This window comes from Eschrichtius robustus, chromosome 3 (assembly GCF_028021215.1).
Source record: "Eschrichtius robustus isolate mEscRob2 chromosome 3, mEscRob2.pri, whole genome shotgun sequence".
In the NCBI taxonomy this organism is placed as follows: domain Eukaryota; kingdom Metazoa; phylum Chordata; class Mammalia; order Artiodactyla; family Eschrichtiidae; genus Eschrichtius; species Eschrichtius robustus.
In genome coordinates, this window is record NC_090826.1 from 113833730 (window position 1) to 114113685 (window position 279956).

At 49.9% G+C, this 279956-nt stretch overlaps 11 protein-coding genes, 1 long non-coding RNA gene and 1 pseudogene across 24 annotated transcripts in view; 8 read left to right on the forward strand and 5 right to left on the reverse strand.

Annotated features, from left to right (window-relative positions):
* The window catches only part of SEMA4A (semaphorin 4A), a 17347-nt gene extending 5981 nt beyond the window's left edge, over nt 1-11366 (forward strand). The window contains exons 8-14 of the mRNA XM_068538248.1: nt 1-59; nt 1116-1266; nt 6589-6769; nt 8960-9078; nt 9186-9343; nt 9609-9709; nt 10102-11366. The exon at nt 1-59 is cut by the window's left edge and continues 114 nt beyond it. Of these exons, the coding sequence (XP_068394349.1) occupies nt 1-59; nt 1116-1266; nt 6589-6769; nt 8960-9078; nt 9186-9343; nt 9609-9709; nt 10102-10694 (1362 nt within the window). The 3' untranslated portion in view covers nt 10695-11366. The remainder of the gene's footprint in view (nt 60-1115; nt 1267-6588; nt 6770-8959; nt 9079-9185; nt 9344-9608; nt 9710-10101) is intronic.
* A 2248-nt stretch (nt 11367-13614) lies between these two features.
* LOC137761338 (large ribosomal subunit protein uL23 pseudogene) lies at nt 13615-14118 on the forward strand (annotated as a pseudogene).
* Nucleotides 14119-20503: 6385 nt separating this feature from the next.
* LOC137762727 (solute carrier family 25 member 44) lies at nt 20504-65229 on the forward strand. 8 transcript variants are annotated; one of them, XM_068541012.1, is made up of 9 exons: nt 20504-20637; nt 22067-22253; nt 26011-26648; nt 34075-34202; nt 37646-37833; nt 60732-60837; nt 61564-61664; nt 63001-63196; nt 64709-65229. In XM_068541012.1, exons 3-9 carry the CDS (start codon nt 26024-26026, stop codon nt 64760-64762), a joined length of 1398 nt encoding a protein of 465 aa, XP_068397113.1. In that variant the 5' UTR covers nt 20504-20637; nt 22067-22253; nt 26011-26023; the 3' UTR covers nt 64763-65229. The 8 variants fall into 8 exon arrangements, 7 of the variants coding, with proteins under 7 accessions (XP_068397113.1, XP_068397112.1, XP_068397114.1 ...); XM_068541011.1 differs by lacking the exon at nt 22067-22253; XM_068541013.1 differs by lacking the exons at nt 22067-22253; nt 37646-37833 and adding an exon at nt 57360-57451.
* Nucleotides 65230-65737: 508 nt separating this feature from the next.
* On the forward strand, nt 65738-67993 carry BGLAP (bone gamma-carboxyglutamate protein). Its single transcript, XM_068541018.1, has 4 exons — nt 65738-66985; nt 67244-67282; nt 67487-67556; nt 67710-67993. Exons 1-4 carry the CDS (start codon nt 66922-66924, stop codon nt 67837-67839), a joined length of 303 nt encoding a protein of 100 aa, XP_068397119.1. The 5' UTR covers nt 65738-66921; the 3' UTR covers nt 67840-67993.
* Nucleotides 67994-68652: 659 nt separating this feature from the next.
* PAQR6 (progestin and adipoQ receptor family member 6) lies at nt 68653-73031 on the reverse strand. Of its 3 annotated transcripts, none has more exons than XM_068538249.1 (8): nt 72955-73031; nt 71446-71521; nt 70873-71000; nt 70535-70740; nt 70286-70412; nt 69792-69888; nt 69435-69585; nt 68653-69097 (listed from the first exon to the last, which is right to left on the reverse strand). In XM_068538249.1, the coding sequence occupies exons 2-8, from the start codon at nt 71494-71496 to the stop codon at nt 68823-68825; spliced, it is 1035 nt and encodes a 344-aa protein (XP_068394350.1). In that variant the 5' UTR covers nt 71497-71521; nt 72955-73031; the 3' UTR covers nt 68653-68822. The 3 variants fall into 3 exon arrangements, with proteins under 3 accessions (XP_068394350.1, XP_068394352.1, XP_068394351.1); XM_068538251.1 differs by lacking the exon at nt 72955-73031 and adding an exon at nt 72153-72241; XM_068538250.1 differs by lacking the exons at nt 70286-70412; nt 70535-70740.
* A 1452-nt stretch (nt 73032-74483) lies between these two features.
* SMG5 (SMG5 nonsense mediated mRNA decay factor) lies at nt 74484-102542 on the reverse strand. The gene is made up of 22 exons (XM_068541019.1): nt 102320-102542; nt 97907-98005; nt 97259-97382; nt 96736-96892; nt 94715-94804; nt 93669-93758; nt 92880-92958; nt 89445-89570; nt 89271-89339; nt 88600-88808; nt 87759-87896; nt 86995-87594; nt 85141-85316; nt 83890-83965; nt 83007-83182; nt 81833-81991; nt 78666-78725; nt 78104-78263; nt 77593-77683; nt 76687-76761; nt 76115-76253; nt 74484-75933 (listed from the first exon to the last, which is right to left on the reverse strand). Exons 1-22 carry the CDS (start codon nt 102391-102393, stop codon nt 75850-75852), a joined length of 3051 nt encoding a protein of 1016 aa, XP_068397120.1. The 5' UTR covers nt 102394-102542; the 3' UTR covers nt 74484-75849.
* Nucleotides 102543-105214: 2672 nt separating this feature from the next.
* On the forward strand, nt 105215-109130 carry TMEM79 (transmembrane protein 79). Its single transcript, XM_068541022.1, has 3 exons — nt 105215-105974; nt 106255-106468; nt 108917-109130. The coding sequence occupies exons 1-3, from the start codon at nt 105215-105217 to the stop codon at nt 109128-109130; spliced, it is 1188 nt and encodes a 395-aa protein (XP_068397123.1).
* Nucleotides 109131-110222: 1092 nt separating this feature from the next.
* On the reverse strand, nt 110223-113200 carry GLMP (glycosylated lysosomal membrane protein). 2 transcript variants are annotated; one of them, XM_068541020.1, is made up of 6 exons: nt 113086-113200; nt 112317-112574; nt 111910-112110; nt 111567-111785; nt 110838-111094; nt 110223-110723 (listed from the first exon to the last, which is right to left on the reverse strand). In XM_068541020.1, exons 1-6 carry the CDS (start codon nt 113161-113163, stop codon nt 110558-110560), a joined length of 1179 nt encoding a protein of 392 aa, XP_068397121.1. In that variant the 5' UTR covers nt 113164-113200; the 3' UTR covers nt 110223-110557. The 2 variants fall into 2 exon arrangements, with proteins under 2 accessions (XP_068397121.1, XP_068397122.1); XM_068541021.1 differs by lacking the exon at nt 110838-111094.
* A 6965-nt stretch (nt 113201-120165) lies between these two features.
* CCT3 (chaperonin containing TCP1 subunit 3) lies at nt 120166-135404 on the reverse strand. 2 transcript variants are annotated; one of them, XM_068541024.1, is made up of 14 exons: nt 135247-135404; nt 133268-133329; nt 132507-132557; nt 132354-132416; nt 131560-131656; nt 129167-129284; nt 126667-126844; nt 125585-125734; nt 124683-124815; nt 124420-124501; nt 122966-123146; nt 121647-121892; nt 121240-121371; nt 120166-120497 (listed from the first exon to the last, which is right to left on the reverse strand). In XM_068541024.1, the coding sequence occupies exons 1-14, from the start codon at nt 135275-135277 to the stop codon at nt 120393-120395; spliced, it is 1629 nt and encodes a 542-aa protein (XP_068397125.1). In that variant the 5' UTR covers nt 135278-135404; the 3' UTR covers nt 120166-120392. The 2 variants fall into 2 exon arrangements, with proteins under 2 accessions (XP_068397125.1, XP_068397124.1); XM_068541023.1 differs by having other exon boundaries at nt 126658-126844.
* A 1131-nt stretch (nt 135405-136535) lies between these two features.
* TSACC (TSSK6 activating cochaperone) lies at nt 136536-141211 on the forward strand. Its single transcript, XM_068541028.1, is given in 3 exon segments — nt 136536-136572; nt 139922-140044; nt 140994-141211. Coding segments are annotated over 3 exon segments (378 nt in total).
* Nucleotides 141212-163009: 21798 nt separating this feature from the next.
* RHBG (Rh family B glycoprotein) lies at nt 163010-174172 on the forward strand. 2 transcript variants are annotated; one of them, XM_068541026.1, is made up of 11 exons: nt 163010-163196; nt 165048-165137; nt 168215-168401; nt 168901-169051; nt 169174-169321; nt 170998-171164; nt 171467-171604; nt 171688-171821; nt 172382-172503; nt 173503-173576; nt 173775-174172. In XM_068541026.1, exons 1-11 carry the CDS (start codon nt 163010-163012, stop codon nt 173841-173843), a joined length of 1467 nt encoding a protein of 488 aa, XP_068397127.1. In that variant the 3' UTR covers nt 173844-174172. The 2 variants fall into 2 exon arrangements, with proteins under 2 accessions (XP_068397127.1, XP_068397128.1); XM_068541027.1 differs by lacking the exon at nt 165048-165137.
* Nucleotides 174173-239068: 64896 nt separating this feature from the next.
* Nucleotides 239069-244561, forward strand: LOC137762737 (uncharacterized). Its single transcript, XR_011073614.1, has 4 exons — nt 239069-239176; nt 239376-239505; nt 242530-243727; nt 244269-244561. It is a non-coding gene; the product is annotated as an uncharacterized lncRNA (long non-coding RNA).
* On the reverse strand, nt 244514-278454 carry MEF2D (myocyte enhancer factor 2D). The gene is made up of 11 exons (XM_068541029.1): nt 278104-278454; nt 261442-261633; nt 260623-260826; nt 258965-259102; nt 257704-257914; nt 257429-257485; nt 255595-255785; nt 253675-253804; nt 249545-249758; nt 248763-249069; nt 244514-248428 (listed from the first exon to the last, which is right to left on the reverse strand). Exons 2-11 carry the CDS (start codon nt 261493-261495, stop codon nt 248417-248419), a joined length of 1518 nt encoding a protein of 505 aa, XP_068397130.1. The 5' UTR covers nt 261496-261633; nt 278104-278454; the 3' UTR covers nt 244514-248416.
* Nucleotides 278455-279956: the final 1502 nt, after the last annotated feature.

Here is a 279956-nt window from a genome sequence, read left to right on the forward strand (position 1 = left end):
CTGCTGGCAGACAATTCCTCCACCGATCCCTATGTCTACGCTGTCTTTACCTCTCAGTGGTGAGCAGCCAGGCGGGAACGTGGCGGCTGGAAGCGGGATTACGGGTCAGCACCCCTGTTGCCCTGGCCCGCCAGGGAGGGTAGGAACTGATGTGAGCCGAGCACATACTCCACACTTCACATACGAAGGCATTTGATCGTCACCATCTCCCAGGAATTTGACTCATGCCCTTAATGTAGATGGGAAAAATAAAGCTCAGAAAGGTTCTTATTAGTTTATATCCTGCCTGATTCCAAAAAGGATAGGAGGTAGCTTACAAAAGGCAAACATTAAAATAAAATAAAATCCATGAGGAAATGGAAATAAAAGGAGAAAAAGGGAACCCAGGGATCCGGTCAGCACATGACACATGTGCTTTACAAATGTGCATTACAAATGTGCAGTCCTGGGATGTCGGCACAAATTTAGCTCTGAGCTTCCTAATGGTTAGAGCAAAGCGTGAAACACCACCAGCGACATAAGATAAAAATACAGTCATTGCTTAGAGGCTGAGAAAGTTTAACTTACTTGCTGTGGTTTGGTATCTGCTGACAATATGTCAGGTATCAAAGACATCTGTTGTAAGCAGGGTCTGGTATCTATGGCATCCAGAACTGAGAATATGGTGTATGTCACAGGTTAAAGAGAACAAGAGAGACCTTTTGTCTCCACAAACCAAGGCTGAAGGAATAAAAATCGTTGTAGTCAGGCTCTGGTTGGTAATCTGAGGACCAGAAATACATGGGATCCCCAAGGAGGAATACTTCACCTGGAGCCTGTTGGGGAGCTGGTTATACTGCCCCTCCCATAGGGGCCCAGTCTGGGCAGGCCAGGCAGGAGACACCCCAGGGCATGAGCCCCATTTAATTCTCATTAAAGATAATCACACCTCAGATCCTAAGATGGGCTAGAGTCTGGGGCTCTCCTAGCCCTTATCACCACAGCTGGGGCCTGACCCAGTCCTTCATCCTCCTGCCCTTCTGGGGTTTCTCACCAAGGGTGGGCCAGGGCTGGAAGGGGAGTTTCCTGGTATAGCAGAAGAGGTTACAGACAATGTCCCCTTTGGCTTTCTCCAGGCAGGTTGGTGGGACCAGGAGCTCTGCTGTCTGTGCTTTCTCACTCAAGGACATCAAGCATGTCTTTGAGGGGAAGTATAAGGAATTGAACAAAGAGACTTCACGCTGGACCACTTACGGGTTCCCTGATATCAGTCCTCGGCCAGGCAGCGTGAGTACTACCCACCCCACTGAGCAAACTCTGCCTCCCCAGACACATAATATGCATGTCAAAGTACCTATCACGGCATAATAAATGCCCAATAAATGCTAGTGTTCCCCGCACCCCCAGGTCCTGTCTGCTCAGATATTCACCCATTCTGGCTGCCCACATTCCACATGTGTCCAACCCCATCCTAAACACAGAGCAGCACCCCTTCACCCCAGCTGAGTGCACCCCAAATGCCTGGGTATATCACTAAGGAAACAAGGGAGCACGGGCTGTGCCAAGGACTGTCTTGGGCATCTTCACCTGCATTTCTTATTTAACTTTTGTTTTTTGATCAGAGTGTATATGTACAGCATTTAAACAATCATATAGATTTACATGGTTGGTTACAAAAAACAGCCCTGTTTCCTATCCTCAGCACGTTTTCCTCTCTAGAGACAACCACCTTCAACTCTTTTAGCGGATTCTTTTGATATTTATCTCTAAATCTTGAAATACTTTTCTTGCTACTTCTTGATGTTTCAGTGTCAGGCAGTGTCTATTGAATTCCCATTCTGGATGGTGAGGATTTAACTATGTCCCCCACCCGCACTCAGCGATGTGCTGGAACTGGCTTGCAGCAACTAGCAAGAACCCTTTGTGCATCTCTTTACAAATCCGAGTTCAGTGACAATACATTAATAGCTTGAAATCAGCCATGGTGGGAATAATACATCATGGAAATCAGCAAACACTTCAAATCAGAGGTCCCCCAGCTCATCGTTCCCCAGAGCTGCCTTATCAACACACCACTGCACCCACCCCTCATCTCCCAACATTGTTTTATAGTAATTTTGGTTAGATCAATATTTATATTATGATTCATTATACACAACTGAGCCAGGTAGTAAGCCATGATTATTTTTCCTTTTTGCATAATTTAAAATTTTTCCCTGGGGTTAGTAATTATCTTGATTATTATTATTATTATTTTTGCTTTGTTTTCTAAGCTCTTATCTTTAATTCAACCCCAAACTCTTCCTCAGTTATCTGAATCTCTTTTAAAAACAGATCCATTAGGTATTCTAAGAGTTTCGTCTTCCCGGAGATCCTTCCTATCTGCTGCAGTCTGTACTACATCTACATCTTAACTACATCCGGGACACAACCGCCATCCTGGAATCTCCCTTCCTCATCATTCTGGGCATTCCCTTTGCCACTTTCTTGTGACAATCTGGTGGTTCTTGCATCCCACAACTTCCTCTCTTTTCTTTTTTTTCACTATCTTATTTTAGTGGAGATTCCCAGAAAGGGGTACATGGCAGGTAAATTTTTTTGAGATCGTGAATGTCTGAATATGTCTTTATTCTACATTCACATTTGATAGTTTGCCTAGGTGTATCTAATTCGAGACTAGAAATAATTTTCCTTCCAAACTTTGAAGGCTTCCTCTATTATCTTCTAGCTTTCAGTGCTGCTGTTGAGAAGTCTAAAGCTATTCTGATCCCCAACTCTTTGAATGTCACCTGGTTTTTTTTTTCTCACTGGAATCTTGTGGTACCTTTTTTGTGTCGCTGGTTGTTTTGAAATTTCATGGTATTGTGCCTTGATGATACCTGTTCGTTCATTGTCTGGGCATTCAATTTGCCCCTTAAGCCTGGAATTTTAGTTCTTTCAGTTCTAAGAAGTTTTCTTGAACTATTTCCTCCTGTTCCCTTTTCATTCAACAAATATTTTTTGAGGCCACCTGTCACTGTTGTAGGCACTGGGGATATAGCAGTGAACAAAACAGATAAAAGTCTCTTTCCTCATGGAGCTGACATTCTAATGTCAGAATGTTTTTCCACTTCTTTCTGGACCTCCTGGACTAGTCCTCTACCTTTTAAAATCCTTTAAAAGATTTTTTCCATGTCTTTGGTTTTTTTCTACTTTCTGAGAGAGTATCTCAATTTTATCTTCTGATCCTTCTATCAGATTTTTAATTTCTGCTATCAGATATTTAATTTACTAGATTTTTTGAGCTTTGAATATGTCTTTTATAAACATGTTCCATTACAGAGAATTTTAAATATATAAAAAGTGGACAGAATAGTGTAATGGACCTCCGTACACCCATCAGCCAGCTTCAACTCATAGCCAATCAAACTGTTTCATCTATACCCCACCCACTTCTCCTCTTATTATTTTGAAGCAAATTCTGGTCATTGTATCATTTCATCTGTATTAGTTTCCTATGGCTGCCAAAACAAATTACCACAAATGTGGTGGTGTGAAACAACAGAAATTTATTCTTTCACAGTTCTGGAGGCCAGGTGTTTGAAATCAAAGTGTCAGAAGGGTTGGTTCCTTCTAGAGGCTCTGAGGGAGAATCTATTCTATGCCTCGCTCTGAGCTTCTGGTTGGCTGCTGGAAACCCTTGGTGTTCCTTGGCTTGTAGGCACATCACTCCAATCTCTGCCTCTGTCATCACTTTGCCTTATCTCTGTATGTCTCCTCCACTTCTCTTATACAGACACTTGTCATTGGATTTAGAGCCCATTGTAATCCAGAATGAGTCATCTTTTTTAAAAAAATAATTTATTTATTTATTTATTTGGCTGCGTTGGGTCTTAGTTGCGGCATGCGGGATCTTTCATCGCGTTGTGCAGGCTTCTCTCTAGTTGTGGTGTGTGGGTTTTCTCTTCTCTAGTTGTGGCGCACAGGCCCCAGGGCGTGTGGGCCCTGTAGTTGTGGCGCGCGGGCTTAGCTGCCCCGCGGCATGTGGGAACCTAGTTCCCAGACCAGGGATCAAACCCACGTCCCTTGCATTAGAAGGCGGATTCTTTACCACTGGACCACTAGGAAAGTCCCCAGAATGAGTCATCTTGAGATTTTTAATTATGTATACAAAGACCCTTTCTGCAAATAAAGTCACATTCACAGGTTTTAGATGGACATGTCTTTTGGGGGACTACCATTCATCCCATTACCTCATCCATAAATATTTTAGTATGTATCTCCAAAGGATAAGGGCTTTGAAAACAACAACAACATAGCCATAGTACCATTATCACACCAAAAAATTAATAATAGTTCCTTAATCTAATATGCATTTAGTGTTCAAATTTCTAATAGTCTCACAGATATCATAAGGGTTTTTAAAAAATATTGTTTGTTTATTGGAGTCAAAATCCAAATAAAATCTGTAAATTTGGATTGGTTGTTCTTTTCAGTCTCTTTTAGTCTGTATGTTCCCTTTCCAACTTCTTTTTTTCTCTTGCAATTTATTTGTTATGTAGAATTTTCCACAGTCTGGATCTTGATTTTACATCTCTGTGATGGAGTTTAAGTATTTTCTGTAAATTGGTTGGTGTTTGGATCTAGAGACGTAATCAGATTAAAGTTTGATTTTCGGGAGCAAAACTACCTCATAGTGGTAGTGTGGTCTTCTTTCAGGAAGTATGTAAATCTCTGGCCACACTCTGAAATAAGAACTCCTCTTTTGTAGCATTATGTTCTTGTTTCATGGGTATACTATCTTCATAATTATCTCTCTTAAGATAATAATGATACTTTGCTGTGGTTTTCTTTTCTCTGAATCATTTCTGTTTCCTCTTAGGTTTTTGTTTATTCATTTTTTCCATTTCCTTGTTTTGATCTCTTTCATGTTCATGGTTTCACTCACATATCTGGTAATCCTTGGTTATCTACTCACATTTAAGAGGGAGGGGACCATGAAGCTGTTTGGAAACTCTGCACCCTGGGCATGACTTGGCAACTTGAGCTCCGTGATAGCTCCACTGAGGATGGTCTGTCTGGACTGCTTTGTTGGGGACCTTCAATGTCAATATCTTTAAGTCTTTCCTCTTGGACCTCTAGTCAGTTTTCCTGGAGTAGATTCTTCCAGTCTTCTGCCTGGAGGGAGATGGTCTGGCTCCTGGTGTCTGGGAGCCATGGGGAAAGAGGGCTGGGTGTGGGGGAAGAGTCTCAGCAGGTACTGTGTCTACTTGGATTTAATCCCCTGCTTTCATGGTGGTGTCACCCATCTCTGCTGTACTCCATTCAGAGTCCCTCTGTCTTACCCTCTCCAGAGAATAAACCTCCAGTTTGGGGCTAGGGTATGGAAGGGACAGTCACTCAGTGGCATGGAGCTGGGGGGAAATCTGCCTGCTTCTTAAAGAGACTTTCAAATAATCTTCTTTATTCAGCCCCTCCTTTACCCCATTTCCAGAGGTGACTGGGGCCACTAATCCATGAACTTCAGGAATTCTGCCTTATAAATCAGATAGTTTGGGGTTATCCCTGGGCTGGCTTAAGAAGATTCTTTTATCCTGCTAAGTCTTTTCCTATTTGTTCATTTGCTTTCCAGCTTCCAAAATGTGGCTGCTTTTGCCTCCTCTCCTGTTCTCCCCATCCCTGTAGGTTTGTGTCTTTAAAAAAAAAAAAAAATCCCTTTGGGGGGAAGTGAGAGTAAGTGCATATGCTCATTCTGGCATCAAAATGAAATACAGATGTTATTACATCACTTTACAGATGAGGAAGTTGGAACTCATAGAGGTGGGGTAACTTGTCTGAGGACGTATCTTGTAGGTGACAGAGCTGGGGCTGGTGTTAAGACAGTGCTCTTGGAAACGGAGGACAAGAATCGTGACCAAAGATCAGGACACAGGTGTCCCAAAGCCACAGTATGCTGGTGTTGGCAAGTCCTTTCGAGAACAGCCGGTCCAACCCCCTCATTTTATGAGTAAGAAAAAGAAGGCCCAGAATGGAGAAGGGACTCTCCCAGAGTCACGCATCAAATTCATGCCACACCATGATGAGAAACACTCCCTGTTCACCACCCCTTTCTGTGACATCATTCATTCAATTACTGACTCAGCGAACATTTATTGGGCACCAACTGTGTGCCAGGTCCTGTGTTAAGCCTGGGCTTACAGACATGAGTTCAAGGTGGTCCTTGTCTGCAAGGGACCCTCACTCTACTTCCTGCTGGTGGCCAGGCATCCTTGGTGAAGGTGATGATGGAGGAAAATAATGACAGCTAATGTTTATGAAATACTTACTTTATGCCAAGCACTGTTCTAATTACTTTTCATGTATTGGTGCATTGCATCCTCACAGCAAGCCTGTGATGTATTGGTAATAGGCCCATTACCCTATTAAGGAACCTCAGGCATGCTGAATTCAGAGGCTGGAATTCAAAGCCAGGCAGTTCCCGAGTCCAGCTTTAATCCCCATCCTGAAATGAGGACTGCCAAGAGGAAAGGAGGCAAAGGATATTAGCCAAGGGGGAGGGAGGGAGGGAAGATGCAATGGGTGAGTTGAAGGAAGGAGAAAGCTGACCTGATCTGCTTCCTCCCCCTGCAGTGCTCGGAGAGCCCCTCCTCTGATAAAGCCTTGACCTTCATGAAGGACCATTTCCTGATGGATGAGCCGGTGGTGGGGACACCCCTGCTGGTGAAGTCTGGTGTGGAGTACACACGGCTTGCGGTGGAGACAGCCCAGGGCATTGACGGGAATAGCCATCTGGTCATGTACCTGGGCACCAGTGAGTAAAGGGCTGAAGGCCACCCCTCAGGGGACCAAAGCAGGGACTGCAACTTGGGTTGAGGAGGGAAACCTTTGAGTTCATTCACTCAGGCATTCATTCAACACATGTTTTCTGAGCACCTACTTTGTGCCTGGCACCCTGCTAGGCTCTGAAAACACAGTGGGAGAACAGAACAGCCCTGTCCCTACCTTCTCTGAGCTTTCAGTCTGGTGGGGGAGAGAAACATGCACGGCTTTGGTGACCTTAGCAAGAACTGTTTGTCTTATGGGGAAGACATGCTAGAGAGGTGAAGAGTGAGGGAGGATAGAGGGGGAGCTGGAAACAGCAAGAGTAGAGATCACAGATCACGCTTCAGGAAGCTTGGCTGTGAAGGGGAAGAGGGGAAGGGGAGGTAACTGGAGGAGGGCGTGGGATCCAGCCAGCAATCTTTTTGAAGATGGGAAAGATCGTCAGGATCCAGTAGAGAGGGAGATGGCGAAGAGATGGGCAGGCGAGGGGCTAAATGGCAGGTGAAGTTGCAGAGGCAGCAGGAAGCCTGGTTCTAGAACCAGGTGGAGGGACTGGTCGTGAGTGGGGGAGGTACAGACCTCTGCTGGGATGGGAGTGAAGGAGTAGAAGGGGGGATAAGACTGGACGGGAGAATGTATAGACTTGTGGGGGAAATGGGCAAGAAGTAGAGGGAGCTCTTTTGTGAAGGCTTTTGTGTTTTCTACGAAGTAGGAGGACACAAGGTCATGAGCGGGGTTGGGGGGGGCGGAGATTGAGAGGTAGAAAAGGTGGGAGGTTTGAGGAGAGAGGAATAGATTGAAATATTCATTGTAGAGAGAAGGAGAGGGACTTCCCTAGTGACGCAGGGGTTAACAAATCCGCCTGCCAATGCAGGGGACATGGGTTCGATCCCTGGTCTGGGAAGATCCCACGTGCCGCAGAGCAACTAAGCCCGTGCACCACAGCTACTGAGCCTGCGCTGTAGAGCCCGCGAGCCACAACTACTGAGCCCGTGCTCTGCAACAAGAGAAGCCACCACAATGAGAAGCCCGCGCACCACAATGAAGAGTAGCCCCCGCTCGCTGCAACTAGAGAAAGCCTGCGCGCAGCAACGAAGACCCAATGCAGCCAAAAATAAATAAATTTATTAAAAAAAAAAAAAAAGAAAGAAGGAGAGACAGTCTGCGGGGGAGATGGGGAAGATTGCCAAGCATATATTATATTGAGGGCCTGGCTGAGGTGGATGCCCTTGAGCTTTAGTGGAAGAAACCCATCAGGTTCATTCATTCTTTTAGGACATCAGCTGTGCATATATTGGGTATACAATAGAGAACAAAACAGACAAAAATCTAGCTCCTTTTTGGAGTGCATGGGAACAGACAATAAACACACTGAAGAGTCAATTACTTGGTACATTATGAGATTAGAAAATAAATAGAGCAGTGTGTGGTCAGGAATGCCAGTTGGGGTGGTAGTAATTTTTAAAAGGGTGGTCAAGGGGCTTCCCTGGTGGCGCAGTGGTTAAGAATCCACCTGTCAATGCAAGGGACACGGGTTTGAGCCCTGGCCGGGGAAGATCCCACATGCTGCAGAGCAACTAAGCCTGTGTGCCACAACTACTGAGCCTGAGCTCTAGAGCCCGCGAGCCACAACTACTGAGCCCGTATGCCACAGCTACTGAAGCCTGCGTGCCTAGAGTCCGTGCTCCGCAACAAGAGAAGCCACCGCAATGAGAAGCCCGCACACAGCAACGAAGACCCAACACAGCCAAAAATAAATAAATAAATTAATTAATTAATTTAAAAAAAAAAAGAGTGGTCAGGGTAGAACTCACTGAAGTGCCTTTGAGTAGAGACACTTGATGGAGGTGAGGGAGGCTGGTGATGTGATTTTCTACAGAAGTGCTCAGCAGTCCACTGCCCCATGTCCATGGAGAAAGGGAACGGTTGGGTTCCTCCAGGCATGGAGTTTTATCAGGCAGTTGCAAAGGAAGGGCTGAGAGGCAAGGGATTTCCAGCCATTTACAAGCAAGCTCCATCTCCAAGGCATAGAGGGAAACGGTCTGACAGATCTGTGTCCAGTGCACACTTCAGAAGGAACTTTCTGACAGCTGCAGAAGCCATCTGGAGTCAGAGAGGGAGCATGAGAGGGGTGTGTAGATGGGGTCAGACAATTTCAGCTCTCTCTGTCTCTTCACAGGCACAGGGTCCCTCCACAAGGCTGTGGTGAGTGGGGACAAGAACGCTTATCTGGTGGAGGAGATCCAGCTGTTCCCTGACCCTGAGCCTGTTCGCAACCTGCAGCTGGCCCCCACCCAGGTGGGAAGGGGCCTGACCCTCAGATGGCCTTCTAGTGGGGCAGGCCTTGGGTGCTGGGTCCTTCCTAGGTGTGGCGAGGACGCCCTGACACTCCATCTCTCTTCCAGGGCGCAGTGTTTGCAGGCTTCTCAGGAGGCATCTGGAGGGTTCCCCGAGCCAACTGTAGTGTCTACGAGAGCTGTGTGGACTGTGTCCTTGCCCGGGACCCTCACTGTGCCTGGGACCCGGAGTCCCAAATCTGCCGCCTCCTGCCCACCACCATCCCGTGAGTGCCACTTACCCAGCTTATGGTCTTCCTCTTTCCAGGTGCTACTAACACATTCCCTGCAAGATTCCCCCGGCCTGTGGGGGGCTCCTCCAGGGATGGAGTTGCACCAGGCAGCTTTGAGCTGCTCCAGCCCACCCTCTCTAGGTAGAAACCTAGTCTCCCAGACCCACTTTCTTCCCCTCTGCACTTCGCTCTCTTGCTCCCTCCTCCTCCCACTCTTGTCTGTTTCAAGGGATAATTTTTGCTTTCCCTGCCTTCTCAGGAAGTCCTGGAAGCAGGACATGGAGCGTGGGAACCCAGAGTGGGCATGTGCCAATGGCCCCGTGGGCAGGAGTGGAAGGCCTCGGAGCCGCCCCCAAATCAGTGAGTGTGGGACCAGGGCAGGCACAAAGGCTCGGGAGGACTTCTGGGAGGGCGTGGGCATTTCTGCCTCCGTTTCTCCCCCAGCACCTGCCTGGCTTGAGACCTGAATACCCAGAGTTGGAATGGATTGGGATGTAGGCTGTAGGGAGGAGGGATAGGAATTCTAAGCTGGGATTCAGGATTGGGGTTGAAGTTGCTTCTGGTGTCAGAATTGGAGTCAGATGGACTGGAGAGGTTAGTATGGGGCCCAGACTGGAGATAGGAAAGGGGTCAGAGTTGAGTTTAGGAGTTGAAATAGAAGTTGAAGGTGGGAGTTGGGGCCCACATGTCGGGTAGAGACTCCCTCCTGCCTGCTGTCTCCTTAACCTTTGGCCCCTTTCCCTTACCTACAGTTAAAGAAGTCCTGGCTGTCCCCAACTCCATCCTGGAGCTCCCCTGCCCCCATCTCTCAGCTCTGGCCTCTTACCACTGGAGTCACGGCACAGCAGCGATCCCGGACGTCTCTTCCACAGTCTACCGTGGCTCCCTCTTGCTGCTACTGCGAGATGGGGTGGGGGGTCTCTATCAGTGCTGGGCCACTGAGAATGACTTCTCATACCCTGTGGTCTCCTACTGGGTGGACAGTCAGGACCAACCCCTGGCCCTGGATCCTGAACTGGCGGGCATTCCCCGGGAACGCATGGAGGCCCCGCTGACCACAGTCGGTGGTGGGGCTGCCCTGGCTGCCCCGCGGTCCTACTGGCCCCACTTCCTCACCGTCACTGTACTCCTTGCCTTAGTGCTTTCAGGAGCCCTCATCCTCCTCCTCGCCTCCCCTTTGGGGGCACTCCGAGCCCGGGGCAAGGTCCAAGGCTGTGGGACCCTGCCCCTCGGGGAGAAGGCCCCATTGAGCAGGGAGCAGTGCCTCCAACCCCACAAGGAATGCAGGACCTCTGCCAGTGATGTGGACGCCGACAACAACCTCCAGGGCACTGAGGTGGCTTAAACTCTGGGTACAAGCTGGAGCTGTCGGGTAGGGCAGGGCGCCTGGCCATGCTGGCTGGGGGGACCGGGAGCAGTGCAGCCCTGACTAGGGTGGGAGTAGCACAAAAGACCACCTTCCTCCCACAAGAGGACCTTCTCCGCCACTCTGTGCCACCGATAGCACTCAGTGGGGCTGGGCACAGCAGCCTGACTCCCCTATGGGACTCCCTTCTACCAAGCACGTGGCCTCTCTAATGGGGGCTGCCCCAGACCTGGACCTAGGCTATGATAGGAGGACCTAGAGAGGATCCTTCAGTTCTGGCCATTCCGGGACCTTCCAGAAACATACTGCTACAGGAGACCCTAGAACACCAAACACCTAAGCAACTGTAAGATAGCACACCACACCTGGAGACTCCACTCTAAAAGCAGCTGCCACCTTGGACACCAACACTCCCCTCTCCCAAGGCTCTCCAGGACTCTGCAGGGAGCTGCTCCCTTTCTGCTCCCCTTATCAACTCAACACGGGAGGTCTTTCCTAAAGTCTCACCTCCTTCCATCTTGCTTCAGTTGGGGCAGATTTAACCCCTTCTGGCCTGGCTAGAACACAGAGGTAATCTGAGCCTTGTTCACTCCTTTTCCCTGGCTGACCCCTGGACCCCTTTCCTCTCCCCTCTCCTTTGTTTTGGGATTCAAAAACCACTTGTCACAGACAGTTTATTTTTTATTAAAAAGACAAAGCTTATGACTGGTGCTGTTTTTGTCGGGGCAGAGTGCTCCAGCAGAGGACCGCGGGAGGTAAGGGGAGCAGGCAGTCCGAGGACATTAGTAGGTTTGTGGGGTGATTGTTCTCTCCAACTCCAAACCACCTCCTTTGCCCTGCCAGCTCCCTCCCAGCCCCCAGCCAGCCCCACAGCCCTTTCTTCCACTCCAGGCACTGCTAGAGAGTGCCTGCAACTCTGCCTTTGGGGCCAACACACGTCTGTGTGTCTGCCGGCCAGGCAGCACCTCATCCATCACGGACTCCGTGCCGCAGCCCCACAGTTGCTGTCCCCAGCTGTCCCACACTTCTCTTGGCTCTTCCTCAGCCCCCCTTTCCCACTGCAAGCTGTTGGTTTCAACTCTTGGTGGATTGAATTTATAGCAAGACTGTGCAGTCACCCCCATCCTGGCCACATCCTTCCCAATATCTGACAAACACTCTGTCCACGCCCCCTTATCACCTTCTCCCTCTCCCTTCTGTCACGAAGGCACATGTCCCTCCTCCAACCAAGGCTAACAGGTGCATTTGCCCCTTCCGCTGTGCCAAGACCCCCTGCGCCGCCCTCCCCACTTTATTACTCCCTCATCGTTAATCTCCCTTCTTCCACCCACAAGTGTGCTAGGTGCTCTCTGTACCGAAAAAGAAAACAAAGCAATAATCCTTCCCACAGCTCTGCCCTTTCAGTCTACCCCCTCCACCCTCACTAACTCTTTCTTTCCTGTTACCACCAAACGCCAGGCAGGGTCCGTTCTTGCTTTCCCCCACCCCACCCCCAGTGTCGCCCTCACCCTCTTTAATGCCCTGTGGTCTGTCTGGCTTTTCCCCCACCTCTCTGCTCAGATGACTCGCCACGATTTCCCAGAAGCCCCCCACTGGCCTTGACCTCTGTGCAGTCTTTACATCTTGGCCATACTATTCTTCTTACAACTCTCTTCTACTATGGCTTTTTCTTCAAAAAAAAAATTTTTTTTTTTTAAATTTTCAATTGTGGTAAAAAGCACATGGTGATATAAAATTTTTCTCCTTAACTGTACAGTTTAAGCATACAGTTCAGTATGTTAACTATATTCACATCGTTGTATAACAGATCTCTAGAACTTTTTCATCTTGTGAACCTGAAAGTTGATGTCCATCAAACACCATTCCTCCTCCTCCCAACCCCTGGCAACTTTCTGTCTATTAGTCTGACTACTTTAGGTGCCTCATATAATCATATAGTATTTGGCCTTTTGTGACTGGTTTATTTCACTCACCATACTGTCCTCAAGGTTCATCCATGTTGCTGTATATGACAGGGTTTTCTTCCTTTTTTGAGGCTGATTAATATTCCATTGTATCTATAGACTACAATTTCTTTATCCATTTGTCTGCTGATGGACATTTGGGTGGTTTTCACTTCTTCACCATTGTGAATAATGCTGCAATAAACATGGGTGTGCAAATATCTCAAGATCCTGTCTGCTAGGGCTCCTTTATTGGCGTTATTTGGCTTCTCTTGGTATTTCTCCCCTTCTGGTTCCTTTTCTTCCTCCCATTACCCAATGCACTTTTACCCTGAGGCCTGGCTTTCACTGTTCCAAGCACCCTTTCCAGACCTTCTCTCTTGTGGCTCCCCATGACTTCTAGGCCAACGGCTGTGGGGTAGTGGAAAAGGAATGAGGCCAGGGTTGAGCTCCTGGGGCCTTCGTCTGCTGTTTATAGACTTGGACAGCTCTTCCTGTCTGCACCTCAATTTCTTCACCTCTCAGAGGGAAAGGATGCACAGGAAACTTCCTGCTTTAAGCATTATGGATCCCTAACTGTCAAATACATAGCTCCAGAGCTGAGCTTTCTCCTGTGCTCCAACCAGTGCAAGGACAAGCCTGCTGGACGTCTATATCCAGGTGACCCAAAGGCTCCCAGAACACCTATTCTCTGTTTCCCTTCTCAGCCTCCCACCAACATTACTCTGGAATGTACTCTTTCCTCAGCCTCCCACCAACATCACTCTGGAATGTACTCTTTCCTCATCTCCCTCTAAGGTATAATTTAGAGGCTATCTCCTCCGTGCCATCTTCCCAGCCTGCCCCAGTCCTGGCTGATTAGTCTTCTCTAAGATTTCCCCAGCACTCACTGTCTGCATCACTCATGAGGTACTTAGACCCAACCATAAGAATGTAAAACACAGCTTTTCAGGAAGATGGCGCTGAAGGTGAAGAAGGAAGCCCCTGCCCCTCCCAAAGCCGAAGCCAAAGCAAAGTCTTTAAAGGCCAAGAAAGCAGTGTTGAAAGGCATCCACAGCCACAAAAAAAGAATGTCTGACGTAATCTACCTTCCAACGGCCCAAAACACTGTGGCTCAGGAGGCATCCCAAATATCCTCGGAAGAGTGTCTTTCAGAGGAACAAGCTTGACCATTATGCCATCATCAAGCACCTAGTCAGCCATGAAGAAGATTGAAGACAACAACACATTGGTGTTCAATGTGGATGTCAAGGCCAACAAGTACCAGATTAAACAGGCTGTGAAGAAGCTCTAGGACATTGATGTGGCCAAGGTCAACACCCTGATCAGGCCTGATGGAGAGAAAAATGCATATGTTCGACTGGCTCGTGACTGATGCTTTGGATGTTGCCAACAAAATTGGGATCATCTAAACTGAGTGCAGCTGGCTAATTCTAAATATAAAAGTTTTCAGTATATAAAAAAAAGAATGTAAAACACAGAAAGGGATGGTACATGCAGTTTCCCCTGCTGGACTCTCAACACCCTGGGGGCAGGAGGTATCTCAACCCCATCTCCACAGCCTAAAGCGTGAGGCACTATGCTCTAGTGAGAGGAGGCACCTGGGAAATGCTTACTGTTTATGAGAGCAAAACCTTGGTCAGTCTCATCCTACCTGGCTTCTCTGCAGCCTTTGACGCTGGTGACAATTCCTTCTTGTAACACTTATGCTTTGGTCTCTGGCTGCAGTGCTCTTGCTTACCTTCCTAGCTCTCGGGCCACTGCTCCTCAGGTCTTTTAAGCACTTCTCTTTTCTTATTTCCCTTGAAAATTCCCCTTGGACAATATCTTCCATGCCTATTGCTTCCACTCTCACCTCTCAACCAAGGATGCCCATTTATTCATTCAGCAAACATGCACAAAGTACTTGCTATGGTTCAGAATCTGGCCTAGGGACTTCCCTGGCGGTCCAGTGGTTGGGACTCTGTGCTTCCACTGCACGGGGCTCAGGTTTGATCCCTGGTCAGGGAACTAAGATCCTGCATGCCAGCGCAGCATGCCCACCCCCGCCCCAACCAAAAATAAAAAAGAATCTGGCCTAGACAGCTGGGGAGAAACCTGAATCAGACCTGCTTCCTACCCTCACAATCTGGCAGTAGGGACGGACTAGCAACAGTCAGAGCCCAGGGTGGGGTGGGGAAGAGGTATCGTGGGGGACAGAGTATTGCAAGCTCAGGCTTCCTGTCTCCCCCTCTAGCTACTGGTTACAGCCACCTGGATACACCACAAACATCTCTAATGCAACGTGTCCCCAGCTGAATTTATCAACCCTTTCAAACCTGCTTGCCCTCCCTTGTTCCCCATGCTAGTTAACCACACTGCGATGGAGAAGCTTGGGACCTCTTCTCTCTCACCCCCTCCACATTTAGTGGGCCACCAGTCTCATCTCCTCTTCCTCCTCCCTCTCCCTGGAATTCCTCAGCACCTCTCCATTCCCACAGGCCCAGATCACTGACCATGACGGCCAGAGCTGACCCCTGACCAGTCTCTGCCACCTTCTCCTGCTCCCATCCTGCATTCCACTCTTCGATAAAGGGTAGTTTACTTAAAACAAAACAAAACAAACAAACAAAAAACCTGCCTAAAACTCCAAATGGCTTTTCATTAAATCCAGAATTAAAAAAATGAAAACCCCTTGGTATGGCATGGCTTGCCTCCAGCTCCTCCATCCACATCTAGGCACTACTTGTAAATCCTGAGCCCCTCTGTACAGCTTTCTAGAAAGCTTTATTGAGTGCCTAGCACTATTCCAGGTCTTGTGACACAGAGATGAATAGTCAATCTGCGTAGAGGAAGCAACAGTGAGGTTCTTTGGGCATGCTGTGTCTCCCATCTAGAACAGCATCTTCTCTGTGGGTTCTTCTCTATCCTCCCATGCAGAATTAGTGACCTATGCACACTTCATTATAACCTTTTTCATACAGTGCTGCTTTTTCATTGTGTTTCTGTGAGCCTGGCGTATGGTAAGTGCTCTCTCAATGCTGAAATCCATTCATTTATTCAACAAATATTTACTGAACACCTACTATGTGACAGACACTGTTGGGTGCTGAGGGCAGATCAGTGAACAAAACAGACACTATTCTTGCCATCACAGAGCCTACATTCTAGTGTAGGAGAGAGATAAATAAGTAAAATAAATAGGGTACTTTATAAACAACTTTTTTTTTTTTTTGGGCTGTGTGGCTTGCAGGATCTTCCCCAACTGGGCCACAGCTGTGAAAGCCCAGAATCCTAACCACTAGGCCACCAGGGAACTTTATTTTAGGTACTTATGATAGGGTACTTTATTTTATTTTTTTAAAAATATTTATTTATTTGGCTGCATCGGGTCTTAGTTGCAGCATGTGGGATCTTTGTGGTGGCATGTGGGCTCTTCATTGCGGCACACAGGCTCTCTAGTTGTGGCACGCTGGCTCAGTAGTTGCAGCACGTGGGCTTAGTTGCCCCACGGCATGTGGGATCTTAGTTCCCCGACCAGGGATCGAACCCACGTCCCCTGCATTGGAAGGTGGATTCTTAACCATCGGACCACCAGGGAAGTCCCCCGATAGAGTACTTTAAATAGAGATGTGCTATGGAGAAAAAAAATTTGAGTTGGAGAAAGAAGGTTGAGAGTGGAAGGAGTGTCTACAAGCTTAAACAGGGGATTCAGAGTAGGTCTCATTGATAAGATGATGTTTGAACAATGAAACAATGCAGTAAGTGAAAGTAGGAGCTATGTGGATGCCTGCAGAAAGAGCTTCTAGGCAGAAGCAACAGCCAATGCAAAGGCCTTGAGGCAGGAATGAGAATAGTAGACGAAATGAGAAAGATGCTGTGTGTGCATGGGGGAAGATTGTAGGACCCTGTAGGCCACTGTATAGACTTTGGCCTTTACTGTGAATAAATGGGGGAGCCATTGGAGGATTTTGAACAGAGGAGGGACATGATCTGGCTTAAAGTTTAAAAGTATCACTCTGGCTGCTTTATTGTGATTGGTACATAGCAGAAGCAAGGGTGGAAGCAAAGAAACCAGTGAGGAAGCTACTGGAATAATCCAGGTGATAGATGATGGTGGCTCAGATTAGGGTGTTAGTATGTTGGTGATGGGAAGTGGTCAAGCTCTGAACATTTAAAAAAATTTTTTTAATTGAAGTATAGTTGATTTACAATGTTGTGTTAATTTCTACTGTACAGCAAAGTGATTCAGTTATACATATACATACATTTTTTTCATATTCTTTTCCATTATGGTTTATCACAAGATGTTGAATATAGTTCCCTGTGCTGTACAGTAGGACCTTGTTGTTTATCCATTCTATATACAATAGTTTGCATCTACTAATCTCAAACTCCCACTCCATCCTCTCCCCAGCCCCCCAGCAACCACAAGTCTGTTCTCTACGTCTGTGAGTCTGTTTCTTTTTTGTAGATACATTCATTTGTGACATATTTTAGATTCCACATATAAGTGATATCATGTGGTATTTGTCTTTCTCTGTCTGCCTTACTTCACTTAGTATGATAATCTCTAGTTGCATCCATGTTGCTGCAAATGGCATTATTTCGTTCCTTTTTATGGCTGAGTAATAGTCCATTGTATATATGTACTGCATCTTCTTTATCCATTCATCTGTCTATGGACATTTAGGTTGGCTAATTATAAATAGTGCAATGAACACTGGGGTGAATGTATCTTTTCGAATTATAGTTTCCTCCAGATATATGCCCAGAAATAGGATTACAGGATCATATGGCAACTTTATTTTTAGTTTTTTGAGGAACGTCCATACTGTTTCCCATAGTGGATGCGCCAATTTACATTCCCACCAGCAGTGTAGCAGGGCTCCCTTTTCTCCACACCCTCTCCAGCATTTGTTATTTGTGGACTTTTTAATGATAGCCATTCTGAGTGGTGTGAGGTGGTACCTCACTGTAGTTTTGATTTGCATTTCTCTAGTAATTAGCGGTGTTGAGCATCTTTTCATATGCCTATTGGCCATCTGTATGTCTTCTTTGTAGAAATGTCTATTTAGGTCTTCTGTCCATTTTTTGACTGGATTTTTTAAAAAATTATTTATTTATTTATTTATTTATTTATTTTTGGCTGCGTTGGGTCTTCGTTGCTGCACGTAGGCTTCCTCTAGTTGTGGCGAGCGGGGGCTACTCTTCGTTGCAGTGCGCGGGCTTCTCATTGCCGTGGCTTCTCTCGTTGTGGAGCACAGGCTCTAGGCGCGCGGGCTTCAGTAGTTGTACCGCGTGGGCTCAGTAGTTGTGGCTCGCGGGCTCTAGGCGCAGACTCAGTAGTTGTGGCGCACGGGCTTTGTTGCTCCGCGGCATGTGGGATCTTCCCAGACCAGGGCTCGAACCCGTGTCCCCTGCATTGGCAGGCGGATTCTTAACCACTGTGCCACCAGGGAAGCCCTATTTATTATTTTTTACCATTTAAAAATTGAAGTATAGTTAATTTACAATGTTGTGTTAGTTTCAGGCGTACAGCAAAGTGATTCATATATATATATATATATATATTCTTTTTCAGATTCTTTTCCATTGTAGGTTATTATAAGATACTGAATATAGTTCCCTGTGCTATTCAGTAGGTCCTTCTTGTTTATCTATTTTATACATAGCAGTGTTAATCCCAAACTCCTAATTTATCTCTCCCCCCACCCCGGCCATGCTGAAGTCTTTTTTTTTTTTAATTAATTAATTTATTTATTTATTGGCTGTGTTGGGTCTTCGTTGCTGTAAGCAGGCTTTCTCTAGTTGTGGTGAGCGGGGGCTACTCTTCGTTGCGGTGCGCAGGCTTCTCATTGTCGTGGCTTCTCTTGTTGCGGAGCACGGGCTCTAGGCACACAGGCTTCAGTAGTTGTGGCATGTGGGCTCAGTAGTTGTGGCTTGTGGCCTCTAGAGCGCAGGCTCAGCAGTTGTGGCGCATGGGCTTAGTTGCTCTGCAGCATGTGGGATGTTCCCAGACCAGGGCTCGAACACGTGTCTCCTGCATTGGCAGGTGGATTCTTAACCACTGCGCCACCAGGGAAGCCCCATGCTGAAGTCTTGATGCAGAATTTCTCCCCAGAGAAACCTTAGTGTTGCTCCAAAGGCCTTTCAACTAACTGGATGAGGCCCACTCACATTATCAAGGTAGTCTTTACTTAAAGTCAGCTGATTGTGGATGTTAACCACACCTACAAAATACCTTCACAGCAACACCTATTAGTGAATAACTAGTTACTATAGCCCTAGCCAGGTTGACATAAAACTAACTTTCACGCTAAGTTTGAAATGTCCATTAGATATTTTGAGGCCATTGTCAGTACAAATCTGTTGTTCAGGAGGGATGTTTCCTAGAGGTATCAAATTCTTTAATTGTAGTAAAATACACATAACATAAAATTTACTATTAGTGATATTTAGCCATTCACAGTGCTGTACAATCATCACCACTATCTAGGTCCAGAACACTTTCATCACTCCAAACGGACACTCTGTACTAATTAAGCAGTCACTCCCCACTCTTCCTCCCCCCAGTCCTTGGCAACCACTAATCCACTTACCTGCTTTTTGTCTGTATAGATTTGTCTGTTCTTCATATTTCATCTAAATGGAATTACACAATATGTGACTGTTGTGTTTGGCTTATTTCATTTAGCATAATGGTTTCAAAATTTATCCACATCATAGTATGTATCCATATTTCATTCCTTTTTTTGTTTGTTTTTTTATTCACTGTGTAATATCCCGTTGTATGGGTATACCACTGTTTGTTTCTACTTTTTGGCTATAGTGAAGAAGAGTGCTGCTGTGAACATTTGTGTACAAGTTTTTGTTTGAACACCTGTTTTCAACTCTTTTGGGTATATATTCAGAGCTAAATTGCTTGGTCATATAGTAATTTTGCTTAACATATTGAGGAACAACCAAACTGTTCCCACAGCAGCTGCACCATTGTACATTCCCACCAGCAATGTCTGAGGGTTCCAATTTTTCCACATCCTTGCTAACACTTGTTACTTTCTAGGTTCTTGTTTGCTTGCTTGCTTGCTTTAATTTTAGCCATCCTCGTGGGTGTGAAGTGGGATCTCATGGTTTTGATTTGTTTTTCCCTAATGATATTGAACATCTTTTCATGTGCTTTTTGGTCACCTTTTTTGAAGAAACATCTATTCAAGTCCTTTGCCCATTTAAAAAAATTGGGTTGTTTGTCTTTTTGTTTGTTGAGTTGTAGAAATATCTATTTTGAAATGAATCTCCACCCCCAGCCTCCCAGTCCCTTATTTAAAAGGCTCTGCCTCTTCTTTTAAATCCATGTATAAGCAGATAGTTTTAGAGCTGGAAGAGACCACTCCACCTCCAGGATGTTCCCTATTCCTGCAGTTTTTTGAGTTCTCAAACCTTAAAATTGGTTGTCTAAACTTAGTCCTTCCTGCTGCACACTGGCCTCTGTTTTGGCTCTGCAGATGAGAAAAATTACACAAAAATTTACAGATTAGATTTGAATTTAAGGATTCCAATAAATCCGAAACACAAGGTGACCCATTTAGAACAAGATCTTCAAGAAGCGCCGGGTGACTTTTAATTTCCAAGAATTAGAAAGAAAACGCATGCGCTGTAGAGCTAAGGGCATGTCGAAGCCAATGAAGGCGTGGCCTCTGCCCGAATCCAAGATGGTTCCCAGGACCTTCCACCCTTGCTGCGGGGGCGGGGCGAGAGGCTAAAGGCTCAGAACGCCATTGGTGGAGTTGCACATCGTTCATCCCCGCCCCCCGCAGGGGGCGGGAGTGACAAAGTCCCAATTTCCGGTTCCGTCAGTACTGGGAGCCCGGTCGAGATGGAGGAAGATGCGACCGGAGGCCATCAGTCGCCAGAAACAGAGGATAGAGTGGGAGCTGCGGTCTAGAGGTCCGCGCTTGGAGTTCACCTCAGACGGGGTGGAACCGCCCTGATCTGAGAAGGTAAGAAACCACCGGCTTGGGGTGCCTGAGGACTAAGGTCTCCGAGGACCTGGACCTGTCAGGGAGGCAGCGGGTGTCTGCAGTGCCCGGCTGCAATTCAGTGGGAGCCCACCACGCAGTTTGGGGTATGAGGGGCGACTCCAACGAGTCATCTCTTCTTGTCGGAGGAGCATGAGTTTCGCTGACAGCGAAAGAAGCATGGCGAGAGGCATGGCGAGGCGGCATCTCGGGGGCCAGGACAGAAGCAGCTTAAAGGGGGTGTCATGTGAAGTAGGTGAAGAGGATTGTCATGTGGTGTCTGTCATGAGGGATCACGTGGGCACCTATGGAAGACTGAAGGAAGGCTGGGTGGAAATCGCTTCATGCCCCAGAGGGGAGGTTGTCTCGAAGGGAGAGGTTGGAGGCATGCCCGGGAACTTCCCTAAGGAAATGCATATCCATTAGGACAGGTGGGCAAGCATGTAAATATATTCACATTCACGTGGTAGATAGCTCCCAGGATGCAAAGCCTTGATGCAGTTGCAGTAAGAAGTACAGAGGAACAGAAGGAGGAAGCAAAGATGTTGTTTCCAGCACAGAAGTGGGGACCAAACCCCACAGATGTCTTGTCAGGAGTTGTAGGTGGCTATTTGATTTGGGGGGGGGGGTTGTTGACTGAAAAGATTTGAATGAGTCTAGAAGTCATCACTGAGCCCAGTCCTGGTGACAAGTCAGGATGGAGTCAGAGGGCTACTAACCTAGTCATAATGGTCCTGGACTCCTAGAGTAGTTGTTATCGTTGTTATAATACTGACAATTCTTAATATTTAAGGCAATACTTTCCAAACTCTGATATATGTATTAACCACCCAGAGAGCTTATGAACATGTTGGTTCTTATTCAGCAGGTCTATGGAGCATCCTGAAATTCTGTATTTCTAACAAGCTCCCAGATTATGCCCATGCTGCTGGTCTGTGCACCACTCTGAGTAGCAAAGATTTAGAGCAGCACTGTGCAAGTAGAGCTTTCTGCAGTGATAGAAGTGCTTTGCTGTTAACAAAGTGCTTTCACACATTAGCTCACGTGAGTTGCACCACAGTGACATAGCTATGGCAGGCTTTATTAGCCCCATTTCACAGATGAGGAAACTGAATTTCAAAGAAGTGACTTGGTTCCAGTCCTACTAGTAGGTAATGGAAGTGGAATTCAGACTTGGATCTCCTGACTGCTAGTGTTCTTTTCATCGAATGACCTTACATTCCAGGTGACATTGCCTTGTCCTGAACCAGAATCTTATCTCAGAACCTAGTGAACAGTCTGGTGTGGTTTTTCTGGTACAGGGAGAGGGGAAGTGGAGAGGAAGTATACCTACTTGGGCCAGTTTGTCCCTTTCCTCTGATGGGCTCAGCAGTGGGGGTTCTGCCTCTGACATCTCATTTGATGATTTCAGGACATCCTGGGTCATCTGTTGGGTCTCCGTATGAAGCACTTTAACCTTTGTGTCTAAGCTGTGTTAAAAGATGGGGGAAAATTCAGAATTGGAGCCATGCACACAAATAAGGATCTGGGAAGGAGCCATAAAGAAGCTGGGCTGATTGAATTGGAAGAAAGGAAGGCTGAAGGAAGTGAGCATACAGGTATCTGCATGGAGGATTTTCCAGAGGGTGAAACACAAGGAACTGGTTTTGATATTTTAGCGGGAAGTTTGGAGGTTAAATAACAAGGAGCAGGTTGAGATCCCAACTTTTAGGAGCAACCCACCTTTCAAAGGGATAGAGGGGTTGGGTTCAGTGCCTCCCCTTCAACTGTAGAGGCTCAGCCCTCTGTGGCATGACCCTTAGTGGCTTCTTCTGTCACCATGGCAATGGTAGAAATTACCTGCTTTGGCCGTGGAGAGTCCTCCCTTCTTTCTGGGAATTTAAAATAGACTGGCACATGTGAGAGATGGAGGAAAGTGGGGAAATGGGGTGCTGGGTGCTGCTGTAGGATTTCTCATCAGGAGTTGTTGGCACTCTGTCATTCAGTTTGATAAGTTGAGACGGTGCCCACAAAACCAGGTCCTAGAACAGAGTCCTTCGTGGCTCTGGCTCTCTGCCCTGCTCAGCACACAGTATCCATGAGCTGAGCAGGAGGCCTTGCTTGAGCCCTGCCGTATTTGTCCTATGATGACAACAGGCCTGCCCAGCCACTCAGCTCAGTCACTCCACAAGCACGCTGGGAAAGCAGAGGCAGCTCTTGGTTTCAATGGAACAAAGCCGAGAGAAATCCCTGGGCATCTGCTGCCAGGAGCTTATGCTTAACCCTTGGGTGACTGGCAGTCATGAGGGCATTAATTCTACCTCCCAAGGGTGGGAATGACCTGGCTTTATACTGAACAGAGTGATTTGTGCTGGAACTCCTCAACTCCCATGGAGTAGAGGGCATGATGGAGTAGAGGAGCAAACTTGGCTCATATCCTGCCTCCGCTAACCAGCTGTGTGACCTTGGGCCTGCTCCTTTTAACCTATTTGTTGTACCTCAATTTCCTCATTTAGCAGAAGTGTCTTAACTGTGTAGAGGTTAAGTTGTAAGGATTACTTGAGGTAATAGGTGTTCAGTAAATCCTAGTCTCTCTCTCTCTCTTCTCCTCCTCTCTCAGTGGAAATGGACTCATAACTTTGGGACCCTGGATGCCAAACACCCTGTTTGTCAGTGATACAGTGACCCCCTTCTCTTGAAGGGCCTTAAAGGAGAAGATTGCCGCACTGGACTTGATGGGTGTCCTGGGCTGAGGCTGGAGGAAGGGCCACTTTTGCCCACAGCAAGTGGCACATCAGTGTTCCAGGGGTTCTCCTCCTAGAACCCCATCTCTAGCTCATTTCCCATGGCCTAGATTCTCTGTTCTGGTCAACCCAGTTGTTTCAAGCCATTGTTTCCTCCCTTTCACTGTCCACATGTATTCCTCCATTCAAGCTGCTTTGTCCTCCTCCAGGAAGCCTGTCTTGGTTACATGTGCCTCACCCATGCCTCACCTTGAAGCTGAGGTTTTCCCTCAGCTCACATGTACTCAGTTTGCACTGCACGTATCTTATACTTTAATGAAAGTGATGCAGTCCAGCTCAGGAAATTCCAAAAAGCTAACCTTGCTTCCCCACTGACGTATATGGTAAACCAAGAGCTACTTAGGCTGGTTGGGACCTTTGGTTGGGGAAGGTGGTTGAGGATGAACTCTGGTTATACACTTGACATGAGATTTGTCAAGGCATTGGTGCTGGGACTGCCTGTGTAGAACATTTCACCTCTCTAGAGTTGTCCTTTTGATGTGGCCACCTCCTTTCCCATCCCTTAAGGATTTCTCTCAGAGCTTAGGGAGCCCCTGATTTCCTGCTTCCTGGACTTTAACTTCCCACTTTCCCCTTCTGGCTGAAAATGTCCAGTATCCTACACAGGAGCACATTACATTGTCACTATGTGTATGTCCAATATATGATGTCCTCTCATTTGACATTTCTTTTTTTTTTAATTATTTATTCATTTATTTAATTTTTGGCTGCATTGGGTCTTCACTGCTGCACGCCGGTTTTCTTTAGTTGCTGAGAGCGGGGGCTACTCTTTGTTGCGGTGCACGGGCTTCTCATTGTGGTGGCTTCTCTTGTTGCAGAGCACGGGCTCTAGGCACATGGGCTTCAGTAGTTGTGGCACACGGACTTCAGTAGTTGTGGCTCGAGGGCTCTAGAGCACAGGCTCAGTAGTTGTGGCGCACGGGCTTAGTTGCTCTGCGGCATGTGGGATCTTCCCAGACCAGGGCTCGAACCCATGTCCCCTGCATTGGCAGGCGGATTCTTTCTTTCTTTCTTTTTTTTTTTTTAAATTAATTTATTTTATTTTATTTATTTTTGGCTATGTTGGGTCTTCGTTGCTGCATGTGGGCTTTCTCTAGTTGCGGCGAGCGGGGGCTACACTTCATTGTGGTGCGCGGGCTTCTCACTGTGGTGGCTTCTCTTGTTGTGGAGCACGGGCTCTAGGCGCGCGGGCTTCAGTAGTTGTGGCATGTGGGCTCAGTAGTTGTGGTGCACAGGCTCAGTAGTTGTGGCACACAGGCTTAGCTGCTCTGTGGCATGTGGGATCTTCCTGGACCAGGGCTCGAACCAGTGTCCCCTGCATTGGCAGGCGGGTTCTTAACCACTGCGACACCAGGGAAGCCCCTCATTTGACATTTCTTAAGTTGAAAGCTCCTGATTTTATACAGTTATTACAGTTGTAAGCTTATTAGTTTTGTTTGAAACTTTAGTCAGTGGATACACTTAACATGAGGGCCACATGTACATTAATTTGCCCTGGTTTCTTTATCTCTGTGCCTTACATCCATTCCCCAGAGGGATACTGTGTCCCGTTGAAGAGACTGAGTTTCTCAAAGGCAGAGTCTCTATATCTTTTCTGTCACTTGAATCTCCCTTCATTACCTAGGGGCTGAGGTTATTATTTATATGCTTGGGGATGGAAGAGGCCAAGCATGTTCTCTACCCTGTAGTTAAGACTCTTCAGGGAAACTGCTTAGCTCTCAGGTGGTTCTCTTCTTTCTCTAGAGTGAGTTATCTAATAACCAAAGAGGACTCTGACCTTTGGCTTGTTCCTAAATTTCTAACTCCTGTCATTAGAAGGAAGGGAGGTGGGGGGGGTGCCTGTGGAGTGAAAGCCCCACTTGCCTTCTTCCTCACACTTTCTTCTAATGCAGACTGGAGAAAGTGTAAGTGTAGTGAGTGTGGGTCAGGAGGAGCTCAGAGGGGCCAGCACGGGAAACCAGAAATAAAGTAAGGTGAGTCAGCTGGTAAATGGTGGTAAAAGAGGCACCCTGCTGAGGCTCAAAGGCCCAAGGCCGAAGGCCATGCCTCCTCAGTAGGCCCAGGAGCGTCAGAAATGGAGCACTTCCCTTTAGCCTTTAGGAACCTCCAGAATGTCACTTAGTGACATCCCATTAGCCCACTTAAAGGCCAGGTGGTTGGTTTGCCCACAGCATCCTGAGCTGTCTGGGTGAGCTAGAGAAGGAAAAGGAGAATGGGCCATGACACCAGGGCCTGGGCAGAGGCAGAGAGACCAGAATAGATGATCTGATAAGCTGGGGGTAGGGAGCTGAGGTGGGAGTGGGCCCACGGGAGTGAGGTGAGAAACAATTTTCAGAAGAGGGGTCCTGGATTGGGACAGACCGGTAAAGGAGAGAGAAGAGGGCACTGTCCCGATCCATGAAGGAAGAATCAGGCAGGGGTTGGCAGAGCCAGACTGGGTGAAGTCTAAACTTTGGAGAAGTGAGTACCCCAGGAGCTGAAGCCTGAGAATGGGGTTTCAGAGCCCATCCAGGAGGGGAAAGTGCAAATTCTGATCTCCTTCACATTCCCTCCACCCTGCTCAAATCCCCAGGTCTCCAGGCACAATGGAGGACAAACGTAACATCCAGATCATCGAGTGGGAACACCTGGACAAGAAGAAGTTCTACGTGTTTGGGGTGGCGATGACAATGATGATCCGTGTCAGCGTCTACCCGTTCACCCTCATCCGCACTCGCTTGCAGGTTCAGAAAGGCAAGAGCCTCTACCATGGGACCTTTGATGCCTTCATCAAGATCCTACGGGCAGATGGTGTGACTGGCCTCTACCGGGGGTTCCTGGTCAACACCTTCACCCTCATATCTGGCCAGTGCTATGTTACCACTTATGAGCTCACCCGGAAGTTTGTAGCTGACTACAGCCAGAGCAACACAGTCAAATCACTGGTGGCCGGTGGCTCGGCCTCTCTCGTGGCTCAGAGCATCACGGTGCCCATTGATGTGGTCTCCCAGCACCTGATGATGCAGCGCAAGGGTGAGAAAACGGGCCGCTTCCAAGTGCGAGGGAATCCAGAGGGACAAGGGGTAGTTGCCTTTGGCCAAACCAAGGACATCATCAGGCAGATCCTGCGGGCTGATGGACTTCGTGGCTTCTACCGGGGCTACGTGGCTTCGCTGCTTACTTATATCCCGAACAGTGCTGTCTGGTGGCCCTTCTACCACTTCTATGCAGGTAAGCAGGGACCAGGAGGGTGGGGGTGGAGGATGGTTACTAATGGACAGAGATGCTGTTGCTCTGTGCATGTTGGAGCGAGTGATTTAATGGGAGACTGGGCCATTCATACAGCAAACATTTGAATCCAGGAGGATTCAGAGATGAGTAAGACATGGTTCTTCCCTTCAAGGAGCTAATATTATAGTGGAGGGAATCAGACAAGTAAAGTATATGACTGTAGGCCATAGAGTGGGTTCTCGATGCATCAGGATCAACTAAGGTTAGTGGAATATTGGCAGAGAATCATAAGGTGGGGAGGGACAAAATCCATAGGATTTAAAGATGAAAGCAATGGGTAATAGCTTTTGAGTTGGATGCCTTTCCTTTCTATTTTTTTTTTTTACATTTTTTTCTTTTTTTTTTTTAAATTTATTTATTTTATTTATTTATTTTTGGCTGCGTTGGGTCTTCGTTGCTGCGCATGGGCCTTCTCTAGTTGCGGCGAGTGGGGGCTACTCTTCACTGCGGTGCGCGGGCTTTTCATTGTGGTGGCTTCTCTTGTTGCAGAGCACAGGCTCTAGGCGTGCGGGCTTCAGTAGTTGTGGTGCACAGGCTTAGTTGCTCCGCGGCATGGGGGATCTTCCCGGACCAGGGCTCGAACCCATGTCCCCTGCATTGGCAGGCGGATTCTTAACCACTGCGCCACCAGGGAAGCCCCTACTTACTATTTTTAAATTAAGTTCAAGGGACTTCTCTGGTGGTCCAGTGGGTAAGACTCTGCACTCCCAATGCTAGAGGGCCTGGATTCAATCCCTGGTTGGGGAACTAGATCCCGCATGCGTGCCGCAACTAAGAGTCCGCATGCCACAACTAAAGATCCTGCACACCGCAACAAAGATCCCTCATGCCGCAACTAAGACCGGTGCAGCCAAAATAAATAAATAAATATTTAAATTAAGTTCAAGGTGTGATACAATCTTGACCCTCTCTACTCCTGTAATGTATTTTTGTTCACAAGGCATTACTTGTTAAGTATTTCCCAGAAATGGGATTTCTGGGTCAAAAGATAACATTTTTGAGGGCCTCAATAAACATACTGCCAGATTTCCTTCTGAAAGGGCAAAGCACATTGTCAAGAGCAGGACCTGTGTGTGCCTGCTACCCTGCGATATCCGTAGCTTTGGGTAACTACCAAACGCCAGTTAGGGCAGCCTGTGCTTGCAGCGTCCCAAATCCCTGCTGCTGGCTCCTAAGCCTTGGCAGTAGGCATTCTGTCCCATCCCACCTGGAACTTTTCTGACCAAATTTTGTAATGACTTCCTAACCTATAATCACTTTGTTTCTATGGCACTGTACTTTTCTGGGTCTTTTCTTTTTCTTTTCTTTTTTTTAAAGATTTATTTATTATTTATTTATTTTATTTATCATTTTTGGCTGCGTTGGGTCTTAGTTGCGGCACGCGGGATCTTCGTTGCAGCACGTGGGATCTTTTCCTTGTGGCACGTGGGCTCTTCATCGTGGCACGCAGGCTTCTCTAGGTGTGGCATGCGGGTTTTCTCTTCTCTAGCTGTGGTGTGCAGGCTCCAGGGCGCATGGGCTCTGTAGTTTGTAGCACACGGGCTCTAGTTGAGGCACGCGAGCTCAGTAGTTGTGACGTGGGCTTAGTTGCCCCGTGGCATGTGGGATCTTAGTTCCCTGACCAGGGATCGAACCTGTGTCCCCTGCATTGTAAGGTGGATTCTTTACCACTGGACCACCAGGGAAGTCCCTCTTCTATTTTTCTAATTGTACTTTTTTTTTTTTTGGTAGCTCTGTCTCTTCTTCTGTTTAACACAGTCTTTCATCTGGAGTATTTGGTAAAATTCAGATACCTGGACTCCAACTCCACCCTTTGTATCAGATTCTTTGGGAATGGATGCTGGCAATCTTAATGTTAGAGAAACTTCCTAGGAAACGTGAGCATTTTCTCTGGAGTCTGTCCTCACCCCTCTCTCCTCATTTGATTTCATTTACAGTTAGAGTTGTCCTTTTCTAATATGTCCAAAATTTCTATTTCTGTTCCCAGACTTACCTGTCCAGAGCTCTGGACAGACATCCTGACTGTTGGACCTTTTGACCTGGAGGCATGCACTTACATCTGAAATTTTTTTCAATTAACTATTTTTCTTTGTTTTTTTTAGAAATCTCCATTTTAATTTTAATTAATTAATTAATTTATTTATGGCTGTGTTGGGTCTTCGTTTCTGTGTGAGGGCTTTCTCTAGTTGCGGCAAGTGGGGGCCACTCTTCATCGCGGTGTGCAGGCCTCTCACTATCGCGGCCTCTCTTGTTGCGGAGCACAGGCTCCAGATGCGCAGGCTCAGTAGTTGTGGCTTACGGTCCCAGCCGCTCCGCGGCACGTGGGATCTTCCCAGACCAGGGCTCGAACCCGTGTCCCCTGCATTGGCAGGCGGATTCTCAACCACTGCGCCACCAGGGAAGCCCCAATTAACTATTTTTCATCCCAAGCTGGCTTTCTCTTCTGACTTACTTTCATGTGTCAGTGGCCATGTTATTCTCCAAATCACTGAGACTGAGGCCTTGGGCATAGTGCTTGGCCCCTTTTCCTTGTCCCCACATCTAGTCCTGGTGACCCTGGAATGTCTTGTCCAACTTTCTCTCCATTCCCACTGCCTTTCCTGGAAACCATGCTCTGTTCCTACCCTCTTGGACTGTTGCATCAGCCTTGTAGCTGTTCCAAGTCTCTTCCTTCCTATCTACACACAAGTCCCTAATAGATTAACTTTATTTATTTATTTTTAAAGATTTATTTACTTATTTACTTTTGGCTGCTTTGGGTCTTTGTTGCTCCGCGTGGGCTTTCTCTTGTTGTGGTGAGCAGGGGCTACTCTTCATTGCGGTGTGCGGGCTTCTCATTGCGGTGGCTTGTCTTGTTGCAGGGCACGGGCTCTAGGCGCGAGGGCTTCAGTAGTTGTGGCTCGCGGGCTCTAGAACACAGGCTCAGTAGTGTGGCGCACGGGCTTAAGTTGCTCCACGGCATGTGGGATCTTACCGGACCAGGGCTCGAACCCGTGTGCCCTGCATTGGCAGGTGTATTCTTAACCACTGTGCCACCAGGGAAGTCCCCCTAATGGATTAACTTTAAACTCTGGTTGTGATGTTCAGTGGCTCCCACTGCTTACTCAGTAAAATCCAAACTCTTCAGCCTGGCTTCACCTTCCCTTTTCGGTGAAACATCCTGCTGTTTCCCTATGTATAGTCTATGCTGCAGCCAGGCCAGTTCACATACCATTCCTCCACCGTGCATCATCTCTCCCACCTCTGCTGTGTTCACGTCCCTCTGCTAGATGCCTTCCAGGTCCACTTACCCTGGTGAAATCATGACTCATTGCCTCCTCTCCCATCCTCTCCATGTAGCTCTCAAGTCAGAAATGATCTTTCCCTCCTTTCAACCCCCATGACATTGCTTCAGTCTTTCTTAAGGCAGTTAGAACATTTGCCTTGATGTTATTTGTATGTGCCTATCTCTTCTATTATTTGCACAGGTTCTTCTTTTTTCTTAATGCTTTTTTTTCCCCAGCTTTATTTTGATATAATTGACTGCAGAGTTTCTTGGAAGCGGGTGGAAGCTAACATTTACTGAATACCCACTGTGTGCCACACTCTGTGACACTGTGTGTCTCAGGGTCTGGTGAATTGTAAGTGCTCAGTAAATATTTGTTGAGAGAGTAGACTGGTTTTTGTCACTCCATTTTGCTTAAAACCTACCAATGCTGCCTTATGGGTATTTACAATAAAATCTAATGCTTCTCACGGTCAATACAGGTCTATGTGATCTGGTCCCTGTCTGCTTCTCCAGCCCCATCTTGTGCTCCTCTCCCCTTACTCACTCTGGTCCATTCTCACTGCCCTTCTCTCAGTTCCTGAGACATACCAAGCTCTGTTCTCACCTCAAGGCCTTTGCAGATACTGTTCTTTCTGCCTGGAATACCCTTTCCCCTGTTGTTTGTGTGTCTGGGTCCTTCTCATGCTTCAAGCCTCAGCGTACATGCCATCTTTGCAAAGAAGACTTCTTTTTTTTTAAATTAATTAATTAATTAATTTGTAAATTTTTGGCTGCGTTGGGTCTTTGTTGCTGCGCGCGGGCTTTCTCTAGTTGCGGTGAGCGGGGGCTACTCTTCGTTGCGGTGTGCGGGCTTCTCATTGCGGTGGCTTATCATGTTGTGGAGCACAGGCTCTAGGTGCGTGGGCTTCAGTAGCTGTGGCACGTGGGCTCAGTAGTTGTGGCTCATGGGCTCTAGAGCACAGGCTCAGTAGTAGTGGCGCATGGGCTTAGTTGCTCCGCGGCATGTGGGATCTTGCCAGACCAGGGCTTGAACCTGTGTCCCCTGCACTGGCAGGTGGATTCTTAACCCCTGCGCCACCAGGGAAGCCCTGTTTTCTTTTGTAGCACCTTATTTTCCTTAATAGCACTCGTCATAATTTGCAATTATTTTATCCCCAATTTCCACCCAGCTCCTTAATTAGACTGTAAGTTCCATGAAGGCATTTTCCTGTTCATTTCTCTGTTTTATGTTTAGTGCTTTCACGGTGCCTGGCATATAGTAAGCATTAAATAAATACTTATATTACTTGTCCAAAGTCATTTAGCCAGGAAGGACTTTAACCAAGTCAACCTGGGTTTATCTTCTGCCTTGCAGATAATAGATGCCCAATAAATGCTTGTTGAATGAATAATGGAGAAGGAAAGCCACGGGGCTCTTTCCTTCACCCTCTTGCCTTTGTTTTTTCATCCTCTTCCTAAACCCCAGAAAAATGGCATGTGTGCATGATTAGAATTGGAATCTGAATCCCACTGCAGCTTGCAGGCCTGGACACCAGTGCAGACAGATCCAAGGAGGCTGGCAGTGCCAGTCCAGATGCTGCCTTCCAGTGGCTGTAAAATGTTTTCTTCTCAGGAGCAACAAGACACCCTTGAGGTGGAGCCACCAGTTCACTTTGTTTCTTTCTGTATGCTGACCCTGGGGAAGAAAGTGATTAGAAATCCAGGGGAGAGGTGGTTCTGGTAGGGCTTAAGGAATTCTGTCATGCCTTCGGACTTGGAAGCCCTCTCTTCTGTCCTGCCAACCTCCACCCTCCTACTTGTTTCCTAATCTTTAGTTGCCTGGCCGTAAATTACCAAAACTAGGAGCATGGGGAAAAAAAAATTATTATTTTTTTAAATCGAAGTATAGTTGATGTATAATAGTTTATAAATTACAGGTGTACAATATAGTGATTCACAATTTTTAAACGTTATACTCCATTTATAGTTATTACAAAATATTTGCTATATTCCCTGTGTTGTATAATATATCCTTGTAGCTTGTTTGTACCTCTTAATCCCCTACCCCTATATTGCTCCTCCCCCCAAGAAAAAATTCGTAAAGGTATTATGGTGACTGAATTGTACAGAGAAAACTGAGAGGGAATCTTGGAGATGATAAATCTATTTTATATCCAGTCGCACTCAGAGTAAAAGCCAAAGTCCACGCAATGGCTTCAGGGCCCTACCTCTTAGACCTCATCTACTGTTCTTTCCCTCATTCATTTGGCTGCAGGCATACTGGCCTTGCTGCCAAAGACCTCAGGCCTGCTCATGCCTCAGGGCCTTTGCATAGGATGTTACCTCTGCTTGGAAAGTTCTCCCCACAGATCGATAAGGCTTATACTATCCTTTAGGGCTTTGCTTAAACTTCACCTTCTACCCTTTCTGCCCTTGGCATTCCTTATCTCCCTTTCCTGCTTTATTTTTTTCTATAATTAGCACACATCATGTCTGACATAGCTGTATATTTTGCTTTTGATTTATTTATTGTCTGTTTTCCCCTACTAGAATGTAAGTTTCATAAGGGCAGGGATTTGAGGCTCTTTTATTCACTGTTGTATCTTTAGAACCCAAGGTGACTGGCTCATGGTAATCACTCAATAAATCTTTGTTGAATAAATGAACGAACTCTTGTCTCTTACCTCCAGAGAGGGAAAAGCAAAATAATTCAATTGCAGGTGAACTTCCTAGTGACACTGGGATTGGGTGAATCTGGGTATTATTCCATCTTCTTCATCAGCATTTTGAAAAATGAATTTTCCTTTCTTTTTTCTTTTTTTTTTTAATTAATTAATTTATTTATTTTTGGCTGTGTTGGGTCTTTGTTGCTGTGCGCGGGCTTTCTCTAGTTGCGGCGAGTGGGGGCTACTCTTCCTTGTGGTGCGCCGGCTTCTCATTGCGGTGGCTTCCCTTGTTGCGGAGCACGGGCTCTAGGCACGTGGGCTTCAGCAGTTGTGGCGCGCGGGCTCAGTAGTTGTCGTTTGTGGACTCTAGAGCTCAGGCTCAGTAGTTGTGGCGCACGGGCTTATTTGCTCCACCGCATGTGGGATCTTCCCGGTCCAGGGCTCGAACCCGTGTCCCTTGTATTGGCAGGCAGATTCTTAACCACTGCGCCACCAGGGAAGTCTAATTTTCCTTTCTTGATATAGGCTGAAGAAAAGTTTTCACTGTAGGATATGATTTTCTCTTTTAATTGTAATTGTTTTTATTTTTTAAAACATTCACATGGTTCAAAATTCAAAAGGTAGGAAAGGGTATGCAGTGAAAACACTCCTCACCTACCAGTCACCCAGCTTCCTTCCTTAAAAACAATCAGTGTTACCGATTTTTAATGTATCTTACCAGTTATCCAGCGCACGTATAAGAAAATATGTGGTGTGTGCTTTTCTAGCCAGTGAGTTGTGAAAAGTAGAGCATAAACATAAGAGTTTTACATCAGGAGTGATTTCTGAAAGGAGTCAGCAAGCAAAGAGGTTTTGAAATCCCCTTCTCCAGAGGAATTTTGTCATGTGCAAAATGACTTCTGGAAGGGGCCTGAGATTTAAAAATTTTTGTTGGTTCAGGGCTTCCCTGGTGGCGCAGTGGTTAAGAATCCGCCTGCCAACGCAGGGGACACCGGTTCGAGCCCTGGTCCAGGAAGATCCCACATGCCAGGGAGCAACTAAGCCTGTGCGCCACAACTACTGAGCCTGTGCTCTAGAGCCTGCGAGCCACAACTACTGAGCCCGCGTGCCACAATTACTGAAGCCTGCATGCCTAGAGCCCGTGCTCCGCAACGAGAAGCCACCGCAACGAGAAGCCCGTGCACTGCAACGAAGAGTAGCCCCCACTCGCCACAACTAGAGAAAGCCCGCGTGCAGCAACGAAGACCCAATGCAGACAAAAATAAATAAATAAATTTATTAAAAAAATTTTTTTGTTGTTGTTGGTTTAGATGGAAGCAAAGATGGGAGTTATAGGGTCTAAGGTGGCTAAGGATGGAGGGTTTGTCATCGTTGGGCCAACTTGTAGAAAAGGTTTGGGGGCGCATGGGGTGGAACCTCATGTCTTGAGGCATTATCTTTCCCTTGATTCCAGAGCAGCTCTCGTCCCTCTGCCCTAAGGAGTGCCCTCACATCATCTTTCAAGCCATCTCTGGGCCCCTGGCTGCAGCCACTGCTTCCATCCTCACCAATCCCATGGATGTCATCCGAACCCGAGTACAGGTAAGACCAGTCTTCTCCCCTACCCTCCTCCCAGACAAACCATTAGAAGTGTGATCTTCAGGCCCTCCAGTATTTCGTGACCTCTTTGTGTCATGGCCCTCTAGTCTAGCCAGCCTTCTCCTGGTCATCCAAGCCTCTTCCTTGTGGTTATGCTTACCATCTACAGAAACCAGCTGAGCACTTTGAATCACCTAGAATGTTTCTGTCATCCTGTCTGCTACCTTGCATGCCTCTGCTCCTTTCCTTGTCCATGCCTCTAGGAATTCTTACTGCTTTCTTCTAGGCTTTCATCATAATAGCGTAGCCTATCAACCACCTTTTCCTTACCTTGTAGCTTTGTGGTTATTAGAAATATGATTTTAGTTAATTTCATAAGTCTATCTGGCTTCTCCACTTGGCTATGTGCTCTCTACAGTGAAAATGACTGTCCTTGAACAGGTTTCACAGATTGTTCTGTGTGGACTCAGCACAAACACAGACAAAGCCCTGGGTGGTGGTGTCCAGAAATTATAGTCCCTGTCTTTAGTCAGCTTAATGACAATTTCACAGCCCCGAGTCCAAGGAAATAGAATCTGAATGATGATGTATAATATACACATGGTAGGTTTTGCTGTATAAAGCTTTAGGTGGAGGGACTTCCCTGGTGGTCCAGTGGGTAAGACTCCGCGTTTCCAATGCAAGGGGCCTGGGTTCGATCCTTGGTTGGGGAATTAGATCCCGCATGCATGCTGCAACTAAGAAGCCCGCATGCCACAACTAAGAAGCCCGCATGCCGCAGCTAAGACCCAGTGCAGCCAAAATAAAAAAATAAATAGTAATAAAATTTAAAAATAAATAATAATAAAAGAAAATAAATACTCATAAAATAAATAAATAAATATTTTTTAAAAAGCTTTAGGTGGAGAGAATGGGGGAATTTTAATATCTGATTTGGGTAACTTAAGAGGACAGCTGTCCAGGAGAGTGGGGTCATTGAGTTACAGTGAGAAGGAGAGGGAAGGAAAATAACCTTAGCAGACGGAGGTGAAGTCAGCTTCCCTGATGCCAGGATGTTGGGATGGAGGTGGCTGGTAAATCTAGGTACAGTTGACTCTTGAACAATATGGAGTTTAGGAGCACTGACACTCCGCACAGTTGAAAATTCAAGGATAACTTGGCCCTCTGAATCTGTGGTTCGCCATCCACAGATCGCATAGTACTGTAGTGTTGTTTTTTTTTTTTTTAGTATAAATAAAAATGAATTTTTACTTAAATCATTTTGGTATAGATTATAGTCAAATATATGTAAACACACTGTGGGTAATATAAGCAGGCAGTTCAATTTTAAATTCAATTTTTAATGTAGTAACTCTGCTACCTATGTACAATTTTGATTTATTTCCAGAGAAGTAAAATAATCTCTTTAAATTTAATGCTAGCATAAGCATGGAATTCTTAAATTAACCAAGTGTGTACTTTAGAGAAACAGGAATATATCTTGACATGTTTAGAGAGATATGCAATCCATAAAGGTTAAATAGCAATGGTAAAGTCTCCCCGGTTATTATATTTATTTAATTTATTTATTTTTAAAATTTTTATTGGGTACTGTAGTGTTACTTGTTACTACTGAAAAAAAAAAAAAGACTGCATATCTGTGGACCCATGCAGCTCAAACCCGTGTTGTTCGAGGGTCAGCTGTGTATTGGTCCCTAGGAAAGCATGCGCCCCGTCCACGACCCACACGTTTGAAAATGAGTGGCATCTGATTGGTTTGCAAATAATAAAGTGTATAGGTTCCATCCTTATTCTCTCCTGAGCCTTGTTCTGGGTGTTCCATGAGGAGATTCAAGGGAAAGGACAGGTCCTTACTTTGAGGAGTTCCCAGCCTGGAAGAGACAGCACATACGAGGACCAGGGCCATAGCTAAAAAAGCCCTTGACGTGGCTGTGGGTAAGTGGAGGATTAGGGGAGCACAGGTGGTCAGAGGAAGAAGGGAAAGACGGAATGTGAAGGAGGGCGCTAAAGGAGGCAGAGAGGAATGGGGAGACATTCTTAGTCAGAGATGGGACCACCTTGTGAATAGAGGGAAGTATAATAAGGAGTGTGTCTGTCCTGCATTGGCTGAAGGTATGAAGGGGGTAATCTCTAAAAGTGTAATTTGGTGGCAGGTATGGGGGTGGGGGGGGAAGAAGAGGGCAAGACTATTAAGAAAAAAGAGAGAAAAGATTCCAGTATGATAGGGAAGACAGGTCACAGGGTGTGTGGGAGATGACAGGGTTGGAGGGGGAGGACTCTAGCCATGGGGCTTCAGAGGGATTGAGATGATCAGAATCAAAATCACTGGTAGAGAGAGCTGAGACAGGCTGGGACCTGGGCCCCTTTGCTGCAGTGCTGCAGCGCTTGCACCTGGACACACCTCTCCTCGAGCAACAGAATACAAAGAAACTATATGGGACTAAAAACAACTGTGTGCATGCCCAGTTGGGGCAAATTCTGGACCCAAAAGTTACAAAGAAACCAAAAAACCCAACTGCCACTTCTGAAGTGCGGGGAGCAAAAGCAGGGTACTGTGCATGCTCCCTGCACACAACACCACCTAAGGGGCGGCAAGATACCTAAGCCACCCCTCTGGCCGGCCACCCCTCTGGCCCGACTCCTGGACACACCCCTACCCTCACCCCATATAAGACCTAAGCCACCCCTCTGGCCCGACTCCTGGACACACCCCTACCCTCACCCCATATAAGACCTAAGCCACCCCTCTGGCCCGACTCCTGGACACACCCCTACCCTCACCCCATATAAGAAACAAGCTTACCCCCACTTTGGGGAGTGAGCCAGCAAAGGAAGCTGTTGTTTGTTCTTGCTCCCCTCTCGTGCAGCAGGGGCCCCAATAAAGCCTTGTCTGAATTTCTTGTCTGGCCTCTAGTCAATTTCTGTTGCTTCCGGAAGGCCAAGAACCCTGGTCCGTAACAGAGCTGCAGAGGCCCTTAGAGGTGATTTAATCCAGCCTCCCTGAGACCAGAGAGAAGCACCTGGTCCAAAGACTCATCACTATGTAGTTTATCTAATGATATTAATTATAACTAACATTATTGAATACTTAACTGTCTGCCAGGCACTGTTCTCAGCATTCACAAGTATTCTTTTGTTTACTTCGTAGAACAACCACACAGGGTAGGTATTATCATTACTATTTTATATTTGAGGAAACTGGGGTACAAAGTGTTAAGTAAAGTACCTGAGATTATGCTGTTAGTAAATTGCGGAGCAGAATTCATACCAGGCAGTCTGGTACCAGAGCCCATACTCAGTCACTGTGCTGAACTGTCCCTCAGAAGCAGAGTCCAGCCCTCTGACTCCCAAGTCTAATTCTTTCCACTTTAGCCTAAGGCAGAGGGAGATTGGGTAGAGGGGCTTTGACTGCAGACCGTCGTCCTCCAATGCATTGACTTTTCCAGGTTGAGGGCAAGAACTCCATCATCCTGACCTTCCGACAGCTGATGGCAGAAGAGGGGCCTTGGGGCCTCATGAAAGGCCTCTCCGCCAGAATCATCTCAGCCACGCCCTCAACCATTGTCATTGTGGTGGGCTACGAGAGCCTCAAGAAACTCAGCCTCCGACCTGAGCTGGTGGACTCAAGACACTGGTAACCAGTGATGGGGAGAGAAGCCTGCTGTTTCCCACACTACTCTGGGTCGGGGGCAGAGAGGAGAGGGTAGCACCCTCTTCAGGTGCCCCACCACATACCGAGTCCGGCCCTGGGTCAGGGACAGAGACTTTGAACTGCTCTTGCTGAAGAGGCTCCACGCCTGGATCCCCTGCTCTCATTATTTTTTAATTTTCTTGCCAAACTGGGCTCACTCATTCAGTACAGGTACCGTCCTGCCCTAAGGAAATCCACTCTCCCTGCCAATCCCACTCCATCCATCCCCTGCCAATCCATCTCTGCCTTCCCCCTCCATCTGTGTCCCTGAGATCCTGAGAAGAGCTGCACATAGAACTTGCTTACTACCACTGGTTCTTCCTCTTGGGCTTTCAGCCCAGATTCCAAGCAGTTGCCATCAGCCCTTTCCTGCTTCATCTCTTAGGCTTGCTTATTTTTATTTTGGGACTGAGCTGCCCACCAGACTACTCTGCTTTTCCCTGCCACTGGGGGCAAGGTGCCAGGCACTTTTGCACAGGGAGTGGGAGCAGCAAAAACCTCTGGTTCTCCAGAGCACTCATCCTCTCTTTGGAGAGTTATTAGGTTGGGGAGAAATGTTGATACTTTATTTTGTGTGTGTATTTTTCTGTGAACCGGGCTACTGTCTTAGTCCTGCTAAAGCACCAATCCTGCAGGCAGAGCCCACCCCTTCCTCAGACAGGTGGAAAAATATCATGTAGCTTTTCCCTCAATCCCAGTTATCTATCCCTCCCAGTCCCTTCAGTCCCAGCAGCCCCAGGATATATAAGCTGTTTTTTTCTCCTGGCCCAGATGACTACAATGGTGGGCACAGCTCTAAATAGATCAGACTGTCTGGGACACACTGGACTTGGAACATTACCCTGAAAAGTCTGGTTGAGAGAGTAGTTGGTTTGGAAAGTGACAGGAGGATATGTGTGCCCTAGCGCATCTCCCTCGACCAGCTGAGCCAAACCTAGGAGAGGGCACTGGAGGTTCTCAGCCCCAGGCAGTCATGACACACATATATACCCCAATCACTTGGACTCACAGAAACAGATGTTGTCTCACAATGGGAATCCCTGAGATGTGGAACTGTTTGTGCTTTTCTTCTCTCCGATTTGAGGAGTCATCCCGGTCATGGTACCTTCTGGAGGGATGCTTGGAGGCGGGTAAAGGGCGGGTCAGGAACTCACCCAATACCAGGACCACTGCATTTACCAGCCTGATACTGCTGAGATGATCTGTTGAAGCTCTCAGGAGCTAGATGATGAGTGCTCCTTCCCTGCCTCATCCTTCCCCCACAACACACACCTCCTCTACCAAGCTTGTGTTGCAGGTGAGGAGAGGTGCAGTAAATGGAATGAGAAGAAGGCATATCAAACCCTGCACTTTTACTTGAGACATCTGGCTTGGATGACCCTTCAAACTTTCTTATTGGTCCCACCCCCTGGGAGAGGCCATGGTGCCAATTTGAAAGGTGCTAGCTACCTGAAGCCTTGATATTTCTTATGGCTGCCCCACATTCTATCCCCCAGGCAAGATCAGAATCTGAATTCTCTACCTTCACCACCACCACTGCCCATCTTGGGCTCTATCTTTGAGGGTTATTTTCTCTTTTTCACTTATTTTTATTTTTGTCTGTCCCTTCTTGCACTTTGTCAAGAGTCCTCCAATTTCTATTCACAAATGGTCATCCAAAGGGTTGGGCCCACAGATCATTCTGAATCTTCCTGCCTCTCAGTCACTCCTTTACCCTAAGAACCACCAACATAAAAGAAGCCAGGGATCCCTCCTTTCTCTTTAAACTCATCCTAGTGAGACCTATGGAGGTTAGTTTTCTCAGCTCCACACCTTCCCGTCCCTAGAGTCTTGTCTTCAGTCCTTCCCCACCATTGCAAAGTGGGTAAAGTATCATGGACAGGAGGTAGTCTCCTGCTTCTCATGTCTTACGTTGTTTCCATCCCAGACTCCTCCAGACTCTTTCTTCTGTTTTATTTTCTTGTACAGTATTTCAGTCTTTCACCTGTTTCCTCTCTCTCTCTCTCTCTCTCTCTCTCTCTGTCACACACACAGTTTTAAAGGATGATGGGCATTTACTAAAAGGGTCCCCTGGCCCCTACTTTCCCATCTAATATTTTAGGGACTGGGATTCGGTTTGGTTAAAATGTCTTGGTGGGGGTGGGAGAGTGGGCTTCCATTTTCCCAGGACCATGGATCTGGACCAGTTGGAATTTTTGGTGTATTGGTCTGTAGCCAAAATTGGAAGAAACTTTCGGGAGACTGGGCAAGACGGGAAACCTGATGGGAGTATTTAAGGACAGGGGAATAAAGTGCAGATGCAGTTAACATTTGATAAAGTGGACTCGTGAATATTAACAGCGAACATTGACTGTTGCACTGTATGAAGTCTCCGAAGTGTAATTAAACGTTTTTATTGAGTCCTTGAGCTTTGCGCTTATTTTGCACGCTTGCCGAGAAAGTATGATACGTAAGTGTATCGTTCTTGTATTAATGTGTGTGTAATCCTCCGCCTCCGACAGTTTCCCCTCCCCGCAGCTCGGTGATAGACATTCGCTGTTTCCAATCGGAGGCGCGCAATGCCGGGAGCGGCCAATCGGGGGCTTCGGTGGGCGGAGCGGCCGGGCCAGTTAGCTTTGGCGGTTCTATTTCAACATGGCCGAAGCGAGCGGCGTCAACGTAGGCAGCGGCTGTGAGGAAAAAGGGCCTGAGGAATTGTCTCAGGAATCTGCGCGCCCCGGCACTACCATCTCGAGGGTGAAGCTTTTTGACACCATGGTGGACACTTTCCTCCAGAAGTTGGTCGCTGCTGGGAGGTAAGGTGGAGGAAGTGAGGCTGAGTGCCAATCTCGCAGTAGGTTGAGGTGGGCGAGAGGCAAAAAGAGGGTTTGTCCCGCCAGAGTCTAAACCCCGCGAGACCAGGACGGCCCCAGGGCAACCAGCCCAGTCGCGTGGGTCTGGGGTTCTGGGTTATTGATTGGCAGTCTTATTCTACCCTCAATTCCTAAGCCTCCGGAAGTCACGTGATGTTTACTAATACAGATAATGTGGAGCACATTTAGGACAAGTAGCTACTCCTTCGAGTAAGCCTAGTTTTTTTTTTTAAAATAATGGATGCACTTATAAATTTATTTATTTTATTTATTTTTGGCTGTGTTGGGTCTTAGTTGCTGCCTGCGGGCTTTCTCTAGTTGCCACGAGTCCCGGCTGCTCTTCATTGTGGTGCGCAGGCTTCTCATTGTGCTGACTTCTCATGTTGTGGAGCAGGGGCTCTAGGCGCACGGGCTTCAGTAGTTGCAGCATGTAGGCTCAGTAGTTGTGGCTCGCGGGCTCTAGAGCGCAGGCTCAGTAGTAGTGGCGCAGGGGCTTAGTTGCTCCGTGGCATGTGGGATCTTCCCGGACCAGGGCTTGAACCGGTGTCCCCTGCATTGGCAGGCAGATTCTTAACCACTGCACCATCAGTGAAGTCCCCAGTAAGCCTAGTTTTGATTATAGGTGGTTGAGAGGAAAGACACAGGCTTTGGAGTTAGATTTAGGGTTCAAGTCATGGCCCAACTTAAAGTGAGCGAGACTTAACTGCTCTGTGCCTCTGTTACTCATAAATAAAATGGGAACAATAGTACTTTTCTCATAGGGTCGGTCTTTCTGAAGTTTAAATGAGTAAATACTCGAAAGGCTCTTAGAACAGTGCCGGCTACGTAGAAAGCATTAGACTTCTAGCTGTTATTAGGGAAATAGTAATAACCTTCTTCACTGGGTGGTTGTGAGGACTAAATGTATTACCATAGAAAGAAACACTTCCTCTCTTGATTTCTACTTTATATGAACAGTATTCTAACAATGCTGTTGACCTGAATTGTTGGACACTTTAATCAATAGAAATTGATAAGAGGCCAGAGGAGAAATTCAGGCAAGGCTTTACTGAGACTCATGCTGCTGCATGAGGGAGTGAAAACAAGTTACAAGTGTCCTTGCTCATTTTTCTGAGGGGGAGTGAGCTGGTCCCTTAAATGGAGTGAGGGTAGGGGTGGATCCATTGGTCCGCTGGAGAGGTGGCTTAGGTGGTCTGCCCACCCCTTCAGTGATGCTGTGTGCAGGGATCGTGGGCAGTACCCTGCTTTTTCTCCTGACACCTCGAAAGTGACACTTGGCTTTTTGGTCTTTTTGTATCTTGATCAGAATTTGCACCAACTGTGCATGTATGTAGTTATTTTTAGTCCCTTATAGTTACTTTGTATTCTGTTGTTTGAGGAGACATTTGCCTAGGTGCAAGCACTGCAGCAAAGCATCCCAGGTCCCAGCCTGTCACAACAGTATTGGACACTTTAAAGGAAGAGTTTTGTCCATGGTCCCATACCCCAGAACATTAATGCTGAAACACTGTTATCAGAACTTTAAGGGGTTTGACCACAGCCTGTTTTCCATCCACCCTCTATGTCCCCACTACCCCTGTTCTTTGACATCATCAAGACTCTCATCTGCTCCCTATTTCCTTCCCTCCTGGCTTTAGGACTTTACCTTTCCTACAAAAACCTTATGATACATCTCTTCACTCACTGATTCACTCAGCAAATATTTGAATGACTATTCTGTTCCAGGCACTGTGTCAGGTGCTGGGGATATGATAAAGCAGACAAGGCCCTTGTCTTACATTCCGTGGGTAGAGACATGAAGTAAACAAAATAATCACAGAGTTTGGTAAGGTAATGAACGAGCAACTTGAGGGAAAGGAAAACACTAGATAGGATAGTTAGGTGATTCCACTCTGAGGAAGTGACATTGATATGAAACAAAGAATAAGAGGGAACCAGCTTTTCAAAGAACTAGAGAAAAAGCTTATAGGAAGGAAGGACAGCTTGTGCAAAGGTCCTGAAATGGTCAGGGCGTTCTAGGAACTGGCAGAGTGAGAGTAAAATCAGAGGAGGCCGCACAGGCAGGTGACAGCCTTATCAAGCAGTGCCTAGTTTCCATAGTAATAAATTTGATAAAATAATTCGTAATCATTTTTATGGACCATTCATGACACACCATCATTTTATGTCCAGGCAAGATCTCTCCATTGATTGATTGATTGGCTTTCCCTTACTCATTCTTACCCTCCTCTCTCCTCCCCACAGGCCCTGCTTTCTGTTGGCTGTATGTCATCCATTTATTCATGTATTCGTGTACAAATGTTTTTTGGACATCTCCAGTGTCTCAGGCTCTGTTTTAGGAGCTGGAGATACAGCAGTGATCAAGATAGGAAGGTCCCTGCTCTCGTGGAATAGACTTTCTTGTGCCATAAAGAAAAATAAATCAGCGTGAAGGAACAGAGAGCAATGGGGAAGGGGTCTGGGTTAGTGTGAGTGCACGGAGGTGACATTTGAATAAGTTTGCATCCTTGTAAAGTGTGTTGTTTTGTCTGTGTATTTTTTTTTAATTAATTTATTTATTTTTGGCTGCGTTGGGTCTTCGTTGCTGCGTGAGGGCTTTCTGTAGTTGAGGTGAGCGGGGGGCTACTCTTCCTTGTGGTGCGTGGGCTTCTCATTGTTGCGGAGCACAGGCTCTAGGTGCACGGGCTTCAGTAGTTGTGGCCCATGGGCTCTAGAGTGCAGGCTCAGTAGTTCTGGCGCATGGGCTTAGTTGCTCTGCAGCATGTGGGATCTTCCCGGACCAGGGCTCCAACCCATGTCCCCTGCATTGGCAGGCAGATTCTTAACCACTGCGCCACCAGGGAAGTACCCTATCAGTGTATGTTTTAAATTTATATGAATGACAGTTGTGCTGTATATGTCTTTTTTCACTTAATAGATTTTATTTTTAAAGATCTAACGATATACTATAAATGCATATGGTTCAGAGCTCTCAGTGCTGCTTGTCATTTCATGATATGCATCCAGCACTTACCCATTCCCTATCATGGCACCTGGTTGCTTCCAGCTCCCTCCTCCACAAATTATGCCAGGGTACATCCCCTCACAGACTAGTGCTAGAATTTCTCTGAGGTATATAATGGATTGGAATCACGGGATCCAAGGGTTTATATCTACCTATGTTTTGTCAGATTGCTTTCCAGAAAAGCTGTTCCTTTCTCCTGTGTCCTCACCATCACTGGGTATCTACCATTCTAATATTTGCTATTCTGAAGGTGTGAAAGGGGTATTTCATTATTATTTTAATTTGCACATTTCTAATTCCTCATAGGTGTGGGCAATTCCTTATATACCTCATTAGTCATTTGGCTTCCTTTTCTGTGAACTGCCTACTTATTTTCTGTAGTTTTTTTTTTTTTTGGACCTATTTTTTTTTTAATTGGGTTTTTTATCTTGATGATTTGCTGGAGTTCCCGGTATAGTCTAGATATCAATCCTTTGTCTGTTTCAGACTGAAGAGGAAATAGCTATCTCTATTAGATGTTAACTTTGTCTATGATGTCCTTTGAGTAACAGAAATCCTTAATTAAATAAAAAATTACACAGATTTTAGTTGCTTACACTTTATCCCAGGAAGATGAAGCAGAAAAAGAAATGTAGTCATCCCAGGGGACCTTCTCCCAAGCAGTGTGGATACTCATGACTCTTCTCAAACTTTGCACTAACTCCGCATCCTTCAAACAATCATAATAAATTGCTAAGTATTGCCTAGTCAATTTGTATTTTAAAACCCTTAATTTTCATGTAATTCATGTTTTTCATTTTATGGCTTGTGCTTTTGAGGTCTTGTTTACAGAGGCTATACCAACGCCCAGGTCACAAAGATAATCTCCAGTGTTTTCTCCTATTGACTATTTTATTGTTTTACTCTCTACTCTAAATCTGTGATCTGTCTGGATTCAGGTGTAAAGTGGTAGTCTCAGTCAGTCTTATTTTTTTTGTTTTCCCAGTCATTGTCAACTAAACAGTTCGTTCATCCCCATTGCTTTAGGGAGCCCCTTTTATCGTATGGCAGGTCCCTCCGCCTATTGTGTCCCTGGGTCTCTCTTCTGCCCCAGATCCATTCACCTGTCTTTGTGCCAGTGCATATGGGTTCTTAATACCAAACCTTTGTAGGAAACCTTAAGTCTGGTACAGCAAGTCCCTTTTCTCTCTTCGCTTTAAAATTGACCCAGCTATTTGAGAACCTTGATTTTTTCCTTGTAAACTTTAGAATGAATTTTTCTGGATCCTCAAAACATTCAGCTGCAATTTTTGGTATGTACTTTTGGCAAATTAAGGAAGTCCCTGTCTCATTCTAGTTTTCTGAGAATTATTAAAAAGATCATGATTCGGTGTTGAACTTATCAAATGTTTTCTTCCCCGGTTAAGAAGATCGTATAATTTTTCTTTAGTTCATTAACGTTGATGATCTACATTGGTAGATTTTATGGAAGTTAAACTATCTTTGCATTCTTGGAATAAATCTACTTAATTATGATGCATTTAAAAAATACAGTTGGATTTAGTTAGATCAGTGTTTGTGTGCTATAAGTGAAATGGGCCTATAGTTTCTTTTTCTTTCACTGTCCTTATCAGCTTATAGAACCAAAGATATATTAGCCACATAGATCCCTCTTCAGGAACGAATTATATAAAATCAGGATTATCTAGTCCTCAAAAGTTTGGAAGAACTCATTTACACCTACAACTTTCTGGGGTTGTCGAGGACTGCCAGTATTATGTTAAAGAGCAATGACGCAGTAGGCACCTTTGTTTTGTCCTCAAAGTGTCCCCATAGTGTTTGTTGCAGATTTTTGGTGTTTCTGTTTCTTTAATGGCTACAATTCTGTTTAGTTGTTATTTCTTCTTGTGACAGATTTGCCATTTTACAGGTTCCCCCCCAGAAATTTGTCTCTTTCACCTGTTATATTTTACTAACTTGTAACTGTTTGAACTGTTTTAAATTATTAATTTAATTTTCATTATTTCCCTTTTTTCCATTATATGCTGTTTATTTTGGACTTTATGTAGCTAGAGTTCTATCTTATTAATCTTTTTAAAGAATCAGCCTTTTTTTAATTTCTGTGTTTTGAGGTTACTGTTGGTCTCTTTGTCTTTGTATCTATCCTTATTTTTTACAATTTATTTAGATTTATTTTATTAGTCTCTTCACAAATTCTTTCTTTCTTTCTTTCTTTCTTCTTTTTTTTTTTCTTGGCGGTGCCATGCAGGTTGCAGGATCTCAGTTCTCAGACCAGGGATTGAACCCAGGCCACGGCAGTGAAAGCCTGGAATCCTAACCACTAGGACACCAGGGAACAGCTCCAAAATTCTTGAGTTGAACATTTAACTCTTCTTTTTCAGTCGTTTTTGTTTTCTGAAAAATGTGTTTAAAACCATAAATTTTCATATAATTACTGCTTTTGCTGGTTTCTACAAATTCTTATATCTAATATTTTCATAGTCATTTATGTTTTTAAATTGAGATTTAATTCATATACCATAAAATTCACCTTTTAATGAGTGAAATTAGTATATTCAAAAAGTTGTGGAACCATCACCATTATCTAATTCCAGAATATTCTTTTCACTCCAGAAACATTGTACAGTATTCATTAGCAGTCACTTCCCATTTCTCATCCCAATCTCACAGCTCCTGGTAACCATTATCTACTTTCTGTCTGTATGGATTTGCTTTTTCTGGGCATTTTATATAAATGGAACCATATAACATGTGGTCTTATGTGTCTGGCTTCTTACACTTAGCTTAATGATTTCAGGGTTCATCCGTGTTATAGTATATATGAGTACTTCACTCCTTTTTATGACTGAGTAATAATTCCATTGTATGGATATACCATATTTCATTTATCCATTCATCAGTTGATAGACATTTGGAGTTGTTTTTACTTTTTATTGTCTGTTATGAGTAATGCTGTTATGAACATCCGTGAACAGGTGTTTTCAGTTCTCTTGGGGATATACATAGAAGTGAAAATGCTGGAGTGTATAGTAATTCTACGTTTAACTTTTTCAGGAATTGCCAAACTATTGTCCAAAGCAAGTGCCAATTTACATTTACACCGGCAGTTCATGAGGGTTCTGATTTCTCCACATTCTCACCAATACTTGTTAGGTCTGTCTTTTTAATTACGGCCAATAGTCATCCTAGTGGGTGTAAATTGGTATCTCATAGCATCTTGGATTTGCCTTTTCCTAATGATTAGTGATGCTGAGCATATTTCATGTGCTTATTGACCATTTGTATATCGTCTTTGGAGAAATGTCTATTCAAATTCATTGCTCATTTAAAAAAATATATATATTTATTTATTTTTATTTATTTGTGCCAGCTCTTGCAGCAGGTGGGCTCCTTAGTTGTGACTCGAGGGCTCCTTAGTTGTGGCTCACTGGCTTCTTAGTTGTGGCACGTGGGCTGCTTAGTTGTGGCAGGCAGGCTCCTTAGTTGCAGCTTGCCAGCTCCTTGGTTGCGACAGACGGGCTCCTTAGTTGTGGCATGCGAACTCTTAGTTGCGGCGTGCATGTGGGATCTAGTTCCCCGACCAGGGATCGAACCCAGGCCCCCTGCATTGGGAGTGTGGAGTCTTAACCACTGCGCCACCAGGAAAGTCCCTCATTGCTCATTTTCTAATTGGGTTATTTGTCGTTTTATTGTTAACTTGTAAGAATTCTAATTTTGAGAAGTCCAATTTAGATTACTTATTTATTAATTTTATTTATTTAGGTTAAAATTTGAGAAGAGTTTTTTCTTTGGTTGCTTGGGCTTTTAGTGTCATATTTAAGAAAACATTGTGTAATGCGAGGTCACGAAGATTTACACCTATATTTTCTATATAGTTTTTTGTTTTTTTTTTTTTTTTTTTGGTTTTAAATGAGTAGGTTGTTCAGCCCCAGAACTCCTAGAATTCATGATCAGTTTTTCTGGGTTTTTTTGTCTGACTTTTTATGGAGAGAGTTCTTTTTTTTTTTTTTTTTTTATAATGAAACTCTCTAGGAGTTAAGCCAGCATTTTATTTATTTATTTATTTTTGGCTGTGTTGGGTCTTCGTTTCTGTGCGAGGGCTTTCTCCAGTTGCGGCAAGCGGGGCCACTCTTCATAGCGGTGCGGGGACCCCTCACCGTCGCGGCCCCTCTTGTTGCGGGGCACAGGCTCCAGACGCGCAGGCTCAGCAGTTGTGACTCACGGGCCCAGCTGCTCCGCGGCATATGGGATCCTCCCAGACCAGGGCGCGAACCCGCGTCCCCTGCATTGGCAGGCAGACTCTCAACCACTGCGCCACCAGGGAAGCCCCTTCTATATAGTTTTAGCTCTTACATTTAGGTCTTTGATCCATTTTGAGTTAGTTTTTGTATGATATGAGAAAGAGGTCCAATTTCACTTTTTTACATATGGGCATCGTCATTTAATTTTATGTACTTTGTAATTTTCCTTACCATTTCCTCTTTAACCCAATGATTATTTAGTAGTATGTCATTAGGTTTCCAGACATGTAATTTTTAAAAAGTTTTCCTTTTGTTGCAATTTCTAATTTTATAGCATTATGGTGAAATAACACAGTTTGTGTGATGCTTATTGTTTGGGAATTTTTGACACTGGCTCTATATGGCTAAGTCTATGGGCAGTTTTTGTCAGTGTTCCACGTACGCTTGAAAAGAGTGCAGTTTCTGTTTCTTGGGTGTAGAATTCTATACTTATTTATTAGTTTGAGCTTTTAAATTTTATTATTAAAATATTTTAGGAATTCCCTGGCAGTCCAGTGGTTAGGACTCCATGCTTCCACTGCAGGGGGCACGGGTTTGATCCCTGGTCCGGGAACTAAGATCCCGCATGCCACGAGGCGTGGCCAAAATATATATATATATATATATTTTTTTATATGCTCATTTAAAAAATCTTCTTGATTGAGCCATTCATTTTTTAAAAATCTCCCATCACAATTGTTTATATCTATTTTTCCCCATAGTCTATCTTTGTTGCATTATATAGAGAGGTTATTATTTTTACTAGACGCAAGGGAGTTTATTATTCTAAGAGAAATGGAAAGCCATTGATGTTTTTTAAGTCGTGACTGATCTTTTTTTTTTTTTTTTGCGTGTGTGGGAGATGGCTCTCCACTGGCTTAAAAATCTGTTTATTTGAAATGCTCTGAATACAGTGACTGATCTTTAAAAGGTACTCTGACTGCTGTGCAGATGATCGATTGTTGGTAGGATTCTTTTAAGGTCTTTCTAGGCTTCTAGACTCTGATTTTTTTGAGACCCCAGCCCACATCATGACAAATTTATTTATTTATTTAAATTTATTTATTTACTTATTTATTTTTGGCTGTGTTGGGTCTTCGTTGCTGCGTGCGGGCTTTCTCTAATTGTGGCGAGCAGGGGCTACTCTTCGTTGTGGTGCACGGGCTTCTCATTGGGGTGGCTTCTCGTTGCGGAGCACAGGCTCTAGGGCACGCGGGCTTCAGTAGTTGTGGCATGCAGGCTCTAGAGCAGAGGCTCAGTAGTTGTGCATGGGCCTAGTTGCTCCACAGCGTGTGGGATCTTCCTGGACCAGGGATCAAACCTGTGCCCCCCGCACTGGCAGGCGGATTCTTAACCACTGGACCACCAGGGAAGTCCGACAAATATATTTAAAAAGCATCTAGTATCTTGACTGAGGTGGTGGTTACACATGTGATAAAGATACACAGGGGCTTCCCTGGTGGCGCAGTGGATAAGAATCCACCTGCCAATGCAGGGGACACAGGTTTGGTCCCTGGTCCGGGAAGATCCCACATGCCACAGAGCAACTAAGCCCATGCACCACAACTACTGAGCCTGCGCTCTAGAGCCCGCGATCCACAACTACTGAAGTCCGTGTGCCTAGAGCCTGTGCTCCGCAACAAGAGAAGCCACCACAATGAGAAGCCCACGCACCGCAACGAAGAGTAGCCCCTGCTCGCTACAACTAGAGAAAGCCTGGGCGCAGCAACGAAGACCCAACGCAGCCAAAAATAAATTTAAAAAAAAAAGAAAAGAAAAGAAGATGAACACACACAAACAAATGTATGTGTAACTGTTGAAATCTGAATGAGTTCTGTGGATTGTACCAATGTCAGCTTCTTGGGTTTTGTTTTTTTTTTTTTAGCTTCTTGGTTTTGATATTGTTCTGTAGTTGTGTAAGATGTTAATAACATCGGGGAGGATACATTTCTTTGCAGCTTCGTACAAATCTATAATTATTTCAAAAAAGTTCAAAAAAGTTTACATACAAAAAATATTCATCATAGCTCCATGTTCAGTGGAAAATAGTTGAAAACCACCAAAAATGTCCAATATTTGAAGAATGTGGTTACGTAAATATAATAACTATCTAATAAAATACTACGGGGACTTCCCTGGTGGCGCACTGGTTAAGAATCCGCCTGCCAGTGGAGGGGACATGGGTTCAAGCCCTGGTCTGGCACGATCCCACATGCCGCGGAGCAACTAAGCCTGTGTGCCACAGCTGCTGAGCCTGTGCTCTAGAGACCACGAGCCACAACTACTGAGCCCACGCGCCCTGGAGCCCATGCTCCGCAACAAGAGAAGCCACCGCAATGAGAAGCCTGCGCACCGCAAGGAAAAGTAGCCCCCACTCGCCACAACTAAAGAAAGCCCATGCGCAACGAAGACCCAACACAGCCAAAAATAAATATAAATAAATACATTTTTTTAAAAAAGGTTAAAAAAAAAAAAAGAATGGATTGGAGGGGAAGATGAGGAAAAGGGGAACTCCAAGAGGATGCTGACTCTTCACGATGGTGGTTTAGTGGAGGGTTTTACCATCTACTGAGATGGGGAAGAAACACTCCCCGCTGAGAGCTGGGGGAGAGAAATGGGTCTGGGGTTGGAAATCAAGACGTCTGTTTGGATAGGTTCAGTTGGAGATGCAAGGCAGCCACACTTCTGTTTCACAGCTCTTTTGCTCCCTCATCCTTCCAGCCCACCGACTGTCAAACCGAACTTCAGTATCCTGTCTGCACTCCTCTGCCCCTACACTCAGCCTCCGAGCAGCACTGTAGAGTCTCACCCGTGGTGGAAAATGGTGCCTCCACAAAGTCATGTTCTTGGGATTCATGTGGGCCCTCAGTGAGCCCATGATCCTCATGTCTCCAGCCAGTTCTCTTGCCCTTCTCCACAGTAGCTATTTAAAATCTTCATCATGTCCCTCAGGCCCTTCCCCTGCTCTGCTCCCTGTACCCTCTCAGTGAAAATGACCCCAACACCTGCTTCATAGAGAGAATTGAGACCACCAGACAGGAGTTTATACATTTACAAATTTGGCTGAGAGATGCCCAATCTTGCATCCTCCTAGCGACCTCCCCATCAATTTCCTTCCCTTTACATCCCAGGTTGTGGCTTTGGGTCTCTGCATTCCCAGGTTCTAGTTCTCCATCTCCAGTTTTTTCCTCAGCTTAGGGCAATTTGCCACCATTCCCCTAAAACCTTCCTTTCAAGGTCACTAATAACTCTGTTGCTAAATATTTTGGATATTTTTTCATCTTTAACCTACTTGCTTTCCTTGCAGCATTTGACTGTTAACCACTTCTCTCTCCTTGATATTTCTCTCTTGGCTTGCAACACCATTCTCTGTCCCTTTACCTCACTAGTTGCTCCTTCTTGGGCTCTACTTTCTCCACTTGTCCCTTAAATGTGTGAATATTGCCCTTTCCTTACTTCACCTACACATGTTCATGATCACATAGCATTTGATATCTTGCAGCTGCTGAAAGTCCTTTGTGACTGTTCATTGCTCCTTACCATGGCTTCCAAGGCCCCACATGTTCTAGCCCCTGCCTACTTCTTGTTCCCCTCTCTAACTATACTTGGTCATACTAACCTCCTCATTTCCTAGAATGTCAAGAGCTTTCCCACCTCAGGGCATTTGCACTTGTTGTTTGCTCTGCCAGAAATGGTTTTCCTCCATCTCTTCCCTGACCTTCTCTAAAGCCACCTTTCTCCCCTGGTTATTCTTTATCATGGCACCATATTTTATTCCTTCATAGCACTTACCACAGTATATAGTTCTACTGTCTGCCTGTTTGTTTGTGGTCGATCTTCCCCACATAAAATGTAAGGTCCTTGAGGACAGGATCTTATCTGTCTTGTTCACCACTCTCTACTCATTGCTTATTATGGTGCCTGGCACATCGTAGACATTCAATAAATAGCTTTGGAATAAATGAGGGTTCCCAAGCCACATCTTCCTCCTGAGCATCAGACCTCTATCTCTAACAGTCTACTGCTAGAAATCTCCACTTGGTGTCCCTCAGAACCATTAAGTTCAGCAAAACAGGATTTCTCCTCCCTCTGTGGTCCCAAACTTGGTTGAAGATACCACCATCTACTCATTCTCTAGGCCAGAGATTTGGGAGTCCTCATTGACCCCTTACTTCCAGTCAGCCACCAAGCCCTGTTGGTTCCAGCCTGTCTCCTCAGTGTCCTCTTCATCCTTGTGCAAATGCTTTAGTTCAGACCCTCACTATCTCTCATAGGATTGTTGCACCAGCTTCCAAAATGGCCCTCCAGCTTCAGTCCTGCCCCCTCCAGTCTACAGCTCAGATTTGAGCATGTCTTTCTCCTGCTTAATTGGCTCAGGGTTGCTTCCAGAATCAAATGTCAGCTCCTTAGCTTAGTGTAAAAGGCCATAAACTCCTTGGCCCCTCCTGTCTCTCTAGCCATGGTCAGGGCCGTGGGTATGCAGCATATGCACACTTGTGTGCAGGCGCAAACACACACGCACATAAGCTCTTCTGCATTGAGTGCTGCACTGTCCCCCCACCCTTACCACCTGCTCTTTCCACTTACTGCTTCTCCTCGCTAGAACGGCCTTCCCCTCGTTTGGTTAGGTAGGAACTTATGGCTGGTTTCCACATAGAAAGGGCTCAGTAAAATGTCATGTATGAATACAGACTTTTAAAATGTATCCAAATACTTGACCCTCTCCCAAGTCATTAGAAGTCCTCAATCCCAAAGACCAAGTATTTATACCGAGGACAGGAATCTTTACATAGTAAAAGCTAGTTTATTCACATGTCATTTATCCAAACGGATATTTTAAACTGCAGGTTGGTTTTCCCTACAACTCAGCATATTTTTCACATTCATGTTAGCTTAACGAGGGGGGCAAATTATATGATGCACTCCAGAGTGACTGGAAGATTATTGGCCTCGCTGGGCTATCAGATCTCACAGACCCACAACCCTGTCTTCAGTTAGGGTGTCTTCCTTTCATTGGATCGGCTGACGCAAAGACGCCTGAATCTGTCCTTTCTCAGGCTTCAGAACATAGAAACGTGGCCATGTTGGAACTTACCACTTGTGACCTCTCCCTTGTCCTCTGAAAATGAAGGATTCTTTTCTGTGCTTACAGCCTCCTGGACCTTCTGAGAAACAGCTCTTCTCTTAAAGCAAGCAGATGAGGCTTTCTATGTTTTGTTATAAATCAGGACCTGCCAAGAGAGGCAGTTGGGTAGAGTTGGTGTTGGTGGGGTCCCGGTTGAAGTTAGCACTGTTTGGGGTACCCATGGCACCTGGCAGCTGTGCCACATGTGTTGTCAGTGCCGGGAGGGCTGAAGGGAGTGAGAGGTGATTGACAGTTCCTAAGTTCTTAGATGCCAGACTGGTCCAGTGCCTGTCCTGGTCCAGTCTTACAGCCTGAGATGTGCTGCAGAGTGTGATTTGTGTAACTGACTTAAAGCCTATGTCTGACAATGACCAAGGAAGGAGAGCTGATTGCATTTGTACATGAACTGGTAGAGTTTTAAACTAGTGGCAGAGACTGTTGGTGTTCATAGGAAACAGTTTTTCACAGGAAAAAGAGTGGTTTGATATATAAAATGTTCCGATTAAATAAGTGTTTCAGAAATATCTCACCCTCTTTGAATGTGCAGATGATGCGTGCTACTGGCAGTGATTAGTTTCTGAAGTGTTGGTATGACTCACCAGACTGTGGTGTGCGGCTTCAGCCCCATCATGCTGATCCTCTCTTCTTTGTGTGTTTCCAGACCATCTACCTCGCTCTATCCCCACTGCGTCTGCCTTGCTCAAGTTGGCAGTTACCTCAGCTGTGCCTCCTGAGTCTACCCTCACACAGCAGCCGGAGGGAGCTTCTAACATACAGATATGATCTTGTCCCACCCCTGCTTAAAACCCTTTTCTAGCTCTTCCCATCATGATACGGTCTAGACTCTATGTGTCTGGCCTACCAGCCTGCAGACTGTGTGTCTTGGAGGCCAAGGCACCTGATCCAGAGCAGACGGTTCCACCATGTCCCAACTCTGTGACCTTGGACAAGCTTCCCTCTGCCTCAGCATTCGCATCTGAAAAATGGGCATGGTGATAATAGACCCTACTTCATAGAGTTATCGTGAGGACTAAGTGAGTTACTCCACGTAGAGTGCTTAGAACAGTGCCTGGTTCTAGTCAGTGCTCAGTACACATTTCCTGTTATTACATCTTCATACACAGGCATGCCTGTGCACTCTTCAGCTGCGCTGCCAGGGCCTTCTGTCCTCTGACCAACTCCTGCTGCTCTCATAGGTCTCAGACGTTGCTTCCTCCAGGGAGCCTTTGTTGGTTGCATCACTTGCAAATATTTTCTCCCAGTTCGTAGGTTGTCTTTTCATTTGGTTTATGGTTTCCTTTGCTGTGCAAAAGCTTGTAAGTTTGATTAGGTCCCATTTGTTTATTTTTGCTTTGATTTTTATTGCCTTGGGAGGCTGGCCTAAGAAAACATTGGTACAATTTACGTCAGAGAATGTTTTGTCTATGTTTTCTTCTAGGAGTTTTACGGTGTCAGGTCTTATATTTTAAGTCTTTAAGCCATTTTGAGTTTATTTTTGTGTATGGTGTGAGGGAATGTTCTAACTTAATTGATTTACATGTGGCTGACTGACCTCTTATTTTCATCAAGGAACACTTTTTTTTTTTTTTAATTTTATTTATTTATTTATTTATTTATTTATTTATTATTTATTGGCTGTGTTGGGTCTTCGTTTCTGTGCGAGGGCTTTCTTTAGTCGCGGCAAGTGGGGGCCACTCTTCATCGCGGTGCGCGGGCCTCTCACTATCACGGCCTCTCTTGTTGCGGAGCACAGGCTCCAGATGCGCAGGCTCAGTAGTTGTGGCTCATGGGCCTAGTTGCTCCGCGGCATGTGGGATCCCCCCAGACCAGGGCTCGAACCCGTGTCCCCTGCGTTAGCAGGCAGATTCTCAACCACCGCGCCACCAGGGAAGCCAAGGAACACTTCTGTTTTCTTTTCCCCCTCTTGCTTTCTCAGTCCTGGGGCCGAGAAAGGGGGAAGGGGGAAAGACCAAACAGAGAAACCCCTCCCCTCCCCTCCCCTCCCCTCCCCTCCCTTCCCTTCCCTTTTCTCTGCTTTCTTTTTTTTAAATAAATTTATTTATTTATTTATTTACTTTTGGCTGTGTTAGGTCTTTGTTGCTGTGCATGGGCTCTCTCTAGTTGCAGCGAGCGAGGGCTACTCTTCCTTGCGGTGCGTGGGCTTCTCATTGCAGTGGCTTCTCTTGTTGCAGAGCACAAACTCTAGGGTGTGCGGGCTTCAGTAGTTGTGGCTCGCAGGCTCTAGAGCGCAGGCTCAGTAGTTGTGGCGCACAGGCTTAGTTGCTCCGCAGCATATGGGATCTTCCCCGACCAGGGCTCGAACCCGTGTCCCCTGCATTGGCAGGAGGATTCTTAACCCCTGCTCCACCAGGGAAGTCCGAGAAACATTTCTTAATGAAACAGGGCAGCTGTACAGGTGGTGGTTGGAGGGTGGAGAGCATGAATATCTGTCACTGCGCTCCCCAGCTTCTATCCCCAGCTTCTATCCGTCTTGGTCTGTCTTTGGCCTCCACTCCTTTACTGGTCGGAAATGCCAGTTCTCACCCGCCCTCTGGCGGACAGTCTGTGGAACAGGCGTTCAGTCAGGCAGCAAGCCGATTACCATGGAGAAGGAAGGCAAGCCAGGGCTTCCTTAGCACTCTGTCTTTCCATTCCTACACAATTTATCTGCGTATATAAACTGACAGATTGACTAGCCACCAGAGTTTGATTCTGGCCTTAAGTACTTTAAGTTAAACTTGTGTGATAACTCAGTTTACAATGAGTTTTTCGTGCAGTAAAAGACATGCTTTATCAGTGAGTTCAGAAACAGTGATGGTATCTCAGATATTGCACAAGAAGTATTTAAGAGAAAAAAATAGGTTAAAATCAGTTAATGTAGTCATCTCTGTTTTGAAACAGTAAATGCAGCTTTTAAAAGTTACTTTCATTGATGACAAATGTGGCCCTTTTTGTGGGACCAGTGTAGCCTTTTCTTTGTAGTGGGGGCCAATGGGTTCTTCCTGCACATGCAGTTGCAACCAAGATGCATTTACTAAGCCCCTGCCTTCTGCAGACTTCTCAACCCTGGGAAGCCAAGTTACTGACTGTGTTCTACACTTCTCAGGGGGTGGTGAGGACCGTTCCTTTGAGAATGGTAATAATAATTGTAGCTAACATGGAGCATTTCCAGGTGTGCTCTGCACTGTACTAAGTATTTATATACGTAACCTCATTTAATCCTCACAGTAATTTTGTGACTTATGGATAGTTATTATCTCCATTTGACAAAGGAGGAAACTGATGCTTATAAAGGTAAAGAAGTTGTCCAGGATCACTCAGCTGATGAGGGGTAGAGGTAGGATTTGAACCTAGGCAAAAGGACAGGCAGTCTTTAGAGCCGTACACTTACCCAGCACAAAGCTGGATGGCCCCTTGTGTACCCTTGGAAGGCCGAGGCCAAGAGACCGTTCCAGCAGAGGGCAAAGGGGGGCTTGGCAGAGAGGCCATTGGGGATGCTCTGTGAAGAGGACTGCTCTGTCCAGGTAGCCCAGGCCCTGGTACCCTGGGGTCCAGGGTAGGGGAGGTGGCTGGGAATGGACCAAGCCTGAGGCCACGCAGCCCAGGTCTCAGCTCAGCCCCAGTCGCCTGGTCTACAGCATGTCTTGAGTGTGCTATGTATCTAATACTGTTCTGGGTACCCTGGAAATCCCAGCGCCATTGCAGATGGCATCTCTATCCGCAAAGATAATATAGTTTACATGAGAAGATAAAAGTTGACATTTGGATGGGGTGGCAATGAATGTTTTCTAAAATGCATCACTTTTCCTGTTTCTCTGTGAATGTATGTTTTCGGGAAATTCACAAGGGCATTCACAGCATTCCCAAGTCTGCATTGTCTCTCAAGAAAGGAATCCCTGGGGGCTGGGGAGAGAGGGAATTGCATGAAGGTGATCAAAAGATACAAACTTCCAGTTATAAGATAAATAAGTACTAGGGATGTAACGTACAACTTGATGACTACAGTTAACACTGCTGTATGGTATATGTGAAAGCTGTTCAGAAAGCAGATCCTACGAATTCTCATAACAAGGAAAATCCTTTTTTTTTCTTTTCTTTCTTTTTTTTTGTTTCTATTTAAGATGATGGATATTAACTAAACTTATTGTGGTAATCATTTAACAATATATGTAAGTCAAATCATTATGCTGTATACCTTAAACTTACAGGGTGCTGTATGTCAATTATGTCTCAATGAAACTAGAAGAAAAGAAAAGAAACCTAAATGTCCATCGATAGATGAATGGATAAAGAAGATATGGTAAATATATACAGTGGAATATTACTCAGCCGTAAAAAGAAATGAAATTGGGTCATTTGTAGAGATGTGGATGGACGTAGAGTCTGTCATATAGAGTGAAGTAAGTCAGAAAGAGAAAAACTAATATCGTATATTAATGCATATATGTGGAATCTAGAAAAATGGTACAGGTGAATATATTTGCAGGGCAGGAATAGAAACGCAGACGTACAGAACGGACGTGTGGACACAGTGGGGGAAGGGGAGGGTAGGATGAATTGGGAGATTAGGTTTGACATAAATACACTACCATGTGTAAAATAGACAGCTAGTGGGAACCCGCTGTATAGCACAGGGAGCTCAACTCAGTGCTCTGTGATGACCTAGATGGGTGGGATGGGGGCGAGGGAGGTCCAAGAGGGAGAGGATAAATGTATACATATAGCTGATTCACTTCACTGTACAGCAGAAACTAACACAACATTGTAAAGCAATTATACTCCAATAAAAAAAGAAAAGAAATCACTTTCCTCCTGGCCTCCAACCTGGCTGTTCTCCCTCCATGTCCTTGGAGCATATGTTTCCCATCTTGTGTGTTTGTAACAGTGTGCATGTTTCTGGGTCCTTCACTTTCACTGAAGTCTCAGACCCCAAAGGGGACACCAGAAGGGTTGACAGGCAGCACCAGTGGGCAGAATTATCCTCACCCCTGCCCTGGGCCCTGTCTGCTGCCAGCTGCCTGAACTGGGTGGAGATGCACCCAGCTCAGATGCGCCTGGCGAGTGGGCTGGGAGGAGGAACAGGATCTCCCGTGTTTGAGCCAAACCCATTTCAAGCCACAATTACCCGGTTTCAATTGCAGCTGTGCTTTGTCAGGCGTCATGTATCCCTCCACATCCTCCATGCAGCCACAGACTGCGTGGCTCGTGGGGCCAGCGGCAAAACAAGATGTCTGGGGCTCTGCTGCGGGTTGAAATGATGCCTGTCATCTTTGTATTGTCCTTTTGGTACCTAGGTTTAGCCTCCAAGGGGTACTGATATCGAATGTGTACCCTCAGAAGGATGGGAGACTGTCACCCTTACCCAGAGGTGTGCTGGTAGGTGCGTACAGCCAGCTCTCCTGAAATAAAGCTCTGGCTTGCAGTGTTTGCCAGTTTCTGAGGTGTAAATACTCCTAAGCTTACCAGCGTAGCATCACTACACACAGTAGAGAAGAGATGGGCGGCAGCACACCTGTTTCCACAGATCGAGACCATAGGTGGAAACAGCTTCCAGAGCAGAGTAAAATGTGTAGAATGATTAGGAAGTCATATGTTTTGAGCAGTTATTATCTTTTTTTTAAAAATAAATTTATTTATTTTATTTATTTATTTTTGGCTGCATTGGGTCTTCGTTGCTGCGTGCGGGCTTTCTCTAGTTGCGGCGAGCGGGGGCTACTCTTTGTTGCAGTGCGTGGGCTTCTCATTGCGGTGGCTTCTCTTGTTGCGGAGCACAGGCTCTAGGTGCGCGGGCTTCAGTAGCTGTGGCACGTGGGCTCAGTAGTTGTGGCTCGCAGGCTCTAGAGCGCAGGCTCAGTAGTTGTGGCGCATGGGCTTAGTTGCTCCGCGGCATGTGGGATCTTCCCGGACCAGGGCTCGAACCCATGTCCCCTGCATTGGCAGGCGGATTCTTAACCACTGCCCCACCAGGGAAGTCCTGGTACCTTTGTTTTTAATATAATTTATTGTAACTTTGTATAATTTAATTTTCAGTAATGGCTGTGTTTAACAACTGGCTCACAGATTTCCTGGAAATTTAACAGTTATCTCTTGCAAGCCACTGTGAGCTGGCCTCAGCACACCACTGCTCTCACACTGCACCTGTTTCAGAAGACATTGTTTTTGTTTTGGGGGTAGGAATTGGGCCAGGAGGCCCAAAGAGCCATGAGAGAGGGAGGACCCAGTAGTGACTCCCTGGGTGTGGTGGGGGCTATGCATGGAGTTCCAGGTGCCTAACCCCCTGTTTGTCCAGAGCCCAGCAGCCTGGCCCACATGGCTGAGGGGTATCTGGGCCCATAGCGAAGCATCAGGGTGGGTTTTTTGTGTTCCAGGACTCCTTCTCAGACACTTTTTGCAGGTCCCTTGAACGTTGCTTCATCAGAGAGGGCTTCACCGACCACCTCCACACTTAGAGGTGATCCCCATGGTACACCCTCTCAGCCCCATGACCCCGGTCCTTTTCCTTCCAGGCACTCTCCACAAGTAATCTTCTCCACATTCACATGTGAGTTTCTGTGTTTGCTGCCATCTCTTCCTCTACTGGAAGCTCTAGGAGGGCTGTGCCAGTCTCACTGACCCGGAGCACCCAGCACATAGCAGGTGCTCAGTGAACACTTGTGGAGGGGAAGGGCCTGAGAGAGCAGGCTGAGAGACACGCACAAAAACGAGGAGGGAGAGGAGACAGCCATTTACCTTATTTGAGTTTCTTTTTCCAAGAAGAACAAGCTGTTGGGAGTGTACTGGGTACCCTTTGACCTTTCCAGCTACAAGGGGTGTATCTGCTGCCAAGTGACAGAGACCTGATTTTAAATGGCGTGAACAATAAGAGAAATCCATTAGCTCACTAACAAGAAGCCCCAAGGTAGGGTTGCTCCAGGTGGGCGTTTTCAGCAGCTTGACGATGTTCTCAGAGACCCGAGTTCTTTCCCTCTTTCTGCTCTGCCTCCTTAGGGTAGAAACTCTGCTCTCAGACCAGGCCCTCCATGGTTGCCGGGAGCTAGAGGCATCACCTGGATACAGTCATTCCCTACAGACATCAGTTCCTTCCTGTGTGGCTCTTTTTAGGAGTAGGGAAACCTCTCCCAGAGACCACATGTCCTGTCCTAACGCAGCCCTGCAAGGGGACTAGAATGACCAGAGATTCTCAAAGTGGAGTGCCCAGACCAGCAGCACCAGCATCACCTTGGAGCTTGTTCAAAACTGAGGGGGTGGGGCCCAGCGATCTGAGTTTTAACAAGCTCTCCTGGTGATTTGGTGCTTGGTAAGGTCAAGTTTAAGAACCATGGCTGGCCTAATTGTGACCCACCCTTCAGAGGGAGACACCTGAACTCAACTGGGGCTCTGCTGAGAGGAAGTGGGGAGACTGGTGGGGCTGAGCCATCCTCAGAGACTGGAGCTGCAGATGAGACACTTTGCATCCACTGCCTTTAACCAGCGCCATGAAGAAGACAAGGCTCAGAGTCCTGTGATGAGGGGCAGGGCTGCCCAGGCAAGAGCCAATGACTCTGAACCCCCCAACCTTTGCCTTCTCTCCTTCCCCCCAGCTACCAGAGATTCACTGACTGTTACAAGTGCTTCTACCAGTTGCAGCCTGAGATGACACAGCGCATCTATGGCAAGTTTGTAACTCAGTTGCAGACATCTATCCAGGTGAGTGGCAAGAAGCCCAGCAGGTACTGTTGGCGCGGGTCCTGCCTCCAGATCGTCAGCCCCCTGAAGGCAGGGACCCTGCCCTCAGCCCCTCTCTACCCTCAGTCCCCAAAACTGTCCTCTGTTCCCTCCAAATGACAGGGGTGTCTTGAATGCCCCTTCTCTCTTTGCCCTGTGTTGTAATGGAGTTTATAGTTGTTGTCCCACCTGACCTTGTGAGCTCAGCGAGGGCACGCCTGGGTCTACTCCTCTGTGTTCCTCCAGCACCTGGTGCAAAGCCTGGCACAGAGGAGGCACTTAGCAAATTGTTGAATTCATTGGAACTGCATACCGGAGGGGATACAGAAAAGGACAGGATTCCATTCCTGTCTTTAAGTAACTGTGATCCCTCTCGGGAGTTTAACTTCCATGCTGTCACACTCCAGGATGGGCTTCGTTAAGCATCTGAATGTGTGTACTGTCCGCAAAGGGTGCTCAGCTGTGGGGACAGCCACAGGGATGCAGCCTTCAGAGATGATGTGCAGGAGGAGAGGCTTGCTGCAGGCTCTTTTTAAATGTATTCTATTTTTACTTTATTTTCTTAATTATAAAAGTCACATGTAGAAAAGTTGGAATGTTTGTATAAAGACAGAACTTAAATTAGCTAAAATTTTACTAAGTGCCATTAGTAGTTCAGCATATGGAATTGTCTGGTATTACTATAGCTCTTTCCTCTTTTCTCTTCAGGAGGAAATCTCTGAAATCAAAGCGGAGGGAAACCTGGAAGCTGTCCTGAATGCGCTGGATGCGATTGTGGAAGAAAGCAAGGACTGCAAGGAGCCGGCTTGGTGAGAAGGGTGATGCCTGCTCCCCCGGCCACTGGAGGGCTCGCGGGGAAAGAGGCAGCATTTCAGCATCTTGAAGGAGCTTTTCTGATGGACCCATATGCATGAGACTCTGGGCTCTCAGCCCCTGAGAGGACCTTGTGACAGGGACAGGTGGAGAGGACTAACACCAAACAGTGACCCAGAACAGAGAGACAAATGCATAGCCCCTCTGGGGGAGGAGAGCTGGGGGCAAGCGCATGTTGTCCGGGGGGTTGAGGTGACTGGGATGAGAGAAATCTTCCCGGGGAGCTCATTTCAGGACCCATCTGGCCTGCAAGAGAGAGGGTAGAGGGAGTGGGATGAGGCATAATAGCGAGGTTTGGAGTCTTAGGTCGATTAGTCTGTCCCAGGCATCTGGTTTTTATTCATTTGTTCATTCAGCAAATACTTAGAAGCACTTACTATACGCCTAATACTGTTCTAGATGCCAGAGATTCAGCAGTGACTAAGACACGAAAGACCTTCTCTCCCGGAGCTGTCATTCCAGTGGGCAGCCCTGCTGCCAGGTTGTTCTGGGCAGGGTGGAGAAGGAGGCCCTGGGGACAGGAGTGGAGAGTTGAGGCCACCAAGATGGCGAGTGGCCTGAGCTCCTGCCTCTTGCCTCCATTCCCTGCCTGAGTAGAATCCTAGGTCAGGAGGAGTAAAAACCGTTTTTGTGCTTTTCAGTTTGCTAATGCTTTGTGACATTCATAACTTAAGAGAATTAACTTTTATAACTGAGAAAGAATTTTTAAAGAACCCACAGTGGCTTCTACCCCACTGCCCATCAGAACTGACCTATCTCCTCACTCTGGGCACTCAGAACCCCCTAAACTCTTGCCTCCTCAGACCTATCTTTCCTTTATCTTCTCACATTAGCCAGCCAGGGCCTCTTGGGGTCTGGGCCTGCTCTCAGGCCACCACCTTCCCCCCATCTCTCCAGCTCACAGTCCCATGGTGTGGATGCACCAGCAAGGCACATGGTCACAAGGACCGAGGAAAGTCATCTCTAGCCCTGGAGGTTTACAGCTGGAGGGAGTGTCTGTGGATGAGGAGGAGGGCTAAGGTGCGGGTTGGTGAGAAGAGGAGAGATGGGTTCCTGGGAGCTGAAGCTAAGGGACAAGGGGTTAGCGTTCCCCTCAGGAGCAGGAGCCATGCGGTTGGGTCTTGGGAGTGAGAGGGACCACAGGAGAGGCCTCGAAAGCCAGCCCAGCTTGAGGCTGAAGGTGGGAATGCCACTGACTGGGTTTGGAAGGAGAAGCCTTACCCCACACGACGACTCCCTGTCCCAACCCCTGTGCCCCCTGCGGCCCTGCAGGCGCCCTAGTGGGATCCCAGAGAAAGACCTGCGCAGCGCTGTGGTGCCCTACTTTCTGCAGCAGCGGGACGCCCTGCAGCGCCGTGTGCAGAAACAGGAGGCCGAGAACAGGCAGCTGGCAGATGCCGTCCTGGCCGGGCGCAGGCAGGTGGAGGAGCTGCAGCTGCAGGGCCAGGCCCGGCAGCAGGCCTGGCAGGTGAGTGTCCCGGCCCTGCCCTCAGGCACGTGCTCCCCTGCTGCAGCCAAGGAGAAAACGGGCCCAGAGAGGGCAAGTGGCTTGCCCAGGGATGGCTCCTCCATGTCAGGGTCAGGGTTAATCCTCTGTAGCCATGGTGGTTCTACTCCACGTGACCACTGCCCAGTACCTTTAAAATGTGTACATTAGAATGACTTCGAGAGCCGTCAACATACCTAAAACATCCTCCATGCAACAAATATGTGTCCTTTGAGGGTGAACTTAATTTCTGAAAGTGGCCCACAGTCACTTGGGGCCAAGTTGGTGAATAAGGGAGAAGAGAGTAATCAGGCTGGGTGATGCAGATAGCACATGTGGCTACAGAGTGATGAGATGGATTTTCTCGCCGGCTCAAAATGTAGTTCCAAAAGAGGGTTTCTAGTGGGGCTTGAACGGTGGCCCATTATTGGGTTCTCTTCATCATTTAGATGTCCAACTTATGTTTACCTGTGGCCACTCGGCAGCTCCCTTCCTGGAGCAGACCCTCCTATTCCCGAGGGGAATAAGTCCCCAGATCCATGGCTCTCAGGTCCCCTGGTCTCCTTCCCAAGACCAGTCAGGGGCAATCTGAAGGCCCTGCCCCAGCCTCAGCAAGGCCCCAAGCCTCAGGGAGGCGGCAGCAGGAGGAAGGCTGGTGCCTTGCGCTGCTTCCTCTTATCTTCACCCCCTCAGCCTCCTCCTGTAACACACTGGCCCTGGGGGTGTGTAGTCTAGTGTAGTGTAGTGCAGTGGCCCAGGCTCTACACAGCAGACACCCAGGTGGTATAAGCGAGGCCTCAGCCTAGCGCCGTCTCCTGGGACAGGTTGCACAGTTGAGAGTTGTGTCTCGGGTACTCTCGGGGCTGCCTTGCTGAGTCCTCCGGCTGCTCTGCCATTGGCGCTTCATCACCATGAGGCCAAGGGTCACTCCCCTGTCTAGGCTTTGGCTTCCAAATTGGCCAAATAGTGATCCCCAGCGCCCTGCCAGCTCTGACATTCAGTGCTTCTATTTTAAGAGGAAGAAGGAAGCCCCCTGCTCTTATAGCCCCACCTCTCCCATTACAGCTACAGATGCTAACCATTGTTTGAAGTGGGTCAGCTGGATTGAGTGTTCAGTGCTGAGCCCTGTGTGGGCTCAAAGAGCCCTTTTTCACTACAATTCCCATGTCTGTAGCCCAGCTGAAAGTCCACTTAAGAAAGTTTCTCTGCTAGAAATCTCCGGTGAGGTCAGAGGATTGGGGGACACTTAAGGGGCCCTTTTTGAAAATCGGCTCTGCTCTGGGGGGCCCAGCCTAGGTGGCCATGGCACCCAGCCTGCCATAAACAACTGCTGAGTGGGGCGGATTTCCTAATATGCCCTGCTGGGCCTGTGATACGAGTTACAGACCCCTTATCATCCTGGGGGAAACCCAGGCCTGGAGTCAAGGACAGTGGAGGGAAAGGGTTTGGATTTTCTCATCTCCCAGCCTGTCTGTTCTCTCTTATTGATGTCAGGCTCTACACAGAGAACAGAAGGAGCTGGTGGCCGTGCTGAGGGAGCCTGAGTGAGGAGGAGAGGGCCCGGCCCAGGAGCAGAGGGCAGTCAAGGTCAAGGGCCTGTGGTCCAGGATGCTGGGCCTGAGTGAGCTGCCTCCGAGAACAGTCCCTAACTAAGCAGTGATGGAATTTGCCGGAGAAGGAGGCCTCAGCTGTCTCCACTGCCGTTGTGCCTCTGGGGCTCCCTTGGGGTCAAAAACACACACTACCTTCAGATTCCTCCCTGTTTTCTTCTAACTTTAGGATTCTTGGCCAGCTCCTGCCCTGGGAATTAGGCACCATGCTTCCTCTCCTTTAGGTTCAGGCCAACCCCCCACCCTACCCCCATCACACGTATCGCCTATTCCTGAGCCCTCCCTAGGACCTGGCTTGGGGAATCGGTATTCAGTTTCCACTGATTGCCCCCTCGCTGGCCAGCCCAAGGGCCCTTGCCATGTTCTCCCCACATCCGCAAATAAACTTCCTCCGCTACACTGTAATCTGTGAGGATGCTCCCTCTCCCAGGACTCTCCTGGGCCAAGATCCCACCCTGGACTCCGGAGTCCTGGCTCCAATCGAGGCCCCAGTTGCAGGGCTCCGAGAGCCTCCAGGCTGGGGTGGGTTGGTGGGCGGTGTATCTGACCATCATGTGTGGAAGGGCAGTGAAGCCCCTTGTCACAGAAACCAGGAGCCTTGGGTTCCCTGAGGCCAGGACAAGCTGCTGGGGGGGTGTCACTCTGTCCAGCTGCGCCTGCCCTTCTCTTTGCCTTGGGTTGATTCTGAGAGGCTCTATGGTGGGCCTCCCTAGGTGTTTGTTTGTGCCTGGTGAGTGCTCGAGCATGGAGCAAGTGGGCCCTCCAAAGGCTGGGACTTTGTCCTCTGGCTTCTCACAACCCCCTCTTCCCCAGCCAGGGCCACAGGGCATCAGGAGTGACTTAGCCAAAGGCAGGGTGGGTGTTTCCTCCAGACTGGAGGGTGAAGGGGGTGGGTATGGGTGGGGGCAGAGCTTTCTTCCCTGGCGAGGGCTTCACCCTAACTCTGTAGAGAGAGGCCTGGTTGGGTCTGTCTAGGAGCAGCGGGGACACTCGGGAAGATGGCAGGGTGGTCCCTGATCATCAACCCCACCCCCCCAAATTGAGCCTAGTGGCTCCTCTCTCCTCCTGGACACACCCAAACATCCAGCCACCGGCTGTGGGGTGGAGGCAGCAGCGCTTCGTCTGGCAGGTCTCCAGCTGGTGAGTGGGTGGTGGGTGAGGACACCCTCCCTCTTCTCCAGGCTGAGCTGAGGCAGAAGTGGCTTTCAGGTGTGGGGTGGGGCTTCTCAGGCTGAATGTTCTGCCCCTCGGAGGACAGGTCCCCAAGGTTGTTGGCAATGGGGAGGCTGTGAGGGCAGGAAAGGGATCGGGGTGGGGGCGGTCAGGAGCTCAGAGGTGCAAGGGGCATGGGGAAGGGGGTTCCCACCTCATTGCCCACCTGGCCAGTAGCAGACAGAAGGGCTGTCCTTACCTCACGCCTGGCCACACCTGTGTTGGCTTTTGGCTCTTGGCCCTATGCTGCCCCAACCCCTTCCCCCGTCCCGAGGCTCAGGGCCTGAGCAGAGTCCAGCCGCCCCCATGCCAGGCCTGCTGTTGAGGTCTCTCTGGGGCAGGAGCCCTCGGGGTGAATGAGGGCATTGGCCCTCCCTCCCTGAGTTTGGCTCCTGCCCACAGGGCTGATGGTGGAAATCAGCCTGTGAGAGGCTGTAGCCCAGCTCTGTGCAAATCTATTTTGGACCTCTGGGCCCCCCTTCCTCTCTAGGCTCCCCCTCCTACCCATCCCGGTCTGCCCCGCTGGTGCTCAAACTGAGGCTGGGGCTCCGAGGGAGAGTGAGTAGGGGCTGGGGGACCTGGGGCGACCCCCTTGAGGAGGGGCTGGGGACCTTGTCTGGAGGCTGGCAGTCTTGGACTGAGGCCCACCTTCCTCCATCACTCCCAGGGGCCTGCCCAGGCAGCCGCAGCTCCAACCACAACATCCTTTGGGGTTTGGCCTAGGCGGATGACCCCCAAATAGCCCTGGTAGATTCCCCCAAGACCCGCCCGCACCCTTGCCTCTGGGGCACAGCCCAGAGAGTATAAAACAGCGCTGGAAGCTGGGAGGGGCAGACCAGTTGAGTCCTGAGCAGCAGCCCTAGCGCAGCCGCTGACAGACACACCATGAGACCCCTCATGTTCCTCGCCCTACTGGCCCTGGCCACACTCTGCCTCGCTGGCCGGGCAGGTGAGTGCCCCTACCCCTGCCCCAGCCCGCGGGAGCTGCGAGGGGAAAGCACCATGGCCTCACCTCTCCTCACCCCTTCCACTGGCAGTCCCTATTGGCAGTCTAACCACGTTTCTGTGGGCTCAGTCCATTTGCCCCCACTGCTGTCCTTGTGGAGGGAGAGGAGGGAAGAGCAAGCTGCCAGAGAGGAGGGGAGAGGTGAGGAGAGGGAGAGCCCTAGGGATGAGCAGGGGTGAACTGGGCTCCTTTTTTTTGCAGATGCAAAGCCCAGAGATGAGGAGACTGGCAAAGGTGCAGGTATGAGGCAGGGCCTGATGGGAAGCTGTGCCCTGTATCACTCAGTGGTGCTGCCCACTCCCAGCACCCCTGTCTCACCCTGGTCCCCTCAGTCCCATTCTCCCCTCCTGCCCCCTCCCATCTGGCTCTCAGGAAGGCCAGCCTACTCCCCACCTTGTCCACCCAAACTCGGAGTCACCTGACCCCTGGCCCTCTGCTCCACAGCCTTTGTGTCCAAGCAGGAGGGCAGCGAGGTGGTGAAGAGACTCAGGCGCTACCTGGATCATGGGCTGGGGTGAGAGAAAAGGAGGTGCTGGGCCAGGGCCCTGCATCTCCAGGATGGGCTGGGAGGAGCGACCGCTGTGGGAGGACTCTGGAGCCCCAAGTGCAGTGGGAGGAGGGGCGGGCATTTTGCATGGAGGCTGATGCCAGTGTGTTGGGCTCTCAGGGCCCCAGCCCCCTACCCAGATCCGCTGGAGCCCAGGAGGGAGGTGTGTGAGCTCAACCCCGCCTGTGACGAGCTGGCTGACCACATTGGCTTCCAGGAGGCCTATCGGCGCTTCTACGGCACAGCCTAGAGCTCTCAGCCCTGCCGGCCTGGCTGGCAGCCCCCAGCTCTGGCTCCTCTCCAGGACCCCTCCCCCTCCCCTCGCCCTGACCTCCCTACCCGGCACGTGTGAGATCCCAGCAGCTGGGAGCGTCATCCCAGCTGCTCCAGAATAAACTCCAGAAGAGGAACTGGTGGGGCTGTGATTCTTTGTCCATCTATGGAGTGTGAGGAGGAGGTATTGGGAGGATGGGGAGTGGAGAGGAGGTTTTACCTTTTTCAGTCCCAGAAAGTGCTTCCCAAAATCTGTTGTTGAGTTATTTATTTATCCCTGCCTCAGTCCAGAAGCATTGAAGGTGGCTTCCTGAAGTCTAAATAGGGTTCTCCTCTCTAGCCCAGCACCTTCCCCCACCTCAACCCACTGCCCCATCCGTGACACACCCAAATAGACCAGATCCCAAAGGCCTGAACGCCTGGAGTACACGGCTGTGACCAGGACAGACAGCCTCGTCACCGTAGGCAAAGAGCTTCCGGTAGACGGTACTGCCTGGTTTGGGGGTGGGGGCAGTAGCGGGCCTCCCGGCCTGGTTAATAAGCATTCAGGATGGGCCTGGGTTAGTCATGTTAGTTCTTGCCTGGGCTGAGCAGAAACTCCAGGAGCACCAGAGATGGGACCAGATGAAAGGGCCCAACACCTCCCCATCCCAGCCTTCGATGGCGGGTGGGGCAGCTCCAGCCTGGACACACGCACCTCCCCTCTCAGACCCTCAGCACTTCCCCCAGCCCCATCAAGAGCACCCTCCCTGACCCTCCTGCTCTCTACCAGCCCCCCAGCCCCTCTCCGCTCCTCTGCCTTCTGATCTCCGCACTCTCTCCTCAGCCACTCCTCTTGGTTCCAGGCTCAGAAGTGCCCCCATCTGATCAGGCCTGGGTCTGGGCTCCTCCCCAGTACGGGGCGGGGGGTGGGGGGGCCTGGGCTCTGCTTCCCTCCAAGGCAGGCTCAGAGCTGGGGCCTCACTGTAGTTTGGCCTTTGCATTCCCCTCCAGCGGGCCACCCTGCAGCAGGGGGTACGCGCTGGGAGCCCGAAATAGGGAAGCTGTGAAAGCAGCGATGATGAGCAGGTTCCCGGCCACCGCCAAGCCCAGTGTGGCCACTGTGCCCGCCAGGCCCAGCGGCGGTTCCTGCATGGCCAGCCAGGCTCGGCGAGATCCCATATCAGCCAGCACCGCCTCCAGCTGGAAGTGCGTGCCCATCACTGCACAGATGTGGAACAGCTGGTGGCTGTGGCCTGTGGGGAGGATGGGCGGTTGAGGGCACATACCCCATCCCCAGGGCTGCTCCAACTCATCCTGTGACCCATGGTGAGCACCACATCCTCTGGGCCTGCTACCCCCCTAAAACTGGGAATAAGAAACCCAATTCCCAGAGTTATTGGCAAGAGTGAGTGAGCTGCTGTGCACAGAGCCCCTGGCCTACAGGCTGCTGGTTTTGTTGTTATCTGAGGACTGGGGCTGGGCCTGGACCCTGAGGGCCCTGCCAGCAATACTCTCCTTTACTCAGTTCACTCTGTGCTCTGGGGAGCCGTCTCCCCATCCCGTCCTGGGCCAGGCCAGGTCTGCTCTCACCGATGTAATCAAAGCGTCCTGGTGCCAGCCGCTCAGGCAGGTGGGAGGCAAAGAGGAAGCCAGTGAGCAACGCGCAGAAGAGGTGGTAGCCGTGGCTGGTGCTCAGTGCCTCCTGCCCACAGCTGTGGCCCCTGCCCCAGCACAGTCCGAGCTGGCAAAGGAAAAGCAGGGTTGACGGGGAGGGGCTTTGGGGGTGGACATCATGTGTCTGGGATCTGGTGAGGATAAGGAGGGGGAGGGCACAGCTGGACTGGGTGCTGGGCTAGGAGGGTGGGCGGCAGGGCTGAGTCAGGGATCGAGGGGGCAGGGCTGGGAGTGGGCACTGTGAGGGTCAGGACAGGAAAGCAGGAGCCTTACCCGATAGAAGAGCGGGAGGTTGTCGAACAGAAAGGGATAAGTGAAGGCGGCCGTGCGGAGGATCTTACTGAGTGCAGGGCTTTCTAGCTCGGGGAACCTGGGAGGCGGGAGTGAAAGGCTGGTCACCATCCTTACGCTGGGGTGGGGGTCAGAGGAGGGCAGGGGACCTTTGGCCAAGATGGAATGTCAGTGTAGCTTAGTGGCTGTGAAAGCCCTTAGGCCACATGACTCCTCTGTAAGTGACAACAGCTGTTAGACGGGGATGGATAGACACCTGCCTCTTACGTGGCTGTGAGAGTTAGAGACAGCGCAGGGATGGTGCTGGTGCACAGGGTCTGGGCACAGTCAGTCCTCAATAAACGGTCCCATTGTTACCAATGTTGTTCAAGAGCAGTGAAATGCAGGCACAACCCAGCGGTCCTGGGTGTCCAAGTGTTTGTGGGTGCCCTGTCCTGTCCCTCCGCCTTCCCCTTCACCACTGGCCGAGAACCCACCGGGAGTAGCAGGAGAGGCCGGTGCACAGGAAAGAATTGAGTGCGGCGGCGGGCACAAATAGCTGGTGCAGGCGGCTGTGCAGCCAGGAGGCCGGCATGGAGTAGGCGGCATAGGGGAAGGCGCAGCCTGGCGGGGGGCGGGGCGGGAGCTGAGGCCCCGCCCCAGAGACCCCGCGCCACACCCCCGCCCCGCCCCGGAACGCCCCCGCCCCCCCTGCCCACCGCTCCGGCCTCCGCTGCGGGGCTCACCCAGGCTGTAGAGGCTGAGCGCGCCGTAGTCCAGGAAGTAGCAGATGTGACGCGCGCGGGGTGACATGGAGCTGAAGGTGTGCGCGCAGCACGACGCAAACGGGTAGAGGCAGGCGGGCAGCAGGAAGACGAGCAGCGGCCAGTGGTAGGGCTCCGACCGGAAGCCCTGGCCTCCCGCCAGCGCCAGGAGGCGCCACAGGAAGTACCTGCGGCGGGCACGTGCTCAGGCCGCCGGACCCCCAGCGACTACCAGTGCAGCCCGCGGGCCCGGACGGTCCCGGTCCGCCTGAGTACCCCCTTGAGCTCGAGGCCCAAACGTGGGACAGAGCCTCCCTCACCAGGTGGGCAGGAAGTGAGTCCAGATGTTGACGGTCTCGTTGGTCATCTGGAAGGAGCTGAGGACACAGTCCAAGGCCGAGCTGGTGGGGCGGCGGTAGCCAGACATGATACCATCTTCCCAGAACACCTGGGGTTGTGGGGGGCAGGGAGAGGAGAGGAGTCACTGTGTCCCACCCTTTCTCTCCAAGGGACTCCACTGTATCCCACCCTTTCTCTGGAAGCAGGGTTGAAGGGAATGGGCTGGAGATCACAAAGGCCCCAAAGTCAAACTAAATCCAACCCCATCTCACCACAGGTTCCAGTACCCAGAGAGCAGGTGAGAAACAGAAGAGGCAGAGTAAGGGGACAAGATGGGATGGACACAGGGTGCTCTGAGGAAGGCGACTCTGGATAAAGGCGTGTTCTGGGCTCTAGGGAGCCGGTCACAAGCCTGTTCCTTAGAGAACAGAAGAGTCCCACACTGAAATGGCAGGGATAAGAGTTAGCCTAGAGCAGGGACTTCTGCACTTGCAAAAAGAGAAGAAACTGCCCCAGCCAGTCCCCTGAGAAGTAGGAGTTGGTGAATCCCTCACCCTGGGGACCTGGTGGACGCGAAGGAGTTGGGGCAGCTTGAGACTGAGCATGGTGGCCCGGCACCTCCACGTTGACCTAGAGACAAAGGGCAGGGGGAATTAGGTATCTGCCCCCATCCACAGGTCCCTTTTCGCCCAGGTCCAGGCTGGACCTGGTCACTGAGTCCCAGGGTAGGCTGTGTACACGGGCATGCATGCGGGTGGCAGCTGGCCACCAAGCTGCTTCCTTCAGGCCAGGGGAGGCTGGCCCAGCTTCCCCAGTGGTCATAACCCCAACCCCTCCCCAGCCTAGCCTGGGGGCTATTTAGTTCCCCCACTGAGAGGGGCTGGTCAGCCTCAACTCAGCAAGGAGTGGAGGGTCCTCCTCAGCCAGAAGGCTGCCTCAGTAACCGTGGACCCTGGAGCCAGGTCCCCAACCCCCAATTTTTGTCTCAGAAGAACCCTGACTTACGGAGGACAGCACAGAGAGAGCCTAAGCACACACCACCACCGCCATTGCCAGCACCAGAAAGCCCCTTGGCTCACAGTGCCTGGGCTGAGCACAGAAAACTTAGGGTGCTCAGGGAGAATTCTTGGAGAGGCCAGATGCCTACCGGTGGGACAAGGAATTAGGGGGATGCCTGGCTCTTCTCTGAAGACTACACTTGTGCCCCGGGGGGCATTTGGGGTCCCTGCCCCTCCTGAGCCCCGGCCCCTCAGCCTCAGACCTGTGCGCTGCTTCCGGGTGGCCGCAGCTTTGCTGCCCCTCCCGCCTCTCAGGCCGCCTCTCCCAGGCACATTCCTTGGCACAAGTGGATGGCCTGGGCCACCGGGGCGGGTGGAACTGCCCCGGGAGGAGGGAGAACAGGACACTCCTCCCACCTCTCCAGGCCAAAACTTTCCAGCCCCGCCCCACGCCTCTTCCTGTCATCGCTTTGCCTACTCTCTGTGTGCATGTTTGCTCCGCACACACTCTGGGCCCTCACACCGCCAGCCCGAACCCAAAGCCTCTGTTCCTGTCTTTCAACATTTGGGGGGCCCTCTGCCCTTGAGCTGGGGGCTGGGGACCCCGCTGGGCACAAGGCCGACCTGGTCCCTAGTCCCTGCACCCTGGCTGAGATTTGATAGATGACCCCGGGAATTCCCTGGCGGTCCAGTGGTTAGGACTCTGTGCTTTCACTGCCGAGGGCCTGGGTTTGATCCCGGGTCAGGGAGCTAAGATCCCACTACCACAAGCCTTGGGGCGCAGCCAAAAAAAAAAAAGAAACTAAGATAGATGACCCCTCCCGGAAGTGGGATGGGGGTATTCTAAACTATCCCGAGTGCGGCCCAGCTGCCTGGGGGAGGGGTGGACCAGGACGATGCTGGCGTCTAGCTCCCCTCAGGGTCCCTTCCCTCAGCACTGGGGTTCAGAGGTCTCTGAAGTAGTTTGTGCTGTAGCCATGGAAAAGGGGGAGGGGCCGGCCGGAGCAGGCAAGTGGCCTCTAGTTCCCCAGAATGGGCGTCTTGGCCCCAGGTGAGCTTCCTTACCCAGAGTTTGATGGGCGCTCCTAAGCTGGTGGGTCGGCAGGCCCCGGGCTCCACGGGTGGAGTCCCTGCCTCTTGCCAGCCGGGCCAATGGGAGGGAGAAGAGAGTGGCGGGCAGGCGGGCCAGGCCTGGGCGGGGAGTGGGAGACAAAAGGGAGCCAGAGAACAATCCCAGCCTTGTCCAGCCTCCAGGGAGCAGTGCGGGGTGGCCCAGCCCCATTAGCAGGCAGCTCACTCGGGCTCCAGCACACAGCCAGCCCCTCCAGCTTGACCCCACCCCACTGAGAGCAGACTGGCCGGAAGAGGCCAGGGCCCTAGCCAGGATGCAGCCAGGGTGGTGCAGAGCGCCCCCCTCAGACCAGGCTGCCCCACAGCTCCAGGGTTCCAGACTCTCCCAGGGGCTGAGGGTGGCTCTGCCTTAAGCTGGGCAGAGGAATCCAAACCCTGAATTTGAATTCTCCAAAACCTCTTCTCACTGTGCTTCGCTGCCTCTCAGTGCCTGGTGCTGGGCAGAATCCAGAGCAAATGCATTTGGTAAATGTTGGTTCAACCACAAGGGGTTCACCAAGCTTCTCCACTCCCCAGACACTCTTGAGGTGTCAGCCCTTGCGGAGGGATGGGGTCGAAGACTCAGAGGCTGGTTTCAAGGTTCACCCTCAGCTCTCCTTTGAGGAAGTTTCTCCCTGATTCAGAGGACCCAGCCGAAAACTGCAAACCACCCCCAGGGAGCACTGTAGCCTTCAAAATAGTTGACCCTTGAACATAGGTTTGAACTGCATTTATATGCAGATTTCTTTCACTAAATATGTACTCAGTACTACATGGTCCCCAGTTCACTGAATCGTGGATGCGGAACTGCAGATACAGACGGCGGACTGTAAAATCAAGTGCAGATTTTTTCTTGCGTAGGGGTCAACGCCCTAAAACCACATATTGTTCAGGATCATCTGTATATTGTTTTCACCTATCACCCTTGTGAAGGCAGCAGCTCAGTTCAATGAACTTCACATCTACCAAAACCATCTCTGGAGTTTGTGCTCCAACTGCTGGTTTCTTGCTTCAACTGGGCCACCTCAAAGAAACCTTTGCAAACTGCCATTTCAGCATGTAATCTCCAATGTCCCAATAAAATTGTACAGAAAGGCACCAGGGACTTCCCTGGTGGCACAGTGGTTAAGAATCTGCCTGCCAATGCAGGGGACACGGGTTCGAGCCCTGGTCCGGGAAGATCCCACATGCCGCGGAGCAACTAAGCCCGTGTGCCACAACTACTGAGCCTGCGCTCTAGAGCCCGTGAGCCACAACTACTGAGCCCACGTGCCACAACTACTGAAGCCCACGTGCCTAGAGCCCGTGCTCCACAACAAGAGAAGCCACCGCAATGAGAAGCCCGCGCACTGCAAGGAAGAGTAGCCCCCGCTCGCAGCAACTAGAGAAAGCCCACGCGCAGCAACAAAGACACAACGCAGCCAAAAATAAATAAATAAATAAAATTAAAAAAAAAAAAAAGAAAGGCACCAGGAGACAGGGAGTGGGCTTCTGGGGGTCTTTATTAAGTGATGCTTTAGTCTCAGTCTCTGCCAGGGACTGGAAGTGGGGGTGATCCCACTCCCCCCAGGTTGTCCCAGACTTGCTGTCTTAGAGGAAGAAGGCAGGAAGCCTGTTCTCCTCCGAGAACAGTCTGGGAAGCTAGGCTAGCGCTGGGGTGGGGAACAGCAGAGCTGAGATCCCCGACCCTCAACCCCCAGCCCGAGCTGTATGTGCAGCCCGAGAGGGAGGGGCCGAGGCAATCCTGGCCAAAGCCTCCCACACTCAGCCCCACTCTTGCTGCTCCACTCACTGCCCTGAGCTATTCATGATCTCTGCTCTCACATTCACCTCAACACTCCAGAAGCTAGCCCCATGCTCAGCTCCTCCAGGCCTTTAGTCCCGGGGAAGGACAGAAGTAGGGAAGCCCATCAGGGCAGAGGGTCCCTGGCCGGGCAGCTTCAAGGGGCCTCTCCTTTCTGCTGTCCATCCAAACACAGGCCCCTCCCTAGACAGTAAGGGGGGTTGTGGCCTCAAACTTCACCCCCCTCTCCTCTTACTGGCATCCCACTCTGTCCCAGCACAGCAGCCCAGAGCACAAAGCGCAGTGACCATGGGGCTGGTGGGCACAGAAGCCCTCACTGGCGTATAGGCCAGACTGCCAGCAGCCGTCGTGGGCCTGCTCCCTGCCCTGGAAGCTAGACGAAGGGAGACAGAAAACAGAAGTGGGGCAATGGGTGTGCAGCCCCTGCAGCAGGAGGAGGGGATCTAAGCCCTGCCCTGCTATTGGTGCAGGCAGCTCCAGGCCCCTCTTCCTTAAGAGTCCCCAAGGCTCCAGAGCTGCCCAGCCCCTGCAAAGGGAGATGAGAGGGGGATGGGTGGTCCTCGAGGAGAGGAAGGGTCTGCAGAGAACCACCCAGACACCTGGTGTTACCCAACTCTACCCCCAGGCCCAGAGGGCCCAAACTCCTGGCACCAACCACCCTGCGTCTGTGAGGAAGAAGGGCCCCTTCTGCTGTCCCTTCCCCTCAGAGGTCCAGGAACCACTCCAACGAAACGCAGGCACCCGTGCCTGCCACCTGCCCCTGGGGAAAGCAGGGGGGCTGAGGCAGGAAGGCTGGCTAGGGGCCCACAGGCCTCTCCTGCTCCAAGCACTTTCCTTGCTTTCCTGACGTCGTCTTGGCAACAGGGGGACCCCACCCTCCCAGCTGGCTCCTGGGCCCTCCCTGCGGCCTGTGTGCAGCTGGGCTTCCTTCCTGTGTGCGTGCGTGAGTCTGCGTGTGGTGGGGTGACTACAGGTGGTGGTCCTGGCTGCCAGGGAGGGCAGGAGAGATCTGGAGTCAGCCCCGCTGCAGGGCCTGGGGGTCGGTCTCAACCAATCTCCTTCCACTGCTTGTAGAAGTCCAGAACATTCTTGATGTCCACACTGGCATGTGCAGCGGCCTGCAAGGCTGCCTGTAGAATTGGGGGGAGGACAAATGGAGGAGGGCCTGACCTCCCAAACTCTGGGACAAGTCGTTGAGGGGCTGGGGAAGGGGTGATGGAAGAGGAAAAGGGCAGCTGTCTGGTCTGAGGGAGTCGACTCTGGTACCTCTTCCCCGTTCCACACTCTGCCAAACATCACCCCGTGACCCACCTGCATAGGGCCTGAAAGCGTGCTGGGGTTGTCCAGTGGAAGGCCTGTGATGATGGTCACCATGCCACTCGGGTCCTCCTCACCTGCCCCCTGGGCCAGAGTCAGCTGTTTGCAGCTGTCCAGGATCTTATGGAGCGTCCTGGTGGGAGCAGGGGGAAGGCGGGCCAAGCCCCAGCATTAGCACAGCCTGAACACCAGATCTCCAGGGCACAGGGGGAGCTGGGGGTGAGGAGGGCACCAGGAGAGAGCGAGGGAAGCCAGGCAGCCCAGAGCAGTGGGTCCTGGAAGCTGGCCCTGGAGGACATGTTACAGGGACTGGGCAAAGGTTCAATGAGTGAGGAAGCTGAGCCCAAGGATCTCAGGGCCACAGGGGCTCAGATGCTGGAGCAACGTCTCACTCCATCTAAGGTGAGACCTGCAGGAGGCCTCTGGCAGAACGAGCCTGGCCCCGCGCTGGTCCTGCTGCCTGTTACAGAATTCTCCGGCCCCGTCCCTCTGTCCTGGGGAGAGCCCACAGAGGAGCAGGGTAGGCAGCCTATCTGAGGTTCTAGGGGTGGCGGCTGAAATTTTACCAGGCATCTGCGTCCTGCCTCTTCAGCTTATGCCGCTCAAAGCTCTTCCCCACCTCTTTCTGGCAGCGAATGTACCTGCAAAGGAGACGAGAGAGTGAAGGTTGGGGGCAGGGGACAAAGCGGGCCATTGTGGCGCAGGGGACCCAGTTTTATGGGGGGGGGGGGCACGTCTCCCACATCACAGGTCTGTTTGGAGTCATTTTGAAGTGGCTTCCTAGCTGCTGAGCCCAGCTTGCTTTTCCTCCTGATAACATCAATTCTTTGGTTCCTCCCTGGAGAGGAGCTGGGAGGGGAGAAGCAGCAGATGCTTTTCAAGTCAGTGCTTCTGGAGACAAGGTCCAAACAAGCAGGCTTTGTGCAGCTTTCTGACCAGGCAAGGGCAGATCCAGAGGAGGGGTAGACCAGCCAGCAGAGAGCGGGGAGCTTTCTCCCTCTTCCCTACACCCAGTGTCTAGTCCTTTTCTGGCCCCAAAGGCCAGAAGGAAGGGCCTGTGCTGGGCTGAGCACCTATACACTGCCATCTGTCCCCCCAGCCCCATGGGAAGCCCCTGGGCAGCACCGATGAAGGCACTCCCACCCTGGTCAACCTGATCACCTAAAGCAGGAGAACCTCCTGCAAAGGAGTCCACAGCTTGGAGGTGGGGTGCTTGTTCCCCTCTCCCCGGTCACAGTGATCTCATGTTTGCCGCAGAGGTAGATGGACAGCAGGTCACTGTTCCCCAACAGGGCTCCTGGCTCCTCCAATCGCTGTCTATTTCAGCACCTAAGACCCTGACTTCTAATTATGTCTTCGGCCTCCCTCACCAGGCAGTGAGCCAACTGTGAGCAGGGACCACGTGTCTTACACGAGGAACACACTCATTTGTTGTCTGGGCTCAGCACAGGTCCAGCCAGGCCTGCACTCACCTGTTCCCTTTTTTAAACTCTGCCTCCAGGTATCGGATCCCATCCCGGGCCCCGGGGTGTTCCTTCTTCAGCAAATCCAGGCCATCGATCACTGGTGGGCAAGATGCGGGTGGGGGAATGACAAAACAGATGAGCTCAGGCTGTCGTGACATGGGGCTCTGCAGAAGCATCTGCACTCACTCCAGGACACACTGCAGGAAAAGGGACCGTAGCTCCTACAGGAATCCTGAAGTTCTTTCAAAGACTGACCTTCTGCCAACAACGTATTTGGCAACTTACCAACTGCTTTCACTTAGATTTTCTCATCTGTTTCTCCCAACCATCTTGCGAGTCAGGGTTTAACAGGGATTGTCATGCCCACTTCGCAGATGAAATGACTGAAGTTCAGAGAGGTGGCAGGACTTGACCAAGGCCACTGTGTGTAAACTGGGCCCCAAGTAAGGGTCTCTCAATCCCAAGCCAGATTCTCTTTTAGCCACACTCTCTGCCTCCACCTCTCCAATATACTTACCTGTCCTTGGGATGATGACAATGAAGCGGCCACTGGTGGCCAGCTGGCGGATGACAGGGAGGTGGTGGCAAAGGGCTTGGGTGTCGGGGACGAGGTAGGGAGACATTGCTGACTGGGCCTTGGGCTGCTGCAGGCTCCCTTCCAGCTGAGAGACCTCGAGCTGTTGAGAGAAGGCAGAGTGGGTGGAGCTGCGTGCAGCCTGGGCAGGGGAAGAATGGTACCCAAGGTGGCTCTTATGGGGCTCCTCCTGCTGCCAGTGGGAACAAGGGACCCCTTCGACGAATGGCCTCATAGGAACAGTAGACAGAAACAAGGGTTAAAGGAAAGAGGAAGAGAAAGAGAAGGAAAAGAGACAGAAGTGAAGGCAGAAGGGAGCACGAAAGCTCAGTGACAAGTCAGCAGTTGGAAGGCAGTCTAGGAGGCTGCGAGGGTAGCCAGCGCAAGGTGGAGAGCCACAGCGGGCAGAACAAGGGCTGAAGCTGGAGGGCTGAGGATGTGCCAGGGGGGCTTCAGGCAATAACCAGATCAAGAGCAGAAGGAGCGCGGGGCCCCAACTTCTTACCTGAAGTCGTAGCTGGGCCATGTCTCTCATTAGCCTGTTCCGCCGAGCTTCCTCCTGTGCCTACAAGGGGAGAATACCAGGTGCTAAGCTTGGGACAAGAAGCTGGGGGAATATTCCTTTCTCCAGTGATCAAGAAGACCAAAAGGGATTCCTGGGGTCTGAAATAGGTATGGTCTCATATAAAGTCAGCTCTCTATCACTCCTGCTAAGTGAGGGGAAGGGAGGCGTGGGAGAAAAAATATCCCTCCTGTGTCATCTGAACACGTTCCATCAGCAGCCCACAGAAGCTCACGCCTCCCGGGGAAAGAGGGAGGGGATGGCACCTGTCTGTGTCTCAGGGTTCCGCCTCTGCTCCTCTCAATCTGTCCTCCCTCCCAGGGGATACCATCCATGCGCCCCTTCGCTTTCTATCATCACCCACTTGCCAACTTCTTCCAAAATCTGCAGCTTCAGCCCAGACCTGACCACTCCTGAGTTCCAGACGTACATACCCAAATGCCTACTTGACAGCCCAACCTGCTTCTCAGAACCTGCTTCTCATCCTCTAGTGTTCCCCAGCTTGCTAAGTAAACCACCATCTGCCAAGTCAGAAAGCTAGCTGGCTTTGACTTTTCCCTCTCTTTCCGCCCCAGAAGTTATCAGCCTCCCAGTCCTGTCAACTGTACCTCCTAAAAAATCATTCACATCCCTCTGCATCCCTCCATCTTCAACGTGCAACCCTGGTCTAAGCCAGTACCTCCCACCTTGACTATTATAACCACCTTCTTTTTGGTCTCTGCCTCCAGCCCAATTCATTTTCTCTGCCTACAACCAAGGCAATCTTTCAAAAACCATCTGCTGTCCACCATGGCCCTGACTAAAAGTCCTGTGATGGTTTTTCTTTGTCTTCTAGATCAAGTCCAAATTCCTTAGTATGGTCTAAAGATGGAGACTTATTCTAAAAGACATGGGGAGCCACTGAAGGCTCTTTGACGAGCAAACTGGCATCATCAGAGTGATGCTTTAAAATATTAATCTGGAATGTATAATCTCATCCTTATCATAAGACACCAGACAAAGCCAAGTGAGGAACATTCTACAAAACAACTGAACAATACTCCTTAGAACTGGCAAGATTATAAAAGACAAGGAAAGGGACTTCCCTGGTGACGCGGTGGTTAAGACTCTGGGCTCCCAATGCAGGGGGCCTGGGTTCGATCCCTGGTTAGGGAACTAGATCCCACACACATGCCACAACTAAGGAGCTCGCCTGACTCAACTAAGACCCGGCGCAACCAAATAAATAAATAAATATTAAAAAAAAAAAAAAAAAGACATGGAAAGACTGAGGAGACATTAAAACAATCAAATGTAACGTGGGATTCTGAAAAAGAAAATAGACATTTACAGGAAAACTAGTGAAATCTGAATAAAGTCTATAGTTAACACGATTGTACCAATCCTAACTTCTTAGTTTTGATTATACTATGGTTATGAAGTGTCCACCTCTTACCCGCCTGCGGAGTGTCCCCTTCGAGAAACTCTGGTAGAGAAAGCAAAGAAGGGAGGCAGAAGACCAGACCCATTGGGAAAGAGGGGTCCCTAAACCAGGCAGACACTAGAGCCCAGAGAGTAGGAGCAGCGCCCCGCCTGGCTTGCAGAGAAGCTAAGCTCCCACAGCAGCTTAGAACAAGGACAAGAGCCTGGTCTTTCCAATTCCAGAGCCCTGGCTCTGCCACCGATACCTCTTCCTTTGTCATTCTGTGCTTCCTCGTCTATAAAATGAGGCTGCAAGCACCCACCTCACAGGGCTGTTACAGGGTTAAATGAGATGTCACATGCAAAGCAGCTTTGCACATGGAAAACTCTCGATAAATGATGGGAGACAGCAATATGACAAGGACCACGCTGCTGCCGCCAGGGGATAAACCCCTTGGGGTGGAAACGTGACTCAGGCAGAGCAGGAGGCAGTCCCAGCAGGCAGTGTGGCCTGGGTCCACTGTGGCCTGTGGTGTCTAGCACCACACCAGAGGGGCTTTCAAGTATTCCGTGCCCCCAGGAGGAGTCTTTGGGAGCTTTAGGCCAGAGGAAATGCCTGCAAACACTCTAACATTTTTTGAAGCTGTGTGACTTTCCCATAATTATTTTTGTAACCCCCTGTGTTTTCCCCTACGCAACAGCAATGAAAGTCTTAACACAAAAGGTTAGTTTTTAACAAAACGTGCTTGCTTTTAAGGCAGCAAGGAGGGGGGTTTCTGGGGAGACTGTGCCCCTTCCCATCCACAGGAAGGGGGTGCTCAGAGGTCGGGGAGCCTGGGGCTGGGGAAAGGAAGAACATGGGGGAGGAGACTGGCTTGAGATGAAGAAGAACCCCTGGGCTTGCCAAGACACGTGGGCCGTGCTTCCCGCGCCAGACACCACCCCCCCACATGTACTGGTGCCACTTAGCTTGGGGAGGACAACACGCCCAGGGTTGTGCAGGCCCCACTAAAGAACCCACAGTGTTGCTCACAAAGTATTAGCCTCACAAGAGAAAGGCCTGTCTTGTTTGCTGCTGTAACCCTCATGCCTAGGATACTGACGGGTCTGGCACAAAGCAGATTCTCATTAAATATCTGTGGAGTGAATGACTGACTGGAGAAGAGGTAACACAGGCCACCTCCTACTCTTTGGGGCTTCTGTGGGATGGGAGGGTTCCTGCATGGTGTCTGATGCCAGGATCCCTCCATTCCTCAGTCTTCATCCCTCGAAAAGGGAAGGGAAAGGAGCATTTTGCTGAGCGCACATACTCCACAGCACACACTCCATAACGCAAAGTGCAAAGTGCCTGCCATTCACTATCATCCCACAGTCACAGCAACCCCATAAAGCTGATTCAACTATTCCTGTGTAACCGATGAGGAAACAGAATTAGCAAGGTTAAGTGACTTACTCAATTCAGACTAGGAGGTGACAGAGATGGCCCTATATCCCCAGTCAGTCTACATACAGGCCCGGTGCCAGGCTGCCCCTGCTCAAGGCAACTCTCACTCCCTATCAGCCCTCAGTTCCCTCCCCAGGCTCAGTCTCCCCGGCCCCAATGCCCAGGTTCTTCAGTCGAGGGCCACCAGTGTGTCTGAGCCTCTGACCCTGGGTTTCTCGGTGAGCCCATGGGAGCGGAGCAGACAGGGAGGGGAGGCCTGACTCACCATGCGGAACTGGGCCTGGGCCTGCTGCAGTAGGCTCTCCTGCTCAGACTGGGTGATGCTGACGAAGATGCCAACCTCTGGGTTGAACTGCAGGATGCTGCCTTGCAGGCGGGCAACGAAGTGGCCAAAGCTGCGGATGCAGCAGATGCGCACGACCGTCTGTGAGGAGACATGGGAGGCGGCCCGGCTGAGCAGGGCCCTCCAGGCCCGCTGGCCCCCGGCTCCTCCCCTCCGCCGTCCCTGCCAGCCCAGCCAACTCAGCAACATGGGCTCCCTCGTAAGGCCTGTGGTCTGTGGGGTGGAAAAGAGGAGTGCCGAGGCCCAGGGCCTCTAGTAGGAGTGAGCAAGTAGGAAAAGGAGTGAGCAGGTAGGGCGAGGAAACTCCCAGAAGGACAAGAGAAGCAGGACTCAGGGCTGAGAAGAAAGAGACAAGGACACGGGCTGGGAGTGACAAGACCTGGGTTCTTATGCCATCTTTCTCTGGGTCTCAGATCCTAACGTGTAAAATGAAAGGACAAACTAGATCACCATTTCCAACTTATGTTTTTGGTCAGCAAAACCCTTCTTTCCCCATCAAACAAAAATCTTATCTAGAATGCTAAAATATAAAACAGACTATCAAGCCAAGGTGGAGAAGGAGGAACCAACGCGGGGGTGGGGGTGGGGGTGTGTGTGTTTGTGTTGGGGACGGGGGCTGGGACGCCTGTCCTCTTGGCTTCCCTTTGCTGCCCCCAAGACGGCCCATGTGGTGACACAGATTCAAGGGTGAAAGTCACTGGTGAAAGCACATTCCCTTCCAGCTCCAACTTTCTGACTGTTTGCTGGTCAGCTTAGAGGAGGCTGGGCTCAGAAGAGAAAAGAGACCAATAGAGATTTCAAAGCCCTAATAATTTACTTGTTTTGTCCTCTCCAAAAGGGGGAGAAAGGGGAAGGAGGCTTGTTCTACAAAGGGAGACACTACCAACAGCAGACCTGTGGAAGGACATCCTGCCAAGAAGGAAAGGAAGTCCAAATGGTTCACCGAGTGAAAAAGGACTCACAGCTGCAGCCCCAGGGACATGCTCCCTGTCCGGATGGAAGGGGTGCCTGCCCGCCCCCTCCAGCCCTGAGCCCCTGCTTTGCTACTGAGTCTGATGAACAACAGAGCTTGTGGCGTGAGAAATGATATCCTCACCTCTTCTGAGGTGCTGAGCAAGAGCCGATCCGTTTCAAAGTTAAAGCGTCTGTGGGCAGCCCGGAGGGGAGGCAGGTTGCGAAGTGCCATGTCCTCTGGGAGCAGCAAGCTAGACGGGAGGTCAGGCAGTTCACAACCTTCAAGAAGATCCTGGACCTCAGGACACAGGACCAGGCCTGGGGAGAAAGAGGACACATGAGACCACCCGCCCTGTGGGAGCCCCCAGTCAGAGGGACACAGTCCTTCCTCAGAGGCTGGGAGGCAGGACATACTCCTCGGACACAAGGTGGGGAGCGGTGGGGGGAGGAAAGGGGAGATGGGTGCACAGGGCCGTCAGGCAGAGCTTTAGGAGACCAGAGCTGGGAGGGTTAGAGGACCGCTCAGACTGGGACGGCCCCCTGACAGAGGCACAATCACACTAGGATGGATGTGAGAGGAGGAGCTCTGGAAGAAGGAACGGATTGCCCTTGGGTGAGTCCAGAGGTAGGAGAAGGTGGTTTCCAGCTGGAAGGTGGCAGGAGGGGATGAACCAGGCAGATGGGCTCTGAAGGTCAAGGTCAATTCTCAATGAGGAAGGCATCGGTGCCACACCAGTGACTGGGGCTGGCTCACAGGCTCCCCTCACTCTGCTCTTGCCACTCCACTGCCTTCCCCAGGGAGCACCCTCCCTGGTGGACCAGGCCACCTGCCCACAGTGGGGCAGTGTTGGGGCAGGAAACCAGAGAGGCCCAGACCACAATGACTGCTGTGTGTTAGGGAGGCTAGGCAGTGAATCCCATTAACCTCCTTACCCTAAGGGCCAGGTTACCAGGAAGGGGGAGGCGGGCTTTGTGGGGCCAGTGAGGGAGAGAGAGAGGGAGGACAGTGCCAGGGACTCACTCACCAGACTCTTGGAGTTCGCCAGCAGCTGGCAACAGATTAAGCAACACAGACAGGCGGTTCCACAGACTTTGAGAGCTCTTGAGGGAGAGAGAGAAGAGGAAGGCTTCAGCTGGGGCAGTGCTGGAGGCTGGCAGTGAACAAGAAAAGCACTATATCTGGGGGGTCTGGGGCTATGGTCACAGGCCTAGAAGCGTTTGGGAGAAAAATTAACAAAAGAGGCCAAGGGGGGGCTCACGGAGGACTTGGAAAACAGGCAGGAATGAAGAAGGGGACCATGAAGCCTCACTGAACTTCATCAACCGCTGAAGGCTTCATGAAAAGGGAAGGCGTGAAACCACAGGAGAAACCCTCTGGATCTTGGTAGTGGAAAAAGCTAGAGCGTTGGAGGAAGCTTCTCCCTGTCTAGCACGAACTTTTCCTTTCAGCCCTCCACGTGCCCACACTGGGCCGCCTCTCTGGGGATGTGACCTGCACCCCCATCTTCACCACACCGCCCTCGATGACTAACAATGACTAACTAGCTGTCATCAGGCACAAGCACATGCCCAAGGTTGTGCCTGGCCCTGACCTAAACTCCCTCATCTCGGGAAGAGGGCGACCTGCAGGGAAAAGGGTCTTCCACAGCAGGCAGGTGTGCTACTGGAATAAAGCAACACTGAAGAAAAGCCTCAGGGCACCGGAGGCTCAAGATTAAGACTCTGAACCTGAGAAAGGAAGGAAAAGGTCACAATCACAGCAACCAGTCTCCATGGCAGCCCGCCTCTGACACCACTCGCTCCAGCTACAGGACTCTCTTTAAGCCGTTTCCCTGCTCACAACACCTGCACCTTGTCTGAACATCCTGTCACTTCCCAGTCTCATCTCTCTTGTCACTACTCAGTGCTCTCTCCTTTCCCTGGACTCCGGTGTTCACCTATCCAGGTTAGCCCTTGAACACACACTGTCATAGACATTACTCATAATGGCAGGCATTATGCCTGGCGCTGGGGACACAAAGCAGAATAAGCAGTGCTCTCATTTTCCCAGTCCACAAAATTTGTATCCCAGCCCAGGCCACAGGCTCTGTGAGGGCAAAGGTCATGCCTAATCCTTGGCCCGTAAAAAGCATACGGAGCCAGCACAGAGCAGGTGCCTGACAATAACTTTTGTCTTGACCAGCCCACCTGAGGGGATTCCCACACCCCATCCTGGCTGGCGCCCTCCCCTAACACCTTGGGACCTGACTGAGAGCAGTGGGAGTGGAGTGACACACCTGCGCACACACAATGATGAGGTCAGGGTTAGTCCGTAGCCAGTCCAGGAAGACTTTCACAGCAGGAAGCAGGCCTTCGGCCATCAGGACTTGCAGCTTCTCCTGGATGCTGCGCTCATTCCGACAGGAGCGCCCACTAGACTCACTTCCCTCCGACTCAGAGCCCTCTTCAGAGGCTGGGGGTGGGTGACAGAGAACCAGGATGAGCGACTAGTAGGCACATGGCAACAGGCTTCGGCTCCGTGGGGGGAGCATGCCCCGACCTGCTTGGACTCTTCTGAAGAATTCTGATGTGAGAAGAGAGGAATCAGGCCCCTGCCTAACTTTTCTAGGCCCACTAACTGGTTGCTTTTAAGCCAAGAACCTGGTGCCTTTTAAAATACGAGCTAAGGGGCTTCCCTGGTGGCGCAGTGGTTAAGAATCCGCCTGCCAATGCAGGGGACACGGATTCGAGCCCTGGTCCGGGAAGATCCCACATGCCGCGGAGCAACTAAGCCCGTGCGCCACAACTACTGAGCCTGCACTCTAGAGCCCACGTGCCCCAACTACTGAAGCCCGCGTGCCCCAGAGCCCGTGCTCTGCAGCAAGAGAAGCCACCGCAATGAGAAGCCCATGCACTACAACGAAAGAGTAGCCCCTGCTCACCGCAACTAGAGAAAGCCCGTGCACAGCAACGAAGACCCAACGCAGCCAAAAATAAATAAATAAAATAAATAAATTAAAAACAAAACAAACGAGCTAATTTGTGAGGTCTACAGCTACTCACTCAACTGATATTTATGATGTGCCTATACTGTGCAAAAGGCAGGGCAGACAGAAGTGAGCTACAGGTGGGGAGAAAAGGGGTACAGAATTAAAAGAACTACTTCCAACTCCTAGCTCTTCAAGTCTGCAGGTTAGAACACTTAAGTAGTTCACACTCCAACTCTGAGCAACAGCTTCCTCATTTCTTTTGTTCATTCTAAGTCCCAACCATGTGCCAAGCACTGTGTTAGGTAATGAAGATACAGCGACAGACAAAACATGGACTGCCCTGCCCTCAAGAGGCTCGTGGTATTGCAGGGGACGGACAGCCAAGTCAACGGACAATGTCACTTGAGTGGGAAAAGGCTGGAAGTTGCCGAGGTGCAGAGTCTACAGGAGCTCACGAGAAGCCTACCCTTGGAGGAATCCCAGACCAAGTGACTTTTAAGCTAAAATCTAGAGTGAGAATTAGCCAAGCAATAGGCTCGGGGCAAGGGAGGAAAAGTACGTTCCAGACCAAAGGAGCACTGTGCACAGAAGCTTGGAGGTAAAGAAGAGAATGTAGAATACGGATGATAACTCTTCCACCACAAGGCTGCTGTGAAAATTAGATAAGACCCCCCAGAAAATCCAACTTAGTGCTTGGCATAGAGTAGATGCCGCGAATGTTCACTGCTGCTGCTGACCAGGTGCGCCCTTTGCACCTCAGGGGAAGACCCTCAGGAGAAAAGTCTCATTCTAATCCACCTGCCCTGGTGGGTGCTGGTTTTTCTAGCTTCCAGGAGCCCTGGTAGGACCTGGGATGGCACGGGAGGGAGTTACAGCTGCAGTGCTGTGTGGGGAGAAAAGCCCCAAACCCACGGAGCAAGGTGGGAGTGGGAGGAGAATAAGACCACGAAATCAGCTGGGAGCTGAGAATAAGGAAGTGAGCAGCAGAGGGGATCCCCAGGGAAAAAACTCCAGGCCACACTACAGGCAGAAGCCAAAAGCAAGGCAGTGAGGGTGGGGACGTGAGGTACTCAAACAGAGAAAAAAGTGGCCCCTCTCAGATGAATGCCGATGGTATGGAGGTGAGGGCCAGAGCAAGATGATGAAGAGAGGCCCAAGTACCTGGCTCTGAGGGCTTGTCCACATCCCCGTTGACACAGGGCCTGCGGCTGGCCAAGGTGGGAGCCTCGGTGGTGGGCTGGAGGAGCAGGTTGCTGAAGGTGGGGGCCAGTCGGAAGCAGCGTTTAGTCTGGAACATCTGGGTGGACATGGCTTGTAGATTGCTGGCAATGCTGGCCTCACTGGTGCCCAGTGGGCCGTTGAGGGATTCAGGAGCCTCTGACCTGGCCCGAGGTGGCTCCAGGGCTGGGGACCGTGTCCCTTCCTCGTCCTCCATATCTTCCAGGTCTGATCGGGACTCTTGGCTGTTCATTTCTGAATCTGTCTCGGCATCAAAGGCCGTTCCCCCACCTTCAAGGCTCTTGTCGGAGCCACTGTCTGAGCCCTCACTGGCCCGGGCTGAGTCATGGCTCGAGTCTGAGTCAAAGCCTTCACTCAGGTCACTGTCATCACCAGCTTTGGGTGGGTGGCGCCGGCGGCGGAGGCAGGAGAGGCGGGAGAACTTCCGGCTCTTTCTGACCTCGCCATCTTGAGATGCTGCAGGAGGAGGCTCAGGACCCGGCTCCTCCTCCTTCTCCAAGGGTTCCTTGGACTCTGGTTCATCTGTGGAAAGAGGATGGTCAGGTGGGGCCTAGGGACAAACCGGAACGAGGACACTGGCAGGTGCTCTTTGACAGCACCTCCCCTGCCACACCTGTGTTCCCCTCCCACGATCCCCACGCCCCATGCTAACCTTTCCACAGTCACAACCTCCCCCGTGCCTGCACCTGTGCCATCACTCTGGAATGCCGGGACAGGATTCTCGCCCTCTTCCAGCTCAGCTTGCAGCCGTATGTTGACATGATTGACAAGGTGGGAGAAGAGGGCCAGGGTGAAGGCAATGGCTGCACTGTACTGCTTGGATCCTAAAACCAGGAAAGCCAGCATTAGGGGCCCAGGGCCCTGAAGAGGAGTAGGCTCCATTAATTCCAACCTCATCTCACCTGTTCTCAACCCTTCCAAGGATCCAACTACCTCTGAAAACTTCCTCTAAGGTAAAAAAAGACTTCTCAGGTCTCTTCACTCTCATCCTGTAATGTGGAATGTGCCAGCTCATCCTGCTTCCTCATGTAAGCTCATGGATGCTCTTGTCCCATCTCATCCTCCCTGGCTTTGATGCCTTCACGCAAGCGTCTCCCCATATGCCCCGAGCATCTTCGCACCCAGCCCTGCCTCTCCCTCCCTTCCATCCAACTTTGCTCTACACACACCTCCGGCAGAAAGGTTTCCAGAACTGCCTAACTGCCCCCACCCCCAGCAAGTCTGAATTCCATCTGGATCATCAGCTAAGCATCTCAACCACTGTGTCTGCCTGGGTCCTGGCCAAGGGTACGTGTGTTTGTGGGTGCAGGAGGGCGGAGGGGGTGGGAATACGCTGTTGCCTTTGTTCATTCACTAGGAGCTTCTTTAGGGCAGGGTTCCTTGCCCCTCTCTCCCACAGCCAGGCAGCGACACAGGTAGTGAAGCGACTGCTTGTGGAAGCAAGTTTATGGATAAGGAGCTGCAGAAAAGGGTAGTGAGGATCCCAGAAGCCAGTCGGGGAGAAATGAGGGACAGAGGGAGAGTTACCTGCTCTCTTCAAGCTGTGCACACCCATAAGGCAGATGATGACCATCTGAAAGATGAGAAGGTCCGGGAGGAAAGCATATCCACTCTCATACTCCTCCTCATCCTCACTGGCCAGGCTGAGGTTGGGTGAGGAGGGCAGGTAGAAGAGACAGAGGTTGAAGTCCTCCAGGACTGACTGGCAAAGTGATGTCAGCTCTGAGTCCACAGAGCTATGGAAGGGCAGGATAACAGGGGAGGTCAGTGATGGGGGCTGGGGCAGGCAAAAAGAGTTGGGAATACAGGATTCAGAGAAAAGACCACAGGATCCTTAGGGGAGACTTCAGAAAGAGGAGCAGGGGGAATCAGCGCTGGCTGGTCTCCAAAGCAAACAGAATAACACGGGAAGGGCAGACACGCAGTGGAAGGGATGTGGGCAGGCTTCCCATTCGGCCATTCCTTCAACATCTAGTAAGCACCCACTGTGCCAGCGGGTAAGCCACCCAGAGAATGGGCACAGAACCTAGGGTGAGACAGTGAGGGATGCCAAGAAAGGACTAACCAGCTAAAGAATTTCCAATCAAAAGGCAGAATTCACCAGCCCACTCCCTCCTCTTCAAGTCCCCTGCCATAAAGAAGCCATCGTGGATGGGGCTCACAGGACACAGTTCTTGCTCACACTCTCTTCCACTCACCTGCTTTTGGGCTGCAGGAGGCTTTGCAGATACATAAAGTTCACCAGCAACCTCTTAATGTCTTTACATCTGAAATGAGAGGAGCCCAAGGTAAATGGTGAACAGCTCCAGAGTCCCTACGGTCCTACTGCACCAACTGCAGAAAGACCCCCTCTTCCCACAGGCCCCACTCACCGCTTCTTGCTGGGAGAGAGCTTCCGAGTCTCGCACTTCTTCAGCTGGTGGTACATTTTGGCTGCCTTGTCATACAGCCGCTTGAGGTTCCCATAGGCCCCCTCAAAGGAGACTTCTGACTGGATGCTGAAGGAGACAGAGGTGAGCTACTGAGTCTTGGCAGAGGCAGAGGTGGAGAGGGGAAATGTCAGTCTTCCAGGGATTTAGGGAGCACTGTTTCTAGTCAATACAGGCTGCCCCCAGCCTCCCCTTCCATGTATGTACTCAGGGTGAAAGCTATCTTTCCTAATAAAATACACACACACAACTTCCAGATTAATCAGAGTAATGATGACGTCTGCATCTCCTCTGTATCTAGAAATGGGACAATTAATCCCACTCAATGTTACAAACTTAACTTAGTTACCATCCCTGAAATACACTATCCTTCATCTTTCTTAAAGCACACAGCACTTAATAGGTAGCATTTAACAAGCATTTACTATGTGCAAGGATATTTACATACACTACTTCAGTTAATCCTCACGACATTCATTCAAACGCACATATGTACTGAGCACCCCACTCTGTGTCAGGCACTGTACCCTACTATTGTGCACATTTACAGATGAGGAAATAAAGTCTGAGAGATCAAGTATAATGCAAAGGTCACATAGCGGACTTCCCTGGTGGCGCAGTGGTTAAGAATCCGCCTGCCAATGCAGGGTACATGGGTTCGAGCCCTGGTCTGGGAAGATCCCACATGCCGCGGAGCAACTAAGCCCGTGCGCTACAACTACTGAGTCTGCGCTCTAGAGCCCACAAGCCACAACTACTGAGCCCGTGTGCCACAACTACTGAAGCCCGGGTGCCTAGAGCCCGTGCTCCCCAACAAGAGAAGCCACCGCAATGAGAAGCCCGTGCACTGCAACAAAGAGTAGCCCCCGCTCACCGCAACTAGAGAAAAGCCCACACGAGGCAACGAAGACCCAACGCGGCAATCGATCAATCAATAAAACAATGGTCACATAGCTAAAACATAGTAGAGCTGAGTCTCCAACCCAAGTCTGTCTTACCACAAAGCCTATGAACTTAACAGCATGCTATACTTTTTAAAAAATGTCTTGTTTTTTGAAACGTCTTTTAATTACAAAAAGCAGTGATAGAAGAAATACACGTCAGTGGTGAATACAGCTACAAATTCTTTGATACTCCTTCCACTGAGAAGTGGGTTCTGTGTCACCTCCCCTGAAATCTTGGCAGGGGGTGAGGGTGGGAGACAACGACTATGCAACTGCTTTGACCAAGAGAATGCTGTAGGAGTGACTCCACCAGTTGCCAGGCCCAGGCCTTAAGAGACTGGCAGACCCTACTTCCAAGTTTCTTGGGTCATCATTTGCTGTTGGAGCCCTGAGCCACTATGTAAGAAGTCCATCTACCCTGAGGAAGATACCACATGGAGAGGCCCTGAGACTATATGGAGAGGGAGAAGGGTCCAGATGAACCAACCCTCCAGACATATCAGACCCCCAAATCAGCCGAATACCACTGACTGACCCTAGACAACGCCACCAGGAGGAGAACTGCCAAACTGAGCCCTAGCCAAATGCCTAACCCACAAACCATGAAATATACTTGTTTACGCATAGTAGAGGAGGACCTTATTTGGCACCTCCCAAACCTGGATGTGCTTGGCTCTCTTTGAAAGTGATTCACCCTAAATCATGATTATGAATGTGATGAGGGATCCAGGACAAGTAAGGGAGGCATTCCCTGGAAGGCACACAAGGAATGGGAAAGATGCAATGGGAGGTTATAAACCTGGTAATCATATTCAAGAATGAATACACAAATAACAAAGGGTGGACAGGGTGTGGAGAAAAGGGAACCCTCCTACACTATTGGTGGGAATGTAAATTGGTGCAGCCGCTATGGAAAACAGTATGGAGGTTCCTCAAAAAACTAAAAATAGAGTTGCCATATGATCCAGCAATCCCACTCCTAGGCATATATCCAGACAAAACTATAATTCAAAAAGATACATGCACCCCTATGTTCATAGCAGCACTATTTTTAATAGCTAAGACATGGAAACAACCTAAATGTCCATTTACAGATGAATGGATAAAGATGTGATACATATATATACACAATGGAATATTACTCAGCCATAAAAAAGAATGAAATAGTGTCGTCTGCAGCAACATGGATGGAACTAGAGATTATCATACTAAGTGAAGTAAGTCAGAGAAAGACAAATACCATATGACATCACCTATATGTGGAATCCAAAATATGACACAAATGAGCTTATCTACGAAACAGGAACAGTCTCACAGACATAGAAAACAGACTTGTGGTTGCCAAGGGGGAAGTGGGGGTGGAGGAGGGATGGAGTGGGAGTTTGGGGTTAGCAGATGCAACCTATTATATACATATAGAATGGATAAACAACAAGGTCCTACTGTATAGCACAGGGAACTATATTCAGTATCCTGTGATAAACCATAATGGAAAAGAATATAAAGGAGAATGTATATATACGTATAACTGAATCACTTGGCTGCACAGCAGAAATTAACACAACATTGTAAATCAACTATATTTCAATTAAAAAAAAAATGAATACAGGTGATGGGAGGCCAGTCTGTAGTGATCTACTAAAGGAACAGGGCAAATATTTGTTGATACAGGAAACAGGTTTCCTCGACCAGGAAGGCAGAATTAGGTTATTTTACTTTACACCTTAGTAGCTGACCATTTAAGCTATGAAGACCACCCTTATTCCCTTTAGGCTTTGAAGCCCAATTCACTATGTAACTTCTTCTGAGACAGATTTGGCTTCTCAAGTAGACTTTGGCCCTGATTAGGTGGCAACAGTGAGTTTCCTGGCAGTTTATGTCTCACTAAAACTTAACCAATGGCATTCTCATTTACCTATCAGTCTCATGTGCGTTTGGTTATGGTGACTTAGTAACCTAAGCCTAATCAACCTTGGGTGCCCTGAAAAAATTGTTTTTTCACTCTAAGAGCTAAGTGTGAGATCCAGGGAAGCAGTGATACACCCTGTTAAACTTGTCCCCCCCATGCTGTCATCTCTGTCACCTCAAGACACTGAAGCCCTACAGTTCTGAAGTTCTTGTCAGAGGCTACTTTGGTACCATTTTATCAACTATACCAAATTTATTTCCTTCTTCAGAAAGGCAGCAATCCTGTTATTTTTCATGATAGCAGACAGCTACTTCAGCTGCCCAAGTATCTACAAGTCCAGGTGGCTGTGTGAAAAGCACCACGGCTGCGTCAGGATGCCCCTGAGAGAAGGGACCCCCTCAATCTTAGCATTCTCCTATCTATCTCACCCAGGAGCTAGAAAAGGGAGAAAGGGAAGAGAGAAAACAAGGCAGGAATTGTGCAGACATGAAAGTAGGGCTGGGGAAAGAGCTGGCAAATACTCACCAGCGCAGGTAGCAATACATGGCTTCCACATTATAGTACTTGCTGCCGGCAAGGGTGCCCAGCTGGTTGAAGGGCATTCCTGGAGAGAAAGAGAAGTCACACAGTCTGTAGCCATAATACTCACCGAAAGCTGCAAGGCCCAACCCACGTTAAGCATCAGAGAACTCATGGGGAGAACAGTGGGTCCGCAGGCGACACTGGCGTCCCAGGTGATCAGCAGCTTAATCTTGCTCCTCCAGGGCGTTATCTATTCTAGACTCACTTCCTATCAGTCTAAGCCCACCTGGACCGCCAGCGGTTTCAGCACTGATGGGTGCCATTCCTTCAGCAGCAGCTGTGCCTCTTCCAATGCTGACTGAACTCCATGGAGCCCTCTCCTCTATCCCAGCTCAGTCTCTCACCTCTGAGTTCTCCTTCCTACACGCTAACCCCCATCTTTCCCTGTAATGGAACCTTATCCCTTCCCTCACTGTGCCTCCGTGGGGGCAGCTGAAGTACGGTCTCCTCTTTCTACAGAAACCTCAGGGCCAGGGAAGCCTTCTTCTCTCTCCCTCTTCTTCTGCCTCCTTCCTTCTTAGTTCAAGACTTTCCCATTTCTCTTCTCCTTCCACCATCTTCTGAGTGTGTTACAAGGCGCAGGATGCAGAACCAAGGTGAAGTATGAAAGAATTGAGAGTGGGTGGGAAGGACCTAGGGGGAAGTGAGTATGGCCTGCCTGCCATCTCAACATTGTCTTCCTCTTGGAAAATGCTGCTGGGTTGGGAGGCCCCAGTGGGGGGGTCCACTTACCAATCTGGGGAGCCACTGACAGGGCTTGGTAGTAAAATCTCTCAGCTAGCAGCTCAGTGTCTACGCCAGCTAATTCATTCTGATATCGTGCTGCAGGAGGGAGAGGAGGAAAAGAAATACAATGATTCCGTGTTTCAGAAAAACCTCCCCTCATCTGGGAGTCTACTCTGGAGAACTGTAGTAAGAGCCCGGGAGGAAGATACCTGAGCTAGAAGGCAGGCTGCTTGGGTCTCTGGCACAGTCTTAAGTCTGCATGACTATGGGCAAATTGTTCAACTCTCTCTTCCTTGCTGGTAGGTCCAAAATGTAAAGAATATTTAGTGTTTGTAAAGTAAAGAGGCTCTTCTTGATTATCTCTTCCCAATGAAGGGGCTGCAGCATATATAAATGCTTGAAAAGACTTCTGATATTTGGTTCTGGAATTCAACTGCTCAGTTCTAGAGAGAAGACACTACTAATGACACTTGGTCAATCTACTGTGAAACAGCTGATTCTCTCTGTGCCCCCTGCCTATAAAGGGTCCAGGAGTGGGATGGAGGCAGGGAGACTAGCCTCCGATCAATAAAGGATAATGCATCTGACAGCCACACACCAGCAGCCTAATGACAGAACCTTTGTCTATCAGGAATAGAGACCCAGGGGCCATAAAGCGAGAGAGTACTTTTCCATTCTGAGAAACATATTTCAGGCAGGTAAGTCCTCCCTGAGGTCTAACTGCAATTCCTCTAGGAATCCATGAAGAGAAAACCCCAAAGGAGAAAGACATCAAATTAAAATCCTCCTAACCCACCAATGAAACCAGGTTATCACCCTGACTTTGTTAAAGTGCAATGACATTTTCCTTCTTCGTGTATTCACCATCCTTTTTGACTCATGCACGAACAGTGAAAAGAAGGAAACGCTGTAAACAGACTGGAGGGGAAAAGTCATCAGAGGCCAAACTGCTCCTCCTGCTCTCCAATCACGTAAAGGGTGGTACCAACAAGAGCAGTTGGAGCCTGTCCTGTAGCCCAAAACAGAGAAAAATGAAAGGTTCGGATTCTTACACAAATCCCCCAGGTACACTAGACATCGGTGGCATGCCATCTGTGCCCAATCCATCTCCTTCCCTGAGGCAGACACTGGCTTCTTGCATCCTGAGAAAGAGAAAGAGAGAGAGAGAGAGAGAGAGAGAGAGAGAGATGTTTATAAGCCCATTCCTCTGTCCTTATCTATGGGGAAACACCTTTCCTAGGTGGAGAAAGCAGATAAAGAATCCAGGGCTAGTTTTAGAACACGGCCTTATGGGGCAGAGAAGACACCCATCCAGGACACAGATAGAGACACAGGCTCACAGGTAGACAGAGGCAGGGGCACAGAAACTCATAGGCAGGAGTCATTCACAAGACAGAAAGGAACTAGAACAGATGGGCTATGGTCCTCAACCTAGGACAGCTCCCTGGGGGAAGGTCATGTGAAAGGTCATCATAGGAAGGCTTTTAGAAAGAAGAGGTGAGGCTCAAGTGTCAGTACAGTTGTGGGTGCCTTGGGTAGCAGCTCCCCACCTAAAGGTAAAAGGTTTGGGTAAAGATGGGAAACTTGCCCAGGAAGAATGGCATTTGAATGAGGCCAAGGTAAATGCGCCTGGCTTCTGCCTGGTGGGAGGTCCACAGAGAAGGCAGCCTATGGAGAGTCTATCCATGAGGGAAATGAGGTTATCTTGCCTGACCTGAGGACTGGTGGTGGCCAGAGCCAAATATGCATGGGCTCTCTCCTCTCCCTTCACCCAGGCAGCCTTGTAACTTCAGAGAGCTTCAGCTACTTGGCAGGCAGTTTTCCCATGTGCCAGGTACTGTTCTAAGTGTATTAAGATATCAACTTAAGTAATCCTCAAAGCAACCGCATGAGGTAGTTACTCTTGTTACTTCCATTTTACAGTTAAAGAAATCAAAGTTGCACAGCAGGTAAGTGACAGAGCCAGGATTCAACTGGCAGCCTGGCTACAGAGACCATCCTCCTATCCATTCCACTTTGCAGCCACTCTCCTGGGTGTGTAGCTCCCATTCTGAGCAGCCCTTCCTAATATTTTTTATAGAGACATCGCTGAGTTGGCTGAATAAGAAATATCAATAAGGAGAAAAACTAAAATGGTTTGGGGAACTGACCCTTTGAAATAAGGGTTCTTAATCTTTGTTTAAGCTATGGACCCCTCTGGCAATCTGGTATAACACCTATAAATGTTGCCTTGGATTAATGTTATTTTGTTTTGTTTTGTTTTTGGCTGCGCCGCGCATCTTGCAGGATTTTAGTTCCCCAAACAGGGACTGAACCCGGGGTCCCAGCAGTGAGAGTGCCAAGTCCTAACCACTGGACCGCCAGGGAATTCTCCATTGTTTTGTTCTTGAATGTTTTTAAATGTACAAAATACAGTGCTCTGCTTCTGACCAGAGAATGCTGCCACATAGGGGTGCAGACACAACCTCCATCTCTGACCCAGAATGTCTTTGTCCTGGTGAGGGAAGAGGCATGGGGCTGGGGGAGGGTAGGGGGTATAGAGAGCAAGGGGAGTTGGAGGAAGAGGGAAGGAGCTCTAAAGGACAGCTGAACTGAAGAGAAAACCACCATAGCTGCCAATACCTCAGAAGGCCAAAAAGAGATTTGCACTATCTTGAAAGAATGTCCATGATTTCCCCAACGTTTCTAAAAACTTTAATACTTTCATCAAATACTAGGAAACAATCTCTAAAGTTAAAAGGAATGCCAGCCAAATTCAACTGGAAGAAAAAAAATGCTATTAATAACATCTTCCAGTGCCAGACCTACTCTAGATCATTCCATTCCCTCCCCGACTCCCCATCGGTCTACAATCCCAGACTGAAGAGGTCTCTCCCTCTCTCTTTCCTTAAGCTCTTTACCCCAAGTCATACGCTTGTTTGGATAAATCCAAATTTCATGAAGCATTTGTAGGTCTTCTAGAATCCTCTCTGCCTGGCTGGGTCACAAGGTACATGGATCCTGAGGGATAAGAAGGCCAGAAGTAGAAGCATATGAACTTGCTCCTTGAGCCCACCTTTCAGGTTTCACTGACCTATGAGGGGGTCGGTGACATGGGTCCAGTCGATGCAGCACTGCAGTTCTAGCTGGTAGTGGGACTGGATATAAAGAAGGAGATGCTGGTAGAAGCCAATACCAGCGACCAGGTGTGTCCTGTAGGCACATTCCAAGGTGCTCCGGCTGTGGATATGCTGGAGATTGGGAAAGGGAAGGGGCTAGCTAAGCAACAAGATCAGAGTTCTGCTCCCCCATCCCTAATCATATTCATCTCCCCGAAGAAATAAACTTATCTTCTTGGCTCTGGAACATTATCCACATCTCCTCTCACTCACAAGTTACCCCTATACCCTTAGATCTACTTCTCTGGTCTCCCCATCTGGGATCAGGCTCCCCTCCTTCCCTGATCCTAATTCCATATGACTCCCTCCCTTTCTGCTATCTCTTCCTTGGTTTCCCTATCTACAACCATACTCTGGCCCACTTGCCTAGCTGTCCTTTTCTTCCTTAGCTTCCCCTCTTTAGACAAACGTCTTGCCAAGATCTTGACCTCCCCTTACCTTTTTGTTAGTCTTGATAAGCTGGATAACTTCGTAGTACACCTTTCTCCACAGCAGCTCCTCAGCCTTCCTCCCATAGTCCACCGGGTGCAGGAACATAAGCTTTACGCAGAGCTCACGCAGCCTGGGAGGGTGTAGAGGAGCGCATGAGAGGGACTGCCCATCCCTTGGTGAGGGACACAAGAACTGAGGACAAGAAGGCATTTGCCAACACCCTGACTGACAAATCTCTGTGCCTCCCAATAGACATCCAGGGTCAGTCAGTAGGACCCAAGACAACAGCAGTCCTGGAAGGCAGTGGCAGCCCCAAAAGACAGAGGCAGAAGCAATAAGAATTTTAATAATCTTCATTTCTTTCCCTGCACCTTTCTCTCCTTTTTACTCTGCCTCTGTATCTCCTCTTTCTTTCCTTCATTATGCAGTATGGCCAACTCCTCCAACTCAAACACCATTCTAATGGTGTTAGATGTAGAAGCTGCAGAGAGTGAGGGAGCCCCTCTCCCTCTTAGGAAGGCCAGAGACGTCATACCCCATTATTGTACCATGAGGTCAGGAGATAAAAGAGAACACGTGTCTATATGTGACAGGGTTTCAGGTGGAAAGGAATAAAGAAACTGTAAGAATGTGTGGTTTAGAGTCTCAGCTTACTTGTTCCTCAGGCTAATGTTCTCTGGTTTGAACACTTCTTGATAAGCGGTTTTGTTGCAAAGGATGAGGTCAAGTCGATGCACAGCCTCCACCACGGCCCTGCAGGGAAACATAGGCAAAGAGCCCCTGAGCCATGTGTATGGTCCACCTATGATGCTGGAACACTGATCACAGAGGAAAAGCTAAAGAATTTGGGGTGGAGAAACCAAATGGCTGCAGACTGAGCTCCGTACAAAACAAGATGAACACAGTCTCCATCCTGATACAGCAGTTCCCTCAGGAGACATCTGGCAATGCTGAAGACATTTTTGATTGTCACTACCTGGGGGAGGGGAAGAAGAGGCACTGCTATTGGCACTTACTGTGTGCTGCTAGACACCCCACAATACATGGGACAGTCTACCACCATAACTACCCTGGCCCCAACTGTCAACAGTGTCAAGGTAGAGAAACTCTGTGATATGGGAAGGTAGACTCTCTCAATGGAAAGAGCATAGGCTGTGATGCCAGGCAAAACATCTAGGGTTTGAACCTGGCTGTGTCTTACTAACTCTATAACTTTGGGCAAAATTACCTACCTCGGGCTTCCCTGGTGGCGCAGTGGTTAAGAATCTGCCTGCCAATGCAGTGAACACGGGTTCGAGCCCTGGTCCGGGAAGATCCCATATGCCATGGAGCAACTAAGCCCGTGCACCACAACTACTGAGCCTGCCCTCTAGATCCCGCGAGCCACAACTACTGAAGCCCGCGCGCCCAGAGCCCGTGCTCCACAACAAGAGAAGCCACCACAATGAGAAGCCCACGCACCGCAATGAAGAGCAGCCCCCACTCGCTGCAACCAGAGAAAGCCCACGCGCAGCAACGAAGACCCAACACAGCCATAAATAAATAAATAAATAAATACATTTATTTAAAAAAAAAAAAAATTACCTACCTCTTTAAGCCTTAGTTACCACATCCATAAAAATGGAAATAATAGCAGTTACCTCAAAGGGCTGTTGTGAGGATTAAATGAAATAATAAATAATTTATATACAGCACTGGTATACAGTAGGCATTCAATAAATATTGGTGGAATGAATAAATTATTATTATGCAAAGGCTTATTATCTCTGACATAAAGGAAAGGCATTCCTAATATAAAATTCTGCTTTGGAATAATGGGGTAAGAGAAAGGGGGAGGGTGTCCCTAAACTGCTTAGTTATAAGGTCTCCTGGATCCTGCTGAAGGAACTGTTTCTTTAATATAAAGTGTAGGCTCTGGAACCAGACAGCCTGGGTTCAAATCCTAGCTCTACTTCTTACCAGCTATGTGGTCCTGGGTAAAAAAATCTAACTTCCGGAACTTCCCTGGTGGTCCAGTGGTAAAGAATCTGCCTTCCAATGCAGGGGACGTGGGTTCGATCCCTGGTCGGGGAACTAAGATCCCACATGCCGCGGGGCAACTAAGCCTGCGTGCCTCAACTAGAGAGCCCGCGTGCTGCAAACTACAGAGCCCACGTGCCCTGGAGCTCGTGCACCACAACTAGAGAGAAAAAATCCACACGCCACAACTAGAGAGAAGCCCGCATGCCACAATGAAAGATCCCGCATGCCTCAACGAAGATCCCGCATGCCGCAGCTAAGACCCAATGCAGCCAAAAAAAAAAAACCTTAAAAAAAACCTAACTTCCTTATGTGTCAGTTCTCTCATCTATAAAATGGGGTTAATATCATCATCTACTTTGTGAGGGTTAAATTAGCTAATATATAAAGCACTTGTAACAGGGCCTTGTACACAGTAAGTACCAAAAAATATTAGTCTTCATCCTGAGGAAGATATTCCAGACCCTAAGAGAAAAGTTCAAGGAAACTCTACAATGGATGGCCAAGAGGTACCTAGGTAAGTATCATCTCTGGAAGGGTAAAACCCAGAGGACAGACAGCAGCTGTGAGAACAGGTGAATCAGGCACAGCTCTGGACACAAAACAACCAACAAACAGGGAGTGATGATTCCTAAAACAGTCCAAAATTGTTTCAGAATACTGAAACATGCTCCTGGGCCAGGGAAAGTGGGCCACAGGAGGCTAGCATCTTGTGGTGGCTCAGGTGGTACACCACTAAAAGCTGTCCTGTACAGGGTGAAGTGACCGCCAACACCCAGCTGAGTGGGTGGGATGGTAATCAAGGCCTTCTCACAAGCAATCTTAAGAGCCCAGCATTTCTCCAAACACCTCCTGGGCTGCCTAGAGATGGAAGCCAAGCCCTTTCAGCCATCCTGGCCCTCAATGCCAAGGGCAGCACCAGGCAGCCATCAGTGATATGCCAGCTTAGTCCCCAGGAAAGGGCTTTTAACTTCAGTGCCATGCACAGATGTAAGGAGGCTGTGTGTGTATTTTTATGGACAGGCCCCAGAGCTTTCCTTAGATTCTCAATTCAAAAAGGTTAGTAACCACTACTCAAGGAAGTTCTAATTGCAAACTCTTAAACCTGAGAGGTCTCTGCACTTTCTTCTACATTTCCCATCAGACCCTAAGCTCCTCCACTAAATTGTAATCTCCTTTAGAACAAAAACTACAAAAACCAGTCTTGTGTCTCATTCACTATTGTAATCCTAGGCCTAGAACAGTGTTAAAAAAGAAAAATATGTTTCAAAAAAACAGTTAAAATTGGCCTCATTAACTGGTGCTTGTGTCCCTTCCAGCATCTCTTTTCCAGCTGCCTTTTCTGAGGGGCTTAAAACATTTCAGAATTTCTTTTCTGTAAACAGACTGTGGGAATTTCCCAAATTTACTGAAGGTCGGATGACAGTTACATAGTCTAACAACATATTTACCTTGGGCCGAGAAATCAGACCTTCCTCCCCCAGTTCTTCCCACCAATCAACACTGCTATAATACATAATAAAAAGAGATCTGCTGCCTCAAATTTCCATCCTGCCCAAAGCCAACAACACACAATTACCAGCAGAGATACCCATGTGCACACATGTAAGCCACACATGCAAACATATTAGCTTAAGTCAGTCAGTTCTGTGAGGGCAGTGGCTTGAGAAAAAAACAAGATTTGTGAATGATCAGAAGGATGACCAGAGCCATTTCCAAAAGCTGGAGACAAGTAAGGAATCTTGCCAGCACTGCCCACGCTCTGTCTGACAGGCAGCACTGACACTCGTCAGTATGACAAGGCACACGTGCCATCCCAGCCAACTGCTCACCCACCTGGAGACTGCTTGGGGCAGCCCACAGTGAGCGCCCAGGGGCTGACAGATTGGATCACTTTTCTATTTTTGGATCAGCCTATACTCCCCTCTGCCTTCTGGCTTAGGAAGCCAGAGCAGGCAGGATGCCTACTCAAGGGTGGAAAAGACAACATGTTCTTGACTCTTTCACTGTCAAGATGAGGCCCGTGGCTCTGAAGCTGGTCTTCTCATGCAAACACCTCTGGTTCTATAGAGCCTGAGCCGAATGAAAACCCCAAACCCTACTCCCTATTAGAAAGCAGAAAACTCAAGTTGGTCTCTATGCTTCAACCTATTTTGATCCAGTTCAAGAGCCCATGTTTCAGTTGCCCCACACAAAAAATCCTCGACTCGGGGCAGGAGGAGCTCACTCAGGATGGGAAGAGCTCATACTGGCCTGTTCCCAACAGAGGGCTGAAAGGTTGAAGATGTTGAGGAGTGTGAGTGGCACTGTGGAAATCAGAAACCAGGAATGGAAGTTGCCTGGCAAGAGACTGTAGTCATGAGGCTGGAAGGAAGGCAGAACTCAGGCGTCCCCAGGTGCCCTGAAATGGGCTCCTATGACCTAAGAACATTCTGGACTCAAAGTCCTTCACCGCCCTTCCAGTGCAACACAAATAGTCTTCCAGCCTCTTTCTTTTCATTCCGATTCCCAAAACTTAGAGCCATAAGGGACCTCAAAGCCTATCAAATCCAAATCTCTCCTTTTAAGAATGAGAAAACTGAGGCCCAAGGTTAAACTGTGAGAGAATGGCAAAGCAAGGAGCTGAACCTGGCTCTCTTGATTTCAGTCCAGCGCTCTTCCCTGTAAGTCCTTACAGGGTTCTAAGCACCATTCCCTTCCGGGTTTTTCTCCCATATGTGACCCCACCCTCACCTTCCCAACCCCTGCAGTCCCCAATTCCCACCTTCTTACCCCAAATCCGCAAAGCTCGGTGCCCGCCCCAAGCTCACTGCGGAAGGTATCCCTCCACGTGCTTCCCTCCCAACCTCCCACCCACCCAATTCCTTCTTCTTTCAGCTCAATCCCGGGTTACGGGGCCCCGCCCCCTCTGCGCCCTCCAAAATTGCACCCCCCCCTCCCTCGCCCGCACCCCAGCCCGGCACCAGAGCCCGCCCGCCCGGGAGGCCCCGCCCCTCGCGGTCCCCCCACTTCCCTTGGCGACTGCACTCACGCCCCGGCCCCTCTCACCGGTAAAGCCGCTTAGTGTGGAGGACCTTTGCTTCGGGCTCGCTGCTCTCCCCTGTGGGGGGGCCTTGGCTCATGGTGCTCGGGACAGGGGGCGGCTCCCGGTCACAGATCCCCGCCACCTACCGCTACCGCCACCACTGCCGACTCCGGCCGTAGCCGCAGCCGCCACCGCCGCCGGCCCTCCTCGGCCGCCATAGCTGCGAGACGGCTGCCCGCGACAGCTCCTCCTCCGCCTGCCAAATCTCGCGATACCAGCTGGAAGTTGCGGGCCAGTGGCCTGCCGCTACCAAATCTCGCGAAACTCGTTTTCCCTCCCGGGAAGTTGCCAGAACTAACTCTGGGCAGCATGGCCTCTTCCTGGCTTCTGCAAGCCCTTGCGAAAAACTTTATTGACAAAGCTGCCAGAGAACGGGGGAGCCGAGGCTAAGATGGATCAGGGCAGATGGACTCACAGCTAGGAGCTTGACTTTGCTTTGTCTGACGGTGGTCATTTGGTCCATCCTTCTGCCCGCACCCCCCACCCCCGCCCCATTTGAACCGAGCCTCTTTCAGATTACTAGTTAGGGTGATTCCAATTCTCCCTTTTCCCCTATTATTTAAACAAACAAAAAACGTGTATGTGAAAATTTTCTTGGAAAGAGTCAAGCATAGCATAAGAGCAAGGCCCTCCAATACAGGACTCTTGTACAGGCACCTCGGCCCTTCAGCTCCCGCACTCCAACCCAAAGATTTCCACTTGCATGTTCATCTCTCACCAGTCCAGCAAACGTTTATTGAACACCTGCTGTCTTCCAGTCACAATGCTGGGTTCTGGAGACACAGAGGTGAGCAATCCAGACACTGTCCCTGCCCTCACAAAGCTCAAATAACTTCAGGGGAAAAGATCCACAGGACTGAGAAGGTACACCCTTAAGCGGTTCTGCCCCCGGAAAGATCACCTTGGATTCCAATTGCTTTCTTAAACCTTAAACCTAACCTAAAAGGCAAGGTGTTCAGGGGACCTGTGTACCGCTGTAATGGGAACATAAATTCCTTTTCCAGCCACCGACCTTCTTTCTGTACCTGAAACAACCTGTCTTTCCCACTTGCTGGCCTTTCACTTGCTGTTTCTCTGCCTGGAACACTCGTTCTCCTGATTTCCCATCAGGTCTCAGCTCAAATATCATTTTGGCAAAGAGGTTTGCCCTACTGAAATTGTCATATTGGTTTAGTTGCTAGGCTTCTTTATTATCTGTTATCCCAAAAGAACAAGCGCTTTAAGCGCAGAGATTTTTTTTTTTTTTTTTTTTTTTTTTTTGGCCGCGTTGGGTCTTTGTTGCTGCACGTGGGCTTTCTGGCTTTATCTAGTTGCGGCGAGCGGGGCCACTCTTCCAGGGGCTACTCTTCGTTGTGGTGCGCGGGCTTCTTATTGCGGTGGCTTCTCTTGTTGCGGAGCACAGGCTCTAGGCGCGCAGGCTCTAGAGCACAGGCTCAGTAGTTGTGGCGCTCAGGCTTAGTCGCTCCATAGCATCTGGACTCTTCCCCGACCAGAGATAGAACCCGTGCACGCTGCATTGGCAGGCGGACTCTTAACCACTGCGCCACCAGGGAAGTCCCAAGCACAGACACTATGCCTGTCATCTTGTTCTTTCCTGTGTCTGTGCCTAGCTAATAATAGGTGCTCAATAAATATTGAATGAATAAGTGTAGAAATTCAACCTCTTTTGGGTATCCCAATCTACTCCAAGCACCCTCTGATGCCCAAACCCACTTCTTCCTCCTTTGCTTTCCTGTGCTGGGGGTTCCTATGCATCCCATGTTGCTAGGACACACACTTACCCCTATGATCAGCTGCACCCCCACTTTCAGAAAGGATGAAAGTCCTCCTTTAATGCTTTTTCTGTCGGCAGATTCAGCAGGGCGGGGCCTGCCCCTTTAAACTGGGCCCCACCTGCTCTGGTCAGACTGGTTTGGAGACACAGGTAAAGGGAGGGAGACTGAGAGGAATACTCGCAGAGCCAGCAGGGAGCTGGGCAGCTCCTTCCCGGACGCTGGGGACCCTCCACCTCTCTCCAGATGGAAAGTAAGTGGGTGTCATGGGTCCAAACACTAAGGGTTAGGAGATCCTTGAGGAGGTGGAGAGAGGGGAATCAGCCCCAACCAGAAGCAGTGAGATGGAGGGCAGCAGGGAGGGAAGAAAGACCAGAGAGGAGGCATGGGAAACAGCCTTGATTAGACTTAGAGGTCAGAATGAACAGACCCAGGCCCTCCAGAGACGTTGTGGGTGGGTTACTGAGAAGTTTGGAAACTGACCAGGTATCCAGATTGGAGACCAAAGAACAGGATGCACTGCTATTGCCAGCTCCTTGGGACAGATCTCTTGGCAAATCATTGGTATCAGTTGCCAGGAGAGTTCCAGTTGGGGATCTGCAGGGGAATAGGAGGTGTGGAAGTGAAGGGGCAGCTTCTCTGTCCACAGAAGATCCTTAGCGGGAATAAAATCCTTGGCAAAATTCTAGACCTCTCCTTTTCCTCCCATTCCTGCATTAGGGTGGCCGTGACCCCAAGGGTTTTGGTGGAGGGGGTAGAAGGTGTGGGTGGCGGCTGGCTGAGGCCACAGCTGCCAGCGCCTGTGCCCCCTGACTCACCCTCTCCTGCTGATTAGCATTTGATGTCCAAAGGGTGCCTCCATTTCGGCTCTCACTTCCCTCCTGCCTCCCTCTGTTTCAACACCTTCCTCCGGACCATGTTCTCCCTAAGGTCCCAGAAAGGACTAAAGCCCACGAGGCCAGCTGCCCTGGAGACTTCCAGTTCTGTCAACCCCTCCTGAGGGCCAGAGGACGGCAGCTTCTGACAGAACTTTACTCCCTCCAGGGTGACATGACCTGCGGTAGACCCCAGAAGTGAAGCCCCAGGATGACAGAACCCGAGACCCTGGCCCTGCTGGAAGTGAAGGGGCCCGAGGCCCTGGAGAAGAGCCCACCCCAGGCTTTGGTCCCCAATGGCCGGAAGCTGGAAGGGGAAGATGGGGTTGAGTCCCCTGGAGCTGAGTCCTCCAGAGCGGGATCTTCAGCTGGGTCTCCCACAGCCGGAGAGGGGACGGAGGATGGTCTAGACAGCACAGTAAGTGAGGCTGCCACCTTGCCCTGGGGGACTGGCCCCCAGCCCAGTGCCCCGTTCTCAGATCCCCCTGGCTGGAGGAACATTGAGCCTGAGCCCCTTGAGTCAGAGCCACCCACCAAGCTAGAGGAGTTGCCCGAAGATGACGCCAGCCTGCTGCCCGAGAAGGTGGCCCGGGCCTTCGTGCCCATCGACCTACAGTGCATTGAGCGGCGGCCCCAGGAAGACCTCATTGTGTGCTGTGAGGCCAGTGAGGGTGAGCACCGCCAGACACTCCTGCCCACCCGGGCCACCCACCCTGAGCCCCCGGAGCGCAAGTGGGCCGAGGCAGTGGTGAGGCCACCTGGGTACTCCTGTGGGTGCTGCAGGGGATGTGGAGGCCATGAGGGGCTGTGGGCCATGGCCTCGGTGGGAGCCGCCCTCATCCTCTTCCCCTGCCTGCTCTATGGGGCATATGCCTTCCTGCCCTTCGATGCCCCGCGCCTGCCGACCATGAGTTCCCGCCTCATCTACACGCTGCGCTGCGGGGTCTTTGCCACCTTCCCCATTGTACTGGGTGAGCCTGGGCCCTGCAAGAAGGGAGGGGGCATGTGGGAGCTGGGCTGGAGGGCAGGGCCTCCCTGGCTTGGGGAGCAGGAGAGTTTCCCTTCACTAGACCTGGACCCTCAGGGCCTCCCACACCCTGTCACCCCTGTGTGCCCACCTCCTCCCAGGACCACCTCAGCCCCACCCACGGTGCAGAGCCCATGCCCATGAGCTCTCTGCTACGAACCCTGCCCCCAGCTTCCTGCCTGCCGCTCCTCTCCTGACCCTATGTGTCCTCCAACCCCACCCAGGGATCCTGGTGTACGGGCTGAGCCTGTTGTGCTTTTCCGCCCTGCGACCCTTTGGGGAGCCACGGCGGGAGGTGGAGATCCACCGGCGATATGTGGCCCAGTCGGTCCAGCTCTTCATCCTCTACTTCTTCAACCTGGCCGTGCTTTCCACCTACCTGCCCCAAGATACCCTCAAACTGCTGCCTCTGCTCACTGGTCTCTTTGCCATCTCCCGGTGAGTTGGGGCCGGGGGTGGGGCATAGGGAGGTGCTGGTGCTCAAGAGACCCAGGCATCTGAATGTCTGGAGAGCCAGGGAGCTTTCTGGACTCTGCATCAGCCCAAATGTGCACCCCAGAAAGTTGAGTCACTTTCTTGCTTGCACTTTACCTCACCTGGTAGCAGGTGATCAGCTCATATGTCTTTCATAAGATACATGTATCAGCCTAGAACTGGAAGGGCTTTCAGGTGTCACCTAGACCAGCCTCCCACCCATTGCAGCCACTCCTCTGTGGCACTCTGGTCAGGTGGCCATTGGCTGAACATTGGTTGAACAGCCCCTGTGACCAAGTGCTTGGTTCTTTATAAGGCAGTCTTGTTTCATTTTTCAAAAGTCCTAATTATTAGAAAGTCCTTTTTTATATTGTGCTAAAAACTGCTGCCCTGACTCTGACCTCTGTAGTTGCCTAGACAAATTCAGATCTTTGACAACAGCTCTCAATTCCCCCACTCCAACACTCTGCTTCCCCAGTGTTTACTTTGCTAAATGGCCCTGGTCCCTTCACTATCCTGTGTCCTTCCCTCGAGGCAGGAAATTCTCCTGCTTGTCAAATGGGAGGGATGGGGGCTGGTCAAGGGTATTGTCCTGTTCATACAAGCCAAGGCCACATAGGTCTCATGGCAGCCTCATTACTCTGCTTTCATTTAGAATTTGTAGGCACCTGAAATCCTTAGGGGTGTTTTCATGTGAACTACTGTTAACCCAGAAGGCACCTTTGAATTTCTGAAGCCAAATGCCGGCCTTTCCATTTTTTCCCCTAATACATTTCCTTTTGTTATTTTCCATATAGCATTCCAGGTAGCTTTAACTGCTAAAGCATTCTTCTTATTTAGCTTAAATCTGTCTTCCTGTCACTTCTGACTGTAGTCTAGTGGTCATTTGTCCCACCAGCCTCCTGACCATCATGCAGCCCTGCAAGTTCTCCCAGTAGATGTTTCCCAAGATAAATATGTTCCTGCTCATGTAACTCAACCTCCCATCTCCCTCTCGGGGAATGCTGGTCTCAGACAGAAGTTGGTTTAAGCACCAAGAATCATCAGGGAGCTAAAGGACCAGCAATTGTCTGGTCCATCTTACCCATTTTACAGAGAGAAAGTGACTACAGATTGGGGGAGAAGAGTCGCATAGGTCAGTCAGCAGCAGAGGCACGACTAGAACCCAGGTCCCTTCCTTCTCTCTTCCAGGGTCCTTCTTCTCTACCATGGGCAAGTTACTTAGGTATTTTGTGCCTCAGTTTCATCATCTGTAAAATGGAGTTATTGTGAAGATTAAGTTAGTTAATTCATGTAGAGTGCTTGCAACAGTCTAGTACTTGGTAAGTGTTCACTAAATGTGAACTTTTATATTATTATTAAGCTATGCTGCCTCCTGGTGCAGTAGAGAATCAGCAGTTACTCTTTCCTCCATTTCCCAGGTAAAAAAATAGAGACATCACAATTTTGTAATAAGTGATCCTTCATATATTAAGGGGAAGCTGCTGCCCTCCCGCCACTGAGGAGTGTGTATTTTGAATGGATCTTCCAAGAGGGGAAATTTGGTTGTGCCTAGTCCATCCCTCTGGGCCTCAAGCTCTCTTGAAGCTGGTTTCCTTACTCTCTTCTTTCCCTCAGCCCCTCTAAAATGGCAGGAGACGGGGTGATGAACAGGCATGGGTTCAAACCATGGTTTTACTATTTCCCCAACGGGTGACTTTGGACCAGTCTTACTTAACCCTTTTGGAATCTTAGTTTCTTCATCTGCAAAAGGGGAAGTAAATACAATGGAATGTACTGCAGCTGTGAAATAATGAAGCTGTTTATATACTAATATAACACAATCTCCAAGATACATTAAATGAGGAAAAAAAAATCAATGTGCAGAACAATCTCTATATTTAGTATGCTACCAAACTTCCAAAAAAAAAAGGGAAAAGGAAAACATAAATCTTTTCGCTCTTATGTACAGAAAACATCACGATGTACAAGAAACCATAATATTAGATGTCTGGGGTGGGAGTGGAACAGAGGGGAGAAGGTGAAGGACGAGAATAGGGTATCTGGGAATCAGTAAAGGAACACGTTTTACTATACTCACTGGTACCTTTGAATTTTGAACCATGTAAATGTATACTGCCTACTGAAAATTTTTTAATTAAAATTTGAAAAGTAAACAAAGAGGGAGGTGAATAATATACACACTTCATAGAGATGTGGGGGTCTAAATTAAATTAAACAGTGCCCCTAAAGTAACTGGTACCATGCCTGGCACATGGTAAGTACATAAACACTGGCTGTCTTTAGAGGTATCAGTTGTGCTGACCAACATCCATCTGCTGCCTTCACTTTGTATTCTCCCCATCATCAGCCTGTTGCCAGTTAGCTCATGTACTCCCCTCAAGGAAAGCCCGATCTTTTCTTGCTTCCCAGGCTGATATACTGGCTGACCTTTGCCGTGGGCCGCTCCTTCCGAGGCTTTGGCTACGGCCTGACATTCCTGCCCCTGCTGTCCATGCTGGTGTGGAACCTCTACTATATGTTCGTGGTGGAGCCCGAACGCATGCTCACTGCCTCCGAGAGCCGCCTGGACTACCCTGACCACGCCCGCTCCGCCTCAGACCACAGGCCTCGCTCCTGGGGCTAAGCCGCCCCACCCCTTTGCTCCCAGCCCTGGTACCTGGGTGGGATGAACCCACCTACTGCCCCGACAGGGGTACCATCCAATCAGAGCCTGGACTGTCCCCTGCTCTCCGAGTTGGGGCACTCCCCTTCACCTTTGGAGCCTGGGACAATTAGGCGGGAGGGACTCAGACATTCTTTCAGGGAAAGAGGTGGACAGCCATGTTCCTTAAGGATGCTGAGGGCACAGGACCGGGAGCAGAGGCATGGTTCCTTCCTGAGCAGCCTCCCACCACTGCCACTAGGGCCCACAATGGCTGGACTCTGCTCCACTGCCCAGCCTCCTGTGAGGCAGCCAGCAGAGCCACAGCCAAAACTGACCATTTCTGTGCTGGGTGTCTAAGCAGAGGGCCTCAAAGAGACTAGAAACCTTGCCCATGCCTAAAGGTAATGGCTGGGCATCAGATCAAATAGGATGTTCACGTTTGGTGAAAACCTTCCTGGGGACCTGGGTTCAGGACCCTCCATGACTGGCCATATAGGCTCTTGAGCCTCAGTCAAGTCAATTACAGCTGTCCCAATCCAGTGTGGCTGCCTCCTCCCTTCCAACCCTTTAGGTCCCTGTAACCTTGCACCTCCACACTTCCCAGAAGTCATACCTCTCTCATGGGAAGAGGAGCAGACAGGGAAACCTGCCTCCCAAGAGGCATGTGTGTGTGTGTGTGTGTGAGTGTGTGGGCGTGTGTGTGTGTGTGTGTGTGCACACGTGCACCCATACCTGTGGTGGCTGGGAATGGTTGGAAGACATAGTGGTTGATGTTAACCCCATATGAATGTGTGTGTAACAATAAACAACTACCACTGTCTTCCTTGGCTCTTCCTTCGTGTGTGCGCCCTCGTCTCAAGTGTCCCTTCCTTGTTGGATTCAGACTGCACCAGAGACCTCCCAGCTCCGCATGCTGAAGAGTGGCTGGCAGAAGCCTGGTCCCATGGCAAGGGAGAGAACTGGGCCTGGGGAAGAAATGGTGCTGCAAACAAGAAATTGCCTTCCATGCCCACCTCCAGCCCTCTCATTCCCTGGAACCAGACCCAGCAACACTCACACAGAGAGACAAGCCCTGGGGAAAAACTTAGTCTATTTCGTGCCCTCCAGGGTAGCAGACAAGTCAAAAGGCCTCTCATTTAGGCCTGTGAGTCCCATTCAAGGGAAATGGGGGGTGGAGGGGCGGGGAGGCAACGCCGAGGGGACCCTCTAGCAATCACTCTGTCCCTGGTGCCTCCTCAAAGTTTGAAGGAAGCCCCACCTGGGTCCGCAGGAAGTTGAGGCTGGTCTCTGAGGTTCTGCAGAAAAGCAAGATGGGAAAAGGGAGCAGCTGGCTGGTAATACTGACCCTCAAACTTGCAGACCAGCAAAGCAGGTCCAGTAATGTCCTTCCCTCTAGAGAGCAGGCCTCAATTTATAGGCTGGTATTCTGAGCACCACTTGCGGCCCAGCAGCAGAAACACGCCTCCTGCCAGCAGCATGAGCGCTGGAGCACCCAGGGCCACTGCCACGATGCCTAGGACTAGCGAGGACAAGGCATCTACTGGAGGGGTGCCCACACCCAGGAGCATGGACCTAGAGCAAGCAGAGTGAGAAAGAGAGGTGAGCAGGCTTAGGAGGGAAGGCCGAGAGGCCCAACCCTCCTCCACTTCGACCTCCCAAACCCTTGGCCCAGGCCCTGACTCTCACCAGCTGAGGTAGTGTTGGTCCCAGTAGCCAGGGCCTGTGGAAGCCCCAAATGTCAGATTGAAGGCACAGAAGTTGTTCTGGGACCCAAAGAAGGCTCGGACAATGGGTGACTGGGGGAGAAGGTATGCCAAGGTGGGGTAAAGAGGGGAAGCTTGGCAGGGCATGGCTGATTCCCGGCCCCCCTGCTTCTGGGAGAAAGCCACTGGTCGCCACTGCATGAAGCCTGATGGGAGGGAGCCCCATAGCAGCTGGTCCAACTGGGGAGAAAGGCAAACAGGCAGGATGAGGAGGACCAGTGGTGCCCAACTTTTCTGTTCCCCCACCCTTTCCCAGCCTCCGTCTGTCACGAGTTGTCCTGAATCCTAGGCCTGGTTCTAGAACTAACAGGCTGTTTGCATCAATCTCTCCTCTGTAGAAAGGGGAGCTGGACTGGATGGCACTGGGTCCTTTTCCAGCCTCAACACTCAGCAAGCTTGCACTCAGCTCCCTCCTTTGGGCCCCCGGGCCCTTGCAAATCCCATCTGTCAGAGCACTAGTCACACTGTACCGCCTTCCCTCTGGCTTCTCCACTGAGAGCAGAGACTGGGCTAAATTCATTAGCACAGTGCCCAGCACTTAAAGGAGCTGAATAAAGTGTTGCTAAATGGTAAATGGTTGGATGATTCTCTGAGGTCCTAATGGGGTCCCCCTTCACCCCACACCCATCTGCTTCTCTGCTGGAAGCCTGACCTGGAAGACAGCAGGTGCATATTCATCATCGATGGAGCGCTGCTCCTGCACTGAGGGGCAGTCAGGGCCATGGCCCAACGTGGCTACCTCCAGCCCAAACAAGGAGCGGTTTCCCCGGGGAGAGACCCCAACCAGGTCCACCTCTAGCTGGCAGGTGTCCGCTGTGTGCAGGAGGCGAGGGGGTTGGGCTGGTCGGCCAGATCTGGAGAAGGCCTGAACCTAGGATGGAAGAGGCATGGGAGGTGTGGGAAGCAGGTGGATGCCTGTGTTTGAAGGCGACCCCCATCATTAACTCCCACCTTCGTAAACCAGCCTTTTGAGTTCTGATTCCCCATACCCTTACCCTGAAGGCCAGGCTGCCATTGGCAAAAGCCCCAGTGGGGTCGTGAATGGGGTGGCCTCGAAATGTGGCGCTCAGGCTGGCAGGATCCAATGAGTCAGTGATGTTGTCCCAGGAGAAATCAGCCAAGGAGTATGGGGGATATGATTTTCCTGGAGGCTTGGCGGCCGCATCCGATGTGTTGGTGCTGTCAAACTCAAACAGCTGGCGGGTGGGGGTGGGGAGGGACTAGGCTTGCCTGAGTCCAGCTTTCTCCTGAATCACCACCACCCCCCCCCCCGTTCACTGGCCCCACCCCAGGCTCTCATACCTGACTCTACTTCACCTACCCCGTCTTCAGTTTCTCCCTCTAACTCGAATGAACCCTCTCCTCTGCACTCTTCCCCTTGGTTCTCCCCCAACCTCCTCACCCTGGTAAAGACGAGGGCAGAAGAAAATTGGATGCTCTCCTTGGGGAGCACCATGAGGCCCCCGTCAGGCTCAGAGGAAATCAGGAGGCTCCAGTTGACACTCAGGGTGCTGTTGGGGGTGTTGGTGGCCACCAGCAGCACGGCTGGGGGTCCCAGGCTGCTCCACACATAGTGCAGGGTGGAAGTGGCACCCACTGCCTGGATATGAAGCAAGTTCTGGAAAGGGTCCAGCCAGTCAGAGATGACCTTCAGAGACACCTGGAACATGGAGCAGTGGAGGGTCAAGCGAACAGGATCAGGAAGAGACACAGGGCAAAGAAGTTTGGGGATAAGGAGAGGGACCTTGGAAAATGATGGGGAAAGGGTGGGACCTTGGGGGCCTAGGCAAGAGGAATGCTTGTGGGAGCTAACAGAACCTTGTTGTAAGGGGCAGAGGTGGGGTGGAGGAGAGGTGGGTAGAGCCAGAACTGCCTTGACCCTGGTGGAGAGATCAGGGCACAGGGCTGAGAGGAAGAAAAAAATCCAACACTTGCTTGGACCTGGCTCACTCAGGGCTAAGTCAAGGTCCAGGTTTCACCGGAACACAGGAAGCCCTCACATCCACCCTACTCCCCAATCCTGTCCCGTGACCCACGGCTGCTCCGACCCCCAGTTTGAAAAACTCTTTTGTCAATGCAAGCATGCTCCACCCCCATCAATTGTTTGCCCTAGATTCCAACCACCCTTCAAGGTAGCATATCCTGAAACACCTATTGCTCTAGCCCCTCACCTGGCGGGTCTCCTCCCCCAGAAAGCCAAACGGAGCTGCTGTCAGAAGTAGACTCAGGAGGAGCACGAGGCTCCTCATAGCTTCTCAGGCAGTCCCGACTTCAGAGGGCGGAAGAGACGCTGAACTCATGTGACTCACAGATTCAGCTGATCTCTTTAAAGGGCGGGACCATCACAGCAGTTCTTAAAGAGACCGCCTCCCTCAACCCAGATTTGTGAGTGAGAATAGAATCAGAAAGGGTAGGAGTTCGTCATCCCCAACTGACCTGGCAAGCAAGTCATCCCAGGCTAGATCTGCAGACATACTCCCAACCTCTCCTACCCAACTGGTCCCGCTAAAGTTACCTATAAGCAGGCATGATGTCTGGATTCAACATCCAAATATAATCTATAGAATGACTCTGTGGCAGGGAAGGCACAGAGAAGAATTTGAAAGAATTCGATGGGAGAGATAGCACACCTCAGAGGGTTCTTTTTGTCAATTTTTAATATTTATTGAGCCCCCAGCTATGCAGGTTCTTGTCCTGGAAGAGCTCACAATTTTATTGTGGAGAAAAGAAACCTCAGAAAACAGGACATGGAAGTGATACATAACTGTCATAGGAGGGAGTTCATGTCTGGCTGAATGAATGCACTTTTTATTTTTCTTGTTTTTCTTCTTTAATTTTTAAATTTTATTTATTTTTTGGCTGTGTTGGGTCATTGTTGCTGCACGCGGTCTTTCTCTAGTTGCGGCAAGTGGGGGCTAATCTTCGTTGCGGTGCACGGGCTTCTCACTGCTGTGGCTTCTCTTGTTGTGGAGCACGGGCTCTAGGCGCATGGGCTTCATTGCGACGCGTGGGCCCTAGAGCGCACAGGCTTCAGTAGTTGCAGCACGTGGGCTCAGTAGTTGTGGCACACAGGCTTAGTTGTTCTGCGACATGTGGGATCTTCCCAGACCAGGGATTGAACCCGTGTCCCCTGTATTGGCAGGCGGATTCTTAACCACTGCGCCACCTGGGAAGTCCTTTCTTGTTTTGTTTTGGTTTTTTGTTTGTTTGTTTGTTTTGCTTAATCCTAAAATCATTTTGGCTAATAAAAAATGCATACAGTACAATATTCATAAGGTACCAAAGGGTACCATCCCTATTCCCCAGCAACCTGGGTCCTTCCTTGAGACAACCACTATTATCAGTTTCTCATGTGTCCTTCATAAAATATTCTATGCACGCTCAAGTGTATGTTTTGTTTTGTTTTTTTGGCCATGCCATGTGGCATGTGGGATCTTAGTTCCCCGACCAGGGATTGAACCCGTGTCCCCTGCAGTGGAAGTGCAGTCTTAACCACTGGACTGCCAGGGAAGTCCCTCAAGTGTGTGTGTGTGTGTGTGTGCACACTTGATAATACATATATACATATACATATATATATACACATATACATATGTATAATAAGATACAATGGAATCCACTGTTCTGCAGTTTGTTTTTTCACTTATATATTGAGGAATGTTCTGTATCAATGCACTTGGAATTGTCTCATTCTCCAGTCTTTCATTGCAGGGGGGACGTTCCATGGGTATATTTAGCCAGAACCTTGATAGTATCCAACATTTTGCTATGGCAAACAACACTGAAAGGAATATCCCTGTATGAAAAGCATTTCATGCATAATTGTAACCAAATCTATAGGATAAATACCCAGGAGTAGAATTGCCCAGTCAAGTTGCCCTCTGTGAGGTTCATCAATTGACACTCACACCATGTTTGAGAGCCCACTTCCCCCACACCCTGGCAAGTGCTTACCAAACTTAACTTGCATTTCCCTATGAATAAGGTTAAACATCTCTTCATGTTTTATTAGTCATTTATTTTTTGCTTCTCTGGAGCTATTTATATCCTTTGCCTATTTTTCTGAGGCCCTATCTTCTTAATGGTCAAGTTCTAAAAGTTCAAGGAAATCAACTCTTGTACTGTTGCAAACATCATCCTCCCTCTCCCATTTGTTCTTTTTTTGCCATGCAAATATTCTATGTAGTTACATTTATTATTTTCCCCCACTCTGATAAGTATTTATTTATTTACTTACTTACTTACAGCCACACTGTGCAACTTGCAGGATCTTAGTTCCCTGACCAGGGAAGGAACCCGCGCCCTTGGTAGTGAAAGCGCAGAGTCCTAACCACTGGATCGCCAGGGAATTCCCCTGGTAAGTATGTTTTTAAATCTCGTGTCTTCTTCTAGTACTCTTATATTTAAATATTTCAGTTGCCTGGAATTAATTTTGCTGTAATAAATGAAGAAAGGATCCAATTTCATTTTTTCCCCCAAATGGCTACTCTAGGATAAACTCAAGTTTCCTTAAAAACTTTCATTTTTCTGGCCTTACTACCCAAAGCAATCTACAGATTTAATGCAATCCCTATCAAATTACCCATGACATTTTTCACAGAACTAGAACAAATAATCCTAAAATGTATATGGAACCGTAAAAGACCCAGAATTGCCAAAGCAATCCTTAGGAAAAAGAACAAAGCAGCAGGCATAGCCCTCCCAGACTTCAGACAATACTACAAAGCTACAGTAATCAAAACAGTGTGGTATTGGACTTCCCTGACAGTCCAGTGGTTAAGACTCCATGCTTCCACTGCAGGGGGTGGGGGTTCAGTCCCTGGTTGGGGAACTAAGATCCCACAAGCTGTGCAGTATGGCCAAAAAATAAAAAAAAAAGAAAAGAAAACAGCGTGGTATTGGCACAAAAACAGACATATGGATCAATGGAACAGAATAGAGAGCCCAGAAACAAACCCACACACCTATAGATAATTAATCTTTGACAAAGGAGGCAAGAACATACAATGGGGAAAACACAGTATCTTCAGCAAGTGGTATTGGAAAAGTTAGATAGCCACGTGTAAATCAATGAAGTTAGAACACACCCTCACACCATACTCAAAAAAAACCTCAAAATGGCTTAAGACTTAAATATAAGTCATGACACCATAAAACTCCTAGAAGAGAACATAGGCAAAACATTCTCTGACATAAATTGTACCAATGTTTTCTTAGGTCAGTCTCCCAAGGCAATAGAAATAAAAGCAAAAATAAACAAATGGGACCTAATCAAACTTACAAGCTTCTGTACAAAGGAAACCATAAACAAAACGAAAAGACAACCTATGTACTGGGGGAAAATATCTGCAAATGATGCAACCAACAAGGGATTAATTTCTAAAATATACAAACAGCTCATACAACTCCATAACAAAAAAAACAAACCAACTGAAAAATGGGCAGAAGACCTAAATAGACATTTCTCAAAGAAGACATACAGATGGCCAATAGGCAGATGAAAAGATGCTCATCATCGCTAATTATTAAAGAAATGCAAATCAAAACTACAGTAAATCAACCAAACTGCAATAAAAATTAACTATACATAAAGAGAAACCTACAATGAGGTACGACCTCACACCAGTCAGAATGGCCATCATTAAAAAGTTTACAAGGGCACTTTCCTGGTGGTCCAGTGATTAAGACTCCGTGCTTCCACTGCAGGCAGCACAGGTTCGATCCCTGGTTGGGGAACTAAGATCCTGCATATCGCAGTGCGGCTAGAAAAAAGAAAAAAAGTCTACAAATAATAAATGTTGGAGAGGGGGTGGAGAAAAGAGAACCCTCTTACACTGTTGGTGGGAATAGAAATTGGTGCAGCCACTATGGGAAACAGTATGGAGGTTCCTCAAAAAAGTAAAAATAGAGTTGCCATGTGATCCAGCAATCCCACTACTGGACATATACCCAAACAAAACTATAATTTAAAAAGATACATGCACCCCCTATAGCAGCACTATTTACAATTGCCAAGACATGGAAACAACCTAAATGTCCATCAACAGATGAATGGATAAATAAGATGTGGTATACACACACACACACACACACACACACACACACACACACACAGGAATATTACCCATAAAAAAGAATGAAATAGTGCCCCTTGCAGCAACATGGATGGACCTAGAGATTACCATACTAAGCGAAGTAAGTCAGAAAAAGACAAGGACCATATGATATCACTTACATGTGGAATCTAAAATACAACACAGGACTTCCCTGGCAGTCCAGTGGTTAAGAATCTGTGCTTCCACTGCAGGGGGCACGGGTTCGATCCCTGGTCAGGGAAATAAGATCCCGCATGCTGTGCGGTGTGGCCAAAAAAGAAAGAAAAAAACCCACAAATGAACATATCTATGGAACAGAAACAGACTCACAGACATAGAGAACAGACTTGTGGTTGTTAGTAAGGGGTGGGGGTCGGGGAGGGAAGGATTGGGAGTTTGGGATTAGCATATGCATACTATTACATACAGAATGGATAAACAAGGTCCTACTGTATATAGCACAAGGAACTACATTCATTATCCTGTGATAAACCAGAATGGAAAAGAATACAAAAAAGATATGTCACTTTGCTGTACAACAGAAACAGCCACATAGCACAGGCAGATCAGCTTGGTGCTTTGTGACCGCCTAGAGGGGTGGGACAGGGAGGGTGGGAGGGAGACGCAAAAGGGAGGAGATATGGGGATATATGTATATGTATAGCTGATTCACTTTGTTATAAAGCAGAAACTAACACACCATTGTAAAGCAATTATATTTCAATAAAGATGTTAAAAAAAAAAACATTTACAGAGAAGTTATAATGCCATGAGAAAATGCCTCTGACCCTAATGCTAAGTGAAACTAACAGATGAAAAAAATGTTCTATATGTGTTGAGCTTTTTCTGTTCCTATATTTTGTTTCTTTTTTCTTTTTCAATAAATAAAGTTGCACAGAAATAAGACTGGAAGTAAAGATTACAAAATATTAACAGTGGTTGGATTCAGATAGAGGGGCTTTGGATTCTTTAGAAAATCATTTCTATTTTTCTGTATTTAATAAATATTCCTTTGGAACTTTAAAAAAATTGTAAATCAACTATACTTCAATAAAACTTAAAAAAAAAGCTTTCACTTTTCCTGAGGAAAAAAGTACCTGTACCCTCTGAGGTTATCAACTCTGGACTTGACAAGCAAGGATATAAGCAAGAGTCTTGGCTGAGTTCAAAGGGTTTCAGTAAATAGGAATTCAAGTCTCCCCACCACCCCCAATACACCACTTTGCGGGGTGGGGGGTGGGTGTGGAATACGACTTAGTTGAATCCTGGAATTTGACAGGGAAGAACCATGACAAAGTCAAGGTGGCAGCAAAGTTGTGTTCATGGAATCACTTAGAGTTCATGCAGGCAACAAAGTGGCTTGGGTAGCCTTTAATCACTGTTAAATTTAGGCTTTGAACAGCACAAAGGGGCTTTGAAAGTTAGACTGAAGAGTACAGATTGATCTAACATGCCAGAAGGAATTTTCATAGGTTCAGGAGACATTGTAAGTCTTAAAGAAGAAAGAGGCACTTCTGACAGCAGGGAAGACTACTATGTACAATTATCCAAGTGCTTAACCATTACAGCTGAAACCAGAACGGACCCAGAAAGGTGTTAAGGAACAAACGGCAGGCAATTCCGCCCTCCATAACTTCTCAGATCTTCCAAGCACTACTTCTTCAAGATCTTTTTATTTACTTGAGAATTAACTCATCTTTCTTTAAGGTCTTAAAGCTCTGAGGGAATTAACACTGCAAGTAAAGACACAGGGATTTCAGCAAAAGATAGGTAGGCTTATCTCAGAGACTCTCATTGAAGAGAAAAAGCTGAAGACTTCATTTTTTTTTTTTAATTTTATTTTTGGCCACGTTGGGTCTTTGTTACTGTGTGAGGGCTTCCTCTAGTTGCAGCGAGCACGGGCTTCCCATTGCGGTGGCTTCTCTTATTGTGGAGCACGGGTTCTACGCACATGGGCTTCAGTAGTGTGGCACACGGGATCAGCAGTTGTGGCTTGTGGCTCTAGAGCGCAGGCTTAGTAGTTGTGGCGCACAACCCGTGTCCCCTGCACTGGCAGGTGGACTCTTATTAACCACTGTGCCACCAGGGAAGTCCCAAGCTGAAGACTTTAGACTGGTTAAGCAGGAAGCTGAATACTAGGCATGAACAGAGCAGAGTCTCCAGCGGCCCTTTTCCACAGCACAACTCTGTTCAGGCAGCATAGCCAGCTGTAAATGCACTTACAGAGCCAGACTGCCTACACAGGAATTCTAGGTCTGCCATTTATCAGCTTTGGGACCCTTGGACAAGCTACTTTATGCTTTGGATTCCCCATCATAAAATGGGGTTATTACCTATCTTATAGGGTCCTTTTGAGGATATGCAAGGTGAACAGAACATATCTATTATACAATAGGCAATGTGTACTAGCTATTATTATTCTACCTAGTATTCAACTTAGTAACACTAAGTCCCGTGGTCAGGGAGGAGACACAGTCTGATTGCATGAGTCATGAGGACAAAGGGGACAGTGGAAGGCCCAGAGGAAGGACTCTGAAAAAATCAAATGCTAGCCCCACCTAGCTTCCAGCGTCTCAGGGCCACTACAAGATTTTTTTTTTGCCTTGATAAAAACAAAGCACAAAATGGGACTTAACATCTTTTGTTTCTGCTTACAGGGAAAGCAGAGGTCCTACTGTGACACAAGCATGCCAGGAAAATAAGCCAGCAAGCCAAAATAGACTGGAATCAAGAACACTGGGAGAGGGCAGAGAAAAAGAATTCTAGGTATGATAGGAAGGATTCTGAAAAGTTACAGAATACAGTACAGAAACAGATGCTCTATGTTCTTTAGGATAAATGCCTGAGCCCTAGCACGTACTGGGTGTTGCTCTACATACAACCACATGCAAGGAACACCCATGGTTTGGGCAGGTTCTTCCTGTTGAGTAGTGAATGCAAGGTGGTATGTTTTTAAGCTTTGCAATATCATGCTTTTAACTCCAAGAGCCTTCCCAACCAGCATCTACTGAGAAGTCTGAAGAATACCCTCTCAAGGAGGCAAAGATACTGAATGACCTCATTCCCATCTCTCTTCCCAGTAAGGTTTTCTGCCTCCTCCCTCCTTGCCAGGAGGCAGAGATATGACCCAAGGTTGAAAAACAAATAACCACCATCTCAAATGACTTAGATTTAATCATCGGAAGCAAACTAAATGGAAAGCTTACAACAGAGAAGAATTACATGTCAGTGCCTTTTGCAAACTGAGCTGGGACAGAAAGGGACTGGGGCTGCCCCTCAACCCGATCCCTTCCAAACAAAGACATCCACAGTGTCCCTGGCAGTCTGGCTCAGGGAAGGGGGAGACTGTTGGCTCTGTGCGTTGAGGTCGCCTTGCCCACCGCTCACTCCTGGCCAGCATCAGGAGCCCCGCCTTGCTGGCTCTGGTCATCACCCTTTTTTTTGTGGCCTGATACGATGTCATCAATCCGCAGCAGTAGAACTGCCGTCTAGGAGAAAAACCACAGCCCCAAAGAGGTTAGCAAAGAAGGGAAGGACACTTGTTTTCTTTTAGACGTATCACCTAGCTCCTCCTATGTAATTACCATTTTATCTGAAATCTACCCTTTCAGAGTCTTGAATGTAAAATGCAGTTCTCCGTAAGCAAGGGATGCAGCCTGTGCTACGTTACCTTGCCTTTTTTTTTTTTCTTTTTCTTTTGGCCATGCTACACAGCTTGTGGGATTTTAGTTCCCCAACCAGAGATTGAACCCGGGCCCTCAGCAGTGAGAGAATGTAGTCCTAACCAATGGACTGCCAGGGAATTCCCTACCTTTTTTTTTTTAAATTAAAAATATTTATTTATTTATTTTTGGCTGCACCGGGTCTTAGCTGCGGCATGCAGGACCTTCTTAGTTGTGGCATGTGGACTTCTTAGTTGCAGCATGTGAACTTCTTAGTTGTAGCATGCGAACTCTTAGTTGCGGCATGCACGCGGGACCTAGTTTCCCAACCAGGGATCGAACCCGAGCCCCCTGCACTGACAGCACAGAGTCTTACCCACTGCACCAGGGAAGTCCCCCTACCTTGCTTTTTAAATGAGCTAAATATAAGTAGGGGGATGGAATTCCTTGGGAGATCTTTTGGGGAATACTCTGCCTTCTATCCCCCCCTCCTCAAGACTGGACCAAACACACTGTTTTCTGGTTATCTGGAAATAAACAGCACAGCGTATGTCTTAGAGTGCCTCACCTCCACTGCTGTCTTATACGTTTGCAGCTTTACAGCCAATGGTTCCCAGATGCCCAGTTCTTTCATGTCCACCAAAGTACCTGTCTCACCATTTACGCCCCAGGTCTCACAATTCTCCTGGGTGTGCTTGGCCTATAGTTGGAACAAGCATAAATAATTAAAGGGGAAAATACTAGGAACAAGTAAGCTGACAGAGACCATTACATAAAAATCAAATACACTGCATTGATAAGGTAAGGGTAAGAGGAAATGGCAACGACAACAAACAAATCAAAAATTAAGAAAGAGAAGAGATTTTAAGGGAACAAGCTACCAGGAGAACCTGGAAAGACAGACATGAACTACCCTCTTAGGCCAAACACAGCTTTTCCTACCCCATCAAGAGAAGAGCACGGAAAGGAACTCACCCGAAGGGAGGTAAGTAGACGGATGGTGCTGGCCCCACAGTTTTGAATAAGGGTACGAGGGATGACCTCTAGGGCTTGGGCAACAGCCCGATATGGCCATTGTTCCACACCAGTCATGGCCTTGGATTTTTCTGTCAAGGCATGAGCCACAGCCATCTCAGAAGCCCCACCCCCAGGCACCAGCTGAGGGTCCAGGAGAACATTGCGGCACACCTGCATGGCATCCTGGAGGTTGCGTTCTACTTCCTTGGGAAAGGAAACAAAGAGTATAAAGCCAAAGCTTGATGACTCAAGGACAAATCAGAAGTACCAAACGACTTCCTGACTGCCAAGTTCGGTAAACCACCAAGGAGGGCAAACTAAGAAAGGTCCTTCAAACCTTTTGGGCAGGGCAGATGCTACTAACTCTGGAAAAACACATTAACTACAACTGCAACAAGGCCAGGGGGAATGTGGTGTCACTCTGGGATGTTAGACTTTTGTCCATTGTGCTTGACAGACCTATAACCCTACTCTGTCCTGTCTAGCTGTGTACTCCAGGAGGCTGCACAGTGTAGTAGAAACTCTCTACTTACTAGCTATATGCCTCTGGTAAATTACCTAACCTCACTAAGGAAAAAAAAAGTAATATTTATAATTTCAACTTAAAAAACAAGGAAACAGTGGTTACTAGTGGATGGGGAAATGATGAGTCATTGTTCAATGGGTATAGTGTCTCAATTTTTTTTTTAAAATTATTTATTTATTTTTATTTATGGCTGTGTTGGGTCTTCATTTCTGTGCGAGGGCTTTCTCTAGTTGCGGCAAGCGGGGGCCACTCTTCATCACGATGCGTGGGCCTCTTCACTATCGCGGCCTCTCTTGTTGCGGAGCACAGGCTCCAGACGCGCAGACTCAGTAGTTGTGGCTCACGGGCCCAGTTGCTCCGCGGCATGTGGGATCTTCCCAGACCAGGGCTCGAACCCGTGTCCCCTGCATTGGCAGGCGGATTCTTAACCACTGCGCCACCAGGGAAGCCCTCAATTTTTTGAGATTAAAAAAAAGTTCTGAAGATCTGTTGCATGTGAATATGAATACACTTAAAACTGCTGTAACTATACACTTAAAAATGATTCAGATGATATATTTTACATTAAAAACATTTTAAACCATGATTAAAAATAAAAATATTAAAAAAAAAAAAAAGAAGAGAGATTTGTGGCTTCAGATGGCAATTAAATAACTATAAATGGGCAACAGGATGATTTTAGGCCCTCTGGGAAACTCTCAAGAAATGGAATGACCTAGATCATTCAGTCACACTTCCAAGGCTGACTCACCGAGAGAATCTCTTTGCTGGCCCCCCGGAGGAGAATGGTGCAGGCCTTGGGGTCTCTGCATTCAGTGATGAATGTAAAGTACTCATCTCCAATTTTCTTGATTTCCAACAGGCCTGCCCCTGTCCCAACATCTTCTTCTCTCAGTTCCTCTGGTCGGCTGACTATCCGGCCCCCACAGGCTCTATTGATTAGATGGGGAGAAGGGGGACAGGGAGAAGACCAGATGATGTCATACTTTTACTCATCTTCCTGGTCCTTAGGGTCTGCGGTGGGGTGTAAGGGTTAAGGGCCAAAGTGGACTGCTAACAACATTTCTACCTAACTCGAGACGTCTTGGTTGCCGGTGAAATAGATTTCCAAATATGTAGGTGAAGTTTCCTTAAACTAATGTGGCTTTATAAGTGAAAGTGTGCATACCTAAGGCAACTACTGTAACGAGATACAGGTTAATTCAAAATATACTTCGTGGACCCTAAAATTTGGACAAATGAATTCTTATGCATATCTGACCATGTGTATAACACATAATGGTCATTTCTAGATAGAACTCATCCTATAATGCCTAGTTAGATCTCAAGGTCAATAACAGGACTGTACTAAAGACAATGTAAAGGTCAAGCAAGAAATAAGGTGATTAAGTACATAAGTATATGTCTCACCCCGTTTTAATGAATGTAGGGCTAATTTTTTATTTGTCACTTTTTCCCCACTCATGGGCATGTAGAGTCAACTATGTATATGTATGTATGCCGAGCCACTTCAGAGCAAGCGTTTTAAGTATAAAATTGGATTTGGATCTATGGCATATTATGTGATGTAGAATATACTCACCTTTAAAAAAAAAATTACTCTTAAAAATAGATGGTATCTGAGCCTACATATTCATGCTGAAGTAGTGAGTGCAATCTAAGGTTGCATTAACAGCAGCTGAGGATCCAATCAAGGTAATTGTTGGATCTGCTATATTCTGAGCTAGTTAAAACAGACTGATCTGAAATGGACCCCTATACCAAAGTAGTGATCATAGATGTCTAAGCATAAGCTGTTCACTACTGGTTAGGAGCAGTAGAGTCTCAGGCAGCAGATAACTGTTACTCTAGATAGAGGACTTCTTCTTCTTCAAATACTTATTTACTTACTTGGCTGCGCTGGGTCTTAGTTGCAGCATGCAGGAACTTTAGTTGTGGCATGTGGGATCTAGTTCCCTGACCAGGGATCGAACCCAGGCCCCCTGCATTGGGAGCACGGAGTCCTAGCCACTAGACCACCAGGAAGTCCCTAGACAGAGGACTTCTGAAGAGGGCAGATGGCTAAACCCAGGTTATTTCCATCTGTAAATAATTTGGCTAGCTTTATCCTATGCTAAACTTTTTCAGATAAGGATGACTACATTATGAAGCTACAAAATAAAAACACATGGGAAGGAGAATTTTATTTTTACCTGGCCTACTCACCTAGCAATGCGATTATTGTCTGTCTTCCGGACCCTGCGGATGGCTGTGATATTGGCCCGCATGAGGTAGTGCTGAGCTAAATCTGCAAGAATAGAGGTGTCAAGCTGGAAACCAGAAACCCTGGGTTCTGAACAGGTTTTATCCTCCACATACCCTAACCATCACATGTTAATTATGTTCAGTGTATGACAACATGCGAGGAAAAAAATCACCGACCCTCTTCTACCACAACAATAGTCTGGAAAAATTGAATGTAGTCCTACCTGAGATGCCCTTTTCTGTGATGACCACGTCTGGCTTCAGATGGATAATGTCCTCACAGAGCTGCTGAATGTACTCTTCTTCCATTTGGAGGATTCGGGTGAAGTCTTCCTCTCGTGTGATCTCAATGTCAGTCTATGTGGTGAAGAAAAGTCACTCTGAATTAAAAATTTTGGATTGGTGAAGCTCTTTAGGGTCATCCTAACTACTATACTCCCTCCATCCAGCACTCTCATGTATCCCAGAAAGCATGAGTTAGAATAAGCCACGACCCAACACCTCTATAAGCCACTTTAGCTCCAGCAGTCATCTAGTTTAACCCCATTTAATTATAAAGCAACTGGAATGCAAAGTCACAATGCAATTAGTGGAGTTTGGCTAAGGTCTCTAGCCACTTAGTTCAATGTTTCTTCTGACCTGTCAGTGTGCATGGTAACTCAGGGTCTTAATTCTTCTCACTAATGAATCGATTCTTGTTCCCAACCACTGTTTGATAAGCTTCAATTACTTTGTTTTATCCAAGGGTGATGGAGCCTTGTGAGCTTCCTGCCCTCTGGAAATTCTTTGGCACTTCAAAGCTCAATTAACTCCTACTTTATGTTCTACTGATGCATTAGGAAAGGTGGCATGATAGTGTGGAATTGAAGCCAAACAGAGCTGGGTTCAAATTCTGATTTCGCCAATACCAGCTGTGTTCCTCAAGCAATTAACCTAACTTCTCTGAGGTGTAGATCCCTCATCTGTAAAATGGAAGTCAGTATCATCTGCTGTAAAGAGTAGTTGTAAGAATCAGAGATTACTTGTAAAGGTCACAGAGTAGGCATGTAACAAACACTTTTTATTTCCCTTGTCCATATTAACAGATTCTTACATCAAATTTAAGGAATAGGGCCAGGGACATTACCTGGCTTTCTCCTTTCTTGTATTCCAGAGAAGAATCCAGCAGCACGATGCGAGGGTTCTTGATATAGCGCCGCATCCGCGGATGGGTCACATCCTTGTTAATCATGACTCCACGTAGCACACACGAGTCTTCAATGATGCCGCCAGGTATCTGAGCAAAAGAACCACTTCAATCCACAACCAGGAGATAATTTCTCAACTCCCTGCCCAGACATTCATCTTTCCCAAATGACCACCATTTCAGATTTTTAAAGTATCTTTTTTCCATGAACCTCTAAAACAACTACAGTTGCAATCACACTTCTTTCTCTCTAGGAAGCACATCAATCTTAGACCATGATACACAATTTGAAGGTTGGCTGAGACAGAAATTCAGTGATTGACAAAGATTTAAAGGGGCACAGGGACTTCCCTGGTGGTCCAGTGGGTAAGACTCCGCACTCCCAATGCAGGGGGCCTGGGTTTGATCCATGGTCAGGGAACTAGATCCCGCATGTGGCAACTAAAAGATCCTTCATGCTGCAATGAGGATCCCGTGTGCCGCAACTAACACCTGGCGCAGCCGAATGAATGAATGAATGAGAAAATCACGCAATACTTCTTAAAAAAAAAAAAAAGGACGCAGATCTCTACTTCCTGAAAGATATTTCCATGAATTTTAGACATAGGGTTCCATCTACTGGCCACAAGATATTAACGCTACTTTAAAATCTTAAATTAATAAAGATGGAGAAAGCATTCTGGGGCTTATTAGCGCTATGCTGTAGAGCCCTTGTTTATTTCCTGACCCAGTGGCTGATATGTATGCAAATGCACAAATACAGACACAAAAATAAGCCTTTCTCTTGCCCCTGTAGACCTTGTGTAGGGACAGCAGTGAAGCTAACAGAATTATTTCAGATACCTCTTTGGCACCCTCTTTTTCAAGTTTTTGTTTTCCAGGTAGCAAATACTCTTCTTCCTGGTTCTAATAATAAAAATATCTTGCTCTGATTTAAACTTATTTCCTCCACAAGTGTGATGACTCATGCTAGGAAATAATTTGTCTCCAAAGTACACACTCAAAGAGTTTACCTTTTCTACCTTTGCGTATTTCTTGATGTCAATCTCCTTCCGACCGTTCTCCTCAAACTGTACAGTTTTGACAGCATCCAGGGCAATGTTGCAAGCCAAAGAAGACCACCGACTGATTACTTTGGTAGTAATGGAGCTGTTGATGATGTTCAGCATGGCATCTCGGTTACTGGTGTCAACAGGGGTACTGGAGAAAAGAAAAACGAATAATATGCTCAGTGGGATCCTGGATGTTTAAGGAAGTCCTCATCTATATCTTGATGACTGTAATAGTGGGCCAACAGGCAGAACAAGGGGAATCTGTTCCTTTGCAGGAAACTCAGTGTTATCAAGAAGTAACTTTGTCCACCCTCTGCCTTTTAGCAAGATTACAATTAACCCCTCCCTGAAAGGTGTCTCAAATCCGAGTAATCTGCTCTCATGTCTGACAACTCTCCACACTTACAGAGTTTACAGTAAAATAATTTCCTTACCTTCTGCTCCAACCAAATAAACTCTATTACTTTCACAACTTGGGTCAAGACACATTTTACCTTTGAAACCTCATCCTATAACTAACAAATTCTGAGAGCTCCTCTGGAGAATCACCATCGGTCTGTGCTATCCATTTGGACACCTGATTCTATTTTACCTAGCATCATAATACATGGTGCGCCACAGTGTTTTTATGTGTTTAGTCTCCTCTAACGAAATTACAAATTTGTACATGGCAAGACTATCTAGAATCATAAGTTGTAAGAGACCTTGGATACCATCTTGTCCAAATTTTCATACTGCTGAAATCCCTTTTATTAACACAGTAAGACACACAATAAGCAATCATTAAATAGTTGCTGAATTATGTATTTTAGGGAAAAAGCAATAGCTCCAAAAATATTATCTAAGATATACAGGCAGTTATTGCTTGATAAAAAGAAAAACATTAATGATTCAGCTCCAAATATTCAATAAATCCTTTGTGTACTCTACATTCTTACAAAGCTTACTTCATAAAAATGTTTTAAATCAAGCACCTCCTTCTGTAAGAGTGCTAGACAGATATTATCATATACTTTGTCTCTTAACAGCAGGAAATACAATACAAAGCTCACCAAATTGCTAGGTACTTGTGTACCCGACAACCTAAGGATATGAGTAGAAAATTATAGGTTTTAATTAATTAATTAAAAATAAATTTATTTAAATAACTGATTTATTTTTGGCTGCGCTGGGTCTTCGTTGTTGCACGTGGGCTTTCTCTACTTGCGGTGCGCGGGTTTCTCACTGTGGTAGCGTCCCTTGTTGCGGAGCACAGGCTCTAGGTGCGCAGGCTTCAGTAGCTGTGGCTCGCGGGCTCCAGAGTGCAGGCTCAGTAGTTGTGGTTCATGGGCTTAGTTGCTCCATGGCATGTGGAATCTTCCCGGACCAGGGCTCGAACCCGTATCCCCTGCACTGGCAGGCGGATTCTTAACCACTGCGCAACCAGGTAAGTCCCAGGTTTTATTTTTTAAACAACTTTTTTAATCAAAAAAATTTTGCATTCTGTATCATGTTCTTACTTAACTGACATTTCCTCAAGTAGAAGTCACACATTCCTATATTCCTTTTATTACCTTATAGCACTCAGCAAACATAGACTAACAGCAAGCTCTTTGATAACCAGAGAGGATTCAAATAGCATTTTCAGTACCAGTCCTTTTGATTTTAATGAAAACCACTGGCTACCATCCTCCACAGCACTTTAGAGAGAGTACTGACTGAATTAGTTATAATCATACACGATGGCAGGGTATTTTAACCCCTGAATAATTAGTTATCTAACTCCTTAACTTATTTCTCCCACTAGAATCTAAAACTTTGGAGGGTAGCTCTATTTCACTTACTACACATTTCCCATAGCAGTGCCTAACATGGAAACTAGCAGATTGCATATAACCAAAATATATTTTGAAGAATTAAACCTAGCTTCTTTTATTTGTCTGCTTTGTATCCTTTGCCATTTTCTAAAAACTTTTTTTTTTAAATAAAGTGTATGTCTGTATTATTTTAAATTTTTATTTATTTATTTATTTATTTTTGGCTGTGTTGGGTCTTCGTTTCTGTGCGAGGGCTTTCTCTAGTTGTGGCAAGCAGGGGCCAATCTTCATCGCAGTGCGCTGGCCTCTCACTATCGCGGCCTCTCTTGTTGCGGAGCACAGGCTCCAGTCGCGCAGGCTCAGTAGTTGTGGCTCACGGGCCTAGTTGCTCCGTGGCATGTGGGATCCTCCCAGACCAGGGCTCGAACCCGTGTCCCCTGCATTGGCAGGCAGATTCTCAACCACTGCGCCACCAGGGAAGCCCTCTAAAAACTTTTATTTCTCTTACCCTTCCCTTCATTTTGCTCCCCTCTTTGTTTCTCCTTCTCACAAAATACCACCAGGGTATAAACTACTGGTGATGTGCTCGGCCTTCCTTTACCATCTAAGAACAGATTAGTTTTCCAGGCCTCCCATAGTTGACACTACCCATTTCTGGTCCCCACCTCCAATACCTTATTTTCTTAAGGGTGCTGATCATATCGTCCAAAGCCCTGCGGTAAGCACTGATCACCACTGTTGGGTGCATCTGCTGCTCCAGGAAGTGCTCAGCCACAGACAGCATCTCCCCTGCTGAAAAAAGATGCATACACCATAACATTTTGAAAAGTACCTGGATATCAAGGCAACTTCATTATGCTTCTAAAAATACCTGCTCTTTTTTCTTAAGTACGTTTCCCCAAAGTATGCAAATACTATTCCAGATTTTGTACTTTGTACAAGCAAATTCGGAAAAAAAAAATTCTCATCAGATACATTTTAAATGATCAAAGATTGATCCCAGGGTTTACTTATTCTTGTGATCTAACTAAATATTTGTTCCCAGTTTCCTAAACAAATAGTAAACATTTTCCCGAAGACTCTAAAAGAGAAAGAAAAATAAAGGAAAATTGACTTGCTTATTATTATTTCAATACCTAGGATGTAGTCAAACTGCTGGTACTGAAAACAAAAAAACCCACAAAACTTTATACCTGGAAGAATACCCATAAAAATTTACAAAATTTACCCTCTGGAAGAGGGATTATTGGTAAAATGTCCCTTCCTTTTAAAAACTGTCCTTACTTTCTAATTCTAACACACACACACACACACACACACACACAAAAGCTTGTTTCTAAAAAAAGTTTTGAAGAGGAAAAACCATTATTTTGGTCAAAAAAAGGACCTTTTGCACAAAGGGCTTGTACTACCAGGTCCACTGATACTAATTTTTAAAATGTACACAAATGTGTAAAAGTTCACATGTATACTCTTTGGCATGTGCTCAAATGTTTGATTTCAATACTTTAGAATTCCTAAGTGACCATCATGTATATTAAAAGAAAGATAATCAAATATTTTGAAACATGCTCTAATAAGTTAACTTAGAAAAGACTATACCCTGTTAAAGAAGAATCAGAACAGTATCACAGAAGAAAGATATCTTCAGAAATGGCAGTTTTGGTTTTTTAAAAGCTACCTAAGTCTAAGAAACCTAGACTCATGGATACTTAACCTACTTAATATCTCCAGGAGATTTAACTAAGATTACCAGCTAGAAAATTCTGCCTGAAACCTAAAGCTCATCTTCTACCCAAATAAGTGAAAAAGCATATGGAGTCTTACCTACTTCTTTCATCCTCCAAGTTTCAGTACAGAACTAGCCATATGTAATTAATCCTCAATCCACAAAAGAACTGGATCTAAAGATGTGATTAGTTGGTGGTGACTCAAGCAAATCTCCACCCAACTCACCATTCTCAAAATGCAGTACAAAGGCATTTAAAAATTAATTTTTAAAAAGTTCATATTATAATAATTTTGTTAAGGATTCTACTTTTAGGCCTGTGGGCCAACACTATAAATTGGCATCTCCTAACTGAAAATAGTTTTTCCCTCAATTCCTGAAAACATATTGCTACAGATTTTTTTTTTAATTAATTAATTTTTATTTTTGGCCGTGCCACACGGCTTGTGGGATCTTAGTTCCCCAACCGGGGATCGAACCCGCCCCCTCGGCAGTGAAAAAGTGTGGAGTTCTAACCACTGGACCACTGGGGAATTCCCATGTAACACATGTAAACAAGTGTCCTTTACGTGGTATATTTAGTGGCATGTTTTCCACATTTTTTGCGCATTTTCTTGTTGATTTCACTGTTTAAAATGGCCTAAGTATAGTCCTAAAGTACTATCTAATTTTCCTACGTGCAAGAAAGCTGTAATGTGCCCTGTAGAGACAATAACTTACTACATAAGCTTTGTTCAGGCATAAGTTATAGTGCTACTGGGCATGAGTCCAGTGTTAATGAATCAACAATATATATAAATAAAGTGTCTTTAAAACAAACAAATAAAACATAAAACATACATGTTTATGCATTGATAAATATGTGACTGGACGCTTGAGGAACCTAACCCTATACTCCCCCCGGAGTGATGGTTTAGTATTCACTAATTCAGTGTTTGTGGTGACTTTATAGAATATAACTTATTGTGAGTATGACAATGGACTGTATTTTATTCAATCAGATTTGCAAAGCTCATCCTATACCATGATGAACATTTTATGCTCAGTTGGAGAGAATACACAGAAAATTAGCAAAAAGTTCTTTAAACATTTATAATTAGTGGATTGGTAAAAATGTTCTTAAAATATGACTCAGGGGACTTCTTTGGCGGTCTAGTGGTTAAGACCCCACGCTTTCACTGCAGGGGGTGCGGCGGGTTCCATCTCTAGTCAGGGCACTAAGATCCCACATGCCGCGCGTTGCGGTCAAAACAAAACAAAAAGCTCTGACGTTATTTCTGGCAAAAATCTTAATGTTTCAATCTAATTTTCCTTATCAACCTTCCATTCTTTTCTTACCAAGAATAATTACAGATGTGGTCCCATCTCCAACCTCTTCATCCTGTGTCCGGCTAATTTCAATCATGGACTTGGCTGCTGGATGCTGTACTTGAATCTGAAAGAAAGACCTCTTAACCCATTCTGCTTGGTCCTAACTCTTGAGATTCTTGCTTCCACACTTACTCCCTTTTATTGTTTTACCACAGCTTTAAAGATTAAAAGTGGCCCCTAAAATATCTAAGTAAAACACCTTTCCAAGTCTTTTTCTTTTTGGGGAAAAATGCATTAGGACAACTTAACTACTGAAGTTTCTTGAGAACAGAACAGTATCTTTTAGCTTATTTATTGGGAACACCATTGTTGTGGTTGAATTGTGTCCTCTGAAAGAACATGTTGATGTCTCATCCCCTGAAAACTATATTTGGAAATAGGGTCTTTGCAGATGTAACCAAGTTAAGATGAGGTCATAGGGGTAATCAAGGTACGCTCTAAACCCAACCACTGGTGTCCTTATGAGACACACAAGAAAATGCCATAAGACAGAAAGAGAGCTTATAAGCCAAGGAATGTGGTCAAGCATCAGAAGCTATAAGAGGAAGGATTCTTCCCTAGAGCCTTCAGAAGGAGCATGGCACTGCTGACACCTTGAGTTTGGACCGCCAGCCTCCAGTCCATGTGAATAAATTTCTGTTGTTTCAAGTCACACAGTCTGTGGTAATTTGCTACAGCAGCCCAAAAAAGCTAATCATTATTTACATTATCTCTTTATGTGTCCTTTATAAAATGTTAGAAAGCAAAACAAAAAGTCAAACCTCTCGAAGAATAGCATTGCCATCATTGGTCATCACAATGCCTCCCATTGGGTCCAAAAGCATCTAGGACAAAAGCAGAAGTTATATTTAAGTGTCCCAGAAAACAGAAAGGGAAAATCTGTAGTCGAAGTTTCAGTAATGAGATAAGCCTACCTTCATCATAGACTTGGGTCCCAAACATGTTCGGATGACATCTGCAATAGTCTATGGAAAGAAAATACAAAACATGTAAGCACAAATCAGAAGATAGTGAGTGTGTTAGGGGAAGAGGCATGAGTAACCCACAGAGCCAGTGTTTTAACAAGGACACTTCTAAAGTAGGGTTGGCGACCACTTTAAATACAGCACGCCACATGGCTAGATTCTGTTCTTTGCTTTTTCCGCTTTGGGAATGTTTTCTGGATGCAGAAACAAATAACTTTTCACAAGGAAAAAAAGGGACATGCCTCCCAGAGCTTCAGTTTCCCAGCAGTCCAGATAACTGAAAGTCCACGTATTTGTATTTCTTTCCATGATAGTAGCCTCCACCCCATGCTAATTAGATCTAGGGCTATTTCATTCTTTCATTCAAAAGATATTTACTGAACACCTATCCAGGATCTACATTGAGTACTAGGAATACAAAAGGGAATTAATACAGTTCTTCCCTTCAACTAACTCAGTCTAGTATGGGAGACAAACACAAACAGAATATTATGAGACAATATACAGCAATAGAATATGCACAAGTTAATATAAGAAGACCATCAGGCCTAGCTCAGAGAGGGAAGGCTTCCTTCTCCTTACCACCGAGACGGAAATGTCCGGAAGGAAGGGAAGTCAACTTTTCCTCTGCCTAATTGCAAACAAATACAGAAATACTAGGGAAGGCAGCTACAGGCAAACTACTATAAACAACTTAAAAGATGTGCTACCTTGGCAGCATTGATGTTTCCAGATTGAACTTTTCTTCCAGATTCACGCTTTGTGTTCTGGCCTAAAATAGATAAAAACAAAAGGCAACAGCCCAGGATTGCCCCACTGTATATAAGCTATTTATTCCCCAATCTTTGAAAATAAAAACACACCCAGGTTTCATGATGTATATACGGATTAAAGCTTATCAACCTGTACTCTTTAAATATGTGCAGCTTATTGTATGTCAATTATACCTCGACAAACTGTTAAAAAGTAAACATATATACTTATGTTTATTTATTTACTTCAACCCCTGGTATACAAAGAAACAATCCATAAAGCTTTATTTACTTCAACCCCTGGTATACGAAGAAACAATCCATAAAGCTTCAACTTTGGAATCTTGGTCATCACTTTCCCTCTAGCCAAACATTCATGTATTTACAGCAAGAATTCATAACCTGAGATCTGAGATCCATGAGATTCTCAAAGGGCTGGTGTCTCTAAAAAGCATCAATCTCCTTTACGTAAAAAGGGAGTCTGGGGGTTCATATTCTCATACTTGGATATGGGGAATCATACTGACAGTCCCAGCATAATTACTGATAGGGCCCCCCACTGTGCTGTGGAATGAGAACACACACTCAAGTGTCTGGGTTTGCCAAGATAGTCACATCATGCTTGGACATTAACCAGAATGCCTCAGTTACCCATTTACCATTAGAAAGAGCTGACTACGTATTTTAATAAGGAGCCTGACTGGATACAGCCACTAATGCCAGAGATTAACGTGGACCTCCAAAGGGCTGCACAATGCACCACTCAGTCACCCCAGGGCCCGCTCAATGAGAGACAAGCCAATGACTATAACTGAACCTACGTAATGTCTCACTCCTCTCTCCAAATTATATTTTCCCTACAATTTGCTGTAAAATTTTCGATCCAGTCCCATCAAATCTAAACACAATTCTCAGGATTTAGATTCCTATTTCAGGCAGTGATAACTAAAATCCTGCATGGACCTTTCTAATGGATTCATCAGAAAAAATAGGGTTTTTTCCTGGGTTAAGTGAATTCTTGTCTGAAAACAGTTATTTTCCAAGTAGAGACAAAATAGATAAAATCTTGGAATAGCATTCGCTACAAAGAAGATGGTGAGGGAGGGAAAATGGCTAGTCAGGCATCTCAGGTGCTCTTGCAAATAGGATACGGAAGTTACACAGGTTGGAAACATACCAAGGGAAGACAAGGGAAATGGGACTCGTAAGTAAGGAAAGAAATCTGGGATGTTCCCGAAGGGTAAAGAGAACCAATCGAGGAATCTGGGAAAACTCAGCTGGTAAGTGGGAAATATTACAACGGAGAGGACACTTGAGGGAATAATTACATCTAAGCCAGACCAATGAGGGAAGCAGGGTTATTACTTCGTGAACAGGGGTTGACTAACGGAAATTCAAGAGGACGGCTACCGAAGAGGAAGTGGCCAAGGATACCACTCGCTGTTTGCCAGACCCTCTTTTAAACAGCTGTATCTCCTTATCTCATTTAAGCCTCACAATCCTATGAGGAAATACTGTTAACCCTAATAACAAAGATGGAGCCATTTTCAATCAAGCAGTTTGGCCAAGGCCACACCGTTACTAAGGGATGAGCCAAGATTATAAAACTAGGCCAAACTAAAAAACCTTTATTCATTCAGCTACACACTGAAAACCGCTCAAGGAAGAGTTCAAGGGCGGGGGTTGGGGGTGAAGAACGGAACGCCGTTCCGTTCAACAGGCTCGGCGACAGGAAGGTCAGTTTACATTTGCCAAGACAGGGGAATGGGTTAAGAGAAGAGAGGGAAACAGGAGAAGGGGCTTCCAAAATTAAACACTGGAAGGCTCAGTGGCCGGACCTGAGCGGGACTGGGCTGGGGCAAGGCTGTAAAGTGCGGAAAAAGAGGGGTGGTGAAGTGGGGGGGGGGGGTCCCTTCCCCGGCTTTCCCACAACTCACTAAGCACGAGTACCGGACGATGACCCATCATGGCGGCGCGATGCAGAGCCGGGTACCCAGAGCTGGGGGAACCCGCAGAACCTTCTGGAGAGAGAGAACCAGCGAAGCCCAGAAAACGCTGCCTCCACAGGGCTCACACACAAACCCGCTACTCTCCGGGTCGCCACCAATCACCGCACCCACCTCACTGACCGGCACGCACACAGGCCAATTGACATTCTTAGCCCCGCCCCCTACGTAAGAACGCAGGGAAAGCTAGATAGAGAGGGCACAGACGCTTGCGCAATAGGGTGGCCGCTCCCGGCCGCGTGCAGCGCGAACCTCCGCGCAAGCGCCAAGACTCGGGCAGTTGGCCGGCATGGCACTGCGCATGTGTATCAACTACAAGGGTGGTTGCTGGGGTTGAGGCTTTCGATTAACACCGCAGGTGAGGTCCTTAAACTCTTGCGTCTCAGCTCCTCTCGGGTCCCGAAGGTCAAGAAAGGCGTGACAGTTTCCACGCTTTCGTTCCAGCCTTAGCAACCAGGAGAGATAGAGGGGCGGGGCTTAAACCGGCAGTTGCGGGAAGACCTGGCCGGTTTGATGCGGGGTGAAATGGGAGTTGTAGTCCGATCGGACTGGGCTGGGCGGTAACTGTTCTTCCGGGCACGCTGGGAATTGTGGTTTATTGCTTCTGACTCGTTGCTGTGCGTGGACCTTTACCTTCTTAGGCAAATGTGTTCTGCTGAGGCTGTGAGCGGTACCGGAGGGTGATGGCTTACTTTTTCCCCGAGTTATCCTATCTGAAACACTTTTTCAAGTGTTCCCTGTAGTGCTCTCAGATTTTCTTTCTCCACTCCCATTCCCTCCTCTGCCCTCCTCATCTCTCGGTGCATTAGAGATGTTGGGGAGCCAGAGTTTTTAAGTTACCTTACAAGACAAGAAAAGGACGGATATTACAGAAATTAAAACGATGAGAGAACACAGAATATTTGCCCGTTCATAGGAGACTGTTAAGGTTTGGGCATGGTTACAGTACTATTTTGTCCAGGAAAAAAGGCTGCAGTACTACTAGAAACATGTTTTCCAAACTAATGAAAGGGCTGTGAGACCAAGATCAATTCAAGAACAATTACTTATACTTGGCCATGAGATAGAACAGTACACCCTTTTACATTTGTTCCTCCCCAAATTGGAACAGCCTGAGCTCTGCTGGGGAGAACTTATTAAGTTGTTAATAGTAAAATAGTAGCATGGGTTGTCGGTGGTCATGTGATTCTTTCCCAGGCACCACACCCGTTGGTGTTCAGATGGAGTAGCATTCTAGTCATCCTACTAACTGAAGAGGTGTGTGTCAGAGACCCTGCTTCCTCTCCCTTAAAACCAGGCCTCCTTAATTGCTCAGCTTTTGGGAAAATGAAGCTAGTTGTATGTATGTTTTTTCCTGTTACTTATTTAATTGGAAAGTATTTGTATTTGCTCTGCATTTCCCACTAAATGGGAACATTCCTGTATTCCCAGTGGCTAGAACTGAATCTGTTAAATAATAGATGCTCAATAATTTTTTAAATATATTTTAATAAATTTTTAAATTTATTTTTGGCTACTTTGGGTCTTAATTGCTGCGGACAGGCTTTCTCTGGTTGGTGGTGAGCGGCGGCTGCTTTTCGTTGTCATGCGCGGGCTTCTCATTGCCGTGGCTTCTCTTGTTGCAGAGCAGGGACTCTAGGCGCGTGGGCTTAGTAGTTGTGGCTCACGGGCTTAGCTGCTCTGTGGCATGTGGGATCTTCCCCAACCAGGGCTTGAGCCTGTGTCCCCTGCATTGGCAGGCGGATTCTTAACCACTGTGCCAACAGGAAAGTCCCAGATGCTCAATAATTATATGTTGAATGAATATATTAATTATTACTTTGTATCTCCTCTTAATACTTAGAACAGAAGACATATTGTTGGCTAGAGTGAACAGATACTCAGACTGAGTGGGATAGTCCCACTGGTGGCCAGGGAAGTGCCTGAGACCATCTGACTCCAGAGCCTATTCACTTAACTGTTAGGTGGGGTAGATTACTTTATCTGAGAGGCCTGCTCTGTCATAACTTGAACATAAATGAACTAGCTCTTTTCACAGATTATATTGTGCAGTGGTAAGGAGCATGACTTTGGAGTCTATAAGCCTGGATTTGATTCCGCCATTGCCACATACTAATTGTGGAATCTTGAGCAAATTTTCTAACTTAAGTTTTCTCAAAAAAATGTGGATAAAGCTACCTACTTCATAGGGTCATTATGAGAAATGTATAAGATACTGTATGTAAATCACCTTTTATTATTTTCTCTGTTCTGCTTCCTTCGGCTGCTCCCCAACCTCGTCCTCTATTATACGTTGTCTAGTCAGAAATATGGTTCCTTTAGTATGGATTGTGTGTAACATACTCTTCAAACCTTACAGTTCAGTAGAAAATGCATCCTCATACACCTAGGAAGGGCCCAAATGAGAAGTGCATTTGCATGGAAGTTCACAAATTTTTCAAATGGTGAGAAGAATCTTGAGGCCTGAGTTTCACCTTCTAGCTCCTTACCATGCTGAGTGAGCCATCAAATGAGATGATGACTCTGGAGCAGGAGCGAGGAGAAGATGGAAGACCTACAGTAGGGCTCAGAAAAATCCACAAACCCAGGGCAAAAAAATGGATTTCCCTCACCAAGAGTAACTGATGGTGCTTGATCACTTAATGACTGTCTAAACTGCAATACTGTCAGTTCTATGAGAATAGCAACCATGTCTGTTTAGCTCACTGTGGTATCTTCAGTGGCTGATACATGTAAGCACTTAACTGTCTCTTATGTGTATGAATGAATGAATTCAATTTTTTATCCTTTTTTGATCTCATTATGATAGTGAATAATGGATTCCCCACTGTCTCAACCCCTTTAATTCTTTCATAGAACCAGCTGCTCTGCCTTTCCATCCATTGCTTCCCCGGCTACTTTGCCACTTCCTTTTCATCTTCCAAACTCCTGAGGAGGAGTTCCCCAAAGGTCCAGTTTTCTCTCACAGTTTTTGACCTTGGAGAGCTAATGTATTTTTGCAGTTCCTTCATCACCTCTTTGTGACTGGCCTGGCAGTTTGACCTTTCACCTGAGCTCAGTGCCTTCTCTCTGGCTGTTTTTCTAGGCATTTCTATTTGGACTGTCTTGTCTCACCTCAGATCCAATATGTCCAAAATGTGATTTATGTTAATATGACGTTACCCCAACTCAGATTCCTCTGAGAGAGAAAGGAAATTCAGAGGCTTGTGCAATTGGGAGGTTGCTGAGGTAGTCAGAGAATAGGAAGAAGAGCTACCAGTACCACAGGGACTGGAACGGGATTCAGTGCCTGTAGCTATCTGTCCATCTCTCCATCTTTCTCCTGCACTCTCTCCTCTCTAATCTCTTGCTTGTATCTGCTTCTCATAGCATGCTAGCCAAACTCAGTAGCTTTCATTGACCCCAAATTTACATCTTCCCAGCATAGCAAATCAGAGGAAAGCAAGCTTTGACACAGAATCTATATATCAGTCCCAAGGAATGACTGGCCCAGTTTGCCTCATGTGCTTATCCCTTCAATCAGTCACAGTTGCCAAGGGAGATAGGAAACCATGATTGCCCTGTATTGGGTCACATGCCTTTTCCTGTTGGAATATGGAGAGGGGCCTGATGTATGTATGACCTGGAATCTGGGGAAAGAGTAGTTTTCCAGAGCAAGGGTTGCTCAGTAGACAGAAATAACATATGTCTCCTATAGGACTCATGGTTTTCTCCCTACAAATCAAATTTTCTTTCTAACGTAACTATTTTTGCCGAAGGTAATCTGTTTTCCCCTTTGAGAACTTCCATGTCCAACCCATTTTAATCCCAGTGGATTAATTAAAGTAAAAATTTTATCATATTTTCTAATCCTAAAAGGCTCAGTGACTTTCTGAGAAAGTCTCAGATTTGCTATTGGAAAGAGTCTTCCATGACCCATCCTGCTTTCCCACTCTGCACCCTCTAATTCTGGCCACTTTCTTAGGGCTCCTCATCCTCCTAGCCATATTCTTGCTTCCTTGCCTTTGCTCATGCCATCCTTTTTTTCTCCCACTTGAAATATCTTTTCCACTTATCCAAAGCTTCCTGTTTTCAAGGTCCAATAAATATCCTCCACCTGCCTGGAGTCTTCTTTGACTGTTGTACTCATATTGATATCTTACCCCATTTCAAAAACATTCATTTTTACATTTATTCACATCTTAGTATAACTAAAAGATAAAAGGACTTACTTTCACCCGAGGCTGTCAGACTCATTGTTTATGTCCTGTGTTGTTATATCACCATTTCACCAGTGTCTGATTCGTCTCCCTAAGTAGATATTAAACACCTAAGAAACCATGTCTTAGATGTCTTGTGTATGCCCTAACATTCAGCACAGTAGTCAGCATGTAGCACAGATCAATAAGAACTTGCAGAATATAAGCAAATTAGATTTTAGCTTATCCCGACCCTGCTTGGTTTCCCTTAGTCCCACTATGGTTTCTCTTTTGTCTTATATAACTTTCTTTGAAGATATTCAGGCCAGGATCTCAGCACTTGCATTCATAGACCAGACGCAGGGATCTAATTAGGCTGTCCCTTGTCGGAATGAACTCTGACTTAGTTGCCTCTGATTTTGCTCCAGCTAAAGAGGAAGGTAATGCTGTGCCTCTTTGTTGAGCCAAACCCACCCCCAGCTTTATTAATCTTCAAGCAAGTTCCCCACCAGCCACTTGCCTGAAAATCCCGGCAACAAAGCTGTCCTCAGGTAAGGACGGATGCAGGGTGGATTTCCCAAATGGACTCAGCAGGGGGAAAGGTTGTATGGAGGAGGTGGCTGGAGCTGGCTGAAAATTTTATTGCTTGCTAGTAATGTTAGTTGAAAAGTGGCTAGGGAAGGAAATAGTAACAGTTAGCTCAGTTTCTTTGCATTTCAGTTATTCATCCTCCCATGGCGAAATCAGTGGGTATTTAGCATACCTGTGGGAAGCCAAACAGCTCACTAGACAGTCATGAGTCCTGTTTTTGAGGACCTCAGAGTTTAACAAAGAAGTCAAGACCAATAAATACACAAACAATGGATAAATAACTACCAAGGTTAACTAAGAGCTGGATGCAGATAATGTAGTTGAAAACATTAGAAAAAGAATTGATTTCAGCGAGACTGGTCAAAGTTAGACAACAGGAAGAACTTCGGGTCACTGCTGATGACCTTACTATGTCAGGTAAGAAGAATGCTGAGGCATCCCCTGAGCTCTTGAAAGGGAAGTTAGGCCTCACTCTCAGACCATTTCATTCACTCATCAAATATTTGTTGAACACTTACGCGCCAGGTACTGTTCTAGGTGCCGGGGACACACTAGTGAACAAATCAGACAAAAATCTATGCCTTCCTGGAGCTTACATTCTAGAAGGGGGATTACATAACTAATTACAATTAAAAACAATTACGTAACTAATTACAAAATATGCCAAATAATCATAAGTACTAAGGGAAAAATAAAGCAAGAGAGTGGGTAATAAGTTCCAGTGGATTGGTTTCAAATAGGGTGGCCAGGAAGGCTTCATGGAGAAGGTGACAGCTGAGCACAGCTGCATCTGGGTTGAGTTGTGCCCAGAAAGATTAGAGCGGTCCTCTTATTAGAGCCCTTCCCACCTCAGTACAATTATAAAATCTCTCTTTCGTCTCCTTTGCACCTCCATTGCTCTTCCTTCAGGAATTGACCACAAGCCCAAGGAATGCCTAGGACTCCTAGAATGTATGTATGCCAGTCTCCAGCTTGAGACCCAGCTTGCCCAACAACAGATGGCTATTTTTGAAAATTTACAAGCATCCATGACACAACTGGCTCCTGGGAGAGAAAGCCAGAACTCTTCTCTCCCAACCTTATCTTGCAATCTGTTGTTAAATCACCTGCCCCAATTCAGTAAATGAATTGTGGAACAAAGTTATTGTGTATGTTTTCCCTACTCTCTTCCCAGTAAACCCTTGGTGGAATCTGGGCATATATATTCTACAAGTAGTTGGTTAGTTCACAAGTTCATAGTAAGTGCTCATTGAGTGCAAAGCACTATACAAGGCACGTGGGGATACATATTACAGAAGAGAGAGTTTTGGGGGATTTACTATCTAACGAGGCAGATAAGAAAAAAAATTCATTGTAAAATTTAGTGGTACTCTGAGGGGGAATGGAAGTTCGGAGATAGAGGTTAGTAGGATACTGGACCAATCGTGGAATCTTGCTGGAGGAAGTGGTGCCACTTGATGAAGGAGCTGCGTTGGATGACATGGACAGATGAAGTAAGGTAGTTCCATGTCAGTTGGGAAGCTTGGACAAAGACCTAGAGGTAGGAGAATAAGTCATCAAAAATTAGGATAAGAGGGTTTTTTATGCCCAGAGTATAGGATATGAGTCACAATGTAGAGCAGCTGAGAACAGACAGAGCAGCTTTCCCTGGGGAATTATTCCGGTAACAACTGTCAGAAGCTCTGATTTTCATTCTTTTTTTAAAAAATTTATTTTATTTATTTATTTATTTTTGCCTGCGGTGGGTCTTTGTTGCTGCACGCGGGCTTTCTCTAGTTGCGGTGAACAGGGGCTACTCTTCGTTGCGGTGCACGGTCTTCTCATTGCAGTGGCTTCTCTTGTTGCAGAGCACGGGCTCTAGGTGCGTGGGCTTTAGTAGTTGTGGCTCGCGGGCTCTAGAGCTCAGGCTCAGTAGCTGTTGCACACGGGCTTAGGTGCTCCATGGCATGTGGGATATTCCCGGACCAGGGCTTGAACCCGTGTCCCCTGCATTGGCAGGCGGATTCTTAATCACTGTGCCACCAGGGAAGTCCCAGCTCTGATTTTATTTGAAGCACTAGAGAGCAATTGGAGGCTTTCAAATAGCAGCAAGGCACATATAATGGGTAGAACATTTTGGGGTGAAGGGAGAATGGAAGTGGAGAGGCCTGCACTAATTAATAATAGTAATCTGATACAAAACTACCAGGATCTGGATAAAGGGTTTAGAAATAAAGACAGGCAATGGGTAAATCTGAGCTAAATTACAGAGAAGGACTAGTCTTGAGCTTGAAACACCAAGAGACTGCATCCTGAAATTTCTAAGTTGGGAAGTCAGTTTAGTTTTAATGAGGGTTCAAGTCCAGCCATAAGTTTTCAGTGTTTGAGAAGGGGACACCTGAGTTTGGCTTAGCCATTTGAGCCACATTAGTCACCACTTTCTTTTACAGATGTGTTGGCAAATTATTCTTGAGATTGAGACTGGGTCCTTTTTCCAGAGGTTTATTTTCCCATGGAATGTGGAGAAGATGAAAGGAGAGTTAGGCTTGAAAACAGAGATGAGGAGGAAGTGAGAAAGCAGTGATTGAGAAGAGGACTTCACATTGGCTTCAACTCTTTGAAGGGTTTTTCAGAGAGACTTCTTTATTCTGTATAATTAAAGAGGACTGAGCAGGAATAAGGCTGAAATGAAGCTTGAGGAATTGGGGTTGGGCATTGAAAAAATTCTGATTAAGCTATTATCCATGGAGAAAGAGAAAGAAATAATTTAAATAATTTTACAAAGATATTTGTGGATAAGTTTAGACCAAACTGCTTGGAAAAAGGAAGGATAAGTTATGTCTGGAAGTATGTTTATTTCATCATCTCATCCTCATCAAAATGCAATTTTTTTGAACAATTTTTTTTCATTTTTTTAACTTTTTTTTCATTTTTTAACATTTTTTTCATTTTTATTTTATTTTTTTTTAACATTTTTTTTTTTCATTTTTATTTTTATTTATTTATTTTTTGGCCGTGTTGGGTCTTCGTTGCTGCGTGCGGGCTTTCTCTAGTTGTGGCAAGCAGGGGCTACTCTTCGTTGTGGTGTGCGGGCTTCTCATTGCATTGGCTTCTCTTGTTGCGGAGCACAGGCTCTAGGCACATGGCCTTCAGTAGTTGCAGCATGTGGGCTCAGTAGTTGCAGCACGCAGGCTCTAGGGCGCTCAGGCCTCAGCAGTTGTGGCTCACAGGCCCTAGAGCACAGGGCTCAGAAGTTGTGGTGCATGGGCTTAGTTGTTCTGTGGCATGTGGGATCTTCCCGGACCAGGGCTCGAACCCGTGTACCCTGAAGTGGCAGGTGGATTCTTAACCACTGCGCCACCAGGGGAGTCCCCAGCATGCAATTTTTGAATAAAGTCTGAATGGGGTCCCCTCTTCCCTTAGCCAGTGATCTCTCCATTCACACTTAAAATTTAAGAGTCATGCTCCCACTAGAATGGCTGTCATCAAGAAGAAAAAAGACAACAGTTGCTGGTGAGGATGTGGTGACAAGGGAACCCTTATATCCTGTTGGTGGGAATGTAAATTGGTCCAGCCACTATGGAAAACAATATCGAGATTCCTCAAAAAATTAAAAATATATCTGCCATATGATCCAGCATTCTACTACTGGGTATATACCCAAAGGAAATGAAAACAGTATTTCGAAGAGGTAAATGCACTTCCATGTTTATTGCAGTATTTGCAATAGCCAAGGTATGGAAACAACCTAAATGCCCATCAGAGGATGAATGGATAAAAACGATGTGGTATGTATACACAATGGAGTATTATTCAGCCATGAGAAAAGAGGATATCCTGCCATTTGTGACAACATGGATAGACCTTGAGCACATTATGCTAAGTGAGATAAGTCAGATAGAGAAAGACAAGTACTGTATGATATCACTTATATGTGGAATCTAAAAAAGTCAAACAAAAAAGAAAAGCAAAGTAAAATGGTAGTTTTCAGGGGATGGGGGTGGGGGGGATAAAAAAGTAATGTTGTTTAAGGGTACAAACTTGCAACAAGTAGTAAATAAGCCATAGTCTTTTTTTTTTTTTTAATAAATTTATTTATTTTATTTATTTATTTTTGGCTGTGTTGGGTCTTTGTTGCTGTGCGCGGGGCATTCTCTAGCTGCGGTGAGCGGAGGCCACTCTTCGTTGCGGTGCGCGGGCCTCTCACTGTGGTGGCTTCTCTCGTTGCGGAGCACAGGCTCCAGGCACACGGGCTTCAGTAGTTGTGGCACGTGGGCTCAGTAGTTGTAAGCCATAGTCTTAATGCACCATATAATGAATTTAGAAAACAATATTGTACGATAATTATGTAACGTGGTAAGTATCACTACAACAGCAATTATATTACAAAATATAAATATATCAAAATAACACATTGTACACCTTAAATATACACAATGTTATTTGTCAAATATATTCAATAAAAAAATTTATAGTCACGCTTAATGAAAACATATTCCATGTTCATGGATAGGAAGACTCAACCTTTTTCTTTTTTTTCTGGTCCGCACTGCCCAGCATGCAGGATCTTAGTTCCCTGACCAGGGATGGAACCCACGCCCCCTGCAGTGGAAGCACGGATTCTTAACCACTGGACTGCCAGGGAAGTCCCAAGGAAGACTCAATCTTGTAAAGATGTCGGTTCTTCCTGCCACTGCAATGAGAAGCCTGCGCACCGCAATGAAGAGTAGCTCCCTCTCGCCGCAACTAGAGAAAGCCCGTGCGCAGCAACAAAGAGCCAACACAGCCAAAAAGAAAAAGAAAAAAATGACAAATTGTACTGCTAGGGATAAAGAGGAACATTTCATAATGATAGATAGGTTAGGATAAAATGTTATATTCAAGCAATGGAGTGCTACTTAGCAATAAAAAGGAACAAACTACTGATACATTCAGCAACATGAATGAATCTCAAAAACATTACATTAAGTGATAGGCATCTTGCAGAAAAGAGCACACATTGTGCCATTCCATTTATTTGAAGCTCTAGAACACACAATATTAATATATGATGGAAAAAAACTAAAAACAACAGTTGCCTCTGGGGATGGAGTGGGAATGAGAATTGACTGGGAAGGGGCAGAGGGAACTTTCTGGTTGATGGCTCTATATTTTGATATAGGGTTTGGGTTACATAAAAGTATGCATTTGTCAAAACTCATCAAATGGTACACTTAAGATATGTGCGTTTCATCGGATGTAAATTTTACCTTAAGAAGAAACTGTAGGGGCTTCCCTGGTGGTGCAGTGGTTGAGAATCCGCCTGCCAGTGCAGGGGACACGGGTTCGAGCCCTGGTCTGGGAAGATCCCACATGCCGCGGAGCAACTGGGCCCGTGAGCCACAACTACTGAGCCTGCGCGTCTGGAGCCTGTGCTCTGCAACAAGAGAGGCCGCGATAGTGAGAGGCCCGCGCACCGTGATGAAGAGTGGCCCCCGCTTGCCGCAACTAGAGAAAGCCCTCGCACAGAAACGAAGACCCAACACAGCCAAAAATAAATAATTAATTTTAAAAAAAGAAACTGTAAACAAATATTGACCTCTAGTTAATGATATGCATACAGAAGGTTTAGGGGTGAAGTATACTGATGTCTGCAACTCACTCTGAAATGCATCAAAAAAAAAAATAGATGGAAAGGTGGATAGATAATTACGCGACAAATAGAATAAAATGTTATGGTTGAGTTTAGGTATTGGTTATCCATGAGTTTTCACTGGAAAAATTTCAACTATAATATATGTTTGAATATTTTCATAATAAAATGTTGAAAATAAGGGTCCTCATGTTTAGAGATACATACAGAAACATATACAGATGATGTCTGTGGTTTGCCTCGAAAGAACCTTGGTAGAGGGGGCTGGGTTGGGGTGTGGATGAAATAAAATTGATCATAGGTGGTTAATTGTCTTATCTGGGTGATAGGTGCTTGAGACTCCAGGATAAATTCATCAATGGAATTGTTTTAAAAATGAGGTGTTTTACAGCATCACTGCATTCTTCGTGATGAGATAATCCTAAAAATGATAACATTTGTTTTTCCTTTTTTCTTCATTTCTTCATTTATTCATTTACTGGGTGCCTCTCATGTGGCAGGCACTGATCTTGGAGCTGGGGATAGAGCAGTGGACAGAACAAAGTCTCCATCTCATGGAGTTTTCATTTTAGTGCAGGGAGACTGACAGTAAGAAAACAAGTAAATACATAGTTATGTTGGATGACAATAAGAACTATTAAAATATAGTGTAGTACACAGTTCTGCAAATGGGGCCAGGGACTCCTGAGTGTTCCTAAAACCCTTTTAGGGGATCCTTGAGGTCAAGACAATTTTTGTAGTAAGTAATACTAAGACATTATTTGCCTTCATTCTCATTCTCTCATGTGTATACAGTGGGGTTTTCCAGAGGCTACATGGATGTGACATCACAACAGATTGGATACAGGTATGAGAATCCAGTTATTTTTCTATTAAGCCAGACATTAAAGAGATTTGTAAAAACGTAAATAGTGCTCTCGCTAATTTTGTTTTGGATATTATAGTTATTTTTATTAAAAATATTTGTTAACATGAGGTTGCTATTGTTTTTAAATGAATACATGAATATTTTTAAATGTTCTAATTTCTAACAAAGTAAATATAGAGAGATATAACCCATATAAACAAAAGCTGGTGGGGGTCCTCAATTTTTAAGAGTGTAAAGGGGTCCTGAAACCAACACTGTGAAAACCCTTGGTGTAGTGTAATGGGGGGAAGGGGGAGATTGTGGGAGGTAAGGGAAGCCTTACTGAGAAAGTAGCATTTGAGTGGAGACCTGAAGGTAGAGAGGGAGTGAGCCATATAGGAGTAGAACATTCCAGACCAAGGGAACAGAAAGTGCAAAGGCCATGAGGCGTGCCTGGAATTCTGGAAGAACAAACAGGTCAAGATATTTGCAATGGCATGACTGCAAGGAAGAGTGGAAGGAGGTGAGATCAGAGAGGTGATGAGAATCCCAGATGATGTGTAGGGCATTGCAGGATATTTTAAGGACTTTGGCTTTTTTTTTTTTAATTTTTATTTATTTATTTATTTTTGGCTGCGTTGGGTCTTCGTTGATGCGTGCAGGCTTTCTCTAGTTGCAGCGAACGGGGACTACTGTTCGTTGTGGTGCGCGGGCTTCTCATTGCAGTGGCTTCTGTTGTTGTGGAGCACAGGCTCTAGGTGCTCGGGCTTCAGTAGTTGTGGCGCAAGGGCTTCAGTAGTTGTGGCACGTGGGCTCTAGAGCGCAGACTCAGTAGTTGTGGCGCACGGGCTTAGTTGCTCCGCGGCATGTGGGATCTTCCCGGACCAGGGATCGAACCTGTGTCCCCTGCATTGGCAGGCAGATTCTTATCCACTGCGCCACCAGGGAAGCCCAGGACTTTGGCTTTTACTCTGAGTGAAATGGGAAACCTTTGGAGGATTGTGAAGAGTCATGTGATCAGAAATACATTTATTTTGACAGGGTGACTCTAGCTCCTGTGTTGAGAATAGATTGTATAGAGGCAAGGGAGGAGGAGGAGGTTATTTTAATAATCCAAGCAAGAGGTGAAGGCGGCTTGGACCAGGGTCGTAGCTACGGAGGTGGTGAAAAACGTTTAGAGTCTGAATATATTTTGAAGGTATAGGTCTCAGGATTTGGTGATGGGTGGATACGATGTATGAGAGAAAGAGAAGTCAAGGATGACGCTAGATTTTTGACCTGAACAGCTGGAATGATAGAGTTGTCATTTATGAGATGGAGAAGCCTGGGGGAGGACTAGGAAGGGGTGGATGCAGAAGCAAGGTTCTGACCGTGTTAGATTTGTGATGCTTGTTATGTATTTAAGTGGAAATGTCCACCAGGCAGTTAGATACATGACTTAAATTCATGGGGGAGGCTTGGGAGGAGATAAAAATTCCATAGACATCAGTATATTAATGATATTGAAAGCCACAAAACTGGAGGAGATCACCTAGAGAATGAAGAGGCAGAGAATAGAGCTCTGGGCACCACAAGGCTAAGAGTTCGTTGAGAGGAAGAGCTACTCTCAGGCTCTGCTGTCCTTAGCTTTGATTGGAAAGGCTAAGGTAGTGTTAGATGAAAACATCTTCAAGAATGAAAGAGCCAAATTACCCTTCTTTCACTGTTAGGAACATAATTTGATTACTAGAAACAAAAGTTACTTTAATTATTTTCCCAAATTTTCCACCAATATTTGCTTTCCCGTACTTCCTTGTCTCTGATTTTCCAATCTTTCTCCTTCCAGGCCCCTGATCAACCAGCCAAGCCATTCATCACTACTGTCCAGAACTCCATGTCTACTCGACCTCAGGCCACTTCTGCCATACAAAGTAAACGACTGGCTAGGTGCGATGCTCAAGGCTCTGGTCCGGGAAGGATCTGCCTCTCTGGTGTCCTTTAAAGCCACCCCTGAGTAAGGCTGTGATACAGCAGCAGCCCATTTACAGCTAACCCCAGTGTATCATGTTGACCCATCTCTGGACCAGACTGAGTTGTTGTTTTTAACTTTGATTTACAGAGAATTCAGAACATACACATAAGTAAATAGAATAGTATATGAACTCCCATCTATCCCTAACTCAGGCTTAACCATGGCCATTCATTTCCCCTCTCATGATATTTTAAACAAGTTGCATACATTACATAATTTCACTGTAAATATTTTAGTATGTATCACTAAAAGATAAATGCTTTTGAAAAGTGACAACATTATTATTACACTTGAAAATAGCAATAATACCTTAATATCAAATATATAGGAAGTGTTCAAAATCAGACCTGAGTTTTTGTTCCTCTGTCAGTTGGTCTTGGAAAGTTTCCCATGAGGCCATAGATATGAGTTGAGGGAAAAGCACTGGAGCAAAGGACATAGACAGTCTGGACCACCAGTTGATGTAATTAGCATGGGTCTTTTGGATCTGCTCAGGCCTAATCCCAAATATGCCATTTTCCCATTGTACAATGGATTGCTGCTGTGCCCTCCCAATCTTATGACTCAATGGATCTGATAATACCCAGTCAAGATGAGTAGCTATGGATGAATAGTCACTCGATGTTCCATAGTCAGTGCTGGGTCTGTGCTCAAGCCCTATAGGCCATTTTTCAAATGATAACATTCTCTTTCACAGTAGGCAGAGTTTGGCTCCAGAACCCTGAGTCTGTGTTACAGCCCTCCTATTGGGGCTTTTTAGAGACTCTCTACAATGTTCTAATCCACTGTAGAGACCTTTGGATTCATTGTGTTTTTTTGTGTCATGTGGCTTTAGTGGCAGGACAGCTTCAATCATAGCCTGGACATGCCATAGAGCTCTCTCTTGCTTTGAACCCCACTCAAAACTGATAGCCCTTCAGGTCACCTAATAAATGGTTTGGAGCAATATTCCCACGTGTGGGATAATGTTGCCTCCAAAATCTAAAGAGTTCTGCCAGTTACCATTCTTCTTAGTGGTAGGGGATACAAAATGCAACTATTTGTCCTTCACTTTAGGGGAGATGTTCTGGCATACCTCAGATTATTGGATCCCTAAAAATTTCTTCAATGTTGCAGTGTTGGAGGGCAGAGGGAATGAAAAGCACGCGCCAAACTGAGAAGGCATCTTGAGCCTGAAAAACGAGGCAGCTCCATATAATCAGTGGATCAGTGGGTGGGATTGGGATCGAGCTGCTTTCCATACCGCAGGGGGGCCATTGGGATAATTTTATAGTTAACCTAGGGTGTGGGGGTAGGTGCTTGGAAACAGGACGTACATTCCTAAGTTAAGGTTTGTGAACGGGTAACTAGTCCTGTGGGCACTGGGAATACGTCAGGGAAGGTTTTTCATCATTGTTTGGGGACTAACAGAGCATAGAGGCTACCTAGTCCGAATGATTATTAGGCAATATCTATTAACTACAAAGCCCTTGATGACAGAGAAGTGATTCACTGCACACTGCAGTCCTGGGTAGGGTCAGCGAAAGGTCAGGAGAAACTGTAAGGGCCCAAGATGGCGTCAGTCACACTAACGGCCATACAGTCAGGAGCCTGAATCTTATAGTCTTACTAAACTACTTACCACTTCATGATCGTCAAGTCCAATTAGTAAATCATCGATAGAGTGGACTGGCATATGTTGGGCAGCGTGTCAAGACAATTGAGTTCCCTGCAGACTCTGTTGGTTAGAGAACAGGAGGGTTAGCATGCTAATGTCTTATGGCGAGACAGTGATTGTGTACTGCTGTCCTTCTTATATAAAGGCAAATTGCTTTAAACCGTCCTTACCAAGGAGGATAGAGAACACACTTGCCAGACCAGTAGTCACATATCAGTGCTAGAAGCTGGCCAGTAAATATACCACATTCAGTATGGCGGCTATGATTGGGGCTACCGTGTGGTTAAATTTATGGTAACCCATTATCATCCACTCTGGCTTCTGCAGGAGCCAGACAAATGAATAGTATATGAACCCTTTTGTATCCATCACTTTATCCCAACAAAACTACCATCCCTGTATCCTTTAAGTATTTGATGGTGGTGCTAATCTCTGCAAGGGGAGAGGGTTGCTTCTGCTGACCTGGAGTGTTCAGATGAAGCTGGAGGTTCAGAATTCTCAGGTTCATGTGCACAGATGTCTCATTCCAGGTCTTTGAGTCTTACTCTTTTCCTATCAGGGTCCTGACTTTGATATAGGAGACCTGTTGGTGCTGTGCATTCAGTCTCCTTTGCTGTTCTGCTACCCTCAGTTAGATCCCGTACCTGATTTTCTCACTGTCTGCCCTGCAACTTAGATGGGAGTCTCCTTAGACATTGCCAAAGAGGCTCTCTGACTTTCGTGGTATGCCTTGAGTTGTTAGTTGGTTGACCTGAGCCTATAATTTTCTTTTTTTTGAAGGCTTCCAAAGCAGTTAAAAACCAGCCAACCCTTACAGTTACCATTGCCCCCATGCCATTAAAGGGTCATAGCTATCACAAATGCCAGCACTTCACCTTTTACCACATCCCAGTCCACCACGGGTGAGAATCTTAGTTATTTGATGCTATAATACACCAGGAATTACCAACAATGGAATCCTTTTTGCCATCTGACTAAAAAGTGATCCGGCTCCAAAATCCCATCCTGATAGTCTTCATTCTAGTCTGGAACCAGTTGTTTTAGCCAGTTTCTCCCAAAAGCAAAGCCTGAAGCAAGTGTTTTCATGCAGGTAGTTTATTTGGGAATGCGATCCAGAGAGAAGGTACGCAGAACAAGCGGAGTGGACAGGGAAGAAGGGAAAGATGATATAAAGATGCATCATTCAGTTGGCCATCACTACAGGTGACTCATGCTCAATCCCACAGGACCTTTTGAGGAGCCTCATGAAATGGATCTCAGAACCATTTCTGAGAAATGAAATGAAAGGAAAAGAGGTAATGAAAAGGGGAAATGTATCTATTGGCTCCTGACCCCTGCTGGACAAGAGTGCCCCACTATTGTTAACTCCCTGTCTTAGTCTAGGATCCTATAACAAAGTACCATAGTGGTGATCATTTTGTAATGTATAAAGATACCGAGGGAATTCCCTGGCAGTCCAGTGGTTAGGACTCCATGCTCTCAGTGCCGAGGGCTTGGGTTCCATCCGTGGTCAGAGAACTAAGATCCCGCAAGTCACACAGCGTGGCCAAAAAAACAAAACAAAACAAAATAAAATAAAATACAAATCGAATCACTATGTTGTACACCTGAAACTAATATAATATTGTAAGTCAGTTATACTTCAATAAACAAACAAAAAACAAAAAAACAAAGTACCGTATACTGAGTGGCTTATAAATAACAAATTTAATCTCATAGTTCTGGAGGCTGGAAGTCTAAGATCAGGGTGCCAGCCTGGTCGAGTTCTGGTGAGGGTCCTCTTCCAACTTCTTGTATCCTCACATGGTGAAAAGAGGGTGATAGAGCTCTCTGGGGTCCCTTTTTAAGAGCACTAATCCCGTTCATGGGGGCTCCACCCTCATGACCTAATCAACTCCCAATGTCCCACCTCCTAATACCATCACGTTGAGGGGGTAGAGTTTAGAGTTTCAGTTTCAACTTAGAGTTTCAGTTTCAGTTTAGAATTTTGGGAGGCTACATTCAGTCCCTAGCACCCCCATGCTTCCAGTTTGCACATGCATAAGTCTTTGTAGGTTCTTGCAAAGAAGCCCCAGGGCAATAAATGGGAGGGGTGGCACAGATTCCAAGGAGAGACACTGAGAGGTTGTACCTGCACTTAGCTGGTTGAAGCTTGTATGAAACTGTCACCGCAGCATTAGGTGGAGCAAGAGGTAGGGTCCAGAGAATTTACAGAACAGGTACCTGTTATAACACGTGATAGTGCCTTTGGGACAGCCTCATGACAGTGTCTCGGAATTGCACGGAGGGGTATGGGAGAAGGAAAATGGCTGGTGTGCCTGAGCGGCATTCCCCCAGTGTCCGTCTCCTCCTGGCTTTCCCCTCAATGGGGCTGAGATTTCACTAACTACTGTTCCTCTTCCTTCTTACCTGACTGTGTATCCTAGAGATCCTAGATTTTGCCATTACTTCGTCTCCAGGGCTTGATTCCTTTTTGGGTTCTGGGGCCTTTCTAATTGCTCTGAGGCCAAGAGAAAGGCCTGGAGAAAAATCTCTGAGTGGAGCCTGGGTCCCTCCTTCTCTTCTACACTGGGGCAGAGGGGGTGGGTTGGAATTGACGGATGGAAACCCTGGGATCCTCACAGCCTTCTAGTCTCATCCAGAATCTCCAGCGCAGAGTGCTAAGCTACCTCCCTGCAAATAAGCCCTCTGCTGTGGGCTTCCTCTGACACAGGGTTTTGGTTTTCCCTTCCCTTTACCACTGACACATTGGCATTTTTCCACTGAATGAACAGTGGTGCCCGGACTGACATCTTCTGCTCAAGCCTGCTTTGCCACCACTTTCTTCTCTGGGTGAGCTGGGCCAACTCTTGCTTGGTAGGTCCTTCCCTCTGTGTACTGACACTGACTCCTGGGGATGGGATGAAAACCAAGGGGATGGCAGGGTCCCATAAGTGAAGACCTCGTAAAGCAGACAGTAGGGTCCTAAGGACTCAAGTAGTAGATTTCTGAGACAGGAGGTGATGGGTGCATCTAATTCAAGGACCACTGTTTGCTGCCAAACAACACTTACTGAAAAAGTCTGAAGATGGGTAGTTTTTGGTTTGGATTTTTCACGAAGTGAGACACTAACAAAGAAGTGAAACCATTCTGTGATCTCAGGTTTGACTGGTTTGACTGGTTTGTTCTCTAAGCAGGTTAAACATGAACACACATCCTTGGTGAAGAGGGTAAGCCATTATCGACTTTTGTTTCCCTGAGGTTCTGAGACTCTTAGAGCTAGAAAAGGCCTGAAAGTTCCCCAAACGTCGGCATGCATCAGAATCACCCAGAGGGCTTGGGCTTGTTCCATGCAGACTGCTGGCCCCGCTCCTGGAGTTTCTGATTCGGTAGGTCTGGGGCAGATCCTGAGAGCTCTCCTTTCTTTCTTTCATTGATTTATTTATTTAATTTTGGCTGCATTGGGTCTTTGTTGCTGTGTGCGGGCTTCCTCTAGTTGCAGCGAGCAGGGGCTACTCCTCGTTGCGGTGCACGGGCTTCTCATTGCGGTGGCTTATCTTGTTGTGGAGCACGGGCTCTAGGCGCCCGGGCTTCAGTAGTTGTGGCACGTGGGTTCAGTAGTTGTGGCGCACGGGCTCAGTAGTTGTGGCACGTGGGCTCAGTAGTTGTGGTGCACGGGCTTAGCTGCTCCGCAGTATGTGGGATCTTCCCGGACCAGGGATCAAACCCATGTCCCCTGCATTGGCAGGCGGATTCTTAACCCCTGGGCCACCAGGGAATTCCCAACCTCTCCCTTCTAACAAGCTCCCCGGTGGCAGGGGGCTGATGTGCTGGTCTATATCAGCGATCCTCAACTCTGGCTATGCGTTGAAATTGTCTGGAGAGCTTTAAAAGAAAAATACTGGTGCTGAGACTCCACCCAAACCTATTAAATCAAAGTCTCTGGGGGTGGGGGCAGGCACTGGTATTTTTTCAGAGTTTCTTCCCCAACCCAAATGATTCAGAGGGACACTGATCCAGCGTCTCCACCAGGCCAGCATGGTTCACGTGAGGGAGTGGGTGCTGCCATATGGGGTCTCTCACAATCATCTGCTGAGCCTTTTCAACTTTCCCGCAGTGGCTCTGGTGAGTGTGCTTTAGGCCCCCTACCCCTCTGTGTCTATGATTCTCCTGCCAGGAATTACCCAGCTTCCAGCCCAGCTGCAGGAAGCCCAGTCTCCTCCCAGGGCAGCAGGTCTGGGTGCTAGAAGGCTCTTGTACCTAAACCTGGGTCTGACTCCTACAGCTTTCTCCAAGCACTTAGTAAGCTAATTCCATGGTGAAGGCAGGAACCAGTAGTGCCATCTGCAGCCCCCGCAATCTAAGACCTCCAGTGCCCAGATAAAGCAGCCCCAGTTCCTTTAACACCCTCCTGTGGTTTTCATCTGAACCTGCCTCTCTGTTTATTGCTCATCTCAGATGTGGCAGTTCTAAATGAATCCAGAACTTCAGGTGTGTCCAGAGCTTGTAAAAATGAATATCGGAAGGGGAGATTCAGAACCCAGGAGGAGTTCTCTGGGAGCATTTCCCCAAGACACTCCTCCACCCCACTGGCCCAGCTTCTCCCTTCCTGAACTCAGGATCTTCTGGGTTTTGTCATCTGATATTTGCAAACCACTTGGCAGGAATTTGATGCTGTCAGACCACCAGCCACGTGGCGTGGCTTTCGGGATCTTAGTTCCCCAACCTGGGATTGAACCGGGCCTCGGCAGTGAAAGCGCCGAGTCCTAACCGCTGGACCACCAGGGAATTCCCAGTAGTGACACATTTTAAAACAATACAGTTAAAAAGAACTTTAGTAAGTTTCACATTAGTGAAAAATCAGGGGTTTTTTGTTCCTGTTCTTGACAGCTTTTCCCGTTGCTGTATGACCAACGCATAGAATAGTGCCTGGCACATAGCTGGCTCTCAGTAGCCATTTGCTGCATATTTAAATGGCTAATAAAATGAAATACTTAAATAGATAAACATTTATTGAATGAGTAAGTGGGAAGGATAATACTGTTTACAAACTGATCTGGCTAAGAAGACAGGACGGTGAAGAGCACACTGAGAGCCAGCCAGGGAGCCCAGCCCAGCCAACAGGGCGGGGTCCCCCTCTTCCCTGTCCACCATCGCTGCCCACGCCCACGGAGATGGAGGGGTGCGGCCTGCCCCCTCCATGGGAGCTAACCTGCTACTGGCTTGAGCCGTGAGTGCTGGAGCTGCAAGCCTAGGGTGAAGGTGTTGTTGGCAGAGGAAGGTGGGGACTGGTGTGATGACTTAGCTCCATTGCCAGCTGACCAGCTGTCTCAGGGTGGAGGGCCTGGCAGAGGAAGCAGTAGGGAAGGGCAGGCCCTCGAGGATGGAGATCTGGAAAGGACTCCCTGCAGCAGGAAAGGACTCACCCTGGTGGAGTCAAAGTCCTGTCTCCTTTCAGCCCAACATTGCAGTCAGGAATTGGGAGTGCGGACCATGCCATGCCCAGTAGAGGGGTTGCCCTCAAGGTGGCCCAGTCCAGAGAAGGGGTGGAGGTATAAATCCCAACGGGGCATCCAGCACTCTAATTTGGGGAGCACACGGCAAGGAGCCCAAAGGCAGGGAATCATACTTGAGGTGGGCCTTGAAGGTGAAGTCCTCTTTTAGTTGAAGAAGGGGCACGCGGGTAAGAGCCCGAACTAATTACCCGCCGGAACTAAAGTACAGAGTCTGGAAAGCGAATCTCTCAGCCTGGAGGGAGAAACAGGCTGCATTTGGGAGGGGTCTTCTCGGTTCCCTGCTGGAGATGGGATCACCACCAGCGGCTCAGGTCAAAAACCTGGGTACCATCCTTGACTCGTATATTAGCTCAGGTTGCCATAACAAAACACCATAGACTGGGTGTTTTAACAACAGAACTTTCTTTTCTCACAGTTCCAGAAGCTGGAAGTCTGATGTCAGGGTGCCCGCACGATCTGTTTCTGGTGAGAGCTCTCTTCCTGACTTGCAATCAGCCACCTTCTTGCTGTTGTCCTCACCTGGCAGAGAGGGCGAGAGTGAAAGCGAGAGCAAAAGAGGTGCGGGGAGCTCTCTGGTGTCTCTTCTTGTAAGGGCACTGATCCCATCATGAGGGGGCCACTCTCATGACCTCATCTAAACCTAATTATCTTCCACAGACCCCGTCTCCAAATACAATCACCCTGGGGGTTAGCTCTTTGACGTATGACTTTAAGGGCACACAATTCGGTCCATAGCAACTCCTTTCTCTCTCACCTCATATCCAACCCTTCGGGAAACCTTGTCAGTTCTGCCTTCCAAATATTGGGCTGACCAAAAAGTTCGTTCGGGTTTTTCGTGAGACGTTAAAGAAAAACCTGAACGAACTTTTGGGCCAACCCAATACGTCCAGAATCGACTGCTTTCTGCACTGTTACTGCTACCGTCGGCTCTTGCCTGGATTGCAGCAGTGGCCTCTGGACTGGTTACCTGCTCCCCAGGCAGCCAGAGGGATCCTTTAAAATAATACATCAGATCATATTATTTCTCTGCTCTTGACCCCTCAACTTGCTCCCCATTATCCTTACGGTAAGGTCCAAACTCCTCACCAGGGCCTTGAGCCCTCCATGTGCTGGCCCCCGCTACCCCTCCTGCACTGCCCCATTGCTCACTGAGCTCTTGCCACACTCCTTGCTGTTCCACCTCAGGGGCAGTGCATTTGCTGTTCCCTCGGCCTATCAGTCTGTAAGATCCCCTCTCACTTCCTTCCATCCCTCCTGAGGCCTTCCCTAGCAATCCAGTCTAGCAGCACCCCTGTCATTCTATCCTCTAGCCCAGCTTTGTTTTCTTCAACAAACCTCTCGTGACATCTTATGTATCTATCTGTGTGTGTTTATTGTGTGTCTCCCCGACTAGAACAGCAGCTCCATGAGGGCAAGGACGATGTCTATTTGTTCACTGCCAGGTCCTCAGGGTTGAAAGCAGGGCCTGCTTGACCTTGCAACGCATGGCTCAATAAATAGCTACGAAGTGAACGGCTGAATGGTCATGACCTTGCTTAACAGCATTAAGAGACTCAGATCCCACATTCTCCTCTGTGTCTCAGGAGCTTGGTATGCTGGCGGGGCTGCAGGAGGGAGATCGGAGCAGACAGCCCACGTCCCTAGATGTGCCCCAGGGAGGCTGAGTCTGATCACAGCCCAGTCTGATCGCTCTTCTGCAGCTCTTGTCAAACCTTATGGAACCATCTTACCACCTCCATCCCGGCTGCTTCAGGCCCGGGGCAGAGAAGATGTGCTTCCAACCTTTACAACTGTCCTGTCCTGGGTTGTATGTAAAGAATATTTCTATCCAACTGCTCCCTTTCCAGAGAAGAGAAGTGTTCATCACAAAGTGTCACTCACTTTTGGGGAGGGGAGGATGGGACTGGCCTAGGAGAGCAAGGGTCCAACACCAGGATGCCTGAAAAACAGCTCCTGGCAGAGGGAGGTAGTAGGGCTTGAGCCGGCTTTCCTGGCTTGTCCAGGGCAGAGTGTAGTTTTGGTCGGTTTGGTGGTGGCAGCAGAATCCTTAGGAGAACTGAGGAAGGGAAGCTGGGGTGGGGATGTGGCTTCTTCTCTCCCCGCTCCCTTTAACTGCTGTCACCTCCACCTGACCCATTTCTAGATGCAATTCCACTGCACCCTAGGTTCCCTCCTGGCTTTTCTCTCTCTCTCCCTTTTTTTTTTTTTTTTGCCTGTGCCACATGGATTGTGAGATCTTAGTTCCCCGATCAGGGATGGAACCCTGGCCCTCGCAGTGAGGGCTGAGTCCTAATCACTGGACCGCCAGGGAAGTCCCCCCGGCTTTTCTCTTAAGTGGCTCCAGTCAGGCACTTGAGAATTAACTGAACACAATTATATTTTTAAAACTAAGGACTGAGGGACTTCCCTGGCTGTAAGTGCTGATCAACAGTCACAACCATGGCTGTACTATTGAAGGCGTACTACATGTCACGTGATTTGTGGGCCTCACAACAACCCCTGTGGGGTTATTAGTATTATTATCTCCATGTAACAGATGAGGAAACTGAGGTTCAAGGCATGGTAAGCAACTTCTCCAAAATCTCTTTTGGACAGAGCTGGGACTCTGACCTCTGTCCCTCTCATTCTGAGGCCACGCTCTCACCTGCTGCTCTTTGCTGTCTTTCGAAACCTTTACTGGTCAGGAATTGATCACAGACCCCCAACAGGATCGCAAGAATTGCACCACTGAAGCAGAGCTGCTGTCAGGCCTTGGGAACTGAGACTACATCTCATCCATCTTGGCATCCTGAGAACAGAGCATGATTCTGCTCTGTTTGATGGTGATGGAGCGTGGAGGATATTCCTCCAGAATCTAGCACGTAGCGTAGCACCTGGCACATAGCAGGAATGCAAACAAAATGTATTACATGAATGGAAAACATTTTAATTGGATCTCACTGCCTTCTGACAAACTTTTTTCCCAAGGTATTGTCATTTTCATTCACAGATGAAGAAACCTTAACAAACACAAGGAATCTGATTCTGGCAATCTTTTACATGGAAGTTACTTTGGTGAGCCTCTGGGGACAGAAAGCCATATTTGATTTTTACCATTGGCTGTATGTAAACACAACAATATTTTGTATGGTGCCACTGTGGCTGTGGTTTTGGGGAAAAATTGAGGTCTGGGGTTTTCCACCCCCAGAAAATGGGTGCTGAGGAGTTCTCTAGTATAGCTTCTTTTTCTATTTTCATACCAGACTGTTAGACAAAAAGGAATCCCTCTGCTCCACCTTACCTGTGAAATTAGGCCAGATCTCAAGGTAAGCATCACTTCCTCTGGGAAGCCTTTGCTGATCACCCCCAGCATGAGTTGTGTCCCCATAGGACCTGTCTTCCCCACTATCACCCTTGGCAATGCGATTGCCTGCTGATTCACCTGCATCCCCCCCAGATAGACCTCCCACCCCCACCCAGGGATATATCTCGTTCCACTGGATCTCCAGCCCCTAGCACCCTGTCTGGCACACAGTAGGTGCTCAATATGTTTGTTGAATGAATGAAGGCTCTGCCTTCTCCCAAATCTCCTCTATTCAAGAGTTGTTGTGTCACAGGGGCTGCTGGTCTGATGGCCCTTTCTGAATATGCTTGTGCTAGGCCCCAGACTCTGCTGGTCACGGCCTCCAGCCGATGACAGGAAAACACATCAAGACTGTGTCTGCCCCCTCCATCCTTTCCTGTCCCCAGAGGCGCATGTGCCCGTAGTATGTTGGAGGCAGCAACCCATTTGCCCTCTCTGCTCAGCCAATCAGAACAATAATAATCATATCTGTTGACTGCTTATGAAAATGCCAACGCTCTACATCAATTATTTGTAATCTTCATAACACTTCCACAAAGGGAATATTATTACTCCTATAGATAAGGAAACTGAGACTCAGAGCTCAACAATTTGCTGAGGTCATAACAGCAAAGATGTATTGAATGAATGAAGGAATGAACAAACAAGTGTCTTACTGATTCTGGTGCTTTGCTACTTTTCTCTTTTGTTCCCCATAAACACTGGGGATAGCTCGATGGAGCAAAAGGAGCCAATTGGCTTTGGGGATTCCTGAGCCAAGAGAGCAGGGAGTAGGGAGGAGGTGACCCCAGTAGAGAACAGCTCCAAGCAACCCCGAGTTACTCAGTAACCCAAACCCTGGTCCCCGTGGACAGCCTGGCCAGGCTGGGCCAGGGCAAGCAGCAGACACCAGTTCCCCTTGGCCACCCTCAAGTGCCCAGCTGGTCACAGCTGGAAACTGGAGATGCAAGGTCAAAGATTGGGCAGACCCCAGGCCAGGCAGGATGGGAGCTGGTGACTGAGTTTGGGCTCTGAGAGGAGGTCAGGGGTGGAGGAAGGGGTGAGAGGTGAAGTCCCCCCATTCCATCAGAGTTTTCAGGGCCAGAGAAGGCAGGAGGAAGGGCCAGGGGCCCTGACAGCACTTGGCAATCCAAAAGAAAACCATGGACTGAGATTCTCCATAGTGGGTAGTGGGCCAGGGGAGTCCTCACAGGTGTAGGCCTGCCAGGAGAGCCCTCAGAAGGGGCGGGTGGGCCAGGGGGACCCTCAAAAGGGGAGGACTGTCAGGGTCTTGCTCTCTGCTGGACCAGGGGTGATACCAGATGGTACCCATTAGTTGTTCAAATACCAAGATCCTCCTATAAAGATGGTATTTAGCAGTTCCCCAAAGGTCTCCAAGTATGCCCTCAAGAGGTTGGCCCAGCTATCCTGGCCCTTCCGGGGGGCTCCCTCTAGACCTCCCACAATCCAACAAATAAAGGGTTAACACCTGCCAGGTCTGGAGGCATCCAGGACCCACCCATGTTACACGTGTGACTAGAACCTCAGGTCACAGCCCCAGGACCTGGCTTAGGGTTGACACTAAGTGAGTATTCGTTGAATGAATGAATGAGCAACAGAGGAGAGGGAAAATCAAAGATTCAGAGGAATTCAGAGACTACGAGAGACAACAGGTGAATAGAGATGGAGGAGGCTGGCATCAGGGTGGAGGCTCCCAGAAGATGCTGGGAAGGCCCAGCTCACTCCTTCTTTCTCTCTCGCGTTCTGCTGCTTTTGAAGACTCTTCCCCTTAAGGGCCTGTCCAGTCCCTGCCTGTGCAACCCAGGGCAACCCCCGCTCCCAAACAGGGCTCAGGAAGCAGGCTGAACCTTTGGGGCAGAAGGCTGGACCTGGGAGGATACCCCAGATGCTGAATTATCTGAGAATCATTATCCAAAGGCTGCTGACCAGACATCTTCTCCTCCCCCACCTCCTCCCCCTGCCCCACCAACTGCAGAGGAGCTAGAAAACAGCCATCCTGCTGACCAAGAAGTGAGAGAGAGTCTCGGGGCCAGGGGCCACCGAAGGCCAGAGAGGCTGCTCAGCCTGGTAGAGCAGTGCTATCAGAGGCAGCTACCACCCTCCCAAGCCTGCCTGGCTGGGCACCTAGAATCCAACTGTCCCCCAGAGCCCATGCTGGGCCAGAGGCTCAGGACCCTAAGGGGAGGTAGGGAGGAGGTGAACTGGGGAGAGGGCAGAAGGGGAAGCAAGGAGGAGGGTCAGGGACTCCTGTCACTCCTGTCCCTTCCAATTCCTGAGAAGGGGCAACCCCCGTTCCTAGGAGGAGCCCTACCCTGCATCAGTTCTGGACAGTGGCTGGTCCCTATGGGCCTAGGCCACATCCCCTGAGAATGGCAGCTCTTCCTTCAGGCCGGGGTCTGAGACATCTTTGCAAATACCCACAAGTCCCTCCCACACAACAACCCCCTCAGACAGCTGGGGCTAGGCTACAGGCAGTGTAGACAGAGGGCCTTCCCCACCACCAGCCCCACTGACCTTCACGTTTTCTTCTTTGAAGCCCCTTGTGGCCTCTGGGTGTCAGAACCAATAATGTGAGGGTCCTCCATCTGTTTAGAGGTCTCCAGGGGCCTGGCACCCACTGGGTAGAGGCCATGTACCTCCGCCTGCTGATACCCACCCCTGGCCTCAGTTCCTGAGCACCCTGAATGTGCACACGGTTTCTGCTTATGTGGGTCTCCTTCTTGAAACTTCTCCTCTTCTTTCTTTCTTCACTTACTCAGTTTCTAGGTTGTCCTTCCAGGCTGCCTGCAGACACCACCTCCCAGGAAGCAATTCTCCATCTTTGTCCCCTCCCTCATCCCCACTCCTGTGGGTTCTGCAGCCTCTCCTCTAGGCCCCCAGAGCCTCTGTGATTCCCAGGGTCACACATTTACCCCGGTGGTAATTCAGTTCTCTCCTAAGTGTCTCTCTCCCAACTGGACAGTGGCTCCTGGAGGGAGGGGTCATCTGGTTCATCTCTGAAGCCTGGGTCACAGTAAGTGCTCAATTAACAGCTGTCTCCTCGCTGTCTATCTACCAGGACCCCGGCGGATGCAAATCTTGCTTGTGTGACAAGGGTCTCTTGACTCTTAACTGAGAAGACTCTCCTGCCATCTAGCTTCCCTTCTTTCCAGCTGCTGGGGCAGCCCAGACCCTCTCATATCCACACTGGATGTGCAGGGAACCCAAGTGTCAGTTGGCCCCTGCCCAGCCTGCTCGCAGGTCCAGCCTTCTGACCTAGAAGTGTGGTGGGATGCAGACGCGGGTGAGGAGGCTGAGGCTTGGGAGCGGGGTAAGGAGCTCAACTGTTGAGGCTCAGACCTCCCCGGCCAGGTTAATCATCAACGCCTAGAGAGCCGGCTCTTCTTTATCTCCGTTCTCCATCGCCTTTTCAGTTGGGCAAAAGATTGAGTAATCCCTCTCCTCTCTCTTGTATTAACCCTGGAGGGGCTCGGCCAGGGAAGTCTGAGCCTATTAATAAGGCCGCTTATTCTTTGGGAAACACTCTCTGACACCATGTTTGAGGGGGCGGGTGCCCTCCCTTCTTCCCGCCCCCCCCCACCCCGCACCGCCCCCTGCGGTCCCGCAGCTGCGCCCCAGCAGGCAGAACATAGGGCGCCTTTCCAGGGTCATTTCCAAGGACCTGTCCCAACCGGAACGGCGCCAGGGTCAGCTGGCCCAAAGGAAAGAGGACTTGGGGGTATGAACGCCCCATCGCCTCCCACTCCTTGCCCCACCTCAGGCCTGCGACACCGCCCACCCTTCCCCGCCTCCCGGGCTGGAGCCAGAAACTGTGGGCAGGTAAGCCTTCTTGTGGGCGGGGCCTGGCTCCAGTGGGCGGGGCCTGGCTCGAGTGAAACCTGCCCGGCCCGCCCGGTGAGTGTCTCCCAGGGCCGCGCGCCAGGAGCCCTAACCGGAGCCGGAGACTCGCAGCCTCTATCCCATGGCCGGGTCTCCCCGCCGCACCGCGGGCCGGCGACTGCAGCTGCCCCTGCTGTGCCTCCTCCTCCAGGGCGCCACCGCCATCCTCTTTGCGGTCTTTGTCCGCTACAGCCATGAAACCGACGCTGCCCTCTGGCACTGGCGCAACCACAGTAACGCGGACAATGAATTTTACTTTCGCTACCCAAGTGAGTGCGGGTGAGGGCGCGGGGGGAGCTAAGGCCCTAAGCTCCCCCGATGTCTTGGCAGGGAGCACTTGGATGCCCAGATCTAAGGTGCCCCAGATTTATAATAACACCCTTTCACTAGCGTCTGCCACGTTCCAGGTATTATGCTGAGGGCGGCACATGCATTTTTTCTCTTTTAGTCTATGAAGTAGGCAAAGATGGGGAAACTGAGGCTCAGAGAGGTTAGATGGCTGGTTCAAGGTCTTGCTGTCAGAATTGAGGGAGCTGGGATTTGAACCCAGATCTGAAGCCCCAGCTTTACCTACTCTCTTGTTGGCCTAGTTGGGCTTTGCTGGGCTGTTCAGAGACTTTGCCTTTCCTGGGGCCTCCACCCTGACCACAGGGAAAAAATCCTCTGGGCAGGGGAGGTAGGGAGTGGGGCACAGGAGGCAGTGATGGTATTAGCTGTGAAGGCAGCCAAGACTAGTGGACTGAGACATTTCTTCCCCAGTCCCCCAAAGCTGGTCCTTCCAGAGCCAGAGAGAAAATGATGTAACTATCCACCAGCCAATCACAGAGCAGCAGCTCCCCAGCCCTGCTTAGGAGGCAAGGCAGGGTCATTAGCCCATTTCACCCAGGAGGAAGCTGAGGCTCAAAGGGGTTGTGATTTGTTCATGATCACCTACCATGTGAGTGACAGAGCTGGAACTAGGACTCGGCCATCCTCAGCTCCTAGCACCACAGCTCACCTGCCTGCTGACAAGGCCCAGGAAGGAGAAGGTTAAGCCCCTGCCCCCTGTTGTGGACAGAGCCTCTCCCTCAAGATTGGGGACCCAACCTTGTGACTCAGGCCCTGGGCAGCTGGGACCAGATCTCCCAGACTTCATCACAAATGTTTGACCAGGTCTCTAAGCCTCAGTTTTCCCCACCTGAGCAACGGGGAGAAAGATGCTTCAGTTTGAAGGATACACATTCAAACGAGGCCCAGAATGTGAGAGTCTCCTATAAAAATCCCAGGCTGTTATTACCCTACTTTCTGTATGCAGAGCTGGCAGCAGTTTGTCCCCACCTGACCCTCTCCCAGCCCCAACCCCAGCAAAATAACAAAATGAAGCTCACAATGCTGAGGATAGAGAGGGTGAGGTGGAGGCTTGGACCTGGGCATAAAGTGCCAGAATACCGGCCATCCTAGGCAGGGGGGGTGGGGCTACAGCTCCTCCCTCCCCACATTTCACCCCAATTCTGGCTGCATGAGGTGAGCCATGGATGCTGGAATCAAAGCCAGAGCCACAGAGCTGGGATGGCAGACTCTTGGGGTCATACATTTGTCTACAGAGATGGGGAGTTGGGCAGGGACAGTCCACGGGCTGAGAGAAGTAAGCTCTTGTTCTAGGGTCTGAGCTGGCTACCTGCCATGAAACCCCATTTGCTTCTCCCATGGGCCTCACTCAAGGCCTCTAAGCCCTGCTTGCTTCACAGTCCTCCCTGAAACCCCCAACCTCTCATCCCTCTGCTACAATGGTAGGCTCTCCTGGATGCACAGTTTTCTGTCCCTGGATTGCAATAAGAGGAATAGCAGTGGGAATCCTACCTGTTTTTCTGCACCAGGTTTCTATCCCTCTGGACTTGGGACCCTGGTGCGGGGATGGGTTGGGGAGGAGGGAGGTGTGAGGTCCCTGGAGCCTGGGACTTTGATGAGCCAAGTCTTCACCTATCCCTGTGTCCAAGAGAAGTGGTCAGGGCCAGAGGGTGGTGTAGCCACTGCCCTTTGATTTGGGAGATGAAAGAGAGTTTTGCCGATGTTGTTTAGCTGTGGGACTAGCCAATGCCAAGTGCATGGCTGCTCTGAGTGTCTGTCTGTTATCTCTATAGGAAGCACCTTTAGAGCTCATCTGGTCCACTCCTCTCAGATGTGGAGAGAGAGCCAGAGAGGTCACGTGACTGCCCAAGGTCACACAGCAGGTTAGCCAGCCTAGAACCGGGTCTCTTGACTCCCCATCTGCAGACTTTCCCCCACATTACAAACCTCTTATCCTATGAGGCAAGTAATGGAAAATAAGAAAGAGGGGGAAAACTAACACAACATGTAAAGCAACTATACCCCAATTAAAAAAAAAAAAAAAAAGAAAGAAGGGGAAAGACTAGGGAAAAAGACTAGGCATACAGGGGACACAGAAGCAAGATGAGAAAGGGTTCTAAGACAAAATATGGACAGGTTCTTTTTTATATATCTCTGAGACCTGACTTGCAGGGAGAGGGATTTAGGACAAATGGAATCAGGATTTTCTTGAGGTGGGGGCAGGGGGAAGTGACTGGGACCAGAGTGGTTTGTGACTTTTCTAGGAGAATACAGCCCTATCTGCCCTCTTAAAGGCACGTGGGGGTAGAGTGGTGGGGGGGAGATGGCCTCCCCAGCTTACCACTCCCTTTTTCCTGCTTCTCACATTTTATATCCCCACTTTACAGATGAGGAAACTGAGGAAACTGAGAGGTTAAGTGGCTTGTCCAAGGTCACATGGTGAGAAGTGGATGAGGGAGGTGCTGGAATTTAAATCCAGCTCTGTTAGATGCTAAAGCCCCAGCTTTAACTGTCCCCTTGTCCCACAGTCTGACCTTGTTCAGGAGTCATCTGGTGCGGTTGGGGAGGGGAAGTAAGGGAAGGAGGGAGGGTGATAGGTGCTCCTAGAGGGCTTTTATCTTCTCTCCAACCAAAGGTGCATGGGTTTGGTGGGGGTGGGGATGTGATGGAAAACAGGCTCCATCCTGCCCACCCCAGGGATCCCCTGAAGGGAATGTTGAGGGGTCATCTCATCTATCCCCCTGCCTCCAGCTGGAATAGCCCCTTACCCACCACAGTCCATGGAGAATGTCTGTGTGGAATGTTCCACAGAGTGGAATGAGTAAAGGAGATTTTTTGATTTTTAGACTCCAGGTGAAAGGCCAAGGGATTGAGTTTTGATTCCAAACAAACCCAGGGTGGGAGATGTAAATATTATTGCCATTTAAGACAAGTTCTGGAGCGGTTTCAGCATGAAATGGGCATGACCCAGCCCCCTTTGTTGTTTTGCTATCCTTGGGCAAAAGAACAGACATGGCACCCCCTTTACTGTTTGCACAAGGAGAAAACAAGTCAGGCCGCGAGGCTAAAAGAACTTAGGCTTGGGGCTGAGTTCTAAAAGATACCTCTCCTTTTCTGTTGGGTTTTAAGATCTGAGAGGGAAGAGAGATCTGGGTGATTTGGGGAGTGAGCAGGGCTGGAAAAGTGGCACAGTGGTGGGGACATTTAGTGAGGCCAGTGGACCTCCAGACCCTCACCCCCTTGGCCACTGGGGCTGGCAGCTGAGCTGTAGACCTCCAGTTCCAACATGCACCCAACCCTCTGCCAGGGGCTTGCAAACTCATTTCCTATCAGCCTATACACAACACACAAACACACACACAAAAGCATAAAAATTTGCTTCTCTCAAAGTTATTGATTACATTCTAAAGTTCAATAATAAATTTTTGGCTTGTTGGTGCTTCACCTTTAAACAAAAAAGGTGATTGTGATTTTCTTTGTGATCTGCCTCTTTCTACAAGAGACGAGGTCATTTACAACAAAAACGTGTGAATAAGAAAAGAAAAGTATAAAAGCAGTACACAAATAATGAGCACTGTGAAGGCCTACAGTTGTTATAGTTGAAATTCCAATGTAGCTCTGAGCTTCCAGGCAGCCAGGAAAAAGGGGTAATATGGTCAAGTATGTGTTCTCATCAGAATCAAGGAAGCCTCACAAATGTGATTCTTTGATGCTTTGATGGCTGTCCTCCACCGACAGCTCTACATTCCCAGAGCCTGATGCATGACTGCTTAGTAAACATCTATCACATGAATGAGGGAAAGCAAACCGGTTCCTGGTTCCTCAGGGGAAATGACATTTCCTAGTACTAAGTTCCAGGAGAAATTTCTCACATGGAGCTATGAAAGGAGAGTTTATGGTCATGGTTGACCCTGTTTCTCAGTAAGTTATTTCCAACAAATGCAGTAATGCACTCAAGTGTTTCTCTAGTATTTCTCAAAGCCAAAGATAGCACAGCATTATGGGTACATAGACCCAAGACAAAGGAAACAGGACCAGATGCACTGGCTGAACATCATACTAGGTTGTGTTTCAAACCCTATTTACAAGTAGATGGGGGGAGGGGTACAGGACAAACTAATACAAAAGCAAATTGTTGTATTTATCTCATGTTCACTATTACTGTTTATTATTTTAGATTTTTTTACACAGAATAGAAAGCAAACAGAAAAGACCCCAAATCTCCCTGCCCAGAAACCCCACTGACACTTAAAAAAATTCAAGTGATTCATCTATAAAATTAAAACATTCAAAGTATAGAAAGAAACAAACTATAGGGTAAAATCCTCCTTCCCGGTGTGGCCATATTGCATACCTCCAGGGGGCGTTATTTGCACCGGAGTCGTACAGCTCAGCAGCCCTGCCCCCTCCCTTCAATTTCTTTTTCCTGAGATAATCTCTGTTAACAATTTAAAGTCATTTTTGTAAATTAATTTATAAAATTTAAAATCCTGAAAATGGAGAGGTATAGATTCTGAAGTATGAGGAATGGAGGGTAGACATCAAGAAGGACTTCCGACAGAAAGGGAAAATTGAAGAAAAGCCGGAAGGGGAAGAGAATTTCCAGCACAGAGGGCAGGGACTGCGCCAGGAAAGAACACAGGAAAGGTTGGACTTCTCCCTGGTTGTAAGCAACCCAGGGATAGGGCAAATGAGTGGGGCAGAGAGGAGAGAGAAAGGCTCTACTCTCTTGCTCTGACATGGCGACAGCAGGGATGGTCTGGGTCCCACTGCTCCAAGCTGGCCAGCTCTGCATGGGGGACCCAGGTTGGGAGGCCGGCCATGCCCAGGGAGTTTTATAGGCTCAGCTCCAGCCTCAAGGCGGCCCTGGCTGGTGAGAGCTGGGGGCGCTGGCAGGATGGCTGATTGGTGGATGGGTGGCAGCCTGAGCAGGCCTGAATGCCCCCCCTCACCCCTGCAGGCTTCCAGGATGTGCACACCATGATCTTCGTGGGCTTCGGCTTCCTCATGGTCTTCCTGCAGCGCTACGGCTTCAGCAGCGTGGGCTTCACCTTCCTCTTGGCCGCTTTTGCCCTGCAGTGGTCCACACTTGTCCAGGGGTTCTTCCACTCCTTCCACGGTGGCCACATCCATGTAGGCGTAGAGAGGTGGGCAGTGGCGGCCACCCTGGCTCCCCTCAGGTCTACCTGGGAGGCCCCTGTCCAAGGGACCCAGCTCAAACCCAGTCCTTCAAGTCTGCTCCCTGACCCAGGTTTTTGACCCATCAGGTGATTTCTTTTAGGTGCCCTGCCTGTTCTGTTGCCTAATTTCTTCTCCCATCCTCAAGCCCCAACCTCCCCATTTCTTTAGGCCCCTTATTACCCAAGAGATGTTGGGAGGATAGATAGTGTAATGGAAAAGGGCAGGGTTCAGAGGAGCTCTTGATTCAAGATCTGGTTCTTCCACCTGTCGTGGGCTTTGTTTGCTGAGTCCCAGAACCTCCCTGAGACTGTGTTTCCGCATCCACAAAAAAGGCGAGGTGATACCTTCCTGCCTACCAGGGAAGAGCTTAGATGGGTAGGCTCATTGCCTCCTCCCCTCCCCACACCCGCCCAGGGCTGCCCTCGCTTCCAGCCCCCTCTCACCCTCCCCATCCCAACCCCCCAGCATGATCAATGCTGACTTCTGCGCTGGGGCTGTGCTTATCTCCTTTGGTGCCATACTGGGCAAGACTGGGCCGGCTCAGCTGCTGCTCATGGCCCTGCTGGAGGTGGTGCTATTTGGCCTCAACGAGTTTGTGCTCCTTAGTCTCCTCGGGGTGAGTCTGGATGGGGATGGGGTGAGGAGTGGGGGTGGGCAGGGCCAGGCCCTGAGCAGGGAGGGCGTGGGGTAGGGGTAGGGGCGAGGGGCTGCCCCTCCACCTCATTTCCACCTCCCCAGGTGAAGGATGCAGGAGGCTCCATGACTATTCACACTTTTGGTGCCTACTTCGGGCTGGTCCTCTCCAGGGTCCTCTATAGGCCCCAGCTGGAGAAGAGCAAGCATCGCCAGGGCTCCGTCTACCATTCGGACCTCTTTGCCATGATTGGTGAGGCCTGCTGAGGTGTGGTGGGTACGGGGCCGGTTCATCTCCAGGCCTGGTCTTGGGGTGCCACCTAGAATCCTTGGGGTTCTGGCTGGGAACTCCCTTCCAACTCAGATTCTTCCACCAGAGCCCCGGGAATCCGTGCTCACCATTCTCAGTCGTTTTATGACAGGTTCTTAGAACTCAGCACTAGGGTATGTACATGCCCTGAGATCCATCCCAGGGGCCTTTCTCAATCGAAGTCTGATGGCATCAATCTCTGTTAAAGGCCTCCAGGGCCCCCACTACCGACAGACAGTTAGAAACCGGACTCCTCAGCCTGGCACACCCACCCCTACAGGATCTTGGCCGCTCCTCGCCCCCTTCCCCCCTCCCAACTCACTCTCCCCGCGCTCTCTCTCCAGCCAGACTCAGCTTCTCCCCATCTCTAACCTCCAGGATTTTGTCCCTGGGGCTGCGTCCCCCCTCCTGAGGTCACGTCCTCTCAGGAGATTTCCTGGAAGCCCCTGCACTCTCAAGGGGGAGAAGGAGAGGTCGTAGGTCATGCCTGCGAGCAGTAGGGTCTGACCTGCAAGCCCCATCATCACCACCTGTTTCTTCTAAGCGCATACCTCCGCCTTGGCCTCTTCTCCTCTCTCTTTGTTCACTAATGAGCCAGGAAAGGAAATCCGGATTTTATGTTCTTGAAGGTAGTATTGAGTAGTGACCGAAGTGCCCATTCTTACATTAAAAAGAGACTGGTTTTGTATTTCTTGCTCACATCTGGGTTTGTTGTGAAATAGAGCATGTGGAACCCTAGGTCAGCTGAGGCCTCCTTGACCTTTGAGACGCAGATAAGTTTAGCTTGTAGTCCAAAGGCCTCCCCAAGATGCCTGTGCGTGCTTTCCTGCGAGGCTTACATTCTCAGATCTCCTCTGCCTCCCAGCTCCTTCCAGATAGGAAAACTGGCCTCTTCCTTGATTCCTCCCAAAACTCTTCTCCGAAGACGCATGTGTATGTGTGGTAGATTTTAATCAGACTGTGGAGGTGCAGAAGTTACATCGCAACCCAAGGACCACTCAGGACTAAGGGGCAGTCTCTCAAGCCTCTTTGCTTTACTGACCCTACCCTACGGGGTCCCCAAAGGGAGGCTCCCCTTCACCTGCCCTTGGCCCCTCCCCCTCTCCCTCCAGGACTGACCTGGGAACCGCAGGCAGGGCATATGGAGCTCCCAGTCCTTACCCCAGACGCGCAGGCCCAGCCCATCGGTGCTCATGGCAGGACCCACCCTCTCCAGGGGGCAGTTGAGGTTGTAAAACAAATGATTTTCCTCTTATGTATATCAAGTACCAGATTAGTGCCTGACACGTGGTGCCCTTTGCCTTTTTTTCTTTCCTTTTCTGATACTTAAAAAATCTCAAGCCCCTGTGGTTTTCAATCAAGTAGCTCCCTTTTGTGCCAGTACCCTGCCATAGCTACCATTTGTTGAACATTTAGTACTGGCTAGGCCATGCGCTATGCACTTCGTATGTATCACCTCATTTAGTTCTCACTTTATAAAGTAGGTATCACTATCCCCACTTTACAGATGAGAAAACTGAGGCTGCTGAGAGTAGGTGACTTGAGTGCAGTTACACAGCTTGTACCTTGCGGGGAGGTCACCTCCTTCCTCTCATTCTGCCTGCCTGCCCACCATTTAGGGACCATCTTCCTATGGATCTTCTGGCCTAGTTTCAACTCTGCACCCACTACGCTGGGGGATGGGCAGCATCGGACGGCTCTCAACACGTACTACTCCTTGACTGCCAGCACCCTTAGCACCTTCGCCTTGTCAGCCCTTGTCGGGAGGGATGGGCGGCTGGACATGGTACGGGGGAGAGGCTTGGGAGAGGCAGAGGGATGGACCGGGAGGCGGGGGAGAGATCGGAGACCCTGCAAGGCGGATTCTCCAGGGGAACAGGTAAGGGCACAGGCACAGGGGGCTCCATCTGCACTGGAGGCGTTGGGTCGGAGCATGAGGTGATGATAGGATAGCAGGAGAGTTAGAGGGTTAGATGGTGGGGGGACTTCAGAAGCAGTAGGTGCCACTGTGGTGGGCAGGGTTGGGTTGGGTGTGGGTGTGACGATCTGAAAGGGCCTCCAATGCCTTGTTCTTCTGTGCTCCCTTAGGTCCACGTCCAGAATGCCGCACTGGCCGGAGGGGTTGTGGTGGGGACATCGGCTGAAATGATGCTGACACCCTTTGGGGCTCTGGTAGCTGGCTTCCTGGCTGGGACCGTCTCCACACTGGGGTACAAGTTCTTCACGGTACAGATGCCTCTTGGGCCCTGGGCAGAACAGGGGGTCTTCTGGGGGCACACGAGACTCATTATTGGTGTCCTGTTCTCCAGCCCATCCTTGAGTCAAAACTCAAAGTCCAAGACACATGTGGTGTCCACAACCTCCATGGGATGCCTGGGGTCCTGGGAGCGCTCTTGGGGGTCCTTGTGGCTGGGCTGGCCACCCATGAAGCTTACGGAGATGGGTAAGTTCTCCCCACCCTCACCCCCCATCCCCAGTGGAATCGATATCCCCCTGGAACTAAGTCCCTCACTCTCTTTCTCCTTTTGTGGACCAACAAGAAAAAGCTGTCTATTTTCTTTCATTCATTCATTCACTCCTCTACCTCCTGGGAGCTGAAGAAACTGGAGTGTACAAGACTGGGGACTGCCCTCTTGGTCCTCACTCAAGTGCAGCAGAAGGTCATTGAACAAATGATTTTAATAGTGTTATTACTAAAGGGTCAGGTAAGAGATACTGACCCTTAGGATAGATTTTTGCACATCAGGGCTCAGAAGAGAGGGCAGGCAAAAGTGACCCGCAAAGTGAGCCTTGAAAGGTGTGAGGGTGTTGCTGGCACACGGGAGGTGGGAGGGTGTTCCAGGCTATGGGCCTGACTGGGGCAAAGGCCCGGAGGTGACTCAGCCTGGCAGCTCCCTTGAGGCCCTTTTGGCCGCTGCAGGAAGCGGTGCAGTGCACTGATGCACTGACCAGCCCTGGCTCCGTGCTCCGTCCCTGTCTCCCCACACTCTCCCCTCCCTGCAGCCTAGAGAGCGTGTTTCCGCTCCTAGCCAAGGGCCAGCGCAGCGCGACGTCTCAGGCCATGCACCAGCTCTTCGGACTGTTTGTCACACTGATATTTGCCTCTGTGGGTGGGAGCCTTGGAGGTGAGTGATCTTGGCTGGGTGGGGGAGGGACGTTGGCAGGAGCTCCAGGGAGGGCAGAAGACAGAGGAGGGGGTTTCTCTGGAGGAAGGGCCATTGCATCCCATCCCCCTGCCATTCATTTACTCACAGATATCTGTTGAGCGCCTATTTTGTGCCAGGTGCAGGGTGGGGTTGTACATTTAAGGGGTAACTTCCTCCAGATAAGTAGGACCAAGGGTACTTGCTCCCTTCTGGTGCCAAGGGAAGGTGGGAAGCCTGCTAGGGGCTGACAGATCCCTCTCCTCTGTGGCTTCCCTGTGCTGCTCCCTCTACCCACTAGAGGGCAGCCCAACCCCAGGCTGAGGCCCTGAGGCGTGTGGGGCCGGGGCAGGGAGGGAGGAGGCCTGCCTGGCTCATCACTAGACTGGAGCACAAAAACCTTCCACAGAGGCAGCCTGCCCACTGATGCCAGGTCAGGCAGTCCTTCCTGATATCTGGCCTTAGTCCTTTTGGCCTTCAGAATAAAACGTCTGATTGAGGAGCCCCACCCTCCTGCTCCCACCCTGAGATTTTCATTCTCAAACAAGGTTCAGCTCATTCATTCATTCATTTAATTACTTATTTACTCAATAAACACTTTCTGCACCCCTCCTGGATAGGCGGCCACAGAAGGCTTATGAGCTGTGGTTCATGACAGACTCACTATTTGGTCCGTTCCCAACTGTGCCAACTTGAATAAGTTATTTAACTTCTTTAAGCCTTGGCCCCCTTCTCTGTAACAGAGGGATCCTATTCACCTTGCAGGGTTGCTGTGGTTGCTTAAGGAGGGCAATGCTTGTCAAGCACTTTGCATAGGGCCTAGCAAAAGTTGGTGCTCGATAAATACCGCTGTGATTTGCCTGTGCCAGGCATCACGTTGACCTCATGCCTCCTGGCTCCTCTGTGCCTGGGGGTATTGAGTGGCAATCTCCCCTATGGGGGTGGCAAAAAGCCTCACACATGATCCCCTACTGCCACCAGGGCTCCTGCTGAGGCTGCCCTTCTTGGACTCCCCGCCAGACTCCCAGTGCTACGAGGACCAGATTTACTGGGAGGTGAGATGTGGCTGCAGGCCCTCAGGCCCATAGGGCTCTCTCACCCTGCAACCTTCCCTTCCCTGCCGCACCTCCTCTGATCCAACCCGCCTCTTTCCTTCCTCGCTTGCTCCTTCTCCTCTGGCGTCCCCCCCTGAGCTGTGGTCTCCAGCCCCCTGGAGCTGCCCCTTCACCTGCTCCTCCATCCTTGCCCTCCAGGTGCCCGGGGAGCATGAGGACTTAGCCCAGGGACCTCTGAGGGCAGAGGAACCGGAGACTCGGGCCTAACTTGCTTCCAGGCCTTGAAAGGATGCTCTCCTTTTAGAAGATGATGGCTGGCTACTGTTGGGAAGCTTTTCTTTTCTAGTTCCCATCACTTCTGCTGCAAGAAAGAAGACAGGAGCCGGAAGGAGCCTCCTTACCATAGGCAGCATTGGGGGAGGGGCAGTAACTAGTGTGGTGAGGGGAGAGCCTCACAGAGCCCCACCCCACCGCCCCACGCCCTGCAAGTGAGGCACCCAAGTGACTGCTGACCCACTGGACCAACGTCACTCTGTTACAGTGAAGCCTGAGCCAGGGCCTGGCTCCCTGAGGGTGATAAACACCACGGTCACCGAGGACTCTCACTCCTTTTTTTGGGCACTGGGAATTTGGGGGGCTCCTCCTACCATCTAACTCACAATGTTGGAAACTCGGATGAGAAAGGACCTTAGTGGTGACAATATCCTGCCTCCTTGGGTCCATGGAACTCCCACTAGGATGCCGTGTTCTGCTAGGTGGATGCCCAGACTGGGCTTACCTGCCTCCAGAGACAGGGAGCTCATTCTCCTCCAGCAAGTCTGTGTTTGTTATAGGACAGCTCAGGCTGCTGCAGAGCTCTTCCTATTCCAGAATGGCTGCCACTCTGACCCTGAACTTGGGTGGCCTCTGAACAGAGTAGGAAGAGGGCCCCTGCTGGGACTAAGAGGGGCAAAAGGAGTTCTTTGCCACTAACTCCTCAGAAGCTGGAAGCAGCCAGCCCCCAGGCACCAACTTATGTCCCTGTCCCGAGTCTGAGGAGGGGGACTAGGAAGGGCAAATGAGTTACTGCAGAGAATGGGGCTTCCGTCAGCCTGAAGCCATCTGACCACCAGAGGGTGCTCCAGACCCAGCAGAGGAAGATGTGGCCTTTCTTGCCCCTCCATCCTCTACCAAGAATGGGAAGTCCTTCCTACAGCCTAACGGCATCCCTGTCTGCTTCAGCTCTGGTCCTCACTATTCATGCCACAAGCCTTTTTTGAGCTCCCAGTCCCTACCACATGTCATTCCAGATCTCTCATTCAACAGAGAATCCATCCTCCCAGTAGACCAGAGCTCCTTTCCCAACCCTGAAGTACTGGGACCCCCCTCTGCCCTCTCCTGCTCTTCCCCAGGCTTCTGGCAGGAGTGAGCATGACTAGAGACCTCTTCCTCAAAACCAAAACCCATGCACACCTAGGAACCCAAGGAGGGATTTCTGAGGCCTAGTTCTGGGACAGGGGCAAAAGGTGCTCCCACGAGGCTCCATCCTCACTGTAGCTGAAGCGACTGAGTCTGGCTGGGGAAAGAGGTCAAGCACAGAGTAGAGGAAAAGCTGAGGAACAAGGAGGGCAGTTGAGAGAGAAGTGCCCCATGGGAACCACCCCTGCCCATGTGGCCCAAATATGTTTGGTATATCCCTCCCCTTGAGCTCCCCTCCTTCCTCCACAGCCTCCCCTGACCATTGCTGGCTGGGGTAGGTATGCTGGAGGGACAACCTTGTGCTGAGGCAGGATGACTGCTGAGATTGCAAAAAGGTACCCTGTCCTGTCAGCCCCTGCTGGGAGGGAGTCTGGGCAAGCAGAGGCCCATCCCCCATTTCACCCTGCAGAGCCATCGCTCTGCCTCTGCATGGATCCAGGTACAGCCAGCTGACCTGTTCTGCCCCTGAGCTCCCTGAGCAGTCCTCAAACAGAGATCTGAAAGACTTATAGGAACGGAGAGACTTAAGGATAAGACCCTCCCTGCCCTTGCTTATCCTGGGTGGGAAGGGCTACGAGTATTCATTTACTACACATACCACCAACATTTTCCCACTTGATCCTTTCCTTCTACTCTGGTTCTTTCTTGACCACAACCAAATCTCCTCCAGGCTTGACAAAAAGGGGCTGCTCTAGCCTAGGCTGGTCATCGCTCCCATCTCAATCCAGGGAGGCTTCCTGGAGAAGTGACAACTGAACCCTCTCTGGGCGAGGACAATTACCCAGCCAGCTTCTAAGGGAGGAAAGGCTACAGTTCCTAGGGTGGCCCACCAAGAGATCCCTGAGAAAGGGTGATGGCTGCCTGACAAGAGATGGCCCTGAATATCCCCTAACCAGATAGTTCAGGCTCCATCACCCCCATAAAGCCTCTCATGGCCTGGGAGACGCTGCTGAGCTCTACTACAAGATCCAGCACCCTGGCTTCATGGCTCAGGGGACTCTGTCCTGGACTGAACTCTTCTAAACCAGGCCCTTGGTTTTTCCCTCTGCATTTCCTCCTCTCCCTCCCCCAGCTTTTCCTGTAGTGCCTAGCACCCTGGTGGGCAGTCCATAGATTGTTCGGTCCAAATGATGGACTGAGCCATCATTACTGGTTTGGGTATGGGGGTGATCGTCCCATTACTGCTTTCAGGCAGGGAGCTCAGAGGGCAGGAAAGACAGGTATCCTTGGAGCCTCTCTGCTGCACCAAGACTGAGCCCCTCCCCCATCTTTCCTGTAGCCCCTGGCTCAGCACCATTGGTTCCCCACACGGTGGCCCATCCATTCAGGCTGGGTCGACAGGGTGACAATGAGCAGGTCAAGAAGATGGCGGGGACAGGGGCCAAGGGGGCTCCTTCCTCACCCCTTCAGGACAATGAGGCCTCTGCCCCTCAGGGACAGCCCCTCTGATCACCACCATTATCACTCTCAATGCAGGACAATCAGACACTTGCCCACTCATGAACTCCGTCTGTCCAGCCCCAGTGCCTGAGCTCTGGGGACAATGATGGACGAGGACACTGGGCCCCTGCTCGCCTCCCAGGGCCCCACTGATGGGGAAGATTGGCTGCGCTGGGGTCAATGTCAAGCCAGCAGAGCCAGAGGCATTAGGGAAGGGTTTCTGGAGGTGGAGCTGTACGGGCTTGGCACAAGTATGTGTGGGCGACAACAGAGCTTCCTGCCCAGACATCTGGCTGGGAGGTCCAAGGTTCCCCACGCACCTCAGGGTGCTTCTGTGCCTGTGTGGCCAGAGCCCCCTGGGCCAGGAGCTAGGAGTTGCTCCTCTGACCTCTGGAGGACCTAGCGCCCTGAACCTGCGTAGCCTGGGGAAGGCCTGAGATGCCCCGCTATTGGGATTCAAATCACGGCGCATGGTGGCCCCAGCTCAGGGAGGAATTAGACACGGCGTGGGTGTCCGAAGTGGGGGTCGGTGGCAGTCCCGGGACAGACTAACTCGGCAGCCGCGTCCCCCCCCCCACCTCACCCCGATATTTCTCTCCCACCGTCAAGATCTCCCCCGCCCGGCTCTGCGCGCCCCGTCTCCTTTGTCTGGTCCTCCCGCCCGCTCCCAGCCGGGTCCTCCGCGCCGCCCCGCGCGCCCCGGCCCGTGCGCCCGCCGCCGCTGCCGCCGCCGCCCGGGAACAATGCGGGCCAATGTCTCCGGGCGGGCGAGCGGGCTATGCAAATGTCCAACGGCCTGTGAGAATCCCCCTCTGCCGCCGCCCCGGCTTCCACCGCCTGAAAGGGGCTGGCGGCCAGGCCCGGGTGGGGGAGGCCGTCCCTGCATAGGGATGAGCTGTCTTCCCGGAGCGCCCGCCCGGGACAGAGCGCTATTGTCTCTGTGCCGCCGTCTGATCGCCGATCGGAGTTCGCCAGCCCGGGGAGGAAGGAAGAAGGCGACCCAAACCAGGCCTTGGGGCCAAGGAGGGGTGGTCACCTGTTCCCTCCATACCTACTCCTCTCCCCAGAGAGCCTTGACTTTGGGGTCAGACCTTGGTGGGCCCCCAACTTGGCTCCCCCACTCACACAAATCAGTTCATTTCTGAGCCTCGTCTCTTGGAGGTTAAACCCAGCCTATCGCTGATGCTCTTCCCGTCCTCCCTACCTGTTAACTGCCCTCTCCATCTGCATCCATTTTTTCACATTACATTGACCAGAGGTGTCTCTGGAGCCAGTTCCCTTCCAGAACCTTGAGGGAAATACTCATGGTTTCCCCAAAGCAGGTTACTGGACAGAGATGCCCCCAGGGGATCCTCTGTGACTTATGAGCCCCAGGCCCAGTCCAGGCCTCCTTCCTGCTTCCTTCTGCTGCCACCACCAGTTAAGAAGGCCCACCGTTTACTGGGAGAAACCCTAGCCATGCAGGACTGAAAGAAATTTCTCCAGTGATGTAGAGGTGCGGGGGAGCGGTTTGCCACAGAAAGTCCCCTCCCACAAGTGAAACGTGCATCCCTCTGCCCCCAGCCCAGGAGCTTGTGCCCATCTAACAGATGGTATTGGCCCAACACTGGATAGTAGACAAGGGACTCTATGCTGGAAGCAGAGTCCATGCTAGCTGGGAACTTGGCCTCTGCACTTGGGTGCTTACGGGCTGAGCTCCAGTAACTGGGCTTTCGACTCTGCAAGGTGCAGGACCTGATTCCACCTTTCCTAAACTCCCACACAGGCTCATGATCAAGGGCTGATGCCACTCAGGTGGGAGCTCTTTCAGAAATGGTGCCTGGGCCCTTGAAACAATGACGCTTCTGAGACTCACTCATAAGGTTTTCGGGGCAAAATCAATCAGGGCAACAGCAAAATGAGAACTGTCCCAGGAAGTCCAGGTTTTCAGTTCCAGTAAGGCAGGAGAGAGTTGAGTGGGGAGAGGAGGGAGAAGATGCTGGTAGGGCAGGCAGTCTTCTGGGAAGCAGGCGTTCTAGTGCTGCCTCAGAGGCCTGTTCATTTCTGGTTTGGCCCAGGCTTTCACTAAGACAGAGCTCTTTCTTCTGTCCTCCTGGCCTCTGTGACAATCCAGGTACAACATGCATGGCAACTCCATTCTGGGGAGGTGGAGGTGCAGTGTGGGCAGTGGAGCCTGGCCTCCTGGGATAGCATTTGGGAGACAGATAAGAGGAAAGTTGGGGTCAGGGGATGTGGGCTGGGAGCTGAGGCAGTTCATGGTGCCAGGGAAGCAGCCAGAGTTCTGTCCACCCCCACTCCCCACCTTTGGAAGTGGGCCCTCCTCCAACTCCTCACTGGGTCTCTGCTCCAACCTGGAACCCTCCAAAACATTCTGACCTGGGGCTGCCCAGCCTCATGGAAACTCCTCCGGGGACCCCAAAAGCCACATCTGAAAGAAGCCAAACCCAGGCCCCCGTACGTCTCCACACATGGCTAGAGGCTCCACCCGCCTGAGCCCCAGAACACATCCTTCCTCCCATGACCCTCCCTCTTCTCTTCCAGGACATTTGCAGGTGGTCCCCAGAAGAGGTTGGACCAGAGATACCTGCTCTGAAGGGGGCCCTCTCTCTCTTTGGCCTGGATTTCTGGAGCTCTCTGGGCCTGCTCTGGATGGTCTTTGGAAGGTCCCTGGGCAGGACCCAAGCAGACCCATCTTGGCTCTGAGGCTGAGAGAGGAAGTGGGCTTTGTTGTGCTGGGGCATCGGCTGGATTCTTAAATTCGCTTTTCCCACCCTACTCGTCTTGGCAGGGGAGCCCTCAGCTGGAGAAGCTGCCCCCCCCCAACCCTAGTGTCCCCTCCTTCCCAGCTCAGCACCATCCATCTCCGTCTCCCCAGAGCAAGAAATGTGGCTCCAGGACACTGTGGGGCTTGTTCCCAATCCCCTTCTAGCTCATTTCACTTGGGCTTTTACAGGCTCGCCTTCATCCCACAGGCTGCTGTCTGGGTTCTGGCTCTGACGGCGCAGACAGAGATCTTCCCTCCTCCCTGCAATTCCTCACGCTTCATTTTGTCCCAACGCCATCTGAGGAGGCTGCGCCGTGGGGGGTCAAGGAACCCTGGTGTGGGAGCCGGTGGGGACAGGGTCCCCCTTCTTCCCAGCCCTCCAGCCACTCAGCTGGCCTCTGCTGTAGCTGGACCCTACAGCTGCACGGTATCTGCAAGCTATGCACAGGGTCTGCAAGCCATCCATCCCCTCACTCGCGTTCCTGTCCGCGCCCCGCAATCCTCGATTATTGGTGGAATTAGTACCGGGCTTCTTGTTGGCAGTTGCTAATTAAGACCATTTGTAAACGTGGTTATTAATGCTGCAGAGGGCTGCAGCCGCCAGCATCTATCACCCGCACCACTGGCGAGGTGCTGGCTCTGGGATGGCTCCCGCCTGCCTCCATTTTGCCCCACCAGGCTTCAGGTCTTTGAGGCAAGGGTTGGTGGGTACAGAAGTTCAGAGGGGGTTTAGCTGAGCCTTCCAGAGAGACGGAGGGGCCGCCTTCACTCCAGGGTGTCCCCAAACTGGAACCGTGAGTGTGTGTGTTGGTGGGGGGGGAGGGCACTGTGTGAGCCACGTGCTGCCAGTATCTTTCTTCCCCAGAATGTTCAGGGCTGGGTCAGGATGGAGCTCATGAAGACTCTAGGGAGAGCTTGGGCCATCCCCTAACGTGCACCTCTGCTCTCCAGCAACCCAAATACCGGCTTTGCCTTAAGCCAGGTGAGGGGGACTATTTCAGTGAGACACTCCATATAAAAGGGGGTGATGCATCTGAGTGGAGCATTTACCTCCCAGTTGCTGAGTACCTACCAGGTGCCAGGCCTTAGGGATCCTCTCATAAATAAATCACCCCTTCCAGGGGACTGTCCCAAATCCCTCCAGACTGGCTGAGGTCTGCCTCCTCTGTAGACCCACTCACCCCCTTTCACACTTCAGCCAGCCTCACAGTGTGTTGTAATGAGCTATTCATTTTTACCTGCTCACCCCCACTGGACCATGCGTTGCTCGAGGACAGCGGCTGTATGTTGCTTACTGCAAACAGTAAAAGGCTTTGTTGATTCAGCCTTCCCGCCCTGCTCCCTCCTCTCTGACCTCCAGCCTTGGGCTTCCAGAGCAGGATGTGTGGCGTGGAGCCTCTGGCCCATTTTGCCTCGGTTGGACCCAGTCAGCCAGGACTCGGAGGAGGTGGTATGTGGCCTGGCATGCAGGGCTGGGCCTCTCAGGGGCCTTCCAAGGGAGCCAGTCCGCTCTCAGCAGGCCTGTCTGGGCTTCCCCTCTGGCCCAGCCTGGCCGCTGCACCCCTCCCTATCCACCCATGTCCGGAGAAGTGGCCCAAGGCGGCTCAGGAGAGCTTGGGAAGGGACCCTCCCCCATACACCTGCTCTTCCCCATTCTTCTCCATGCGGACTTTACTGTCTTGACTCTTTCCTGCAGCTTTTGAAGGAAGGATCCACCAAGACTTTAGTGTCCCCCAATCCAGGAAAAGAGAAGAGGAAAAAGAAGTCCTGGAAACAAAACCCTTCCAACAACCTTAAAGTAGGAGAGATTGGTTGGAAGGCTTTTAATCCCTTAATCCCTCTCAGATGGGCCTTGAGACGTTAATGATTTTCCTAATTATTCCCTCCCATTTTCCCATCGCTCTGTAAGGACTTTCGAGAGGAGTGAAATTCCGAGTGAGCGGGTGTGGGATGAATGGTGGGCCCACCTCCCCCCAGATCGAGCCCAGAGTCCAGGCGGCTGGGGAGGTGGGGGAAGTCCAGGAGCACTCCAGCTGGGGGCTAGGGCTTCCCTGCCACTGACACCCGTGTGCAAGGCGGGCCTGGGACAATGGGGCTGTCGGGGGCTGCCTGAGAGGGCCAGGTGTGGGGCTGGGGTCCCCTCAGTGTGAATGGCCCATTATCCTGCCTAGAGGATGGGAGTGGAGGGTCTCTTTGTGTCCCCCAGGAAAGGCCCCTCTGGGTGATAATCACCCTGGGAGGGAGGTGGAGGTGGTGATAAGGGTCTTTAGAGGGGGCCAAGCCTCCTCAGAGAACAGTTGGCCATTCAGGCCTTTGGCCCTTCTCTTGTTTCCAGCAGCCTGGGATCCTGTGGCCCATCCATGGGGGTGGGGGTGAGGGGGAGGCCAGCAGACATGGCCTAGCTCTGAGCTCAAGCCCCCTCCCCATCACCGTAGCCTGCTAGACTAAGTTTGGGGGTAACCTTCTGCAGGAAACCACCCCCAGACCCCCTTCCCAACCCCCACCTAGTCTTGGGTACCCTGGGGCCTTGCCTCACCTCCACCAAGACACTGAGTTTCTAAGAGTAGACCTTGATCCTGGCGTGTTGCTCTACTTTATAAAACACCCGCAGAGATTCTCATCCCACCTCTATAAACTCCCTGTGGAGTGAGGGCATCAGCCTCATTTCACAGATGACAAAACTGAGTTTCGGAGCAGTTAAGGGACTCGTGTGAGTTTACACAGCCAGTAGAGGCAAAGCTGAGGTTAGAGCCTGATCTTCCAATCCTAGGCACAGGGCTTTTGCACTTGCTCCCTCTGCCTGGAATGCTCACTTCCCTAATGACCACGTGGCTGGCTTCCTCATCTCCTTTGGTCTTTGTTCAAATCACATCCTCCATGAAAGGAGAAGTCTGGGGTTTGCTTCAAAGTGACACGGGAGGTGGGGGGAGAGTAGGTGGAGGTGCAGATGGAACAAGACTGGCAGTTGTTGAAGCTGGATGAGGGGTAGATGGGGGTTCATTAGATTAGTCTATTTATTTTTGCATCTATTTAACATTTTCCACGAGAAAAGTTTGGACAAAATCTGGCCTTCCGGAAGCACCTTATTTTAAGTTGAATTCACCACCCTGACTCCAGCCCTTATGTTCCCTTTCCCTTCCTATTTTTCTTCAGATCATTCATCAGCATCTCTACATATTTTGAGTATTTGTTTGGATTCATGTTGGTCTCCCACACTAGCCTCCCGAGGCCTGAGGTCCTGGGGTCTGTTGGTGCGGGCTGGTGCCCTGACACACAGAGCAGCACCTGGCACTTAGGGGCGCTTTGTCCATATTAGCGAAGGCCCGGATGACCTGGGTTTGTGGCTGAAGGCTCTTGGCCAAGCCGCCTTGAAGCAGAGAAAAGGCGGCCCATCGGCTTGGGTTTCTGGCCTGTGGGGTCCTTCAGCACCTGGAGCCACAGCCGGAGGGTCCTTCACAGCGCCCCCCAGCCTGGGCTAAGCCCCTAAGTGTCCCATTATGTACCATTCACTTCTCACTTTGTCGGGCCCGTCCACAGCCGCTGCGTCCTTTTGTCAGAGGGGCCTGGGAGTGCGAGGGGCTATTACCACAAGGCCTCATTATTCCCAGCCAGAGCAATAATGATGAGTCCCTTCCCCAGGCTAGCACATTTTGCAGGGTCCCTCCCATTTAATAACTATAATAACAGCCACCATTTATGAGCCCCCACTTCGTGCCCCGCCGCGCCAAGCACTTTACATACATTATCTCATTTAATCCCCCCAACAGCTCTGGCAAATAGCTACTGTTTGTATCCCCATTTTTCAGATAAGAATGCTAAGACTGGGTGCCCAGAGCTCCTTTATCCTCAGTTCAGCCATACAGGGGGAGGAAGGGCAGGGATACACCCATGCCCCAGATGGGACAAGGAGGCACAGAGACGGGAGGTGGCCGGGGAGGGAGCACACAGCAGATAGCGCGGCCCACGGCTGGGGCTGGGCAGCAAGCGTCCCTCGGGCATGCGCAGAGGAGGGCGGGCAGCCGCCCCAAGACCTCTCCAGGCAAGAGCAGCCAGGCCGTCACTGTATGTTCACAGGGGCAGCTGCTGGCTCGGGGAGCTTCAGTGACTTGCCCTGTGCAAGGCTAGTGAGAATCCAGGGCCTCTGCCCTCAATGCCCACGTGATAGGGAGGGGGCACTTCGCTCTGTGGGCCAACACTGAAATGCTCTTAGAGGACCAGGCGGAGTGTGGGGCACAGGGACCAGGCCCTGGGAGGAGGCAGGAGCAGGGTGGGAGAAGGGGGAGGTAGAGAGAAGGAACTGAAATTGCACTGTTTCCTCCCCAGTGAGGAGTCTCAGGGGTTCTCTTATGCTCTGGCCTTTGGGGTTAAACTCTGCCCTTCCCAAGCCTTCAAAAAAGATGCAGTAATTATTATTTTAACTTAGGTTTATTTCTGAATAATAATTTCTTCACTTTTTAAAATGTTAATTTTATTTATTTATTTATTTGAGGCTTCCCTGGTGGCGCAGTGGTTAAGAATCTGCCTGCCAATGCAGGGAACACGGGTTCGAGCCCTGGTCCGCAAACATCCCACATGCCGCGGGGCAACTAAGCCTGTGCGCCACAGCTACTGAGCCTGTGCTCTAGAGCCCGTGCTCCGCGACAAGAGAAGCCATTGCCATGAGAAGCCCGCACACCGCAACGAAGAGTAGCACCGCCCCCCCAGCAACTAGAGAAAGCCCGCGCAACAAAGACCCAATGCAGCCAAAAAAAAAAAAAAAAAAAAAAATTTATTTGGCCACGTGGCATATGGGATTTAAGTTCCCTGACCAGGGATCAAACCCATGCCCCCTATAGTGGAAGCGAGGAGTCTTAACCACTGGACCACCAAGGAGGTCCCCAGTAATTTCTTCACTTTAAGGGCACAAAACTTTAGAGGTCCGAAAGGGTGTACCACACAGTAAAGTTTCCCTCCTGCATCCGGGTCTCCACCACTCAGTTCCCATGCCAGAGGCAACTAATGTTCCTGGTCTCCCCTGTATCCTCCCAGAGCTGCTCAGACATTTAGTTATAAAAGTAAACACCGGCCCCTCACCAGGCCATTCATCTGTTTCCTAAATGTGTGGTAAGCACCTTCTCAGCCAGGCTCTAGGCGGCCAGAGAGAACCCTTACCTCTTAGGGGATCTAGGGGTTGCAGGGGAGAGGAAGATCTCTCAGAAGGGCAGAAACAGAGCAGAAGGGATGGCTTTCCAAGGAGAGGGAACAGCATATGCAAAGGCTTAGCGGTGTGACACCTGATGTGTGTCCAGGTCCCTAGTGTGCCTTCTGCATGAGAGGCAGGAGGGGGTCTGCACCACCTCGGTCAGGCTGGACTCCCAGAGTCCGGGGTCTTTGGGCTACAATCTGCATGCTCTTGCCCCTCAGCCTGAGGTCTCTCAGAGTCTAGAGAGGGTTTGTTCATCTGTCCCTTCCTAGAAAGGAGCCACCCCTGGCCAGTGGGACCCCTGGCGTCTGCTTAGCCAGGGGGCTGGGCCCAGCTCTAGTCCCGAGGGGGAGACCTACTTTACCATGGTTGTGAGGGTGAAATCAGTTTATAGAGTGTTTTGTACAATGCTCGACACGGAGTATGTTTGCAGTTTGTGTTGGCGTTGTAACTGTTCCCAGGACACCCTAACCATCCCCGTCTCAATGTCCCCTCTCTGTGGGAACGTAAGTATCCTCTTTGCTCACTCCTGGCCCCCCAGATTCTTCTCCAGGCCTCCCAGAGCTCCACTGAGCCGCAGCCTTCCCCTTGGTTTCTCAGGGAGAGCAGTAGGGGGAGCCCCGCCGGGGCACAGGACCCTGTGAGCTGAGGTGTTCACAGTGGAGAGAAAGACTGCCCCTCCTGGCCCCTCAACTCCGCCTCTTCTCACCCACCCTCCTTTAAAAGGAACCCACCCCCACTCATTACCGAGCCCCAGCAGCCAGGCCCTGGCTAAAGCCCTGGCTAAAGGCAGCAATTAGATCGTTAGCACCAGCCCCAACCCACCTGCTTGGAGTCCCTCAAACGCATTTTAATTATAATCCCTTAATCTCCCTCAGATGGCGAGGCTGGCTCTAGGGCTTTTGCCCCAAATAGCCCCTTCCCTCACTCTCTTCCCCCAATTAAGGGGTCCTCTCAGCAGAGAGCCCCTCTCCCAGCTAAAGGCCTCCCCGCCTGGGAGCAGCCGCCTCACGGGCTCTGTCGCCCTCTCTATGGGAAGTGGCCCCAGATGGCCGGCTGGTCCGCCTGAAGTTCCCATGCGTGTGGCTGAGCCCCCTCGGATTACATGCCTCCTGCCTGGGCACGAGCTGAGATGCCTGGGACCACTTGTCTCTCCCTTGGTCTCCTCCTGTCCAGGTTTCTTTGTGTCCTCCGGGTAGCATGTCCCCCTGGCCCTTTCACAATGACTTCTATTTTCCTGTCAACCCATCCATGCCACCCTGTCCGGGCCAGCTGTCTCCTTGACAATTCCATCCAGGAGCAGCCAGGTTCTGTCACAGGTGGAACTGAGGCCAGGGCCCTGACAGGACGTCTCCTGGTGGCAGCGCTATAGTGACCTCCAGTTGACCTCAGCAGAGTGCAGCCTTGCCCTCCTGCCCCACATTGCCCATCAGGGCTCTGAGACCCTCCGCCACATAGGGGCTGGCAGAACATCGGGCGGCCTCTGTCCCTGAGCTCTGAGCAGGGCAGAGGCAGGGGGAGGGACACGATGACCCAGCATGTGGCCCTGTCTGAAGCTGAGCCTGGATGAAGCTCTTTCCTGGGAAAGTTCTGTCACTAATTGACTTGCAAATGCCTTGTTTGTCCCCAGATTCATAATTAGTGCTAAGGATTTCTAGGGCCCCATCCCGGAGGGGGCCTTTTTTTGGGGCAGCCTGTTCCTCTCCCCTCTCTGAGGTTGGCCGGGCTGGGGGTGGGCAGAGCCGGGCACCGGTGCCCAGCTGCCGTCCAGCGTTCCCACGGCTCTGGTGCCAGCGTGTGAAAGGCGAGGTGCGGGGGGCGCGGGGGCTGGGGCTCCCCGCCATCCTTCAGCCGGGACCAGGGCCAAAGCCCTGAGGCTCCAGGAAACACCAGAGCTGGGGAGCGGGCAGTGGCAGTGGGTGGGGGCCGGCTGGCACCCCCAGGAAGGAGAGCCCAGCCGGTGCCTGGGCTGGCATTGGCCGAGCCTCCAGCACGATGAATGGGCCAACAAGGGGCCTCTCTTCCCCACGGATTCCCCACAAAGCCCTTGGCTACACCATGGGATGTGGGGGACCAGGGGCCACCGAAGGAAGAGGAGAGGCTATTCTCCAAGACGCCCTGACTCCCAGCCTCTGCATTCCCAGGAAGGGGCCCTGGGCTGGGGGCCCAGTGCCTTGGGTTCTGGCCCAGCTTGGACCTGGATCTGCTGAGTGAGGAGGGCAACCCTCCCAATCCCTGTGGGCCTCAGTTTCTCCCACTGTATTATCCCTGGCGTCCTTCCCAGCCCTGATGTCCCTCTCCCGGCTTCTGCCCACTCAGCTACCCTCACAGCCACACCCTACCTTCCACTGCCAGTTCCCAGTCCTCGGCAGGCCCTCTCTGGGCCTGAGACCCAGCCAGACCTCACCTCAGCGGGTAGCAGCACTCCTCACTCAGGCACAGCCTCCCAACCCCTAAGGCCCTTCAGTTTCCCTCAGGTTAGGAGGAGCGGCTTGCCAGAAGGGAGGAGTAAGGAGATCCTAAGCCGTGGCTGCCTGCCATGGAGTCAGACAGCCCAGGACCCTGCCATTTGCAAACTGTGTGACCTGTACCTGTCAGTCTGTCTGGGCCTCATCTGTGAAAGGCCTCACAGGGTTATCACCGAATAGTGAGACAGTGAGTGGAGGACACTCCATGTGGGACCTGGCACAAAGTGGATACTCAATCGAAGTTCTTTTTTTTCCTGCCTCCCTTTCAAAGCTTTCTGCAGTCTGCCTGCGTTTCTGGGTGACTGAGATGTTCTTTCACAGTCCACCCCCATCTTTTTTGCCTGGCTCTCTCACAGCCCCTCTATATTCCTCATTTCCTCTACAGTTCATTTCACAGGACTGGCCATTTTCCTTTGGTAAGTTCTTCCCGAAGTCTAACCTTCTATTGCAGGTTGCTCCTCCCCAGGCCTGGCCTCTTCGCAGGCTGCCCTGCACCTGGGGCCCTGAGGGAAGGGGGTAGGGATGGGCTCTATGGTAACCCTGAGAAGAGAATGCCCTCTTTCCTCATCTGCATACAGACGGTCTCATTTGCATACAGACAGGCCTCATCTGCATATGCTCAGTGGGACTCTGAGAGCAGATTCTTAAGTGTCTGCCTGGACCCTCCCAGTCCAGTCCTGGCATCCCTGTTGAGGGAGGGGTCCCTCCGCACCCCTTCTGCCCCTGTCTGGGTCTGGGTCTTTCTGTTTCCAAAAGGCAGCCCAGCCTCTGTGGCTCCTCTCCCACTTGCTGTCACTAGTGTCCAGCTTTCTTTTCCTGTGCTCAGATAAGTCCTTCCTCCCACCTCCTCCTGCCGCCCCAGCTCCTTCACCAGGAGCCTCCCTTCCAAGCCAGGAGACCAGGCCACTAATGGAGGCAGAGGGCTGCTTTTCCCTGCCCAGGCCCCCGAACACCCAGAGGGTAAGGAAGCCATAGAGGGTTGATGCTTAGCCTCCAGGGTCCAAACAAAAGCAGGGGGAGGGGGAGGGCAGACCTGGGCAACTTCCTTCTTGCTGATTCCAGGCCAGACCCTGTCTCCATTCACCCCTCCTCCTCTGGGGGCTGACCCCAGGGCTGCAATGGGTCCTTGCAAGGCTGCGCAGTGGGAAGGATCCTGAAAGGAGGTCTGGGGACTTCAGAAGCACTTGCCTGACCTAGTGAGCCCAGGCTCCGCCCCTTAAATATGCCAGATTGTGATACAAATGGAACTGCCTTTTCCTGGGTGCATCCTTGGCCTCAATCAGCCCTCCTAGACCCTGTCCTTGTGGAGGATCCTGGGGCTCCTTGGAATGTAGGTTAGGGGAGCTTGGAATTCTCCTCATGGGCCTCCACCATGCTGAGGACCCTGGACACAGCCCTTCCCCTCTCTGGCCTCAGTTTCCTCTGTAAAATGAGGAGCTGGGCTAGACCAGGTGGCTCTTAAGGAATTCCTTCTTCCTGGAAATCATGCCCAGGTGCCTAGCCAGCATTCTGTATGCAATTTCAGCAGATGCAAGGATCCCCTGTGGTTCATCTTGACCTGAGGCTAGGAGCCCTGGTCTAGAGGAGCTAAAAATGCTGTGGTCAGTGTTTAAATGGAAGGGGAGGGGTGTGTAGACATACGTGCTTGGATGCACAGAGTATCTCAGGGAGGACATAGGCACCAGTGGTTGCCTCTTGGGAGAGGAGGTGGGTGGCTGGGAACAGGGGAGGGTAAGAGGCATACTTTCCCTCTTGTGCTGTTGGAATTGAACCGTGTGTATTAACTTAAGCCTTTTTATTTAGAAAAATCCCAGGATTCCAGCTATATTTCCATGGAGGGATTGTTGTTAGATGGGGGGAAGGACTTTTTAGGGAGTGGTAGAAGGCTTAAAAGGAGCTGGCACTCTGGACTCTGCTAACACTTTCCGGCAGGAACTCTCTAGAGATTGGAGGGGGGCGCTATCTTTTGGGGGAGCATGTTTTACGCAGGTGTGTTACGGGGGAAATGAGGCCAAGAGCACAGCTCCTTCTTGCTGTGGTTCCCCTGCTCCCTCAGGTTCCCTCCCAGGTATTGTTGGGAAGTCCTACCTGCTGTCTAACCTGAATCCCTCTTGTTAGGCATATTCATCCCCTTCTGCCTCTACTGAGGGTGGACAGAGAGGAAGCAGGAGTGGGTGGCCCTGTGAAGCAGGGATGCTCTTTCTCTCTGGTCTGTTCAAACCCTGGAGGACATTTCTAAGGATGTGTCCCTTTGTGGCTGAGACAGAGGGCCATCCAGTGACCTCCCACACAGGTACTCTGGGGGAGCAACCCCACCCTCTCCCATCCTCTTGGTCCTTGGGGTGGTACCTAGGGGCCTCCTTGGCTGGGAGTATCAGCCCACTGCTCTGAGTTGGGACTGACCAGATCATGGATGGTGTTCCCAGGGGCCTTGGGGTGGCTCAGAGAGGTGGAAGGAGCCAAGATCTTTCCTCCCCAACCCACCCCCCACAGGTGGGAGTTCCGTCTTAGTGAGGCGTCCCCCTTTTGTTGCAATGGTGGCTTTTATAGCATTGGTCTCTTAGAGGGAGCCCGGTACTGCCCTCCTCTCATTTAGCCCCTCCCCTGCCCAGGTACATCCACTACCACTAGTACTGTTGTTCAGTATTCAAGAGTCTTTATTAGACAGGAGATCAGACTTCTCAGAGGAATCTCAGCTCAGACAACACAAGAGAGACCAGGACGGGTGGGATGGACAGCTTGTAGACCTGGGAGCAATGGTGAAGCAAAGTCTTATCCCAGGTGGCTCCAGGTACAGTGGGCTGCCCAGGCTGGAGGCTAGGGCCTCCCCACTTCTCTCTGGCTCAAAGGCTTCTTGAAAGAGCTCTTCAACTTGCTAGAGTTTAGCCTTATCTTTCAGTCAATCAGGACGGCTTCTCAGAGGGAACCCAAGCCAGCTGGGTGAAGTAGGTTCTTCTTTTTGGTCTGAAAAGAAAAAAAATGTCAAGATTGAAACAGGTTCTCTTTGGATGGAGACCTTAGCAGGAGGCAGAGGACAAGCATCCAGTGGCCAGGAAAGGTGAGAGACCGGGGAGGGCTCCATGTAAAAGGGGGCCACCATGACAATGGATGAGTCTAGGAATGTCTTCTAGGTGCTCTACGCAGGGCCATGGCAGGGGTTGTGTGTGTGGAGGGGGAGGCAGAGAGGGCATGCCCAGGGCAGGAACTCAGATCCCAGACAGGTGAGAGGCTAGGCGGTGGCCCAAGGGACTTGCTTCAGGAAGACAGAAGGCATATTTCCTTGGCTAGGGACAAACCTGGGAAGATTTTGTTGACTTCTACAGCTCCCATGGCCTCTTCCCCAGTCCTGTCTTTTTTTTTTAAATGTATTTATTTATTTTTGGCTGTGTTGGGTTTTCGTTGCTGCGTGCGGGCTTTCTCTAGTTGTGGTGAGCGGGGGCTACTCTTCGTTGTGGTGCGCAGTCTTCTCATTGCGCGGTGGCTTCTCTTGTTGTGGAGCACGGGCTCTAGGCGCACGGGCTTCAGCAGTTGTGACATGCGGGCTCAGTAGTTGTGGCTCGCGGGCTCTAGAGCGCGGGCTCGGTAGTTGTGGCGCACGGGCTTAGTTGCTGCGCGGCATGTGGGATCTTCCCGGACCAGGGCTCAAACCCGTGTCCCCTGCATTGGCAGGCGGATTCTTAACCACTGCGCCACCAGGGAAGTCCCCCCAGTCCTGTCTTTAACCTGCAAGGACTGTTTCAGCATTCCTCAGACTTCAGTCCTGCACCTGAGAAGGAGTGCCCCTTCCTCCCCTGAGAACATGCAGAGAAGGCCCCCTGCCCATCTGGTCATCTCTCCTCTCAGTCCCTCCGATTGTGTTTGGAACATGTTCTGCAGGAAGTCAGCACAGGGGAGGGACACAGAATATGCTTTGGGAGCCACCAAGTCCCATTTGAAGCCCAGCCCAACTTACTAGTCCTATGACTTGGGGCTCTGACTATGCCTTTGTAAAGTGGGGACAGTATTACCCAGTTTTCAGGACCGTTGGAAGATTAACTGAGACAATGGCTAGGAAAGGGCTTACACAAGCAAGTGGGTGCCAGATCAAGGTTAGTCCCTTCCTTCCTGGGGTGGAGGGAAGCTGTGCCTAGGAAAGAATAAAATCAATAGGGGCTACACAGAAATCTGGTGTCAGAAGCACAGCTGTGGGCACAGCATTCCTTTCCTGCCCCACCCAGAGTTGGGAGCCCCCAAAGTTCACCTCACCCGACTTCTCCAACGGCTTTAAAATCTGAGAAGAGAATTTCAGAAAGAGAAGGGGATCTAGGCCACACCGCTGCGCTGCCTAACTCTGCTCAGATCAGTGTCACCTTCCTCCTACCTAGACTCTCAGACTTTCCAGACTTGCCTCCTTCCTCCCTGTCCCACCTCCTCCTTCCCTTCCCTGCCCCCAACCCCACCTTTGCCAGTCCCTAACCTTGACCTTGACCATACTATGGAGGGGTGGGGATGGGAGGTCTGCCTCACCCATCAAACTGGAAGCTCCCCAAAGGTAAGGACTCAGTCTCCCTCAAACCTGGGCTCCTTGAGGCCTGTGTCCCTGACCCCCTGTGGCCCTACTCCCAGCCTGGGCTGGCTCCCAGAGGCCCCGACGTGAGCCAGCTTCTCCTCAGTGCCCGCTAAGCCTGTTAGCCTCTCCCTCCACAGCTCCCTTTCCCTTCCTTGCTCCAGATCCTCAGCCTGTCTGGGAACCCTGCTAGCCCCAGGCTGGCTGGATTTGGAGGAACAGCAGAGGAAACTGGTGTCTCTCGGGGCCTGGGAAGGGGTGGTAGATGAAGCCCAGCGCAGGGCCCTCCCCTGGGTGGGGGAGGAGGAGTCCAGATGGAACAGTCTCCGCCTGGTACACCCTCCCAGCTCCAGACGGAGGGAGCATCTCCTAGCAACCGTACAGTAGCAGGGGGCTGGGAAGAGGGTGGGGGCTGGGAAAGCGGGGCGGAGAACAGTGATATCGTAAATTATCCCTAGCCCCTCCCTGCCAGCCCACCCTTCCTCAGTTGAGAATGGCCTCCTTTCTCTCTCCACCTGCTCCTCGTTCAGGATTCCCTTGCAAAGCTGGCCCCTGCTCAGTGCCCCTTAGAGGTGCCCCTCTAGCTCAGGGTGACCATTCTCAGCCTTCTGCTTGAGCTACAGAGGGAGGGAATTCTTACCCTCCCAGGATCTCTCAGGGACCCTGCTGGAACGTCCCCAGTGGCTGGAGGGGATGACTGCCTTCCACCCCCATTGCACCCGAGCTAGAAGACTATCACTTGCCAGTGGTCTCTGGCTCCTGCCTCTTTCTTTGGGTGGGGATAGGGGCAAGGAAGGGAAATTTCAAAGCATTTGTGACACTGACTCCACCTCTCTAAACAAAAGCTTTTAGACTTGGGACCTCCAAGTCTTTAAGGGGCACTTGGGCCTGTCACCAATCCGGCCAAGTCTCAGTTTCCCTATCCCAACAGCTGGAGTCCAGGAAGAAGCTCAATAAAGTGACTAAAGCTGGGTGGCAGTTCCTTCCTTACCTCTCAAATGAGCCATGTCAAGCCAAGGGTCAAAGAACTGGTACTTCAGTAGTACAGATCTTGGTTAGACACTGGAAAGGACTTCCCAAGACAGCAGTAAGCAAGATCATGGAATTTCCTGGTTGGAGAGAGGAAAAGTCTGTCAAAGAAACAGGAAACTGAGTGGGAACCTCTTAAATTTTGCCTCATTAATGCTTTCTTATCCATGTTAAATAACACATAGAGAGTATTTAGCAGAGCCTGACATATAGTAAGCCTTCGTTTTGGCTATTTTTAAAAATCATATATTAATATGATTTTTTATTGGATGGATATCAAGAGGAGGGATAAATCCCCTGGAGACCTATCTCCCATCCTCCAGGAACCCCATGGGAAAATCCAGATATGAGATAGTGCCCCAAGTACAAGATGGCAGCCAATTGCCATGGTAACAGAAGAAGAAGGAGTCTGGTTGGTTGCGGGGGCAGTGCCGGGAAGCCAGCTGGTGCCAGATGGACAAACCCAGCAGAAGGTAGCCCCAGCTGGGTGAAGCTCATGACCCTGTGCCCAGGGCTCTCCCTCCATATGCCAGCCTCAGCCTGTCCCTTCCCTCCAGGCCTAAAGGCTCCATTGCTATCTGTGGGGATTCCTCCTCGAGACTCTTGTTTGTACAACAAGGGATGACTGCTTAGAGACAAAAGACCCTCCTGCTCAAAGTCTCCCTGGCCCACCAGCCGAGAGATCTAAACTGGTCTGAATTTGGCTCACTCCTGACGGTGCTGAGGAACCTTAAAATCAGGGACTTGGGAGGGTCCTAAGTGGCAAGGCTCGGAGGTACCATTTTCTACACATTCAGTGGAGGGTCACAATGTCCGGCTAAGGCTCCCTCTGGAGAGCATTGAGATGAGGGAGCAGAGTGGGTTAGGGCCATGAAGGGAAATCGAGCTTCACTCCACCCCTCCTCTCTTCCCGGAATGGCTGGACAGTATTTACACAGGGCCAGTGGGAAGTTCTTCCAGAGAAGGATGAAAGAAGCTGTGGTCATGGAGTCCATTTCACCACATAGTTGTTAAAAACAAGTGCTTCCCAAACCTGTCTCAGCAAGAGGCTCACCTGCTTGAGACCAGAGAGCTCCAGCCAGTCCGCGGAGCCCCGCCACGCTTCCCAGACAGGGCTTCATCACGTTTTGCACACAGAGTCCCTTCACTCTCCTCCCCAGCAACCCACTCCCTCATTTCCAAACTCTGGAAGCCTTCCTCGATTGTCCCCATCTGCCTATCACGGCCCCTCTAACTCTGTGTCCCTCAGCATTTAGAATGGGCACTGGATATCTGCACACAGCCTTGAAAACATTTTCATCCACACCGACCTATTTGATCCTCAGGATAACCGTGGAAGGAAGTTAGGATCCAAAGACGTTAAGTGACTTGCCTAAGGCCACCCAACTAGTCAGGGAGGGAAGATAGAATTTGTATCTTGACCAGCCTGTCCTATTCCAGAGTCGAAAACGAAAACCAGAACCTCCTTCTTTTGCTGTTCTTCCTATGGCCGGAGCCCCTCTATCAAATCTGTGAGCGACCTGCCAGCTGAGGTGTGCCCACTGTCATTCTACCGCTTCCAGTGCCCCAAATCCAAACTTTTATTAACAGGGACGGTGTACCCAACGGAGGGTTGGAGGTAGGGGAGAAGGTCTACCCACACTGCCGATTAGCATAAGTGACACTGAGGCCAGGCAAGGAGAGAAACCTCCCCTGGGTGTGGAGACCGAGGGGACCTTGGACTCCTTTTCGGGTTCTGGTCAGTCTTGAATTTCCACCCTCCCAACATAACCCTCCCTGGACGGGGAGCTCTGTGCAGAGCTGGAGGGGACTCTATGCTGGAAGAAGAGAGAGGCTCCGGGCGGGGCCAGCCGCAGAGGCACTATGGGAGGGCATGTACAGTTGGGGAAGGGAGGCTGGACAGGCCTGGCAGGATCGGAGTTACACCTGGAAAGACATGGGGAGGGAGCAGGGGCAGAGCCTTGGCGCTGGAGGGGAGCTTGTCCTGCGAACGGCTCTACCATGGATGGCCTCACTGTGAGACCTGGCCAAACCTCAGCTTCTGGTTCCTTCGGGGACCTGGCTAAAGCTTGAGGCCACCCCTCACCCTCCCCTCCTCCAACCCCATTCCAGCCCACTCCCAGTGGGCCCTGGGAGCTAAGCCCCCGCACCTGACATGGCCACTTCCACAGCTACTCACAGAGAGGTCTTTGTGCAGAGGCTGCGCCTGGGGGAGGGGCGGTAGGCGGCACACCCACTTACATTCCACCCTAGTGGCCGGCAGTGGCATTGTCATCTCCTCAGCTGTCTCTCCAGCCTCTCACCCCTTCTCTAGGAAGAATCTCCTCAGAGCCTTGGCCCACCCCTGGACCCTCCCTTACCCCTTCTCCCACTCCCTCCTCCAGGAAGTTTCCAGGACTGAACTTCTCTGTTCTTTGCTCCAGTCCCCAGAGGTCCATCTCCTGTCCTGACCTCAGGGCACTCACTGTGCTGGGGACCAACCTTGGCTTCTCCACATCTCTTCCCGGGGAGCTCCCCTGAGCCTGCCCCGACCGTGCAGGTGTGTGTGTGGTAGAGAGGAGTGAGGGTGATTCTAGAGGGGGGAGAGGCGGAGACCCTTCTTCAGGTGGCTCCCACTCCTTTCACATTCCTCTATTTGTTCAGAACCAGCCAAGGGCCAGTTAAGTATCTGGTGGGTGCTGGGCTCAGCGGGCAGCTAGGTTCGGGTTTCCCCCTTCATCCTGGGGGTGGTTATGTGCTGTCCCTGAGCCATACTCTGCACTCAGCACCTCTGAGGCTGTCAGCTAACTGCCCAGTACCCCTATCAAATCCAGTCTCCCTGGTGAAGCACACAAGGCTCCTGATAACTGAACTTCTGCCTCCATTTCCCATCTCCTCCCAGTCCAGACTCCCTCTGAGGGACACTCTAGTCGCCTGACACAACATGCTCTTTCCTACCTCCTTGCCTTCACATATGCTGTCCACTCCCCACCATGCACTTCGTCAGACTCCTTAGACTGTTAGCCCCTGCTTAACTTTTATCACTTTTATCCCCTTTATTTTATCACTTATCTTTTGGCCCCCTCCACTCCAGGAAGCCTTCCTTAACTCACCTAAGGTGTCCCAGGGCTCCGGCCCGCATGCTGCACAGCGCCTTGTATAAGTCTTCAGGACAGCAGCCTTTACACTGTCTTGTAATTATTCGTGTCTGCCTCCCCCACCAGGCTGCTAGGCCCTCAAAGCAGCTTTGTATTCCACCTTCCTCTTCAACATAGCACCTGGCACACAGTAGGCACCCAATAAATGCCTGTTCAGTGAATGAGCTGACATGGAGATATGGGTAAGGGAAAGGAAGGCATGGATGTGAGAAGCGCTACTGAGGACGAAGTGATGGGTTCTGATGTGACTGATCTGGATGAAGGGGAAAGGAAGAAGGCAAAGCCAGGATAATGCTCAGGATTTGCACCTGAGGACCTAGAAGTTTAATGATGCTATTGATAGAGGTGAGGAAGCAGGAATGTAGCGCAAGACTGAAAGCACAATGCCGAGTGAGTAAGCATCTAAATGCCCTCCCTATGTTTGGGGAATGGCCATCTCATGAGTTTTGGAGGGAGGTTGTACTTATAAGCCACTACAGAAGCCAAAAGCACAGGTACTTTCCCTGGTTTCCTTGCAGCTAGGGCCTGGTCATGCGGTCCAGGCTTAGCCAGTCAGATGCACCACTCCAGTCTGATCTGGGAGCTAACGACGGGACCACAGTAGTTAGGGTGCAAATCTGGAGTTGAGAGAAATGAGTGAGCGTTTTAATTCCAAATGATGGTTGAAAGGATAAAAGTGAAAGAGCATGAGTGGAAAGGGGAAAAAAAAAGAGTTGAAAGCAGAACCTTGGGAAACAATTCTGGCTGGAGAACTGATTACCCAGAGGACTGAATGACTAGAATCCAGAATGAATAATCAGGGATATAATCAGGGATATAATAATCAGGGATATAACAGAAGAACCAAAGGCCAAAGGAGAAGACATCAGTATGAAATGGATATCAGTAGGAAATGTTCCACAGAGGTCACCAGGCTTGAGCAAGGGCCATTGGGTCCGGTTGAAGAGTCTGTGTGAGAGGCTGGAGAGGGCACAGGTTTCACCAGTTATGAAGGTGGAAGCCAGACTGATGGGCTGAGGAGAGAAGACTTGGAACTTCACCTCAAGTACATAGCGAGCGGCCCTTCACAGACCCCAGAAAAACCCTCAAACTGACAGATAATCCTGCCTGCCCACACCTTACCCTCTCCCCCTCCCCTTCCTGCTGATACTCCCACTTCTGATTCTTCCCGTATTTTTGTTTTACACTCTTCATAGTCCTCCAAGTTCTCTAACCACTGGCACCCATGAGGGGTCTGGAACTAAACTCAACACAGAGGCCTCTCTACCACCCCTGATCCTATGTGACGTTCATGTCTCTTCTGGGGCTGCCATCCCTCATCTCTCCCTCCTTCCTTCTCTCCCCATCCTCTTCGCACAATTCCACTAGTAGGAAGACTCAGCAATGTTCCTGGTCAGCCAGAAAGTCCTTCTCATGGTCTCACCTCCCTCCCTGTCCACCAACCAAGGCTGGCTCTCGGCCCACACCTGTCAGAGGCAGCCATTTTATAGGCGCCAGCTACCTAAGATGGTGGCCTCCCTCGCTCCCTCTGCTTCCGTTCCCACAGCTTGCCTCCTACCCTTGCCCCTTTCTTTCTGAAGCCTGAGCCCAACAAGGTGGGGGGCCAGGCTAGGGAGCCAAGGCCGGAGGAAGCAAGACAAAAAAGGACAGAAAAGCCGGCCCCTTGGCATCTCTCTTTGGCATTTGAGTGTAGCATAGGGAGGGAGGGCAGAAGGGAAGAAAGAAAGTAGTGTGAGTTTTTATTTCTGTCTTCTTCCTGCCACCTCCCCCTCCAACACACACACTTTGATGAAAACAAAATCTCTCCCCTTTTCTCTCTTCTCCAACCCCCCTCCCCATTTTTCCTGGCTCCTACCAAGAGCCTCCTGGAATGCAAATGAGTTGTATTATGCAAATGTATGCAAATCAGGCTTAACAAGCGGAAGGAGGGGGCAGAATGCCTAATGAGTAATGGCGGAGGGTACAGATGGAGGGTGGCAGGAATGACCCCATCTTCTCTGTTCCCACAGCCTGGGGGCTTGCTAGGGGTAGTGAGGTGTCCTTCGCTTCTGGGAAACAGTAGGTGAAGGCACCGTTGCTTCAGTTGAGAAGGCCTAGGATGGCCTTGGCTATAGGTGAGGAGAGACAGGAGAGCTTGGGGGGAGAGAGGGTTAAGTACAAGGGACTCACTTACACAACCTTGCCCATAGACTCTGGATGTACCAGCCTCCCTGCCTGTATGGTCTGCTGATGGCTGAACCTTCAGCTGAAAAGAGGGTGATGCTTATGCATGCCATGGCTTGTGCATCAGAAAGGAGGATTCCCAAGGGAAGATTCCCAACCAGACCCAGGTTCTTCCTGGGTGGGGGGGCGGTGCAAGCTGTCTCTTTGTGCTTTGGAAGGTGGGGGTTGGGGTGGTTGCCATGGCAACATAGCATGGAACACCCACCTCCCCAACATCCAGCCCCAGAGGACCTAGAGAGTTGGGGGCGATAATGGATTGACACCCCCTGATGCCCCCACCACCTGGCACTGCCAGCCGGAGATGGCAGCATCAAATCCTAGAAAGAATGGCCCCTTTGTTTCCAGGCTTGCGGTGTTGGGGGAGCAGGACTGGGCACGCAGAAGGGCCTTTCCCAGGCCCCATTCCAGTTTGCGTGACTCTTGCTGGCCTCTGGAGACTCCTTGTGGACATCCACTGGTCTCTTTGCCCTGGCAGGTTGTTGCCCCCTTGCCTTTTCTCCCATGGGCTTACCAGCTACTGCTAGGTATGCCTTCCCCTGTGCTTCTCCCTGAGGCCTCCCCTCCCAGCCTTCTCAGACAGAGAGAGCAGTCAGTTCCATCTCTTCCTGGCTTGTGTGGACACCTCACATGCCCGGACATGCATCCTGTCCTTTTTTGTATGGGGGCAACCTGTGAACTCTACCTACCTGCAATAGGACTGCTCCACCCAACTCAGGCAGGGAGACTCCTTAAGGAGGTATCAGACACAATAAGCAGGGCCAGGCTGGAAACCAGGAGCCTGGATCTTGGCCTTTCCACTAACCAGCTGAGTGACCTTGGTCATACCTCTTCCACTCTCTTGGGAATCTGTAAAATGAGGGCTATAGAGCTGATGCTATCTAAGGCTCTACCTGATCCATACACTCTGTATCTTACATGAGCTTAGGTTAAATTCTTCCTGAAATTTAACCCTCAACCTCCCTACTGCTGGAGCCCTCTCATTCAGACTCCCCAAAGGGGACAAACCCAGTTTCCTGGAGACGGAATGGCAACTGCCCTCAGCCTTTTCCTCTCCCTGAGACTCAACAGCTGCCTGCAAACAACTCCCAAAGATTAAAAATTCTAGAGTCTTTGATATATAACCGTGCAGACAGGATCCCCTCCTAACCCTCCCAAAGGGGGTCAGCACAGCCACCTCACTCACCGCCTGGGAGCTGTCCGTGGTGCTGGATACGGCTCTGGTGCCCTTGTGGAGGAAAGAGGGTGGGAGGGTGGTGGTGGAGAACCCACCCACCCACCCCAGACGAGAAGCTAAAGGGAGGAGAAGCAGAAACATTTGGAAACAGCAAGGAAAGGGGCAAATGTATTTCTGAAGACAGTTTCTCCTCTCTGAAGATCTCCAAATAGCCAATACTACTTTGGGGGAGGAAGAGATCAAGAGTCAATGAAACTCTGAAACTCACACTCCTTCCCTAATGACTTAAGTGTCCCGGATTAGATCAGTCCTCATCTGGATCCTACTTGGAAATCCACAGGGAGATGGAGTCATAGTTTCTGCCCTTGGGGTAGAGCTCAGGTTGAAGTAGTGGACAGGTTACAGACTTCTAAATTCCATCCTAAATTCTAAGGCCCCTACGAGGAATTTAGTAATAAAGATGAGGAAGATACACAATCTGCCTGATAGTATTATAGCTATTAGGAGCTTGGGGGGGGCGGTGATAGAAAGGTAAGGAAAGTAGGAAAGGGTATGTGTGTGCCTGCTTGCATGTGCACAGGTGTGTGTGTGGTGTGTGTGTGTGTGTGTGTGTGTGTTTGCGTGTTTCCCAGGCAGAGAGATGAGCCTATATCAGTGGTTCTTAACCTTAACTGCACATTTAGAAACACCAACAGACCTCTTAAATGATACTGATCTAGGCCTCATTCTCAGGCACTCTGGGATACGCTGGACCCAAATATCAGTATTTTCTAAAAGTTTCCTAGGTGATTTTAGTGCATAACCAAGTTGAGAATCACTGGTCTGGAAGAAAGCAAATGAGAAAAATTTCAGGGGTTAAGCCTGAGCAGCTGGAGGAAGAGGCAATGCTAGGCCCCCTGAAGAAGGGAATGAATAGGGAAGAGAAGGACAAACATATAACCTCCCCTCTCCTAGGAGTTCCCAATGGCCCCAAGCCTGGCCTGGAGACCGACTCAGGTGTTGGGCCTGTCTATTCTGTGCTGTGGGAGCTCAAACCATTCCAAGGCAATGAGATGAACTTTCCCCCCACCCCAGTCCCTTGTGCAGAGACAGGGAATGGGTGCAATGACCCTGAGGGCGTGCTGTTCCCCTTCACCCAGAAGGTCCCCAGGGAGGCAGTTGTGGAAGGTAAACAGCAACAATGGTCTCTTTCAGTGTCCAGATTCCAACCCTTCAGTCCAATTAGCAGACACAGCAAACAGCAATTCAGCTGCCTTCAGCCGCTGTCATAACAAACTCAGAGCAGCCTTAATGGGGGGATTAGGGCAAGAGGAGGGGGGGGTGTCATTCTGAGCCCTGGGAGAGCCTGGGTGGCAAGGAAGGGTTCCCCTTTTTCTCTTACCTCTCTCCTATCTAAATATGCTCTGGCCCACACTTACCTTCCACAACCCTGCTCCTCATTCACCTCAAAGCTCTGAGAATGTTTTTATGGTTTTGTCTACTCTTTCCCTCCAATGATTTTAAAGCATTAACCTAAACTCATTTAACAACTAAAGAAGCTGGTACACCCTGCCTCTGAATGAGACAGTGCTATAACCACTCAAGATCTCTGAGGTCTCAGTAGCAAAGGAAGGAAGATGGAAAGGTCAAAGATCCCCAGAACATCACTGTGGAAAGGAGGTGAAGAAATAAATATCAGTATTCCAACTCCCAAACCTTGGGAAGTACAGACCTCAGAAGGACTTCCAGATGTGGAAGAATGCAGAGGGGCCTGTGCTCTCTGGTGAGTTATCAACCTTGGGAATCAAGAGTCAGCAGTTGGGGGACTTCCCTGGTGGCACAGTGGCTAAGACTATGCACTCCCAATGTAGGGGGTCCGGGTTCGATCCCTGGCCAGGGAACTAGATGCCACATGCATGCCGCAACTAGCAGTTCTTATGCCACAACTAAGGAGCCCACATGAAGCAACTAAGACCCGGAACAACCAAATAAATAAATAAATATTAAAAAAAAAAAAAAGAGTCAGTGGTTGGGAAGGTGGGGGTTTGGGAGGCAAGAAGACAGAAAACAACCCCTCCCTTTTTTTTTCTGGCTGCACTGCGTGGCATGTGGGATCTTAATTCCCAGACCAGGGATTGAATCTGCACCCCCTGCGTTGGAAGCGGGAAGTCTTAACCACTGGACTGCCAGGGAAGTCCCCGAAAACACCCTTTCTTAAAGTCATTCAGTGATGAAGAAAAGTCTGCATACTGATAGACACAACTCTCTTTGGTTCATTAATTATATCCACTACCTAACTGGTCCTTTAATTTAATAAACTCTTTTTAGTAACTCCAGAAGCTTAATAGAATAAATTTGGAATTATCATTTACACAGCCATACCCCTCTATTTACATAAGTCAGTTTACCAATCTTAAGTAGTACTCTTACCAATACATGGTAAGATCCATTAAGGAGAAAAAAATACAATGGTCATTCTGCCACGTGGACTCCAGCCACTTCCCTTAACAGGCTTCCCGGGGTCTGTTCCTCCTCTCCCCAGGCTTCAGACACTGCTTCCTCAGGTCCCAAGAGTCCCTCCTCAACGCCAAAGCTGAAAAGGAGGAGGAATTTTCTCAAGTTTAAGTGTTTTGAGATCCTCAGTCGAGAATATGCCAAAAAGCTGTCCTTTTTGCACTCTGAGATCAATCATATGCTTTCAAACAGTCGTTTCAAACTGTAGCCTTTAGCTACTCTGCAATCTAAGAATTACTCTTTACCTGTGGGTATCATAACATATAAGATCTTTTATATAGAATTCTTCATTTGCTCCATGTAACAACCCTGAGGATATAAATTCTTACCCCCACTGTACAAATATCTGATCTGAGGCTGGTTAATAATGGCACCTAAACATAGACCTTGGTTCAGTCACATTTGCTCATTCTCTTTCATTCCCTAGCCTTTCTGATTGTGTTGATTCCTATTATTGTAAGGACCTTTCAACAAAATCTTTTTGATGCCTAGATTGGGAAAATTTTGTCCCAGGGTGAGGGTGTGAGTGAAAGTGTAAAACTTGAGACAAATATTTAGAAGAAAATTTCCTTTGAACTCCTGGACTCAGAATTCAATAGGGGAGGGTATTGGGATAAAGGGCTGAGGAGAGAAATAGGTAAAGAACCTAGCTTAAAATTTGTTTTCCAGTAGGAATAGGTGGATGTAGCAAGATCCAAAGAACAGAACTAAAAATTCTTGGACACAGGAATGTGATGATACAAAAGAGAAATTGGTAAGGCCCTTCTGTGCCCCTTTCAACCCAGCCTCCACGCATCCCCATTCCATCGGTTCTCCTATTGGGTTTAGCTGGAGGAAGTGCTATCTGGTATAAAGGTTGGGGGAGGCAGAAGGCAGGACTCAGTGGTGTCACTGCGATGTCTGCATTTGGTAAAACCCCCCAGGTCCCAGAGTGTCTCTTCCTCTAGTGGATTTATAGCTATATGTAGCCAGGAATCCCTAATCTCACATCTGAGCTTCCTACCCACCATGGATCACACACATCCAATCTCATACCAGGTCACACATCACTCAGTTTCTCACCCTCATAAGCAGACATACACAGCCCACAAACACTGTCACCCATCATTCTCCTGACAACCCTATCCACACACCCACACACCGTATGTACGCATGAGGCAGACACAAACCCTCACTCCCACATCGCTCCTGCCTTCTATTCCCCCTTTCCATTGAGGTGCTTGTTGTGTAGGATGTAAACCCTCAACCCACCAGTGCCCTCAGGTCCTCTATTCTCCTTTGGAGATCCTGTGGTCAAACGCGTTAATGGGATACAACAATAATAATATAAAGCCAAATGGTGTGGCTAATAATATAGGTTTGAAGTCTCTTGTGGATGAGCCTCAGCAGATCCCATATACACATTTCCAGATAACTACATGAAAAGTTAAAAAAAAAAAAAAAAAAAAGTCAGCCCGTGCTCACAACCAGGCCTTGCATCTCACAGTGGGGTTTCCCTCTCCGCTGATGCACAGATTCCCTCCCTTCTTAGCTCATTCCCATCCCAGTCTACCTACCTCACCCTCTCTAGTCCTTCCCTCAGGCAAGCATGGTAGAGTAGAGAAGTAGAAAAAGTATTGGATTTGAAACCACTGAGTGACATTAGCAACTCATTTGAATGTGTAGCTCCTGTTTGTAAAATGCGGTTAGTAACAGCTACCTCACAGTGTTGGAGGATCAAAGGAAGGCACCTAGGCAGAGTGCTGTTACTGGGAAATAGGTGTGGTGTTAGGGGTTAATAGTGCCTGCCCCAAACCAACTCCCTTTCTTCCTAATCCTGTCTCCAGCTGCACACCCCCCCTCCAAAGAACCAGATTTCAAACAGCTGAAAAAAGCAAAAAGGCCGTTAATCTCTCTTTCCTCCAAACCTCAGAAGGAAGAAGACATAGGTACTCTGGAGCCCAATTGTTTTAGTTTGGATTCCCAAATATTTCTCCCACATAACATATAATTGAATCATAATCTTGTAGCTATAAAATCAGCTCCTGGGAGGAAATTTTAAATTTACACGGGCAAAGGGAGTCAGTACGAGGTCATTTGTCCAGTTCTCCTGCCCTCTTTTGACTCCTCACTGCCCTGCCCTGTGTTCTGGAATGTGGGGGTGGGGTGGGGGGATGGTGGGGAGTTGTCGGGATGGGGAGAGGTAATAAATGCAGAGGGGGCCCACTTCTGGTTTTGCTACAGTTACTTTTATTCTACCAAGTGACTAGACCATCCTCCACTCAACTGCACCTAAACACTCTTTTGCTTAAAATATTTAGGTCAGGCCAGATAAATGGATTCTTTTAGGAAAGGCCCTGATTAATCTCTCTAATTCTTTGCTTTCTCTGGGCAGCATAAATACCAAGCCACAAATTCCTTTGTGTTGGAGCTCCTTGAGGCCATTTGCTCTTGGAGATGATTTCCAGGACAGTGAGGATGGGGTGGGGAGGTAGGGTGTCCTGAAAGACCCCAACGCAACCCCTTTAGTCAGTGAAGACAAAGCTGGCATGAGAAGCTTTTCAAGACATCAGATTCAGGTCCTGAGTGGGAAGGAGGAAAGAATATGAAAACAAGGGGGCTGAGATATACTCTGCCCTCCGTCGGCCCGGAACCCAGGCTGGGCAAAGAGCTTCCCCAGCCACCCTGTCCTCTTTCTGAGCGACCCCGCCCCCACCCCCAGTACTTCCAGTCTACCTCCACTTATCTCCACTTTGCCATTCTCGGCTCCCGACCTAGCTGGATAGACTTAACGTGGCTTCAGGGAGCCGATCAAAGACAGGGCTAGCCTTCTCAGGTGACCTCGCCCAAACTCTCCCGCCCCAGAAATAGCTGTGAGTAGCCTGCGCGAAGCTGTTCACCAGCGCCCACGGGAGAGGCCTGGCCCAGGAACCCCCGGCACCGTCCGGAATAACCCTACAACAAGATTTCAACAGATCTCTCCCTTGGACCAGGTTCCCGGGCAGTGACCCAATCCGCAGACTGCCAGAAAAGGCCCCATCCCGAGAGGTAACCACAAAGCCCTTTCTTGCTACCCTCCACCCCCCAGCTCGGCGGGGGAAGGTACTGCTTTGCGCCTGGCTATGGGGCTGCGACTCCTACCTGCGCGGACCGAAGCTGGAGGGTGGAAAGTCGCCCCGACTGTTGCGGTCTTGAGGCCCGAAGGCCGCCCCGTCCTCTTCTCGCCTACCACGGCCCGTGGGTCCTCGCAGCTCTAGCCCCTCGCTTAGGCCTCCCCCGCCCGCCCGTGCCGCCAGCTTTCCCGGGGCCCCTCCGCGCAGTGTATGGGGTTATTTTTACTTTCGGTTATCTAGCTTTATGAAGACTCCACACCACTCATACAGCTAGATAACCAAAGATAACAACCAACCCCGCCTCCTGGCTGCCGTCGCCGCCTCTTCCACGCAGCCTCTCGGCTGCCGCTGCGGACGCCTGTATCGCCGAAGCATCTTGGTCGCCCGCCGATGGGGGCTGGGGAAAGGGTGCGCTGGTAGAGGTGGGGGACGGAGAGAGAAACAGAGTCCAGGACGGAAAAAGACGCAGAGACACAGGGACACAGACATGACAGAGACCGAAAAAGGCGTGGAAGGGACGCGACGGCCGACGGTGTCGAAGTCCGGGAATCGCCCCCGGATCCCCAAAGCTTGCGACGCCTCGTCTCCCGCTCCCCATTCGAGCCAGAAGCGAGAGAGTTCCGCTGGTCCCTGGGAGGAGGGACTCTCGGGCTTTTCGTGCCACACGGGAAGACTGCAGGGACCGAGGCAGAGGCCTCCCAAACCTCACGGGGTCTACATTGCCCTCCTTTGGAAGATCCAGGCGCATCCGATAGACTGAACCTTAGCTTTCAGCGGAGCCCAAGCCTCCGTGTGGGGTCGTAGGGGGGAGGCGCGGAGCCGGCCCCCCCACAGCTTCCAACTCGCGAGGGCGGTGGAAGCGAAGCGGAGCTCATGCAGGGGAAAGGGCTGGATCCAAGCCTCCGACTAAAAGGGGGAGCGGGTAGCGAAATCCTGGGGGTAAAACCCCGGAGGTGTCCCAGAAGGAAACAGGAAAATCCTAGCAACCCCAAGGGGGTGGGAGGAGGCGACCCAGGGACTACCAAGCGAGTCTCTCTAGGAGAGAAGGAAAGGGCAGAGACACACCCGGGAAGGGATCCGAGAGAGCACCCATGAGACGGGGAAGAGGGAAGAAAGCGGAGGGCGGGCCGGGAAGGTGAGCCGAGTCCCGGGCCCCGCAGGACCCCCCCAGAGAAATGGCTTTGTACAAAGAGGTCCAGAATCACCCAGGGCTGTGAAAATGGCCGGGGGTCCGAAGCGAGAGGTGCCCTAGGGGTTGGTGGGGGTTCCGATCAGGAACGGGAATCTTCTAGGAGGTCCCGGGAGCCCTGAGGAGGGTGTGGGGCTCGGCCAGCCCCCCTAGTGGCGGAGGCGCCGGCACGCAGGATTCCGAGGCTCTAGCCCACCTCGTGTCCCGAGCCAGCCAGGCCACTTACATCGAGCCCAGTGTGCCCATCCGTGCTCTCCCGCGCGGTCCTCCCTGCACGTTCCCGCCCACGGAATGCCATTGCCCTGGGTCCGAGATGCCAGGGCTCAGCGGGCGCCGGGGTGGAGGCGCCGCCGGGATCTCAGCCTCCGCCGAGCCAAGGCGAGCAGGGCAGAGCGGGCCTCACCTCCCTAGCTCCTTCCGTAGCTTCTGCCGCTGCTCTGACCCGGGCGCGCTCCGGCTCCGGACTTTTCATTCATCCTTTCACGCTCCCTCCCCAGGCGAGCCTGTGATTGGCTCCGCCGAGCCTGACGTCACCACCTCGTTCCCCCGCCGGCTCCGCCCCTCCCCCTTTCCAGGTTGAGCCGGAGCGCGCAATTGGGGCGCCCTCCCCCCGGGAGAATGGTGAGGTGGGGAGGAACTACTATGTCTGTGTGCTGATTCCCAGCCTTTTGCTGCATCCCCGAGACCTGCCGGCCATCTCCAATCCATTGCCATTTGTGCTTTTGCACTCCAACCTCACTCTTTTTGTAGGTTCTACATTTTCCATTTTGGCCCTAGGTGTATTGCACCAGGTCCAGGGCTCAATGATGGGAAAAGAGATCGGGTGACATCTCCTCAAAAAGAACCAGATGACTGGAGATTCTACCTCTACCTGCCTTCTCTGATCAGGATATTCTTTGTGCTTCTCGGATTCTGATCCCTCCCAGACTGTGATCTTAATCTTTTAGGATGGATGGGAACCTCCCTTGTTGGTTTTCAATCCAAAACAGTGAGGGAAAGATCCTGGAAGTTTGGGACTCCTATTGGGAGATGCAGGGTCTGAGCGAGGCTGGGCCTCCTTTTTCGCCGTGCAGAAATGAGAATATCTCTTGAACTTGTTCGCAGCACCAAAGTTCCAGGTAGGGGAGGCTGGGGATCCCAGCTGGCATTAGTCTGGGCAACACCTGCAGATTTGACCTAGCCCTGGAGGCCCGCGCTAGAGCTTTCTCTCCCTTCCCCCACCCCGTGCGCCTTCAACCGCGAACCCTGCACCCCCAACCCGGGTTCCATCTCCGGGTGCCTGGAGAGCCGGGGTCACAGGGAGAAAAATCACTCTCCAAGCAAGGTTTCAGGTTGCGGGCTTTCCCGACCCGGCTCCCCATGTGGCCGGGAGAATCAGAAGCGAATAAATGCCGTATCTCAACTCCCGGTGGCACACGCTGGTCCGCAGGCGGGATCCGGATTCTCCAAGACTGGCGGAGCCCTCTGAGATCGAGCTGCGGACCCCCATTTGAGCCGCTGTGACTGACAGGGAGCAGTTCTATTTCCTGGTGCCGAGTTACCCCATCCCTCCACCCACTCTCCTCTGGACCCCTTTTCTAAAAAATCCTATGACTTGGACACCGGGAGCCAGTCCCTCTGCCTAATATGGGTTGGTTCCTATCACCAGGGATCCTACACCAACAGGGGTGCACTGGGTTTGGCCCAGTGTTTGGCCATCAGACCCAGCCAGGTGGTTTTATCTGCCCCAGGGTCCTGCCTCTGCATAGTCTAAGACAAAGCCCAGCCTGAATGCTATTTGCCTTGGTTAGATGCAAGCCCGTGCCAGTGGGTTTCATCTGGTGCTCCCCTCAAAGACTGGAAAATGTATGAATAATTGCTGCATGATTGTGAGGTGGGGGGCACTTTGAAATAGGATAAAGCCCAGGGACCTGCGTTTCCCCACCACAGGGACAGTAGGGTCAGATGCCCTGATTTCCCCAGGTCTCACGGCATTCTCAGGGCAGTGCTTGGCACACCTTTTCCCCCTCTGTCAGCCTCCATAGGGTCTCAAGGCCCCTACCCAAGGGAAAGGCTCTCTAGAAACTTCCACAGTGTCAATTCTTCACCTTCCCAGGACTGAGAGCACACCAGCCTATGGTGGGGTATAGCTGCAGAAGAGCAGAGCCCTCCCCACTCTCACAGGTAGACATATCCTACTGGTGTGCTGCTAAATGCATTCCCTACATACATCCCCCATGCCAGGCCCCAGAGAAACTATAGGTTTCTTCATGCCTACAGACCTCCTCAAATATTTTTCAGTGTACCACCTCACACCTCTTTATAGGATACCCAATATCCTCTAGACATTCCAGCAATCCTAAATAGGGCCTACACTTCTCCGAACACACCACCAATTTCCCCTACAAGTATTTACCCATTTGCCCTTCCACGAGATCCCTTAAAAGCACCCTAAACAAACCTTTCTGCCCCTCCATCCTACCCTCACCCAGCTCCTGGGGGATGGGGCCAGCATGTGGGAAAGAGGCTGTCTTGGTAGCTAGCACACTCCCCTTTCTTCTCTGTCACTAATTTCCAACCAAGTTCCCTGCCCTCTGTGGGGCCCAAGCTTATCTCCACAATTCCTTGCCCTGGCCCGGGCCATCCAGACAGCTTAGCAAGAAGCAGTTGGGATCAGCAGGAACCTCCCTTCCCCTTCAGCCACTGCTGTATTTTTGTTGGGGAGGGAGGCGGACAGAAACGGTTTTTTGTCCAGCAGAAATCCCCCAACCACACCCTTATTGCCCAAATTCAGACTCAACTGGAATTCCTCAAAAACCAAGGTCAGGACAGAAGTGGGTACATATCTAAATTTCCCCAAATAGTTAGACAAAGAACTAGATCCCCTTGCACCTTACTGTGGCTTTGGCTCCTACAGAGGTACCTCAGTCTAAACAGAGTGTCCAAATATAAGGGGGGGGGGGCACAAAAGAAAATGGAGATTATTCTAAGTTGTCCTGGCACTATCTACTTGGAATCCCCCTCTCTGCCTAGATTCCTGATGAAGTAATTTTTTGTTTAGTTTTGTCTGGGTGGACTTGACAACCTGATCTCCCACAGCTCCTGCTCAGGGATGACCATGAGTGGGGTATCGTCTTTATTCTAATGGAGATGGAACTGCAAGCCATGAAAGAAGCAGAAAACTCCCCACCATCATATTAACTGGAATTGGTTTTGTATACCGAGCCATGTTGCTCCAGTTTCAAAAAAGAAACTAATTCAAGGGTAGCAAGTGAGACAGCCCCTCAAGGGCAGAGGCGATTTCATATATTTTCGACTCTATGGTATCTAACACCATGCCTAAAACAAAGTGGGTGCCCGGTAACTGATGAATTAATTTATTTTAATTTTTATTTTGTATTGGAGTATAGTTGATTAACAATGTTGTATTAGTTTCAGGTGTACAGCAAAGTGATTCAGTTATACATATTCATATATTTATATTCTTTTGCAAATTCTTTTCCCATTTAGGTTACTACAGAATACTGAGCAGAGTTCCCTGTGCTATACAGTAGGTCCTTCAGTAACTGATGAATTAATAAAAGAATGTGTGTCTCTGTGAGTGTGTCTGCAAGTCTGAGTTTGCCTTCATGTGGATTGAGCCCATTGTGGATGCAGAGGGCGGGCATTGACAAAAGGTGTGTCTTGTGGGATCTGTGTATGGGGATGAGAGGGGAGTGTGGGGAGTTGTGTGTTGTGTGTTAGTGACTATTCCGCAGTTCCTTTGACCAGAAGGGACCCTTCTACTATGGAGAATTGGATACAGCTGACCAGAGAGAAGCTAACAGCTGGAGTAAAATGGGTGCATTAGATGCCCCTTGCGCTTGGCTAACCAGCCTCAGTCTCTCTAGGAAGGCCTCAGTTGGAACAGAGCCCTCTGCTTCCAGCACACAGCAGATTCCGCTGCAGTGTTCTTAGAGCGATGGTCTGCAGACCCCACCCAAGTCCTTCCAGGGAAATTCTGGCAGACTGTGGAGAGAGCACACCAAATCCCTGGTGCTGATCTGAGTCTGTAAGTGTCTCAAATAGCCAAGGAGCATACATTCTTTGCCAGTGCCTGTCCCCACCCCCACCCCTACAGGCCTGATGCCCACCCATTGTCTGTGTCCCTGAAGAGGTCCATGTATAAAAAAACATGGCCTGAATTATGCTCCCTGGATGCAGCTTTTGGATGGATCTTTATAATTTGGGTCCCAAAGTATATTTTGGCATCAAGCAACTCTCTTGAAATATTTAGGTAATTAAATAAAAAGCATATTTGTTCTTTGTTTCAATTATCAGGTTAATTTGCCTTGAAGATACACATGAAAGCTGCATTTGGAAGAGGGTGGGTTCAGATATTTATTTCTGTCTTGTAAGTGCATCATTATGGTGAACATTATCATACATTAGTCTTTTGCTATAGAATATTTGCATTTTCTATGGGATAGCGACAAATGAAAGCAAGAATTCGCAGTAAAAAAAAACATGGGGAAGCTGTGAAAAAAAAAATCTCTATATGGGCAGATGAGTTTAAAGGGTGTGGAGACATAATCTGGAAGATTTCATCCCTGGGGATACCACCCTTGGCTCCCCACAAAGTGTTTTTCTCTTCTTGAGAGGCTGGCCTGAAAATTCCTCAGGTCTATCTAAACACTGCCTCCCTGCCTGCTCCCAATTCTGTCCTTGAACTCACACACCGCTCACTTGCTTGAGAGCCCTATGGAGTTGGAAAGGTGAGAACAAGGTGACAGAGGTGGTAGAGGGTTAGCCATCAGCAAATGGTCTCTTTGAGGGGCAAAAGCATGAGTGTGTAAGGGTGCTGTGTATGCACACATGCACGCGCATACACACAAACCTATCAACTAAGACAAATGCAATGACATATCTACAGATATTCCCAGCAGTACCACCTCCCAATGCTTACACACCCTGGCACACACACCCACTCACAGCTGTTTAAGCTCTGCAGGTCCCCCTTCACCACAACCCACACTCCTCTCCTTTCTCACCTCTATCACCCATGTGCAGATATCTCTGCTCCTCTGCAACCAACCACCTTCCCCTGTGTCAACTGGCCTCCATCTCTGCCCTCAGCAGCCTATGAGAGAGGGGGAAAAGAGTCCCCGGAATCCTCAGGGCCTCTCCTCTCTCTCACGGAACTGGGCGCAGGGTGGCCTTCATTCCTAAGTCTCCATGTTCCATTCCCATTATCAATGACTATACAAGTCTTACTACAATCAGAATAGACCGAAATCAGGGGCTGAAAGCTAGAAGAGACAGGGCATGGGGTAGAGAGGTGTAGGGAACAGGAGAAAACCCAGATGACTGCAGAACCAGCTTCTTTCTCCATCCTCACCCCCAACACCACCATCAAAAACAAACGAACAAGAAAATAAATACCCCCAAAGCCAAAGGGGGGGACACCTACGATGACACCAGAAACAAAGGAGGCTGCTTCTTCTCGGATGCCCAGCTCCTGTCAAGGAGGAGAATACGAAGGTTAAAGTCTTTTGAGTGGCTCCAGTCTTCTCTCACTAACACCCCTGTCTCCCTGACACTCTCGCACCAACTCCTTTTCTCCTAGTCTTATGTTTTCAGGACCTAGACAGTCTAGGTTCGCCTCTTCAACTGCCAGAGCTCTGGGCTGCACAGGGAGATAGCTAAAATAGAAAAGCCTAGACATGCAGGGAAGGCAGGGCCCCCGGCCTGAGCTTCTCCGGCTCCATCTTGACTGGACGACTCTAACCCAGGCCCATGCTCACAACCTCCTTCCACCTGCGTCCAAAACCTTACCGGCCCAGGGGTTTGAACTGAGCCTGTGGAGACGCTGTGACCCTTCTGACTTAAAACCGGAGGAGTAATTCCCTGCCCAATGGCTACCAGCCCCTCACAGATTCCTGCTGCTCTTGGTGTATGAGAAAGCATGCTCCAGATAGAATGAAGGGTCTGGGGTCAGATATACATTTTTGTCCATCTAGATGCAATGGCATTGTAACCTGTAAAGTGCTATCCACTTGAGATATTGTCAATCATATTGTGTCTCTGGCTTTCTTCCCCCTTCTTATCATTACCTATCTACCTATCATCTACCCATGCATATCACTAAGGATCCATAAAGACATATCCTGTAGCTATCAATTTCTCCCTCTCTCCTTCTCCTTCTCTTTCTCACATACACAAAAGGTGTGAATACAAAGCAGTTTTTTAAAAAAATTTTAATGTTGGGTCTGAAACCCAGTCTCAGTATTTTATAGTCTTACTTTCCCAGTATTTGCTTCAGGCTAAATTATGATTTTGAGGAATGACATGTATACCACAGGTAACCCAGCTCCTAAAATACTAAGAGAAGTGTATTTGTGTGTGTGTGTGTGTGTGTGTGTGTGTGTGTGTGTGTTGGGGTAAGTTGGTGATTCCTTCTACATCAAACTCAATTCCACAACGAGTTCTTCCTCTTCTTCTTTTTTTTTTTTTTAAAGTCAGGAAGATAACCTACCGAAATGCAGAGGAAATCAGAAAAAAAAAGGAAGGCTGGGGAGCAGAGATAAGCCTTAAATCCAAGCCTGATTTTTAGGAGGGGTGTTTTGAATGCCCCCCCTCCCCACTTCTAACACCCATGAATACCCACTTAACTCCCAGCCTCAGCTCTGCAGGCCCATCCATTTCATAAAGGGGTGTCTCAGTCTGAAATTATCTTCAGACCAAAGAGGGGGCCAACCTCAACCCCCAACTTGATAGAAAATAAGCACAAGGACAGTTGGGGAGCCTAAGGTTCCTTCTCCCACCCTAATCAAAAAGCGTCATGGGGTCCCTGGAGCAGCTTACCTCTCCTTGCTGACCTCTGCCCTGCACTCCACCCTACCCGGCCCCCCCCACACACACACAATGTCCACGGGGACGTGGTGACAAGGACCACACCCCAGGAGGCATGGAACATGTGTGTGTTGTTCCGTGGCGGCAGCCTCAGCCTCTCCCAGAAACCTGGCCCCTGGGGTACCAGAAATGGCCTGCTGGCCTCTAGCCTCTACTACCCGACAATGGTCCCAGCCTCTGTCCCAGAAAGCACCACGTGGGTGGGGACTGGGGATAAGAATAGTGTCTTCTTTCTATCTCCTCTGGCCCTTCTTAAAAAACAAGGAATTAAAAACACACCGTCAGATGGGTCGCATAAGGGCTGGGAGCAGGGTTCTCTCGCCTTTTGAACCTAGGCATCTGCCCCCAATACCTCACTTGCCTTTAAGCTCCCCTCAGCCCCTTTCCCACCCCCCAGCTCATGAGCAAAGCAAGGAAAAAGGGGAATAAAATTAATCTAAATGCTATCAGTGTTTTTTCCTGATTCTGGTCTCCACCGTTTTGGAGATGTGGCTCCTTCCCCAATCCACAATCACCCCAGTCCCTCAGACTTTGTCCGCCCCTAAAACCTGAAGTCTTTGAGGCAGAGAGGAATAAGAGTCAGAGCGAGGAAAGAAGGTCAGGAGTCCAAATACAGAACCATGTTTTCTCTTCCCTCCCATCTCCACTACAGTCTCCCTTCCTGCCTCTCCTCTGGTGCAAGCATTAAGATATTGGCCCTGTCTGGTGGAGAGAAGGGAGGGGCGGATTAATAGGATCAGTAGCACCGTGACCCTAAAGCCCCCCTGAATCCCATTGACAAACTTAGTAAGCTGTCTCCCGGTTGGCCTGGGCTAGGGGAAGGAGGGGGACCAAGAGGCGCTCTGGGACGGCTGGGCAGGGGCCTGCCTCAGCCCACCTCGATAGATAGAACGGGGAAGCAAGAGATGAAATCCCACTCTGCCAACTACTACTCACACACATGCCTCATCCCTTTTGGTCACCCTTAAATCTTTTATCAGCCTTTCTTTTCTGTGCTTATTGCACCCGCCTCCATTAGCCAGTGGGCAAAGTAGGAAGGTAGGGCACCCTGACTGATTTTAGGGGATCCCTTCCCACCCCCAGCTCAGATGTCTGAGGGGCTAGGACCCTCCCGAAAGAATGGCCACTTACCCGGCTGCTGTGAGGAGGACATCCTGCTCGGGTGGCCCCTGCCGCTGGACTGCCTCTTTCTCCCGGCTCCTAGCCTCTTGTGGAGTGGAGGATGCAGCTCCGATGACGTAGCACCTGTCTATCCATTCAGGAATTTCGCTTGCCTCTCTCTTTCTTTCTCTTGCTGCGCTCCCTGGAAAGGCAGCAAAAAGGGGGTGCTGCCCCTGTCTGGAGACACCATCACCACCAGAATAACAACCCACTCTGATGAAGCCCCTCCTTCTCCCATCTAATGCCTGTCTGGGAAGGGGTCTTTGTCATCTTCACTCTTTCCCACCTCCTCTTACTGCCTTTTCTAACCTGAGGCAGGAAGAAGGGGCTAAGGAGAGCTATTGTTCCTCCAGGCCACCCTTGTCCCCAAAGGAAGCAAGAGAAAGTGTGTGACAGAAATACCCTGTCCCCAGTCTCCTTCCCGTTCTAATTCACCTTCGAACTTGAGAGCGTGATTAAATGATGTGTGTCTAGGGTGGGGAGTGGAGTTGATATGGAGTGATAGAAAGAGGACACAGTTTGCCATTTGGAGGTTCAAAGTATTGCGGTCTCCCCTTCCCAAACCTCCCCCAGCTCTCTGTCCCTGTCAGCTCAGCTAATCACAAATCCAGATCTTAGTTGTAAAAGAGAAAGTGACAGTCAGAAGATGAAGGCTGAGAGCTGGAGGGGTGACCAAGTTGGGGGGGCAGTGAAGGCCAGCACTTAGAAGACTAGACAAGAGAAGAGGAGGGGTGGGACCACAGATCCAAAGTGGGAGATAAATTATCTTGTTCTCAGAGGAGGGAGAGTGAGTTGGGGGTTGGTTTCCAGGGCTGGGGTCCCGATATTTGGTGGAAGCTGGGGCCCAGAATGGTACAATGGTCGGGTCTCTTTTCTCTCCCTCACCCCCACCCTCAGCCCCTCCCTCTTCTCCCTCCCTCTCTTCCTGGCCTGCATGGGAACTCAGTCTGAGCTCGACTGTGACAGACAAGCAGGCCTGCATGCTAATGAAGTTTGTCTCAAGTTCATTGTCAAAGCCCCCCCTTCCCCAAGGCCCCCTCCCCTCTTCTCTCATATACAAATCTCCCTCCAACTTTTGTCCCACAGACCTGGAGGCCACTTGAGTCTCTGCTGGCTCCCCTCTCTCACCCTCCCCCACTGCTTTCAGTCTCCCCTCTCCTCACCACCTCCCTCAGCTGGGGCGGGGGGCTCTCTTCTCCCTGGTGCCTTCCCAGCCACCTTCTGGCCTGGCCATCCCTAAGCTCTGAAAGGGGGATTCTGAGGGCAAAGGTCAGAGTCTATAGACCTGGTCCTTCTTTGCCTACCCAAAGGTAGGCAGACTTTGGGGAGGTGGGAGAAGGTAACAGGCTGCCCCCAATCAAGGCTACCTGCCCCCCAATTCTCAGCCCTGTTCTGGCCCAGTCCCCCCATTCCAGCCTCAGCTTCCCCCTCCCCTCATTCCTCCCATTATGATTATTTTGCTCTCCCCTTGATTACATCTGCTTCACTAGCTCAGAAATAAAGATCCTTTGAGACTAATTTTGCACCCCCCGCCCCCAGCTCCCCACCCCTTCCCTCCTCCTTCCCTCTGGACCAGGGCTCCCTTTAGCTCCTTTCTCACCGGCTGAAGACATTGAGTTCCTTGTCTAGGGAGCTGGGGGGTTGATGGGAGGGGGTGCCAGTGGAATGGAGGGGGGGGGGTCTCTCCAACTCTGGGACGTGTCCAGCAATCCAAACCTGTCCTTCCTTTGTTCCTACAAATCTCTTCATACTGTCACCACCCTCTGGAGTCTGCCTTTCTCCCAGTAACCAAGGGATTGGGGAGGAAGGGGAGGAGGACCCTGAACTCACTCCACCCCTCAATTCCAGAGAAAGGAGGGAGGGGGAGAAAGGCAGAAAAAAATTTAATCCCCCCCTCATTAGCCAGAAAGGAAGCTAAAGGGGATAATTATAATTAAAAGCAGACAGCTGTGGATTGCGTCTTTTATGTTCCTCCAGGCTTCCTCCCCACTTCTGCCACTATCACCCCAAAATCTGCACAGCTCCATGAGCATCTTCCCCTTGGCTTCCTGAGAGTGGGAGCGTGCTAAGAGAGTGAGGCATGGGCGCAGATTTGGGGAAGGGGACTGCACTTCCTCTCCCATAGTCAGCATTTTCTTAAACATCTCAAAAGGCCTAGGACATCTTAGAGATGTAGAGATATCTTTTCCTATCCCCCAACCTGTACCCCAAAGCAAGGCCCTGTAGGAGGGGGGCATTCAGGAGATAACTAATTCAATAATTTGGGGAAATCTTTGATTTTCCTAATAAAATAGTAATAACTTATTCATAATGATACTAATTCTAAGAATTTAAATATAACCTAGAATGTTTTCTCATTCAGGCTTCTCTTTCCTCCTCCCTTGGAGTGGCCTTAAAACATAGGAGGGGTAACTAAAAGCCGGAATAGCTAGGATCTGTAAGGGAGAGTGTTATATCAAAGAAAGGCTCATAGATTTAGAGTACACAGAAATGCACACAGATACATACGTATACTCGATAATTTCCAGGGTGGTGTGGCTAGGCCTAGCTCTGCTATCCTATGTATTTATAGAACTTGATCATAGGCCAGAACAGCAGGGTAATTATAACAATATTAGCATATATGCAAATCAGGTAACCTATATACACTGAATGGAAGCAGATTATTATTTATTTCTCTCCCCCCCCCCCACCCCGCTCCTTCCCTGGTATCAGCTCTGGCTTCTCAGAGCTGCACACCAGCAATTATCTGACATTATAAGAGGGGGTTGTAGCCCTGGAGGAGGGGGCTGAGGGGAGTAGGACAAGAAAAAAAAACCTACAGGCAGGTTTTATCTCATTTTACTCAATGTTATTCTGGGAAGCCTAGGGAGGGGCTCAGTGAGAACCCTTTGAATTAACAAAGGGAGGGGGTACGGAGAGACAGAGACCTGAGAACAGAGACAGATGAAGTCAGAAAAGCTGCGAAGCAGTGACAGAAATGGAGAGAGACAGATCCACAGTTCAAGGGAGTAGAGAAGCCAGAAACAGAGTCGCGAACTCACACAGAGAGAGGCACGAAGAATCCAGATCTGGAGAGAAAACAAGGATCTGGAGGCGGGAGGGACGAGCTTTCCAGGTTCACTCAGGCTGGGCTTGGGGCAGCCCGAGGACGGAGGCCTTCCCCAGTCCTCTGCTGGCTCCAGAGCCCAACCCACATTACCAAGTCCTTTGCCCTCTTTCCACCACCTAGTAAATGGTCAAGGGGCCCCAGCAGAGGCTTTTGGCGCATCATTTATTCTAACAACCACAGGATAAGCATAAATCGCATGAAGGAAGTCCGACTCTCCAACTTCCTTTCTCCCACCAGGGCTGGGCCGGGAACCCCTCCTCTCCTCTCAGGGGTCGTCTCACTCTCTGGCTCCCCAGCTAGATCTCCACGGGGTGCATGGGTCTCTAAGGAGTCAGCCATACCACTCCCTCCCTTTTCCTGTTCTATCCTTCTTTTACTCAGACACTATTTATACCAGATCCAAGATTGGGAAGTGGGACCTTGACAGTTTTCATTGCTTTTCCATCATATTGTTCCCAGTGCTTGCCCTACTGAGTTGGGTACCTCTTCCTCTGCCTTGCGGGGTGGGATTCTGCTGGCCCACGGCAGCCATGGACCAGTGACTGGGATTTCAGAGCCTCACCTATATCCTTCCCTCCACTCCACTCAGAAGAAGCCTCCAGCCCCCAGGTGAATTAAGGAAGTATCTCTGTTTGGCCCCAAAACCCTTTTTATGTCCCTAGATATTCTTGTGTCTCCATCATGTTTCAAATGCCTTTCTCCAGGTACCACTTGCAATGTGGCAATCTAACTGTCTGTTTCAAAAAAAAACCTTTGCCCACCTGAGGCAAACTTCGAAGAAGGCAATATAGGGAAGGGGGGATTACCGAAACTGCGGCAGGGTCCAAGGGCCAAAATGCCTGCTCTTAAGTGATATAATGAAGAAGAGGAAGGGTCTCTGAGAGAAACGAGACAGAGACAGACACCCAAAGAGAGAGCAGCCACAAGACTGAAAGGAAACAAAATTTCAAGGCTCTACTTAGATTTTTACACAAAAATGAAAATGTGCTGTCACATAAATCTATATAGACCAGCAAGATGGATAGGCTTTATCACCAATGACCTCTGCATCTACGATACGCATTTGTTTTTGTATCTGCTCTTGGATCTGGCTGTGTTTCTCTGTGGCCATGTAATACAGAATAGTAAAAGAATTGAAGAGGCAGTGAGAGAAACACAGACAAACGGAACAGAGAGAGAAACTGAGAGAGGCAGAGACCGACCCAGAGACAGCGACCTGCAAGAGTGAAAGAAAAAGGTGCTAAGAGGCACCAGAAAGCCAGTCAAGGACAGGGCAGATCCAGAGACTGACAGCCAGCCAGCCCCAAGGGCCACGCTTTCCATTCTCTGTCCCACGTTAGAGACCTGGGATGTGGCCCTCAATTCTGCGTGTTTCTCCCCCAGGCTCAGCCCAGAAATTGGTGAGTAGATTTGCAGCTTCATCAGGCACATCCCTCTGTGTGCATCTGGAGTCGTTTGGACAATGGATCGAATCCCTCCCCGGGGCTGCCCCTTAGACACCCATCTCCATGCAGCCTGGCATTCTATGAGGGGGACTCACCTGCCTGTGTTTCTCTTTTGCGCTAGGCACTTTCCTGCTGCTGTGGCTCTCCTGTTACAATAACTGAGCTCTAAAACCATAGAGCTCTGTGTGTGCACCTAAATATCTCTTATCTTCTCTCCTACAAAATTAATTTCTCTGGCAATCCAATTGGACATCTGTAACCGCACATTGCCCAGTGTGGTTCTCAGAGCTGTCCGTGTGTAGAGAGGGTTTGTGTATGGCATGAACAGGTTTATGTTTTTATCCAGCACAGTCTATGTGTACCGGCACCTACCTGCGGTCAGGCCCCACCATCGGCCAGGCGTGTCTGGCCATCACTGGTGCTGCTACAGCCCAGGGCACCTTCCAAACCCAGGACTTCTGGGGTGCAATTCAGATCGTTTTTTACCCCAAAGTTCCCCCCTAAAGCTGCCAAAATCTCCCCTTTTGATGGGCTGATAATATGTCAGATACATCTGATTCTCCCACAAACCAGTCTTTCACCAAAGAGCTCCCATGGCACCAAATAATCACGGTCGCCCTGGAAAGGAGACAGACCTTGCCACAGAGGCTTGGTCTAGCATGCTAGCTTGATGACGATATCAATGAGCTGGAGAGAGATTTTCTACTTGACATCTCCCTAGTTGTGTATTGGTACCTATATTTGTATACATATGTTACTTTTATTCTTGGAACCATATACATCTCCTCTGCTCATTTTCACAAAAATAGTGGTCTCCATGTGGGCACCTGGCCAAACACCGGCACTGTGTGGGATACATGTGGCACGGAATACATACTGGCACACATATCGCATGCCTGCTTTGTACTCTAACACAGTGCCATTTTCTTGGTGCAGTGCCCGCTTCTGTCTGCTTCACAGAGGGTTCTTTAGGTCTGATGCTCATTTCTGGGGCTCAGGCTCTGGGGTCTGGGCTGGATCCCTCAGCTAAAAATGCAGCCAGTATTCCCCACCTTGGAGCCCCTACAGCCTTAGTCCAGGCAGAGCTACTGAACTCTGGGTGTCTGTGTATATGGCTACTGCTGTGCCTGCTGGTGACACCAGGCAGCTTCCCTCCCCGCTGCCGGGAGCTCTCCCCAGGGTCACCACTGGGATGGGTTGAGTAGTCAGCACTGAAACCCCCCTGAGCGGCAGTGTGTGCACAAGTAGGTTTGTGTGTCTCTGCCTCATGTCTACATGCAGTGCGCAGTCATGTGTGTGCTGGTTGGTGTATGTGTACTATGATCACATGTATGTCCATATGACCGTATGACACTCGTGACTGGTGTGTGTGTGTGTGTGTGTGTGTAGTTTGGGGCTGTATGTGTGACATTTGTTGATCTCGGTGTTTGTGTTTGTCGCTGTGCGCTGTGCTTGCGCAGCGCACGCCCTTGAGTTGGCTGTGAGCCTCGGTGTCTTTGTGGCTCGTGGACCATGGTCCGCGGGCCCCTGAATCCCAGTGTGTGTGGACCTGTGGCTTCTATGTGTGAACTGCGGGTGCCCGGGCCCGGCCAAAGCCAGGCAGGAGCGCGCCCGTGCGGCCCCAGCCGGCGCCCCTGCCTCTCCTCCGCGCTTTCGCCGGCAGCAGCGGTTCCGGCTCCCGCTTGCGACAAAGTCCAAGCTCCGCAGCGGCACGGGGCGCGGACTCGCCGGGCGGCGCCGAGGGGGCTCCGGGTGGGAAGGGCGAGGCGTGGGGGACACTCGCTTCCTCCCCAGGGCGGGACGACCGCGGACGCCTCCGACGCGGGAGCCGCAGGGCTGCGGGCGCCCAGGAGAGGAAATGAAAGCACGAGAAGAGCCGAGGAGAGAAGTGAGCAGAAGAAAACAGAGAATCGGAAAGAGAGAAAAGGGAAAAACAAAATCTATTTGAAAAGAAATAACACATTAAAACAAACGAGATAAAATAACACTAAATGAAATAAAAAGGAAACATACCAAAGGCATTGAAAATGTTAAACTAAATTATAGAAACGGCAAGGAAACAAAATGGAAAAGAAACGACTCCAAGGCGCCCGAGGGGAAAGGGGGCCTAGACGGGGCGAGTCGGCGTTTGAGAGCTTCGGGGATCCGGGCGCCTGCGCTCGGCCCAAGCCAAGCCCCCGGGGCCTCCTCTGCTCGTCCGCCCGCTCCCCGGACCCGGGTCCGGCGAAAAGCCCCGCTGGAGGGTCTGTTAGTCCCGACTCGCCCCGCCAGCAGCGATGGCACAGAGGACCACCTCTGCCCCCCACCTCCGCTACTGAACTCACCCCCGGGGAAAATAAAACCAAGAATGATCCTCCTATCCCCCCCTATATCCCTCGACTGTCAGGGTCAGCTCTCCCCAAGGTTCATGTTCTTGGCCGCGAGGCCCTTGTAGGCGCTTCTCTGGGTTCGTGGTGCCAAGCGGAGCCACGGGAAAACCGGCCTGTTGACAGCGTGGGGTTTGGGGGGCGCGGCGGCGCCCACTCCCTGCTGGCAGCTCAGGGCCCCAGCCCCAGACAGGAAGTCCCGGACTGTGGTGCGGGGCCAGGGGGGTGAGTAATTGATAACCAGGAGCAGCTAGGGTGTCAGGGGAGCCTGGCAAGATGAGGAGAAGGAAGATGAGAGAGACAGAGGAGAAAAGAGGGGGCCAAGAACGCGGCGGATAAGAGAGGAAGAAATGCTGGAGAAAAGGAAACATAGAGATAAAGGGGAAAAGGGAGACGGAGAAAGGCGGTGGAAGGGCAGCCGAGCCCCTCAAGGAGTTTGGCCGGAGGCACTGATATCCTCTCTCCCTGAAGCACCGCTGGGGGCCCTTGACCTTATCTTCCAAAGCTGCTGAATTCTGCCCTTAGACCCTGGGTTTCCGGTAGCGGATGGGGAGACCATAACATGGTAGCCTGCAACAGACTTCAGAGAATTAGGAACATGTAGACTCCGCTGAACATGTCTGTGGCTGTCAGAAGCAGAGAAAGGTGATAGAGAGAGTGTGAGGCGGTGGGGAAGCTCTAACATCTTAGGGCACAGAGAAGGTGCCTAAGATATGCACCCAGCAAGCTGAAGTCCTCCAGATAAAGGTGCCGAGCCATTTCTGGAATCACAGCCACCAAGAGGCTTGGCTGAGTTCAGAGCTCACCCATAAGCGCCAGCTGACTCAGTGGCCATTTTACTCTCAGAACACCTGAATAAATACCTACCCTAGTCTCTCTCCTGGCCGCCGTATCCACGGACTGGTGGGGAACAGGCTGCTAGGACCAACTATGTGGCCTTGGCCAAATTATTTCCTCCTTTATAAAAGGAGAGTCTGGGGCTAGGAGTCACCAGTCCTTCCAGTGGAAAGATGATCAGAGCCAGGAAGGAATGAGACCAACCCAGGTTTGGCGAGTCAGTCAGTCTCACCCCAGAACATTTTGGACTTCATCAGTAAACATACTGTGTATTAATTTTCAGCAGGGTGCGGGCCAACCTGAGAGAAAGGCACCAGCTGTGGGGGTGGGAGGTGAGGAGTAGCCTCCTTCTGTGGAAGAAACCCAGAACAGGGAGCAAGAGGACTTCCCAGGAGGGTGAATAACCAGGCGGGGTGCTCTGGGCAGAGGATGACATAAGGCCAGACAGCCTGATGGAAGAGCAAGGTGTTGGGAAGAGCACAGTCTGCAGTGGCAGCCCTGCCACTTAGCTGGCTGTGTGACTCTAAGCCAGTTACCTAAACTCTCTGAGCCTCTGTTCTGAACAGGTAAAATGCAGGAGAGGAAACATACTTCCTTGGGTGGTGAACTCAGTGCATTAATGCACCCAGTGTGTACCTGTTTGGCCCCTCATAGACACTCAAGAAATAGTAAGTTTCTTCCAGTCCAGGATTGTTATGTCAACTGTTTGATTTTCATATTTGCTGGGAGAAATTTCCATATTTGCTGGGGGGGAGGGGGGCTTGGGGGGTGAGGAATGGCTGTAGCTTGCTGCCTCTTCACTCTGCCTTCTTGTTTTAACCAGTCTACAAATCCTTGTGTCAGCCTCAAATTATCCCAAATAGACAAATACACACACAACAAAGTGTCACTCTTTTAAAAAATGATACTAAAATAAAATAAAACATACCTCAGTACATTGAAATAGCCTGAAACAAAATGCTGTACAAGTGGAATTCCTCCTGGAACCCTCACCAGTCAACTGTTACATCTCTTAGAGTTGAATATACTCAAAAGTGTTGGAATTTTTACTTAGAACTGAATAATTTGTGCTGCCTTTCTATCTGCCCCTCCCCACCACCAACTTTCCTTATTTACATACTTATTTTCAAAGAACTGTGGAGATTCTATGTATGGAAAAATGCGTATTTGACTATTTGTGTTTTGGTTTTTAATCCCCCAAGTTAAATCTATAAATCTGATACAATTCCAAGCAGATATCTGTTCAAGAATGGTTGTAACAATAAAGTTTTGGAAATTACTTAAATACTGAAATAAATAAATAAAATGTTGTGCAGTAGTTAAAATAAAGATTTAGACATATTTATCAACACGAGTAGATCTCACAGTATAATGAAATCAAGTTTCAGTCCTAGTTCTGTCACTTACTGAAGTGGGTGACCTTAGGCTTTCCAGTTTTTCGATTTCAATTTTCCTCACTTAGTTGTGAGGAACTACAAATAACTTACACACAACACACTACAAATAACTTATATGACCCTATCTACTGCACCACACCTCATACTGAATGCGTCTCCCGTAAGCCTCCAACTCAGAGGCCCAGAGTCTCCTCCAGATGGAGGGGATCCTAGGTCTGGAGGCACTTGGGCTCTGGGGGGATTGAGGTGAGTTAAAAGGATGAAGGGTTGGGCAGAGTGGCTCATTATCACCTTACCTCCCCTTTCACATTTCTCCCTGCCCATTCCCCCTCCTCTTGGCTCTTTCTCTGCCTGGCTTTCAAGTCTATGGAGAGTGGAGGGAGTCCCAGTGGAGGGAGTGGGAAATGGTGAGATTCCACTGGGAGGGTTATCATTTGGATTCTAAGAAGAATTTTCTGACCTCCCAAGGCAGGAGACCCAATATCTTTCCCCAAAGAAGAGTTCCTGGGAATGGAAAGTGTTGGAGGCAGAGGCCGTTAGTGAAGACACCCCAGCACACCCAGGAGAGGGAGGAGGGAAAAGAAGAAAAAAAAGGCTCTGAGAGGGCACTGGGAGAATTCTTATTTCTGTGCTCTCTCAAGTGGAGAGGGGCTTCCATCGCCCAGCTAACGAACTTCCTCCCAAATTCTCTGTGCAAGATTTGGCTGCTCCCGGAGGGGGGTCCTTTCTAACAAGGTGCCCCCGGGCCCTGCCCCTCCCTCCCCAGGAGCTGAAGCCGCCAAAGGTTCCTGGAATATAATGGATCATTTTCCAATTTACCAGGGTCTTAGAGATTACGCCGCTAATCCCATCAAAGACCATCTGCTTACATTGTCCCTCCTGAGCCAAAATAAATAGATCCTTTACTCTCTCCACTTCAGCTCCTCTGGGGTATTGTAGTGGGAGAAAGTTCGACAAGGCCCATCCCATTTCCCCCTCCCTCCTGCTGCGCGCTGGACAGAAAAGGAGAAAACAAACTTAGCTTGTCTGAGGTGTGAAAGGTCACTTATGCTCCTGACCTGCATTCTTCTCGGGAGCCTGCGACGATGGGAATCGGGGAGAGGGGCGGGCCCGGGGCTCTGGGGGTCTCTGAGGATCAGCCCCCTGTGGAGGTGTGGGACAGCCTGTTCTGTGCCCCACTGGCCTGCTGTCTCAGCTCTGAGGCCACCTTGCCCCAGCCCACTTTTGGTCTCTCTTTCTCTCTAGTCTCTTCAAGTTTCTCCCACCTGTGACTGTTGGGAAATAATTATTGAAATCTAACTTTCATCCTTCCCTTGGCGGACCTGTGGGGAAAAGGACAGGAAAATCCACAGGAGCACTAATTTAATTCCATCTAAAAGTCATTTCTTCTATAGGCTTTTCACATTTATTCTCTTCTTTGTTATTACTCTGTGGCCAAAAGGGGCTTCATAAATGGTGGAGGGAGAGGCTTAGGAGGAGCCTCACGGGAAGTTTATGGCTGAACCAGGAGGAATATGTATGTGCAAATCGGCTCCAGGAATTAGATCATGCAAGTTATTTATTAAAAGGTGATAAGTGCCATAGAAAATAAATGAAATATAAAACAGGGTAAGAGAGTGAGGGATGGGGCCTCACTGAGAAGGTGGCATTTGAACAAAGACTTGCAGAAGATGAGAGAATTATTCAAGAGGAAATCAGGAGAGAGTTCCACACACAAAGAATAGCCAGTCTCTTCCCACAGTTTCCTGTGTCTTGGCCACTTCTAACCCATTCTGTCTCTCAACCATTATTTTTAGCTGTTTTCTGACCTGCTCAAGAACCTAAAGGGGCTCCCAGCAGCCTGCTTTATCATCTCCAGGACAATCTGCAGAGGCAGGCCTCCCCAGCTCGGCCAACAATTAACTGCCTGTTTGGGGCGACTGCCCCAAACACACTTGGTCTCCAGAAGGGGCACATGTTTTACTTTAGAAAAGCAGCATAGTGACAGAAATAACACAGACGTTGGAGTCAGGACGATCTCAGTTTGAATCATTCCAGCTCTGCTGCTTACTAGCTAGGTGATCTTGGGTCTGGATCCTCAACTCTCTGACTCTCCATTTTCCTCATTTGTAAAACAGAGGTAATGCCTACCTCACAGGACTGCTGTGAAAAATCAATGAGGTAATACACAGTTCCTGGCGGGTGTTCTATACAAAACACTGTGCAAGACAGAGCAGGGACTGTGCCCCAACACCACAGAGAAGTTAGGAAGGCTTTGCTCAAGAAATTTAACAGCAGTGTGTAAAGCATTTGCACATATAGGGACACAATGTTAATTTCCCAGTTATAAGATTTGTTCATTTGGCAAACGTGGCTGGATACTTCTATATACAAAGCACTAAGAGACACAAAAGGGAATGAGGCATATGCCCTGGTTAAAGAGTGAAGACAAGGACACAGATTACTGACGTACATAGCAGGACATGATATGTGCTCAGAAAACCAGATAGAAATTCTAAGGGGAGAGCAAGAGACCCTTTTTAAAAAAATTTTTATTTTATTTATTTTTGGCTGCGTTGGGTCTTCGTTGTTGCACGCGAGCTTTCTCTAGTTGCAGCGAGCGGGGGCTACTCTTCCTTGCAGTGCGTGCGCGGGCTTCTCATTGCGGTGGCTTCCCTTGTTGCGGAGCACGGGCTCTAGGCACGCAGGCTTCAGTAGTTGTGGCGCATGGGCTCAGTAGTTGTGGGCTCGTGGGCTCTAGAGTGCAGGCTCAGTAGCTGTGGTGCATGGGCTTAGTTGCTCCGTGGCATGTGGGATCTTTCCAGACCAGGGCTCGAACCCGTGTCCCCTGCATTGGCAGGCGGATTCTTAAACACTGCGCCACAGGCGAAGCCCAAGAGATGATATTCAATTGGCATAATGTGGAATCAGGAAGACTTCATTAAGGGTGTGGCATGAGCTGGGTGGGCCTTGAAGGATGAATAGGACCTGAACATGCAGAATGTAGGGAAAGGAGAGAATGGGAGAGACCATGTTTCACGATAATGCATATCAATAAGACTTGAACATTTAGGTAATCATAAGCTCATTATGAACCGATACCATCATGTAACTGCTTAAAGCTAACGTGGTCTTTGGCTTTATGAGGGGAAGAATCACATCCAGATCAAGAAAGATGAAGAATGTTACTGTTCTTTGAACTGGCTTCATCTGAAGTGAGATACTAACATATAAGATAGCACTGAGAAGAGGATTAGCTAAAAACAGGGGGCTCTGTGATACATAAGGGGTATGACAATGGGCGGGTTACGTCACCTGTCTCATCTTCTGTTTCCTTATTAGTAAGTAAGGTGAGAATGACATTGGCTGCACAGTAAGTGAGGATTAAATGAGATTATATGAAAAGACCCACTAAAGTGACTGGCACATGGAAAATACAAGACATGATATCTGTTTTTAACTTTTAACTTTCAATGGGCCATCATGTAGAAGAGGGGCAGACTAGGGATTGACATATATACACTAATATGTATAACTAATAAGAACCCGCTGTATAGCACAGGGAACTCCACTTCGCTATACAGTAGAAACTAATACAACATTGTAAAACAACTGTACCCCAATAAAAAAAAAAAGTAAAGAAAGAAAAGGGACAGACTATTAGTGCAGGAGAAAAACAAATACCACATGCTAACGCACATATATGGAATCTAAAAAAACGGTACTGATGAACCTAGTGGCAGGGCAGGAATAAAGACGCAGACGTAGAGAACGGACTTGAGGACACAGTGGCGGCGGGGTGGGGAAGGGGAAGCTGGGGCGAAGTGAGAGAGTAGCACTGACATATATACACTACCAAATGTAAAATGGATGGCTAGTGGGAAGCAGCCGCATAGCACAGGGAGATCAGCTCGGTGCTTTGTGACCACCTAGAGGGGTGGGATAGGGAGGGTGGGAGGGAGGCTCAAGAGGGAGGGTATATGGGGATATATGTACACGTATAGCTGATTCACTTTGTTGTACAGCAGAAACTAGCACAACATTGTAAAGCAATTATACTCCAGTAAAGATATAAAAAAAAAAATAGTGCAGGAGAAGAATCGGTGAATGGAAATAAGGAAGCAGATTAGGGTTGGCATGAAGAAGACTGTATAAATGGCCAGAAAAGACCAAATATAGAGAACGTTTTGTTAATAATGGCCACCCATCAAAGACATAGAGAAAGGAATTTCTGATTTGGGTAAGGGATTGAACTAGCTGTTTCAAACATTCCTTCCAATGCCAAGATTCTGACACAAAGCAGTGGATGTGTCAGCTTAAAGTGAAAACTATAAGCTTCCTTGAAAGTTCCATGAAGGCAGGAATCATGCCCGTTTGGTTCATTTCTCTATCAAGTGCCCAGAAGAGTATAACAGGCATTTGATAAATAATTTGTTGAATGAATGAATAAATGAGTGTTCTGTTTCAAGTGCTTTATATGCATTATTACAAAGACAGTAAGTGTTACAATTCAAAGGGAAAGCATGGGAAGAAGTGAGGTCTGGAAGAGACAAGGAGAATCAAGGAGTCATAGCCCATAGACAGAGAAAACAGGATAAGATGGTGGTATTTGTTCTACTGTGCTAAAGGAAATTTGGAGGGGCATCACTGGGCTGCACATCCATGGATGGCTGCTAAAATAGGATGTTGAACAGAGCAACAGGAGAAATGGAAATGATATATAAAGGGGAATTTTGTCTTAGAGTTACAAAACCAAGCAGAGTGAAACTAAGGAGAAGGCAGCATCTTTCCACTGGGATGATGTTGACGACACAGAAGACTGGCGTTATGGTGGCAAAGGTGGTATGATCAACTCCCTGCTTTGTACCACAGTAGCTTTTGAGGATTTCCTGGCTGAGATGGGGGTTTACTCGATGGCCCCCGGCTTTTGGCAGAGCCTTCTTTCCTGCAGCAAAGAACCAATACTTGATGGGAGGATAAAACGAAGAGTTTCCATTAACTACACTCCTGATTTCTGCTTTGCTTTTGCTTTGCTGAGAAATGCTATGGGCTCTCTATCTATGGAGACATTGGAGGAGACATGTCTTTGGTGTCCTGAGGCAGGAATGGGTGAGGCACTAACTTCCTCACAGAGTACCATTATTTGATTTAAAAAAAAGAAAAAAAAAAAAAGATTCCTGCCACAGTTCTTTTCCCAATCAGTCTAGATTGGGAGTCCTATCTGAATGCCTCCTTACCCTAATCCAGATTTCTCATGCAGTGTTCTGGATTTTCCTTTTTTTTTTTTTAATGCCCTTTTGAAAGCTGGAACACTCCAACCCCAGGGGCTATTTGAAAACGACCCTAGGAAATATGATTTGGTTCCCCTCAGATTTTCTCTTCCCTGTCTGCATCTTTACCATTAGAGAGTGTCATCCTTTGAAAGAATGTAGGTAAAGAAAGGGAAAAGGTGCTTAAAGTCAGCGGAATACAGATGAGGTGCCACGTCTCATCTCTTGGTTTCTTGCCTTGTGCTGCCACCTAGTGTCCCAAAACCTTAAATACCTTACCCTACGGAGGGACCACAGTTGATTCGTTCATGCAGATTCATTTATACATTCATTCTTTTTTTGTTTTCGGGTTTTTGTTGTTGTTTGTTTTTGTTTTTGTTTTTGGCTGCACCGCGCGTCTTGCGGGATCCTAATTCCCCAACCAGGGATAGAACCTGGGCCCCCAGCAGCTGGAAGCACAGAGTCCTAACCTCTGGACCGCCAGGGAAGTCCCAATACATTCATTCATTTTTTTTTTTTTAACTTTAAAATTGTATTTATTTATTTACGTTTGGCTGCATTGGGTCTTCGCTGCTGCGTGCGGGCTTTCTCTAGTTGCGGAGATCAGGGGCTACTCTTTGTTGCGGTGCGCGAGCTTCTCATTGTGGTGGCTTCTCTTGTTGCAGAGCACAGGCTCTAGGCACGCGGGCTTCAGTAGTTGTGGCACACGGGCTCGGTAGCTGTGGCTCGCGGGCTCTAGATCACAGGCTCACTTGTTGTGCATGGGCTCAGTTGCTCTGCGGCATGTGGGATCTTCCCGGACCAGGGCTCGAACCCGTGTCCCCTGCATTGGCAGGCGGATTCTCAACCACTGCGCCACCAGGGAAGTCCTACAGTCATTCTTTTATTCACTGATGCCCTTAACCTTTTAGCAAAACTATGCTAAGCCTTCCCTCTGGCCAATTATGGAGCAAGTCACCCCATCCCTCTGTTTGTTTCTAGGTACCCCTGCTTTCATGCTGCTCTAGACAATTCCCTCTCTGCCCTTTTCTCCCTGTTAAAAGAGGCTCCAGCCTTTCAACCTCTTGCTATGGTTGAAACTCATTCCTTTTTGTTAGCAGAGGTAGAGAAGCTGTGCTCTGTATTCCCTTCCTGACCATCAGTTTCCAACTTGAGGCACAGGGTTGATGGGAATGAAGAGCATAGACCGCAAAGACAGTGGAAGGGAGCAATGACACAGTATGAGATTAGACAAAGGTATAAGCTTTGTGGCATGTTATAGTTAACAAATAGTGTCAACATATGTCAGGATATTTAAGTTTTATAGCAACCTAGTGAGGCTCACAGGGCAGGTATTAGTATCATCATTTCACAGGTGAGGAAACGGATGCTAAAGAAAGTCAAGCAGTTAGCTAATCAGTGGCAAAGCTGGGTAAGTCACAGGTCTCCTGGCTCTCATCCAGGGTTCATTCCTTTAGAGCAGGCTGTCTGAAAGAAGAGAATAGAAATGTAGAACTAGAGAGCCCCATGTATGCCTGGAGGAGGAGGGGACAGGGAGATGGAAGTGGTGGCATCGCAAAATAGCACACTACCGAGCAACATGCCCTAGAGGGGAGCATATGTGGCCAGGAGACTCAAGCAAGCTTTTTCCTGCGGGAGAGTTGGAACTCCTCCTTTGGCACAAATGCTCCTCCTGGTGGCCATGCAAGGCTATGGCAGTATCCTCCTCCACACAGGAGGAGAGTGAGGAGAGAGGAAGGAGAGGGGCTGAAAGGGCTGACCTGGGCTGGGAAGAGAAGCTGGGAAGTAGAGTCATTTAATCTACACTGATGTGGATTTCCAGAAAGGCAGGCACATGCATACTAAAGTATAAATAGATAAAACCCATTTTGAATGTATTTTATAATTCCTACTGTTACTATAACACCTAACATTTATTAAACACTTAATCTTTGCGAGGCACTATTCTAAGTGCTTTACTTTCATTATATTGACTCCTCACAACTCTACAAGGTAAGTACTCACAGAGACTCCAAGAGGTTAAGCAATATGTTCTGAGTCATACTAGTAAGTGGTGGGACCTGGGCTGACTCCAAAGCCTGGAACACTGCTTCCCTCTACCCAACACTCGGAATAGAACTGACTGTGTAAAAGTAGGCAAAACTTATTTATGTCGGAATCCAATGGGAGAAAATAATCTCTCTTCCTAGGGGTATCTCTGATCTATTCCAGTTTCCAGGAATGACTCCCTCCTACAAGGCCACTCAGTCTAGAAACACAGCACAACACCTCACCTGACAGAGCCTGGAATGTGGAAGTTGAAGGATTAACAAGAATGGACCTAATGTTTATTTGATTGGTTCAGATCAGCCAAACTAAAATTTAACACACAGCGCATGACTGCTTTGGACACTGCCTAGTGGGGGACGGGGGGAGGGGTGCGCGGGGGCGGGGTTAAGGTGAGAGGAACAAAGATAGCTAAGAAATAGTCCATATCCTTTGAGAATATAAGAGACTAGTTGGGAAGACAAACATTTACAAAAATATCTCTGAGACCAGGAAAAATATGACAAAGAAAAGCAAAAATACTAAGAGTTGGGGTTGGAAGAGGTAGAACTAAAGTGCCCCTTAGAGGATTTGAAGGGGTTTTAGGTAGGAGGTGGCATCTGAATTGGGCTTTAAGTGTGGGTAGGATTTCAACAGACACATATGGGAGGGGGGGTTAGATAAGGAAGAAAAGGAATTAAAGAGGGAAGCAATAGCAAGAACAAAGACTGGGTTAGGAGTGCAGGGCATGTTGAAGGCTCATGTTCTTGGCTAGATGGAATATAAGTCCACAAAGGGCACCTGCAGGATGAAAGGCTGGCATTAGAGGGTGGAGAGCCTTGGATGCCAAGCTAAAGGCTTAGAACTTCATTCAGCACCAAGAGCAATTTCGGATTTTTACTTACAAGGAGTGATATGTTTAAAACTATGCTTTAGAATGAAATCTGTCAGTGATAGTTGAAGAGGGTTTGCTAATTTCTAGGCAAAAAGAACAAAGGCTGACTGAAGGAGGTGGTGGGCAGATAAAGAAGGGGCAGATGTACAGTGAACACGCAGAGATTCAGGGGACCTGGAAACTGGCTGGATATGGTAGAGGAGCAGGAAGAAATTATGTGGTGAAATACCACACAGAGGCTTTAGCACTAACTAGACTCATGAATAACACCACTTTCTAGTAGTCTCCTCATCTATAACAACGGGAATAGTAAATCAACTTTACACAATTATTGTAAGAGGATTGGATTTGACAGTGTCTGGAAAGAACCTGGCATATAGCAGGTACTCAATACCTGGTAACTATTAGATTATGATTTTGAACATGATCATTAAAAGTATGGTGACAGCATTAACTGAAATGGGAAACATGGTGGGAGAGCAGATTTTTCTGTGTGGGGAGGGGAAGGGGTGGTTGGCTCACGAATTCAATACGGGACTTGTGGAATCTGAGGAGTTACATCCAGGTAGAGCTGTCTAACAGGTAACTATCTCATTTGGGTCTGGAATTCAAGAGAGAGGCTGTGAGTCATCAATGTAAAGAAGATCACTGAAGCCACAGAAGTAGGTGAGAAAACCCAAAGAAAGAGGGGAGAGAAGAGATGAGGGTTGAGGCACACAAACATTTAGAGGGCATGAAGAATTACCGACGTTCTCTTGAAGCGGAGAACCGGGAGAAGGCAGAGCCACACAGCCAGAAGAAGACGGCCTCAGGATGGAGGCCATGGTTCTGTGCCACAAGCTACTAAGGCGTTGAAGGAAGACAACAGAGACCAAGATTTTCAATACGGCTTTGAGACTGTTTGGGACCTTGAAGACCTACAATTTCAGGAGAGAAAAGGGGCTGGAACACGTAATTCAAGGGGTGAGAGGTAAATGAGAGTCAATAGACACTTCTTGATTACTGTTTAGAAAAGTTTGATGATGAAAAAAGGAGAAAAGAAGGTAGAAGTTTGAGAAGGTAAAAAGGGTGATGGAACTCTTCTCTTGTATAGGAGAGATTTACCTATATTTGCTGGAAGAGGAAGGACATTAATACTCTATTAATGGAAGATACTACTCAAATAAGGCAAAGGTTCTAGGGGAGGAGGGAAGGGCAGGAGTGCTTCGGAAGGGTCAACCTTCAAGGAGGGAGAAGAACAACTTTTCAGAGACAGGAATTTAGGAAAAGAGGGAGATAAAACACTAAAGAGTCACCAAAAACATATTTTGGAAGCTCATATAGAATAGTCTAGAAACCACTGTGCACGGAAGCAGCAAAAATCGGGCTAGAGGCTTAAAGAAAGGACAGAAGATTGAGAATTATCTCTATGGGAAATTTGGTGTAACTTTCCCCTCGGCCTTTCAAATGAGTTGTGTATCCCAGGGGAGTTGTGAGAAGCAAAGGATAAACGATTTTGGGGAAAGACAGGGGCTGAGAGTTGGAGGGCCAAATATAATCTATTATATCAGCAAAATTTAAAGGTGTTAACATCCAATGTTGGCAGAAGTACAGGTAAATGAATGCTACCCATATACTATATTGTATACTAGTACAATTTTTCTGGAAGGCCAACTTGGCAATATGTGTTAAAAGCTTTTCAAACGTGCATACTCTTTGGTTTTCCATTTTCAGTTCTAAGTATTCAGTCTAAGGAAATAAAATACGTACATGTATGTTCAGTGCTATTTATAATAGAAGAAAAGGAAACAAACAGAATTTTCAACGGGGCAGTAGAATATAGTACATGTGTAGGAGATAATACTATGCAGACACTAAAAATATAGAAAATCATTTACTGACATGATAAAATGATTATGACATTAGTAAGTGAAAAAGAAAACATAATACACAAAATATAAGTGTGTTCCCAGTCTTTTAAATGCCTATCTACCTACGCACACATTTGGAGAAAGGGAGAGAAGGAGAGGGAGAGAGAAAAAGAGAGAGATGAAGACATGTATCTGGCTTGGGCAACAGAGAAAGTATTGTGACCATTAGCTGTGATAAGCAATTTAGGAGAAATTAACAGTTTCACTCCTGGAGATACTGAGTTTTTGTTCAGTTTAATCCGTAAAATACCCCAGGGATATGTTATATAGGTAGCTGGATACATAGATCTGAAGCTCAAGAGAGAGATTTAAGCTACTGACAGAGATTGGGAGTCATTAGCATTTACGTGCTTGCTTAAACCTCAGGACTAGATGACACTTCCCTGAAAAGGAGTAAAGAAGAAAGGGCAGCAAATACAGAACCCCCAGGAAACAATACACAGTGAGCAAAAGGAGTATAGCCAGTAAAGAATAATGTCTCTTAGATCACCAGCAATCTATAGTTCTAGTACACCACCCCATTACTGGAGACATGTAACCTTGCTTCCATCTGACTGAAAAAATCCACAGGAGCTCTCCTACACCACCTTTCCTACCTCAAGGGTCTGTATATAATTATGACTTGTGCCTTTAACCCTGCTGTCTATTTCAGAGGAGGAGACTTCTCACTTCCTTGCAAAGGCCAACCAGTCTCTTCAACTGGCTGATTTCTCAACTCTCTCCCATCCCCTCTGATGATGCATGTTCAAGTGTTCCCTTTCTCGAGCATTTTCAGCATCTCCTATGTTGCTGGTTTTGTCCCCTTTACTTACAAACATGCCACGATTTTCTCAATCTTAGGAACTCCAACTGGCATTATTTCTCCAGTATTTCCTGCTTGATTTTTCTTCCCTGTAGTGCCAAACTTCTCTGCATGATTTATATACTGTCATCACTTCACAACTGCTTTCTTTATAAACCACAGCAATATGTTTACCAACTCCCTCTGTTGAAACTACCCTCTCAAAAGTTACCAACAATCTCCTTATCTTAAAATCTAATGGGTTTTATTTGGCCAACACAGTCTTTGATCTTTTTGCAAGTTTGATGATGCTGACCATCCTTCTTTCTTGAAAAGTTTCCAGTTTGGTTTAATAAACTTTGATGGAACACCTCTTAGTTAGGTGCAAAGGATAATACTTGATCTCTGAGGAGTTTAGCCCAGTTGGAGCAGTTCAGTGAATTTAGCAACAGAGACTTTTGCCCCGGTCAGAAAGGCTTCAGTGGAATGGTGAAGGCTGACCTTAGACTACAGTGAGTTGAAGAGTGAAGCCAACTTATAATGGGAAAAGATAGAATAGAAATAGCAAATGCAATTAATTCTGTTATGAAATTTGTTGGAGAAGGGAAAAAGAGATAAAACTTTCTAGAAAGTACCTAGAAGGGATTATAGGACAATGGAGCACTGGAGAGACTTAAACATGTTCTTAGACTGAAGGAAAGATGCAAGTAGAAAGGGAAAAGTTGAAAACAGAGGAGGGGGACTTCCCCGGTGGCTCAGTGGTTAAGAATCCGCCTGCCAATGCAGGGGACACAGGTTCGATCCCTGGTCCGGGAAGATTCCCACATGCTGCGGAGCAACTAAGCTTGCCATGCGTCTAGAGCCTGTGCTCTACAACAAGAGAAGCCACCGCAATGAGAAGCCCACGCACCACAACGAAGAGTAGCCCCCACTCGCCACAACTAGAAAAAGCCTGTGCGCAGCATAAATAAATAAATAACAAAAAAAGAGGAAGGGAAGGGTATAACTGATGGGGCAAAGCCCTGGAAGTACCAAGAGGGTTGGGATTGATATTATAGAACTGGTATGAACAGGAACAGGAACCTCTTCCACTAAAATTATACTTAAGCATGTATGATTTGAGGGTGGGAAAAGAGTTCCTCTTTGGTACTATATTAGAGAGGCTAAAGACTGTGGCCCAACACATCTGGCCTATAGATGTGTGTGTGTGTGTGTGTGTGTGTGTGTGTGTGTGTGTGTGTGTGTGTGTGTGTTTACCTGCATAGAGCTTTAAAAGAATCTGACTTGGTTCCCCACATTTAAAAATCATGAGATTTCAAACAAAAATCTGGATTTCCAGCTTCATCTTAAAAACTAAAAGATGTGGCAACACAAGCATTGGTAACCAGAGACTGCTGACTTCTTTTGATGGGCTGTGTCCTCTCCAGTCTCCACTGCTCCCTCATACTTACCACATGACCACTTCACTTATTTATGTTATCTGCCTGGCATCTGAATTTGTAACCCCTCCTATTATTATCTTTCCTACTTTTTTTTTTTTTTTTGGCCATGCTGTGCAGCATGCGGGATCTTAGTTCCCCAACCAGGGATTGAACCCATACCCCCTGCATTGGGAACACAGAGTCTTAACCACTGGACCAGGAGGGAAGTCTCTCCTATTTCTGAGACTGATTTGTTTTAAAATTTAATTTATTTAATTTGTTTATTTTTGGCTGCGTTGGGTCTTCGTTGCTGCACGTGGGCTTTCTCTAGTTGCAGCGAGCGGGGGCTACTCTTCGTTGCGGTGCTCAGGCTTCTCACTGCGGTGGCTTCTCCTGTGGAGCACAGGCTCTAGGCGTGCGGGCTCAGTAGTTGTGGCTCGCAGGCTCTAGAGTGCAGGCTCAGTAGTTGTGGCGCACGGGCTTAGTTGCTCTGTGGCATGTGGGATCTTCCCCGACCAGGGCGCAAACCCATGTCTCCTGCATTGGCAGGCGGATTCTTAACCACTGTGCCACAAGGGAAGCCCTGAGACTGATTTTTATGTCACTTTCAATGGCTTCTCTTTCTTGTGTCGGATAACTGGGTGTTGCTTCTGTTCTCAATCTTCTTCTTCTACACGTTTTCCCTTCAAGAACTTGTTCAAGTTCAATCTATCACTTCTGTGCAGATTACTTGTAACTCAATATTACAAAATCTTTGAATATTGGAGTTGGAAAAGGAATTTAGAGATCGGATAGTTCAATCTTCCCAATCCATAGAACATAGTTGGATAACAGACTTCTATAATGCAAAAGAACTTTAAAGATGAACTAGCATAATTTACAAATAAGGACATTTAGGTCTCACAGAGATTAAACATCGCTCTCTACTTCACCACACAATTCTGTGCAATTCAAGACACATCTACTACTTTGTGCAAGACACCATGGGGGAATATAAACTTGAATTAGATAGGGTTCCTTCTCTCAAGGAACTCACTTCTAGCACAAGCACACGAAATAAAATGTGGTTACGTCCTATAATGGAGAAAGAACATGACATTAATGGACAACCCGGGACAGCAAAGTTCCAATGATGGATATCTGCATATGTAACTATATGAGTAGATTTAACTAGATCTTGAGAAGAGGGTAGGGCACATGCTTCTTTTTATAGTTCTTGCTGTGTGTATATGTTCCTTAATATCTGAGAATATAAACTCAGATGGATTAAGTAACTTGTCCAAGGCGACTCTTTCAATTAAAGGCAAGGCCAGGTCTAGAAATCAGGTCTCCTAACTCAAACTCCAGTGTTCTTTCTCTTACATCTCAGTGTGTCTTCAGCCCTTATTTCTCCTGAGCAGTATCCTGTATTATCAACTGTCTGCTAGGCATTTCTAAATGAAGGCCTATTTCCTTGTTTTACTTGGTAGCACAACCATTCATCCAGTTGGGATGGGTCAACATCCTGTAGCTACATACAACAATACAGATAACAACAACTACAACACACCTCACACTTATTCTGACAATAGGTCTTATTAATTTGTCCTTCAAAATGTCTCCTTTGTCCAGGCATTTCTTTGGTGACCACTTCCACTTCCCCAGTGGAAAGCCTTATTATCTTCATATGGTTTTGCCTTCATCCCCTGATAAACTCATAGAGCCTTAGAGTTGAGAAGAATCTTGGAGGTTATCTATATCCAACCTTTACCAAGAGAGAGAATCACTTCTATAGTACTCCTGATCCTGACAATGGTCAGCCAGCTGCTGTGCAGGGTATTCAACTACTTCTAAGACAGCTCATTTCACCACTAGACACCCAAGTAATTAGAAAATTCAGCCACTCGCTCACTCAACAAATGTTTACTGGGCTTCCCTGGTGGTGCAGTGGTTGAGAGTCTGCCTGCCAATGCAGGGGACACGGGTTCGAGCCCTGGTCTGGGAAGATCCCACATGCCGCGGAGCAACTGGGCCCGTGAGCCATAATTACTGAGCCTGCACGCCATAATTACTGAGCCTGCGCTCCGCAACAAGAGAGGCCGCGATAGTGAGAAGGCCCGCGCACCGCGATGAAGAGTGGCCCCCGCTTGCCGCAACTAGAGAAAGCCCTCGCACAGAAACGAAGACCCAACACAACCATAAATAAATAAATTTTTTAAAAAAATGCAAACCTTAAAAAAAAGAAATACCAGTTATAAAAAAACAAAACAAAAAAAACAAATGTTTACTGATCATGTTCCTTGTTCAGGCATAGTGCTTGGCACACTGGAGGTTTAGCTGTACAGGGCTCCCCACAGGCCTTCTGCATTTCCGCCTTTCCTGTCTTTGTTCACTGGCCTCAAGTAACTTTCAGTTGAGTTTCTTCTTCTCTAACATGGAGATAATAATACCTATCTCGAAGGGTTTTTGTGGGGATCAACTGATATAACATGTGTAGAAATGCTCTGGAAACCAACTGTAATATAGGTAAGGCTTTCTCCTCATCTCTCCAACTGTGTATTATATTTGGGGGGGTGGTGGTGGAGATGATTCTACTATCATCTTTTAGATTATATTTTATACATACAAAAGAATAGTTGTTATACGTGTGTTATAAGATATAATGAATACCCACAAATCTACCATTTAACCCAATAACTAGAACATTACCAAGGTCATCCACTTTTCTTCCCCATCCCATCCCCAAACTCTCTCCAAAGTAACTACTAATAAATTTTGTGTTTATCATTCCTCTGCTTTTCAAAACGTTTTATCATATATACCCAAACAATATATTGTTTAATTTTGCTTGTTTCTGAAATTTATGAAAATGGTCTCAAATACTTGCAGTGTTCTGGGATTTCTTTTATCATTCAATAGTATGTTCCTAAGATTTAGTCAATCCAATTATACATACTCTGAAGCTTCATCTCCTTCACGTAGCCTCTTCAGATCGCAAGAGCACAAAGCGATCCTTCCCACTCTGAACGCCTCTAGTAGTCACTGTCTATTTTTAAAATGAGCTGAAATTGTAGCTTCACTTTTCCTATATCTTAAGTGGCATCACCCTAACTAGACATAAACTCCTTGGAAGGCAGGGAGGTGGCTTATCATGGTAGGAGAGCACTGAATGGGCGGCCTGGGTTCCAATTCCGGTGTCACCCTCACAGGCAGTGTCCTCGGCCTGGTTCCTTCCCCTTTCTGAGCCTCCACTTCTTTCTTTACTTTAACAGGAGGGTTTTTGCGAGGAACTCCTGAGACAGCGGATACAACGCGCTTCGTAAACTGCGAATTAATAGTCACGTCACCGTTGGGCCCACAGTTTCCAGAGGCGCCTCTGCACACAGGGCCAGGCCAGTGGCGCTCTGGCTGTGTCTGGGGACGGCCGTGTCACCCGCGAGGGCAGGGACCGGGATTCTTCCTTTCTTCGGGATACTCCAGGAAGCACCATGGCGGGCCGTACTTTTAACGGAGGCTAAACTTCTGTGAAAACTGCCAGCAGGCGGGAGGGCGCTCCCTCCCCTGGAATTGGGCAGGGCGCAAGGCAGTTGTATTCACGCATGCGCATCTCCTCCTTGAGGCCCTGGTGAGACCCAGCCAAAATTGGTTCGCTCCGCTCGGGTTTTTTCCATACAGGGGCTAAAATCTTTTCTGTACGCATGCGTCTTGTGTAGGCTGCGGTTGGCTGATGGTCCCATCCGTCATCGGATGAGCCAATGAAGTGAGCCTCAAGATCCACTTCCCGCCCTTCGGTGGGGAGCCCTGGGAGTGGATTTGGGTCTTTGTCCGCACTCATACCCGCGTGGACCAAGCGGTTGAGAAGGCAGCGTTGCAGCGGGCAGGAAGCTTGCTCACCCGCTGGCGACCGACTGCCTTATTTGCTGTCATAGCGGGGAGGGTGAATGAGAGAGTGAAAGGGTCGGTGTAAAGGGCGCCGGGGTCCCCAGGGGTCGTTGCTAGTCAGTCATTTGTTGAGCACCCACTGTATGCCAGACGCTGCCCTAGGCAGGCGCTTTGGAACGGTGATCTCTGCTTCCATGGGGGCTTACAGCCTAGTGGGACAGGTTAAACAAGTGCTTTTATTGCCTTACACCTCCCTTCTTCCCCTTCGCCTTAGATGGAGATTCTCCTCTTCGCGAATACTAAACCAATTCAAGGTCCCCACCCGGCACTGGGTGGCAGCGCTGGGATTGGGCACCAAGGCGCCGAGGCCAGCCTCCGCTTCCAGCCGAGGGCGGTGACTAGGGGTGAGGACTGGCGCTGCGGTCACGTGAGGGCGGAGTTTGGCGGGCGCGTGACCTCCGTGTAGGCGGGGCCCTTCCCCTTCCTCTTCCCCTTTCTCTTCGCTCTTGGGCCCTGGGCGTCGTCACCAGCTTTTACTGGGCACATGGCGGCTGATGCGCAGTAAATGGGAGTGACAATGGGAGTGACTCTGGGAGGCCACACTGCGAAGGCGGGGATCTCAAGCCAAACGAAGTGCCCGAATGAGGCCTAAGAGCTGTAAACAGGTGGAAACGGGGACAAAGCAAAGGGGGGTGGGGTGGGTAAATGCAAGTCAATCCAACTGGAAGCAGTAAAGCCTGGGCTCAAATGAACTATACCTATTTGGGAACTGCGCTGTGGAAAGAACCTGAGAGCCACCTTTTCCTTTTGGGCCTAGGGTTTACCAACTGAAATAGAGTAGGGCACTGGACGTGCCCCCTAGCCGGGCAATGACACTGAATGATTTAAGTTTGCAGTCAGAAACAAGCAGGAGCCACTTTGGAGCCTGGGGTGGGGTCGCCTTATGTCCCTTTCACATCCGCTTGCTGTTCCTGAAACAAGTTTCCACAATCACAAGGCTGGAAAAGTTAGCCCATGGGACTGAGGGGTGAGTCACAAGAACATGAGCTACAGGGAACTGCTTGGCCTCCTTGGCTGGAACAATCAGATACCACCCTTTGCTTCCCACCTCCCAAGAGTCACCTCTTTGGGGATGGGAGCCCACTGGGTGCTAATTCTTCAGTAGAGTGATAACTAGAAGAAACGGGAATCCACGCTCCTCAGCCCCATTGGATCTGGTACTGGAAAGTAGAGAAGCTGCAGAAAGTTACCACGCCCATGAGGGGAAAAAAACCCTTTGTAGCGCTCAGTTTATGAACTGCACTTTCACATGCATTATCTCATTTTAGTCTGACTGAACACATACTGTGTGCCAGGCACCGAGCCAGACACAAAAATGGGCGAGACAGTGAATTTTTAAGAAGAGCTTTCAGTCCAGTTGTACAGAGAAAATAGAAGCTAGGACCTACAGTTTCAGGTAGAATGAGGTAGGAGCTATAAAAAAGGGGCAGATTCCTAAGACACTTCATAAGAGAAGGATATCATAGCCAGCTGGGTAGGATGGGGGAAATCAGGAAAAGTTTAATGGAGGGAACGTTGTAGGAGTAAAAGCTTGAATGATAGGAAAGTTTTCAAAGAAATAGGCATGTAGAGCCCTATTTTTTGCCCATAGAACCTCTTACCCAAGTAAGTTAATCTATTTTCATGTCTTTGACAAGTAGCAGTAATAAAAATGATAACAGTGATTGAGCACTTATTATGGATCAGGAATGGTTTCAAGTGATTAATTTGTAACATTTATTTAAATCTCACAGCAACCCATTTTACACATGAAGTGACTGAGTCTTGAAGAAGTTAAGGTACTCTCTAGGCTGATGTCTCACAAGTCTTCTCTTGTCTCTGGCCTAGGCATTGGCCTGAGCCCCAGCTTCATTCATCCAGCTGCCTACCAGGTAGTTCCTCTGGAATATCCTCCAGGTATCTAGTAAAGAAGTGTTATCTCTCCTTATCAAAAGAAAACCAGTGACCTCTAGGGTTGCACCGGGTCCACCACACCTGACTGTGCAGTTACCCCTGGGGAGCAAAACACTCCTCTCTACTTTCGATGCCCCAAAGAATGCATCAGTGAGCTTTCCCTTTTTCAAGGTTAGCACAAGCCTTGTGAGTCAAGGGACTTCCCTGGTGTTCCAGTGATTAAGACTCTGCACTTCCACTGCAGGGGGCGTGAGTTCGATCCCTGGTCGGGGAACTAAGATCCCAGATGCAGTACGGCCAAAAAAAACAAGACTAATGAGTCAAGCAGGCCTTTAATGAAGTTAGGAGATCACAGATAAATACATTTCTGGTTCTTCTGATCTATACAGCTCAAACTCTTATGCAGCTTGGGGCCCTTTATGAGTCTCTCCTTGCCCCGCCCTCCAGCCTTTTTCCATGGTCCTTGGAGTTCCCATGTCCCAAGGACAACGACTTCACAGGTGACCAACACTATGAATGGCTTCCCTCTTCATAAAAACCTTCTCTCTACCCATGGGGTGACCTCATCCTGCTGGCCTGGACAGGATGACCATCTATCAATACCATACGAGGGCTTCCACGTACACCTCCAACTCAGTTCATCTGAAACGAAACTCATCTCCTTCGGACGTACCTGGTGGCCTTGTCTGGCGCCACAGCACCACCATCCAGTCAGTAGTACAAGCATGAGTTTGAGAGTCGTTGACTCGCCTCCCTTTCCTTCGTCCTCTACCCTCACCAGGCAGTTTCCAAGTCCTGTTATTCTACCTCTTAAGTATTTACTAAATTCATCCTCTCACTTGCAAAGGACCCTGACTGGACCTCAATTCTGCCTGCCTTCCAACTGGTTCTCAGCATTACTGTCTGAGGGAGCTTATACTGGCAGGAAGCTTTCTGAAGTGCAAATCTGATCAAGTCCCTCCTCTATTTAAAATCCTTTGATGACCAAATATCTCCTGCAGAATAAAATCCAAATTATGGCAATCAAGGCCCTTCACAGTGAGGTTTCCGCCTACCTCTTCAGCTTTCTCTGCTATACCTTTGACCCATACCACAGTATTTGATTTCCTGAATGCACCATTTTCTCTCCATACTTTACACGCTATTCCGGCTACCAGGAATGACTTCCCTGCCCTCATTTGTACATGTCTTCCAAATCCAGCTCAAATACCTCCCCTAAGTAGCCTCCCCTGATCTGTACTGGCTCGGATTTCGGTGTGCCTCCTCCTCTGATCCCACAGCCCACTTACAGCCTTCCTACATGTCATTTAATGCAGCCTGCTGACTCAAGTGTTAACTGTTGCTTCACTTCTCTCTTGTCCCCGCTTAACTGTGAGTTGAGAGGCAGGAGCTGTCTTGTTCCTCTCTATATCTCCAATACCTAACAAAGAGTTTCACACACAGCAGGTGCTTAATAAATGTTTGTTGCATTTAAGACAGGAGGATGGCATGACTGAAGACTCAAAGGGTCTGTGAAGGAATGGACTGTACTGCATGGTTGCCCTAGTGGCCAAGGGATGTGCAGTGGAGTTGCATGGACTACGCCTGGAAAAGAGGTTGTGTCAGTTCTTTGAAGGCCCTGGGAGCCCTGCCCAGGAGTTTGGGCTTATTTGGTGGGCAGTAGAGAACCATGAGGTGCTGGCTGATCAGTGCTGTGCCAAAGATGGGAGGATGGATTAGAGAAGGCGAAGGCTTGGGTTAGAGAAAACAGGTAGCTATTAGCTCTGTCTTAACAGTTGATGAAACAGTGGCTTGGGCAGATGGTGACTACCCAAGGCCACACAGCTGGTAAGCAACGGAACTAGGAGTTGAACAAGTTCTGGACTATGCCAAGTCCAGAGATCTTTATACCACACCACAGCGGGTATGCAGTAGATGGGGCTTCAAGGTTGTCCCAATGTGAATGGATACTCCATTAATCAGGATAGGATAGGTTATATTGCAGACACAATTCTGAAATCTCTGTGGCTTAACATAACACACTTATTTGCCATTCACACAAAGTCCACTGTGGCGCTGGACATCACCTTAAGGCAGCTTAGCCATCCAGGCTGCTTTGACATGCTTCCACAGTTGCCACGATAGGGAAAGAGCACTTGGAGAATCACATACCAGCTTGATTTTGGAAGTGACACACATTACTTCCAGTACGGTCCACTGGCCAGAACTAGTCTGATGACCTCACTTGACTACACAGGGACTGGGAAATACAATCTTCTATGTGTCCAGGAAGCGGAAGAGGGCAGGAAATATTTGTGGGCAATAGTAATGCCTACCCAGGACATCAGGAGCCGATGCCTATAGAGAAGGAGGGGTGAGGCCAAACAGTCTTGAGTGTATGAGATGTGCAAAGGAGAGAGGTTTTGCTCAGGATTTGTGTTAGGTCAAGGCTGTTCTAGTCACAGGCAGCCAGCAGGGGAACCTCATCCGGAGGATAGTACCTTCTTAACCCTTTCCTGCTCAGCATCTTTCACCTCTGCTCCAGCTGAGGGAGAAGTGAAGCAAAATCTGTAATGACCCTGAGAGGGAGGCAGGACTGGTACAGATGACCGCAGTTTTCAGACGAGGAACCCAAGGAATGAAGACATTCTGTGATGTGCCTGCATATGCAGCAACCAAAGCATTAAAACCACGGTTTGTGGATTTTAGGCATTTGCAGGCCTGTCGCCACCATCCTATGTGGGCCCTTCATACTCCATCTCTGCCTCTGCAGCACCTAGCATGGGCCTAGTACAGAGGAGTGGCCAAACCCTGTTAGTAGTGAGCCAGGCCCTCCCTATGCACTTCCCTCCAGAGCCCCTGCATCTGCCCTACAGCATAGCTGTGCAGGGCACACGGCTACGGGAGCAAGAGCCACCAGCCCCTGCCAAACCTCTGCAGAAAGGCACCAGGTGGGGAAGCCCTTTGGGGTATGTGAGGAGGGCAGGGAGAGGCTCCTGGCACTGTTAGAGGGCGCTTCAAAAGGGAGGGGTAGGGCAGCTGCCCCTTCGGGAGGGAACTCTGTGGGGGCCGTGAAGGTGGAATCCATCTGTGCCTAACATAGTGCCTAGGCAAGTTTCTGCTGTGGAAAAGTTTTCCGTAGCTGAAGGTCCTCTATCACACTCCTCCTCCTCCACGCACACTCCATCTGTTCCTGACCTGGCCTTGAGTGGTGTTTGTTTTTCTTGTGTCCCAGGATCCCTCCTCTGGCTTCTAACCAGACAACCCTCCTGAGTCCTGGGGCTGCTTCTGCTTCTGACAGAGCACCTGGAAGAAATTCTCACCTGAAAACCCCACCTCAGACATCTCGAGTGTCCGCCCGGCAGGCTAACCGCCCTTCTTTCCTGCTGAGGTGGAGCTCTGGACTCCCACCCTGGCAGGGCCACACGATCCTTCCTTCCCCTCCTCAGCCGACCGCACCAAAGAAACCAGAACCCAGGCCGAAGTATCAGAAACGTGTATTCTTTTTCTTTTAATAGTAAACCTCTTTACAACAAATATAGTGAAAGAGTTTTCAAACAAAACTCATAAGAATCTCGAGGACTTTGTCTTTTCTTATTGTGTAGAATACTAAGAAAGCATCACCATACAGCACAAAAAGAAATATTGAAAACAAATCAACAGTCACACACTTGGACTCGCCCTCCCCAGGACCCAGGATGAGCCCTAGGAGTGTGGGTGATTGTCGGGTTTGAGGATGGGGCACCTCCGGGCCTGTCTCCCCTCCCTCTTCCCTCCCCCCTTCCCTCTGGGACTTGAATGGGGAAGACAGAGAGAATCCAGATTCTCCATATAACACTCCAGCCCCCCTCCCCCACTACGAATCCCATTCCTTCTACCAACTGCTTAGGGGATGGAGAGGCGGCAAGAGGGGAGATGAAGCGTTCCCAGGCTCCATGTCTCCTCCCCTCCGTGAAAGCCTAATTTCACCCCCCACCCCACCCCAGGGGATTCCAAAGAGTCAGTTAAAAATATATAGATATAGATATTTCTAGATACACTTTTACATCATTTCTGTCTCTCCAAACAAATAAATAATCAGCAAGAGAAGGTGCATTACTTCCTTCCTGTCCAAGGTGGGAAGGGCTGGATAAGGGTCAGGGGTCAGTCTCGCTGCATTGAGTGCACTGCTGGGGGGAGGGGAAATGGTGTGTTCCACTGGGGGGTGTGTATGTGTGGGAGGTCCTCTTGCCCACTATCCCTGAAAGCTGTGGGAAACCTGGGGAGTGGAGGGGCATTGGATGACTCCAGTGATTACTTTGGCAAATGCCCAGTTCTTCGGAGGAAGGAGTGGGTGGAGGCAAATTTGGCTTGTGAGAGGAAGAAGAAATGAAGTCCCCACTTGAGGTCTGGGTTCCCAGAGACCCATTCCTCAGGCCGGCCAGGGGCCCCTACCCCCGAGAGAAACCTCGGGATACTGAATTGCAGAAATGTCACATATTCATTCACAGATCACCCCCTGCCCCCAGGGATAGAGAGAAAAGGACACACACACATCCACACATGGTAATCAAAAGCCAGGTTTGCCATTACAAGGCAGAGGGCAAAACTGGTGAATATTGCACCGTGAACTGCAGGGGCCCTCACCCCGACCCCATGTTTAATGGTGGCCAAGCCCAGCCTAGAAAGGTGGGCAGACTGATGGCGGGAATAGCCTGAGAAGGGAAGGCCAGTCATTCAACGTTTATTGAGCACCTATCATTCACCTTTCACCCAATCAGCATTTGTTGAGCGCTGGCTATGTGCCAGGCACTGGGCAAGGCTCTGGGGATGCATGCATACATGCACAAGACTACACCCTGGCTTCTTTCAAGGTCCTGATCAAGCCTCATCGATTCTTGACACTCCCTCTAGGAACGTGCAGGAAGACTGAGCATGCTGTGTGCCCAATCAGCAGTTGGGGGGTAAGCTGTAAGGAAGGATCACAGCCCAGGTGAGCAAAAAGCTGCAGAGAGGAAGAGGAACTTGAGTATCATCCTGAAAGCAGGAGGGGGTGTGGGGGGAAGAGGGTACTCCAAGAAAGGGAGCTGGGTATAAAGGCCTGGGCACTGGGTGAACAATTGTGCGTGGAGCTGCGGGAGAGGTAGGGCTATAGGGAGAAGCCAAGAGGGCCAAGTGCCAGATCCCCAAGTGAAGTATAAACATATTAGAGCTGAGGGTAAGAACAGGGGATGCAGCAGGGAAGAAGAGAGTGGGGCTCAGGAAGGAGGGTCATAGAGCTGGAAGCCAGGGCTGTGTGGCTGCAAGAAGAGCCATCTGTCCCTCTGTAAACACACATTCAGGCACACACACACACACACACACACACACACAGGCACACACCCTCAGAGCTCAGTTCACACAGATTCACACACACGTGCCCAGACGGGCTCAGACACACATAAAGGTACACCCATGCAACCATACACACACACACACATAAATACAAAGGTACGCTCAGACACATAAATACCAGATGCCCTCATAAACACACTCGGGTACCTGTGCGGTCACACGCACCCCTCTGCTCTGGTTTCCTTCCCTGCATCAAGTGTCGGAATACTGCAAGCGGCTGGATCGTAGAGGCTGGCAGAGTGTCTGTCGCCTACCACAAAACCAGGCCTTGTCTAACTCTACTTTCCCACCAGGATGAAACCCCAAGGGAGCACTGCACCCCTTGGGCAGAGGGGCTGGGCTTCTTATGTGAAGGAGTGGGGCAGGCCCCAGTCTGCCTGCCCATGTCACCCCAGGACAGGCCCCTTAGGGCAGGGGGTAGTGGTGGATTGCGGGCCGGGGGCCTGCCCCCTCCAGTTTGATCTGTGATCCAGCCTGGGGTCTCAGGACCCCACGCTTTGGCTGCCCCCACTGGGGAGGCAGTAGAGAGGGAGGACTTGGGGGCGGGGAGGGGAGCAAGAACAACAGCAGAAAAATCTCATCTGTACAGTACGGGCCGTTTGAGTCATTATTATTACAATATACTTTGACAAAAATAGAATCTCATTTCATATCAATACAACAACAACAAAAAAAAAGTTTCCTGGACTGTTACACTGCTAACGTTTTCCAAAGGTAGCTATTTACAATTACAGTAGCCAAGACAGAAGGTGGGATGCGGCCTGGGGGTGGTGGGACAGGAGGTAGCGAGACAATGAGGGCGCCAAGAGCAGGGAGGTGGGGTCAGGAGCGGAAGGAGCTGGGAGCAGGGCTGGGGAGAGGGGCCAAGGAGGAAAGAAGGGAGGCAGGCCTTTTGCGGACCTTCTCCATCCCCTCTCCCACCCTCACACACCACCCCAGTGTCCACTCCTCTGGGTATGTGTACGTGCAAGGAAGAGCAAGTCCCCTCACTCACGCTAGTCCCTGGATGCAAGGGTTTCCAGTCCTCAGGCACCCCGGGGTGCCTGAGGCCGTCTCCTGCTGAGCCACCTCACTCTCCCCAGTTCTCCCTTTGCTTTGTGGCCAGCTTTACAGGGCTGGTGTCAACTGAGGGATGGGGAGCTATTGCACTGTGTATCTTAGAGAAAGTGCTGGGGAAGGGAGGGGGCCCCCAATTCACCCCCTGCCCCAGCCCTTCTGCCCCTCCTCAGCCCTCTCCTCATGGCTCTCTGTCTTTCTCTCCAACTGTGCTTCATAGGGGCCCTACCTCAAGCCCCTCCCCCTCCAGCCTCGATTCCCAGGCAGCCTTCCCAGCCCCAAACCTCAGCCAGCACCCACACACCCTGGAGGTGCAGATCACACAATAACCAGTTGAGAGTGTGTGGTGTGTGTGCAGGGGCCTCTGGGGCCCAGGCTTGGGTATTCTGCCCCATGTGCCTGTGGCCATAGGAACAGCCGAGAAGCAGAGACCTTCTTCAGAACCTCTGCCTCACTTTCCCCCTGAAACACAAAACCACCCATGAGGCCGACTTTGGGGTTTCAGTCTATTGTAAGGGGTTTTTGTTGTTTGGTAGTTTTTGGTTATTTCCCTCTGTCTGGGGGATGGGGTGGGAGGGCCCCGCATGCAGGGCTCGGCACCTGTCCTTTCCCAAGGCCTATCGGGCCCCCCACCCCCTCCTGCAGCATATGTGTACAACGTGCAAAGTGTCCCCCCCTTCCCGCAAAAAAGAGCCTCCCAGCCAGTGAAACCGGTGGGGGGTGCAGAAAGAGGGGATGGGAGCATCCCCCTCTCCAAAGCGAGAATCCAAATTAAAAAAAATATAATAATAATAATAATATAATAATAATTATACACAAATGTAACCGTCAACAGGACACGGAGCACAAGAAAGGAAGTGGGGGTCGAGCGGGAGGAGCCCAGGACAGGGAGGGGTGGGCGGTGAGATTGTCAACTCTTCATCAGGGAGGCTGAGAGGAGGGGAGTGGGAACCGTCACTTTAATGTCTGTGAAGAGAGGAGATGGAGAAGGGGGTGTGAGGGCGTGGCCCAGGCTTCGGGGTATGTGCCCCCCACGTCCCGCTCCCAGTAGGGCCAGGATTCTAGTGGCAGGGCCAGCTCTGAGGGGAGGAAGTCATCGAGCAGAAGGACTGATGCTGGAGGGAGGGGAGATGGGCCCTCGGTGGGGGTGAAAGGGTGTCGGTGCTGCCCCATAAGGGCTGATGGAAGGGCCAGCTGGCCACAGGGCCTCTTAGGTGGGAGCTGAGACAGGCTGGGGGCATGTGGGCCAGTCCCTGGGTGTAGCAGACAACGGCAGACCGGAGGGGGGATGCTACAGTACCCAAGTATCGAGCCGCATCCTCTTCACAGCTGAGCCCTCAGCCTCAGGCTCCGGGGCTGGGCGCAGCAGGCCCAGTGTGGGCCCGAAGTCTCCCCGTCCATCATCCCGGTCCCCCGTCTCATAGGAGGCCCCAGCCGGGCTGCTGAGACTGTCGCCAGGCTCAGGGCGGGTAGCCGGAAACACAGCTGGAGGGGGAGGCGCAGGGCTGCGCTCACGGCTTGGGGACACCGGTTCCGACTTGATGCTGATGTGGGGGTGGGTGGTGACCGTGAGGGCGGCACCCACGTGGGGCAAGGGGCTGCCGGGGCTGGAGACAGGCAGTGGGCATGGAGTACAAGGGACAGAAATAGAGGAGGTGAGGGACAGAAAAAGTGATGGGAGGTCACACGACAGGGAGTGAGAGAGGACAGGAAGTGAGAGGATGGGGGTTGGGGGTGGGGTGAGGCAAGTGGATGGAGACAGAGGCAGCAGGAGAGAGAGAGGGCCAAGTGAAGGGAAAAGAAGGAAAAGAAGTCACATGAGTTGTCTTTCCATCCCATGTCGTCTTCTGCAGAGCTGGGAGGGCCCCACACCCCACCCCAACCCCGGGCTGGCTCGGGGAAAGGCTCAGGATGGCTCTCCCAGGCCTCAACAGGGGACTCCAGGGCTGCCGCTTAGTGGCTTACGTGCTGTCCAATGATGACAGACAACCTCAAAGGGATCTCAGCTCTCAAGAGGCCCCTCCTCTTCCCACCCCTCAGCTCCCCCTTCCCCAACACTGGCGGGGCATCCCCGGGACTCACATTAGGTTGCTGAGGGACACGGGGACCAGGTGGGGCTGCTGCTGAGGTGGCGGCTGGGGCTGCTGGGGCGGCTGGGGCTGCGGCTGCGGCTGGGGCTGCGGCGGCTGCTGCGGCTGCGGCGGCTGCTGCCAGGCGGTGACACTGCCTAGCGACAGCCCCCCAGGCGAACTGAAGGCCGGTAAGGAGGAGAGCTCTGCACTGGTCAACTGGTAATCTGCACGGGGTGGGGAAGAAGGTGCGGGTGAGCTTCTTGCAGTGGGAGAGAGGACCGAGGCTCCCATGGGGGAGCCGCCTCCAGGACTATCAGGACGGGGGGAGTTGTTAACGACAGATGTGAATAATCAAGTAAGCCCATACAAATTCAGTGAAGATGGCACTCAAAAAAACGTAAATCTTAATAACCACGAGGTGCTGTTTTTTAACAGGATGCAAAGAGAGGTCGTTTTTTAAAATAGTGTTTAACTTTTTTTTTTTTTTAACCATGTGTAGGTATCACTTTTAGAATGTCAATTTTAAAAAAGAAGGCGAGGGACTTCCCTGGTGGTGCAGTGGTTACACGGGTTCGAGCCCTGGTCCGGGAAGATCCCACATGCCGCGGAGCAACTAAGCCCGTGCGCCACAACTACTGAGCCTGCACTCTAGAGCCCGCGCGCCACAACTACTGAAGCCCGTGCGCCTAGAGCCCATGCTCCGCAGCAAGAGAAGCCACCACAATGAGAAGCCCGCGCACTGCAACAAAGAGTAGCCCCCGCTTGCCGCAACTAGAGAAAGCCCATGCGCGGTAGCGAAGACCCAAAGCAGCCAAAATTAAAAATATAAATAAATAAATTTTAAAAAAATAAAAAAGAAGGGGAAAAAAGGTAGGTAGGGAAGGTCTAGTATATGTCTAATTGTCATCTCTTCAACTGCCAAGTCTTCAAGAGCCTTTCTGAGATTAGAGGGGAATGGTGGGAAATGCTAGGTGAATGGCACATCTGAAGCAAATGACTGTAACTACCATTCCACCTTCCTCAAAGTCCCTGAGTCTCCTGAAGACTGTCAACACATAAAACAGGCAGAAATAGGTAGCAGCAAGCGTTCGGGCTGCTGTGCCCACAAACACAGAGGACGCACGTCTGCCACCCAGAAGGGCCTACAAGAGCAGAGGGGCTGTGAGTGAAACAGGCCTGCGGTGCAACTGGCCAAGGTTCTGGCGGATTTCCCCACGAGGTGGCACTTGTTGTTTTCCAAAATTTCTGTCTTAATGAAGAAACTGTGATGTTTGCACTGTCACAGAACAAACAGAACCATGAAATGTTTCACAATTTACACAGCTCTGTTATGTTTCATGCCGCAGCCTGTTTGGGACAGTTTAGAAAACGCCTTCCCTGAGGAATACAGGCCGACTGCACCGTGGTGTGATGAGGAGGGCACACCCGCCAGTCTTCCCAACGCTACACCACGTGGCTCCTACGTGAGGGGCCATTTGCTCCAGCCCTCTGTCTTTACGCAGGGAAGACAGGATTATCTGTGCAATAGAACGGTAAGGTGAAGGGCATGAGCGATGGGGTCAAACCTCCTGGCCACCTCCACTTACAGTCCATGTGACCTTCGGCGAGTTACTTAGTCTGTCCATAAACTGCAGGCAATAATCCTGCCTGCATCACTCAGCTGCTATGAGGACTGAGCACGTTAATACACATGAAGTATGTAGAACAGTGTCTGGCACATGATAAATAATCAAAAGATTTACCTGCTGTTATTATTAATTTACAAATGAGGCGGCTGCAGCCTCAAGTTTGAGGAACTCTCCCCAGGTCACAGAGAAAGCCAATGGCAGAGCTAAGACAAGACCCCAGGCTTCTTTATTACCTTTAAATCTCACTCTATAGATGGTCCACGCTTGCCTCTGGTCTCAAAACAATGTTAATTAGCCAGGAGTTTTGAGATGCTTACATTTAAAAAGCAGACCAAGGGCAGACAGGGGCCCCCCTACGACCAACTATTTACAACATTCATTTTACAACAAGGAAACCAACCCTGAACAGTGCAGTGTCCCCCAGCCAGTGAATGGTAGGGACTCAAACCCCAGTCTTGCACTTTCCCACCACACTCCAGCCCTGTCTACCTGGAGATTTGGCTCCCCAGCAGGCCCCTCGGTCTGCTCCTAGAGCGACCACAGCCAGACCTCTGCAGCCAGTGTCAACAAGGGGCCTGGTGCGTCCCTTATCCATGATATTACCACAGGCAGATCACCCCCAGCCGGAACTTGGACTGGGGCCAAGCACTGTAAACAGTGAACAACTAAACAGCAATGTGTTCATTGGGGATTTGTTTATATATGTAGGGTCACCTGAAAACACCTGCTGTCTAAACCGAGGCCTGCTTAACTACTCCTGCAGCAAGAGGAACTGGAGCCCTTGGTTTCTGAGAGGATGTGAGAAAGCCCAAACACTTCCCAGCAGGGCTCCAACGGCAGGCCCAGGGTCAGAATCTGCTTTCACACCAGACTGACAAATAGAGTCTGAAGTCTGGCCTTGCTGAGCGCCTGTCCCAGGTTCGCTGACACCCACTAACCTGCCTCCTGCTTCACAGAGACTGGTGGAGGACCTGAGAAGATGGCAGGAAACCACCACCATGGGATTCCCAAATAAACAGCAGCTCCTGAAAAGTGGCCTGTGCTGCCCTCTACCAACTGCCCCTACTGGCAGGGCTAGAAGGGCCTCAGAGGCTTCCTGTCCCCCCACAACTCAGAGATGAGAACTCCTACTGGCCCCCGAAGGTGCGGCCATCTGAAGCGGTCCTCTCTGAAGCTGCCCAAGGACATGATAACTTGGGAGTGGGTACACACATGGGAGCACACACAAGGGACGAGGGACTTCACAAGACACCCAGGTGATAAAATCTGGACACCGACCCACATGCCAGGGTCTGGCCTCTCAACACGAGGCAGTTCCTCCAGCTCTCTTACCTGCCCTGAAGGGCTTTCCCACACACAGGGTTGGGTTCTGGATTTTTACACACATGGAACAGGTGGGATTTTGTAGGTATTTGTACTGGTGTCTGGGACCTACCTAGCATGGTTCAACTCTGGAATGTGGGCTTGGGGAGTGGGGAGAAGTTTAGGGGTCTTTTGGTCTAGTCTGATCTCACCACAGAACAGCCCTGATGCAAGCCATTCACAGGTGAGAAAAGCTGGGGAACATCAGAAGCCTCTTCAGTGGGAGAAACAGACCAGGTTCCCAGCCACATCGATGCTCTGAAACAAGGTGACAAGGCATTTCCGCACTGGGAAGTCCTTCCTGACACAGCAGCTTGGAATGCAGGCAAGAATGGCTGAAAATGTCACAGACTGTTCCTGGGAGGGTGTGAGTGGGTGACAGAGGCCAGGACAGCCCTGGGGACCCAGGACGGCCCAAGCACTGGGTGTCCTTTCTGAATTTTTCTACCCAGAGGTCTCTCCCATGTCTCCAAGTGACTCTTCACCTTCAGATCCCCTCCCCCACTTTCATCAGACCTCCTCCTCCCTTTCCCCCTCGTCATTCGACCAAGCCAACATCAGGGTGAGAGATCCCCTTCTTCCTCCTCCGCCCCGCCCTGGAGTCCCTACTTGGCTTTCCCAGAAAGCTGGATAAATCTTCCTGACCATGCTTCCTCTCGGGCCTCCTCAGCCTCCCTGTCTCTCTCTGTCTTTGTCTCTCCCTCATTCCTTCATTCTTCTCCTCCAGGAAGCCTTGCTGACCTCGGCATGCTCCCCTCCCCACTCCCCGACCCTGGTCAGCCCGAGTCACCCAGCTGCTCAACCCACCTCAGATGGGAGCTCCCCAAGGACAGGGCTTTCCTTCTCCATTAGGTCCTATTTAAAAATAAGGGATACTCATACCCACTTAAATTTGATTTTCAGACAAAACAATGAATAATTTTTGCACAAGTATGTCTTTGAGACAGTTCCAGTAACACCATCACCATGTGAATGGCATCCGATGTTACTATTTGCTAAATCTGGCAACCTTAATTAGGTAGGGGCTACCCCAAATCAATGGCCCTCCTCAGACTGGGGCATCCCCCAGAGAATACCTCATGTTCCTTCTCTGGGCCCTCCTGTGCCCCAAGGCCAAGTGCACACAGCTACATGTCACATGAACACTCACCTGTATTGTAGGCGGTGGGCATGGAAGAGAAGGGGAGGCCCTGGCTGAGTAAACTCGGTGTTGCCACGGAAACCACTGGGGTGGTGAGCGAGTGGGTAGACTGGGAGACCCCAAGGCGCTGGGCATTGTTCTGCAGGAGAAAACAGTCTGTCAAGAGGTGGCAAATGGGAGGGCTGCTTTACCCAGGCCCCCCATTCCAAGGACAAGCTGGGGTCCGTGAATCTCGAGGCCCAGGAGGGATGCCTTAGCATGGAGGCCCCGCAGATACAAACACACACTGGTGCATTCACAGAGACACTGAGATCCATGGAGAGAGACATGCACACACAGATTCACTGACGCCTACACACATGCGAAAAGGAAGGTACATATGCTGGTCCTGTGGCCCCAACACCAGCCATGGGCCCTGTCTCCATTCTTCTCCTGGTTAGTCCCCCTAGAGTCTACCCTCCACCCGTCACACTGCAGCACACGCCCTGGTAGAAGTGTGCTAGCATCTGTGAGGGGAATGCAGGGCTTGGCGTGGCGTGTGCCTGCGTGTACGCACACACGTGTGTAGGGCTGTCAGCTCCATCTGCCGCTGAGTCACTTGTTTATTCCAACTCCACGCTGGGGCCGTAACTGCCGCCGTGTTGGCCGCCAAAGCCTGCCTGCCTGCCTTTTCCAGCCTCTCTGGCCTCCCGTCAGGGAGTTCGGGAGGGAGGAGCCCCCGCCCCACTCCTGGCTGAGGGTGAGTATGTAAGCGTGTATATGTGTGACAGAGGAAGAGCGCTGCGTATGCCTCTGAGTGTCTGTAAGACAGGCTGCGTGCAGGAGGGAGCACCAGGAGACAGAGGGAAGCAGGGAAGCCCCCGACCAAGGACCACTCTGGTCTTGCCTTGGGCCTCAGCTTTCCCTAGAAAACCGATTTTCCTGTCCGGCTGGCATCCCTCCTAAGGAGGTCTCTGTCCTGGGTGGGCATGAGTAGAGTCAGAGGGCAAGCGCAGTCCAATCCTCAGTCCAAGGGCCTAATCCAGGCACCCTTGGATACACTGAGATGGGACCTCTGAGGCCTGAGGCAGGCCCACTCCGCTGGCGCACGTGTGCGTGCACGCGCACACATACACACACACAAAGGTGTGTCTGCATGAATGCAACATCCCATGAAAACATCCACGGACACTCAGGTACATACACATGCATATGAGCCCCTCGCCCCCACCCCGTTCATCTCTGCATCCCACTTGGCACTGAGCATAGCTCTTGGCAAATAACCAGATAAACAAACACCACACACTACACACACAGGCGAAAGGACAAAGGCACACACATACTCCATGCTGGGGGACCGCAGAGCAATGGGCTAACCCAGAATTTAAAGCCACAGCAAACATCTCATAGCCTCACTTACCAGATCTAAATGGTCCTCAGTCTGGGAGCAGAAATAAAACCAAGGGGATGGTTCAGTCTCTGGCCCCTGCCCTCCCCTCACGCCCCTGCCCCCACAGCCGTCTACCTCTTTGCATCGGAGCAGGATGGCTCTCCAGCCTAGAAGGGCAGGGCTCTTCACTGTCCTGACTGATTTCCAGAAGATGCTATATCCCAATGCCCACCAGTTAGGAAATCCTCACAGTCTAATCCTCATCCCTCTGCTGTAGAGGCAAATCCCTCTGATCATCCTCCTATCATCATCACGGAACCTTCTCTCCCACCTCCTGTCCCTTTTTACTGCCCTTGAGACCGGTACTTCTGTGTTCCAACCTCTTGTAAGGCCCTTCGGGAAGGAAGAGCTCATAAAAAGCCACGATTCCACGATCTCTCTAGGGAAGTCCTAACTGCTGGTTATCTCTCCTGCTAGAAGTCGGCTCTGTCCTCCCACCCTACTGCTCCCCACTCTCCCATTCCCCAGCCCCTGGCCCTCGGTCCAGACACCCCACTCACCAAATGATGCATTAACCCCTTTCCTCCCTGGGAAGTGATGACCCTCAGGTCAGGCTTGCGGCTGGGGGCTCCAAGCTGGGCGCTGTGGGTGGGTGGGGGCGGAGACTTGGCAGGGATGACCTTGTTTAGGCTGTTGCCGTTGGCCACGGGGAGGAGGCCAGGGGAAGCCCGGGCACTGACGTAGCCATTCCCTGGAAAGGTGAAGAGATGAGGGTAAAAGGAAAAACATGGACCCACCACTTAGCCCTGTTAACTGCTCCCAAACCAATACTCCTGTCACCCAGAACTTCTCAAAGCCATGTTCAGACTTTGACTGGCTACTGAGTTCTCTAATTTTCCCCCAAAACCACCCTGTCTTGGGAGTAAGGGGAGAACACTCCTTACTCCTCAATCATTGGGTTCATCCCCCTGCCTCTAAGCTACATGTGATGGGACTGGGTAGTAGGAGCTGGTCTCCAGCGACAGGAAGTCCAGCACCTGCCCCCAACTGGGCCCATAATGACGCAGGTTGGAGAAGGGTGGCAGCCTGGAAGTTGAGACTCAGTGTGGATCCTGGTCACGAGGGCAAATCAACCACTCAGACTGCTCCCCTCGCCTTGAGCTCGGGATGCTGTGATTTGGATAAGCACATGACAAGATGCCTGTAGCTCTGGGAAAAAGACGAGCCATTCACTTGCAGTGCTGGTGTTACTGGAACTGGGGGACTGATGACATAGCTGCCACCAAAATTCGACTGCTGATAACAAGCAGAATAACCATCTTTTACATTTGTTCCACACTCCATAACCAACACAGGGCCGTCACACGCGTATCATCGTATTTATCCTCACACTAACCCTGCAAGACGGACAGGACGTGTATCATTAGCCCTATTTACAGACGAGGAAACACCTGCCAACTGCTGGTTGGGAGAGGTGCGATGACTTCTCCAGGGCCACACAACCACTTTCTACGTGTTGTGCTCGAGGGCCTAGAAGTATCACCGTTCCCTTAAGGTCTGCAGGCACTTCTCTGGCCCTTTCCTTGGAGAGGGAGGGGTATTCACCCATTCCCCCTGTTTCCTGCCCCCGTACACAACTGCTGCCAAGGAGGCAGTACATGGTTCCTGGGGCCAAGCTGGGGAACTCTAAAACCCAGAGATGTGGGGGTGCCCAATGTCAGAAGTATCACCTCGCCCTCTGCCCTGAGAGCACACTCCTTCCCTGGAAGCGTGTGGTTGCCTCCATCCCAGTTCCCGGATCACTCCGGGAATGGCAGGAATGTTGGGGTGACGTCAATGGTGACATTCGAAGTCATAGTCACCAGCCGGACAACGGCACAGGGCAGGAGGGGCTGTCAGCTGCTGGCGGGGCAGGGTGGCATGGAGCGAGCAGCCTTTCTTCTGTGGTTTATAGACGTGTGCTTACAAGTGCACATCTAATGTCTGGATATTTCCATTAAGAGTGAGAAAATGTCCGTACGTGTGTAAGTGCGTGTGAGTCTGCGCCTCTTATCTGTCGCCAATGTCAGATATTCCTATCTTCCAGATCCCAACCAGACGCCCCCCCCTACTGAACTGGAAAAATCTGGAACCTTTCCTCCAACTAGAAATGTTGGTCAGTTCTCAGAGTTTGCCCAGAATTCCCTGAGCCTACATCTCTGCCAATCATCCACACCAATCACTGCTACAGACAAAAAAATCCAGGGGCTTAAAAATCCTCAGACACTACATCCAGCTCAGGCCCTGGGATCTTCCTCTCCCCTAATCTAGGTCCCTCTCGGTCCCTGGAACACCTGAGGCCACCGAGCAGGCAGACCCTGGCGCTCCCCCAGGCAGAAGGGCAGCTTTACTCACCGACAGGGCTGGGGCAGGCTCCATTAGCACTGTTGAGGTCTCCCCCCAGCATGGCCCCTGGAGGAAAAAGAGAACCATAAGCCGACAGGACACCCTCTTCCAGAGTGAGTCCTGGGAACTGGACTCACTGGGAGCCACAGTCCTTTCCCTCTGGAACCACACACATGGGAGAGTGCTGTGGTGGGTGAAGGGAAATAGTCACTGTGGAAAATGGAATCCCAAAGTCTCACCACACCTCACTGCCACGTCACCTACCCACCTATCAGATCACTTACCTGCGCTGGCTGGCCGCTGAGGCAGGCCAGGAGATACACTGTTCCTCTGTAGTGCTGGCTGCTGGGGGGACAGGAGCCGTGGGTCCGTGAGGGATGACGTCACCAGGGAAGGGGTGACCAGGGAGCCGCTGGGATTGCTGAACTGCAGTGAGCTCTGATTGGACACGGGCACCGTGACGGGCATGGCAAAGTTGGGGGCCGGGACAGCTGACTAGACAGAAGATGGAGAGGCAGGGTCAGGCCAGGGTGACCCCTTACCCTGGACTCACTTTGCCTGGGAGGGCAGGCCAGGGTTCCTCTAGTCTCTGGGCTGTGCGTCCTTGGGCCAGTAGCTCGATCTCTCTGCTCTGGAACCCCCTGGAGTCATGCCTGCCACTCCCACCAAGGAAGTATGCTGGTTGGAGTGCTTTGGGATCCAGCTCTGGCCCAGAGAATGAGAAGAAGGCTCTGCTCACTGCAGAGAGACCCGGGGACACCTGGAACCCCCCTAGCGGAGGTGGGTTAGTCCTCAGCCAGGCAGGACACACAGAGAGCAGGTTAGAGGCCCTGAGTACAGACCCAAACTCACACACACACAGCTGTTAAGGATGAGCGCTTGGGTCGGGGCGTCACCTCACTTGTCGTCTCTCATCCGTCTGCCTGCTGCAGAGGGCGTTCACCCACCTCACTGCCTTCCCCTTCAGCAGGAGTCTCTGCCTCCCCTTGACGGTGCTATTGAGTATCTTGGGCTGGGGGTGTCAGAGCAAGCCCAAAGGGGCCTCTCCCCAAAACAAATCTGGACAAAGAGCACATTCTCTACTTTCCTGTCATCTAAGGATCTCAGGTCATCTACACACTTCTCGCTGGTGAGGGGGACACTCCAGGCCTCTCCCGGCTTATGCTCCATCCAAGATGAGTCTCAGCAAGGGTCACGGGTTTATCACGACCAACGTCAGAGGTTCCTCAGTGGTCACCAATAGCCCCAGCATGGCTCAGAGCAGAACATCCATCAGAGGCAGCCGAGGGCTGGGGCGGGGCGCGAAGCCACACCATGCACCACAGGGAGGCTCTCCTCCATGCGACTACTCACGGCCAGTCTATAACTCTGCATCATTTTATCAAACTCCTCGTCTATCTTTTTATATTTCTCCTCCGTCTGGGGGGTCAGGGCAAACACCTCGTCCACCTCAGGGCTCTCACATTCCCTGTGCTTCTTGTGCAGCGCCTGGGGGGGAAGGGGCCGGAAGGGGGGGCCAACAGAGAGAGAGTGAGTGGGGCTCACCCCATAGCGCCGGAAGAGCCCGTCGAGCTCCTCGCTGGCGCGCCGGTACTTGTCCTCCAGCAGGGGGCTCTGTTCCAGCGAGTCCTCCCCGTCGGGCTCCGGGCTGTCGCAGCCATTGAAGCCCTTCTTCCTCAGGGTCTGTAACCGCACCACTACCGTCAGCAGGGGTGAGGGTCCTGCCAGCCCCGACCCCCCCCGGGCGTTCCTTCCAGCCCTTCCCTAAGACTCTCCTACTTTCTCACCACCTCATACCTCAGGGTTCCCAACATCTCCCCAGCCCCCTCCCTCAGGGTGACCCTCCCCTCCTAGGGCACTGGGTGACTGTGTGGCTGGTGGGGGGAGGCATCAGAATACAGGGTCACGTGGAAGGCGGGCCTAACCCAGGGAATGCAGCCAGCACAGAGACACGTGCTTCCAAGGCGACAGGTGGGGTGGGGGGTTTCTGGGGGATGAGCTGAGGGGCTGGTGCCCTGAGGCAGCCTGTGCCTGTCCACCCTTTAGGTGAGCCCCAGCCAGAAGGCACAGAGCGCTCTCCAGCGCAAGGCCGTCAGGGCTGACTTTGCCCGGCTCAATTCCTGGGCTCTGCTTAGAAGAAGAAGGGGAAAGAGAAATCGAAATGGAGACAGAGAGGTAGAAGAATAAGAGGGAGAAAGACAAAACATTTCTTTGCATTTACTGAGTTCCTACCATGTACCACCTTGTACGCTGTCCTAGAGCAAAGGCCACAGCTTCTCCCATCCACCCACACAAAGTAGGGGATGCACACCTGGTGGTGTGGAGGAGACCCCAAAGCTGACCTCTCCATGCTCAAAACATCTTCACAGATACTTGTTTTGTCTTGAAAATGAATGTGAATTTTACATTCTAGTTTAGAGTAAATCTGTTTTCTCTAATATAAAAATAAAGGAATTTCTTCCACATCTGTGGAGTGAAAGTCTCGCTCCAGGAAGGCAGGCCTGTGGCTTCCCAGGCACCCTTCTTCATCGGCACAGGTCCCGTACCCCCAGTGTGAGAAGCAGGAACTGGGCTGTCTCATTCAATTCACACAAAACCCTTCAAAGCAGGCACTGGCCCCATTTCGTGGAGGTGGGCACCAAGGCTCTGGGAAGCTAAACCACCTGCCCAAGGCCACACAGCCAGTAAAGGCCAGAGCTGGATTCCAAAGCCCACGTCCTTTAATGGTTTACAATGTTAGCTCTCTTTGAAACAGAAAATAGAGCCACAGGGACCCACAAAGGGACAGAGACAGAGCAGCAGAGATGGAAACAAAGAGGGAGACAGAGAAAGAGTCAGATGCAGGAGCATATCAAAAGATGGAGAAGGAAGGAAAAGAGAGAGAAAGAGAGAATTTGAGAGCAGACAGAGCAGAGATGTCATGTTGTGCCTGACAGACATGAAGAAAGCGGCTCAGAGAGGGCTGGGGTGGGACTGGGCTGGGTGGGCAGCCCCATCTGACATCTACCTCACTGCCCTCCTTCCTTCTCGGGCCCGGGGTTTGTAGGAGAGGATGTGGGTTTATATATGTGTGTGCACAGGTGAGGGGGCTTCAAGGGGCAGGTGTACATGTGTGTGTGCACGGGCAGGTCCAAGTGTGCATGCTGCATGGGCACGTGGTGTGCAGTTGCAGGCGGGGGTCGGGTCCGCGTGCGTGGGCCCACCTCGATGATGTCGGCGTTGGTGCGGCTCTCGTGCGGCTCATTGTACTCCGTGTACTTGAGCAGCACCTTGTCCATGTCCGTGCTGGCGTACTGGAACAGCTTGTTGGAGTGGTTGAAGATGATGAGCGCGATCTCGCAGTCACAGAGCACGCTCAGCTCGTACGCCTTCTTCATCAGCCCGAACTTCCTCTTGGTGAATGTCACCTGTAGGTGGGCGTGTGGGCGGCCAGGTCTGGCTCAGTCAAGGTCTGCCCAGGAGTCCCACCTACAGGAAGCTGGACATAGCCAGCCCCTGCCTCACGATAACCCTGTTCTCAGGAGCCCCTGGTCTGGGCAAGGAACAGGCCAGCACCCCTCTACCAACACGTGGCCAAGACACAGCCCAGGGCCAATTCACTGAAAGCAGAGAAATTCAGATGGACAGAACTCCACACCTCTGTGCTGGGGGCTATAAAGAGGTTAGGGAGGGAGAAAAGAGGAGCTTCCAGGCGCTTCCCTTGGGGTAGGAGGAGGGGAAAGATTCATCTTGGGAAAGGGGAAGTGCCTGGGTGCGGCCTGAGGTTTGCATATTGCATATGGTAGGGGCTCAGGTCTGCCTGGTTGCAGCAGCAGATGAGTCTTGGGGTTCTAGGACACAGGGTCCTAAGAGCTGCAGGGAGGTGGGGATTCCTCTTCTCCCAACTCAGCCCTTGCCCTTCCATAACAGACTCCAGAGCCCCCTTCTTCCGGGAAGCCTTCTTGGAGTGGCTGGAAGTGGAGTGGAGGCAGAGGCCAGCTCCCTGCCCTCATCCACTCCGTGAAGCTCCAGGATCCCCTCACCTGTCGGTTCCGCTCATCGGTGATTCGCTGGATCTGAATCTTTTTCCTCCCCATCTTTTCCGGGGATCCTCAGTGCCAGGGAGGGGAGGGGATCGCTGGGTGGCGGGTCTCGGCACACCTTACACTGTGCTCATGAACAGTCTCGGACCAGCACTCAGTTCATGGTCTGCAGGACACCTTCTGCACAGTCTCCTGGGTGGGGAGGGTCACAAGAGGACTGTCAGCCCTGGCGACCCTCATGCCTGCTCCTTTGGCACACGGGCCAGCCTCACAGCACCCCTGTGAGAGGCTGGTAGCATCTGAGCCCCATCCACAAACTAAGGAAATGGTGGTGACCTGAGGTGATGGCATGCCACAGCCAGGCACAAGATGGAATTCACTCAGGGCCCAGCACTCTGCTCCAGGCTCCTTCCACACCATCACTGCTGCCCTCAGGTTCTAGGTCAGACAGAACACAGTCAGGGAGCTCCCTGGCTCCTAAGGGTCTGGGTCTTAGAGAACGTCCCACCCCCTCACTTCTCCCCAGAGCCCACCAGGAGTAGAGACACCTGGGCTCGCCAGCTGCCCCGCTGGCCTAGGATGGTGGTTCCCATACGGAGCCCGGTGCAGAGAACATGCCGAGTGAACACCCGCCGAGGCTGTGAACAGCTAGCCCGGTGTACCTGCTGCCAGAATGGGAGTGTGTCTGCACCCCTGGCTCAAGAATATACCAGAGCAGGTCTAGAGCAGTGGTCCTCATACCAGACTCATGGAACCCTGGAGCCTGGAGTCCCGAAGTAGGGCTTGGGCTGCAGAACCCCTATCTCCCTTTAACCAGGGCTCCTCTACCCCAATCTGTTTTACTCAGTGGGCCTTGGCCTAAATTTCTGCTTTGAAGAAAGGATTCTGCTGCTTTAAACAACCAACCAACCAACCAACCAACCAACCACCCCTCTACACCAGAGGTCAGTAAATTTTTTCTTTAAAAAGCCAAATAGGGACTTCCCTGGCGGTCCAGTGGTAAAGAATCCGCCTTCCAACGCAGGGGACGCGGGTTGGATCCCTGGTTGGGGAACTAAGATCCCACATGCCGCGGGGCAACTAAGCCCTCGCACCACAACTACTGAGCTCGCGCACCTCAACTAGAGAGCCCGCGTGCCGCAACGAAGAGCCCACGTGCTCTGGAGCCCACGCGCCACAACGAAAGGCCCCACGTGCCGCAACTAAGACCCGTTCAGCCAAAAAAAATAATAATAGATAAATAAATATTTTTAAAAAAAGAAGCCAAATAGTAAGTATTTCAGGTTTTGCAGGCCATACCGTCTCTGTTGTAACTGCTCAACTCTGCCACTGCAGCATGAAAGCAGCTGTAGACAACACATTTAAAAGAACGAGTGTGGCTGTGCCCCCAATAACACTAGATTTATAAGAACAGGCGTGGCCAGATTTGGCCCATGGGTCACAGTTTGCCAACTCCTGCTCTAGAGGAGTGGGGCATGTCTAGAACCCAAGCTCAGTCTAAGAGCACTGCCTCCCAACCTTGCTCAACTCAGAGCATGTAGAGAAAATATAGAACCAGTGCCAGACAGGAAAGAGGCTGCTGGCAGCCAGGGGGACACAGGCACCAGGTGGAGGGATCCTTGTCTCAGTACACCTATAAACCCATCATGGCCCACTGGGTGAAGAGCTCCAATTAAAGAGCCAGGAAGGCAAACGGAGGCCCTGCACTGTACAGCGTGAGGTACCACAGGGTGGAAGGAGGCACAGGGATGGCAGCCCAGCCTTAGCCAGAAAAGGTGCATGCTCTCAGGTGTGGGTAGCACCTAAACAGGCTGGGTGAGCCCCTGGGGACTGGAAGGGCCAAGGATGGAGGCACAAGTTGACCCCAGGGCCCTTCTGGCTCTGCGATTCCAGAGATGGAATAGTGGGAGATGATGGAAAGGGGCAGTAGGCATGGGGCCCACGCTTTCTAAAGCCACTCTGATAGGGTCCTGGGAGGAGCCCAGACCACAGAAGCCCAGCCCTCCTCTCCGGAGTTCCCCTTCCACAGAGTCCCTGCCAGAGAGCCCACTACAGAGTCCAGGAAGGTGGGCTCTCACCTCCCCCCAACCAACCTGGGCAGAGGGTGGGTGTTTGACGACAGAGACACCTGTAATTAGGAACCGCCTTCCCAGCCCCCATTTCCAGTGGCTGCTGAGTTTCTCTAGCCTTCACATATCCACTCAACCATGGGCCCCAAGGTTCCACAGTAGATGCCAAAGTTCAGCCTTGGCATCTTGGCCACAGAGGGAAGCAGAGAGGGAAGGCAGGGAATCTATGGACTTGGGAGGAGCCAGGAATATCCCTCCCCACCCTTTCCCATTATCAGGACTTTCCCTCAGGCTTTCCCTAGCCCAGCTGGAAAGAGAGCTTCTGCTCTGTCCAGGCAGCTTCAGAAAACAATGTAGCCCCCTCCCCACTCCTAGAAGGACCCTCCACACCTCTCTCTCTCCCCAGGGAGAAATCTTCAAACCCTCTTCCCTTCTTCCTTTTCCTCAAGGTGCTCCATGGGCCTCGGGCCTCCTACTGTCCACCCTCACACATGCCCTAGGACATCACCATCACCAGCCCAGCCAACCCTGAGTTGGCTGAGCAGATATCTGGACCCAGAACCAGCTCCAGCCACCCCATCCCGCGTCTGTGACCCCGATCTCTGCCAAACACGCCACTGCAAAGGCTCCAGCCCGAGGAGTTCAGCTGCCCCGCCTCCCAGTGCAATCCAAAGGCTGTATTTTCCAGAGCTGCAGTGGTACGGGTTTGGCAGAGAAGGGGGGGAGGGCACACTGAGGGCAAGGGAGGGCTAAGAAGAGGGCTTTTTTTTTTTTCCTTTTCTTTTTTTAATTTTTCAAGACGAGGGCTTTTTAAATGGGATTCTCTGGCCTGGCCTTGAAAACCCCAATCTAGACTGGTAAATGCAGTCACTGTCACCCTCCTCTGGCTCACAGTATCCACCTTGCATCCCTCCCTCATTTTACTGTCTCCTTCTCGCCACCTTTCGTTCATCAGCAAATTTTTGCTGAGAGGTAACCTCTACCAGTTTATGGCCAATGCTATCTCCTCCTTGAAGTTGGGAGAGATCCCTCTCTTTGCTCTCACGATCCTCAGAAAAGTCATTCCTACAATCTAACTTCATTCCTTTGGTTCTCCCAAGATTACTGACTCTCAGAGTATTTTGTTCTTTTCTTTCTAGCACTTACCATGATTGTAAATAATTACAATTCTGTGCTTCTATTTAATGCCTGGCTCCCCTATGAGACTGAAGCTTCATGAGGGCAGGAACCACATCTGTATCCTTCACCACTCTATCCCCTGTAAGGAGGAGCTTGGGAAATGTTTGTTGAAAGGAAGAAAGGATTGTTTCATCACTGTGACCCTGTGAGAAGTCCTTCTTGTGGTCTAACTTCTGTTGTAGGACCAGCTCCTCCCACTCTATCCTCTGTGGAGACAGAACTCTTCCTCTCCCAGCTGTGCCGGCAGCTTGCCTGTTTGGACGCCACCTACCCTCCAACTACCCCTGCTACTCCAGTCCTCAACCCTCCCTACCCTCAGGTTGGTTGGTACAGAGGGTGAGACTCTAAAGTCTTCTAAGGAGCAGCCCTGAGCACATGGAGATGGAGAGGACTGGGTTGCTTAGGCAACTGTCACCTGGCAACCAGCTCCCTGGATGATCTCCTACACCCCCACCCCCACCCCCGCCTCATGCTGGGGGAGCTGGGCTGCTAGAGGGATCAGGGCTGAGAAGACAGGGAAGCCACAGAGACCCACTGAGCATCCTCTGACAGAGCAAAGTCAGGGTTAAAAAGACCAGGCCTCATCTATACCCAGTAGCCCAAAGCACTTTTTATGATTCCATGTTCCCATGGCACCTTCCCCATCGCCACTCCTACCTCTGTGCCAACACTGCCAGAGGAGGAGATGCCCCTACCTTGGGCAGTCCTTCCTCCTATCTAACCAGGAGCCCTCCTACAAAGGAGGCTCAGTCTGTACTCATCTCTTTCCCCTTCTGCTATCCATTCTACACTGTCGCAGTCTTGGAAGGCTTGGGGGCAAGAACATGAACTCAGCCCTTACTTTGGAAAAAGGGGTGGCTGGGGCCTGGGTGGGCACAATGAACCCTAAACTGACCCTATCCAAGGTATGGAGGCCTATCTTGTCCAAGCTTTCCTCCTATCCAATTAGGGAGATTTTAATGAACACCTGGACCTCCTTAATTAGCTCTCTTCCTAATTACCTAACCAACTGCCAGGAGCCAGAGGCCTGGGCATCTGTTATCCAGATGTGAGCCTTTTCTTCTTCACCTGGGCCGGCCCCATTCCTCTTCCCCTTTCCAGCCTGCTCCTCCTCTAGGAGGCCCTCCCAGATGACTGACCTGGCTTTTGGCTGCTTCTCCTGGAGGCCAAAGGCTTGGGAGGGCTTAGGGCTGCCACAGAGACGGGGTTGTCCAGGATGGCCTTCCTGCTCGGATGGCCCCAGGGCCCACCCAATCCTGACCTCAGGCCACAGCTGTGACTCCTTGGGCTGGCAGCATCCCTGTCACCAAAAGTACCCCCTCGAAGATTCCAGCTGCTTCTGATTCTGATTCACCTACTCGGAGTAGTGCTGGCAGGACAGGATTGGGCAGGGTGGACCTCCTGGGGAGTAAGTGGGAGCAGACAGAGATAGGGCCTCCCCCAACAGAGACAGAAGGAGCAAAGAGGGAGGAGGATGGCAGCTGGGCTGAGCCCCAGGGAGGCAGGCGCAGACCCACCGTCTGTGGAGAAGGGTGGTTGCAGAGAAGCCTTTGCAAATGAGACAGGACACAGGGCAGGAGGCTCATCTGACAACGCTCTTGACAAGTAGAGGCTGAGTGAGGGGACCAGAAACGGTGCGGGTTCCAGAAGGACCCCACGGACAACCGGTTTCCTCAGCTGGGCTACAGACCCAATAGGAACATGTGGGTTGTACTGACATGCAAATAAGGTGCAAATAACATATAAAATGTACCCTAAAGGGGATCTTGGTTTGGAGGGGGCATGGGAGAAGGAACAGGCTCCTGCCTCCCCCAGTGTAACACCACTTGGTACCTGAGCAATATTCAAACCATTCTCGGGTTTCAGAATGATGCTATCTCAGTTCCTGTGTGAGGGTGGCCTGGGGCCAGCGGGAGGAGTTGGGGGGAGCGGTCAGGGCAGCCTCCTGAAGCTGCAGTTGCAGCAGGGCTGCCCTTCCTGGGGGAGCTGCAGGAGAAGCGCCTTCCAGTGGCTAGCCTGCACCTCCTCTCTCCTGCTGTTGTCAGGGGACCACCTACCTCCCCTTCTCCCCTGCACCCTTCCACCCATATCCATCCTCTGTCCCAGTGGCCCAGAGGTTCAGAGGAACTGCAGAGCATCTGCTTTCGGAGCTGCCATACCGGCGCAAGTCAAAACGGAGCAGCTGCCCAGAGAGGCTGAGTGAGCAGCCCCCGTCACAGAGCATCGGGCTTCAAACCCTGCTCTTCCACATACTGAGAAACTCTCGTTAAGCAGGCCCTTCATCCCTTCCTCCCAGGCTGCTCAGGGCTGTAGGCTGTGGACTGGAGGGGAAGGCAGGAGGTGCTGGAGACAGCTGTCATCCCTCCTCCCGCCCCTTCCCTGTAGCTGGGCTGCAGGGCATGAAATAAGCAGCAGGCGCTGGGGGAGGGGGTGACAATCCAATCCACCTGTCACCCCCACAGTCAGGCGGCCTCAAGCAGCCTGCTCACTAACGAGGGAGGAGGCGTGGGTGAGGCAGACACAGAGGGGGGTGGCAGAGGGGGACAGACACACAGACACAGGAAAAGAGACAGAGAAAAAGAGGTAGAGAGTCCAAGAGGAAGGCAGAGTGAGGGGCAGAGGCGGACAAGGAGAGGGCCAGAGGAGACAGGGAGAGGCAGGAGACTAGACAGAGACAGAGATTGAGAGAGAAGCGGGTAGAGAACAAGAGGCAGGTTCAACAACTGCCTGCACGACGCTGATGCTAGGCCGAGCACGTGGGCGAAACTCGACAGGACTCCAACCCTGTCCTCTGAAATCCTGCAGTCCTGCCAAGAGACAGACAGGGAAGGGCAGGGCCCGCCTAGGGCAGGGCAGGGAAAGGCAAGGAGGCCCTCAGGCGCCCGGACTGAGCCCAGACCTGGCCGGGGATGGAGCATCTCGGCTCTTGAGGCTCTGGCTAGGTCCCGGCTCCAGGGCAAGCAGGCCCTGAGAGTGGGCAGAAGTGGGCACAAGGCCCAGCGGCCCTCTCAACGCCCTGGGTACTGCCTCCATTCCTGCCTCACCCCAGGGCTCACTAACCTTCCAAGCCACTCACGCTGAACCGCAGCCCTCTACGCAGAGACACATGCTGAGGAGCTCTGGAAGATGGGTGGGAAGGTAAACTCAGTGACCACCAAGAGGTGGGGCCCAGGCAAGAGAGTCCGGGGGTTCGCAGCTTCTGGAATCTACACAGAGAGCCCTTCCTTCACAAACACTGTACTAGCCCCGAAGTGGGGGGCGTCACCCTCCCCTCGAAGTCTGGGCAAAGGCAGTGCTGGGGTCTCACGCTGCCCCTCTCCCCCACCGCCCACAGTCCAATTCTCACACCCCCAGCCTGCTCCCCACCCACTGCTCCCTGGCTCCTCCCTGTTCTCCATTCCCTCTGCCCCCTCTCTGCTCCCCCTCCCACAAGGCAGCCTCTTTTCATTCGCCCCGAAGTTCTTCTAGGGTCTGCTCTCAAAGGCACAGGCGGGTCCCCATCCCCGTCCTTCTCCTCCCTTCAAAGTTCTGTTTGGCAGGCTCACTCCCCAAACCCTTGGTTCCCACCATCCTCCCCTCCCTCGGGGACTCCCCTCCCCCAGCCCAACAGCCTCAGGGTTGGGCAGGGGCTATTTTTAGTCTGGGCACTGAGCTAATTTTAACTCACCGACAAGGGACCTGGGGGCGGACTGTTGGGCTGGGGGGAGGGAGAGAGGGCCAGTCCAAGAAAGCTGGACCTGGGGCGGGGGTGGTCTCAGGTCCCAGGCACCCTAAGAACACAAGCGGAGGCCGGCACTGAAGTCTTCGCTTAAGGGACAGGAATCGACTTGCCAAGAGGAGCACCCAGTGTGGGGAGCAGGGCTAGGAGCCCTCCCTCCAGTTTCCGCTGGACAACTCTCCCGCGCCCCACCCTAGGCTTCCCGCCCTCTTCTCCTTGGCAAATCTCCTGGGATGCGGCCAGCCTGTTCTCTGCCCAGGAGATGCCTCTCCAGTGAGGGTCTGTCTCCTGAGCCGCCTCCACTGCTTCCCCACCCCGGCTTGTCCTTCCTGTAGTCTAGCTCTCATCCTTCCTGTAGCAGCACTGAGGCTGTATGGCCCCCTACAGAGGCAGCAGCCACACCACCACCCCCGACCTCCAGCACTGCCCACCCCAGCTCTGGCCTTCCCCTGGTGGCCTCTAGGCTGGCTCCTAGGAACCACCCTGCGCCCACAAGTTCCCAGAGCCACCCCGCTGACCTCAGGAAGAATCTGGGGGTAACAGGAGATTGAGTCCTAGTAGAAAAGGGGTAGGTGAGGTAGGGTAATGAACAGCCCAGGGAAATACGGGGACTATGGGTAGGGATTCTGGATGCCTGGGTTCTAGTCCCTGCCCTGGCCCTAACTCACTGTGTGAACCTGAATAAGGCACTGCCCCCGCCAGAGTTCACCCCGCTGGCCAGTACAATGGGTAGGTGGAGTGGACTAGGTACCCAAGTGCCCTTCCAGCCAAGACATTCTGTTCCTATGCTCTTTATAGAGGCTCAAAAGGAAAGGAGGTCAGGACTCTGTGATTCCATGGAGAGGTAACAGAAGAGATGGTCCAGTTAGGTCCCCTGTCCTCCAGCTTAGGAGGGGAGGGCAATGTGGAGGCCAGAAGAGTGGAGGAACAGGCCTGATGAAGACGGAGGTGCTTTCGGAACGATAACCTCCACAACAGATGGCCAAGGGTTGACAGAGGCTCATGGTCAGCCAGGGCAGGTGCCAGGCAGGGCGCACAGGCCCTGGCAGCAGAGATTCTGCCAAGTCAGTCCCCTCACACACCTGGAATGCCTATCAGACCCAGGGCTTGGGATCCTGCTTCTGGTTAGAGTAGTGACTGGCCCAAGGTCACTGTCATGGTCATTAGTGGGGCCAGCTCTGGAACCTGAGCCTGAGCCTTGCTTCATGCTCCACCCAGCAGGCCAATCAGTAATGACTCACTACTGCTCATTTGCATGGGGATTTGGATAGTGTCTCTGACCTTATTCCATCAAGTTCTACTTCCCATTCTAGGACCTGGGACACCCCCACCCAGCATCCCTAGGCAGCTAGGGACCCCAAGTGGAGTTCTTGGCACCTCAGGTCTCCAGTCTCATCCTTCTTCTGCAGAAAACATTTCTGAATTGATCTAGTGGTACTGTCTAGAGCTCTCAATCCAACTGGGTCCTCCACTCTTGTCCACGTCCCCTGTCCAGGAAGGGATTTGAGGGGAGGAGGTGTAATTATGAGGAACAAGTAAGCACTGCAGCTAGAGGAATTTGATAAGATTCATGGGGTAAAATGTGATGGCTCCAAAACTGCCTGGGGGTTCCTCAGGAGAAAAACCCTATTCCCCTCTTTAGTGCCAAGGTTGGGGCAGCAGTAGGATATGAGTGGACTGTCCTTACTTCCACCTCTATCCTCACTTCTAAATTCCACTCCCAAAAGTGCAAAACGAGAGGAAACAGCCTAGTACAGCAGGCGAGATAGATGTAAGACTACAGAGAGGACTTCCCAGGCTGAGTCTTTGAACTCAAAGTAGTCTCTGGGGCTAAAATTTGCTTTGTTAGAAGTTACCTGACTAAGCATGGGCAGCTGGTAACACTTGGGAGGGCATGGCGGCCCCAGCACTGTAGTCCAACTAATGGGAGCTAGAAGACAGCCAATCCCCTGCCTACTTTGAAGAGGTCAAATTGACCTCTGTTTGTCCAGTTACAATACCTATGCTTCTAGCTGTACCCTCTGAAACAATGAAGCCAAGCAGGCAGTGGTCTCCTATCCCGGGAAGTCCTTCCTGCTATCTAACCACCATTCCTCCCACTGCAGCCAACCGTTCCCCTGCAACCTAAGCCCATTCCACTCATCTAGATGAGAGTGGTGGACAGGGGCCCCTGGCCATCCGAAGCCTCGGCTGAGGAGAGGTGGGGCGGTTGGGACGGTTAGTGTGTCACCTTCCACCTCCCCACCCAACTTCCCTCTGGGGTCTCAGGAGACAGAAGTGAAAGTGGCAGCTGGGGCCTTGGGGGCGGGTCAGCTTGAGAGCCGTTGGGGTGAGCATAATGCCACCAGTGCTGGGTCTGGGCTGCCTGCCATTGCAGCAGGCAGGCTGGTGGTTAGATCAGGAGAGGGACTGCCCATGGAAATGAGGGCTTGGGAAAACTATGGAGCATGGGCCCCTGGCCGAAGGAAGAACAAGCTGAAGAGGAACAAGTGGAGAAAAACAGGCAGTAGACAGTCTCAGAAGGGCACTGTATTCCAGGGCAGTGGTCTGTCCCCTTGTTTAAAGCAGCAAGATCCTTTTTTCCCATCCACAGAACAGGGGCAAGGCTGCTCTAGCTGAAGCAGATGAAGGGGGTTCCAGGTCCTGATTGCTGGAACGTGAGAGCAAGGAGAGAAGGGAGGAGGCCTGAGGCCTGGGCCCTCAGACTGGACAGCACCAATTCCGATGGAAGGGAAGGTGGAGGATGAGAATGTGAAGTGTTCACCTACAATTACAGACAGCACTGCCCCCCACGAAGAGGCCAATCCAATCACGGAAAGCAAATCCTCCTAGAGACATCATGACCTCGGGAAGCCACCGGGGATTTAAAGGGGCCGCTCAGGGTGGCAGCTGGATCTCCTTCTGACTCGAAGGACAGTCCTCTAAGCCCCTGGCAAGGGAGGGCCGGCAGTGCGGATACGTGGGCCTGCTGAGGCGGCCAGCCAGGCAGCTCTTATAGGATTAGCTTGCTGCTTTCAGGAAAGGTGCCAGGTGAGGCTAAGATGCCCAGCCAGATGGAGCCGCCCCGACCCCGCCACACTAGCAGGCAGGGCGGGGAAGTACCTACACACACCTAGTACTCAGCATTCTCTGCCATTCCTATGGTCAGGATTTATCCTTCCTCTGAGTGGGAAGTCCTGCCTATTGTCTACTCTCAATCCCTCTGCTACATTTTACAACCAGGGCCCCACCCCAGGGAGCAGGTGAGGAGGCCAAGGGGTTCCTCATCTCTGCTCCCTGTCAGCTCCCCACCCTCTGGGCTGACAGGTGGGGGAGACAAGAGGGAACAGCTGGGCCAGGACACCTGTCCCCACCCAGTCAGCCTGGGCCCCACAGGCCTGCCATGGGGTATGCATAGGGGAGTCAGCAGAGAGGCAGGCAGCCGTGGGGGATGGAGAAAAGGGGCTCAGAGGTCAAAGAGAGATGTGCCTGGGGAGGCCTGAGGCAACCCTTTCAAGATCAGCCCTTCCTCCTGGTCTACCCCCAACCATTAACACACGCATGCTTTAAAGGTTTGAGGTCACCTGCTCCATCCCCTTGCCTCCGTGTTACTCGATCCAACTGGAGTGGGAAGACTCCACAAAGAGACCAACCCTCCTCTCCCCACCCACACCCACTCCCGCCCGTATGTCTTCCCTTGAGATCTGAGGATGAGCTCTCTCTTATTCCTTGTTCTCCCAACCCTCAATCCCAAGTATTTGCTGGCAGGGGTGGGGGCAGGGAGATCATGAGAGATAAGTAAGCAGGCAGCCAGAGGGATCTGGTAAGACTCGGGGGTGAAATGTGGAGTGGGTAGGTTCTGAGACAAGGAGGCAGCTCGTTGGGGAGGGCAGAGCTGGGCTCAGCTTCCCAAGCCCGTCCCAGGGTCCTCTCAGGGCCTCCTAAGGCCCCCTCACATCAAGTCCCTACCCAGGACGCTGCGTGCCTCCACCCCACCTTCTGGACCGCTGCCTTAGCAGGCAAGTCCAGGGCCAGGTTGGAGCTGATGTCTGGAAGAAAGGATGCAGCCACTTTCCAAGCACCCACTCTGTGTTGAGTACCACACGTTTTCCCATGGAACCTCCTTCCTTTTCCAGGGGAGGCATCTCTGTTTCATAGAAATGGAAACCAACTCAGAGATGTGCAGGGACATGCCCAAGGTCACCAGGAATAAGTGGCAGAGGAGGGCTGACTGCTGAGCACAGCGCTTCCCCGCAAAACTTGGACTGAGAGCAGGCAGGTTCTCCCTCCCAGGAGTAATAGCACATTCCTTCCAGGGCAGGTTCCCTAATATCTGGGCCTGGGAGGCTCAAGTCAGCCATGCCTCTTGCCTTTGCACAAGCCCAGAACTCTTGTGGCTCAAGTCTTTCCTGATCTAGTCTCTCTCCTCATCCATCTCATACAGCAGCTTTAGGGGGTACTAACTGGTACCCAGGAAGGGTCTCTGAGTGTCACTTGTTCCTGCCTACATACCCCTGCTTTGGGGGCTTCCTCCCATGGCACTCAATCAGAAGACAATACCTACTCAGGGAACCAAAGCATGTCCCCCCCCATCTTGCCACCAGACCCTAATCCTCTGCACTCCTGCCAGGGAATCCTACTGGGCTCGTTCTTCCCTTCAATGTATCCTCCTCCTCTTCCCAAGTCTCCCTGGGCCTCCTTTTCCACTGCCCCTCCTGCAGGGCAGGATCCTTCCCTTAACCTTAGACAAAAGCCCTTAACACCTCCTAACTGGGAAAGCTTGAGCAAGTCACTTAAATCTCTGACTCAGTCTCCTCAATTACAAAAAACAGTGTGGAGAAAAATAAATGAGTCTTCCTATGTTTCCATGCCCAGCACAGAGCTTGGCACACAGGAACACAACAAATGGAAGTTTCCTTCCTCCAATCCCCAGGGATCTCAAAAGTTTTAGTTTTGGGTCTCCAAAGTATATTGGAAAATAGGGTAAGTGGGGTACTGCCCTTGGGTAAAAGTGCTCATGACCAGGGGGCAAAAAAAGTTCCTTCTCTATATGTTTCCCTGGTCTCTCCAACTCCTAGGGGAGTGGCCAGAGCACCCAGCCAGAGGCACCAAGCCAAGGTCAGTGACCAGGCCTAGAGCCTGGAGCCTCCTGGGAGGGTGAGTTTAAATGAGTAAATATGGTCCCACCTGGGAGAGGCCAGCAACAGGCCAGAGCTCCATACAAGTCCTTCCCTTCCCAGCCTACAACAGAGGGGAGAGAGAGATCAGACAATAGGCGCAACTGCCACCCCCCAACCCCAGGCTATCAGGTTCCTGTGCAGAGTCAGTGAATGCATCCCCCTGTCTCCACACCAGGCAGGACCAGCCAGAGAAGCATGGCTAGGCTCCCAGGAAGGAGAGGTTGTGGCCACAGCCTCAAGAAAAGGACAAATCAGATGCAAAGGGCCTTGGGGATCACCCAGGCCAGGAGCTGGCCCCAAAATGCTTGAGGGCTCAGATGTAACTTTGATACCTCAGAATGGCCTTGTTTATCTGGGTGAGTGGGGAGGGCAAAAGAGACCAGTGACAAACCACCAAAACACCCAGGTGCTCTGCTCACCACAAGGCTAGGTGAAACTCCTGTGCATCTGGAAAGCAGACTTACCCAAGGACATGCGGTTCGAGCGAGGGGCCGAGGCAGGCTGAGCCAGGGGCACAGAGAGGGATAAATGGTGGCGGGGGTGGAGTGCTGCAAGGGGCAGGGAGGGGAGTCAGCCAGGGTTCCCCAACTCACACGCCATGCTCTAGGTCTAAACTCAATCCTTCCTGCTCCAGTCAACACTCCTCCCTTCAGAGCTTTGCATGCCTCGGCCTTCTTGCCTCCAGTCCCCTCACCCTGTCCCCAGTCTCCAATCTTTTAATTATCTTTGCCTTTCGCTACCCCCACCCCCTACAGGGTGCAGCTGCTCTATGGGTGTCTACACGCTCGTGTGTATGTGCTGCACACCTCCATGCATGTGTGTCACTAAACGCTGTGGACCTGCCAGGTGCATCTGGGCATGCCAGTCTGCAAAAGACCCCCACCCCGCCCCCGTCAGGGGAAAGGAGCCCAAACGCTAGCCATTCCACAGCTCTCAGGACAAACTCTGCTCAGGATACTTTCAGTCCCAGGCACGGGGGGAGAAGAGAAAATAAAGATTACAGGAGCCAAACAGCACCATCCCCACTAGGCCAAAGTTCAAGGCCTTTCAGCAGAGCCACCAAGAGCCACTGGCGAAGAAAGTATTTTGAGATCCCATCCCTCCCAAGCCAAGTTAGAGCTCTCTCTCTCTCTGCCATCTACCTCCACTGATAAGTTCTTCCTGAAGTCTAAGCTCCATTCTGCCTGCTGCAGTTGTGGACAGACAGGGGGACATCAACCACAGAAAGGTGTTCAGCTCCCAGAACAGAACTACCAGCACCTAACACCTCCCCCTCACCCCATGAGTAAGTCACCAAACTGGGACAGAAGGACAGACGGTTGGCCGGACTCCGGCCCCATGACTGGCTCATAAAAGTCACCAGAGATTACAGTGATGCTGAGGCTATGCTGGCCCTGCCACCATCTCCTCCTTCCCTCTACAAACCAGTTGCCTCAAACCAGTTGGCCTCAGAGAGCCTGGAGAGTCCCAGCTATGATCGCAATGGGTGGGGAGAACCCGCCACCACAGTGCCACAAGACCCAGAGTCTGACCCTTGAGGATGGATTCTAGGCCCATGTCTGATCCTCATACCCACTTCCAGAACCCAGGTGAACACCAACTATGACTTGTTCCCAAGAGGTCAAGGCCTCTATTACACATCCCCCACTGACTTCCCTTCTCCAGTAAGGCCACCACCCTCTGGACTAGAGGGGCACAGAAGCAGGGAGCCTGGCTCTAAATACAACTAGGGAAATGCTGGACCCACCCATTTGCTCCTGACTCCTCTTGCCCCCACAGAGGTACAGAAGTGGGTGGCAAAGTGTCCAACACAGGGCCCTCCCATACCAGGCCAGGGTAAGCAATGAGATTCTGGACCAAAGCCAACTGGGGAGGGCAAGGGGCCCAGCTGGCCAGAAGAAGAAGGTTGACAGGATGAGCAGAGGGGCAGGCCTCTCTGGGGGCACAAGGCCCAGGGATACTCACAGCAGAGAGACCTTCCCAGGGCAGGGTCGGGGAGGAGGGTGGGAGAGGCTAGGTCACAATCAATGAGGGCCTAAACCCAAGGTGTCCTCTTTCCTGTCCCCCTCAGAGGCCAGGAGGCCTCTCCAAACTTCCTTGCTACTGGTCCTCCAGCCCCAACCTGGGGGAGTCTACCCTCTGCCTTCTCCCCTCATCACATCTCCCAGGAAAGACCCAGGAAAGATTAAAAAAAAAAAAAAAAAAAAAAAAAATCTTCTGGAGAGATTACGTAACAGCAGCCAGAAAGACTATCACATCTCCGAGCCTATGAGAAGAACCAGGAACCAAGAGGGGCAGAGCTGGGAAGCCCAGGCTCCTCCAGTCCAGGGACAGCAGGTACAGAGTAGGGTAGACAATGGGCAGTCCCCGCCACCCTCTCATGTCCTCCACTACTCTATTCCAGACACTGAGCAGACAGAAGGTCTAGCCCAACCTCTCACGCCCATCCCCCAACACAAGGGTCCTGCTTCTCCACTTGGACCAGGGCCTCCAAGGGGAAGAACTGTGTCTTCCTTCCTATGGTCTCTCCCTGCTATGAAGCCATGCCTGAAAGAGTGGTGGTTGGACTAAAGCTCTGACACAGATTTGCTGTGTGACCTCAGATTAAAAAAAACAACCTCTCTGGCCTCTAAAGGTATGTAAGTGAAAGCTCCCCCTTTTCCCAGAGAAACCAGAGACCCCGCCCTTTACAAATGCACATGCATATACATACATATACACACAAATGCACTAACACACACAGGCTGTGTTGGGGGAGGGGTGGCAGGGAAGTTACAACAAAGAGAATATGACCACTGAGACCCAAGGGTCCAAATGTCTGCTGGGGAAAGTGGAGAAAGAGCTACACATAAGCTCTACTGAACCCCCAATCACTCCATATAAACGGGTCTTCAGCCACCCTCACACTGATCCCACCCCACCCCCATCTCCTGCCCCACACACTGGGAAACCACAGGAAGGAAATTCATTCCCAGGCAGGCCATGGGAGCTGGGACAGCCAGGCTAAGTCCTGAGGCGGGTGTGACCCGGCGGCCACAGGCGGGTAGACATCTGTGAACACTGACATGTGCCTTTTTCAATGCTCTCCTTGACTACTAAGACTTCTCTGTTGGGGGTTTGGAGGGGAGCGGGAGGTGGACAGCTCCCTAACTTCAAAATACCCAATGTTCTGCTGGCCAGGGCTCCCCTGCTATCTCGAGGCCAGAGCAGCCCAAGGTCACCGCCCCAGACAGTAAACTTCCCATAGTCCAGGCTGGCCCCTGAATTGCCTACGAGACCCACGGAGGGGATGGGGGAAGGGGCAGCAGAGGGCCACTCCCCCAAACCAAAGAAACCAGGCCTACAAGGAGACCTCAAAAGGGGGCTGGGCACTGAGAAGGGGGACACAGGATCCACCCACTGTACCCTCCCCCAACCCATCAACAATAGGCTGCTTAAGAGAAGGCAGAGAGAGTCCCCCACTCAAAGGACAAACCTGGGATAACCGAGTCAGCGGTTCCAAGGGTGCCCACACTCAGAAGCCCTCCTTTCACTGGGGAGAGACCTCAGGCGGCTACTGAGAGATAGGCTTCAATCACTAGGGGAAGGGAGACCCTCCCTGTAAGACCAAACCTGATAGGAAAGGGGCTAGCACTGGGGTGAGAGACTAGATGCATCTTAGCCTCCTTGGCCCTCCCTCCCCAAAAGCCCCCCAACACTCACTAGACCCCCACTCCCAGCCCAGTTCAGCCAGCCATAGGTGGAGAGAAGGACTGGAGAACTCTTGCCCAGATGTTGAACAGCTGCAAACTTCTGGCCGGGGGTTCTCCAGCTGGGGCTGCTGACAAACCAGATCAGGGGTCTCGGGAGCGGGCTAGGAGGTCCCAAGGAAGGGTCCTGCGTGCCCACCTCCGTGGTGACTCCGCGTCCCAACTCCACAGGCGCCGGGCAAACCCGGGCCCCGGACACACACACACTCACACACCCCAACCCACCACCCTGGTGTCATCTGAACAACATCCCCCCTCCCTCCCCCGCTTCCCAAACAGCTGCGGCTCCCCCCGCCCCCACCCTCCCGCCGCCCTCCCAGGCCCCCTTCTGCACCATTTCGGGCCAAGGAGGAGGGAACAGGCGGCGCGAGGAGGGAGAGGGAGGGAGGGCCGGCTGTTAAAATGTCAGTCGCTCCCGGCTGTCACCAGAGACCCCCTCTGAGGATGGCGCCCCTTCCCAGACCACTCGGGGGTCGCCCTAACCCCCGGACACCTACAGACCGGCGCGCCCCCAAGCCCCCGGTCCCCACCCCGACCTCAACACCCAAGGGAATTACAGCCCACTCCACTTGTCCCCCACAGCCGACTCCCTCACCCAAACAGTCCCCCATATAATCTCCCACCAACGCCACACGGAAACAGCCCGCTCCGCGAGTTCCTCCCAGTCCAGAAGGCCACCCCATCCCACCCCTCAGGGGGACGGTCTAGATCACCCTCCACCCCAACCCCAGGACGGGTGGGGGAGGGGGCCTCTTAAAGCGGCAGGCTCATTATTTTTCTATACTCACCGGCCCCACTGGGGGAAGGGGGATGTCACGGCTGGGAGGGGGTAGCCCTCGCCCCTAGTCCGGGGGATCTTCAGCACCTGGAAGCCGCAGCTCCGGGCGGGGAGAATAATAAATGAGGCCGGCGTCCGCGCGGGCCCTGGGCGGCGCCGGGGGGCCTAGGCCCCCGTCGTGGGCACGGGGGCGGGCAGGCAGGCGGGGAACCCGGGCCGAGCGTCCGAGTCGCCTCGGCTGTTGTTGATATTTTGCTTCCTTCCTCCTTTAGGGCTCCAAATGTAACTCCTCCAGCCCCCAAGAGTCAAGGCCGACGTAGGCACAGCTCAGCCTAGCTTGAGGGGTGGGGGGAACAGGGGTGATGGACAGGCGGGGGGCCAATGGGAGGAACCCGTGGGGGCGTGGGGGCGGGGCCGGAGTAGAGGCGGTCCCGGGGACGCGGCCCCGCCCCTCGCTTTCCTCGGGCCGGCCGAGCCGGGCCGGGTCGGCCCCCACCCCACCGCCCTTCCAAGCTAGGCTGCGGCGCCGGGAGCGGCAGATCCCTCCGCCAGCCGGGAGGGAGGGAGACAGCGACGGACCGAGGCAAAGTAGGCAGGCGAGACCCAGAGGCCCCTAAAGGGATCGGCCCGCGCCCGTGGTGCCCCCGTTTCCATCTGGCCGGACGGCCGCCTAGCACTGCTGCCACCGTGCGCTCGAGGAGGTCCTTTCCCGGGAGCTTCCTCGGACTAAGTGCATACTCTCGCATACACACACACGCTACCTCGACAGCTCCCCCCATCCCCCAAGGCCCAGGAGATTTGGGAGGTGGGAGTCTAAGTAGATAAATTAAGGGTAGACGCTAAGTGTTGAAAAGATTCCATCTCCCTCACTTAGGGTGTGCCGAAGCTCCAACTTAAAGGGACACGTTCATTTCTGGGAGGTTACCTGGAGAGCTCGCTTGCTCCCTCTACCTGTGACAGGCCCTCCTCCCCTCCCGGAGCCCGGCTCGGCAGACGCCCAGCAATTTAAAGCGACAGCTCATAGTTCGTGGGTGACCTAATCCCCAGTGCCTGCGGCCCCAGAACACTTACAGCCGAGGGGGGCAATTTAAAGGGGTGTGACCCTAATTTCCCCCAGTACAGGAAACGCCCAAAAGCATCTTATTAAAGAAGCAGTAGTAGCTGTTTTAAAAAGTTTTTAATTCCTGTTTGCTCCAGGGTGTGGTGAATCTTCTCGTGCCCTGCAACAGGAGTGGGGGTGCCATGCCTACTGGACAACTGACCCATCAGACTTCCTCTCCCAGCATCCCTGTTACGCCAACGTCTGCTTCCTACCTTGAGCTTGAGGAAATGATGGAATCTGGCTTAGATCTGAAAGAACCTTGCAGAACAGAAGGGCACTCAGTTCTTCACACACCCTGATTTCTATCTGGCTGGGTCTGATTTACTGGACAAAGACTCAATTCTAGGTTAAGGGCTGAAGAGACGAATATATCCCGAAAGAGGCAGCATGTTATGGTGATAAGAGGCATCAACTTTGGAGTAGTCAAGCTACCTTGGTTCAAATCCTTATTCCACCATTTATTAACTGGGAGCACAGGCGCGTTACTTAACTTCCCTGTGCCTCATGATCCTCATGGGTAAAATAGAGATGATGATAATAGTACGTAACTCATACATTGGTGTGAAGATTAAATTAGTTCATACAAGTAGATTGCTTTGAACAGTACCTCACGCTGCATTATAATAATTCAAGGGCTGGACTCTCAAGACCCCCTTTAGTCCTATTATCTCATACAAGCATCAGCGGAGGCAAGTTCAGTGGAATTGCTTTGCAAATAGGTTGGAGGCTTATCTTGTATGCTTTAAGTCAGGAAGCCAGCA

Coding starts and splice junctions, on each gene's coding strand:
- LOC137762727 (XM_068541012.1), top strand. CDS start 26,024: ATGGAGGACAAACGTAACATCCAGATCATCGAGTGGGAACACCTGGAC. Junction 61,665..63,000: donor GACTGCAAGGAGCCGGCTTG/GTGAGAAGGGTG, acceptor GCGGCCCTGCAG/GCGCCCTAGTGGGATCCCAG. Junction 63,197..64,708: donor CCCGGCAGCAGGCCTGGCAG/GTGAGTGTCCCG, acceptor TATTGATGTCAG/GCTCTACACAGAGAACAGAA.
- BGLAP (XM_068541018.1), top strand. CDS start 66,922: ATGAGACCCCTCATGTTCCTCGCCCTACTGGCCCTGGCCACACTCTGC. Junction 66,986..67,243: donor CTGCCTCGCTGGCCGGGCAG/GTGAGTGCCCCT, acceptor TTTTTTTTGCAG/ATGCAAAGCCCAGAGATGAG. Junction 67,283..67,486: donor GGAGACTGGCAAAGGTGCAG/GTATGAGGCAGG, acceptor TCTGCTCCACAG/CCTTTGTGTCCAAGCAGGAG.
- PAQR6 (XM_068538249.1), bottom strand. CDS start 71,496: ATGCTCAGTCTCAAGCTGCCCCAACTCCTTCGCGTCCACCAGGTCCCC. Junction 70,741..70,872: donor ACTCACTTCCTGCCCACCTG/GTGAGGGAGGCT, acceptor TGCCCGCCGCAG/GTACTTCCTGTGGCGCCTCC. Junction 69,889..70,285: donor GGCCTCTCCTGCTACTCCCG/GTGGGTTCTCGG, acceptor CCCGCCTCCCAG/GTTCCCCGAGCTAGAAAGCC.
- SMG5 (XM_068541019.1), bottom strand. CDS start 102,393: ATGAGCCAAGGCCCCCCCACAGGGGAGAGCAGCGAGCCCGAAGCAAAG. Junction 87,897..88,599: donor GCACAGCTTGAAGAGAGCAG/GTAACTCTCCCT, acceptor TCCTGGTTTTAG/GATCCAAGCAGTACAGTGCA. Junction 76,254..76,686: donor AGGCAGGACGCAGATGCCTG/GTAAAATTTCAG, acceptor TGCTCCCACCAG/GACGCTCCATAAGATCCTGG.
- TMEM79 (XM_068541022.1), top strand. CDS start 105,215: ATGACAGAACCCGAGACCCTGGCCCTGCTGGAAGTGAAGGGGCCCGAG. Junction 105,975..106,254: donor CACCTTCCCCATTGTACTGG/GTGAGCCTGGGC, acceptor AACCCCACCCAG/GGATCCTGGTGTACGGGCTG. Junction 106,469..108,916: donor GGTCTCTTTGCCATCTCCCG/GTGAGTTGGGGC, acceptor CTTGCTTCCCAG/GCTGATATACTGGCTGACCT.
- GLMP (XM_068541020.1), bottom strand. CDS start 113,163: ATGAGGAGCCTCGTGCTCCTCCTGAGTCTACTTCTGACAGCAGCTCCG. Junction 112,111..112,316: donor CTGCCCTCGTCTTTACCAGG/GTGAGGAGGTTG, acceptor CCCACCCGCCAG/CTGTTTGAGTTTGACAGCAC. Junction 111,786..111,909: donor ATGGCAGCCTGGCCTTCAGG/GTAAGGGTATGG, acceptor CTTCCATCCTAG/GTTCAGGCCTTCTCCAGATC.
- CCT3 (XM_068541023.1), bottom strand. CDS start 135,277: ATGATGGGTCATCGTCCGGTACTCGTGCTTA. Junction 132,558..133,267: donor GAAACATCAATGCTGCCAAG/GTAGCACATCTT, acceptor TTCTTTCCATAG/ACTATTGCAGATGTCATCCG. Junction 121,893..122,965: donor CCAGCAAAGAGATTCTCTCG/GTGAGTCAGCCT, acceptor TCCTTTCCCAAG/GAAGTAGAACGCAACCTCCA.
- RHBG (XM_068541026.1), top strand. CDS start 163,010: ATGGCCGGGTCTCCCCGCCGCACCGCGGGCCGGCGACTGCAGCTGCCC. Junction 168,402..168,900: donor ATCCATGTAGGCGTAGAGAG/GTGGGCAGTGGC, acceptor CCAACCCCCCAG/CATGATCAATGCTGACTTCT. Junction 173,577..173,774: donor AGGACCAGATTTACTGGGAG/GTGAGATGTGGC, acceptor CTTGCCCTCCAG/GTGCCCGGGGAGCATGAGGA.
- MEF2D (XM_068541029.1), bottom strand. CDS start 261,495: ATGGGGAGGAAAAAGATTCAGATCCAGCGAATCACCGATGAGCGGAAC. Junction 257,915..258,964: donor GGCTCTTCCGGCGCTATGGG/GTGAGCCCCACT, acceptor TCTTCTGTCTAG/TCAGCTGTCCCGGCCCCCAA. Junction 253,805..255,594: donor AGGGGTTAATGCATCATTTG/GTGAGTGGGGTG, acceptor TTTCTCCTGCAG/AACAATGCCCAGCGCCTTGG.